This window comes from Equus caballus, chromosome 10 (genome assembly GCF_041296265.1).
Source record: "Equus caballus isolate H_3958 breed thoroughbred chromosome 10, TB-T2T, whole genome shotgun sequence".
In the NCBI taxonomy this organism is placed as follows: Eukaryota; Metazoa; Chordata; class Mammalia; order Perissodactyla; family Equidae; genus Equus; species Equus caballus.
Window position 1 is genome coordinate 10,146,155 of NC_091693.1, and position 275,461 is coordinate 10,421,615.

The 275,461-nt window shown below is 52.5% G+C and overlaps 15 protein-coding genes, 2 long non-coding RNA genes and 1 other non-coding gene across 35 annotated transcripts; 11 read left to right on the forward strand and 7 right to left on the reverse strand.

Moving 5' to 3' along the window:
• The first annotated feature begins 7,055 nt into the window (after window positions 1–7,055).
• Window positions 7,056–8,594, forward strand: LOC100629870 (interferon lambda-3-like). The gene is made up of 6 exons (XM_070225614.1): window positions 7,056–7,065; window positions 7,172–7,353; window positions 7,663–7,740; window positions 8,009–8,143; window positions 8,247–8,330; window positions 8,417–8,594. Exons 1-6 carry the CDS (start codon window positions 7,056–7,058, stop codon window positions 8,513–8,515), a joined length of 588 nt encoding a protein of 195 aa, XP_070081715.1. The 3' UTR covers window positions 8,516–8,594.
• A 33,417-nt stretch (window positions 8,595–42,011) lies between these two features.
• IL28B (interferon lambda-1) lies at window positions 42,012–44,022 on the forward strand. The gene is made up of 5 exons (XM_014732932.3): window positions 42,012–42,271; window positions 42,498–42,569; window positions 43,309–43,452; window positions 43,555–43,638; window positions 43,734–44,022. Exons 1-5 carry the CDS (start codon window positions 42,101–42,103, stop codon window positions 43,830–43,832), a joined length of 570 nt encoding a protein of 189 aa, XP_014588418.2. The 5' UTR covers window positions 42,012–42,100; the 3' UTR covers window positions 43,833–44,022.
• A 5,788-nt stretch (window positions 44,023–49,810) lies between these two features.
• On the reverse strand, window positions 49,811–61,999 carry LRFN1 (leucine rich repeat and fibronectin type III domain containing 1). 4 transcript variants are annotated; one of them, XM_023649703.2, is made up of 5 exons: window positions 61,883–61,999; window positions 59,403–59,435; window positions 57,165–57,219; window positions 55,333–56,775; window positions 49,811–51,510 (listed from the first exon to the last, which is right to left on the reverse strand). In XM_023649703.2, the coding sequence occupies exons 4-5, from the start codon at window positions 56,736–56,738 to the stop codon at window positions 50,604–50,606; spliced, it is 2,313 nt and encodes a 770-aa protein (XP_023505471.1). In that variant the 5' UTR covers window positions 56,739–56,775; window positions 57,165–57,219; window positions 59,403–59,435; window positions 61,883–61,999; the 3' UTR covers window positions 49,811–50,603. The 4 variants fall into 4 exon arrangements, with proteins under 4 accessions (XP_023505471.1, XP_023505470.1, XP_070079043.1 ...); XM_023649702.2 differs by lacking the exon at window positions 61,883–61,999 and adding an exon at window positions 61,586–61,852; XM_070222943.1 differs by lacking the exons at window positions 49,811–51,510; window positions 61,883–61,999 and adding exons at window positions 54,191–54,704; window positions 61,586–61,852.
• Window positions 62,000–68,008: 6,009 nt separating this feature from the next.
• Window positions 68,009–72,554, reverse strand: GMFG (glia maturation factor gamma). Of its 2 annotated transcripts, none has more exons than XR_011422375.1 (7): window positions 72,438–72,554; window positions 71,919–72,015; window positions 71,783–71,832; window positions 70,985–71,034; window positions 69,299–69,381; window positions 68,462–68,791; window positions 68,009–68,392 (listed from the first exon to the last, which is right to left on the reverse strand). XR_011422375.1 is itself a non-coding variant. In XM_001497889.7 (7 exons), the coding sequence occupies exons 1-7, from the start codon at window positions 72,438–72,440 to the stop codon at window positions 68,113–68,115; spliced, it is 429 nt and encodes a 142-aa protein (XP_001497939.1). In that variant the 5' UTR covers window positions 72,441–72,554; the 3' UTR covers window positions 68,009–68,112. The 2 variants fall into 2 exon arrangements, 1 of the variants encoding a protein (XP_001497939.1); XM_001497889.7 differs by having other exon boundaries at window positions 68,009–68,184; window positions 68,718–68,791.
• Window positions 72,555–76,749: 4,195 nt separating this feature from the next.
• Window positions 76,750–111,595, forward strand: SAMD4B (sterile alpha motif domain containing 4B). 6 transcript variants are annotated; one of them, XM_023649710.2, is made up of 15 exons: window positions 76,750–76,886; window positions 87,128–87,188; window positions 88,096–88,151; window positions 88,944–89,345; window positions 98,798–99,268; window positions 103,536–103,775; window positions 104,341–104,450; window positions 104,611–104,697; window positions 105,432–105,771; window positions 106,506–106,591; window positions 106,985–107,103; window positions 107,667–107,865; window positions 108,057–108,180; window positions 109,991–110,074; window positions 110,494–111,595. In XM_023649710.2, the coding sequence occupies exons 4-15, from the start codon at window positions 89,150–89,152 to the stop codon at window positions 110,514–110,516; spliced, it is 2,079 nt and encodes a 692-aa protein (XP_023505478.2). In that variant the 5' UTR covers window positions 76,750–76,886; window positions 87,128–87,188; window positions 88,096–88,151; window positions 88,944–89,149; the 3' UTR covers window positions 110,517–111,595. The 6 variants fall into 6 exon arrangements, with proteins under 6 accessions (XP_023505478.2, XP_023505473.2, XP_070080499.1 ...); XM_023649705.2 differs by lacking the exon at window positions 110,494–111,595 and adding an exon at window positions 110,285–110,445; XM_023649707.2 differs by lacking the exons at window positions 87,128–87,188; window positions 110,494–111,595 and adding an exon at window positions 110,285–110,445 and having other exon boundaries at window positions 76,765–76,886.
• Window positions 111,596–112,582: 987 nt separating this feature from the next.
• On the reverse strand, window positions 112,583–117,304 carry PAF1 (PAF1 homolog, Paf1/RNA polymerase II complex component). The gene is made up of 14 exons (XM_001497960.5): window positions 116,998–117,304; window positions 116,395–116,424; window positions 116,204–116,296; window positions 115,752–115,873; window positions 115,593–115,659; window positions 115,412–115,513; window positions 115,227–115,332; window positions 115,077–115,145; window positions 114,889–114,992; window positions 114,689–114,805; window positions 114,467–114,595; window positions 113,396–113,501; window positions 113,198–113,288; window positions 112,583–113,119 (listed from the first exon to the last, which is right to left on the reverse strand). The coding sequence occupies exons 1-14, from the start codon at window positions 117,042–117,044 to the stop codon at window positions 112,728–112,730; spliced, it is 1,575 nt and encodes a 524-aa protein (XP_001498010.1). The 5' UTR covers window positions 117,045–117,304; the 3' UTR covers window positions 112,583–112,727.
• A 291-nt stretch (window positions 117,305–117,595) lies between these two features.
• Window positions 117,596–123,031, forward strand: MED29 (mediator complex subunit 29). The gene is made up of 4 exons (XM_023649713.2): window positions 117,596–117,811; window positions 118,355–118,413; window positions 118,710–118,794; window positions 120,500–123,031. The coding sequence occupies exons 1-4, from the start codon at window positions 117,596–117,598 to the stop codon at window positions 120,740–120,742; spliced, it is 603 nt and encodes a 200-aa protein (XP_023505481.1). The 3' UTR covers window positions 120,743–123,031.
• A 3,850-nt stretch (window positions 123,032–126,881) lies between these two features.
• ZFP36 (ZFP36 ring finger protein) lies at window positions 126,882–129,552 on the forward strand. Its single transcript, XM_023649711.2, has 2 exons — window positions 126,882–127,111; window positions 127,934–129,552. Exons 1-2 carry the CDS (start codon window positions 127,088–127,090, stop codon window positions 128,885–128,887), a joined length of 978 nt encoding a protein of 325 aa, XP_023505479.1. The 5' UTR covers window positions 126,882–127,087; the 3' UTR covers window positions 128,888–129,552.
• Window positions 129,553–131,787: 2,235 nt separating this feature from the next.
• On the reverse strand, window positions 131,788–145,200 carry LOC111775194 (uncharacterized). The gene is made up of 3 exons (XR_002810689.2): window positions 145,073–145,200; window positions 136,775–137,707; window positions 131,788–132,499 (listed from the first exon to the last, which is right to left on the reverse strand). It is a non-coding gene; the product is annotated as an uncharacterized lncRNA (long non-coding RNA).
• On the reverse strand, window positions 132,244–132,336 carry TRNAI-UAU (transfer RNA isoleucine (anticodon UAU)). The gene is given in 2 exon segments: window positions 132,244–132,279; window positions 132,299–132,336. It is a non-coding gene; the product is annotated as a tRNA-Ile (tRNA).
• Window positions 132,638–142,854, forward strand: PLEKHG2 (pleckstrin homology and RhoGEF domain containing G2). 6 transcript variants are annotated; one of them, XM_070224400.1, is made up of 19 exons: window positions 132,638–133,513; window positions 134,180–134,309; window positions 135,121–135,389; window positions 135,467–135,567; window positions 136,320–136,386; window positions 136,519–136,565; window positions 136,792–136,942; window positions 137,235–137,372; window positions 137,526–137,726; window positions 138,166–138,258; window positions 138,346–138,432; window positions 138,779–138,812; window positions 138,905–139,006; window positions 139,139–139,186; window positions 139,266–139,304; window positions 139,476–139,492; window positions 139,673–139,849; window positions 139,969–140,884; window positions 140,966–142,854. In XM_070224400.1, the coding sequence occupies exons 2-19, from the start codon at window positions 134,201–134,203 to the stop codon at window positions 142,639–142,641; spliced, it is 4,272 nt and encodes a 1,423-aa protein (XP_070080501.1). In that variant the 5' UTR covers window positions 132,638–133,513; window positions 134,180–134,200; the 3' UTR covers window positions 142,642–142,854. The 6 variants fall into 6 exon arrangements, with proteins under 6 accessions (XP_070080501.1, XP_070080500.1, XP_070080502.1 ...); XM_070224399.1 differs by having other exon boundaries at window positions 132,659–133,513; window positions 135,118–135,389; XM_070224401.1 differs by having other exon boundaries at window positions 132,712–133,513; window positions 134,165–134,309.
• Window positions 145,201–146,979: 1,779 nt separating the features above from the next.
• RPS16 (ribosomal protein S16) lies at window positions 146,980–154,958 on the reverse strand. The gene is made up of 6 exons (XM_001498042.7): window positions 154,745–154,958; window positions 149,675–149,956; window positions 149,439–149,540; window positions 147,475–147,571; window positions 147,319–147,366; window positions 146,980–147,187 (listed from the first exon to the last, which is right to left on the reverse strand). Exons 2-6 carry the CDS (start codon window positions 149,720–149,722, stop codon window positions 147,042–147,044), a joined length of 441 nt encoding a protein of 146 aa, XP_001498092.1. The 5' UTR covers window positions 149,723–149,956; window positions 154,745–154,958; the 3' UTR covers window positions 146,980–147,041.
• LOC138915912 (uncharacterized) lies at window positions 153,178–153,654 on the forward strand. The gene is made up of 2 exons (XR_011422376.1): window positions 153,178–153,301; window positions 153,394–153,654. It is a non-coding gene; the product is annotated as an uncharacterized lncRNA (long non-coding RNA).
• Window positions 154,959–155,027: 69 nt separating the features above from the next.
• Window positions 155,028–180,329, forward strand: SUPT5H (SPT5 homolog, DSIF elongation factor subunit). Of its 3 annotated transcripts, XM_005596233.4 has the most exons (30): window positions 155,028–155,138; window positions 155,395–155,475; window positions 160,109–160,274; window positions 164,284–164,349; window positions 164,896–164,907; window positions 165,406–165,475; window positions 165,593–165,661; window positions 165,768–165,833; window positions 166,121–166,151; window positions 166,504–166,572; window positions 169,654–169,905; window positions 171,061–171,150; window positions 171,251–171,321; window positions 171,966–172,071; window positions 172,287–172,380; window positions 172,472–172,608; window positions 173,053–173,208; window positions 173,304–173,450; window positions 174,300–174,446; window positions 174,533–174,658; window positions 175,536–175,620; window positions 175,954–176,073; window positions 176,161–176,263; window positions 176,349–176,476; window positions 176,568–176,673; window positions 177,303–177,461; window positions 177,573–177,741; window positions 177,858–178,061; window positions 179,738–179,833; window positions 179,907–180,329. In XM_005596233.4, exons 2-30 carry the CDS (start codon window positions 155,401–155,403, stop codon window positions 180,048–180,050), a joined length of 3,264 nt encoding a protein of 1,087 aa, XP_005596290.1. In that variant the 5' UTR covers window positions 155,028–155,138; window positions 155,395–155,400; the 3' UTR covers window positions 180,051–180,329. The 3 variants fall into 3 exon arrangements, with proteins under 3 accessions (XP_005596290.1, XP_003362360.1, XP_070080504.1); XM_003362312.5 differs by lacking the exon at window positions 164,896–164,907; XM_070224403.1 differs by lacking the exon at window positions 155,028–155,138 and having other exon boundaries at window positions 155,298–155,475.
• An 857-nt stretch (window positions 180,330–181,186) lies between these two features.
• Window positions 181,187–188,487, forward strand: TIMM50 (translocase of inner mitochondrial membrane 50). Its single transcript, XM_001497601.7, has 11 exons — window positions 181,187–181,679; window positions 182,565–182,721; window positions 183,237–183,268; window positions 183,485–183,506; window positions 184,957–185,015; window positions 185,104–185,223; window positions 185,648–185,752; window positions 185,843–185,941; window positions 186,882–187,038; window positions 187,362–187,468; window positions 188,283–188,487. The coding sequence occupies exons 1-11, from the start codon at window positions 181,572–181,574 to the stop codon at window positions 188,382–188,384; spliced, it is 1,068 nt and encodes a 355-aa protein (XP_001497651.5). The 5' UTR covers window positions 181,187–181,571; the 3' UTR covers window positions 188,385–188,487.
• A 4,562-nt stretch (window positions 188,488–193,049) lies between these two features.
• Window positions 193,050–200,210, forward strand: DLL3 (delta like canonical Notch ligand 3). Its single transcript, XM_023649723.2, has 8 exons — window positions 193,050–193,178; window positions 193,307–193,588; window positions 194,356–194,413; window positions 195,338–195,580; window positions 196,526–196,743; window positions 197,543–197,765; window positions 199,078–199,669; window positions 199,924–200,210. The coding sequence occupies exons 1-8, from the start codon at window positions 193,110–193,112 to the stop codon at window positions 200,096–200,098; spliced, it is 1,860 nt and encodes a 619-aa protein (XP_023505491.1). The 5' UTR covers window positions 193,050–193,109; the 3' UTR covers window positions 200,099–200,210.
• Window positions 200,211–206,369: 6,159 nt separating this feature from the next.
• On the forward strand, window positions 206,370–210,388 carry SELENOV (selenoprotein V). Of its 2 annotated transcripts, none has more exons than XM_023649724.2 (6): window positions 206,370–207,199; window positions 208,960–208,984; window positions 209,131–209,184; window positions 209,288–209,362; window positions 209,461–209,548; window positions 210,261–210,388. In XM_023649724.2, the coding sequence occupies exons 1-5, from the start codon at window positions 206,493–206,495 to the stop codon at window positions 209,536–209,538; spliced, it is 939 nt and encodes a 312-aa protein (XP_023505492.1). In that variant the 5' UTR covers window positions 206,370–206,492; the 3' UTR covers window positions 209,539–209,548; window positions 210,261–210,388. The 2 variants fall into 2 exon arrangements, with proteins under 2 accessions (XP_023505492.1, XP_014587212.2); XM_014731726.3 differs by having other exon boundaries at window positions 206,386–207,199; window positions 209,461–209,559.
• Window positions 210,389–221,820: 11,432 nt separating this feature from the next.
• LOC100067694 (EP300-interacting inhibitor of differentiation 2) lies at window positions 221,821–226,231 on the reverse strand. Its single transcript, XM_005596234.4, has one exon. The coding sequence runs from the start codon at window positions 225,640–225,642 to the stop codon at window positions 224,830–224,832; it is 813 nt and encodes a 270-aa protein (XP_005596291.3). The 5' UTR covers window positions 225,643–226,231; the 3' UTR covers window positions 221,821–224,829.
• Between the last annotated feature and the right edge of the window lie 49,230 nt (window positions 226,232–275,461).

The following is a 275,461-nucleotide window of genomic DNA, read 5'->3' on the forward strand; positions in this document are numbered from 1 at the left end:
TTGTCATTTGTCATCTTGACATCTTTGACATTTCAATATAATCCGTTTTCTTCATAGTCCTGTGTATTTAATATTACACATTTAAAGACACATTTCTGAACCAATAAGTGATTACAGCAAGGTTGTACCATACAAGATTAATGAACAAAAGCCAATTGCTTTCTTGCGTAACAGCAATGAATAATTTGAATTTGAAATTAAAAACACCGTTTCCATTAGCACCCCCCCAAAATGAAATACTTAGCTACAAATCTAACAATATGAACAAGACCTACGTGAGGAAAACTCCAGAACTCTGATGAAAGAAATCAAAGTAGCTCTAAAAATGGAGCTATCCCATGTTCATGGATAAGAAGACTCAACACTGTTCTCCTCAACTTAATCTATAGATTCCCCACAATCAAATCAAGATCCCAACCCATATGGGCATATTGACCCAGTGAGAGTCCACGTGGAGATTCAAAAGACCCAGAACAGCCCACACAATATAAATGAAGAGGAACAAAGCTGGAGGACTGATACTGCCTGGCCTCAAGGCTTACTACAAAGTTACAGTAATCCAGACGCTGTGGTGCTGGTGGAAGGATAGACAAATCAATGGAAGAGAGCAAAGAGCCCAGGAACAGACCCCCACAAATATAGTCAACAGAAATTCAAGAGGAGAAAAGGCAATTCGATGGAGAAAAGACAGTCTTTTCAGCAAATGGTGTTGAAACAACTGGACATTCACAGGTAAAAAGATGAGTCTAGACACAGACCTTACGTGTTTCACAAAAATTAACTCAAAATGTGTTATATACCTAAAAGTAAAGTGCAAAACTATAAGCCTCCTAGAATATAGCACACGAGAAAGCCTAGGGGACTTTGTGCTTTGTGATGGCTTTGTAGATATGTGGAAAGCACAACCCATGAGAGGAAAACGTTGGACTTCATTCAAACTAACGACTTCAGCTCTAGGATAGACATTGTTATAAGAGGATGGAAACATTTCTCTGCCTCTGCCTGGTCTTGAGAACCATAGCTGTAACACAACGCTGGAAATAACATCAGTGACCACTCAGAGGGGATTGGTTATTAAATGATCCCGTTAGAAGGGAAGACTCAAAAATGGTGCATGTGGATGGGTTCCATTGCCCTTCTGGGTCCACTCTTCTCACTTCTCCATCTGCTCTGGGCATCAGGAGGCTGAGCCTCCGGCCCCCAGTGGGTGCAGTCAATTGGGAGCCCAGCGGTAGGGCCAGGGAGAAGGGAAAGAGAGTAAAATCATAGTATTGATTACCCCTGCAGGGCCACCATGCTTGTCTGTTTCCTCAGCCTCAGTACCTGACAATCTCCTCCCAGGTCAGGTAACCACTCCCTCTCCTCTCCCTTCCTTCAGGCCAAGGATGACAGACCCTCCCCAGGGGGCCCCAAGGCCTTGCACTGCCCTTGTCCCTTCCCACACTATCAATTCCCTTGTAAATACTCCTGGTAGCAAACCTACCTCAACTTACCCTAAATTGATTGGGTCATCTGTTTCCTGCAGGGGCCCTAAGTGGTACCGGATAATTAAAGATGAGGGAAAATGCAAACGAGAGATAATGGTAAGACACAAAGAAGCAGGTACCAAGCTGTATCCAGTCTGGTGCCAACCAGGGAGAAGTTGCTCACAGAAAGGAAAAAAGGGGAGGAGGGAATTGCTACTAATTGTTACAAACAATCACCTCTGGGAAGTGGATTCAAGGCTGACTCTAATTCTCCAAGTTGTATGTTTCAGTATTGACTGAATCTTTACAACGAATGTGTTCCTTTGGTCATCAGAAAACATACGCACAATTAAATATGTGTAACATTTCTAAACATTGGAAAAATTGTTCAGAGTGGGGGTGAGGTGGGAGGGGTGGAGGTTGAAGTTTTACGTGGGTTTTTCTTTCTCTTTCGCGTTTCTGTACTTTTCAAGTTTTATCCAATGAACCTGCCTTGCTAATTCTGTCAGAAAAACAAGTCGTAGATTTTATTTTAAAACAAAAACAAAGAGATGGACTGAAACAGACAGGCGCTGGCCCGGATGTTTGCAGGAAAAAGGAAGGAGAGACTGGCGGAGTCAGACAAAGGCAGAGACAGAAAGAGGACCAAGAGACAAGACGAAAAGGGAGGCACCTGCAGGGGGAAGAAAGAGATGGAGTGAAATGAAGACAGAGATGGAGAGAGGGAGACACAGGATCTGGAATTCAGGATCAAGGATGGCAGAGAAAGGAGCCTGGAAGACACACAGTGTGCAGGTTCAGATCCCGCCTCTGCCGATTAGTAAGGAAAACTTCCTTCACTTTGCTGTGCCTCAGTTTTCCCATCAATAAATTGGAGGGAAGGGTGGAACATCTCTTGCAGTGCCTTTTTTGAGAGTTAAATGAGATGGTATGTATGTACTGCTGACTTACAACAAGGCCTAGTTTACAAGAAGCACTATGCAAGGGCTGGCTCTTGCAATAGAACAGAGATAAGGACACCAAGGGTGACGAAAAGAAAGAGAGAGAAGAGAAAGGGACAGAGACCGGACCTGGTGGCAGCGAGCTGGGGCTGAGCCATCGCTGGCGCTGTCCCACAGGCGGGTAAAGTCCTCACCCACCGGCGTCCCCCGGGCCGGCGTCCAGCGCTGACGTTCCGAAAGCTTGACCGGGACGGGGGAGCCCGGGTGCGCCCCTCTTCTCGGCCGGGCTCATAAAAGGCACCGTGGAGGGTGCGGGCGCCGCTGTCGGAGACGGACACCACTCGGCGCACCGCCCAGGGCCCGGGGAAGGCAGGCGCTGCTGCAGCACGAGGCTCCGGGGCACCGGGGGCGCAGCGCGGTGGGAGGGAGGGCGGGCGGCAGAGGTGAGGCCGGGAGGGCGGCCCATGCCGACTCGGCCGCGCGGTGCTCAGCGCCAGCGCTGCCTCTGAGCGTCAGTCCCTCTGCGAGTCTGTCCAGAGGCGCGGGCTGGGGCTCGGGGCGGCTCCTGGCCTCGCTGACGTCCCTCGCCTCCTGCAGGAGCAGCGATGGCGCGGAGGGGCTGTGGGTCCTGGGGACGGTGGGCGTGGCGGCGGCCGGGCGCTGCCTCCCGTCGCACTACCGCTCGCTGGACCCCAGGGCGCTGGCAGCAGCCAAGGCGCTGAGGGACCGCTACGGGAGTGATGCCCAGACCCCTCCGCTCCCCCGACCCTGGGCCCGCCCCGTGTGGAGACGCCAGTCCAAGGCCCGAGGAGCCCTTGTTTCCTGGCGTTCAGCAGGCGCGCCTCCTATTACCGGGTCCAGATTCTGACCACGAGATCTTCCGGGCCGCCCCCTCTAAGCACATAGGCGGCCTTAGTGCAGGTCTCCAAAGGGCGTCTTCTCCAGACAGACTCGGCTCCACGTCGGGGCACAGGGATGGCTGCCTGTCGGCCCCATTCACGTCTTCGAAGAGCTCCGTGGTTCAGTCCACAACACGAACCACCGTTCCGGCCAGCCGCCTTCCACGTCTAGGGATCCCCGAAGTCCCAGCGGTTCAGGGGCCCTGGGAGGGGGCGCGGCCTCACCGCAGCGCTTGTCCCGCAGGAGGAAGAAACGCTGAGCTGGAGGCCGCGCAACTGCTCCTTCTGGCCCCAGAGGGACCGTCCCTGGCAGTCGGTGAGCCTGCTCCCGGGCGAGAGGGGTGGAGGTGGGCGGCCCAGGGCGCGGCGCTCTCTCCCGGCCCGGACCCCTGCAGTCCTCGGCGCGCCCCTGGAGCTGCTGGCGGCCTGCGTGAGTGTGGCGGCTACCCGGGCCTCCCCTCCCGCCTCCCTCTGCGCCCTTGGCCTCGGAGCCGCCCGCGCGCTGTGCCGTCTGCCCCGAGAGCTACACCCGTCCCGACCCGCTTCGCGTCCCTCGGTGTCCACCGATCCGGGCCTAATCTGCGGCTGGGAGGGTCCCGGGCGGGGACAGAGGGGACCCTCGGGTCTCTGCCTCTTCGTGCGCCTTCTGCTCCACCCCCCCCCCCCCCCCCAGCTCGAGCTGGTCCAGCCTGGCTCCTGGAGGAAGTCCCTGCGGCCCCCCCAGGAGGCGGCCCCAAACGCAGAGAGCCATGAGTGCAGCAGGCGGGGAGCGGGGAGGCTGAGACGGGCTGGGAGGCGAGGCCGGAGCGGGGACCTGGACCGGCTTTCTGGGAAGAAGCCACCGCCGTCTTTCACCTGCTGCGCCCGCTCACGGGGCCCTGAGGCTGGTGGCGCTCTCGGGGCCGTGCGTCTGACCCGCCGCGGCTCCGCGGGGCCCGAGCTCTGCGGGCGGGGCTGCGGGCGCGGCCCTTGTGGCCCCGCGGGAGCAGCGGTGTCAGCCCGTGGGCGCTGGGGCTCCGGGGCCTCTCTGCTGCCCCGGCCCGACCTCCCTCCGCCTGCGCGGGTGCCGGAGGCGCGGGGACGTTTCCCCGGGAGCAGGACGAGCTCCCGGTTGCAGCGGTGTTTCCGTGGGATGTGTTGCCCTAAGACCTTCCAGGGGCCGGATCTGACGGGAAGACACTGGAGACGGGGTCTGCCTTGGTCGCTGACCCCCACATCCCTGGACCAGCGTCCACCTCCGTGGCTACCAGAACCCCAGGACGCCCTCTCCCCTGACGCACCCCGCCCCTGTTTTGACCCTTCACTGTGGCTTTGAGATTCTGTGACTCCTGGATCTTCCCGCTGGGGAGGCCTCCTCCCCGAGCCATTTGGTAGTGAAGGGGCCCAAGGTCCTGAAATTATTGTAGTTTTTGGGGACTCTGATTCTGACGGGTTTTTTTGTGTGTATGTGTGTTTGTGAACTGTATTTACTCTTCTGTTTCCTGCTAAGTTATTGCCCGTATTAAACATGATTGCATTTGCACCCGTCGTTCCCTGTGATCATTTTGAGGTTCTTTCTTCAGTAAGAAATGCTGAGCCAGAAAAATCAGGTGACTTGAAGTTCAGGAACCCTGCCACTTAATCATGGTGGAACTGGGCCAGTCACTTCTCTCTGAGCCTCAGTTTCTCATGTGTCCAGCGGCATTGTGGCACGTCCCTTCCAATGAGTGATGCACAATGAAACAGTGTCTGTAAAGCTTCCAGCTGAGCTCACAGGAGAGTCTTCACAAATGGTCTCCAGAAATAGCCACACACACAAATACACAAACTATTGTCCTTGTTCCATTTGTGCAGAGCTGTGGGCTGGGAACCTTGGTCGCTAACTGTGCGCCTCCCTCCCAAGGTCACAAAGCCAGCCTGGGTCAGAGCCGGGTCTGAGCCCAGCGCCATCAGCTCCAGGGTCCCTGCTCTCCAGCACCCCACTGAACATTCTAGGAGAAATCAGCGTGAAGGTCAGGAATTCTGAGACAACGCGCCAGTGTTGAGAAGTCTCTGCTGATGCGATGTCTCCTGGCTAGAGTTCAGGCCCCTGCAATTGACAGAAACTGACCTGCGGGCCCTGAGCGCCTTGGGTCCGTGCCTGTTCTTAGATCTGAAGCAGTTTTGTGTATCAGCACTCAAAGATTTTCCCAACCGAGCACTTCTGTCACCCTGTCCCTGGAACTAGGAATGAGGCAAAGAAGAGGTCAGGGTGGCAGTCAGGTGTCAAAAAGATGTCGGCACCTTCTTTCCAAGACACTCATCACCTCCGGGTCCAGGAGATCGAGCTACACGGAGGCTGGAGGCTGCAGTGGTTCCTGTCTAATGTCAGACAAAACTCGATTAAAATCCTGACCTCGCCACTCATTTGCTGTGTGACCTTGGGCAGGTCTCTTAATCTCTCTGAGTCCCTGCAGTTGACTCTGTATTTAAAATGTAGACAAAGCACCCTATACCCTTGGTGTAGTGGCGGGTATTCAGTACCACATTGTGGCAAGGCCTCTGTGACAGAAATATGCTCGAGAAAAGGGGTGGAGTTTCTGTTTTCCATTTCCACTCACTGTTCCTTTTCCATTTGCCTAAAAGGCTCCCTCCCTCACCTCCCTTAGGGCTCCCATGTCACTTTCTTCCCCCACTGCCACTGCCACCTGGTTTGCTGCCAGCTCCCTCCTGCCCCTGCTCCCACCCCTGCCTTCTTGCTCTTTCATTTCCCGTTACTTGGCGTCACACACACCGCAGACCCCACTTCCCCCTCTGCTTTCTGTGACTCCTGTCTGCCGAAAGGCTCCGTGAAGGATTGTTTTCCGGTTTGTTCCAATGCTCTGTTCCCAGCACCTTGCACAGCACCTGACACAAAGTGGGGGCTGAATGAATACGTGTGGAGTGAATGAAGGCCTTAGGCACAACCAGCCGCTTCCCCCGAAGTCCTTGGCCGCCCCCTGGTTCCTTAGCAGAGCCTCCTGTCCCCGGGCCTTCTGTGCCCGGACAATTAAAGACGACGCTGGTGCCACGGCCCCTCCTCCCCCATTCGATCTTTCTTGGTCCCAGGTGGGGACAGGCAGGGAGGAGCCCTCTCCTCTCTGAGTTCGTGGACATTTTCCTTTCCTGCTCTCTCTCCCACCCCAGCAGCCTTCCCACTAGGCCCCCCCCACCCCCCCAGAAAGCAGCCTCCCTCTTGGAAGGTGAGGTTCTTCAAGGCATCACTTCCCGGGGGGCCTTTTCCCTCCCTCCCCGCACTGGGGCACCCTGCAGAAGGGCGAGTCCCTTTGTCCCTCCCCACCCCAGTCCTGGATCCAGCCCCGTCAGGGCCCTGTGACCTCCTCTGGGCTGCAGCTGCCCTGGCCCTGAGGCCGCCTTCCCGCAGGTGAGCACTGAATGCCAATCATTTTCTCTTTCACCCCAGGGCTCACCTGGCTCCTGGCCCGCCCTGCTCTGGGCTTTCCGCGCCTGGGGCCCCTAGTGGCGGGTAGGAAACTCAGGCTCTGTTTTCACTTTTCCTACATCAGCCCGGATTGCCCCTCTGTCCAGGCTAAAAGCTGCAGCATGGAGCTCAGGCAGCAGCTGCATCCCACCCACAGCTGGAAGTTCAGACACAGACAGAGCGGCGGGCTGAGATCCAGAGGAGGAGACTGAGGCCAGAGACGCCAAACAAGACTGAGCGAGGGACCCCAGTGACAGCCTCAGAGTGGACACTCGGAGCCCCATCTGCTGACGGAGACCACAGACCAGGAATGAAGCTGGGTGAGTCCCCGCGTCTCTGTCCAACACCCTCCCCTCCCCAGAGCCCCATCCTCAGCCCCTGATTTCGCTGTCCATCCCCTCATCTTTCCATCCTTGCGTGACACAGACGTGGCCGGGGTCTGCATGCTGGTGCTGGTGCTGATGACCGCAGTGCTGACCGGGACAGGAGCAGGTCCTGTTCCCAGGCGCCACAGGGCCCTCCCAGGTGCAAGGGGCTGCCACATAGCCCAGTACAAGTCTCTGTCCCCAGGAGAGCGGCTGGCCTTCAAGAATGCCACGGATGCCTTCGTGAGTCTCCCCACTGCCCCGCCTGCTGTGGGCTAACCTCCACCCCTCCCTCTGCGGGTATCCCTGATACACTCGGCTGAAGGTAGACCCCCACGCTTCCCTCCCTGGGCTAACCTCCACCCCTCCCACTCCTGGCCATCTCCAGCCCTTCCTGCAGTGGGTGACTCCTGTCCTCCTGACCTGGAGCTGCCCCCACCATCCTTTCCAAAGCTAAGGCCCCTTCCTCCGCTGTCAGCCATCCTCCATCACGCTGCCTGGTCCAGCCTCCAACCCTCCCGCTGGGGGCTGACCTCCGCCCTTGCCCTCTAGGAAGAGTCCTTCTGGCTGAAGAACCACACCTGCCGCTCCCGCCCCTTCCCCAGGACCTGGGACCTGAGGCAGCTGCAGGTGAGTGGGGGGAGTCAGGCCCCCGGCCCTCACCCGGCCCCCTTGGCTGGCTCCTCAGGCGGCCCCTTCAGCTTCTCCTGCTCTCCTTCTGTTGTCCCTGACCCCTTGCCCGCCCCCCGCCAGCCCCCTGACCTCTTGCCCTCACCTGACCACCGTGCCTCTGCCCTCCCACCTGTCCCCTGACTTTCACCTTCACTGTCCCCTCCTCGGTCCTGCTCACCTGTTCTCTCACATGTGACTCTCACCTGTCTTTTGTCCCCCTCTTCAGGTGTGGGAGCGCCCCGTGGCCCTGGAGGCTGAGCTGAACCTGACTCTGCGGGTGCTGGCTAACTCGTCCCTGGGGGACGTCCTGGACCAGCCCCTTGGCACGCTGAGCCACATCCACTCTGAACTGCAGGCCTGTGTGAGTGCCCTGGGGAGCCGGGCCATGTGTGTGGGCTCTGACCCCCCATCTGTCCCCCTCCGGCCCCAGCTCTGCCTCACACACCTCCCTCCTCCACCTGCAGGTGGCTGCTCAGCCCACAGAGGGTCCCAGACCCCGGGGCCGCCTCCACCAGTGGCTGCACCGGCTCCACAAGGCCCCAAAGAAGGTGAGCGCCCAGGGAGAGACCAGTGTCTGGGGCAACTGGGAGCCCAGGTGATGGGCGGCCACTGACCCTGCGCTTCCTCCCCACAGGAGCCCTGGGGCTGCCTCGAAGCCTCTGTCATGTTTAACCTCTTCCGTCTCCTCACCAAGGACTTGACGTGTGTCGCCAGTGGAGACCTGTGTGTCTGACCCCTGACACCCACCGGCAACCTGTCCCATCCCCTTAGATATTATTTATGCATCAGCCACCTTTCTTAATTTATTGCCACCCAACCACTATTTATGTACTTATGTATTTATGATGAGTTTGTGAATTCTCAAACTCACGCCCCATCAAATGTTTATATTTCCACTTTTTATAAAACTTGTGCCAATAAACAATGAGGAAAGGATGCTCTCTGTGGTGTGGGACCATGTGAGTGTTTGTGTGGGTTAATTTTCTTTTGCTGCCGGAACCGGTGATCACAAACCGAGCATTTCAGAACCAGACGCATTTCTGGCCTCACGTTCTGCAGCTCGGAGCTCCGGGGGCCCCTGAGTTTCTCTGGGATGAGGGTCTCACGGCCGAAGTCCAACTGCGGCTCCTGGACTGCCCCCGCAGCTCTGGGGAGACTCCGCTCCAGCCTCCTTCAAGTCATTGGCGGATTCTGTCCCTTGGGGTGGAAGGCTGAGGCCCCCGTTTCCTCGCTGGCGGTGAGGCTCCATCCTCGGCTCCTGGTGGCCTCTGTCTGGTCCTTGTGCATGGGACCCTCCGTCTCAGAGCCGGCAACGGTATCTCCAATCGTTCTCACGCGTGGAATCCCTCTGCCGTCTCTTTCTGCCACGTTTCTCTTCCACATCCAGCCCGAGAAAGTTCCCTGCTTTTAAGGACTCGCGTGTTCAGAGGCGGCCTCCCCGGGTAATTCAGGATAATCTCCCTATTTTAAAGTCTATAAATCCTAATGAATCTGCCAAGTCCCTTGGGCACGCAACAAGATGCTCACAGGTCCCGGGGGTTGGGGTGGGCATTTTGGGGGGCCGTTGTTCAGTCTACCGCAGTGTGTGTGTGGTTGTGCGCGTGTGAGGGGTCCCTCTGAGGGTGGGAGTGGGACACTCAGAGCGCATTCTGGTTAAGTCAAGAAATATGCACTGAAAATGCCTTAATAATTAGAACATGTATCGTCGTCCACACTGAGCCATCTAGAACGGCAGGGACCGTTCCAGCTGTGCCGTCCAGTGTGGTCCACAGGCCGAACGTAGCTATGAGCACCTGGCATGGAGCTAGGACAAGCTGAGCTGCGCTCCAAGTGTAAAATATACTCCACAACTGGGAGAATTTTTATTAAAGAAAATTTTTTTCAGATGCTGTCTGCCACATTACTCCACTATAGAGACACTGGTTTTCTCTTTATCAACATGTGGAGGGACCTTGAGACTGTGTAAATACCCATGACTTCTCAACATTGACCATTCGTTTGAGCTGCCACTGATGCTGTTTGCCTGTCTGTTAATATTATGTCACTGACCGAGTACTGCTTCTCTAATTTCATCATCTTGCTGCATTTGTCTGTTGACATTCGACTCTCCGGAAGAGCTTTTCTCCCTTCCCTCACGTGTGTATCCACCAACTGATACATATCAACATGGACTCTTGAATTCTCATTTTACTCAATGCATTATAATTCTTTACCGTCATTTATGTGATGCTCAAGTCATCCCAGTTTAGGCCGGTGGGAACCCTTTCAAGCGGGCTCCCTTGTCCTCTTGACGTCTCCCCATCATTCTTGGAGCACTTCCTTGATTTCTGGAATAAGATTTCCAGGCTCATCTTGTAAGCTTCTGGATCCATTTCTGTAACCAACCATTTCCCCAAGGAGCTCTGTTCCTTTCATTGGAGAACAGTGTTTAGAAGCCAAGCTCTGGGAGCTGGGTGGGCCGACGGCTGCAAGGTTACCACTGCTTCTATGCCCTCTCAGTGGACAGGGCTGGGAAATAGATGGAAGTATGTACAGCATTTTTATTTACTATAAAAAAAGAGTAAAATCTAGCTAATACTTTTTCTATTGATTATATGTTAAAATGAGATTTTGGATATATTGGGTCAAATAAAGCATATTTAAAGTTAATTTCATTTATTTATTTTTCCTTCCTAAGTAGTCTACAAAGTAGGAGTGACAGAGACTCCAGCTACTTGTCTCTGTCTCTGTCCTCCCTTCTTCCTTGACTCAGAGAACCCTCGAACTGAGCGTGGATTGGAGAGTGCTCTACCAAAGGGAACATTTTCCAGCCTTCCCGGGACCTGTGGCACTAAGTTCTGGCCAAGGCGTATGAGGGAAAATGATCTGAGCCCCCTAGATTGTTCCTTTAAAGGAAATGGCCACGCCCACCTCGTCTCATTTCTCCATTCTTTTTTCTTTCTTTCTTTCTTTCTTTGAGGAAGATTAGCCATAGGCTAATATCTGCTGCCAATCCGCCTCTTTTTGCTGAGGAAGACTGGCCCTGAGCTAACATCCGTGTCCATCTTCCTCTACTTTATATGTGGGACGCCTACCACAGCATGGCGTGCCAAGTGGTGCCATGTCCGCACCGGGGATCCGAACCGGCGAACCTCGGGCTGCTAATGCGGAATGTGCACACTTAACCGCTGCGCCACAGGGCGGCCCCACATGTCTCCATTCTTGTTGAATGACAGAAACAGGAACGGTCATCTTATACTGCCTTCAATTTTCCAGGATGATTTCGGTGCATATAGAAGTCTGTGCTGATGGCTTTCTTTTTTCTCTCAGGGTACTAAAGATTCAAGGGTAATTTATAGAGAGACTCCAGGCTTCTCCCTCTGGGGTCCCTCCATAATGGGATTTCTCCTCTCCATTTCCCATTGCTCTGGCGTCCCCAAACTCTGGCGTCTGACACTCCAGTCAATAGCTGGTTTTCTGCTGGAGTTCCAGCTGTCCCTTGGCATGTGGATGAGGAAAAGCCATGCATCCTAGAGCTTATCCCAGAGGGAAAGCCACATAACTGTAGATCTCACACAGTGTGTTCCGTTCTTTGAAAGGTCGAACCCACTCCAGTCTCTGCCTGCTTCTGGCTGCTCTCCAGTGCCTTCAAATAGTTGTTTTTTAAAAAAACGATTGTGTCCAGAGTTGGAAACTGTTGTCCGTGGGGAGCTTGGTCGGTCCCTCTCCCCTGTGCCCTCCTGTCTCCCTGTCCTGTTCTCCCTCAGGTGAGTGATTCGCACTTGGGGTCTCCCGTGGTTGCAGTCAGATATCAGCTGGGACTCGATTGATCTGAAAGCTGGGCTGGGCTGGAGTTCACTCACATGGCTGCCTGTCGGCTGCAAAGTCAGCGGGGGGTGTTGACCAGGGCACCCACAAGTGGCTTCTCCAGGCGACCCGGACTTTCCACAGCACTGCGGTCCCTACGAGGCTGCACTTCTTCCCTGGGGACTGGCTGCCCTCTGAGCAGGGTTTCAGGGGAGGAAGTGGAAGCTGAAGGCTGGTTAAGGGCCACGCCCAGAAGTGGCGCTGTGTTCTATTGGTCTGAGCAGTCTCGGGCTCTGCCCGAGTTCGAGGGGATGGTGGAAAATAAGCTCACTCTGGGTGGAGGGGCAATGTCACATCGCAGAAGAGCATGTGGGAGGGAGGAATTGTGGGGATCACGGCCGGAAAGTACAATATGGCCACAACAGACACAGCTGTTCCCTCCACACAACACTCTGCGTGTGCACGATGCTGTGTGAGCGAAGGTGTCTGCCCGGGGTCCAGGGCTGCGCGTGCCCAGGGGAGTCCCTGAATCCTGACACCTCCAGAGGCTTTGTCCAACCCCAGCACTGGGGACAGGGGACCAATGAGTGTCACTCTCCGTGGTCCTGAATGTGCTGCCCCAGCATGATATCTGCCTTCCCAGAGACACGCAGGGGAACGGATCAAATCTGCTCACACGCACACACACAAACATCTTTGTTTGCATTGTCGATTGACAAAATATACACGAAATTTGGTAATGTGGTACATGATAACAAAACAAGGGGAACCATCCTGTTTGATAACAATGGCAAAAAGTTAGTGAACGATCTCAGTGGATCTGGTCATATTCCATGTGCTGCCCAAGGGTAACTCGTTGAATTCACACAACGACCTTGTGATGAAGGTGCTATCATTAGCACACATTTTAAGGCCAGGAGAACTGAGGAACAGAGAGGTAAACGATCTGCCCACTGTCACACAGCTAATGTTAGGATTTGAAATAAAATTATTCTTGGCTTCAGAACCATCCTCTTAACCATCATGACATGTGAACTCTAAAGGCAAACAGACATCAAAAATAAGCGTGAAAGGTAAGATTTTTGATAACTGTGCATTTGGGTCTCATCCCAGTAAAAAAGACCCAGCAGTAGCCAGGCAGCTGGGGTGATGGGAACCAACGCCTGTTCCCTGTTCATCCGCACTATTGCTCAGCAGGTCCCCGTGGTTCCTCCCCAGCCTGGGACGTTGCCGACTCCTGTCCACTCTGTCCCTGGAGCTGTGAGGGAGGGTGGAGGGGGTGAGGGTGGAGTCAGGGGAGTGGAAGAGAGAGAGGCCATATCGAAACAAAAAGACTTTAATCTTAAATAACATTTTCAAAAGTAACCCAATACTCACAGGTTTTCTTTGTTCTTCCCTGCTCTCTTGATGAAAAATGGGCAAAAGAAATAAAGCCGTCCCTTCTGTGTTTAATTTACACTGCTCATGTAGTAATGATAGTTTTGGCAAATTTCCTGCAGTTTGAGACTTTTCTGCTTTAGGATTTTCGTGGTTTAATGGGCAGGGTGGCCGTGTGTTCACCCCATCAAGTTCCTGAGATCTCATCGCCCCTCCCAGCCACTTCCAGGAAGAGAGAAAGAGGGGAGGATCCTGGAGAAGGGAAATGGGGCGAGAGGCCTCAGGGAGGTGAACGGGGTTTGCCGTAAAGCTTCTCCTAGATGGGGCTCCTGGAGACGGACTGTGAGATGGGAACTTCCAAGCAGAAGGTCAGGTGGGGAGGGGTCTTGGGAGACAGACCCTGGGGCAGTGTGGGAGGCAGGATGGGGTAGAGCGAGAAGCTAGCCCACGAGACAGTGGGAACAAGGCCTCGCCTCACCCTGCAGGGAGCTCTGGAGCCGGGGGGCCTTCGGAATTGTCCCAAACTGACGCAAGGGGTTCGGGCCTTTGTGTCTCCACGCGGGTCTGTTCCTGGCTGTGGGCTTCGCTGGATCAAGGCATAGACGTGGGAGAGGACTCTGGGTGGTCTGATCTTCAGAGGAACTTACAGAAGGAGGACTAGGAGGATGAGCGACACCCCCCCGTCTGCGGCTGGTCACAGGGAGGCACCTGGTGCTCGTTATTCCCTGCTCCACCACACCTTCCAGATTCCCTTCTCCCTCGCCCGGTACTTCTACCGGTTCAGGTGGCTGATGGGATGGGACGACCAGACCCTGATCCCTGAGTGGCCTGAGGCCCTCGTCACAGGGACCTTCCCAGGCTACGGCTGCTGTTTACTTCTTCATTTCTGTTTCACTCAATCTGGTCGACAGAGTAACGGAAGCCGGCCCCGTGGACGTCCTGGGTGCTGACCACGTTCCTCCTGCCCACTCTGTGCAGCAGGAGCCCACCTCCTCCTGACACCGGGTCAGTCACCCTGTCAAGATGTCGGCTCCTCCTCCTGTTTGTTGGCCTCCTGGCAGCAGAGCAGTGACTGGGTGACCATCAGAGCTTAAGGTTCAGTGGATTCTCGCTGTGCTCTCGGTGGAAGGACCCTTCTCTGGGGACCAGGGCTCTGATTCTGCAGAGCCTAAACTTTTTCCGGTAGGAAGCACCAATGTCTAAGGGGGGTCAGTGGGAAGGGTGGTAAGCAATGCCGTCTTGGCATCAGCCCTGCTTCCCAGACTCCTTCTTCTACCTATTGGGCCCAGCACCATACAGTGATGGTGACGTAGGGCGGATGCTGCTCACCCAGTAATGCCCCCTCTCCTTGCAGCGTTCCAGTTCCGAGCATGGCCTACGCTGCATCTTTAAGAGGCCGTTTCACGGCTCTATTAGGGAGAAGCTTCTGGGCGGGGGGGACTGCAGTGGGACCCGTGGATCCCATGGTTGTGGCCATGCTGCGCTTCCTTTGCCGTAAATCCCGTGAGCCATGGCAATAGCACGCAAGATCCACTGTTGGTGGATCAGAGTCTGAAACCCCTCAGCTAGTTCTGGCCGAGGCCTTGAGGGCAGGAAAGGCACACCCATGGCTGGGTTATCCCAGCCGAGAAAACCACAGCCCGTCCAGGGTGGAAGGGATCAGTGTCGTCAACGTGCCACCAAGCAGCAGGCTGGTCTCCTCAAGGCTGGAGCTTCTGGCTGGCCAGTTTGACACTTAGCAGTGGCAGCAGCTAGATCAGTTATCACGAAGGGGAGCTCATGCTGTTGGGCCCCATGCGTGGCCTTCATCCTGACACTATGGCTGCTCCATTGGGGTGCCCAGGGTGTCAGAGCTGGGGAGGATGATGACAGAGCTTGAGGCCAGCTGGGCAGGTCATTATTTCTCCTTGGTTGATTAATGTCACTTCAGTAGTCAATACTTTCTGCTGATCATTGACGTGCAAAAAACTCTTCATGCTGTGTGTCCACCTCACATGTCCGTTCCTATACCTCTGTCCCAACGTCCTCATCTGTGATCATCTCATCGTTTTCAGGCTAATTCCAGGCAGCTGACAAGCATCGGGCTGATTGTCACTGCTCATAAGTTCATGGACAGTGACTCAGGCTACTGCTCTTCCCACATGGTGGGTCATCTGCTCTGTGCCCTGGAGCTCTGCCCACTGGGGAGGTTCCCTCTCAGCACCACCTTTCAGGGCCACCCTTGAACTGGGCTGTAGTGAAACAAAAGTCTGTTTTCTTCTTGTCCCCACCTCCTGAGCCAACCCGTGGAGTAAGCTTAGCCTCTTTCTTTCAACATCAGCCAGTCATCAAGGACCCCGGCCATGTGGCCATGGGGAAGAACAGAGGAATGGGCACTGATGGAACAGTGACGGATGACGTGGAATTTGGGCCACCTGTTCAGGAAGCTGACTTGTCCTCTGGCCCTGCCTGTGCCCAATCCTAGAGGCGCCACTTCCATCTTACAAGGAACAGTTGCCTGGCTCACCTGACCTTACGGCTCAGCGGCTCAGACAGCTCCTAGTTGGTGACCCAATGTCTCGTGGCCTGTGCTTTCTCTCTGGCATGACCCAGCAGCCCGCCAGGCTCGGCTTTATAAACGGTGAATGCTTTGCTGTGGTGCACTGTCCTGCCTCCAGAACCCTAGTGGGCCATGTGTGATTCTCCTCTTGAGGTTCGTGTAAACTCCACACGGGCTCCTTCCTTTCCCCAGATGCCTCCAGTTCCACAGGGTCTGTTAGATCACATGTTTCAAGGGGCAGAGCTCACACCACAGCCTGGACCTGCGGCTGAGTTCTCTTCTGCATCCCATTCAAGGGAACACCTTTCCGTGTTTATGGCGTGGAGCGTTATTCCCAAGTGTGGAATGTGCTGTCTGCTGAACCCAAAGACGCCTACAAGCCTGTGCCTTTCTCTTTGTGGTGGGAGGTGTGAGCTACAAGAAGTTTATTTGAGGGGGTGCCCTGACACATCCCAGACTTCTGGACCCCCCAGAACGTCGCTCATGTGGAGGCTCCTAAACCTTTGATGAGTGTCTCTCCCACCTCTGGAGCACATCTTCCAATGCTCTTGTCACTTCTTCCTCATGCGCTCTGATTAACGTGGTGCCACTGAAGAGTCAGCCAATGTAAAGACTGAGGAAGGTCCAGATGGGCCGGGTCCCGACAGCTGACGTCATGACAGAGGGCAGGACTGGAACATACCCCTGGGGCCCGGTTCAAGTGTGCCTCCCGGCTCCTAAGGGAACGTGAGCAGCTTCTGATCCTCCTTTCCGGGAGGGACAGAAAGATTACATGTGCCAGGTCAATGGGCACAGATCAGAGAGTGAGACCGTGCCCATCCTCTCCAGCAAAGACACCGTGTCCAGCACTGCAGCCAATCTGGGCTACACTGGGGGAAGTCTGAATGTCCACTGTCATCCACTCTGATCCATATGGCCTTTGAGTGGCTCGGACAGGTGCACTAAACGGGATATGACAGGGACCACCACTCCTGCGTCCTTTGCCTTTGAAGACAGCGCTCACCTCTCGTAACCTCTGGGATGTAATGATTTCTAAAAACTTGTGGAGGCCAGGATGGAAGGAAGCAGTCTCAGAAGCTGCGATGTGGCCTCTCCCCACTGAGCAGCTCCGTGAGCCAGACCTGGGTCAGGGCTCCCCTTCTTCCTGCCTCCATGTGTCCCCCACTGGCAGAAGGGACAGATGGCGCCTGGGTCCCTAACATCAGCACCAACCCAGACCCTCTGCTCAGCACTTAGAGAGCCTGGGTCTCCCCCTTTCACCGGTGTGCTGTTTGCATCCAAGGAGATTGCCATTGGCAATGCTTTGCTACTAAACGTTGAGCAACCGGCTCTCTTTAAGAAAAGCTCTGATTTGTAGCATTTTCCAGCTTCTCTGGTGTAGACACCACCACCACGGCTGACATCAAGGCGCCAACACGCGTCCCTGAGTACGGAATTCGGAAGAGGCGGCAGCAGGACCTCGTGACAGAGCATTTCCATACAGACACGATAGACACGCTGTTGTCCTTTCCGAGGGCTGTCGAGACAAAGAACCGTGACCTGGGCGCCTTAGAACGTCGGGAACGTATTGTCTCACCCTTCTGGCGGCCAGAAGTCCCAATCAAGGTGTCCGCGGGGATGCGCAGGTCCCTGTGAACCTGTAGGCAGGATCCTTTCCCGCCTTTTCCTGCTTCTGGCGTCGCCATCCCTCCTTGGGGCCCTCGGAGGCACCACTCTCGTCTCACCCCCGTTGTCACCTGGCCGGCCTCTCCTTATGCGTCTTCTTCCTCTTTGAGAAGCAGAGCAGTCACGGGGCCTGGGGCCACCCTGAGGACCTCATCTTGACCGATTCCATCTGCAGTGACCCTATTTCCAAATGAAGTCGCATTCTGAGTACCAGGGGTCAGGCCTTCAACGTATCTCCTAGGGGGACACGCCAACCCATAAATAACCTCAAGGGCATAGATAATAGTAATGTATAGTAACAGGAAAATAATTAGGAAGTGATTTATGAGCATTTATTACCTTTGTTTTAATACAACTTTTAATTATGAGGTTATATAATTTAATTTTTAATGGCTTCGTTTAACAGTCAACTTATTAAATTCCTGAAAATTGAACAGTTGGCGCTCGTGAGTGGGACAAGCCGGCTCCAGCACCGCGGTCATGGGTCCCTCTGGGAAGGCCTGGGGAAGTCACTAGTGAGCACACTTGCTGTGGCATCCTAGGGCCGTCCTCACAGGGGCCCGGCCTCCCCTGCCGTTTGGGATCTGAAAACCGACTCAGGTCTGCAATCAGGGCGAGGGCCCACGACTTCTTATTGGGGCGTCGGCCCTCAGCCTCGTCGTCGTCCATCCTCAGTTTCCCCGGATGCTATAAATCAGGAAATGCTCACAGTGGCTGCCGTCTACCTTGCCGCTCGCAGGGTTACGTTCTCCTCGAGCTCCCCAGTGCCTTTCGCGGGTCAGGCTCACTGGCTGCGGTCCAACCTTGCTGCTTGTCCCAATCATTGCGTCCAGCTTTCCTCTGGAGCCTGTGTCACCACCTCGTCTGTGTTATTTAGGGGTCCTACCATCGCCATCATCATCAGGTGGTCCAGCTTATGAAAGCATCCCCCGCCGTCAGCCCGGGCCCACGGAGGGAGCCACCTCGGAGTCTCCTGGTGGCGCTGGTACACCCGTGCTGGCGCATTCCCTGTCACTCTGGAAGCAGAGTGTCATTCATGCAGCGTCTCCCATGGACCACGCAGCCGGGTGGGCCTCCAGCCTCACGTGACCCATCCCCTCCTGCTGGTCCTCTGGGCCTTCGGTACCGGCACCATGTCTACCTCACGGAGTGTGGGCCTTCACGTTTTCCGAGCATATTAACCCCATCTCCCAGGCTGCTTGCTGGGATGTTAAATGCTTTATCACAGAGGAATATTCTGGTATTGATAAACTGTTATGGGTTTAATTGTGTCCCCCTATGACGCCCCAAATATATATTGAAGTCCTATGACCTCAGAATGGACTTGATTTTTTAAATAAGGTTGTTGCAGGTGTAATTAGTAAAGCGAGGGCCATGCTGGCGTAGGAGGGGCCCCGTAGTCCTATGCAACTGGTGTCCTTATAAGAAGACGGCCATGTGAAGACAGAGACACAGGGAAAGGGCGGTGGGAAGAAGGAGGCAGGGAGCGGAGCGTGCGGCTGCGAGACGAGGAGCACCAAGGATTGCCGGTACAGCATCGCAGGCTCAGGCGTCTTGAAACATCATTTATGTTCCTGTCTCCTTTTAAGTCACAGTAGCTATTAAAGCTCCACGAGGGACTTTTTATTTCATGAATTAATGAAGAAGCACATAAATTACTTTATCACAGTTTTAAAAAATATTTTGATAACTGCCTTACAACAAAAATTGGATTCCTTTGTCTGGTGTATTTTCTTTTACTCTGTGTCGCCAGTGGAGACCTGTGTGTCTGAACCCTGAGACCCACCTGCAACGTGTCCCAGCATCTTAGACCTTATTTGTGCACCGAATACCCACCCTAGATTGCTGCTTCCAGATCCCTATTTGTTGTGAGTTCCCCAAAAGATGTTTACTCTTGTGTTTTTTTGTACAATGTGTGAAAATAAACAATTTGTGTTTGACATTAGCCTTGTTTGTGTGTGACTGTATGAACGACCGCTGGGCTGCGTATGTGCCTGTGGTCCTCTGAGAGTGTGTGTGTGGAGGGGAGGAGGCAGAAATGGAGAGCGGGGGACACAGAGAGAGAGAAGGGGAGAGCAGGGGGACAGGAGAGAGGGGAGAGAGAGGGAGGGAGGGAATATGACAGGAAGGATGAGGAGTGAAAGGATCCCTAAGGATGCCTTCAGCCACAAGAAATGGAAGATTTCATCGCAGTGACTTAAACATCTCAAGAAGTCATTACACCAAGTAATAACATGCCCAGAGGGAGGCTGTGGCTGGTCAGACCAGCGGGACAAGGGCTTATCATGGACCCAGGCTCTGTACCTGTGAGTATTTCTAAGGCTACATGTCAAACCCGTGTCCGTGGTTCATTCTCCTAAACCTCCTGTGCTTCTAAACCTGGGGCGACTATGTCAGGGTGGAGGTCTCATGCGAGGAATCTCAGAGCTGTCACCTAAAAAGTTGTTGAAGTTCCATTGTGGGCTTTCTTTTGTGTGGACAGTGGTGTCATCTGCAGTTTCATTTCTCCTTTTCCGATCTATGTGCCTTTTATTTCCTTTTCCTGCCGTATTGCATTGGGCAGAACTGCAGTGCTACATTGAATAAGATGGGGAGAGAGGGCGTGCTTGCCTCATTCCTGATCTCAGACGGAAAGCATCGGTCTTCCACCGTGAAGTGTCGTGCTAGCTGCAGGCTTTCTGTAGCTGCTCTCGATCAAGTTGAGGAAGCTCCTCTCCATCCCCATCTTTCTAAGAGTTTCTGAAAATCATGAATGGTTGTTGAAGTGCGGCAAATGCTTTTTCTGCATTGACTGATATAATCATGTGATTTTCTTCTTGAGCCTGTTTTGGTGGATTATGTGGATTAATTTTCAAATGTTGAACTAGCCTTGAATCCTTGGAACGAACCCTAACAGGTCATGGCATATAATTCTTCTGATCTATTGCTGAATTCTATGAGCTAATATTTTGTTAAGGATTTTTGTGTCTGCACCTTTGTGTGAGATCACTTTTTAAGCCCGTCGAGGTAGGGCTTCTGTTACTCACAGCAGAAAGCATCCTTAATGATACCCGTGGACATGAAAGGAGTGACCCCTCAAAGTTGAAGAATTCTGGTTGCATGGGACGGCTCCGCCTCCTCCATTTCCCAAGACGGTCATTGGTAGGAAGCTGCCAAGTGTCCTTCTAGTCAGTATCCACGGAGGGCAGTGGAAGATGAATATTCTGGGGCTGAAATCTGGGAACCAGGCTCCTCCACTTATTCCCATCTATCTCTGTGACATCACTGTTTCTTCAAACCTCTATTTCTTGAAGGTTTCACCCCGGCTCTTTCAAATCTTCTCTGCTTCCTCATAGCCACCATGCCACCACATCCTCTCTCTCTCTCCAAATAGATTATTTTGCCATCTGCCTCACAGAGGCTGCCAGGTAGCAATTCCTCACCATCTACACCAATCTCTTACCCGCCCCTACAGTCCTCTTGTTCTCCTGTCGTGATGGACGAGCTGACTTTCTTCCCAACTTGGGCCAGTGCCTCACCCTGGCCCCTCCTATCTCATGCCTCCATAAATTACCCCTCTCTCATCCTCTGTTTTTCAAAACTTCCTGGGAACAAAGCAAAGATGGCCACTTTCACCAGTCCTATTCAACATTGTACAGAAGGTTCTAGTCAGTGCAGGAAGGCAAGAAAAAGAAATAAAAGTCATACATAGCAAAAAGCAAGAAATAAAATTGTCTTTATTCACAAACAACACGATTGTCTACATAGAAAATCCTGCAGGATCTACCACAAAAGCTGTTAGAATTAATGCTTAATAATATCACAGCAAACAAGGTCATTATTTGAAAATCAACCATATTTCTATAGGCCACCAATGAACAATTAAACACTGAAAATGTATGAGTCCTACTTAGCCTCAAAAATATGAAACACTTGGGAATAAATCAAACAAAATACGTGCAAGATTTGTATGCTGAAAACTAAGAAATATTAAGGAGGAAATCAAAGAAGATCTGAAAAACAGAGAGATAGACCATTTTCATGGATTGAAAGACTCGAAATTGTGAAGTATCAAGTCTTACTAAATCGACTTATAGATTCAATGAAATCCCAATCAAAATCACAGAGGGCTTTTTTTAACGTAAGTAGCTGCTAAGCAGATACCTAAATTTATACGGAAAAGCTAAGAAAACAATTTTGAACAAGAAAACATTGGAAGACCCACACCATCTGATTTCTAGACTTACAACAAAGCTGGAGCTATCAAGACAGTGGTGTGGCATTGGCGACAGATAGATGTAAAGATCGATGGAGGAGACTAGAGTCCAGAAACAGATGCACACAGATGTGGTCAATTGAGTGTCACAAAAAGTGCCGAGGAAATTCAAAGGAAAACAGAAGGTGCTGAAATAATTGAGCATCCATATGCAAAAAAACCAAAGAAATCCTCTCATAGCATACTTCACACTGAGGACAAAATTAACTCAAATGAATCGTAGGCTTAAAGATAAACATTAAAACTATGAAACTTCTAGGAGAAAACCCTTGTGATCTTGGGCTGAGCAGAAATTTCCTAGATGGGACACAAAAAACAGAAACTATAGGAGAAAATCTTGATAAATCGAACTTCATCAAAACCAAAGACTTCTCTTGAAAGATACTGCTAAAAAATAAAAAGCCACAGATTAGGAGAAAATATTTGCACACACAGACCTGATAAAGAGCTCGAATCCAAAGCAGAGAAAGAACTGAAGTGTGGGAGGCAGAATGTCCCCCCAAAACGTCCATGTGCTGATTCCTGGAGAGGCTGAGGGAGGTCGGAGCAAAATCAGGGTGGCTGGAAGAATGAAGGAAGGCCTGACGGGGTGTGGGCGGATGAGAACACAGAAGCAGGGGACACGGCAAAAGGGACTTTGTCAATGTAACTAAGGTTTCAGACAATAATATAAAATAGGGAGACCGTCCTGAGTCTAGGGGGCCCGATTTTATCACGTGAGCCCTTCAAGCAGAGAACTTTCTGGGGCTGCGGTCAGAGAGACGTGACAGGAAGAGCAGTCAGAGATTCCCAGTGTGAGAGGGAGTCCACCCAGTGCTGCTGGAAGGGCCACAGGCAGAGCACGAGAAGGAACGTGGCAGCCTCCAGGAGCAAACACCCAACCCTGCCTGACACCCAGCCAGGAACCGAGGCTTCAGTCCCCCCACTGTAAGGAGGATTTGGCCAACGACCTGGAGGGACCGAGAAGTGGACTCTTCCCAGGGCGTCCAGCAAGGAAGGCAGCCCGGACATCACCCTGGTTTTGGCCTTGGGAGACCCTAAGCCGAGGACCCAGTTGAACACATCCAGATTTCTGATCTACACAAACTGTAAATAATAAATTTGTAAAATAAAATAATAAACTGCTACATTTGGGGTGATTTGTTATGGCGGCAAGAGAAAATTAATAAAATGAGAGAAAAATGGGCATTTCCCTCGCCTGATGATCTCCATTCATGTCACCACTGACCCACAGAAGAAGGATCAGCTCAGCCTGAGTGATTTCTGGGGCCAGGGTGGGCCAACCTGGGACGTGCCCTGCAGTCTGAGCCGACCTCTGTCCCAGTCACTCTGCCTTTTCCAGAATGTTCTATCAATGGAGTCATACAGTATGTGGCCTCTTCCTGGCTTACTTTGGGAGTGGGTTAATAAGTGAGGAAGGGCAGGAGAGAAGAATGACAAAGTAGCACGAGGACACTTGAGGGGTTGATGGACACGTTACTATCTTGATTGTGGCGCTAGTTTCACTGACGTAGTCATCTGTCAAAATTGATCTTCTTGTAAAGTTAAATATGTGCAGTTTATTTTATATCAATTATACCTCAATAAAGCTATATACAAAAAATAGGCAAAATTAAGACACAAAAGACAAGCCATAGACGGGGAGAATATATTTGCAAAACAATTATCTGATAAAGGCCTTTTCTCCAGGATGTATTTTTTTTTAATTGAGTTATTGATAGGTTACAATCTTGTGAAATTTCAATTGTACATTAATGTTTGTCAGTCATGTTGTAGGTGCACCACTTCACCCTTTGTGCCCACCCCCCACCTCACCTTTCCCCTGGTATCCACTAAACTGTTCTTGGTCCATAGTTTTAAATTCCTCATATGAGTGGAGTCATACACAGATTATCTTTCTCTTGCTGGCTTATTTCACTTAACATAATTCTCTCAAGGTCCATCCATGTTATTGCAAATGGAATGATTTTGTTCTGTTTTGCAGCTGAGTAGTATTCCATTGTATATATGTGCCACATCTTCTTTATCCATTCGTCTGTTGATGGGCACTTAGGTTGCTTCCACGTCTTGGCTATTGTAAACAGTGCTGCAATAAACATTGGGGTGCACAGGACTTTTGGGATTGCTGACTTCAGGCTCTTTGGATAAATACCCAGTAGTGGGATGGCTGGATCGTATGGTAGTTCTATTTTTAGTTTTTTGAGGAATCTCCATACTGTTTTCCATAGTGGCTGCACCAGTTTGCATTCCCACCAGCAGTGTATGAGAGTTCCTTTTTCTCCACAACCTCTCCAACATTTGTTGCTATTAGTTTTAGATATTTTTGTCATTCTAACGGGTGTAAGGTGATATCTTAGTGTAGTTTTGATTTGCATTTCCCTGATGATCAGCGATGATGAGCATCTTTTCATGTGCCTATTGGCCATCAGTATATCTTCTTTGGAGAAATGTCTGTTCATGTCTCCAGCCCATTTTTTGATTGGGTTGTTTGATGTTTTGTGATTGAGTTGTGAGAGTTCTTTATATATTAAGGATATTAAGCCTTTGTCAGATATATGACTTGCAAATATTTTTTCCCAGTTAGTGGGTTGTTTTTTTGTTTCAATCCTGTTTTCATTTGTCTTGAAGAAGCTCTTTAATCTGATGAAGTCCCATTTGTTTATTCTTTCTATTGTTTCCTTTCTCTGAGAAGGCATGGTGTCCGAAAAGATCCTTTTAATACTGATGTCAAAGAGTGTACTGCCTACGTTTTCTTCCAGAAGCCTTATGGTTTCAGGTCTCACCTTTAGGTCTTTAATCCATTTTGAGTTTATTTTGGTGAATGGTGAAAAAGAATGGTCAATTTTCATTCTTTTACATGTGGCTTTCCGGTTTTCCGAGCACCGTTTGTTGAAAAGACTTTCTTTTCTCTATTGTATGCCCTCAGCTCCTTTGTCAAAGATAAGCTGTCCATAGATGTGTGGTTTTATTTCTGGGCTTTCAATTTTGTTCCATTGATCTGTGCACCCGTTTTTGTACCAGTACCATGCTGTTTTGATTACTGTAGCTTTGTAGTATGTTTTGAAGTCAGGGATTGTGATGCCTCCCGTTTTGTTCTTTTTTCTCAGGATTGCTTTAGCAATTCGGGGTCTTTTGTTGCCCCATATGAATTTTAGGATTCTTTGTTCTAATTCTGTAAAGAATGTCATTGGGATTCTGATTGGGATGGCGTTGAATCTGTAGATTGCTTTAGGTAGGATAGACATTTTAACTATGTTTATTCTTCCAATCCATGTACATGGAATGTCTTTCCATCTCCTTATATCGTCATCCAATTCTCTCAGAAAGGCCTTGTAATTTTCATTATATAAGTCCTTCATTTCCTTAGTTAAATTTACCCCGAGGTATTTTATTCTTTTTGTTGCGATTGTGAATGGTATTGTATTCTTGAGTTCTTTTTCTGTTGGTTCATTACTGGAGTATAGAAATGCTACTGATTTATGCAAATTGATTTTATACCCTGCAACTTTGCTGTAGTTGTTGATTACTTCTAACAGTTTTCCAATGGATTCTTTGGGGTTTTCTATATATAAGATCATGTCGTCTGCAAACAGCGAGAGTTTCACTTCTTCCTTCCCTATTTGGATTCCTTTTATTCCTTTTTCTTGCCTGATTGCTCTGGCCAGGACCTCCAGTACCATGTTAAATAAGAGTGGTGATAGAGGGCATCCTTGTCTTTGTCCTGTTTTCAGAGGGATGGGGTTCAGTTTTTGCCCATTGAGTATGATGTTGGCTATGGGTTTGTTGTATATGGCCTTTATTATGTTGAGGTAGTTTCCTTCTATGCCCATTTTGTTCAGAGTTTTTATCATAAATGGCTGTTGGATCTTGTCAAATGCCTTCTCTGCATCTATTGAGATGATCATGTGGTTTTTATTCCTCAGTTTGTTGATGTGGTGTATCACGTTGATTGATTTGCGGATGTTGAACCATCCAGGATGTATTTTTTAAAACTTAACTCAATAAGACAAAGAACCGAATAAAAATGGGCAAAACTTTTGAACAGACACTTCACCAAAGCACATACGTGGATTGCAAATAACATGAAACCATGCTCGTCATCATTAGTCATTAGGGAAATGCAAATTAAAATCACAGTGAGATACCATTACTCATCCACTCTAATGACCGTAATTAGAAAGATTAAAAATAACTGGTGCGGGAGCCAGCTCTGATGGCCTCGTGGTTAATGTTCCATGCTTTCTGCTTCAGAGGCCAGGGGTCGGTCCGGGACATGGATCCACACCATGCATCTGTCAGTTGCCGTGCTGTGGCGGCAGCTCATATAGAAGAACTAGAAGGACTTACAATTAGGACATACAACTGTGCTTGGGGCTTTGGGGAGGAAAAAAAAAAGAGGAAAGATTGGCAACAGATATTTCTCAGGGCCAAACTTCCCTGCAAAACAAACAAACAAATGCTGGAGAGTTTAGATACATAGCCGACTGATTATAGATAGAGTTTATGGATAGATAGGTAGAGTTTACAGGTAGATGGAGCTTCTGTACAGATAGACACTTTACACATAGATGGAGTTTATGTACAGATAGGTAATGTTTACAGGTAGATGGAATTTATGTATAGCTAGATGGAGTTTATAGGTAGATGGAGCTTATGGACAGATAGTTTATAGACAGAGTTTATATATAGATAAAGTTTATATAGATAGATGCTATATGGATAGATTTTATTAGAGATATGTGTATCTCCTACTGATTCTGTTTTCCTGGAAGAACCCTGCCTGATACACTTGATAAAGTTGTAGAAAAAAGAGTTTTAAAACTCTACATGAACGTTCCGCTTCTCGGTGGCCCGGGGTTCGCTGGTTTGGATCCCGAGTGCGGACATGGCACCTCTTGGCATGCCATGCTGTGGTAGGCGTCCCACGTATAAAGTGGAGGAAGATGGGCACGGATGTTAGCTCAGGGCCAGTCTTCCTCAGCAAAAAGACGCAGACTGGCAGTAGTTAGCTCAGGGCTAATCTTCCTCAAAAAAAAAAAAAAACAACTCTACATGAAAGTAGGAAAAAATAGCTGCTAGTCTCTGTTGAAATAAAATTTGAAATTATGAATAAAAACACATATTAAGCAAGGCACGGTTTCAGGTCCTGGGGATCCAACATAGATCAAGACAAACAGAGTCTCTGCCCTCATAGAGCTCACAGGCTGGTTGGGGCGCAGGGGATAAACAGACATACAAATAAATATATAACATCAAGCAGTGAATAGTGCCACACGGAAAACATGAAGCGGGGAAAAGGGATAGAACGGTGGAAGCAGTAGGTCAGCCAGCAGGACCTGGAGATGAATCGATACAGTACGGGGGTCCAGGGTGTGAGACAGAGAGACAGACAGACAGACAAAGACAGAGACAGAGAGTGGGAGAAAGAGAGAGAGAGAAGTCAAGGATGACTTGATGGTTACAAGGAAGCCTCAGTTTCATCAACAGGAGAAGAAGAACAACACTTCCGGCACAGGGTCCTCGGTGGGGCAGGTTGTGGGGGTTGGGGGGGTGTCTATACAATCATGGGCACAATGCATGTAGCACATCTCTTGGGCCACTGTCATTATTTATTATGGGGTGTGTTTGAACAGCTCATCCACACCCATCATCCTTGCTCTGGCACCCCAAAACCCTACATGTGTCCCCCAAGATTCCAAGAAAGGCCTCCATCATGCCCCAATTTTTTAAAGAACATCAGCCCCCTTACTTTGTGCCCCCCACTAGGAAAACAGGGGTGACTCGTGGTAACTTCCTCCCCTCCCACCACTGAATGGGTTCTAAGCATTTGTCAGTCCAAGGTTCTCATTCCAGAAGAATTCCAGGCTCGCGGCTCTAGCCTCCTTTCTGTTTCTCTTTCACATTCAGTCTCCCGTCTGCCATCTGTTGGACACCGTCCACCTGGGCTTCCCCAGGGCTGCCCAAACCCTGATGGCAAATTCCAAATTCAGCTGGCGTATTTGCTTTACTGACATCAGCTGGGATTGTCCCTCCAGCCAGTCCAGGGTTTCACGGCCTTTGCTCGCTTTGCAATCACCTGGCAAACTCTAGAGATATTGATGTCTGGGCTGCAGTCCCAGAGATTTGATTGGTCTTAATTCTTACACTCTATCCGTGCTTCCCAAACTTTAACGTGCATCTGAATCAGCTGGAGGTCTTGCTAAAACACAGATTCCTGGACCCCACACCCAGAATTTCTGATTCAGTAGCTCTGAGAATGTGCATTTCTAACAAGTTCCAAGGGGAAGCTGATGCTCCTGGTCCAAGGACCACACTTTGAGAACTGCTGATCCATACCAAGAAGAGGTAACATGTCATGGTTAAAACTCTTGCTCCTCAAAGGGTGAGCCACAGACCATTGGCATCACCTTGGGAGAGTATTAGAAATGCAGACTCTCAGACCCTATCCTCGAACTACTGATTCAGAAATCTATGTTTTTAACAATATCTCCAGGTGATTCGAGCCCATGTTAAAGTTTAAGGAGTGCTGAGTTCTATCCTGGTTCTACCTATTATTAACTGTGAGATTTGGAAGCAGCTTCTTGAGGTCTCAGTTTCCTCATCTGTAAAATGGGGGCAATAGTAATACCTGCCTCATAAGGTCACAGTCGGGAGTAAATGAGTTAATGTAAGTATAACAGTGCCTGGCATAGGAAATGCACCAAATAAATGTTCGCTATTTTTCTTATAGTATTATCCACTCTGCCAGTGTTTCTCATGTGCGGCCAAGGCTGGGAAACACTGAGCAAGGCTAAACCCTGCCCGCTGGGGCCCCAGGAGCCATGGAGATGTTTATAAGGTGTTGAAACAGATTGAAATGGAGACGCAGAACCAAGACAGAGGCCAGAGCCACAAAAACAGACAGTGGCAAAGTGCCAGAGACCAGGACCCAAGAAGTCAAAAGGTGAACCCAGAGTCCCCCATGGGGGAGACAGTCTCCAAGAGAAATACAGCCACAGGGAAGGAGCACCAAGCCTTCCACACCAGAAGTCAGAGGCAACGCTAGGTGAGGCCGACCGACCTCCCCTGACCAATGTCTGTCCATCCATCTGTCCATCCCTCTATCCATCCATCCACACACCCATCCATCCATCCACCCACCCACCCATCCATCCATCCACCCACCCATCCATCCATCCACCCACACACCCATCCATCCATCCCTCTATCCATCCACCCACCCACACACCCATCCATCTACCCACCCACCAATCCATCCCTCTATCCATCCAACATCCATCCACCCATCCATCCATCCATCCATCCATCCATCCATCCACCCACCCATCCATCCATCCATCCATCCACCCATCCATCCATCCATCCATCCATCCATCCATCCACCCACCCATCCATCCATCCATCCATCCACCCATCCATCCATCCATCCATCCACCCATCCATCCATCCATCCACCCACCCATCCATCCATCCACCCATCCATCCACCCATCCCTCTATCCATCCAACATCCATCCACTCGCCCACCCTCTCATCCACCCACCCATCCATCCATCCATCCACCCCAATCCATGGCCCAGCCCTGACACTCCCCTCTCCCTTCCATGTCCTCGTCCCTTCAGTCCAACCCTCCAATGGGTAGGACCACAGGTCTAGTCCTGGTCCTGGTGGCACCCTCAGAGGCCCACCACCTGGAAGAGACTGCTGCATTGTGAGGTTCCAGTCGCCAGGCATCCGAGAGAACAGAGGCCACCACCTTTGTGAGTCTCCCCCACGGGAGTCGAGAAGGCAAGCTCTGGAGTCAGGCAGACCAGGGTTTGACTCTGACTCCACCACCTACCAGTTGTGTGGCCCGGGGCAAATTACTTCTCTGTGCCTCAGTTTCCTCATCTGGAAAATGGGAAACAAAAGATGTCTGACTTCCTAAGACTCCTCTGAGGATCCAGGGGATAACACAGTGACATGTTGAGAACAGTGCCTAGTATGGGGTAAGCATTCTAACGTAGCCTTCGGGGTTCATGATTTCCCACTCGTCCCTCCCCTATAGGCTCACTTCCGGCCCCCTCCTCCAGGCACGCCTGTCTCTGGTCCTCGTGAACTCACACTCTCCCGGTTGGGAGATAACAGTGGTGGCTCTAACTATTGAGTGCACCCTCCCTCCCTTGTGCTGTGGGCTGAGACCTCCTCCTGCTGCTGTTCTCAGACCCACTCCCGCCTGAGGGACCGAGACAGTAAACACTTGGTCATAGGGCACACAGCAGGGGCTCATTAATCTTTGATGACAGAATACTTAGGGACTCGGTGGGCCGTGTTTCCCGCCCCTCCACAGAACCTGAAACCCGGGACCTGCTGCCACAGGTGAGCAGCTGGGCAGAGGCTTAAAAGATGGGACGTGTAAGGGGCAAAGCCAAGCAGGACAGTGGGGTTGGGTGAAGGGGCACAGGTGACTAGTGAGGAGACCCACAAGGTCAGGTTGAAGAAAGACTGTGAGGAGACGTACTTGAATGGCGCAGTTGGTGGGCACAGGCGAGGAGCAAGTCAGAGAGGAGGAAGAGAGTCCCTTGGGAGTCCTAACTCTCCTGCCTCACCTGGCCCCCTCACCTGGCGCCCTCACCTGGCTCTCCTCCCCAGCCTCCCTCCCTCCCCCAATTTCCCTCCAACTCTCTCTCCTCACCTGTCCAACACCTGGCCCCCCACTTTACCTTCTCAGCTCTCCTTATCCCGTGGTCCCTCCCCTCAGCTGCCTTCCTACCTGCCCCCTCCTCAGTCACTCCTCACAGATCCCCCCTCCACCGCTAATCCTGCCCCTCTGTCTTTCTCATCTGTCCCCCTTCACTCATTCTCCCCTTGTCCCCTCTTCTGTATCCTTTTTGCTAGCAGAGGCTTCCTGTTTCCCACCCGGGACCCCTCGATGGCTCTCAGGGCCCGGAAGAGACATGGGGGCAATGGGACGTCTCAGATGTGCGCAGGCAAGGAGCTGCCGAGAAGGCAGCATAGGATGGGGGTGGGGTCTGCGGGTGGGATCTGAAGTCCATCCCGGCAGTGGGCAGTCCAACTCCTCTACCCCAAGCTGAACCAAAGAGCCCCTTTCTGCCCATCTCCCACTCTCTGCCCTTGAGGACATGCCCCTGTGTTTGCCTCTAGGATCTCCCGCCCTGCAGTGGGGGTCCTGAGAGACACGTCAGAGAACCCAAGGTGGCCCAGGAGGCACCTCGGGAGGTGGGGCAGTGGAAGAGGGGCTGAGACCCCACTCAGGGTCCCCTGACTCAGCTCCTCCCACCCCCACCTGAGAACCTGTGCCTTGCGTTCCTCCCAGGAGACCTACCCCGATCCCAGGATAGGTTCCAGTAGCTTTGCAAAGCAAGAAAAGCAAATTGCAGAAAAATGTACTCCGGATAATTGACAGCACTTTTCTAAAACCAAAAATAAAAATGTGTGCTGTGGATCTGCATTTGATATGAGTGTACAGAGAAGCTGTGAGTTCCCAGTGGTTGTCTAAGGGGGTTAGAGTGGGAGAGGGAGGGGTGGAGAAGGAGGTACAAACGAAAGGGGAAAAAATGTATGAGCCGAATGGAAAAATACGCATGGGATCAGGTTTTTTCTTTTAGTACATTTTTATCAACTTTAACTTTAAAAAAAAGTTTATTTTAATATACTGTAGACTTACAAGAAGTTGCAAAAATACTCCGGAGAAGTTCTCTGTATCCATCATTACATAACTGTAGCGCATTCTCAAAACTAGGAAACTGACATTGTCGCAAAACCATTAACTAGACTGCGGACCCGACGGACTTCACCGGCTTCCAAATGCACTCCTTCTTTTTGTGTGTTTTTGTGTTTAACTCGGTGACATTTTATCATGTATAAATACCACAATCCAGACACAGAACTGTCTCCTCGCCACTAAGAAACGCCCAAATGCCACCCCTTTATGGTCACACTTCCCTCTTCCTCCGTTGCCCTTGACAACTACTAATCTGTTCTCCATCTCTATAATTTTGTCACTTCAAGAATGTTATATAAATGGACTCACATAGCATGTCACCTTTTGAGACTGGCTTTTTTCATTCAGCACAATGCCCTTAAAATCCACCCGAGTTGTTGTGTGTGTCGCTAGTTCCCTCCTTTTTATTGCTCAGTACTATTCCATTGAATGGATGTGCCAACAGTGAATATTTAACTGTTCACCTGTTGAAGGGCATGCAGATCATTTCTAGTTTTGAGTGCTGCAAGCTACTAATATTAATTAGCTTAGCTAGTATTAAATAGTTCAATGGGCTATCGAAGCTGCTATGAACATTCATATCAGATTTGTGTGTGAACACAGATTTTTATTTCCCTAGGATCAACGCCCATGAGTGTGATTATGGAGTCATGGGGTATAAGTGTACATTTAACTTTTTAAGAAAGTACCAAGTATTTTCTAGAGAGGTTGCACCATTTTACATTCCCACCAGCAATGTATGAGAGTTTGGTTTCTTCGAATCCTCACCAGCATTTGGTCCTATCAGCCTTATTATTTTTAGCCATCCTAATAGGTGTGTCGTGGCATTTCATCATGATTTTAATTTGCATTTCCCTCGTGGTGAGTGATACTGACATCTTTTCTTGTGTTCATTTGCCACCTGAATATTCCCTCTGGTGGAATGTCAATGTCTTCTGCCCGTTTTCTAATCGGATTTTTGCATTTTTTAATTGATGCATTTTGAGGGTTTTTAAATATATTCTAGATCTAGCCCTTGTCAGAAATGTGGTTTGCAAATAGTTTCTTCCAGTCAGTTACTTATTTTCTCATCCTCTTAACAGAGTCTTTCAGAGACTAAAAGTGTGTGTGTGTGTGTGAGGAAGATTGTTGCTGAGCTAACATCTATGCCAATCTCCCTCTGTTTTATGTGGGATGCTGCCACAGCGTGGCTTGATGAGCAGTGCTAAGTGGGTGCCTGGGATCCGAACCTGCGAATCCAGGGCCACCTGGCCACCAAAGCAAAGTGTGCGAACTTAACCACTACACTACCTAGCCAGCCCCAAGAGTAAGAGTTTTTAATGTGATGAAGTCCAGTTGATCCTTTTTGTTTTTTTTAAACAGTCATGCTTTTGGTGTCAAATCTAAGAACTGTGCCTAATCCCAGATCACATAGGTTTGCTCCCGTGTTCTCTTCTAAAAGTTGACAGTTTTCTTGAAGATCTACGGCCCATTTTGATTGATTTTTATTGAAGGTGTGAGGTTGAGGTCAAGGTTCATATTTTGCCTGTTGATGTCCAGTTGTTCCAGCACCATTTGTTAAAAGGTCCTCCTTCTTTTACTGAATTGCTTTTCCATCTTTGTCCACATTCCTTTGGGCATACTCATGCGGCTCCATTCATGAGTTCCCTCTTCTGTTTCCATCAGTTTCTGTGTCTGCTTCCTCCAGTCCCACACCATCCAGATTACCATCTAATAAGCCTTGAAATCAGGTGTGTGATTTTTCCAACATTCTTCTTCTTCTTAAATATAATTTAGTTGTTCTGGTTCCTTTTCTTTTCCATATAAATTTTAAGACAAGTTTGTGTATGTATACTAAAGCAGTGTTGGATTTTTGATAGGAGTTGCAATGAATTATAGAGCAGTTTGGGAAAACTAACATCTTCACGAGGCTGAGCATTCCGGTCCATTAACACAGTATGTCTCCAGCTTTATTTAGAGCTCCTTTGATGCCTTTCATCAGGATTTTGTAGTTTTTGACACACAGATTCTATTCATATTTTGTTGATTTATACCTAAGTGGGGTTTGTTTAGTGATTGGAAGGTATATTGCATTTTTAATTTTGGTTTTCAATCGTTCGCTGCTGGAATAAAGAAATATAATTTATTTTGTGTGTTCACCTTGTAGCTTGCATCCTTGCTAAACTCACTCATTACTTCCAGGAAATTTTATAGTTTCCTGGTGGCTTTATGCATAGACATTCATGCCATCAACAAAGAGAGTTTTGCTTCTTCCTTCCAATCTCTATGCCTTTTGTTTGTTTATTTATTCAGCCTTATTGCACTGGCTAGGACTTCTAGGACTAAACATAGTACTTAACAAAGTAAGAGTGGTGAGACCTCACATCCATTAGAATGGCTGCTAGTAAAAAAATAAAAGAATGTAACAAGTGATGGTGAGAATGTGGAGAAATTGGGACCCTTGTGCACTATTGGTGGGAATGTAAAATGGTGCAGCCACTGTGGAAAACAGTATGGCGGCTCCTCAAAAAATTAAAAATGCTACATAATCCAACAATTCCACTTCCGGGCGCATACCCAAAAGAATTGAGAGCAGGGATTCAAACAGATATTTGTACACTCATGTTCATAATAGCCTTATTCACAAAAGCCGAAAGATGGAAGCAACCCAAGTGTTCATCGACAGATGAACGGATCAACACAATGTGGTATACACATACAATGGAATTTTATTCAGCCTGAGAAAGAAAGGAAATTCGGACACATCTACAACATGGAGGAACCTGGAAAATATTATGCTAAGTGAATAAGCCAGTCACAGAAGGACAAATACTGTGTGATTCCACTTATATGAGGTACCCAGAGTGGTCAAATTCATAGAGACAGAAAGAATGGCAGTTGCGAGGGTCTTGCGGAAAGGCAAATAGGGAGTGACCATTTATTAGGTACAGAGTTTCAGTTTTGCCAGATGAAAAGAGTTCTGTGGATGGATGGCAGCAATGATAGCACAACAACGTGAATGTATTTAATGCCACTGAACTGTACCCTTAAAATGGTTAAGATGGTAAATTTTATGATGTGTGTACTTTACCACAATAAAAATAAGAAGAATAGTGAGAGTGGGCATCCTTACCTTGTTCCTGATTTTAGGGTGACAGTATATTTCACCATATTTCAGAAATATTTCAGTATTTCACCATTATGAAGCTAGCTGAAGGTTTTTCATAGAATCTCTTTGTCGAGCTGAAGTTTCCTTTTATTCCTAGTTTGCTGAGAGTTTTTAATCAGAGATGGATGTTAGATTTAGTCAAATGCCTTTTCTGCCTTGATTGATATAATCACGTGATTTTTCTTCTTTAGCCTGTTAATATGGTAGATTCCACTGAAAGATTTTCAAATATGGCACCAGTATTGCATTCATGGAATAAACCTCCATTTGGTCATGGTGTATGATTTTTTAAAAAATATAAAACATCTTTATTTGCTTTGGATAACTATTCTTCCAATAAGATTAACTTTTTGCCCCTCAATTGCAATAACAAATATATAAAGTAAGATTTTCCATTTTAACCATTTTTAAGTGTGCAATTCAGTGGCACTAAGTACATTCACAATATGGTACAACCATCACCCCCATATCTGTTTCCAAAACTTTTCAACACCCCAAACATCACTCTCTACATATTAAGCAATAATTCCTCCTTCTCCCGTGCTCCCAGCCCTAGGCAACCGCTAATCTACTTTCTGTGTTTATGAACATAGGCATACAAGTATCTTTTTGAGTCCCTGTTTTCAATCCTTCTGGGTATATACTGACTTTTTATATGTGTTTTTATTGCTGGATGCAATTTGCTAAATTTTTAGGTGGTTTTTTTTTTTTTGTCTATGTTCACGAGGAATACTAGCCTACAATTTCCTTTTTTTTTCCCCTTTCTTTCTTTCTTTTTGTTCTGTCTTTGTCTGATTTTGGAATGAGGATAATGCTGGCCTTATAAAATGAATTAGAAGTCTTGCCTCCTCTTTTACTTTCTGGAAGAGGTTGTAAAGAATTGGTGGTAATTTTTCCTTCAGTTAATGGTTGATAGCGTTCTACAGTGAATCTGGACCCAGAGATTTCTTTCCTGGAAACTTTTTAATTGCAGATTACATTTCTTTAACAGTTAATAAGATTATTCACCTTGTTTCTTTCATCTAAGGTGAGCTTTGGTAGTTTGTGGTATTTGAAGAATTTATCCGTTTTGTCTAAGTCATAGAATGTGTACGAGTAGAATTGCTTGTAGTATTTATTTCCATTTTAACGTCTGTGAGGTCTGTAGTGATATCTCCTCTTTCATTCATGATCGTGGTCATCTGTGTCTTCTCTCTTTTTTAATCCTTCGGCCTTGCTAAAAGTTTGTCAATCATCAATATTTTCAAAGAACCCATTTTTTATTTTATTAATCTTCTTTACTGTTTTTCTGGTTATTTCATTGATTTCTGCTCTTATCTTTCTTCTTTCTTTCCTTCTGTTTCCTTTGGGTTTATTCTTTGCTTTTTTTGTTTTTTTTTAAAGATTGGCACCTGAGCTAACTGTTGCCAATCTTTTTTTTTTCTGCTTTTTCTCCCCAAATTCCCCCCAGTACATAGTTGTATATTTTAGTTGTGGGTCCTTCTAGTTGTGGTATGTGGGATGCTGCCTCAGCATGGCCTGATGAGTGGTGCCATGTCTGCGCCCAGGATCCAAACCGCCAAAACCCTGGGCCGCCGGAGCAGAGTGCCTGAACTTAGCTACTTGGTCACAGGGCCGGCCCCTATTCTCTTTCTTACTAGTTTTTTGAGGTGCATACTTAGATTGTTGATTTGAGAACTTTCTTCTTTTTCAACCTAAGCATTTAATGCTATAAATTTCTCTCTAAACACTGCTGTCCTTTATCTCACAAATTTTTATACGGTTTATTTTCATTTTCATTTAGTTCAGTGTTTTGTTTTGTTTTGTTAATTTGCCTTGAGATTTCTTCTTTGACTCATGGATTGTTCAGGAGTACATCGTTTAATTTCCAAGTGTTTGGAGATGTTCCTGTTGTCTTTCTGTATGGATTTCTAGTTTGACTCCATTGTGGTCAGGGAATACATTCTGTATTAATTCTTCTGTATTTGTAGAGGTTGGGTTTATAACCCAGGATATGGTCTATCTTGTTGAATGTTCCATGTGCACTTGAAAAGAATGCATATTCTAGAGTGGTTGGGTGGGATGTTTTTCAAAGATCAATCAGATCCTGTTAGTTGATGGCATTGTTCGGTCTACTAGATCCTTGTGGATCTTTTGTCGAGTCATTATGACAGAGGGATATTGAAGCACCCAACCATAATTGTGCATTTTCCTATTTCTCTTTTCTGTTCTGTTGGGTTTTTCTCAACGCGTATTGAAGCTCTGTTATTTGGTGCATAACATTTAGGATTATTTTGTCTCCTTGGTACATTGATCTTTTATCCTTATGTAGTGTCCTTCTCTGTCTCTGATCATTTTCTTTAGGAATTTCCTAAAGCCTACTTTATCTATTATTTGTATAGCCACTCCAACTTTCTATTGATTGTTATATCTTTTTCCATCCATTTACTTTTAACCTACCTGCGCCATATATTTGAAATGGATTTCCTGTAGACACATCATTTTTTAAAACATTTTCTGCCAATCTCTGTCCACATATAGACCATTTACATGTATTGTAATTATTGACATATTGGCACTTAAGTCTGCCATCCTTTCTTTCAGTTCCTTTTTTTTTTCACTTTTCTGTTTCCTTTTTCCCGCCTTCCTGTGGATTACCTGAATATTTTTCCTGTTTTGTTTCACTTTATCCACAGCATTTTGTTTTGTTTTGTTTTTTAAAGATTGGCACCTAGGCTAACAACTGTTGCCAATCTATTTTTTTTTCTGCTTTATCTCCCCAAACCCCCCTGTACACAGTTGTATATCTTAGTTGCAGGTCCTTCTAGTTGTGGGATGTGGGACGCCGCCTCAACGTGACCCGATGAGTGGTGCCACGTCTGCGCCCAGGATCCAAACCCTGGGCCGCCGCAGCAGAGCGCGTTAACTTAACCACTCAGCCACAGAGCCGGCCCCTGTTTTGTTTTTTTCCTGAGGAAGATTCACCCTGAGCTAACATCTGTTGCCAACCTCTCTCTCTTTTTGTATGTGAGCTGCCGTCACAGAATGACCACTGACAGAGGAGTGGTGTAGGTCTGCACCCAGGAACTGAACCAGGGCCACCAAAGCAGAGTATGCCAAACAGCCACTAGGCCACCAGGGCTGCCCCTCTATAGTGTTATTGAGTATATCTCTTTAAGTGTTTTTTTATTGGTTGCTCTGTGATTTCAATACACATATAACTGATCACACTGTAATTGTATTGACATTTTACCACCTCACATGAAATGTAGGAACCTTATCATTATTTAGATCCCTTTACCCTCTCTTCTTTATAATACATAAATATCTTAAATATCTTTTTAAATACATTGAGAATAACATCAGGCAGTAGTATAATTTGCTTTCAAACATCTAATATTATTTTTAAAACTCGAGAGGGGGATAGTCTATTGTATTTAATTACATACTGATTTGTTCCGTAAGCTTTTCTTCATTCCTGATGTTCTAAGTTTCCTCCGGTGTTCATTTTCTTTCTGTTTGAAGAACTTCAGCAAGTCTTTTAACATAGGTCTGCTGATAACAGATTCTCTTTGTTTTCTTCATTTAAAATGTCTTTATTTGACCTTCTTTCCTAAAGAATAGTTTCGCTTGATAAAGAAGTCTAGGTTGATAGTTCTTTTCTTTCAGCACTTGAAAATGTGCCCCTTCCTCCTGGCCTCCGTGGTTTCGGAAGAGAAGTCCACTGTCAATCGAATTATTGTCCCCTATAAACTGTAATGTGCCATTTCTCTCGGGCTCCTTTCAAGATTCTTCCTTTGTCCTTGGTTTGATCTGTGTCGAAGTTTGATTATGATGCACCCGAATGTGGATGACTTTGCATTGACTCCGTTTGGGGTTCACTCAGCTTCTTGAACCTGTAAGTTTATATAGTTTGCCAAAGGTGGAATGTTTTCAGCCATTATTTCTTCAGATATTTTTTTCAGACCTAGTTTTTTTTCTACTTTTCTTCTGGGAATCTCAATGATGTGGATGTTAGAACTTTTTTTATTGTCCAAAAGTTGCCAAGGCTCCTTTTGTCCCAAAAGTCTTTTTTAATTTTTTAAAATCTACTTCTCTTTTGTTCGGACTTCAATCTATTTACTGTCTATTGTTTAGGGTGGATAATTTCTATTGCTTTATTATCAAGATCATGGACTATTTCCTCTCTCATCTCTTGTCTTCTATTTACTTCTTCCAATGAGTTTTATTCCAGTTATTTGTATTTTTCAGTTCTAAAGTTTCCGTTCGGTTCTTTATGTCTTCTCTTTCTTTGCCAAGACTTGTTCTTTTTTAATTTGTTGCAAGAGTGTTCATGATTTCTCCTTGAAGCATTTTTACAACAGTTGCTTTAAAATTCTTGTCAGGTAATTCCAATGTCTGTGTTTTCTTGGTATTGGAATCTATTTATTGGTTTTTCCCATTCTATCTAAAATTTTCCTGTTTGTTTTTGTTTTTGTTTTTTTTTGAGGAAGATTAGCCCTGAGCTAACATCTGCTGCCAGTCCTCCTCTTTTTGCTGAGGAAGACTGGCCCTGAGCTAACATCCATACCCATCTTCCTCTACTTTATATGTAGGATACCTGCCACAGCATGGCTTTTGCCAAGTGGTGCCACATCCGCACCCAGGATCCAAACCAGCGAACCCCAGGCCGCCAAAACGGAACATGCGAACTTACCCACTGTACCACTGGCCGGCCCCTTTCTGGTTCTTGAGATGTCAAGTATAATGAATTATTTTCTCTTGTATCCTGGACATTTGGGATATTATAATATGAGACTCTAATTCCTTTTTTAAAGTGTTACTGCCAGGACAATAATCAGAGCTCTGTTTACACATTCCCAGTGCTGGTCACCATACACAGTGGCCAAATTACGATTTTTGGAGTTTTGGAATATTAGTTACATAGTAATGGTAACCATACGCATGCGCGCGCACACACACACACACACACACACACATTTGTATATAAGAGGAATATTTGTGTGCATATATAATTCTTTTGCTCTCTGGGCGCCAGAGGCATGGGAGCAGTAGAGTAAAAATGGCTCTGTGGGGTCCTTGGTAGGGTGGGGATTAGAGGTGATAGAGCCCCAACCATCCTCTGGGGGATCTGAGAGCCGAACTGAGTGTCTGACATGGTGCATGCACGTGGCTGGCAGTCGATGCGAGTGAGGTGGGAGCGTGGTGGTCTCCAGGCAGTCATCCTTCTCACATGGCAGCTGGCCTTCCCCAGGCTGAGAATCTCAAGAGAACCAAGCAGAAGCTGCCTCGCCTTTTCTGACACAGCCTCAGGGGTCACGCAGCACGGATGGACGGCGACTTGGGCTTCTACGGCCAACCCAGATGCAAGGGAAGGGGATGGATCCGCTGCTCAGTGGGGAAGGGGTCGAAGATTTTGAAGACATATTTTAAAACCACTATAGTCTGCCCTCTGGTCACAAATTACTTATATTCTTTCCATATGCAAAAGACACTCCTCTCTTTCCACAACCTCAAAAGTCTCATTTATTTTGCATCAGGCTCATAGTCAAAGTCCAGGACCTCGTCGTCTAAATCAGATCCCGGGGTCGAGGAGGCCACACCTTTGTGGGGATACTCGAGCACTTCCAGAGGGAAGGAAGCAGATGCCACGGTTTGGGAGAGCAATAGAGGAGAATTTAGAACTGCGCTGCCTATTACGGTAGCCGCTAGTCACGTAGAGCAATGAAATTTAAATTAGAGAGAAGAGAAAGAAACTGACAAATTCATTTCCTCCGTTGCGCTAGCCAAATTTTAAGCAGTCAGCTGCCACATGTGGCTTGTGGCTACGGTATTGGATAGGACAGACATAGGACACTTCCACCCGTGCAGAAAGTTCTATTGGACAGTGTTGACTAGACAATATAAGAACAGGTATGCCCTGTGACCCTGAAGATATGTCTCAGTTTGAGGTCTCCCAAAAGCACACTCTGAGCCAAGGGTACAGGTGGTTTATTTGGGAGCTACCCCCAAGAAACACAAGTGAGTGGAGAAATTAGAGGAAAAAGCCAATAAGTGGTGCAGAGTCTGGACCAGAGCGAGGCAGCGAGGCATCCAGCACACTTACTGGAAGCTGAGTGTGAGGGCCTCCTTAAATTTTGCATCCGAGGTACCTTGGTTCCTCACCCTGGTCCCAGCCCAGAAAGGGTGACTGCTGTGCACAACCAGAGCGCCTTCCTCCTGGGGACCCTCCAAGGCCCTGAGGCATCATGGAGAGCACACCTCAGTAGTGACCCACTGAGGAAGGGGGAGGCAGAAGTATTTATTCCCTGGCTGGTTGAAGATGGCCCCTGGGGGATTAATCTCAGCACTTCCGGTCTGTTCTGCCCGCAGACGGGAGAAAGACCTCAGGTGGAGAAGCAGAAAGATACAGGCACATAAGGTGGGAAACTGTCACCACGTGCGGGAACAGCCCACCAAATCTACAAGCGAGCGAAAAAATGAGCTGAGGGGGCATGGGGTGCGAGGCGACACCAGCTGGGTGCGTGTCCTAGAAAACCGCTTAGAAAGGAAATTCGTGAGCCTTGTGGTGATGGGCAGCTGGAGGCGACCTAAGTGTCCATCACTGGGGGACTAGGTAAGCACAACTGACTTGTGGGCACACCATGGAACACAGTGTAGCAGTCAGAAACAGCCAACTTGATATACACTCCTATATGGAGAGATCTAGAAACGCACTGTTATATTAAAAAAGAAAAAAAGGAGATACAACTAGATTTATAGCATAATCTCATTTATGTAAATTAGAAACATATACGCACACGAAATCACAAGTGATAAAGATATATCTTTGCAGCTCTGTATCAAGTGTATTAAAGGGGTGCCTTGAGGGGCAGGGGTGGGAGTGGGGACAGGACATGGGGTGGGGTAAAGCCTCAGAGGGTCTTTCGTGGGCCGGTTGTGACTCTCTCTTATGACCTGAAGAGTGTGATTAATAACTTTCTGCGCCTAAGGGCCAAGAAAAAAATAAAGGAATGAAAAACAGGAAGTCCATGCACGTCCCAACAATTCCCCACCCGCTGCACAGTTGTTGTTACCGCGGGGGGTGATGATGGCAAAGCAGCCAGACTCTGCCTGCCTTCTGGAAGCCTTCTCACTGCCTTCTCCCCAGGCAGCCCCTCCGGCCCCAGCAAGTCCTCTTGCCCCCAGCGAGTAAGGAGGTCCCTCCCCTTTCACGCTCCCCAGAGAGAGAGAAAGGAGAGCTGGGCGTCTGTGACTTTGGCTGTTTAGAGAAGAAGAGGTAAGCGCATGGGACTCCGTTCAAATCCCAGCTCTGCCATTAAGCAGGTGAGGGACCTTAGGCAAGGCACTTGGGCTTCTGTGCCTCAGTTTCCTCACCAGTAAAATGGGGCTGATCACGAAAATAACTAGTCACGGGAATGTTCGGAGCGTAAGACGAGTGAGTTCGTGGAACACGCTTCAATCAATAGAGGAAACTCCGTCTGTCACTCAGGCAGCCCCACCCACACACCCCGGGCCCAGCCCTGCCCTTCTGTGACATCTTCCTGTCGCTCTACCTGCCTCAGCCTCAGTCAGGGGCTTTCCAAAGTCCCAGGGACTCCTAACTAGGCTCAGGGACTTGTCAGGCTCCCTCTTGGGGTTTCCGTTTCTTTCCTTCTCCTCTCACCTGGCCCCGCCCACACCTGTGAGCTCACCTGGCTCAGCGGCCGGCCCCACCCACTCGCGCGTTTTAAGTCAAAGTGGAGGTTGCAATTTCCATTTGCCTTTTCGGTTCCACACACAGATTGCTCATTTGGCCTCCTTAAAAACAGAGCCATGCAGCTGGGGGAGCTGTTGCGATCTGGCCATGGCTGCAGTGCGGGTCCTGGTGCTGGTGATCGCGGGGCTGGGCTTGGCCAGGGCAGGTCCCGTCCCCACTTCTAAGCCTGCCACCACCCAGAGGAGCTGCGATATCGGCAGGTTCAAATCTCTGTCTCCGAGTGAGCTGGAGGCCTTCAAGAAGGCCAAAGATGCCTTGGTGGGTCCCTCTTGTTGTGGGCTAACCTGGAGCCCTCCTACTGTAGCGGACCTGCTGTCCTGCTATGGTGGGCTAACCTCTCTCCTGCTGTGGGCTAGCCTCTAGCTTTTCAGCTATGACTAACCTCTATCCTTTCTGAAGCCTTCCTGCTAGTCCTTCATCCTTGCTGCCATGGGCTAGCCTCCAGCACTCCTACTGTGGGCTAACCTCTGCTCTCGCTCTCTAGGAAAACTCGCTGGAGAACTGGACCTGCCGTTCCCCTGTCTTCCCCACAACCTGGGACCTGCGACAGCTGCAGGTGAGCTGGGAGTCATGCCCGCCTCACCCTCCCCTGGCCTCTCTCCCTGTGTCATTAAGTGGCCCCTCAACTGCTTTATGTTACCTGTCCTTCTCTCTCTCTGGCCTCTCCTCCCCTGTCCTGTGCCTCTGTCCATCCTCAGTTGGTCCCTTTTGATCATCTCCCTGCCTGTCTGCACCTCCCTGTCTCCCCCACCTGTCCCGCTCACCTCCACGCTTACCTCGTTCCTTCTCCCTTCTCCCTTCTTTTCTCCCCTCGGTCTGTCCCCCACCCGTGCGCCTTGCCCTGCCCAGCTTGTCACTGTCTACTCTCCACACCGATTCCCTCTTCCCCTCTTCCCTGTCCTCCTTGCCACTGACTCTGACCTCTGCCCCTCGGCTACTCTCTTCCATGGGTCTTTTCCCAGCACACAGTCCTCCCTCACTCACCCTTCTCACCTACGCACCCAAGTGTCCCCCTCACCTGTTCTCTTCTCCTCCTGTCTCTGCAAACCTCTGTGACCCCCACGATGCGCCTCTCCCTCACCCCTCACCTGTCTCTCCCCTGCCTCCCCTCTATCGTCTTCATCTCCACTCTTCCTCATGTGTTCCCTCTGCCCTGACCCATCGTGAGTGCCCTTGTCCCCTGCCCTCCTCCCCTGTGCTCCCCTCCTGTCCCCACTAAACTGGGCCTTCTCGCCTACCCTTCCTACGTCTCCACCCCAGCTGCCCCTCACCTGTTCTTTCTCACCTGTCCTCAGGTGTGGGAGCGCCCCGTGGCCTTGGAGGCCGAGCTAGCTCTGACACTGAAGATCCTGGCGATGGTGGCTGACTCGTCCCTGGCGGACATCCTGGACCGGCCGCTTCACACGCTGCGTCACATCCACTCTGAACTCCAAGCCTGTGTGAGTGCTCGGGCGCCCAGGCCGTGTGTGTGGGCTCTGACCCCCCATCTGTCCCCCTCTGGCCCAGGCCCCGCCTCACACACCACCCTCCTCTGCCCACAGGTCCCTGCTCGGCCCACAGCGGGTCCCAGGCCCCGGGGCCGCCTCCACCAGTGGCTGCGCCAGCTCCACGAGGTCCAGAAGAAGGTGAGTGACTGGGAGGAGAATGGACGCCAGAGCCCTGGGTAAGGGGGAAGGCTGGGGCCCGGGCAATGGGAACCACTTTCTCTTCTCTCTCCCAGGAGTCCTGGGGCTGCCTCGAGGCCTCTGTCACATTCAACCTCTTCCGCCTCCTCACACGGGACCTGAATTGTGTCGCCAGCGGAGACCTGTGCCTCTGAGAACCTGGACCCACCCCCAGCCTGTCTGGGACCCCAGACCTTATTTATGCACTAAGCCCCACGCCCACCTTAAGTTATTTCCTCTCACCCCTTATTTATGGAGCTGCAGTCCTGGCTCAGACCCCAAAGAAATGGGTTTTTCCTACTTTTATACAATATGCACAAATAAACAGGAAGCAATTGGACCCTCCTATAATAAGTGATTCCTTGAGTGTGCGTGTGACTGTGGGTCTGTGACCGAGTGTGGATGTCTGTATGGTGCAGGCAAATTCAGGACTAGTTGTGTACATTTGTGTGTGCCTGGTTTCTGTGAGTGTGTGTGTATATGTGTGCAAGGGAGTACCTGCCAGAACCTGAGTCCACCTGAGGATGCATAATAGCATCTTCAGGCCCATGTGTGTGCAGATGTGTATTTACGCACATGTTTATATGTCCCTGTGTTTCCTTGTCTGTGTGAAGTCTTTTCCATGTGTTCCTAGGATGGGTGGAGGTCTATATGAATCAGGATGCTTTATCCTATAACAAGAATCAGAAACCCAACACAAATGGGTAAAACAAAAATGAATTTATTATCACACATAACAAAAAGTCCATTGGCAGGGCAGTTCGAGGACTCATTAATTCATTCATTCAGTAAGGTCATTGGGGAACCAAGTTCTTTCCATTTCTCTTGGCTGATTCTTATGCTGGCTGCCTCGTGGCCTCAAGAGGGCAGCCACAGCTCCAGCTGTCACACACAAACAATATCCTCCAGATGAGAACAAACCACCTCAAACGTAATAGAGTGAAACAACCACCATCTTATTATGCTCACAGAGTCTGTGGGTGACGGATTTGGACAAGGCCTAGTGTGGGTAGCTTGCCTCTGCTCCACAATGTCTGTCTGGGGCCCTGATTTTTCTTCCATGGTTCTTAAAAGCAAGGCGAACCTTTCAGAGAAACTCCTCATTGGATGGGCATGCTTGTCTCATGGGCTAGAATTTAGTCATTTCCCCAGCCTGAACCAATCACTGGCAAGGAAGATGTAATTACAAAGATAGCATGAAACTAGTCAAGATTCTCCCCTGAGGTTAGGGAGAAGCCCCTCCCCTGGGAACATGCCCCAGGGATGGTGAACACCGAACAAACTTCGAGTTCTATCAGCAGGAAGAAGGTGGGAGATGGACCTGGTAGATGCCTAAAATGGTCCATGGAGGTTCCAAGGTTGTGAATCGCCTGCAGGACTAATATCCAATGGGTTCCCAAAGGTAGTACTATTTCTGTTATTAAAACATTGAAATACTGTCATACCAGTTAGCAAATAGCTATTTCCCCAAGTCCCCCCAAGCAAACCCATGCCACCCATGCTGTCCCAGCCCTCCCCCAGGACCCCCTAGACTTTCCCGTAATTCAGAAACGAAAGAATTAGTACCCGATACAGAGGGCAGGAGGGGAGTGGTTGTTCCAGGATTTGCACCAATGCGTAGCCCGTGTGCATTCTGATTCTGACGACAATGCCAGCTGTTGAAGCGTTTGCTGGCATCTCCAGCTCATGCATGGCATGTGTTGTGGTTTTCAAAAAATGGCCACAAATTGTTGGGCATTCCCCTGGTCAAGAGGTGGGGTCAGGGGCCGGCTCCATGGCCAAGCCGTTAAGTTCACGTGCTCCGCTGCGGTGGCCCAGGGTTCAAATCCTGGGCATGGACATGGCACCGCTCATCAGGCCACGTTGAGGTGGCATCCCACATCCCACAACTAGAAGGACCTGCAACTAAGATATACAACTATGTACGGGGGGCGGGTTGGGGAGATAAAGCAGAAAAAAAAAAAAAGATTGGCAAGAGTTGTTAGCCCAGGTGCCAATCTTAGAAAAAAGAAAAAAAAAAAGAGGTGGGGTTCAATGCTCCCCTCTCATCCAAAGTGGACTTGTGATTTCTTCAACCACTAGGGTGCCGTGGACGTCAAGTCATGTGACTCTCAACGCCAAGTCCTCCCGGCTCTCTTGGAACCCATGTTCTTGGACTCTCCCTCTTGGAACCCGACCGCCATCCTTCAAGAAGCCCAAACGAGGTGGAGAGGCCGCATGTGCCTACCCTGGCTGACACTCCCAGCTGAGCTCAGCTTTGTAGTCATCCCAGCTCAGGAGCCAGATGTGTGAGCAAAGAAGCGTCCAGATGATTCCAGCTCCCAGCTGGGGCAGAGACGAGCCGTCCCCCATCCCCACTGTGCCCTTATCGAGCTCCTGACCCACAGCATAATAAAATAATTTTTGTTTTATGCCACTACGTTTGTTTTTTTATGAGGCAGTAGATAAATGGGAAAGCGTGACAGCCACCAGCACGTCACAATCCATTGTCAGGTGTGTCTGAATAAATTCATTACCAAGAGGAACCCAGCGAAGTTTCTGATTGGGTGAGTTTCGGTCACATTATACGTGGCCGTGTCAGAAGCATCCCCATAATCCTAGAGCCCTCACTCCTTTGCCCTCTCAAGTGTTTTCTCAATTAGGAGACAAAAGGCTGGAATACAGCCATGCACTAGAAATCACACACAACCCCACAGCCACTCCCACTGCACTGGATGGTTTGTGAGTGACAGAAGCCCAGTACAGGTGGGGACAGCAAGGTGCCCAGCCCGGGGCATGAATTTCTTTCCCCCTTTGCCTGACATCTGCTTCCCCAGGCTCCCTTGCAGTTTGGAGTGGTTATATAACTAAAGGGCTTCTTAAATGAAGTAATTTATGTAAAGAATTTCAAACAGTTCTTGGCACAGGTTAAGCCCAATATATATGTCTATTGCTGTTAGTCTTATTATTTTAGAATTTTTTTCTTCCCTGACACAAAGAAAACTCTTCCATTTGTTCCTTTCCTTCCTGCTTTGTTCATTGGTATGAGGATGTGTGATCTGGAGTTGTGGCAGCCATTTTGTGACCAGGAGGCAACCAGCCTAGACTATGAAGTTATCCTTCTAAGGAAAGTGGAACAAAAGGGTAGGAAACTGGGTCATTGGTGATATCAACAAGCCATGGCAGCAAACCACCAAACTCCCTTACTCCAGACTTCCTATTAAATGAGATAACCAAGTGTTTTAAGTCATGGTAAGTGGGTTGTCTGTTTCTTGCAGCCAAATGTACCTTCCCAAATCCACCTCTGCATGCTCAGCACAGAACCCAGAGAAGGTGGTCAATTAATATTTGATCCCAAAAACTTGAATCCTATAGGACATATCTGAGTTCAGGCATATGACCCTCTTGAACAGGAGTGCTGTAATGGATATAAGGTTGTAAATCTCTGCTTGGAGACACCAAGGCCTAATCAAGAGTGTCTTGGTGGAGGGGAGACTGGACTCCAGTCTCTAAGGTCAAGTTCCTCGTAATTTTCCCTTGTCTCCTTATCAGCTCCAAATGTGCACTTTTTACGCCTAACTCAGTTAAGCTGAGTTCCGGTCCCTTGTTACCCAAAGATCCTGACTAAGACAGGTCCCTGAACCTCTGGGCGGGGTCAGGTGGCTCCTCGGGAGTCCAGTCTCCTGTTTGTCCCATCGCAGCCCTATGGCCATCTGTCTGCCTGAGCTCTAGGAGGGCTGGGGGTGGGGGGGGTGGTCTGTCATGGTCACTGCTGGGTGCCCAGTGCCCAGCACAGGCCAGGCACAGAGCAGGTGCTCGGACATTCCCCTTGGAAGGGCCCACGCCCTCTCTCACCCGGTGGATCTGTTCCTTGGAGGCAGCAAGGACAGCACCAGAGAACCGCAGGCCAGGAGGCTTCCTCACCCGGGGGCCCAGCCACGCTTATCCATCCTTGCGTTTAAATTTCTCAACTTTGAAAAAACACAAGCACGTCATTGGCATTGATAAATACTTCTCTAGCAAATGGAGGGCCTGGGGTCACAGAGGAAAGAGGGTGGTGGGTGTCATCCAACGGGCTGACCCAGGGACCACATGGCCCCCAAATATGCCGATGATATGGTGCTGATGGCAGTTCCTGACTTCTTTTGAAGGCAGGCACACCCCCTTCCAAAGCTGGGGTCTCCACAGAAATCAGACCATAAACCGCGCCCGTGCTGAACACCCTCCAAGGGCTTCCCATAGCTCTGAGAATAAAATCTGGACTCTTGACCACAGCCCACAAGGCTCTGCAGAATCTGCTCCCTGATGGCCTCTCCCCTCTGCCCTCCTCCCACTCTCCCCCTCACTCTGGTCCAGACACACTACCTCCAACACACCAAGCACACTCCTGCCTCAGGGCCTTTGCACATGCCAGTCCCTTTGCCAGGAATGCTTTTCCCTGGCCCTTCCCACAATGCATTTCTTCACCTCCAGCCTTCCTTGATCGCCCCCAATCTAAGGGAGGACTCTCAGTCATTCCCTTTCCCCATCACCCTGTTTTCATTCTTTACATGGCACTTATTTACCACCAGACACTCATTATTTACTTGCTTATTCACTGTCTCCCCCACTGGAATATAAGCTCGGGGCAGGAGTTTCGGATTTTCTTTATTTGTCTCTTTTCACGGCTGTATTCCCTGCGCAGGGCCAGGTACACGGAACAGGCTCAGTAAAGCTTTGTCAGGTGAAGCAGACGACAGAGTCAGATGGCTAGGCGTACAGGTTCGGGAGGCAGTAAATCTTCCAATCACGGCTCTGCCGTTTACTGGCTGTGCGATCTGGGGCAAGCCCTTCAACCTCTCTGAACTTCAGTTTCCTCCTCGAGAAGAGTGGGCGCACACACTCTACGCCTGTTGCAGAGTATAAACGCGACCGCGCTCCCTCTCCGAGGAACTACATCTTGCCAGCGTTGGGCGCGGGCGCCCGGCTGCACGCTCTCGACTCACGCACGGCGAGGGTTTGCGAGCAGGTGCCGGGCGCGTGGGAAGCCGTCCGCACTCAGGAGTCGTGAGGACCGAGCCGGCTGAGCGTGGCTGCGCCGCCGGGCGAGGAAGCCTCCTGGCCTGCGCTTCTTTGGCGCTGTCCTTGCTGCCTCCCACCCCGTCTGCCCGGACCCATCCCCCTCCCTCCTGCTCTGCTTCTATTTCTGTCTCTCTCTCCTCCTCCCCAGGCCTCAGGGGGCCCCTGGCTGGCAAGAAGCCTTCTTCCTGCTTCCCCAGGATCAGGAAGGAGTTTTCATTGCAGGGTCCCCACTGCAAAGGGCCAGGGTACCTCTCCCCCCCCCCACAACCACCTTCCCTCCGCCTGCCACAGCCCTCGGCCTCACCTGAGCAACTCCCCTCCCAAAACCATCCCCTGTTCCCCGGACACACACGCTCCTTCTCCACCTGGGATCCCTCAGACTCCAGACTGTGACCAAGGAGCTCCCCCCGCCCCAGGCTGGCTCTGGATGCCCATGCTCAACTAACTGAGGTCGCTGGGGCCACTCTCCAGCCTCCAGACACACACACCACGGGCGACATAGCGTAGTGGGGAGGAACAGATACCCAGCACAAACCACCAGCTCCACTATTCCTTCAATGGGGTGCCTTGAGCAAGTGACTTCCCTTCTCCCTGGTTCGGATTCTTGTCTGCAAAATGGGACCAAAGTTGGCCGGCCCCAAAGGTAGGCTGTGCTTAGCACAACCAGTGTGTGGAACGAACGTCACCAACTGCTCACCAGCAGAGCTGAGTGCTAGGGTTAAAACAGTCAGAAGTCAGGCTGCCTGCCTTTTAAATGCCAATTTTGCCACCTTCTGGTCATGTGACCTTGGGCAAGTGACTTAACTTTTCTGGGCCTCTATTTCTTCACGTGCAAAACAAGATAAGAGTATCGATGTCTCCGGTGGTTGTGAGGATGCAATTACGTGCTTGGCACATAGGAGGCACCCACTAAAGGTTAGCTGTCATCATTTTATTTGTATGAGTCCCCACCTCTAAGTCTCTCGGAGGATAGGAAACTGCAAGGGTCCCTGGTCCCAGTGAGTCCTTCAGTCTCACTTAGTCCTTGTGCTGCCGTCTGGGCCACCCCGTACCCCAAGACACATGGACACACACGGAGGTCAGCAGAGCGGCCTCAGACACAGAAAAAAGTTTAATTCTGCTGCGGCGGAGGGTCCCGGCTCCGGTAGACAGGATTTGGTTTTGGATTTTGTTCTTGTGGGGATTTATCCGGGGAGAGAGGAAGGAATAGGGGGGAGTCTGGTCCTTCCAGTGGGACCTGCCCGGGAGAATGTGTAGCGGGGAGAGGTCACCGGGAGAGACAGGGAGACGGGACGAAACACGGGAGGGCAGAGGGAGAGACGACCGGAGAGAGCGAGGAGAGACAAAGGGGGAAGGAGTAGGACGTCAGACAGAGAGGGGGACAGAGACAAACGAGGGGGACAGAGAAAGGGGGACCCCAAGCCAGACCCGACGGGACCAGGTAGGTGAGTGGGGCGGGGCTGGGGGCTTTGGAGGCCGCCGCGGGACAGAATAGGATCTAGTCCAGCCAGATACAAGAAATGGGCCCCTCGCCCCTGCCCCGGATCCCGGGCGGGGGAGGGGGCTCGTGTCTCAGTGCTGCAGTATCGGGGGCCCTGCCCCTCCCCGCGCTTCGCTGTGTAAGGCACCGGCTCCAGCGAGGTCCGCGAGCGCGCGGGGGGAGGGGCAGGAGGGGGCTGGGAGTCCGGGGGGAGGGCAGCCCCCCAGGGCGCGGGGCGTGGCCTCGAGCCGCAGCCCGAGGCGGCCCCGCCCCTCCGGGAAGAGCAGGGCGCGTCCCCTCCAGGCCGAGGTCTGGGCGCTGCGCGTTCTCCCCCGAGTCCGCCCCAGCGTCCGGGCGGCCGGGCGTTTCTCCGCGGCACCCAGGGGTTCCGGCACCCGCCCGCCGCTCACACGGTACTCTCCAGCATCCACTCGGTGCTGGTGAAGGCCAGGCGCGCCCTGGCGGAGCCCAGCCCCAGGTCTCCGTCCTCCCCGGCCGCGCCCCCGCCGGCCCCGTCCAGATGCGGCGTGGACCGGTGGCGCTTTGTCCGCCGGGCGCGGCGCGGGTAACTGTGGCTCTGGAAGAGCGCCCCGTAGTCCCCGTCGAACGAATAGCGCTGCTGCGGCCTCGGCCGAGCCGGCGCCCCGCCAGGAACCAGAGCTAGAGTCGGGGGCGCCGAAGCTGGCGGCCCCAGAGCCCCGGAACGGCTCCTCCGAGGGCCCGCCGCGGCCAGAGATTCCTCCCCGGAGGTCTCCTCGGACGGCAGCAGGCACAGCGAGGTGGCCGAGCCGCCCAGGGAGCGTCCAAGGGCCGCCTCCGACTCCGCGGAAGCCGGCTCGGCCGCCGTGGCCTTCGCCTCGACGGCCGGCGCTGCAGCAGCCGGGGGCGCCACCTCGCGCAGCGCCTCGTAGCGGTCCTGAGCCGGGGGGGCCGGGGCCTGCGGCGCGCCTGCGCCGTTGGTCTGCGAGCACACGTGGCTGACCCGCGGGGCCGACCTGGAGGTGCCCTTGACGCGGCGGCCGTCCCCGTCCCCGTAGACCTTGTAGCGGATCATGAGCAGAACGATGAAGACCAGGACCGAGGCGACGATGACGCCCCCGATGGCGATGATCATGGTGCCGCCCAGGAAATGGGCTCTCAGCGGGCGGCAGGGCGCCGGGTCCCCAGCCGTGGTAAACTGCACGCAGCCCACCACTCGCGTGGCCGGCAGCGCCGTGGCCCCGTCGTCGTAGACAGCCAGCACGCACAGGTCATAGGCGCGGCCCGCCGCCAGGTCATTCACCAGGAAGGTCTGGCTGGTGGAAGGGATCATCCTGCGGGAGGGGGCGAGGTCAGCGCGGGGGTGGCTCCACTCTGAACCACGCCGCTTCATTGCATGGCCCACCCGTGGGGACCAGTGGGGACCAAACCATGCGTCCCTGCCGGTATTTCACCCTCTACTGGGACAACAGCAGCCACTCAAGCAACAAATTCCCACCCTCTAGGGACCATTGCCTCAGGCCACGCCCCTCATCTACATACCCCGCCCTCAGACCCACCTCCAGTCTGGGTCTCGTTCCCTACTAGATGGCGTCTGCCATCCATGTTCCCTCATCCACATACGCTCTTCCCGGGGATGGCAGGAGTGCTGTAGTTTTTAAGCGCTGCCTTCAAGGGACACGCCCCCTAGCAGAGTCTCACTCCCACTAGGATAACTGCCATTCAAGCCCTCTGATCTACATATCCCCAACCCTTAAGGGGACCGATGCTGCAGGCCGCGCCCCCTTAACCTGCATGCCCCACCCTCACTCAAGTGGACGCTGAGGTCAACTCACGCCACCCCCCTTTCTCCTACTGGGACGACGGATGCTCTTCTAGTTCCTATTTTCTACATGTCCCCTCCCTTTAGGGGAAACCATGATACAGGCCACTCCCCCCCATCTTGGTCCCACCTTGGGGTACACACGTCTCCTAGCTGCGGCTACCTTTGGGGACAATTTCCAAGCCCCTCAACTACATATTCCCGCCCAGGAAGGGGCCAAGGTTACAGGCCACTCTCCTTCTGATTGACTGGTGGCTTCCAAGCCACACCCCACAACAGCCCACTGGGATGGTTCCTCTGCCGTGCCTAGGACCATGTCCACTCTTTGCATGTCCTGCTCCTTGTCCAGATATCAGAGGCAGCCACTCTTTATGTGCCTGCACTGCCCTGTACCGCCAGAAGTCACCAAAACACGGCCCAGGTAAGTTTTAGCCATAACTGGGTCACATGTCGCCAAGCAAGCATGCCCCTTTCTTGCTGCACGTTCCTGCCGTCAAACGAGAGGCAATGCAGAGAAGTGACTAAGCTGACAAAGTCTGGGACCCAGACTGCCCGTGTTTGAGTTTCTCCTCTGCTATTTGCTAGCTCTGGGGGCTTAGGCAAGTTTCTTAACCTCTCTGTATCTCATTTCCCCCAAAGGGGGATATTAAGAATTCCTACATCATAGTGATGGTGTCAAGTGTGAAGGAGTTAACATACCCCAAGCCTGGCACTTAGTAATATCATTATTAGCTCATGTCCCACCCAGTGTTGGCCAGGAACCCTTGCTGGGACTCACCCTCTACTGCCAGTTGCACCCTCCCCATCTATAAGACCATTCCCACTAGGCCTTGTCTCTCTTCTGTCCCGCACATCCCTTCCATGCTGTTGGCCAGGTCTAACCTTGGCTAACTGGGACCGCCACATCCCTGTGGATTTGCACTTCGACCTCACAAGTTCTCCTCTCCTGCCAATCTCTCAGTGGGCCACCAGAGACAAGGACCACCTCCTTATCTGCGGGGCGCCACCACCTCTCAAAGGCCATGCCCCATCTCCAAAAGCCTCTTACTCTCAGAACCCTCCCTTCCCCTCCAGCCAGGCCACCTTCCGGTCCAGAAGCCCATCTCAGTTCCCCCACCTCCAGGAGGTTCCCCCTGCCACCAAGAGCGATCCTCCAAAGGGAAGACTTCAAGGAAGGGCCCCACCCCCTTTATAGAGACACACCCACTTCTCAAACTCTCCCCCTGCCTGCCATTTCACAGGCCACTGCCCCCCTCCCCATCCAGCCTTGGACCCCTGGCTGTCCGCCTTCCTCTTCCTCCCATCTCCCCTCTCAGAGAGCCTTGATTCCTCTTGCTCCATCCCCCAAAATAACCAGTTGCTAGGGGCTCCCCACTTTGCAAGGACAGAGCTGGCTCCTTAAGAAAGCTTGGGCCCGTGTGTCTCTAATTGGCTGCAAGACCCGAGCAGGCAGCAGCGAGGGCTCCTGGTTGGATGTCACCTCCGCCCACGGCAGCAGTGAGGAAGTTAACTCCCGCCGCGCCGGAGCACAGGCATCTGCACCCCCCAGTGGAGGAGGACTGGAACTGTGGCCCTAAGGGGAAGAGAAGAGTCCCGGGGTCTGTCACCCAACTGGGGACGGAGGGCCATCAACATCTGCATACCTGCTGGGTCTGGGGGCCTGTGAGCCTGCCCCGCCCACCCATGAGGTGGCCATGGGTCAGAGAGAGAAGGAAAGAGAGGAACAGAGAGGTGGGGAGTCACAGAACCCAGAACTGTGCCCAGAAATGTATTATCCTTCTCCCCTCCATCCCTGCCTGGCAAACAGCAGGTGATCAATAAATGTGTGTTCAACGTAAAAAGGGCAGGATCAGAAGTCAGAAGGGTCAGGGCTGGAGTGCTGGTCCTGCCACTGTCTGTGTGACCTTCGGCAAGAGACTGCGCCCCAGCCTGAGCCTCAGTTTCCCTAACTATAAAATGGGAGGGGGGCTCCTCGCTGCCCCAGAGCAGAATTGGGAAGATGGAAGGAGGAAGCGTCCTTGGAAGCACCTTAGAAAGGTTTTGTTTGGTTTGCACTAATGTTCATAAAACTGGGCCAGTGTCTGATCCATCTCGGGAGGCCCAGGGCCCAGCATGGAATCTCACATGCTGTAGGCATTTCCTCAGTGTTCGGTGACCAGGTTCAAAAAGAGAAGAAAATGAGGATGCCAGAGACAAGGGGAAAGAGAGGCATTTACTCATTCGGCCAACAATGGGAAAGCGCCTACTATGTGCCAGGCCTGTGGCCAAAGAACACTGGGACAGGTGGAGACGGAGGCCAAGAGGCAGGCTTCTCGGTGCAGGTGTGAGCCCCTCCAAGAACTGGGGCTCCCCGCAGGTGGGGAAATGGCTCCGCCCCCTCTGGCACCTCAAATGAAGTCAAACATAGGCCCAAGCATTCAGTAGGCGCTCTACAATGTGCACGAGAGAGGCAGAGCCAGGGAGGAGAGACGTCCACAGCGCCAGCAACTCCTTCTCCAGTGCCCACTGTGTGTCGGGTCTGTGGCCGTGAGCCATACTCAGAAACCTGCTGACATGGAGCGACCCTGCAAGGCCAAGGCAAGAATTCCTCGTGTACCATCTGCCTCCCGCTGGGCCGTGAGCTCCCTGAGGGCAGGACTGGTCTCTTGGTCTCCTTGTGTCCCCAGCGCCCAGCTCCAGGCCTGGCACAGAGCAGGGGCTCAGTGCCTGTGAAGGGCAGGAGGGAGAGAAGGTACAGTCAGGGACACAGGCCAGAGCAAGAGAATAAGAGAGGATGGGAGAAAAGAACTCTTCAATATCTGTCTACACCATACAGGCCTGTCAATACCAGGGTAGGGGCGTCTAACCCAGTAGAGGGTGGAAATAATTTACATTTATATATTTTTCTCATACTTTTTGTTTTCTCTCTCTATAATGTACCCAACGTGTTGATACAATAGGACTGGTATATAATTTATAAAGATAAATGTAACTGTAAATATATATATATATGTGCATGTATATTTCACATTCCAGTGTTTAACTAATAACTTCGATGAGCAGTGATTTAGACCTGGATCCCTCTGAGGGCAAGGATCACGTGGGCACATTCCTGCTGTAACTCCAGTGCCCAGCCCTGGTCTGGCTCATGTGGGTGCTCAACAAAGATTTGCTAAATGCATGAAAAACAGAAAGAGACAGTGAGACAGAAAGAGAGACAAGGGGATAGGGCAAATGAGGGGCCAAAATGTGTATGCCCATCTAGCACCCCAGCTGAGCAAGAAGGCCCAGGGAGTGGGCAGATGGGAGGGAGGGTCCGTGGGGTGGGAGGAGGTCCTGGGCCTGCAGCACCCACCTGTAGACCAGGGAGTCGTCCGCCGAGCTGTTGTACTGGACCTGGTACATGCGGATGCCGGGCACTGGCCTCTGGGCTGGCCAGCGGATGAGCACGGAGTTCGAGGTGAGGTCGGCCGCCACGAGCCGCCGTTCCGCGGTTGATTCGTTGGCACCAGGTCGGCCGGGCGTGGCGATGTCAGAGGAGCCAGGCTCAGTGAGGGGCGGCGGGGCGGCCGGCGGGGGCGCCATCAGCGGCAGAGGCACCACGCACACCTCCACCGGGGCCGTGGCTTCCCCGGCGGCATTGGAGGCGATGCAGGTGAAGGTGCCGCTGTCCCGCAAGGTGGTAATAGTTACATCCAGCGTCCCATCCCCCCGGACCCGGGTCCGGCTCGAGTTCCCCAGCAACCGCCCGTCGGGGGCCACCCAATGCACCACCGGCTCAGGGTCACCCACGGCGCGGCACCGCAGGCTGACCGCCTGGCCCTCCACCACCAGCGCCCGGCCCCCCGCCTGCCGTGTGATCAGCGGGGGTTCACACAGGAACTCCTCCTCCGGGATGGACCAGAAGTAGCGGTCGGTGAGGTGCTCAGGGGTGGCGCACGTCTCCAGGTCGTCCTCTCTGGTCAGCCGCCGCAGCCAGAGCAGCTCGCAGTTGCAGTGCAACGGGTTGCCACCAAAGCTGACCGTGAGCGGCGTGGGCGGCTTCGGCCCAGTGCCCTGCGACCTCAGGAAGAGCCCATCGGGGGGCAGTTTATGGAGGCGGTTGGAGGTCATGTCCAGGCGAACCAGTTTGTGAAGCTGCACGAAGGTACCCTCGGCGATGTGGTCGATGAGATTGTGGTCCAGGGTGAGGGTGTTGAGGTTCACCATCTGGCCCACGGCCTCCCACGGCAGGGCCTCGAGGTTGTTGTAGGACAGGTCCAGGTCCTCCACGGTGGACAGGAAGGCGTCGAAGGCCGCCGACTCCACTCGGCGGATCTGGTTGTTGCCAAGGATGAGATGGCGGAGGTTGCCCAAGCCGCGCAGCTGGTCGCCACGCACCTCGGCCAGGCGGTTGCTGTCGAGGTGCAGGGCGCGCAGGGCGCGGAGGTCGGCAAAGGCGCCGGCGGCCACCTGGCCGATGGTGTTGCGGGAGAGGGTGAGGTGCACCAGGCTGGTCATGTTGGCGAAGTCTCGGCGGCGCACGGCCGCGATGAAGTTGTCGGTGAGGCGCAGCTCCACCACGCGCCGGTCGATGGCCGGTGGCACGAACAGCAAGCCGGTCTTGGCGCACAGCATGGTCAGCGTGGGCGCCACGTTCTGGCAGATGCAGCGGCCGGGGCAGGGCTGGCCATGGGATGCCCCCGCCCAGAGGAGCAGCAGGAAGGGCAGCGCAGCGGGCGGCGGTGAGAGGGACGCGGAGGACAAGGGGCCCGGAGCCATGGTGCAGGGCGCAGGTGGGAGGGGTGGGAGGTGAGACCTGCAAGGGAAGGAGAAGGGTTACCCCAGGCATCAGGCTTGACCCCCAGCCTGGCCCCCCCGGGATGTCCTGACCCAGACCCCTCCCTTCCTGACAACCAGGTCCTATAGGACAGTGACAGGACTGATTAGCAGCTGGCATGCATTTGTTGTTAATAGATGATATTTCCACGCTGGTTGGTAAATTACCACTGCCCCACCCCTGAGTGTGCTACCCCCACCTCTGCCCCTCCCCTAGGAGTTCCCAGACCTCACACAATCTCCCAACCAGAGGCCCAGCTTGGGCCTTCCAGGACCTGCTAAATATTTTTAAAAATCACTGCTGAGTAGGGTTTAAGGTGAATTTCAAAGCCATACTCCCTGGGTTCAAACCCCAGCTCTGACACTTACTAGCTGTGTGACCTCCGGCAAGTGTCTGAACCTCTCTGAATCTCGGTTTCTTCATCTGTAAAATGGAGAGAAAAACAGGCCTTACCTCGGTGAGGATTCAATGGACTTATATGCATAGTGTACTTAGAACAGTGCCTGGCACATAAAATGTGTTCAATACATGTTAGTAATTATTACCATCATCATGGAGTGTCCAATATGTGCCAGGCCTAGAATTGTGCACTGGTATTAAGAGCCAGGGCTTGGAAATCAAACGGACTCAGGTTCAAGTCCTGGCTGCCTCATTTGCTAGCTCCGTGACCCCAAACCAATGATTTCCCCTAACTAGGCCATAATTTCCTGATTTGTAAAATGGGATGATAATTGTACCATCTTCATTGGGTTCTTGCAAAGGTTCCGTGAGCTCATTCATGGGGCCACTGAGCAGAGGCCCTGGCACACAGTCAATATCCAATAAATGTTAAGGGTAACCCCCCCACCCCCTTCGGGAGGGGGGCCGGAGACTGAAGGTGGGAGGGGCTGAGACACCTGACCAGCCTCCCTGCTCAGCCTTGGCAGGTCCTCCTCTGAGCCTGGTTTCATCCTGGGCTCTGCTGAGCTCCCAAGCAGGGGGCAGACTTTCACGCTCACATCAGTGGGCACACACAAGGCCCCATCCATGCCTACACACACACACACTCACACACGCATTCACACACTCACGCTATGCCTCTGCTCCAGGCAAAACCTTCCGGCAGGGATTCCCCCGCGGCGGCTGCAGCCCACGACGTGTCAGTTCCCATCACAACACGGGGTGGGTGGGGGGAGAAGAGGAAAGGATGGGAAGGGGGCGTCCCTGGAACTGTTTTCACCCCACCCCCAGCCCAGTCCCTGCTGGCCCACCTCCCAGGAACCTACAGTTTGGGGGCTGTGATCTAATGCGGGCCTGATCCTTCAGCATGAGGGGAGGGGTGGACACGGAGAAGAGCGGCCAAGAGAGTCAGAGAGAGAGGTGAAGAGACAGGGAGAGATAAGGGGGAGGGAGAGATGGACTGGCAGAAACAGAGAGACAGAGTCAGAGAGAGAGAGAGACAAGGAGATAAAAAGAGAAAGACTCTGAAAGAAAGGTGAAGAGACAGGGAGCAAGAATGAAGCAAAGAGAGAAAAACTGAGAGTGGAGGAGACACTCGGAAAAGAGATGCTGAGACATAGAGAGGAGAGAGGGAGAAACAGGAAGAGAGAATGAGTGATAGACAAGGACAAGGAAGAAAGAGAGAGAGGGAGGAAGACACTGATTGGGCTAGAGAGAGAAAAAGAGAGTCAGGCCGCGCCACCACCTCTGAGTTCCCCACCCCCACCCCCACATTAATTTGTCCTGAACTCCCGCTGGGGCACTGCTCTGTGCTGGCCAGAACACCCTGGCCTGGAAGGCGGAACTCCTGAGCCAGGAGGCCCAGCTCTGCACCTGCCCGGCTGTGGGGTCTCTAGGGCTCAGCATCCCCATCTAGGAAACGGAAGTACAGAGCTTCACCTCCCACAGCTGGGGTGGGGTTCAAGTTGAAAGAGTAATAATAGCAATGAAAACAGCTAACATTTACAGAGAGTCAGTGCAGCACTGCAGGACAGAATCTGGACCCAACTGCCCCGGGGTCACACCCCCATTCCCTGCTGTGTGACTTCCCCTCTGTGCCTCAATGTGCGCATCCATAAAAATGGGCGTACGACAGCACCTACCTCACAGGGTCGTGGTGCGGATTGAATGAGATGATACACTGTTACACGCTCAGAATAGTTCCCGCAGAGTAAATGCTACCAAAATGTTAGCTGCTCCGATTATTAATTTATCCTTTTCTCTGACTCCCTCTCAGCCACCGGCGGGTCGGACTATCAGGGCATCTTCCCACATGCAGGCACACACACACACCAAATAATAAAGCAGGTCCACGCCACTCTCCAAATGCAGGGGTCATTTCACGTCATGAAACTCTGGCGCCCAAACCCCTACTTCCCTACCACCTTCGCTGTCCTGGCCTGAGACCCCTGCCTGCCACCCATGCCCTGTCTCCACCATAAGCCCTTACCCAAACATGATGCTCCTGACCTTGTCGCCACCCCCAGCCCAGGGGGCATCTGGCCCCTCGGGACACTGCCATGTCCTGCACGGAAATTCACATGAGGCAGGGCTCCAGGCCTCCTGCTGGCTCAGAACAAGCCCACTCACTCCACATCTCTGTCCCCAGCCCGAGGGACCCCACTCACCTCTCTTCAGGGAGTCAGGGCCTGGGCCAGTACCTGCAAAGGAACACAACAACCCTGTTAGCATCCTTCTGGCTCCTCTCCTAGGAGACCATCTCAGCCAAGGAAGTCCCTGGTGTGATCACTCTCTTGGCCCTCCTGCTTCAGGCTCTGCAGAGTATCGGATGGACCCAGGAAGTCATCTCTGGAAGACGAGGAGTCTGGGCCTCAGGGCTGTTTCCTCCAAAACTTAGGAGTCCAGGACCTTAGCCCTCTGTCCTCTGGGAGCTCAAGAGGCCAGGACCCCAGCCTCCTCCTTCCTCAGACTCAAGAGTCCACTCTCAGTCCATTCCTTTCTGAAGACCCAGCCTCCTTCTCCTCCAGACCCAGGATGTGAGGCTCCCAGCCTCCTCCTTCCAGAGTTCACACCCCAGGCCCCCAACTCCAAACACCTGAGCAGTCCCTGGAGCTGGGAAGAGCCAGAGGTCCCATCCTTGTCATCACACCATTGCCACACCAACATGTGTGGACATGCCAGAACCCACATGGGCCCACAACCCAATCTCTACATCTGGACTTCCACGGACACACCAGCACGATCTGTGTGCCCCCCACCCTTCATGGGCTCTTGGCCCGGATGTGGACACACTCCTGTCCATGGACCCTAGGCTGGACCCCAGCATACCACAGGTCATGCCACATAGGCCCCAATCTCACTGGTCCCATGAGTGGGGTCGGCCTTGTGCTGGGGACACAGCCCATGTGAGGGTATCGCCCTGCACATATGTGTTTGAACAGACACACCACCACTCCCTGGAGACCAACACTGATGCTTAAATGGACTCACAACATAGACAGATACATGCCCTTAAGGTTGACACAACTGCACACAACCACATATACACAACATTGACTTTCCCTTGCAAATTCACACACACACATGCACACATACAACAGAGAAACCCGTGTGCCCCCTTGCAGACAACCAGGTACATGCACCTGTAACAGACATCCCCTTGCACACTCATCAACACAGTGCACACACATATAACAGATACTCACTTGCACAATCAAAGGTACACAGGTGCATGCTTTTAAATGCCCAAACACACTCCTACAACTTCACATAGCCTCGTGATGCACGGTCACAAAGCTGATACATTCCTATACCAAAAGCTGCTCCAATGCACACACTAGCTGATACACACCTCACACACATACACAGAACCACAAGCATACACACACACTCACCAGGCTGATACATACTCAAATGAGCACGCACAGGCACAAAAAGATTCACCTTTGCAGAGACACTCCGAGATGTTCACTCATAAGAGACACATGCTCACACAACAGCCCTGGAAGGGATTTACACACTTACAAATGCACACAAAATTTTGAACCACAGTGGCAGAGTCAACAGAGAGGCACAGATTCACACACACACAGTCACGGACACACATCCCTCCCAGCCCCCAGGCACCCTCACCCCACCTACTTCCAAGGCCACAGAAATGCTCACATCCCTCCCTCCCAGCAACCAGGGCACAAGCCAGGGCCAGAGGTCAGAGTTCAGCGGGTCGAATCTCAGAGGGTTGGGGGGCTGAGCCCTAGAGAACCAGTCCAAGACCCTCCCACCAGCAGCCCAAAGGGCCCCCAGCCTGTCCATCTGGATGCAGGCAACTCTGGCCCCATCTGCGGCGATCTGGCAGGGGGGGGAATTGGGGCCGGGTGGGTGGAGAAGGGCCGGGTCTGCGGCCCTCCCCTCGGGCCCATCTGTCCATCGCTCGGCCTCTCATCCCTCCATCTGTCCACCTACCGGCCGCCCATCCCCCCCACCCAGCCACCAGGAAGGGGAAGACATGGCCGTCTCCCCCAAGGACCGCTGAGGACCCCCCCAGTTGACATGGCCCGAGGGAGCGGCTAACTCCCCTCCCCCAAACCCACAGGGAGGCCTGGAGCCATAGGGCGCCGAGCCCCAGCCCCCGGCCCGGAACCTGACGTGGACACACAGACACACACCCTCGGAGACATACAACCAGCAGACACACACACACAAATGGACACCCGGGCGGGCACACCCGGCCCCACAGACCCTTGGATGGACATGGAACCCGGACACAAACACCCAACGCAGCTGGCCGCGCGCGCACACTCGCGGGGGGGGGGGGAACCCATACCTGGGCACACAACCCACGCACACACACCTGCACACAGCCCCTCCGATGGGCGCGCGACAGCCCCCAGACCCACGGCCGGAGGGGCAGCACTCGGGGGGACACACGCCCGGCCGGCCACAGCACCTCGGCTCGACCCCCGGCACACGCCCGGATGGCCACCCAGGCGGGGCGCCGCACACGCCGCGCCGGGCACACACAGGGCCGCGCGAGCGCACGCCGGGCCCGCCGCAGCGCCGCGGACACACTCGCACGCTCGCGGCTCACACCGCGCTCACACCGGCGCCCCCGCCCGCCGCCTCCCGGGCCGCTGCGGGCCGCGCTCACCCAGCCCGGGGGGGCCCCGGGCCCGGCCCCGCCGCCGCCGCCGCGCTCCGCGCCATGGTGGGGGGAGGGCCGGGGAGGGGGCGCGGGCCGCGGGGCCGCCTCCTCCCGCCTCCCGCCTCCCGCCCGCCCGAGCCGCCGCCGAGCTCCGCCCTCCGCGCCGCCCGCCGCCCGGGCCCCGCCGCCGCCGCCGCAAGGGGGGAGGGCGCGCCGACCGGAGGGGCGGGAGGGGCGGCTGCACCCCCCGATCCCCGCCCGGGGCCCGCCGCAGACCCCTCTCCGCTGCGGAGCAGCCGGCCCGCCCCCGACCTCTCCCCGGCCCCACCTCCAGCCCTGCCGGCTTCCCCAGAGACCCCCCAGACCACGCCCCGACTGGCCTGGGGACCCCGGATCTCCCGGACGGAGACATCAGATTGTGTCCCGATACCCAGGGGGACCTCAGACCATGCCTTACCTCCTGTGAGGACCCAAATCATGTTCTACAGCCACCCAGGACCACAAACCGTGTCCTACTCTCCTTGGTGACCTCAGACTCTGCCCCACACCCCACCAGGGACCCCAGACCATGTCCCCAAATCCAGGGAGACCCCAGACCATATTCCAACATCCAAGGGGATCCAGAGCACCCCCATCAGGGACCTTAAATCATACCCCAACATTCAGGCGGACCCCAGACCACACCCCATCCCTCAGGGACCCCAGACCATACCCCAACATCCAGAGAGGACCTAGACCATAGGTCAACATCCAGGAAGACCCCAGATCATGCCTTACCCCCCTTGGGGACCCAGGCCATGTTCTCTAGCCACCCAGAACCACAAATCATATCCCACTCCTTCTTGGGGACCCTCCGCCCTGTCATCTATTCTGTAGGGCCGCAACCCATTCCCTGACCCCCAATAGGGGCTCTAGACCATGTGTAACTTCTAGAGGGCCCAAATACGTCTCTTGTTCCCATGGGAGACCCTAAACTTGCCCCATTTCCCCCGTTAGACCCCAGACCATCCTCCCCCTAAGGCATTCCTTGGTTCCCAGAACCACTGATTTGCCCCAGATTCTTTCCCATCCTGCCCACCAGTCCTACTCTCTTAAGCACCCTTCCTCCTTATTGGTCTTATTCTCTTTCTTGGACCCTACAGCACCTTCCCCCCTCCCTATGACTTCCGTGGAGCCCAGGATTCCTTGCTCCTTCCTTGTTCAGTCCCCTTTGCCACCCCTCTGATGTCACCTACCCAATAGCTGACCCCCCGGCCCGTCCCCCAAATCCCACTAGGTCTCTCAGGCTAGTCTCCACCTCTTTCTCAGACACTCTCTGGGCCCCAAACTCGGCAAGGCCTCCCCTCCAAATCTGTCTTATTGCCATCCCTCAGGTCCCTGGAAACCCAAACCTGTCCCATCCTGGATCCTACTGTATCAGGGTCCTCCCCCAAGCCCCTTCCCTAAATTCTTCCTTGCCACAGGAAGCCTGCCCTCACCACCAGATCAAGGGCATCTCTACAGAGCATCCTCTAGTGAAACTTGACCCCACTCATGACCATTAGATATCCCCCGGGGACACTCACAGTCCCCCCCCAGTCTCCAGATTCCACCGTCACCACCACCACCCCAGCACCATCCCCCACCCCCACCCCAGTTCCTGGTGCTCCCTGCCAGGTCATGGAGGTCCAGGGTCAGAGGACAGACAGAGGTAGCAGAAGGAATAACAGCAACAGTGAACACACGTCCAGCACTACTGTGTCCGAGGAATGAATCTCAGGGCTTCTCCTATATGACTTCCTGCAGCCTTCACGGCAGCCAGATGAGCGGTCCCATTATTATCCCCATTTTACAGATGAGGAAAATTGAGCCACAGAGAGGTTTAGTCACTTGCCTAAGGTCACATAGAGAGTAAGTGGCAGAACAGGGTGGAGGTGAAGGGGGAAAAGGGGAGGGCAGGCCTGGGATGGACAGGAGTAGAAACAGAGAAGGTGAGAAGAAAGACAATAATAAGAGAGACAGAGATACACAGAGATGGAGAAACAAAGAGCCTGGGCCCAGGCAGAGATGGCCTCGCTCACACAGCGTCTGTGGTGCCAGGAGCTCTGGCTCTGCCGGCCTCTTGACTCTAACCCTGGCCACTCCTGTCTTCCGGCCCCAATGATGACTTTTTTATTCCTCCAACACACCAGCTCATCCCAGCCCCTGGGCCTTTGCAGGCTCCTCCCCTTCCATGGCTGATTCTTTCTTTTCATTCAAGTCTAATTCAAATGCAGTCTCTTCAGTGAGGCCTTCCTTTCCCATCTCCAGTTGTCCTGATGCCTGCAAATTACTTTGACATTTATAAAAAAATAAGACGGATAGATGGATGGATATGTGATAAAGCAACTACAGTAAAACGTTAATGGTAGATCTAGGAGTGGATATATGTGTGCACTGGAAAATTATTTCAATTTTGCTGCATATTTGAAATTTTTCCTAATAAACGTGGGCAGGGGGAAGCAGGAAGACTCCTCTCTAGAAGTCCACCTCTAAAGAGGTGACGAGAAAATAGCCCCAACAGGAACCCTCACATACTGCTGGTGGCAACGCAAACTGGTGCAGCCACTATGGAAAACAGTATGGAGATTCCTCAAAAGACTAAAAATGGAAATACCGTATGACCCAGCTATCCCACTACTGGGTGTCTATCCAAACAACTTGAAATCAAGAATCCAAAGTAACATATGCTCCCCTCTGTTCACTGCAGCACTAGTCACAATAGCCCTGGCATGGAAGCAATGCAAGTGCCCATCAACCGATGAATGGATAAAGAAGATGTGGTATATATGCATATACAATAGAATACTACTCAGCCAGGAAAAAGACAAAATAACCCCATTTGCAATAACATGGAAGGCCCTAGAGGGAATTATGCTAAGCGAAATAAACCAGTCTGAGAAAGACAAACACCAGATGATTTCACTCATATGTGGAATATAAACAAGTACTAGGACAAAGAAAACAGTTCAGTGGTTACCAGGGGAAGGGGTTGGGGAGTGGGCACAGGGGGTGAAGGGGAGCACTTACGTGGTGACAGGCCAGAAATAATGTACAACTGAAATCTCACATTGATGTAAACTATTTTGAACTCAATAAAAAACAAAAATAGCCCCAACAGGTCCCATCATTTTTATGTATCATATCACCTCATCTTCTTTCCCTCATAGCAGTTCTCATTCCTGGCGATGATCTGGTGTGCTTTTGTTTACCTGTTTATTGTGTACTTATTTATTTGTTTATTGCTGATTGTCCAGTCATTGACACGTAGGCCTCCTGAGGGGAGGGGCATGAGCCTCAATTTTCTCCAGGGTCCAGAATAGCGATTGACACCCCCAGGCGCCCTCAGGAAGCATGAGCTCTGAGGCCCCTGGAGAGAGGGACTGGGAGCTAGGTCCCATGCACTCACCACAGGGGCCGCACTCAGGAATAAACGTGGTCTCCCAGCCTGGGGTCACTGGAAGAGGAGGGGTATACCCCAGCGGCTGGATGTGCCCTATGAGGTCAGGGAATGTGAGCTGGCCCCGAAAAGAGGGCACCAGGTGGAAGCAGATAGTCTGACTGTTTTTCCCTCGGGCCCTAATTACTGCCCCAGACCTGCCAATACAGCCTCTCGACCCATCTCATTCTGCCGCAATGTAGGCCCCGCCCCAAAACCTAGGCCCCACCCTCTGTCTCTAAGGCTCCGCCCTAAAGCAAAAACTCCAGCCTTCTCTGACCTAAGCTACGCCCCTCAGGCCCAAGTCCCATCCCTGCAGCCTGAGCCCCACCCTTCTACCTTAGACACCACCCCAAAGATCAGTTGATAATGTTCAGACTTCTCCAGCCTGGGTCCTGCCCCCAGGTCTAAGCCTTCAGTCCGAGCCCCGCCCTTCCACTTTAGGCTCCACCCCAAAGGCGTCTAGCTTTCAGCTTCAGCACTGGCCCCTCACGCCAAGTCTGGGTCCTCCATTCTCAGCTCCGCCCTAAAGTCCAGTCCCCACCTCTCCAAGGTAAGTCCTGCTCACACTCAAGGTTAGCAGGGAGAAGCACCCCAGGGAAAGCCTAGGACCTGGACTCAAAAATTAGGGAGCCTGGATCTGTGGGCGCCCAGAATTGAGGTGGGTGGAAAGAGAGGAGGTGGTCCCCAGTTTGTACCGCCCCTCGAAAGAGGGGCCCCAAACCTAAGGCCACGCCCCATCGTGCTGACTCTTCATTGGATGGCATATTTTGTTCTGGGCTCTCTGATTGGTCTCTCCACAATCCCTCTAGCCAAACCTACTCTGCATTGGGTTATCCATCGGAGTCACCCATCTCATTGGTCCCTGCCTTCAAACTCCCTGCTCCTGATTGGGCAAGTCTTTGTGCATGCCTTTTTCTGATTGGATTGTTTGCAGTCATGAGCCTGGATACAGGCAGGAGCTCAACTATGCGGGAGGGGAGTAGGAGGGGCGAGGAGGAAGAGGGGGGATGTGGAGGAGGAGGAGGAAGGAGATGATTTCCTAAATCCCCTGCCTAAGAGAGAGAGTGCCCATTGACCACAGGATATCCTTGGGTTAACTTTCTGACTGTACAGGCCAGTAGCCATGTGGCTTTGGGCAACTATTTTTGGCCTCTGTGCCTCAGTTTCTACATCTGTGAATTGGGGATAATAACGGTACCTTCTTCATGGGATATTGTAAGGATTAAAGGAATTAACGCCTGTAAAGTGCTTCTAGAAGTGCCTAGCACACGGGAAGCCCTCAATCAGAGGGTTAGCTCTTAATCATTTGATCATGTAAGTGGGTGACCTTGGATAAGTCCTTTTGCTTCTCTCACCTCTGCAGTCCAGGAGTTGCTCGACCTCTTAACTGAGTGACCTCTCCTATGCCCAGCCCTCCTCCTCTTCCATCTCCATCCACCAGGGACTGAGGCTGTGGTCAAAGCGAGGGGCAGAGATGTGCCTGGCTGAGAGATGGGGGGCAGGCCCCAGGACAAGTGTCCAGAGAGAAGCTCAACCCCACTGCCCCCAAAAAGGAGGGCAGCGGGAATTTTTCTGTGGGCCAGTGTAAAGGGATTCTATCCTGAATCCTCTTGCAAAGGGGATGTCCAGATTGGGGACAAGGGGGCAAGGGTCGGGGCAGAGTGGATTGGTGAGGGGTTGGTGTGGGCTGGCTGGGAGGGCTGGGGAAGGGTTGGAGCCAGGCTGGTGGACCCTCCCCCAGGAACGCCAGGGCTGGGGGAGAGGCAGCCCGGGCCCAAGGTCACTGTGTCATTGTTACCATGGCAACGGCCACCTCTCTACAGGGAACCTGGAAAGGGGTGAGGGGAAGGAGCTCCCAGGTCCCTGAATCTGGGGACAGAGGAAGGAACAATCAGAGACATGGAGGAGAGACAGAAAGAGTGATTCGTCTCTGTGAAGATGCCCATCTCAGAATCCTCAGAGCCTGGTACACGGTGGGCACTCTATGTATGCCCCTCAGAAACAGAGATGGCGAGCCTGAGAGAGCCAAATGCCCAGAGATGACAGAAGAAAAAAGAATCTCCCGACAGGGGCAGGTAGGTGTCCCTTTCCTGCCTCCTAAACCTCATACCCCTCAGGGTTCCACTGAGAGTCCTGGATCCTCTTCGCCTCCCCCAGCCCTGGGCCCTCGGGCCAACCCAACCACACAACTACGGTCCCAGGAACTCCGGAGCCCCTGAAGCTATTCCGTTTGATTCTTCCACAACTTTGCTGCCTTTAAAACCTTCCTGCCTGGGGGCTCACTGAGGGAAGTAGCATTCGGTGCAAGCTAATGCCTGCCAGCTCCTGGAGCTAGGGTGGGAAGGGGAGAGGAGTGGAGACAGGCGTGCCACCTCCTTTACTCTGAGACCCAGGTGTCCTCGTTCCCGTTGGGCAGGGCCCCTCTGTAGATTCAGATATTCCCCCAATTCTTCCAGGAGACCCAGGCCTCCCCCATTTCCCTCTAGGAAACCTATAGGCCCCTCCCTTTCTTTCCGAGAAATGGGTACCCTCCTTCCCCCACCCTCCATTCCGGCCTGGACTCAGCGGGCATCCGCTTGGTCTGCCTGCCCTCTGCTGGCCCGCGGCTGGTACTGCAGGGACTGTCGGCTAGCGCCCGCCATGAGGAACAGAAACAGCCAGAACCCAGGATCTCTGAGTTCTTGCATTTTAATTTCTTCACGGTCTGGGATGGTGAGGTCCTAGGGGTCTGAGTTCCCAACTCAGACATCACGAATTCAGGTCCTTAGCCCAGAGGTCAACGAAAGAAAGACAGCTTCTCTTGGAGCCAGGCCTCGGTGAGGTCATCAGTGGTGCGGATTTCAAACACCTGGGCAGGGACAGGCCTCAGCATTAGGATCCACTCAGGAACTGGGACACCGAGAACTCCAGCCCTCGTCTCCCTCAGACCAGGAGTCCAGATTCCCATCCCGCTCTTCCATCAGACCCAGGAGCCCAGCCCCCAGCCCTCCTCCCTCGGACCAGGAGTCCAGCCCCCAGCCCCTCCTCCCTCAGACCCAGGAGCCCAGCCCGCAGCCCTCCTCCCTCGGACCAGGAGTCCAGCCCCCAGCCCCTCCTCCCTCAGACCCAGGAGCCCAGCCCCCAGCCCTCCTCCCTCAGACCCAGGAGCCCAGCCCCCAGCCCTCCTCCCTCAGACCCAGGAGCCCAGCCCCCAGCCCCTCCTCCCTCAGACCCAGGAGCCCAGCCCCCAGCCCTCCTCCCTCAGACCCAGGAGTGCAGCCTCCCAGCCCCTCCTCCCTCAGACCCAGGAGCCCAGCTCCCAGCCCCTCCTCTATTAGACTCAGGAGCTTAGACCCCTAGACTCCTCCTTAACACTTGGGAGCCTCGGCTGTAGGCCCAGACCTTTGTGAGCTCTGCCGTCTGCACCAGCCTGTTTTTACTCCCTGCATACATCATCTGTTGTTCGGGCTTGCAGCCTGCATGGAAAAGAGAAGAGAGCATAACTGGGGGGGCCCCGGGGGGCTTCTCTAAGGCCCCAGGTATGTCCTGCAGGCCCTGGAGTTTTCTAAGAGTCCTAGCGATTGTTCTAAGGAGGTCCCTGGAGGCGATACTCAGAGTGTCCAGGTTTGTTTGGGGGCTTGAAGTTATTCTGGGGTCCCTGGAGAAGGTTTAGGGGCCAGACAGGGGGTTCTAGGTAAAAGGAAGAGGTGGGTTTGCTTATGGCCTCTGGACTGAGGAGGATGGGTGGGCTCTTGAGGAATCTGAGCCCCCACCTGCACCCCACTCCCCTCCTAGCATGCACACGCCACGCACACCGCACATGGCACACACTCACCAAGTCACACACTCTCTCATGCACAGGTGCCTGCACACATTCACACACACACACACAGTCACCAGTCACACACACCCGCACTCACATGCACGCTCTTACACAGCGAATCTAAGACCCTTTTCTCGGGACAAGTAGAGCTGCGTCTCACCCACGGGGCTGGAGAAGATGAAACACAAGGGGTAGGACACGCGGCCGTCCTCGTGCACGTACTTGTAGCTGTAAACCACGAACCTGCAGCAGTGGAAGGCAACGAGCTCAGGACGCCATCCTGGGGCCGAGGCCCAGCGCCCGACACCTGAGGCCACAGTCCTAGGGTTAACAGCTGAGCCCCAGGAACTGGCCTCAAACACAATAAATGATCACAAATAATAATAATAATAGGACGCACTTATTTCACTCCCAACAACCCTCTGATGTAGGTGCTATTACTATCCACATACTACAGATGGGAAAACTGAGGTCCAGACAGGTGAAGCCACTTGCCCAAGGCTCTATGGCTACAGGAAAGGTTTGAACCCAGGAAATCAGTGCTACAGTATGTGCTCAAGCACTGCGCCGTACCGTCCAGGCTCTGGAGCTCTGGGCGGAGACCTGGGCCGGCCACATAATTTGCCAAGCACAGTGCAAACCAAAATGGGGCGCTTGTTCCAAAGCAGGAGAAAAGTTTTTTCTTCCTTCTGCAGTCTCTCTCCAGACTGATCACGGTCTTTTTAAATTTGCTATTTAAAGTCACGCTGTCTTGGGCATGAGGACACTCACGGGGAAGTGCAGATGCTCACAGGCACACTCTGGAATTTGTCGTGCAGGGGGTGTGTGCCGGCATTGACCCTGACCCTGACCCTCCCTGAATCTGCACTCAGGCTCCCCCCCACTGCCTGGGGGGGGCGCCGAGGGCAGCAGCCATCACTGGGTTGAGGGGGGAGTGGGACCTGGACCATGTGGGGAGGGAGGCTCCCAGCCCCCACCTCATGCTCCGTTGTCCCATCGGACTTCACACAAAACAGAAATTCAAAGATAAAACTATAAAGAAGGGCCCGCCCAGTGGTGCAGCGGTTAAGTGCGCACGTTCCGCTTCTCGGTGGCCCGGGGTTCACCAGTTCGCATCCCAGGTGCGGACATGGCACTGCTTGGCAAGCCATGCTGTGGTAGGCGTCCCATGTATGAAATAGAGGAAGATGGGCACGGATGTTAGCTCAGGGCCAGTCTTCCTCAGCAAAAAGAGGAGGATTGGCAGCAGATGTTAGCTCAGGGCTAATCTTCCTCAAAAAAAAAGAACTATAAAGAATTTTGGGACATCAGGCAGCTGCAGAGTATTAACCCCCACGCTCAAGGCTCCCTCCTGGGTAGGGGACCCCATGTGACTGCCCCTGTCAGATGCCCAGGAAGCGGGTTCTGCCTGAGCTCTAGAGCCTGGGGTGATTGGGGCTCAAAATCCTCGGGCACCCCAAATTCACCCCAGTCGAGAGGAAAATCTAAACAGACCAGTTTTCATACACGGGTCAAGTAAATAATTCCTTTCCTACCCAAAGTGTTGAAAAGGCAGGAAAATGTCATTTTTTAAAGAAATGAAGTGAGTACAATGTTGAAACCCAAACCTGACAAAGTTTGTACAAAAAAAGCAAACTCTGATATCACGTATGACTATCGGTAAAATTCTGCAATAATATATTCGTACGTGAACAAAAAGTGCTGGAGGGTGACCTCTTGGCTTCAAACACGGAGATTCCAACCGGGGGACCAGAACCAGAAGCCACGCAGTCCCTCAGTCTGTACCTCCACCCTCACCCCTCTCTCTGCCTGTGGCCTGACCCGCCCCTTCCTGCCCCCAGGATACCTGGGCTGTCTTTCCGGCAACTCCATTTTTAGTTCCTCTGGAGAGATGTTCTGGGGCCAAAAAAAAAAGGGAGAGAAGAAAAGACTGCCATTGAGTAAGCTAAGGCGCTGGACTGAGAAGCGCACACGGATTACCTCCCATAACCCTGCAAGGTAGGTCCTTTTATTATCCCCATTTTACAGGCGAGCAAACTGAGGCCCAGAGGGGTTGAGAAACTTGCCCAAGGTTGCACAGAGAGTGAGCGGCAGAGTTCACATTCGAATCTGGGTTCAAATCACAGCCCCTTCATGACACTTCCTTACAGAGGACCTGAGGGGGCTCAGCTCCTAGCCAGTCCCTCTCTCCTGTCAGCCTCAGTCTCCATGGACCCCCTCTACATTTTTCCCACAGCACTATGATTACCATCCCCATGTTACTGATAAAGACGGGGAGGCCCAGGGAGGGGGAGGATGACCCTTTTATAAAAGATTTCAGCTAGCTTTTTGTTAATTTATCTGGAAACTCTTCATTTAAGTGCCAATAAAATAGCGTCGTCGTCATCATCATTTTATTGAGCATATACTGTGTGCTGGGCCTTCTTCTGATGCATTGCAAGGATTAAATCGTGAAAGCCCTGGACACCCCATTTCACAGAGGAAGAAACAGAGACCCATACAGGCCAAGTTCCTTGCCTAGGGTCACAGCTGAGCTGGGACTCGACCTCCAGGTCTCTCTGGCCCCCAATGCCAGACTCCTAGCCCCTTGGGTCTCCCAGTCCCGCTGCATGTCTTGGGGGTCCCACCCACCCCAGCCCCTCACCTGGAATTCCTCCTCCAGCACCACCATCTGCCGGTCCTTGTCCACCTTCACTGGAGAGGGACGGCACACAGGTTAGGCGCCCTCCCCTCTTGTCCTCGCCCCCTCCCATCCTTCCGTGGCAGAAGATGACACTCACTGATTATGGCTGCATTGTCGGTCTCTTTCCGGAAGCGGAATTTCCTCAGCTTTTCCTTTAGCTCGGGGTCCACCTCGCACACCACCAGGGAGTCGGACTGCCAGAGGAGCCCAGAAGAGCTGAGCGGGCCCGGCCTCAGCCCCTGCCCCTTGCCCAGACCTCAGTTTCTCCCGGGGACTAATGAAGAGGAGGGCCCCGAGAGCCCATATGAAGCCCCTTGGAACGGGGAAGAGGCACCCGTTCCTCGGGGCAGATGCTGCCCCCTTGCAGAGCAGAGGCTGGACTCCAGCCCTCTCGCCAGGTACCCTTGGGCAACAGTCAAAGAGACACAGGGATCTGCTCGCCTGGGGCCAAACCCGGAACCACCACCTTCTTCCCCCAGCCAGGTCCCTTGCTACGGTGGGGTCCCCTCCCCAGCCCCTGACCTCCGTCTGTCGGTCCCAGACCCCGACGTTTACCCAGGTGCCCTCCCAGCCCAGCCCAATCCCAGCCTTTAGCCCTTCCCATACGACCCCTAACCATGGCTTTTCTGTCCACAAGCCTCTTCTTTTCTCAGTTCCGCTGTCTTCTAGGGGTGGGGACCAGGGCTGTGGGGGGCGGAGTGTGGGGCAGGGGAAAGGTTTCATCCAACACCACATCCTGTTTATGCCCATTCTGGGACAACTGTCACAGAAGGCTCCTCCCCCTCCTTCCTTCCCCTCATCTGCCACCACCTCCCAGCTTTGCAAATGCTGGGGTTCAAATGCTGCCTTGCTGTGTGACTCTAGCTAAGTAACTTTACCCCTCTGATTCGGGATTATGGTGAGGAGAAAACAGCTTTACATGTCTCCCAGCATGGTGGACATGCTCAATACATAGTAGAGGATAATGAGCTCTTTAGCTCCTCCCCTCCTCCAGGAAGCCTTCCTGGATTTCCCCCCATCTGAACTATTTCAATTCCAGAGCTGAAAGGGGGAACTTAGAGATGTTTGCCAAACTGCCGCCTATGATGTTGATGGGGAAATGGAGATGAGAGAGGAGCCTCCAGAATGGCAAATTCTTTCCTGCAGTTGTTCAACCTCACGGGGCTTAGAATGGGCCCTACTACAGTGGGGGTTCCAGCCTGTTGGATCAGTACCCCCTTTTTTATTAACAGCCTTCTGTATTGCCTGCTTTCCAATTCTGAAATGAAATTCCTAGATAATGTAAGCCACTTGTACACATAAATTCCCTCAAAAATCAATATAGTGTCCTAACTGTCATATAAAGGAGAAATAAAATGGAAGTAATTTATGGGAAAACTCGATGCATTTCGGTGAGAAAAATATAAGCAAATGAAAGAGAATTTTCAGATGTCCGAGCCCCGCAGTGGCCGGCCTGCTGTGCCAGCTTCTTGGCTTCTCTCCATCGTCTTTCTCGTCCCCCCTCGACTGGGGCGCTGAGCCCCACCCCCTCAGCCACGCAAGGACGTCACTGCACCCATACCCCTCCCCCTGCTTCATCCATGTTCCTGTCTCTACTGGATCTTTCCCTTCAGCCTACATATGGTCTCATTTCTTCCATCTTAAAAACTAAAAACTTGGGGCTGGCCTGGTGGTGGTGTGGTTAAGTTCACACACTCTGCTTCAACAGCCTGGGGTTTGCAGGTTCAGATCCCGGGCATGGACCTACACACCACTTGTCAAGCCATGCTGTGGTGGCGTCCCACATACAAAATAGAGGAAGATTGGTGACAGATGTTAGCTCAGGGCCAATCTTCCTCACCAAAAAAAAAAAAAAACCTCCAAATTTTCTCTTTAACTTTCTCCCAGCAGACTGGCAATCCTGTCCCTCTCCACTAACACAGCCTTGTCGGGGCCACTAATGGCCCCTAGGGTGCTGGACCTAACGTCAATTCTCAGTCTTCATCTGACAAGCTGTCAGCCGCTTCTGACACCAACCATTGCTCCCTGTGCCCTGAAACACATTCTGCACTTGGCTTTCAGGATGCTGCCCTGGCCTGGTTTTCCTCTGACTCCTCTGGTGTCTCCTCAGCCTCTCTTCCTGATTCTTCCTTTTAACCGTGGGGCATCCCAGGGCTCAGTCCTTGGCCCCCTTCTCTCTCTCTCTTTTTTTTTTTTTTTTGCTGAGGAAGACTGGCCCTGAGCTAATATCTGTGCCCATCCTCCTCTACTTTATATGTGGGACGCCTACCACAGCATGGCTTGACAAGCAGTGCATAGGTCCACACCCGGGGTCCGAACCGGCGAACCCCAGGCCACCAAAGTGGAATGTGTGAACTTAACCGCTGCGACACTGGGCTGGCCCCCTCCCCCTTCTCTTTTCCATCTACCTCCCTCTCCTCCTGATCTCCTCAGTCTGTTGGCTGTCACAGGGGATGCCCTAATTATTTCTCCAGCCTGGGCCTCTCCCTGAACTCTAGACCCTACATCCCATTGCCAACCTGATGTCTCCACCTGGATGTCTTAGAGTCATCCTCGACCCTTCTCTTTCCTCTCACCATAGACATCAGGACTTGTCAGCTCTGAATCTCAAAGTATAACCAGAACCTGCCCACTTCTCCCCCTCCACAGCCCATACCCTGGTCCTCCCACCTCCATCTTCTGCCTGAACTCTCGCAGCAGCCTCCCCACTGTTCCTTGCTCCCGCCCTCCAACACTATTCTTCATAGCACTGCCAGAGGGATCCTAATAAAACCCAAGTCAGATGACACACCTCCTCTCTCAAAACCCTTCTATGGCTCCTGTATTATTTGGGTCCTTTCAGTGGCTTTTACAACTCTAAACTGTCTGCCACCACCCCTCCTCCTTATCTCTCGGAACTTCCACTCTCCTCTTTGCTCATTCCACTCCAGCCATGCTAGCCTCTTTGTGGTTCATGAATGATCCTGCCCCTGGGCCTTTGCACTTGCTGTTCCCTCTTTCTGAAACCCTTTTCCCCCTCATGGTCCACCCTTTCATTTCTTCAGATTTTTGTTCAACTCTCTCCTCATCAAAGAGTCCTTTCCCTAACTGAAATAGTGTTGACCCATCTCTCTATCCCCTTAGCTTGCTTTATTTTTCCCCATAGCACTTGTCACCAAGTTACATTGTATTTATTATTTGTTTGTGTACCCCCTATTAGAATGTAAGCTTCATGGAGGCAGGGATTTTTGTGTGCTTTGCACATTGTTGAGTTTCTAGCTCTTTGAGCAGTGTCTGGCACATAGTAGGCACGCAAGAAATATTACCGAATGAATAAATGAACCAGCTTCTGTGGAGCACGAACAATCTCTATGGTGCGAAAGTTGTTGCTTAAATTGGGCAGGGGGGTGGGGCGTTGTGATATCCCCCCACCTGGCTTCAAATGGCCTTTCCTCACAGCATCTGTGATGCCATGTCTTTCTGGCTTTCCTCCCCTCTCTCTCTCCGGCTGCTCCTTCTCAATCTTTGTTGAGAGTGTCGATTCCTTGGCTCAAACCTTACGAGTCCCCTTATGTCGGGGTTCTGGAGGGTCCTTGCCTCCATTCATTCTTCATACCCTCCCCAGTCTAGGTCACTAACTCCCACAGCTTCTATTACCATCTCTGATGATCCTCAAATCTCCGTCTCCAGCCCCAATTTCTCTCTGAAGCTCCAGACTCAGGGGCTGTGCAGCCTCCTGGACCTGGCTCCTGGGGGGCCCAGGCTGCTGAACCTGCTTCTCCCCCATTAACCCCCAATCTCCCAGCCAGAGGCCCTCCTCTTGGATTTCTCCTTGTCTCGCCCTCTGCAGCCAGCCAGTCCCGGGGCCAGTTCGCTCCACTTCCTGTGCCTCTCTCCCACCTGCACCTCCTCCCCTTCCCACAGTCCCACCCTGGTGCAGACGCCCCCCTCCCACCCCAGCTGCCTCCCTGGACTCCCCATCACCAACTGGAATTCCTCCAATCTGTCCTCCATATGGAAGCCAGAGACATCTTTCCAAACCCCCCACTCATGGAGACTCTCCCCTGCCTGAAGCCCTTCCATGGCTCCCTAGGGCCCAAGAGACTACCCCAAACTCCCTCAAGCGGCCAGACAGCGTGCCGCAGCTCATGTCTCACCACTCCCTGCCTTGAATTCTACACCCCACCCGACGGTATTTCCTTGAGTTCCTCTAACAAGCCACGTCTCTGCCCCTCTAGAGCCTTCTGAGTGGGGGCCCCCGCTCTGCTTCGTGCCCCCGATTCAGGAAAGTTTGTGGAATGAACACACAACAGTCCCAGCCACAACTCCCACTGATTGACGGCTTCCTTTGGCCCAGCGCTTTACAGGCGTCGTCTCTTCCGATCCTGTGCCCATCAGAGAGACGAAGCCGCGGGCTCGGAGAGGGATGCGTGGAGACAGCGACTCCAGTAGCCCGAGCGCCGCCTCGGAACCGGCAGCACCGCGGGGCCCAAGCACCAGGCGGGGCGGCATGGGGCCCTTGACCACCAGATTCCGGAATTGTGACTTAGCCGGGGGCCGTGGAGGTAGACGGAGCGAGACTGCCCCCTGCGGGACCGGAGGCCCAATCGCCGGCTCCGCCGGGCCCGTTGCCCGTGGCAACGCCGCGTGCGCCCCGCCCCTTCCCCGCCCGCCCGCACCCCCCCACCCCCCTGGACGCCGGCCGTGCCGACTGTCCGTCAGCCTGCGGCCGGCCAATCCCAGCGAGCAGGGGGCGGGCCCCTCGGCTCGCTCGCCCCCGCCGCGGCCCCGGCCGCCGGCCCCCGCCTGGCTCCGCGCACCCCTCCCGCCCTTCGCGCTGCCCTCGCCGCCCGTTGGCGGGCGCGCCGCTCGTCACCGCGCCGGGAGCTAATGCCGGCGCGCGGCGGCCCCGTCGGGGCGGGGCCAGGGGCGGTGACGCACGGCGCGGTGACGCAGCGCGACGGCGGCGGCGGCGGCGGTGGTCGGTGCGGGAGGAGGGAGGGGAGCTCGCGGGCCGGAGAGGGGGCGACGGCGGCGGCGGGGGCCCGAGGAGGCCCGGGCGGCGGCAGCGGCGGCGGCCGAGGCGGTGAGTGGCGGGCAGGGCCGGGCGGCCGCGGGGTGGCGGGCGGGGCGCGCGGGGCTCCCCTCGGGGCGCCCCAGGCCGCGCGGCGGCCCCGCCCCCTCAGGGACCCCTCGGGGACCCCGGCCCTCGCGGGGCGCCCGCAGCCCGGCCCGGGGCTCCCGCAGGCCGCTCGGAAGCGGGCCTCCGCAGCCCGGGGACGCGCAGGGCCCGGCCGGGCCGCCCCCGGGATCCCCCAGGGCCCCCCAGGCGCCTACGGGAGGACATGCCGCGGCTCCCCACGTCCCCCCGAGCCCCCGGCCGCTCCTGCGACCCGGGAGATCCCCCCCTCCGCCCCCAGGCCTCCCCGGGGCCCGTCCTGTGGCCCCGGGATCGCCTCCAAGACCCCTCGGCCCCCCCAGCCCGTCCCCCGCCCCTGTCCGCGGATGTCGCCCCAGCCCCTCCCCGGCCCGCGCCCCCCACCCCCCGCGGAGGCGCCCTGAAAGCCCCCCCGGGCGCTGCATTCCAGAATGCTCCCCCGGAGCCCCGCTTCGCCTGTCCTGACCGGCTCCCCGGCTTCCCTCGCACGCATCCCAGGAATTTTCCCGCCCACCGCCCCTGAGCCCTGAGGTGGCCTCGGAGCCCCGGCCCGCGGCCCGGGACGCCTTCCGCCGAGGCTCCAGAAGGGCTGGGTCCAGACAGGCGCCTGGAACCCCCCCGCCGGCCCGCAGCCCCCGCCCCGCCTCGGGGGTCGTCCCTCTGGACGCTTCCACGGGGCCCAGGACCGCTCCCCAAGACCCCCCCTCGTGGCCCCGAAGCTCAGCGCCCGCAATGCCCTGGAGACCCCCTCCCAGGCCCCCAGTGCCCCCCGAGACCCCGTGTCTTCTCCCGAAAATCGCCTCCGGAGCTCCCCAGGCCTCTCCCAGCGTCGCCTCTGTGCCCCCGGACCCTCCCCGGCGCCGCACCCAGGCCCGCGGGTCCCCTCAGGGCTCCACAGGTCCCCGGCTCAGGTGTTCCGGAACTGCCCTGAGGCCACCCTTCCAGATGCTCCTCCGAGTCTGCGCGGGCTGCCACCCTGACCCCCTTCCTGGCCTGCCCAGGTGTGCTTTCCAGACCCCCTGCGTCTCCTTGGGGACCCCTTCAGGCCACCCCCAGGGCCATGGGCCCCACCCAGAGGTCCCCTGCCTTACAGAGGCGCTCCCGGGCCCTCCAGAGCCATCCGGGAGACCCCACCCTGCCCCGGCTTCCCTCACACAGCTCCGAGCTGCTGCCCAGAATTCTGTGGAAGGACCGTCCACTCTCGCCTGCCCGCGTTCCCCTCTGAAGACCCCCCCTCCTCACGTGCTCTTTGTATTATTTACACGTGTGTGTGGGGAAGGTCTCCCTGCGCGCACTGTGTGGGTCTTCCCTGGCTTTGTGTGTGGGTCGCCACCACCACACGGCTGCTGAGTGGTGTAGGTCTGCGCCCGGGCTCTGAACCTGCCAACTTGGGCCGCCAGAGCGCAGGGCAGAGCTTTGACGGCTCGCCACAGGGCGGCCCCTCACAGCCGGCTCTGAAGACCTGGCTCAGAGGCCTGTCCTTCTCCGAGCGCCCTGAGGAGTCATTCCTCATGGCCTCTGTCCTCCCGCTCCAGTATGTCCAGGATCCCTCAGAAGCCCGAGGCTCCCTGCAGAGGCCCTTAGAGAAGCTTCTGGAAGGTTGCCCTGCATCAGCAGCCCCAGCCCCTGCCGTCCTGAGACGACTTCAGAGCTCTCCCTCCAGGCTCCTCTGACAGCTTCAGCAAACTGCTCAGGAGCCTGTCGGGTTCTCCCCGATTGGAGCCCTGCTTTGCAGCCTCACCTCCTCCTTTCTCTTTCCTCGGAAGTCAACTTGGAGACCCTTCTCAGATCTGGGCCTCCTTTCCCGGATATTCCTTCAGAGGCCCTGACATCCTCCAGCCTCCCCCCACCAAGAGCCTGCGGGTCGCCTTTTAATGAGAAGATCCTCGGGAGACTCCCTCACCCCTGGAAGTGCGGCCCTCAGACCTTTCTCGCAGACCCTTTCTCTTAGGTTCCATCCCCATAGACCCCTTCTCCCTTCAGAGATGGAAAGATCCTTAATGCCCTCCTCAGAGACCCCCCTCCCCCCGTTTTCCCTTCAGAAGCCCGCCCTTGCCCCTTTGAGGGCCGCCTCGCTAAGAATGCCTTCCCTTACAGCGGTGGCTCTGAAGTGCGGTCCCTGGACCTGCAGCATCAGCATCCCCTGGGAGCTTGTTAGGAATGCAGATTCTTAGGTCCCAGCCCAGACCCACTGAACCAGAAAACCTGGGAGTGGGCTCCGGCAGTGTGTTTTTAGGAACCCTCCCAGCGACTGTGATGCAAGCTCAAGTTTGAAAACCAGTGTCTGGGAGGGGTTCCCTTCCCCCTGGAAAGCCCCCTGGAAGATGCTCTGGGCGTGCCTCTGCGCCCTACTGCCCACCCCCATCCTCCTGGGAGTCCCCTTTGTGAGATACCCACCTTTCAGAAGGACTCTCTATCCTCCTTGAAAGGCTCCTGGCTTCTCCACAAGGTTCCCCCAGGCTCTGAGAAGTTACTTTGGGTTCTGCCTTTGAATGGTCCCCTTTCAGATCTTTGTCAGCACTTTGTTTTCCTGGCATCCCCTCCCCCCCCCCCCCACACCATACCCCAAATTGCTACCTCAGTGAACATGCTGAACGCGCATGTTCGTCTCTTCTCAAGTGTCCCACTTCACAAAGGTCCCCTCCCCATAAGGCACTCTCGTCTTCTCATTCTCTGTGTCTTGCCGCCCAGAGCCCTCCGTTGTATGTCTCAGAGCACCTCTCACCTTCTTTTGTAGCTTTTCATGTACTTGCCCACTCACCTTCACTGGGCCAGGAATTAGGAAAGTGCTGGGAGGTGTCTTACTCTTCTCTGAATCCCACGAGGTGGGGTCTGCCCTCTGTAAACTTTTGGAAATTGTTGGAGAATGGGCAGGTCTTCCATCTTCATTTGGCCAGAAATCTCTCAGTTCCTCCGATCTCTCTCCCCATTCAGGTTCAACACAGGTTCCCTGCCCCTTCCTGTCCTCTCACCTCTTTTCTTCTCTCTACCTATCCCCTTTCCCCTCTCCTCCTAGGAGAGGCTGGCTGCCCCACCTGCTCCTGTCTGTGGGGCTTTTCTTTGTGCCATCTCCTGATTCTGAGCCACCCCAGGTCCTATTCCTGGTGCCCTGCCTCGCTGCATCCTGGTTGGCTTCTCAGCCCCCCTCAGCCTTCATAAGTCTGGGGCCTCTCAGCTTTACAGGGTTCTCAACTTTGTCCAAGGGATTCTTTCTCTCTAGGGTTGGGAAAAGGAAACAGATGACAGGATAGACACTGGGGCCTGCCTTCAGGGGGCTCACCGTATAGTAGGGGAGCTGGGCAGGTGCACGGGGCAGGACGTGAGGGGCAGATTATATGCTGTGGGAATTTGGCAGTGAGAGAAGGAGCTGTTTATCTGGAAAGACTTCATGGGAAAGGTGGATATTTGGGCTCGGTAGTGGTCCACAGGAGTTGGGCAGTGGTGAGGAGCCTTCCAGGAGGAAGTAACCGCTTTTGCACTGGGTCAAAGACAAGAAAACCTCATCTCTCACCCATGGCCTCCCTTCATCTAAAGAACAGGGATGAAAGAAAATAGAGCTGTTCCATCTGGCACCAAAGTGCCAGCTGCACTTTAGAGACCCGTCGAGTAATAATAATAATGACTACTGTTTATTGAGTGATTATTATCTGCCAGTCACTGTTTAAGTGCTTCATCTGTATTGTCTCATCTCATGTTCACAGGAACCCTATGAGGTAGGTAAACTATGATTATCCTCAGTTTATAAATGATGAAATGAGGACAGGTGGCACAAATAGAAGGTCTCTGGACCCTGTCCATCCCAAGATGATTGTACCTTGAGTCAGAGAGTTGGATTTTCTGTTCAGACAGGGTTGAGTGCAATGGAACATTATGGTGTGGTGGTGAAGTATGTAGACTCTGGGGCCAGGCGGGATTTTTACCCCATGTTGTCACTTACCAGTTTTGTGACCTAGGACAAGTTGCTTTGCTTCTCTCATCTTCAGTATCCACAGCTAAAAAATGAAGGTAATAATGATATCCTACACCATAGAATTATTATAAGGATGAAATAAGTTAATATGTGTGAAATACCTGGAACAATACAATGCCCTGCACTTAAGTGGTCAGTGTTAGCCAAAAAAAGAAAAAGCTCATATCACCCAGGACTCTAAGGATATAAGTGACAGAACCTTAGTTCATTCTGGTTTAATCAAAAAAAGAATTAATTGGCTGATGTTACTGAAAAGTCCAAAGCTAGGTGGCTTCAGACCTAGCCGCATTGAGGACATGAAACAGTCTTCTCAGTGATCTCCCTCCATTCCTCCAGTGAGTTAGCTTTACCTTCAACAAGTTTCTGCTTTGCGACGTCAAAGATGGCCCTCAGCCACCCCAGGCTTAAATCATATTTCCTTAGCCGCTTCAGTGGAAAGAGAACTCCTTCTTGAGAGCCTCAGTTTGAAAACAGTTTCTTGCCTGAATAAATGTGAGATGATGGCAAAAGATCCTTAGACACGTTCTGGGTTCTGTACCCTGGAACTCTTGCTTGCTGTGCCAGATAGTACCATGATTCCACCCCATGACCTTTCTGAGCGTCGATGGGAGTTCCCCTCCCCACTGTCACCCAGCCCCAGTCATTCTCCGTTCTGTGACTGTTTGGATCCAGAGAGAGTTTGTGGCTAGTCTCACCCAACCAGACTTCCCTTTGGGGTCTCACTGGGAGACCCCGGAATGAGATGACTGGCCTGGTTTGGTGGTGGCCTCAGGATAGTGGAATCCAGGAGTACTGGTATTCAGTCCACTGCCTCGGCTTGGGGTTTCCAAGGCTCAGAACTTGGGAAGAAGGTTACGTAGATTACTGTGAGTAGAGTTTTGTTTTTTTAGTGTAATCTGTTGAATAGAGTCTGGTTGAGGGTGAGTTACAGAATAGCAGTGTATAGAGTATGCAAGCTGCAAGTGTCTCCAGCGATTAAACAATTTCTGGAGGTACTTTTCTAGGTACTAGAGAGAGAGCAGTGAATGAAACAGTCACGGTCTTGGAACTCAGGAGCTTATATTCTGATGGAGGAAATATAAACAAACAAATCAGATAGTGATATGTGCGATGAAGGAATTGAGACATAGTGTGAAGGAGAGGGTGGGGGAGGCCACTGTTCACAGGGTGGTCAGAATTGCCCTCTGAGGAGGTGGCACTTGAGCCTGATAAGCCGACCGATGAGAAGGCACCAGTTGTGGGAAGATCTGGGACTGGGGCGTTCTGCTCTAAGCATCGTTGTATGTGGGGAAGGACTGCTGCGAGCGGGGGCAGTTTTTACAGGTAGTTTTGAGGGGCTGCTGTGTGCCAGGTGCTGTGCTAGCAATTGAAAACGTGGCAGTGAATAATACAGCTGCAGTCTTGTCTTCCCGCGTGGATCTTACAGTCTAGGTGATTCTGGAAGAGCTGGAGCCTTTGAAGAGACACCTTTTGACGATGACATCAGGCCAAAGGTTCTTTCTTACTGGGGAAATGAGGAAGATTGGGACATACTTGAACCCAGATCTGATCGATGAGAAAGAACCAGCCATGTGATGATCTGGGCAAGAGCGTTTCAGGTGGAGGGGTCAGCAGGTGCAAAAGCCCTGAGGTATGTTCAAGGAACAACAAGGAGACCAGTGTGGCTAGAGCGTAAGTGAGGGAGACGGGGCAGGGGGTTGGAGAAGGTGACAGAGGCCAGATCATGTAGGGCCTTGTGGGCCGTGGTAAGGAGTTTACATTTTCACTTACGAGGACTGGGAAGCTGTTACAGGGTTTTTAAAGCAAGACAGTGACATGATCTGGTTTTTTGGTTTGTTTTTTTATTTGTTTGTTTTAGAAAGTTCGCTGGTTTCTGCAAAGAAAATGGGCAAGAATGAAAGCAGGAGGCAAGTTAGGAGGAAATACATTTGTCCGGATGAGAAAGGATGGTGACTTGAATATGGCGGTGGTAGTCAAAATGGAGAGAAGCAGATATATTTTGGGTAGAGAGAAAACAACTTGATGATGGAATTAGAGAGGAATCCAGGGTGATGACAATAGCTAAGACCTGTGTGAGAATATTTATGTCTCACAACTCTCTAAGAATAGGTACTATTATGAAACCCATTTTACAGATGAGAAAACAGGCACAGCAAGGTGAAATCGCTCTTCTAAAAAATTAGGCGGGTAGTAAGTGGTAGGGTTCTGTTTCGAACCCAGGCAGTCTGGTCCCAGAGCCACTTGAGTTTTGGGAGAGAAAAAGGAGGGCATGTTTAGCTGAATTAAGAAATAAGGATTGTCAAGACCAGATGACTAGATCTTATGGAAGAGAAAGGAGTCAAAGATGACTTAAGAAATTCTGAGTTGTCCACAGAGAGGTGATAGTTGAATCTGCAGGAGTTGATTACAATTCCAAGTGAGATGATACGAGTATAAAGAAGGGAAAGAGAGCCAAAGATAGAGTTTTAGAGGGGAGGGGCAGTACATTTAGGTGTGGGAGGAGGGAAAGACAGAGCAGATAGAGTGGCGGGAGGGGGAACACCAGCTTCCTCTCCTCAGGGTTTCCCAGAGCTCCCCAGGCTGTGCTGCTCTTCCAGGAGGCCCTGCCTGGCTTCTCCCCTCCTCTCCCTCCGTTCCCCAGGACAGTTCATACAAACGCTTATTCTTGTCTGGGCCAATAGCATACATATTTTGTGTACATTTCGTGTTCAGGAGTTTCTGAAAATAATAGTTGGTTTTTACAAGAGCAAAGTTGGGCTCTCGGCATCTGACATTCTCCTGTTCTCAGGTCAGGATAGTGAGTTACCCTTAGGCAACTAAGGTTCATGAAGTATGAGTTCCTCAAAAGTCTAGGTGGGTGCTGTAGAAGGGTGAAGAATGGGTGGGAAGGCTGACCCCTTTATTTCTCCAGAGATGTTGGCATTGGAGGGTGTACCTTTAACCCAACTTTCTAGGCAGTGTAAGGGAGCTTATAGGAGGCCGTAACACTATTCTCAGGAACAAGCAAGAGCTCTAAAGCCAGACTGGCCTTGAACACCTCAGCTGTGTCCTATGAACCTCTCAGCTAAGTGACTTAACCTTCTCTGCCTCAGTTTCTCCATCTGTAAAAGGAGGATAATATTATATATGTATATATGAGATGGATATAGAATATAGGAATATAATTTTTAGGATCAAATGAGCTCATCCACGGAAAGCTGTTAGCACAGGACCTGGTGCATGACACTTAATATATGATATATGAAGACATGCTGAGCATCATGCTGGGTATTTTTATATACCTTGTTTCATTTCGTTCTTAAAACAAGCTTTACTAAAGAAGAAACTGAGGTACTTGTCAAAGGTCAACACAGCAAATAAGTATCAGCAGGAGAGCCCGGGTTGCAGCGGGGTCTGACCGACTCCACAGTGCTGCTCAGAGGAGGAGAGCTGAGCTCCAGGGGTGCCTCCTGTCTCGGCGCCGCTTCTCAGTTTGCATCTAAGGACAGAGCCTAGTGGGCAGTTTTTCCTGGCACCTCAGCCAATTTTTGGCTCCATTTGCCACCTCCAAGGTTGGTAGATGCTTCCCAAGAAGGTTGCTGGTCCCAACCAAATGTGGCAGCAGTATGTTAGGCTGTTTGAGAGACTTTTGCAATAGGGGTTCCCCTCTAGTGTCTTTCCTCAAAGGCATGGGGGCCTTTTGGGTCACATGAGGACAGAGACCAGAGCAATGGTGAACTCCGTTTTGTATGGGAGCAGTCATGGCTCTTCAAGTTGTAGAAACCCAACTCGAACTGGCCTCAGCCAAAAGGGAATTGATTGGTTCAAGTAACTGAGAAGTTTAGGGCGGGAAGGGTGCGGTGGAGGGGCTTTAGGCTGACTGGATCCAGGTCTTCAAATGATGTGGACACGTCTGCATTTTTTCCCTACGTCTCTTGACTCTGCTGTCATCTGTGTTAGCTTCATTCTGAGGCAGGTTCTCACACTGTGAGGTAGCAGGAGTGGCACCCAGTAGCATCAGATCTTGGATAATCTGAGCAACCCTACCCGAGAACTTCTTTCCCCCAGTAGTTCCAGCAAAAGTCCACTGAGGGCTTTCCTTGGCCAGGCTTCACTCCATATCTACTCCTGGAGCCAAGGGAGACAGTTAGTTCTCCAAAGGGAACTCGGGGCTGGCCCAGAAGATGGGAATGGATGTTTGGGAGGCAGATCCACCAGGATGCATCACCGCAGTATGCTACCACAGTACGATGCCTTGGATAGTCAGTGCTGGGGCCTCTTCCCTGACCGATCGCACCAAGCCAGCTCTTCCTTTCTCACTGTTGCCAAGCACCCAGGAGAGGCGGTAGCTGGGGGCCTCTGGCCCTTCCATGGAAGCAGGCCATCCAGTCCTCCTCTCCAGTCACCATCAAGACTAAACACCCAGCATCCTTCTCCTGCCCAGAAGACATAGGAATCCTTCTCTTAGGGATTTTTTTGGTTTTTTTCTTTTTTGTGGTGAGGAAGATTGGCCCTGAGCTAACATCTGTGCCAGTCTTCCTCTATTTTGTATGTGGGATGCCGCCACAGCCTGGCTTAATGAACAGTATGTAGGTCCATGCCCAGGATCCAAACCCACGAACCCCAGGCCGTCCACCACTGGGCCAGCCCCTGGGGATGATTTTTTAACAGTGCACTCTTAAAAGTGACTATTTGTTTCCCTGGTTCCCCCAGTGTTTACTGAGGGCTGTCCAAGCCATCTTCAGACACTAGGTCCTCTCTAACGGTCGTGTTCCCTGAGCAGTGGGGTGGCTTGGAGGTGTAAACCAGAGAGGCCCAAGGGAGGGATAGTTTGCAGACTTCTGATCTTTTCTCAGTTTGTGTCCATCTGGTCCAAGGACCACAGGCCGCAGGCTTTGTTTGTTCTGTATAGTACTTTTTTGTTGCTCTTTTAATGTGAATTAGTTTCCACCATTTAAAAATAAGGGAATTTTATTTAAAAATCTAGATTTCTGGCTCTACTTAAAAAAAAATCTAAGACCTAACAGCACCGGCCCCACATTCCTACATGGCGGGAGTTGATTAGAGCTAAACGGTGAGTTCTCCTTTTAAACAGGGGATGTGCTTTCCAACTCACCATAGTCTTCACCAGCCTGCTTTGTTCCCACCTGGCCCTGTAAGCGTCATGTTTGAGACCCTGCTCTGTTCCAAGGCTACACTTCGAGCGTTGGGCTTGGGGGAAGAAGCTGAATTGATGTTTAGTCAGCAGCTTATTTGGGGGGCACCACGCTGTTGCTTAGGAAAAGTAACAACTTGGTAAAAGTTTATGAGACAGAGTGCGCACCGCTTTGGTCTGTTTTTGGGTTTGGTCATCTTTTTGCTGTAAATGCTGTTGGCATATCAAACCTCTGGACACAAACGCTCCCTCTGAAATAGCAACATGCCCTTTCTCTCTGATGAGTTGCCACCCCGTGAAGGAATCCCTCCCACTCCCGAGGGATGTTCATCCAGCCTCTGCTTGACCACTTCCAGCGGCCAGGGAGCTTATTACCTCCTCACTCGGCAGCCAGTTCCATTCTTGGACAAATACGTTATTTTAAAATTCTTCCTTATGTTAAGGCAGCTGCTGTCTCCTTGGGGCTGAAAGCCGCAAAATGTTGGAGCTGGGAAGGGAAACTGGTTTTTTCAGGCACGTGAGCTACCACTCATCCATCCTGCATCCAGGGCAAACACTGATAGTCAACCACAGTACTCTTCCTCACTGAGCCAGAAAGTAGAATACAGCCTTAAAATTTTTTAAAAATTAAAGACTTTTTAAAAAATTACAGAAGTAATATGTGTTCACTTGCCACTAGTGAAAAAGTACAAAGTTATATAAAGAAAGCGTTAATAATTCCTCTTTTCTCCAAGGTAGCCAGTATGAACAGCTTAGGGTGTATCCTACACGTTTCTCTATACACATACATATATAGATACTCATATATGAGATATATAAGGGTTCTTGTTTATGGCTTTTTTTCTTTTTACAAAAATGGCATCGTATTGTACCTATTACTGTGCAGCTGTGGACATCCCTCCAGGTCGGTAAAGATCAAACACTAGATATAGATTTTTTTTTTATATTCTGCTGTCAAGATCAAGCATGTTTTTAACAGCTGCATAATATCCCATTGTATGAGGTGTGCCGCAATTTGTTAATCATTCCCCATTGATGGATATTCCCCTTGCTTCATTTCTTCAGGATCCTCCTTACCACAGTGCTCCAGGCAGCCAGTACCAATCGATTGGAGTTAGCCTCTGAGGTACAGCCCGTTTGTCACATCTAAACCAGTCCAGCTCCTTATCTCACACGGCCTAGGGGAGAGAAGCAGACTAGCTCAAAGATCACAGTGAGTCAGTGACTGGGGCAAGACTAGAGCTGCATTTTCTTGACTTCCAGCGTTGCACATATCCCATGTTGCCTCTCACTTAGAGCTGTCAACCCTAGTTCCCCTCTGGAGGAAAAGAACAAATCTGATTCCTCTTTCGTGTGCTCCCGCTTCAGGTACTTGAAGCCAGTTATGTCATTCCTCCCGAGTCTTCTCTTCCCCAGGGGAAATTGCCTCGAAGCTTTCAAATTTTTCTTAGGACAAGGTTTCCAAATCCTTTACCATCCTGTGGGCCATTTCTTCTATTTTCTCCCCTCGGGCTGTAGAAATCCCAAGTGGGGCTTTCATGCTTACCTTCTTTATTCATTCATTCAACAAATTGATACTGGGTGCCTTCTACATGTCGGTCACTGTTCTGGGCACTCAGTGACTGAATAGCTTGCATTTTGGTGGGAAGAGAGAAACAACAAACATAAATAAGATGGTTTCTTGAGGGTGCCAGATTATATAGAAGAGATGAAACAGTGTAATATAATAGAGTGACAGAGCTTCCTTAGATTGGATGGTCAGGGGAGATCTCTCTGAGGAAGTGACATTGAGCTGAGACCTGAGTGATGCATAGGAGCCAGCCATAGAGAAGTCTGGGGGAGGAGGGTTTCGTTGAACCAGAAAGAACTTGGTACAAGATGCTGTTTGAGGTGACCTTAAATCCTCCGTCGGAGCATTTTAAGCCAGGGAGGCAACATTTGATTTCCCTTTTACAAAGGTTTCTGGGAGACCTGTTTACCTTGGAGCATGGTTTCATTTTCCCCACACTTTTCCTTTCTGCTTGTATCCAAAGGGGTTGACATCCAAGCCAGTTCGCTCTGTTCGGGTGGCCCACAGAGGCTCTGCGAGGTGAGTCACAGCCCTCAGCAGGAGCGTGGAAGTTCGGGGAGATGGCAATAGCCCCTGAGACCTGAGCTCAGCAGGTTCAATGGGTCTTTGTATGGAGCTCTCAGTTTTGGCAGCCAGAGGGGGTTGGAGCCAAGTGTGGTTTGGGGACGGAGCCAAGGGCACTGGTCTCAAGAGAGACACAGGAAATGTGAGTGTAGACCTGGACTTCGAGACACTTGAGCAATCAGCTGAAGAATGGACCTGTTGTCTGCCCAGTTGACACAGCTCCTGTGGGTTTTAGCTTGAAATAATGTAGAGTCCATAAGGTCCTTTTAGCAGGTGAACAGTCAGGCTGTTATGCTCTCCAGGGAGGTGGCCAGAGATCAGCAAGGTCAGGGCATGTCCTGAAGGTCACATGTCTGTTTAGTCATGTCACGTGAGGCCAGGTCTCCATTAATTGAGATCTTTTCCCACAGTGTGCACCCTCTCCTATTTCCCATTTCTGCAAAATCTTACCGACTTACTCTCTGCTTTAAATGTACTGCCTTTGGCCACATGACAGCTAGCCCTGAAGGGCACCATCTTCTTAGTCTCTAGGATAGGTTTCTGAGAACCAATCAGGCCTTTCCTCTGGATCTGGAGATTAGAGGGAAAGTTGATTTAGTGTCTGGTGTTGGTTTTATTCTTCTCTCTCAAGCTCAACAGAGTAGGTACCCTGAAAGGAAAGCAGGAAGCCACCTTACCCCCAACTCACAATCACTAGGCCATTTTTAGCCCCTTCATTGTATCTGACCCCCTTACTTCCTTTTCCAGGAGTCTGGAGAGGCGTGGCTGGACCAAGACCTCCCCCAATGTGAGCAAGTTTCCTCCCTCCCCGCCACCCATTGCCGCCACGCCAGGGAACGTCCTCAAGCCCTGGCCTTCAGGGGAGAGGTAACAGGAGCCCGGAGCCGAGACCATGTGACGGCGCTGGCCCTCGCCACCGCCGTCACCCCCACCCTGGCCCCAGGCCCGGCACCATGATGTTCCGAGACCAGGTGGGCATCCTCGCTGGCTGGTTCAAGGGCTGGAATGAGTGTGAGCAGACGGTGGCCCTGCTGTCGCTTCTGAAGCGGGTCACCCGCACCCAGGCCCGCTTCCTGCAGCTCTGCCTGGAGCACTCGCTGGCAGATTGCAATGACATCCACCTGCTGGAGTCGGAGGCCAACAGTGCTGGTGAGTGTTTACCCCAAGAGATGGGAGTACTGCAGGAGGGAGTCCTCGAACCGGAATAGATGTCAGGTGGCTGAGGAGGCCTCCCCAGCCCTGGTGCTAAGAAATGTGGGTTCTAGGCTTGTTTGGTGGGTGGGGAGTCCTTGACCTCCCAAGTCATCATCGTGGGTCTCCTGGGGCTTTGCTGCCAGATATCCTCAGGCATGGAATGGGGGACTCCTGGGGAGTGCGGTACAAACTGGAGACCACCCACAGCAGAAAAGGGGTCACACAGGGTAGCTGAAGGGAAGAGACTAAAGTCATGAGCTATGAACAGGGGTCAGAAGTGAGTGTTAAATCATTTCTCAAGCTCTAGGACATCGGAGCCAGGAGGAAGTTTCAGAACTTTTCCAAAATCACAAGTCATCTCGTACTATTCTTTACCCCCAAGTGCAGGCTGGACTTAAGGCATGAACAGCTTCAAGAGAGTTTTGCATTTAGATATAGTCCGTATTGGTTCCCCAAGCACTCAGTAGAGAGGCACTCTGTCTCATGAGGTTGGTGGTGGCATGGGTGAGCCAGGCTTCTCTAGAACCTCTCCCTAGGGCCCCAGTTGTAGACAGGAGTCAGGCCAGAGAACCATTTCAGGGGCACTGCCGAAGCCTTTCGGGCCTCTGGGCCTCCTCAGGGCTGCCTGGAAAGCTGTTGACCTCGTTGATGGGTGAGAGATGGAGGCCAGAGAAGAGGGCAAGTCGTGCGCACCTGAAAGCTAGCTGGGGAGGGGGTCCAGGGCCTCCGTGTAGAGAGTGTCCAAACTCTTCCCACCTTCTTCATAATAATTGAACCCTTACAACAAGCCCAGTACTGGCTTCACTTGGATAGTGGCTTTGAAAGCAGCTCTAGAGTCACACTGTCTAGGTTTAGATCTCAGTTCTGTCACTTGCCATATAACCAATAACTTAACCTTTCTGAGCCTTGGCTTCCTTCTCTTTAAAATCAAGGTGATAACTATGCTTACCTTCTAGGGTAGTTGTGAGCTCTGAGGACAGTGCCTGGCATGTAGTAAACGATCAATGTCATTTGTTTTTATTGTCAATAACTCATTTGGTCCTCAGAACAACCCAATGAAATAGGCACTGTTGTTATCCCCGTTTGATAGTGAGGAAATCAGCATGGGCTGCTAGGCTTGGGATTTGGGGAGCTCCCTGGCTTCCCTCATCCCCCTGGGCCCGCCTGCCTTAGCAACGATCACCTTTATTTTACCGAGTTTTTAGTACAAGTCGCAGAAGTACCATGGTTGCAGGGGAGAAGGAGTCAGGCCAGGAGTCACACCAGCTTATGTCCCAGTCTGGCAGAGAATGAGCAGCAGGAACCCAGCTGGGCTGCAGCAGGCTCAGAGCTCAGCCACCTCACAGCCCTCCGACCCTCGGCACCAGGGAGGGCTCCCCCCGTGCTAGCCCCAGGGGCGGGGGTTCCGCGATTGTGGTGTGGCTCTGCCCCCAGAGTGGGGGCTCCTCTGCAGCAGGCCAGTGTCTTACGCAGCTTTGTCACCCTTCCCCCCCACCACCTCCCGAGTAGCGGTTGGATGAGCACTGGTGCTCATCTTGGCTGTATATCAGAATCACCAGTTGTGCTGATTGCTGTTTATTAGAGCATTTTTAGTTTTTGCTTTTGTTTTCAAGAGTTGTAGTAGAATCGAACCCTATGAAAGGTGGAAAGTGAGGTCTCCTCCCTTCCGTACTTCCGTGTTCCCAGTTTGTGTCTGTTTTGTGAGATATTCTGTGCATGTGTGAGCACATGTGTGTTCTCCCTCCAGCTGTTCCATTGTTCTGTTTTAATGTGTAGAGCAGAACACTGCATATTAACCAATTTGCTTTTTTACTTAACAATATAACTTGAAGATCCTTCCGTATTCAGCACATACATAAATACCTCATTGTTAATGGCTGCCTGATAGGAAGAACAGGTAACGTTTATAGAGCCCCATGCGTGTATGAAGCAGTGCTTTACCTTTATGAGTCACTTAACCCTCACAACAGCTCTGTTAGGTAGGTCTTATCATTCCCCCATTTTACAGATGAGGAGACTGACGTCTGGAGAGGTTTAGTGACTTGCCCTGGGTCATACAGTGGTCAGAGGTGGAGCTGGAATTTGACGTTAGAGCTCTTGCTCTTGGCCGGTAGGCTCTACCCCGTGGTATATTTGGTCTTAGTCTTATAAACAGTGCTGTATTGAGTACTTTAAGCATCTCTAGGATAAATTCCAGAATTCTGTGGAACTGCTAGTTTGAAATGATGTGCATTTAAAATATTTATTGTCACCACATTGCCCTTGAAAGACATGGTACACTTTATACCAAGAACCTGAGGTGAGGCCCATCCCAAATGGTTTGCATTGGGATGTTGGGGATCATGCCTAGCCAGGGTTGAGAATTGCTGTGGAATGAATTGACTGCTGAATGAATATATGAATGAAGGTCTGTACCCAGTCCCCTGTCAGATGGTGAGAATATAATAAGCTGGATGGAGAGGTAGGGAAAACTTAGAATGAGGGAAGAAAAGGACGGCCATGGTGTATTCCAGAGTCAGCAGAAAGCCTGCCAGGACTAGAGCAAAGGATGGCTGGAGAGAGAAGTGATCACAAAGGTAAATTCTGTAGAGCCTTGAATGCCTCTTTCGTGCTAGACATGGAGGCTCTGAGACTAAGGAGGCCTGTGTCTCCTGTCTTGCTCCCACCCTCAAGTAGAAGAACCCCCAAGCCTTATTTGTGAAGGAGGGATTACTTCCTGGGCTTAAAAGCCTGCCTTGTGTGAGGAACTGTATATCTTCTGTTTCTCCTCCTCTGTTCATGATGGCCTTCCCATTCCCTTGTGTTTCCAAAACTTGTATCACTGTCAAAATCACCTGGTGGGGCAAGAGGTGGCTGTTAAAATCCAGATTCCTGGGCCCACCCAGACCCACTGCATCAGAATCCTGAGGGGATGGGCCTGGGAACGAGTGCCCAGGTTCTGCTGCTGACCAGGCTGTTTGAGAGGGAATGCTCTGCTGGGTGATTCATGTTTCATGAGAATAGGAATTGTGACACCGAGGAGTTCTGGCTCCAGCTCTGCCCCTAGCTCGTTTTGTGACCTGGGCCTGAAGACCCGCATCTGGACAGGGAGGGCTTTTCTAGATACGCTCCAAGCACCTCTTGAGCTCTGAAATGATGCGCTAAAGAAGGCAGAGCCACATCCAGGCATATTCTTTCTTTCTTTGGGAGCCCAGCATTCTTCTAAAGCAATAGTTCTTTTTTTTTTTTTTTTAAGGAGTGGCACCTGAGCTAACAACTGTTGCCAATCTTTTCTTTTTTTTTTTTTTCCTGCTTTATCTCCCCAACCCCCCCCTGTACACAGTTGTATATCTTAGTTGCAGGTCCTTCTAGTTGTGGGTTGTTGTGGGACGCTGCCTCAACGTGGCCTGATGAGCAGTGCCATGTCCGCGCCCAGGATCCGAACCCTTGGCCGCCGCAGCAGGGCGCGCGAGCTTAACCACTCAGCCACGGAGCCAGCCCCTAAAGCAATAGTTCTAATATTTTATGAGATGGACCCCTCGAAGAATCTGCCCGCAACGCCCTACCCCTGCAAGATGCGCACTTAACCCGCAAACCGAATCTTGAGTTCAGTCCGTCCGGCAGTCCCTGGCTAAGAGTTGCCTGTTACAGAGTCTGAGGCTCATCTTCAGCTGTTCGGATCCCTCCAGGCCGGGAGGGCCGAGCAGTGCGGCAGCTCCTCTGCCTTTTCCTGGGGTTGTGCTTCATGTCCCACCCACTCAACCCTGCTACTTCCTCTGGTTCTCCCAGAGAGACCCTGCCCGTCTCCTCCTCAGAAAGGGCAGCAAGTGCAGAGGGCTTGATCTAGGCGAGTGGGTACCAACCCTGGCCTCATGTCAGAATCACCCAGGGACTTTGTAAAAATAATCTGAGGCCTGGGTCCTATCCCCAGAGAGTCTAATATTTAATTTTACATATTTATATATACATATATATATAATTATATTTAAGCTTCCTAGTTGGCTCTTGTGTGCATCCAGTGGACAACCACTTGTCTTAATACTGACACTGATTGTGGGTGGGCCCAGGAAGGTGGTGAGGGTACTGTCATTTGACCTATTGGGAGTGGGGAGTGGGCGCGGCGGGAGTGGGCTGTGGTCTGGGCTCTCCCTTCCTCTTGAGCAGCTGGGAGGGTGTAGCAAGTCCCCCAGCCCAGGCAGCCAGCACTGGTTTCCTGAAGTAGAATCTGAGACAACGCCCAGGAACAGAAAAGCAATACCTCAAGGGTCTCTGGAACGGGCAAGGAGAGGCCCAGGTTTCCCCTTGTCATCATCCCTGTTTCTTCTCCCAGTGCTGTCTTCCCTGCCTCTTTGGAGCTGTAACAGTAATCCTGGCTCTCTTTTCCCCTGATGCTCACTTGGACCAGAAGGGTGGAGCCAGAGAAGCTGAAATCCCCGTCCCATCCTGGTCCTGTAGCTTCCTGGGCCACACTTACTGCATTTCTTCTCTCTTGTCCTCTGAGTCAGAGTCCCCATATCCCCCAGGTTTAAGGCCCTCCCTCTCTGGCTTACTGAATCTGGGTGGGGAAACTGAGGTCAGGAGGGGCCCTTTCTGAGTGAGTCACCAGAGCTTAACTCGGATGCCTCCACCCTCCCCTTTCAAGCTCTGCTGACACAGTTCATCAAACAAAAATGTGAGCCCCCCAGCCCTCCCCCATGTTTGTGTGAGCTGGAGTGAGGCGGAGAAGGGCACGTTTGGAGCCAAACCCCAGCCCCTCAATCGTGGTGCCTGAGGCTGCCACAATTGTTGCAAAAGCCCAGCACATAAAAATGGGTTTGCTTTTATGGCAGACTCCAAGATGTATTTGGCTCTTGTGATTTGCCAGGACCCAGGGTCATGGTCACCTGGCCAAGGAGGATCACTCGTGTGCACAGTCTCCCTCGTCCCCTCCGTGCCTGGGGAGTCCAGGTTTACAGCTTGGTGAGAGGCAGCCGGTGGCGTCACCACATTCCCCAGCCCCCTCCCCCATCCGCCCACCTCCAGAATTTCATCACTGCTTGTTGTGCCTCTAGCTCAGAGAAAACCAGAGACGTGTCTGTTTTTGGTAAATAACTGCGTGAAATTCCCCACCCCTGTCGGGAATCTTAAGGGGGAGGCCCAGATGTGCCCTTCTGCGTGAAGTACTCTCCTCAGCCCCAGGCAGCGTGGGCTCTAGGTTTTCTAGGTCTTCAACCGGGAGCAACGACAATGGTAGTTAAAATGCATGGAGCCCTTAACACATGGCAGGTGCTTTGCACTATTGTCTCATTGACTCTTTACAACAACCCTGTGACGGAGGGGCTTCTCCTGCCCCCATTGTGCAGGAGAGGAGACCAAGGCTCAGAGAGGGTAAAAGACTGGCCCACAATATGTTGACCTAGGTCATGGGGGCAGAGCTGGATTTCAAATCCAGGCAAGCTTGCCTGTCAAACTTGTGTTCTTGCTCAGTATACTCTGTTAGGACACGAGACAGGGTGACCTGAGGTCAGGGGATCCTGGAAAGGGCACATTATACGTACATAGACACCAGTACCTTCCAGGGGACCATCTGGGTTCAATTGTACAGGTATTCATTGGGCCCTTGCTGTGCCTCGACTCTGGGCCAGGCTTTTCTGATCTGGGCAGGAAACTAGAAGTTCCATCCCCACCCGTCATCTGCAGCCCCAGCTGTGCTCACCCCAAGGGGCCTGAGGCTGCACAAATTCCTTGGACCAGTGCCAGTGCTCGCTGATGCTTCCCAGTCATGGGAGGCCCGCCCTCCCCACCACGCCGCCGCACAGACACATGCACACTCATTTCCCTGGAGTCAGCCTCCATTCGTCCAAAACCACTCTACCCTTTCTCTGCAGTAGAACAAGGTCCTTCATTGAGCCCAACCCTTGGGGCTGTTCTGTCACGTCCCCTGGCAGTACCAGAAGGAGAAGCTGTGTCCCTTAGCCCTGGGGTCCTGGCAGTACTCTGGGGTGGGGGAGGGACTAGACAAGGCTTCTCTCTGTCCCAGATGCTTCTGGCTACCCTGCAAGGACTGAACAACAGCGACTGAGAACCTCAGAGTAGAACCGCAGGGGTGGGCTGCCCCTGCTGGAGGAGAGGGGAGAGAGGCACCGATCACTGAGTCCCATACGGAGCACTCACTGCGGGCCGACTCTGTTAGGTGCTGTACTGCATTGTCTCCCTAAATCCTCTGCAGCCCTGTAATCCCTCTTTTACAGAGGAGGAAGCACATTGCCCAGGCAACTGCATGGCACAGCTGGGATGCAGGTCCCTGACGTTCTGTTGTTAATCTTTATCGCTGAATTTCTTCTTCCTTTTTCCCAAGAACTAAAAACTCAGGGACTAAGTCAGGGAAATGGGGTACCAGGGAGTTCCTTCCCATGTGACCCAGTGGCAGAGGGAGGAGGGAAGGTGGGAAAGGCGAAGGCTTCCTGAAGTCAAGAAGTCTTGTCCCACTTCGGAAAGAGCTTTTGACGTGGAGAGGACCTAAGAGAAAGCTGTGTGGTCCAGGGAGCTGGTTCAGGAGAAGACAAATGGAGGGCATGAGATGTCCTAACCTTGAGTGACAGGTCCGGGAGCAGACCTGGAAAGCCAGGGACGGGGGGAGAAGAAGAGAGTTGGTGTTGGAGAGATAGCAGAGGGTTGTGGGCAACAGTTCCTCCCAGCCCGGAAGGCTGACAGACCTCCGGATCTTGGGTTCAGATCTTGGCTCTGTCACTTTGGGGAAGTGACTTCACCTTCCCAAATCTGTTTCTTCATCTGCAAGATGTAGATGTTAAAACAGGGTTGAGGTGAGGATGAAGAACAGTCATGTTCTTAGCGTAGTGTCTGGTACATAGACAGTGCTCCATAAATACCATCCATTGTTACTATTTTTGTGTAGTATTACTATTCTCTTTTGGGCAGTACTGGGGGCATGGTGTGAATTGATGACTGAAGAAATGGATGAATCCCTGGGCACTCTAACGGGTTCTCTAGGAAGCTTGGAGCAGAGAGGCCCAGGCCAAGAAAATGTACATTGTAGGCCAGGAGTTGGGAGTTGTGTATGATGCATTTTTTTAAAGCTGCAAATTTAAGCATAATTAGAAGTTTATGTGAATGCCCAAGCCATAGATTTCCAAACAGGTCATTAGGAGAAAGAGAGATGTGAAAGGGGCATTTCTCAGGCAAGGCTCCCAGTGGCCAGGTGTCTGGCCTGTAGTGTGGACAGAGGAGACCAGAGGTCCTTAGGATCTTCAGCCCTAAGGAAATTGGGTTGAGCCACGGTCAGATGCAGAGGAATCCAGATGGGGCCTTGCTTGAAACCCAGATGCCTGGGATTCTGAGACTCTGCTTACGTATATACCCTTTCCCAGCCCGTCTGTTTCCTGGGCCTGGAGTTGGCTTGTGCCTTTAGAATCGCTGTGGGTGTTTGAAAGGCAAGAGTCATAGTAAGACGTAGTAAGCACGATGTCATAAATAGCAGATAACGTTTACTGAGGACTTACTTTTTGCCCCACTTTGTGCTGTGGTCTCACTTAATTCATCACAGCCATGCCAGGTAGGAATGGCTCTGAGCCCCACTTTACAGATAGAGAACATAGAGCTCAGGAAGTGATCACGTTTGCCCAGAGTAACTTGGTCAGTAAGTGGGAGAGGAGGGACATAAGCCACATCTCTGCCTGGTCGTTTTCATCGCCCACCTTCTGGGGTCCTAGTTTTGTCTGGTTAGAGCCAGCTCCTTTGCCCCTTTCCAGGACCTCAACAACAACTCAGTAGCTCATCTGTCAGAATTCCCTTGATGATGGTTTGCAAATTGTTCCCTTGGCTACAGGTATGAGCCCAGTTACCCAAGAGCGAGTGCAGAGTTGGCCCCAGTCCTTGATCATTGTCTCTTTTCTCAAGTTTTTGGTATTCTTTCTCCCTTTCCTTTGCCCTGTCTGCATTATTCCCTGTCCTCCACTCCACTGAGGTGGTCAGGGAGGTGATAACAAGGTTTTCAAGGAGGACAGTCAGACCTGTAATGGTTCCTTCCCAAGGCCTTCTTTATGTGACCAGCCTGGGGCCTTATTCTTGCGAGCTCCCTTCTGGGTCGAGAGAGGAAACCTGGCTCATCTCCACAGGACAGATTCAGGCCCTCGGACAGTGGGGTGGGAAGGAGTGTTACCAGATCACCATGGCATGGAGTAACCAAGGGAGGCTTTCTGGAGGAGGGCAGGTTTAAGAGGTCCATAAAAGACATAGAATTTGAATAAGAGGAAGGAGGCTATTGCAGGCTAAAGCCTTGAATCTTAGCCAAGTGTGGAAGTTTGGATGCATGCGGCATGGGGAGAGCCCCAGGGAAGGTGGGGCTGTCCTGAGCGGAGTCTTCCTCTGGAGGAATAGGAGGTAGGGAGTGCCCTGGAGATGAAGGTGGTGACTGGGGTAGGAGTTCTTGAACTTGAGTCTGCTGGTGCTGATGGCCATTGTAGGCTCCTGGTCAGGAAGGTGACATCTTGATGTGCTTTAGGAAGATAAATCCGTCTGGGTGTGTGGGACAGGTGAGAGGGGGAGAATATAGAGGCAGAGAGCCCAGTTAAAAACAACAGCGAGCGTGTATTAAATATGTTCTTTTTTTTTTTTTGAGGAAGATTAGCCCTGAGCTAACTACTGCCAATCCCCCTCTTTTTGCGGAGGAGCACTGGCCCTGAGCTAACGTCCGTGCCCATCTTCCTCTATATGTGAGATGCCTACCACAGCATGGTGTGCCAAGTGGTGCCATGTCCGCACCCGGGATCCGAACCGGCGCACCCCAGGCCGCTGAAGTGGAACACGCGCACTTAACCGCTGCACCACCGGGCTGGCCCCTAAATATGTTCTGTATGCCAGGCCACTTTCCGTTCTTTCTGAGCTCACCGAATCTCAGAGCCACACTGTGAACTGGGCACTGTGATTACCTTCAGACTTTTTCAGTGAGGAAATCAGTGCTTGGTGTGGTTCCAGGTGACTTGCCCAAGGTCCAGCTAGAAAGTTGGGGAGTCCAGACCATCTGATTGCAGAGTCCAGGTTTTAACCACTATATACCCCTGTCCTCCCCAGTCAGAAAGGAGGCTGTTTGGATAGGGGAGAGCAGGTAGAGGCCATAAAGACAAAGAGCAGGCATACAGCAAGAAGAGCGGGCCTGGGGCAGTAGGAGGAGCTCAGATTCCAGAGGAGCAAGTTTGGTCGATTGGGAGCACAGCAGGTGTTTGAGAGTAGGAGTGAGGGAACCAGGAAAAGTTACTCTGGAAGCAGAATGAGTGTGTTTGATCTCACCTGTATGCGGGACAAGGTTGGGGGTCGTGGAAGGAGAAAGGAGAGGAAATTGGAGCAGAGGGAGCAGGCTGTACACAGCTCTCCTGGGTTTGTAGGAGTCCCCCACCCCGCTCCGCTGACATTCCCTCTTGTCCCCTCTGCAGCCATCGTCAGCCAGTGGCAGCAGGAGTCCAAAGAGAAGGTGGTGTCCCTCCTGCTGTCCCACCTGCCCCTGCTTCAGCCAGGCAACACGGAGGCCAAGTCGGAGTACATGAGGCTGCTGCAGAAGGTGCTGGCCTACTCAATCGAGAGCAATGCCTTCATCGAGGAGAGCCGCCAGCTGCTTTCCTACGCCCTCATCCACCCGGCCACCACCCTGGAAGACCGCAACGCGCTGGCCCTCTGGCTGAGCCACCTGGAAGAGCGGTTGGCTAGCAGCTTCCGCAGCCGGCCCGAGCCCACCTACCACTCGCGCCAGGGCTCAGATGAGTGGGGGGGGCCCGCAGAGCTGGGCCCCGGGGAGGCAGGGCCAGGCTGGCAGGACAAGCCACCCCGGGAAAATGGACACGTGCCCTTCCACCCACCCAGCTCTGTGCCGCCGGCCATCAACAGTATTGGGAGCAACGCAAATGCAGGTGAGGGCGTGGGGGTCCCAGGAGGCCATGCCTACTTGAAAAGGGTCAGACTGGGCTTTCCACTCAGTCTATGGCCCCAAGCAAGTCACACAGCCTCTCTGGGCCTCAGCTTTCTGAGGCAGTGCAGAGGTTGTGAACTGGCGTTCCCAGAGCCGTATCTGACCTACAGACGCATTCTGTTGAGCCCAGACTTGACAAAACTTTGATTTTATTTTGTTGTGTTTTAAAATAAATTTGGTGATATAAAGAATCAGGGCTTTTCCCCTAAAAATCCAGATTTCAGCTTCTCTTCAAAAGTCAAAAGATCTGGCACTTAAAGGCCTGAATTCCTGGTAGCAGTAACAAGATGGAATTGAATATCGTCCAACCCCCTTAAGACGTTGCACATGTGCCCCAATGGGCCTCTGTCCCCACCCCCCTCTTTGGGCATGTCTGATACCGTCCTGGCCTCTGAAGGCATTAAGTTAATAATGACGATAATCTGAGATCCCTTCCAGCTCAGACATTCTGGGTTTTTGGATCTGGCCTCAGCTTACAGCGTTGTTTCTGAGAAATCTGTGTTCCTAAGCCTGTTTGTGTAAGATGTAAGTCACGCAACGAGGCGTTAGTAATAGTAGGTAACATTGTTGAGCGTTCAGCATGCTCGGTGCTCTTTTATAAGCACTTTTCAGACATAATCTCATTTAATCCTCATCACAGCTGTATCATTAGCCCCATTCTATAGATGAGGACACCGAGGCTCAAAGAGGTGAAGTCATGTATTCCAGGTCACACATAGGATAAGTGGTGGAACGGGCCGAGGTTCGGAGGGAGGCAGTCTGATGCCAGAGCCTGCTTCTGACCTCTTGTGTCGTCCTCCAACGAAGTGGTCTTGAAAGGGGTCTCTTAGTATGCGCCCAGAGGCACGGGTGAGCCGGAGGAGCTGGTATTCCAGTGAGTTTTTGAAATGTTAGTTGAAATGAACAGGATAAGGGAGAGTGACGTTTCCAAGGCTTGGTGAGGTGACATGGCCTGATTCAAGGCAAGAGGTCTCCAAGGTTTAACCTCAGGTTGGCCGATTCCCTTTGGCTGGCGCTGCTTAAAGCAGGCCAGGAGAGCGTGCCAGTGACATATCATTTGTGCCAACAGGTCTTGCGCCCAGCTCTGTGGCACCTATTACACATCAGTTGCCCCCTGAGCCTCTTTCTTGCCCAGTTAAATATGAATGTCCTGCTCACCTGCCTCCCTCCCACGTGCTGGCAAGAATCAGGGAATATAGAGGGATAGGATGGCATTTCCGGGGATTCTAGCAACCCAAGGTGTCTCGAACCTTGTTTTATAGTCTCAAAGCATTACAGTCTCTGGGTCCAGATTGGGAGGATATATTAATAATGATAATTCTAGCTAAAATATATTGGGTGTTTAGTCTTTGCCAAGAACTGTTCTGAGAACTTTATTTATACATATAAATTCCTTGGCTGAGTCACGGAAAAGTCACTTGCCCAAGGTGGCATAGCCAGAATTTAAATCCAGGCCATCTGGCTCCACAGCTCGTATCTTAACTGCTATGCTACATTGCCTCCTCCTGAAAATGACCCTCCCAAAGATGCTCAGACCTCATCAAAGAGAGGGGTCACCCATGCAGGCTGCCCATACATTGTTTCCTCCCCATGATGGGGACAGCAGCTATTAAAGGACCAAGCTGGAACAATGTTGGACAGGGGGTTTGAACCAGGAGAGAGAAAGGAATTGGATGTTCCAGGTAAAGGGCACAGCATAAAGGTGCAGGGGTGGCAAACTGGACTATGGTCCGACTGGAATGGAGAGATGCGAGGATTTAAATGAGTAGTAGCAGTAGCAGATATTCTTGTTGACCGTGTGCTTGCCTCCGTGCCACGGATTTCACGTGGAAATGGAGGCAGAGGAAGCAAATGAAGTGACTTGCCCAGGATCATACAGTATAATTGGTGGCAGAGCCAGGATTTGAACTCAGGTCTGTCTTGACTCCCAGATCTCAGTATGTTAGGGCCACATTCCGGGGGCCCTTGAAGGATAGGGTGAAGCTTTTCAATTTCAAGCAGTTGCAGGAAACAGGAAACCATTAAAATATTTTTGAGTAAGGAGCAAGGATTGGCCTGTAAGGGCAGGCAGGGTGGGTTTGGGGTGCTGCCAAGGACAGACCAGGGTTTCTTGGAGAGTGTGAGGCCCTGAATCTCCGACCGGCATTCCTGTTTTTATAACTCCCATTCTGAGGCCAGCCTCCACCCCAGTGCAGGGCTCCTCAGGAACTGCACAAGCATTCCAATCAGGATAATTTCCTGCCGTCTCAGCCTTGCTGCTCCCTTCTTGGCTGAGGCACCAAGACAGGCAAACAAGCCTGTATTGAGGGTTCCCCAGCCCTCCAGAGCGTGCCATCTCATGGGAGTCCAGAGGCCTGGAAGCTTGAGTAGAGGACCCCCGAGGTCATGGGCAGGGGTGGAGCCTGGCCTTAGGCCAGTGCACTGCCCTCTCCCTCAGCTGACTTCCTGGCTAGGAGTATAGATGATGTCGCAGATTAGGGAAGGTGCTCTGGGACCTGTACCAGGCTGGTTGTCGTTCCTGGTCTGAGTGGCAGTGGAGCACTGGCAGGAATCCAAGCCTTTGCATCAGAAACAAGATTGGGGTTCTTTTGTCTCTGCCTCCCAATTCCTTGTGGGAACTGGGGCAAAGGGCTTCTGCTCCCTGGGCCTTGATGTTCTCACCTACCCAGAGTGAGGCTTTTTGACTTTGTTTCCTTTTCTTCACTTGAGGTACTTCTGGATTCCTTCTGTCAAGCTCAGAGGCCCCCTTAGCACGTTTAGGACCGCAGGTGCCCTCCTTTTGGCTTTTATGAAACTTTGAGGGTCCCTGTGTGTCATGCCCTGCACCTGATCCTGGGAATGCAGACGTGATTGGGCGGGGTTGCCATCTGACAGAGGCCTGGAGTCCTCACGAGCCCAGAGTTCAGTGGAGCGGCAGGCTAGCGGAGGAGCAGTGAGTGCTCGGCTCGAGGTAGCAGCGCAGGGGCCCGGGAGCACAGGCTGGAGTCACAGAAGAGGGAGCACTTGAGCAGAGGGCTGAAGGCTGAAGTGGCTGGCAGATAGAAGTGGAAGAGCGGTGAGCTCAGCAGGAGGAATAGCACATGGAAAGGTCTGGAAGCTTGTGGTCTGGAACCACCTTCCCTGTCCTGACAATGGTTAAAAATCAAGCTGGATCCCTCTTCCCACCTCAGGTATGAGATGGATGGAGGCTGTGAAACACCTCGTGGAAGAGGGCCTGGGCTTACCCAGAGCCCCTGGGTCTCATGGGTGGTTGGTTTGGGCTCAGTACAGGGAAAATCTTTGGGAGGTGGTGAGGACCAGTGACCAGGATGTTGAGGAAGCAGTTTATGTACTTCATTCATTTGCTTTACAAGTACAGTGAAGCAGCTCCTCTGGGCCAGGCCCCACTGTAATTACTGAGGAGACAGTGGTGTTGAAGGCAGGACAGGTCCTTGCTGTCACAGATCTTCTGTTGTATGTTAGTACGCAAGTAACCAAAATAAGGAGATACGGTTATTTCAAGTTGTGATAGGTGCTGTAAGAAAATGAGACAGTGAATGTGGTAGAGTAAGCAGGATTGTTGGGGGCGGCTACTCAGGGACGGCCTCAGAAGAGAGAAGACCTCACCAACTGCTGAGGTCAGGAGGATGGAAAGAAAGAGCGAGGGCGGAAGTCCTGAGGCCAGAACAAGCTTGGGTGTTCCCGAACAAACGTGCAGGTCAGGGCAAGGCTAGAAAGACGTGAGCCGAAGGGTGAGTGGTGGGACATGAGAGGTCAGAGGTGAGCAGGGCCCAGGTCCTGCAAGGCCTTGTAGGTGTGTGGAAGGGTTTGAATTTGATTCTCAGTGTGAAGGTGGGACTTAAGCAGGGACTGACTTGGTCAGATTTTTATTTTTAGAAGGATCAGTATGGCTTCTGTGAGGCGAATGGGCTGTAGGAAGGAAGAATGAAGACAAGATACCAGCAAGGGACACCAGTGACTCGGACCAGGGTGCCAGCAGAGGAAGTGGAGAGGTTCAGAGAAGTGGCTGACAGCTTGCCCATGAGTTGGATGAGGGGGATGAGGGAACAAGCAGTATCTGTTAGGCCGTTCCCCTCAGGCCCAAGGGTCCCTTCCCCTTGTTGGATTCTGGTGCCGAGCCACCATCCATGGCACTGACCAGGGGGCATGTCTCCTGTGGTCACATCTTCAAGTCTGATGTCTTCTTGCCTCTCTCCCTCTCTGGCCAGGTCTCCCCTGCCAAATACACCCCAGCCCGCTGAAGCGTTCCATGTCGCTCATCCCCACGAGCCCCCAGGCCCCTGGTGAGTGGCCGAGTCCAGAGGAGCTAGGGGCCCGGGCTGCTTTCACCACGCCCGACCACGCACCCCTCTCACCCCAGAGCAGCGTGGCCTCCTCTGGCAGTGAGCAAACGGAGGAGCAGGGCTCCAGCCGGAACACTTTCCAGGAGGACGGCAGTGGCATGAAAGGTACAGTGTGGGGCGGGGGTGGGCGGCGGCACTAGAACCCTCTGGAGAGAGGTTTCTGCAGAGCTTAGAGGACAGAAGGAAGCTGATAGCTTCCCCTCTGCTTGTCCACCCCCACCTTCCCCCAAGTAGGGACGAGTCTGAGGGGAGGAGACAGTCCCTGCCCTTAGGGAGACAGAGAGCAGAGAGCCCCCTGCGGGCCCTGGTCTGATAGGGAAGAAGCCCCTGCCCTCAGACTCCCCAGTCTGACCAGGAGGCCAGGACACAGTGGTCACTGATGGACAGAGGCTCCAGGAGGACTTGGAGAGACATCAGTGAGGTCATCCTAGTACACATCCAGTCAAGCAGCGCAGAAGGGTCAGCCATCCTGATCAGGGAGAGCCACCTAGAAGGGTCTGGCTGGGCAGAAGAAGAAATAGCTCTGGACCCCTGGCTTCCCCCTACCCCTCCCGATTTTCTGCAGCTTTTTAGGCTGCCTGTGGTTTATGCCTGGGCCCTCCACACAGCCCTCCCTCTGCGCTGATCACAAGGGCCAGGCTCCTGACCGCTGCTCCTTCCTTTTCCACAGATGTGCCCTCGTGGCTCAAGAGCCTCCGCCTGCACAAGTACGCGGCCCTCTTCTCCCAGATGAGCTACGAGGAGATGATGACGCTGACTGAGCAGCACCTGGAGTCTCAGGTGAAGCCACAGGGACCGTCAGCGAGGTGCTGGGGACAGCACCATGTTGACATTACCCTTGCAGCCCGAGCCCCCTCCATCTCTCTGGGCCTTGTTGGAGCACCCCAAATACCTCACCCTCCCATTTCCAGCTTCCTTTCCCCTTCTGCCCCTACCACAGAATGTCACCAAAGGTGCCCGCCACAAGATAGCCCTGAGCATCCAGAAGCTGCGTGAGAGGCAGAGCGTCCTCAAGTCCCTGGAGAAGGTAAGGACCCATTATCCCCATCTCCAAGGCCAGCTGGCTGCCCAGTGGCACAGTAGACTCAGGGCTCTGTGTCGGCCTTGCTGCCTGAGTGGCCTCCCCTTGGGGTCCCCAGCCCTCATGTCTGACCTCCAGTGGCCCCAGCCCTAAGGAGCCAGGCTCCGGGGACCAAGTGCAAGTCAGCTCCTAGGCCTCACGTGCCTGTGACTAAGAGGCTCCTTCCTCGTCTGTCCTGGGCTGTACCTCCAGACTCTGCCTGTTGACTCCGTCCCTTCTCTCTCCTTTCGCTTTTCCATCTCTGACTGGTCTCTCTGGTAGAGCCGAGTGTCTCCCTGTGTGCATGATCTCTCTGTCCATTTGGTTGTTTCTCATCCACTCACTCTCCTTCCTATCTGCCTCGATGGGCACTCCTTTTCCCTTTCTCTGCCGCTTGTCTTCTGGTCCCCCCCTTCAGTGGCTTGGTCTGAGTTTGGTCCCATCCTTGTGGGAGCCTGAGGTCCCAGCATTAAAGCACCTTCTCCTGAGCTCAGTGGGACTCCACGCTGAAGGGGAGAAGAGGGAGTGTATGTGTACAATGTGTCCGTGTACATGGGCTTGTGGTGCCCTTACCTGCCTTGTCTGTGTGCTGGAACCAGGGTCCTCCAGCCCTCTCCAAGCCCCGTATGACCCCACTTGTGTAGTCATTCTGCATTGCCCAGGGGATGAGCCCGTGATTCTGGCTGTGTCCTCGTCCCCAGGATGTGCTCGAAGGCGGGAATCTGCGCAACGCTCTGCAGGAGCTGCAGCAGATCATCATCACCCCTATCAAGGCCTACAGTGTCCTCCAGGCCACGGTGGCCGCCGCCGCCGCCACCCCTCCTGCCAAGGATGGGGGCCGGGGGGAGCTGCCGCCGCCAGGTGCTGAGCCTCCCCTGGCTCACCCCGGCACGGACAAGGGCACTGAGGCCAAGGACCCTCCAGCTGCAGAGAGCTACCCTCCTCCACCAGCTCCAGCTCCCACTGATGGCAGCGAGCCAGCCCCGGCTCCCGTTGCTGACGGAGACATCCCCAGCCAGTTTACACGGGTGATGGGCAAAGGTGAGACCGCCCAGGGCCCAGTAGGAAGTTCTGGGGCAGAGGGCCAAGCGACCCCAGGCAGCAGGGATCGAATCCAAGTTAAATGGTAGGAGCAGAGCTTTTTAAAGCGCCCTGGAAACTAGAGCACTGCAGAGAGTGGCTGAGACAGAGGGTGGCAAGGCCTCTGCCCTCAGCTGTGTCCAGGCTGATGGTAGGAAACAACCCTTACCCTCAGAGCGTCTCCAGCCCGAGCGGAGGACAGGCAGTGGGTCAGTGGAAACTGCCTGCAGTAAAGGGTGAGCAGCTAAGGCAAATCTGTTGGTTCTCTCAGAGGGGACGGAAGTCCAAGGATGGATGTGGTGAAGCTCATGATGGGCTCAGCCTTTCTTAAGGCAGCATGGCGTAGCAGACTTTACACTTGGGTCTGGATCCTTTTAGCTGTGTGACCTGGAGCAAGTGACTCAACCTTTCTGAGCCTCAGCTTCCTCAGCCTAGAAAGGCCCACCCTGATGAGATTGTTACAGGAGTTAAAGGAGAAGAGGTATCATTGACTTCATCTCTGCCTTATGCCAAGCAATATGGTGGACACTTTCTATATCCTCTTGGTAACCTTGGCACATAGCTGATACTCATCCAGCCTGAGTTTCCTGTCACTCCTTCTGTCCTTCTGTGCCAGCCAGCTGGGACCAGGGAAGCTGGAGCATGACAGAGGGCATGCTGGGAGCTAACGTCCCGCCCTTTCCTGTGTCCCCCAGTGTGCACCCAACTGCTGGTGTCCCGACCAGATGAGGAGAATATCACCAGTTACCTCCAGCTCATCGAAAAGTGCCTGACTCATGAGGTGAGGCCCTCTCCACGGCTCCCGAGAAGCAGGGCGCTGCCCCCTCCCTCTCAGGCCTCCCGCACTCTCAGGACCAACAGGCCCTGCCGCCTGGCAGCCACCCCCATCCAGCCCTCATGTCACCAGTGCCGGGGTCACTGGATGCCTTCACCTGCCCCTCCTGACAGAGCAGGTTCTCGGGCCTCCTCTGCTGCTCCCTCATGGCGTTCTGCACAGTTGTGATCGCACGTGTGTCTTCCCCCTGCTCAACTCTCAGCTCTGTGCGCACAGGGCCCCTCCGCGTCCCAGTGTTGCCTGGCACAGAGCGGGCAGTTGGTAGACGTTTTAGCAAACGAATGGAAGGCGGATCTGGAGAAGCATGGCCCCCTGCTTCACCCTCCTGACTCTCTCTAGGCTTTCACGGAGACGCAGAAGAAACGGCTGCTGTCCTGGAAACAGCAAGTGCTGAAGCTGCTCCGGACCTTCCCTCGCAAAGCCGCGCTGGAGATGCAGAGCTACCGGCAGCAGAAAGGGTAGGCGGGCGGCCTGGGCACAGGCGCCTTCCAGCCCCGGGCCCTTGCTGCTGGACAGACAGTGCTTAGAGGGGAGCTCACACTCTGGGCTGGGAATCCGACTGTACCCCTGCAGTCTCTGGGTGACAAGTCACCCCGTGGAGACTTTCCCAGAAGAAACTCACGATGTCCTTACCACTAGAATAGGGTGCTGGGGTGGCAAAACCATCGCATGTCCCAGTAGCAGGTCCTTGGCCTGTCCCTTGTTCTCACCTGTGTGCAGAGGGCTCTGAAGTCCCTTCTCACCCCAAACAAAAACCAGAGTGTTAGACTCAAGACGTAGTTGAAGTTAGACTAACTGCTTGAGTGGACACGGGGGAACCTTCGCATACGCCCCGTCTCCGTCCTGGGTCAGCCTTGGGGCAGGAGGAGACAGGCTTTGTGCGCAGGGACTCGGACAGGGAGTCCTGTCTCGGAAGAGGGCTGTGTTCTGTCCTACCCACGGGGACTGTGGATGCGGTGAGGAGGGTGGACAGGTGGGCCCATCTGCCTAAACTGACACCCTGCCTTCTGCTCTCTCACAGCTGGGCGTTTGGCTCCAACTCACTCCCCATAGCTGGTTCTGTGGGGATGGGGGTGGCCCGGCGGACCCAGCGGCAGTTCCCAATGCCTCCCCGGGCCCTCCCGCCTGGAAGGATGGGCCTTCTGAGCCCCTCGGGCATTGGGGGCATCTCCCCCCGCCATGCCCTCACCAGCCCCAGCCTTGGGGGCCAGGGCCGACAGGTGAGCCGGCTAGAAGCAGAGGACCTGGCGCTTCTGGGGTTGGGGTGGTAGTGCCTGGGACGTGCGTGCCCATACCTTTGCGTCTGGGCCCGGCTTAAAGGGGAGGGGTTCCCCTGCCAGCTCCACCACTCCTGGGCCTGGGCCTCTTCTCCACTCATTCACTGCTTTCTCGCTCCCCGTGCCCTGTGCAGAACCTGTGGTTTGCCAACCCCGGAGGCAGCAACAGCATGCCCAGCCAGAGCCGCAGCTCTGTGCAGCGCACCCACTCGCTCCCAGTCCACTCGTCGCCCCAGGCCATTCTCATGTTCCCTCCAGGTAAGGTGCCCCCAGCCTTGAGACTCTGCCCCGACAACACCCTTAGCTGGCCTTTCTCTTCTTTTCTGGGTCTCGTACCCACTGTCCCTTCTCAGCTGCCAGAGTGCCTCTCCCCGTACCTCCCACCCCTCTGTACCCATCTCCCCGCATCGTGGGTTTTCTTCTACTTGCCCCCTGCTGCCCCTGTTTCAGTTTTATATTTTACATCCTGCTCTCTCTCTCTCTCTCTCTCTCAGTGTTCTCTCCCCTTACTCCCACCCCTGCATCTCCATATCTCCCTCCTGTGTCATAGTCTTAGTGTCTGTGTTGCTCTCGGCCATCCTGTCTTTGGAGGATCATTAAAGACTCCATTTGGAAGGGCTGGAGGGGGTGGGAGAGAGTGTTGAGGTTTCTGTGGAGGGGAGTCCTGCGCATCAGTTCACTGGCATTCTGTCAGAAGCCAGGTGAGCAGACAGGACCCAGTAGACTTCAGCTCTTAGAGCAGGTTCTACTCCTAAGGGTGCTGGCAGGGGAGAGGGCCGTTCTGCCTCTCTTCACAGACAGCCTGGAGATGGGAGCTCAGAACGAGGGCGAAGGGGCAGGAGGGAGCTGAGCGCCCTGCCTTCTTGGTGAGTGGGGCTTGATTCCTCCACCCCGAGCGGGGCCCTCTGCAGGCCGCTGAGGCCCAGAGGCCGACAAGGCTGATCTGGAAAGAGCTGCCTCTGCAGAGATCTTAGTTTTGCGAGAGACCCTGAACTCTTCATGTCATAAACTGCCAAATCAGTAGGGAGCCTTAATTATGAGACTATGTGGGCTGCCTTCTGTCGAAGGGGACCTTGTCCGTTGTGCTCATCCTAGCGCAGGGCTTGCTATGCACGGGAGGCATTTGTACGCGATGTTAGACGACTGGATGGATGAACTGCCCGAGCACAAGTAACAGTCCCCTTGCGCCTCCGTGCCGCGCGCCCGCCCCAGCTGCACACGCGACTCACACTTGCACAGGTGACCTGCTCATGGTCAAAAAGCTTTTTGTTAGGGAGAGACAGGTAGTGGTCTGACCTGGCCTGAGCTCAGGATTCAGGGAGGACGTGATGAGAAGTCAGATTAGAGGTGGGGGCAGGGTCTCCCTAACCCGGGCAACTGCCTCCTGGCGGCAGTGAGGAGCCGAGGAGTGGTTTGAAGCAGTGCGGGACGGAGTCAGGTCAGGGCTGCCCGAGGAGGTGGGCTGTGTCGCAGACGCCGGAACAGCAGGGCCTTTTGAGAGGCGCTTTGAGGACGAGCCCCATGGCTGCCGTCCTGATTCGCCCCGCCTGCCGGGCCTGCCCAGATCACATCCTGTCCAGAAGAACAAGTCCTTGTGGGTTGAGAAGGGTTCTCGTTAAGCTTCTGCACCAAGTACAGAGCAGGTCGTCAGTCGGACAGCACAGGGCTGCCCAGTGCCCAGCGCGGATGCCCAGACTGTGGCTAAGGCAGCGTGCGCTGTGTCCCCGGAATAGTCACTGCCTGTGTGTGGCCTCCAGGAAGCTCCCTCGGCTTCACATCACTCCCTCTGTCTGCAAGCCAGGCTTTCTCTGTGTTGTCCAGCCTCTGCCCTTGCTGTTGTCACCTCTCCTGCTTTGTGACACACCCAGGCCTGTCTCTGTCCTTCATCTCTGCCCCGTCACACCTTCCGTCTGAGTGCGTGTGTGTCCTTGTGTGCTCTGTCTCTGTCTCTTCCCTCTCCCTGCCCCTCCCTTCCTCTCCCCCATGCCAGCGCTCCAGTCCTTTGTCTCCCCAGCTCTCCGCTCCTCCCCAGGCCAGTCTTCACTGCCCCCGGTTCTCTCCCTCCCAGACTGCCCGGTCCCTGGGCCTGACCTGGAGATCAATCCCACTCTGGAGTCTCTGTGTCTGAGCATGACAGAACACGCCTTGGGTGGTGAGCATTTCCTCTTTCCCTGACCCAGCTCCCACCTACCCAGCAGCGTCTCCACCTCTGAACTGAGCCACTCAGAGTCATCCTGAGGGGTCCCGAGGGGAGGCCAGACTCCAGGGAGGGCCTGACTGGGATGACAGGCTACCTGAGCGCCTTTCCTCAGGCCTCCCGCCGGCTCCTGATCTTCCTCCCTTCCTCCCTTTCTTACCGCAGATGGGACAGACAAAACCTCCACCATCTGACAGGACCCACAGCCCAGCGCACCTATAGGCTCCCTGGGCGGCGGGCGGGGACCAACCCCCAACGGGCTTCTCGGCAACAGCGAGCGGGTGGGCTGGCTCAGCTATACATTCTAATATTTTTCTACTCTCTCACCCTTTTAACTTTTGTTTAACATTGGCACACGCCTTGCTCACTCCCAGGCCCGTCGAGGGATCTCTGCTGAGGCCCAGGGAGGTAGGGGGCAGCCAGGATGAAGGGGGCAGGGACTGGCCAGCCTGCCTGGCCCCTCCTTCCCTCATCCTCTACCTGGCCCTGTCCCACCCTGCCTCCTCGAGACCGCCGGCCGCCTGCCCCTCCTGGGGGAGCAGCCTCCCCGTCTTCTGGGGCCTGCTCAGCACCATCTGACATCTGGGGAGGGACAGCGAGGTAGATAACCTGCTCTCCTGAATGTCATTTGAGAGGAGGAGAGGAGCCTCTCCTCCGACCTCCTCCTTCCCATTCCCGTCATGCCCCGAGGACAGGAGCCACCCTCCTCTCACTCACCTCCTTTTGCCCTGTTTATCAGAGGTTCTCTACAATTAATTTCTTAGGCCTATTTAAGATACATATTTATATAGTTCTTAACGGTTTTTCTCTCTGATCATTCCCTCTCATTTTTAGAATCCCCAGGCCTCTCTCTGAGCCAAGAAAGTGGCAGGGGGAGCCTGAATTTTACGAGGAGAGAGGGCAGAGCCCCCTCCTCCAGACCCCCTAGCCCTTCCCCATGCCCCCAGCCCTGGCTGCCCTGATGCAGAGGTCGAAGGCGGGGAGCCGGGGCACCAGTGAGGTCAGGAAGTCTGTTGCCTTAACGTCCCCTTCCCCCACCAACACACACCCTTCTCCACTCCCAGGTCTGGGTGCTCAAAGACTTGGGGGTAAGGAATAGGGAAAGGGGATTGTTTGGTTTTTGGTTTCTTTCCCCATCGCCCCTTTTCTTTTGACCTTCCCCCACCCCCCATGCTGTCATGACCTCACTTAAGTGGAACACTATATCATAACCCAGAGTCGTCCCGGCCCCGCAGTCACACAGATCCTCTGGTCCCTGTTCCTACTGAGGGGTTGTGCTGGGGCCCAGGTGGAGAGAGGGGATTTGGGGGTTCAGCCTGTGGGGAAGCCAGGGTCCCCTATTCCAACCCCCTCGTCCCCCTCAACCCACCCCCCTCACTGGGACATTCTCAAGCTTTTCACACCGAAAAGGAAAAAAAAAAATGTTATTTTTAGATACATTTTATGAATAACTTTTGTTATGAATATGGCTGGTAACCATTGTGTATGTTATTAAAGATACAAAATGTTGGGAAAAAACAAAAAACCAAAAAAAAAAATTTTAAAACCACCGCCCTTCCTGCACTCTCCCCCCATTCCCCACCTTCTTGCCCCTGCCCACCTGGTCTGGACCTCCCTCAGCTCTCAGCCCAGGCAGGGGGAGAAAGCCAGGGGCTGGGGTGGCCCTGGGGACCTGCTACAGGTCCCCACCTCCTCTCCCAGTGCCGGGCTGGGTGGGGCGTCAGGTTTATTTATGTACCTCTTGCACACTCATCAACCTATGCAAGTCCCCCGCCCCGGCCCCTCCATGTTTCTGTGCCTTTGCTCGCTCCCCTCAACCTCCCAGGGCTTCTCTGATCCCCTCCCACCAGCCCCAGGACATGGGATGGACAGGGGCCACCTCATTTGGAAACAGCAGGGTGTTCCTCTTATAGGACCCTCACCTCCTCCCAGCCAGTCCTGTCTTGTTCACTTGTTCAGGGTGAGCTGGCTCTGCCTGGCCCTGGGAGGGGGCGAGGGACACCTCCCCACACACAACGGGAGGCAAGAGCTGCCCACCCCCCCGACCTGACAGCAGAGTGTGCAGGACGCAGGCGGCCCCACTCTGATGGGCAGGACCCTGATCCTCTCCTGCCCCGCCCCCCCCCCGGGCCCCTCCACCATGGTTTCACCCTCCCTTCTGTCTCCAGCCCCACTGGCAGAATCAGCTTTGAGTAACTGTACAGTGTTTCTCGCTGTTGGAGAAGACTTATTTGTTGGAGTTTCACTTGTTTAATGGTCTGGGCTTATTTTGGAAAAAAAAAAAAACAAAAAACAAAAAAGGATTCTGACCTTTGTTATGCTACATTTCATGGAAAATCTAGTGGTCCTGTCTCTGTGGCCTTTGCTTCTATCCCTTAAGCTGAGGCCATGGAGCACACAGGGTAGGTGTGGGGAGGGGGAGGAGGGGTAGGCGGAACGAGACCCCAGGGCCTGGGACCGAAGTAGAGAGAAGTCGGCTTTATTAACAGCGAAGGTTTGGAGGAGGGGAAGGGAACAGACAAAGCGAGGGGCCTGCAAATAGAACACTGGAAAAGCGCCTTCCTGCACGTCATCATCGTGTCTGTGCCAGTCCTGAAGGCCCTGGGACTCAGTCACTGTCACTGTCGGCTTCACTGGAATCAGAAGCTGCAGCTTCACTGCCATCCTGGGCTGAGTGCTCACTGCCACTGGGGAAGGGACTGGCGCTGCGGCTGCGCTGGCCACCGCCATCACTGCCGCTGTCTGAATCGTCACTGCCATGGGCCCGGCCTCTGTCCTCCTCATCAGAGTCAGCGTCGTCCTCCGAATCCGCGTCACTGCCGAAGATCTCCTCTTTGTCCCGGGCAGCCCGGGCCTCATCCTCACTGCTCTCATCCTCACCGCTCCCACTCTTGTCACTCGCCTCGTCCCTGTCACCTTCCTCCCGTTCACTCTCACTGCCTGAGCGCTCGTCCTCACTGCCTTCCTTCTCGCTGCTGCTGTCCTTCTCTCGCTCCTCATCTGTAAGGGAGCAGCGAGAAGTGAGGCCCAGCTTTCCAGCTTCCCAGGGCTCCCAGGGGTTGGCCTGTCCAGCCTCACCTGAGCCCCCAGCTTCTTTCTCTTCTGTTTCCATTTCCTCTTCCTCTTCCTCCTCGGGTTCGTGGTTCTCCAGCTGGGCCTTCCGTGCCTCCTGGAAGCAGCAGGGTTGAGGGGAAGGAGGGTGTTCTATGGGGCTTTTGTCCCTCTCCTCACCCACCACCCTCCCCACAGGTGCCCTGGGCCAGGGTCGCCTGTTACCTGGGCTTCCAGTTCCTTCTCGTTCATGTCCCGATGTTTGACCACAAGCAGGGCATTGGTACCTGACTGGACCCCAGCTTTGGCCCGGCGCTTACTCAGGCGGACCCTGCAGTGGGCGAGGCGGGGGGGCAATGTGGAAGATGTGGTTAAGGACCCCCAATGGGGGATCTGGTCTGACTTCGTTCTTACTACTTCACCAAAGCTTAGCCCACAACAGACCAGGATAAGTGCAGACTGAATAAGGGAGACGAAACTCAGGAGGTGGGACAGGACGATAGTTTCAAGAGCCCAGTTCGGTTGCCCTGCACTAAATTTATAAAGTATATATACACATATTGCACAGACAGAGATTTTCATGTGAATTAGTTACCACTTAAAAAGCAAAATCTAAGCTTCTGGATTTCTAGTTTGTAGAAAATAGGAAGCTATGGCCTCACTAGGCTGTTGCGCCCCCGAAAACATAGCAACAAAGGGTTGGAGCCCTTTGCTGGGCCGTGTCGTGGTGTCCCTTGGTTGCCAAGAGCTCCAGCTCACACACACCCCAGCAGACCACGGTGCCTTTTACATTCCCTGCCTGGCTTACGGGATCAGAATTTGTGATCTCAGCTTTAAGTAGAAACTCAAGGTCACACTTTCTTTCCCAACCCTTACCCCAAGGGCCCCAGCACAGCAGTCAACTTTTAGCCATCAGGGAAAAGTTGGGGGAGGGGGTGTCAGATTTTTGAATTTGGGTATCCAGCATCTCATTTAAAACATTGATGCTAACTATGTATTGCTCCATTCTTCGGCTATGTTACTTTCAGGTGAAGTCTCTTAATGTCGGGAAACTTGGCTGTCTACCCCATACAAAAGCTCTGATGTCTCCATTGTTAGGTAAAGATTTTCTCTGGGGTGTCACATTAACACCAGGTCCAGGCCACTTGCATGAGCCAGCTTCTGCTGCTCTTGCTTACTAACGCACATGACAACTCCTTAGGTACAGATGACCTCCAGGGTGGCCCTTGCACACCCCATGGTCTTAATTCTGTAACATAGGGCCGGGCTAATCTGAGATAGGAGTGTGCTGAGTACCTAGTCTCCAGTTCATTGTAGTAGACGCCATCGCCCTCTCGGAAGATGAAAAAGTAGTTTTCCTCGTAGCCCTTGCTAGCCTTGTTCTTCACGTTCCAGTTGTACTCGCGAGCAATCTTGTAGTCATACCTGAGGATGAGGGGACCAGGGTTAGCCCCATTTCCTCCCTATCAGAAAAGGAGATACTTCTCAGTCCCCAAAACCTCCCCCCAACCCACGCACACATCATCCGGTGCATAGTCCATCTCCTCTTCCTGGTCCCGCTTTCGCTTCTTCAGCGTCTCTTCCACAGGCAGGAAGTAGGCCACAAACTGGTTCCCTTCCTCATCCATCATGCCTCTGGTTGGGGGAAGGGGAGGAGCAGTGAAGAGTGACAAAGGGGCAGTAAGGAGCAGGCCAAGGTGGGTGCCAGGGCCACTTACCTGATCATGGCCTGAGACATCATCTCCAACGCAGCTGCACCACTTGTGTCCTTGGGGGCTGGGTCTGAGTCAAAGATTACCTGAGCACATGGGTTGATCCACATCTGGGGGGTGGACAGCACTGGGGTTAGACTGGGACAGGCAGAGATGGCAAGCTAACCCTCTCTGCCTCCTGCCCTGGGTCTGACCTTAAAATCTGGGAAGACAGGCATGACCTCCACTGGCGTCACCCGGGGCTTGCTGTAATGCTGGGAGATCTGGTGGAGGCGAAAACGGTGAGGAGGACGCAGAGCTCCAGAGCCACACCTCTGCCTCCCCCATCCCAGTCCCTCAATTACCGATTTCTGGGCATCCTCAAAAGTCTTCTCAATGGCTGTGATCTGGCTGTCCCTGTCTTTGTAGATTTCTTCCTCAGTGAACTGCTGCTTCACAGAAACTCCAATCCTAGGGGTCAAGAGACAGGCCTTTAGGGGCCATTGGACACAGCTGAAGTGTCCACGTTCCCCCTCTTCCCACAACTTACTTGACCTCAGGCTTCTCATTGGAGATGCCGTAACGGTTGAACTCGGTTGAGATGTACTCTGTCTTCCGCATCCATGGCACCACCTTTGCGTGCTGCTGGGATCTGGGGTGGGGGATCAGGTGCCTCAAGACTCCATCACCCTCCTCCCATCGGAGCCAGTCCCCACTCAGCACCCCCTCACCTCTTAGAGCTGGTGGGGGCCTGAATCTCCTCTTCCAAAAGCTTCTCATCAGCCGGATCTAGGAGTACTAGAGGGGAGCAAGGGAGCAGGAGCCCATGAGGGAGGCCCAGGCCCGGCCTCTGCTGCCCTAGAGCACGCCCTCCCCGCCTCCCCACACACCGTTGGGGTCAATGCGGTAGGTATCAGGGTTGATGAGGTCGATGGTGACCCCCAGGTCTGGCTCAGTCAGGAGGTCATGTTTGTGCTGTTTCTCCAAGGAGGTCGCCTTGTACTGGACGAACCTGGTGGGGAAACATGCCCATTATGGTTTCCTGATTCCAGCCTCTCCTTCTCCCTCACATCCCTGCTTCCCAGAGGCTCAGCTTCTCCATGGAGGAACTCAGAAGGGAGTTCCTCCATGCTGGAGCCAGAAGGCTGGCTCTCCAGTGGAAAGAGACTTGGACACTGCTTGCTTCATTCATCAACAGATACTCTTGGCGCGCCTACTACCATGTGCTAGGGACGACTCCAGGCCCCGAGGGAGCAGTCACCAAGAACAGCGGTCCTTGCCCTCAAGGACCTCATGTTCTAGATGAGCTGTCTCCCCACCCCATCATCCCCATCCTTCTCACCTGTTCTGGTCGAAGGGGTAGGTGATGAACTTGGGGTCGAAGGGGATGTCAGGGAGGCTATTGCAGTACTTGACTCGGCAGACCACTCCAGACCTGGGAACACAGCGGCTCAAGACCTGGCCCCCGCCGCCCCACCTCTGCTCCCAGCCCCCGCTGGCCCCCCGTTCCTGGGAAAGCACAATGGGGCTCACCTCTCAGGCAGAGTCCGGTGGGAATTGGGCCTGGTGGGCAAGAGAGAGAAAGATGGAAGGACGGGACCGACAGGAGAGTGAAGGGGGCTTCTCCAAGCTTCTGAGAGAGGGAGGGGGTGACAAAAGCTCACTCCTTTTGGTGGGGGCGCTCCAAGCGCTTTAATGGAGGGAGCCAAATATTCAGTTCCTTTTAGATAAAGTGTCCCTAAATGCTTTAGCGAGTGGAGCCAAGCGACCAACCTCTTTTGAAGGAGGTGTCTTCCAAGTGCTTTAATAAAAAGAACCACATACTCCACTGTTTTTAGGGAAAAGGGTCTCCAAACGCTTGACTCAATCCCTTCTGCATAAAGTCTCCAAGAGCTTAATCCCTGAACCCCACGGCAGGGGAGGAGGGGGCAACACCGCGTCCTTGGAGGAACCCGCCCCTCTCCGTCAAAGGTGAGCCCTCCGTGACGTCACGGCGTTTGCAACGAAGGTTTGACGTCACAGGCAAACCTGGGGGGCCGGTGACTTTGTAGGCAGACACCCGCACTCGACCCCCCGCCTCGCCGAAACCTGGAGAGATCTAGAGGAAAGCCCTGCAGCCGGCGGCGCGGCGTCTACCTGTGGCCATCCTCCCGCTGGGCCTGGGTCTGGATGGTGGGCGCCATGGCGACGAGGCGACGGCAGCCCGGACGCGATCCTTGCCGAGTCGCGGGGAGACGCTGAAAGGCGTTCCGACTTCGGCGGACGCCGAGTACGAGGCAGCGCTCGGGCTGGCGCCGCTCTCCGCGGGGGCTGGGTCAGGACGAGGTGAGCTGCTAAGAAGAGTTCCAGTGGAGACTCAGGTAAACGCACAGGCAGCGCCGAGGACAGCCTCGCAGCTCCGGCTCCACCAACTGCCGCCAAGACGCTGAGGACCCCACAGGGCGCCTCAGGCCGCGAGGCCTTCTGGGAAATAGAGTCCGGCTCGGACCCGCACCCGGATTGGCGAGCGGCAGGAGGAAGGGCGGAGCGAGGGAGGAAGAGCCTCTTGTGATTGGTGAATTGGTATCTCAGTCTGGATTTCCAGTGTTAGAAGGTAGGGCGCCTTCTTTCCTCCCATTGGCTGAGTTTCTTGGGAGGCGGGGCTAACTAGCAAACAGGGCCTAGAGACCAGACACTAAAAAGAAGCCGGGAGAGACGCACTTGTGACGCACTTCCGAGGCGCTAAGCGAGGAAGATGGCTGCGTCCCAGCAGCAGGCTTCCGCGGCTTCCTCTGCTGCTGGTGTGTCGGGTCCTGGTTCGGCGGGTGGCTCGGGTCCCCAGCAGCAGCCGCAACCACCGGCACAGCTGGTGGGGCCTGCCCAGAGCGGGCTTTTGCAGCAACAGCAACAGGACTTCGATCCCGTGCAGCGCTATAAGATGCTCATCCCGCAGCTGAAGGAGAGTCTACAGGTGCTTGGCCGGGAGCTGCGAGAAGCTAACGGGGCTTGGCTCTCGGACTCCAGGGGGGCGGGTGGAGAGTCGTTTAGTCAGGAAGAGAGCGCAAGGAGCGTTAGGCAGGGAGCAGGAGTGAGACGGCGTGCTCCTGATGAGGCCCAGGCGAAGCTCTGCGGACTGACAGTCTGAGGCGGGGTCAGCGCGGATGTTGAGCCTGGGAATGGCCGGGACTCGAGTGGGAGGGAGTTTAAAGGAGAAACCGGGCTCTGGTGGTTAACGCCAGAGGAAAGGCCTGGTCTGTGCAGAGATTCTGCCCGTGATTGGTGGGTGTGGGAGGAGGCTGTTGGCGAGAGCCCCAGCTGAGAGCGGCCTCTGGGAAAATACGGTGGTTATTGCTATAGAGGAACGGAAGCGGGGGCCACTCTGGAGTGACAGGAGGAGAGGTGCCAAGTGAAGAGGAGGCCGGAGATTGGATGGATCTTAAGAAAGAGTGTAGATATACCAAAGGCGTCCCCTTCTGTGTCTCCATCTCCCGCATCTTTTTTTTTTTTTAACTAGACCTTGATGAAGGTTGCAGCCCAGAACTTGACTCAGAACACTAACATTGACAACGGACAGTGAGTGTAGTCCCCTTTCCCCAGGATGTCCTCCTATCTCCACCCCAGTCTTAGAAACTCATTCCCTGAGCCCAGCCAACCTTCCCCAACCCCCACCTTTCCTTCTGTTTTCAAGCCCAGCTCCCTAGCGCCCGGCCTTGTTCTTTTTGCTGCTTCTGCCACTAACGGTCCCCTAGGCCCTGCCTTGGGGCTCCTGAGCCTATACCTGCTTTCCTGATGATACTTGGTTGGGTAGACACTGATGTCCCAGAGATTGGCAATCCCTACCCCAGTCAGCTTCTTCTCCTGGGCTATAGAAAGAGCAGCGACGGACCCATGCAGCGCTTTGACAAGTGTCTGGAGGAGTTCTACGCCCTCTGTGACCAGCTGGAGCTCTGCCTGGTAAGGGGCCTCCCAGACACTGAGTGGCCACCACTCTGCCTCAGTCCCCGGGGTCCTCAGGAACCCTCGTTCAGTCAGTCAGCACAGACTCACTGCGCATTTCCTGCGGGCTGGCCCTGTGCTTCACCTAATGCTAGGGGCACAATGTTGCCCTGATGGTTGCCGTCAGAGAGTTTCCACTTCAGTGGGGTGACGTACATCCCCGAACAGCGACAATTCAGAGTGGTCAGGGCTATAATGGGAGAAGCCCAGGACTATGATGGGGGAAGTATAGGCAGAGGGGTCTGGACTACAATGAGGAAAGCTCAGGGGGCTGTGGCAGCCCAGAGAAGGCCCCTGGCCCTGCCTAGGGAGAGAGTGGCTCAGGGAAGGCCACTGGTGGAGAGCACCTCTGAGCGGAGGCTGAAACAAAAATGGAAGCAGGGCAGGACTTGCGAGGAGGGCACATTCCTAAGAGCACAGCCTCTGGAATCAGATGGGCCACCAGGCTCTCCCTGAGCCTTGAGTTCCTCCTGTGGAAAATGGATTTTCAGAAAGTCTCAGCAAGATCCTGCGTGCAAAGTACTTCCCGTGATACCGGGCACCTGGCAGATGTTTCATGTGGCATCATGGTCTTTATTTTGAAGGAAAAGTCAGAGTTTGAGAAGTCTGGTAGTAGAAGAAAGGTTTTCCAACCAGAAAGGAACAGCTTCTGCTTTAAGTTCCTTTTAGGAACGTGGTAAAATTCAGTTTGGCTCAGGTCTAAGTGGGGCTTGTTGCATTTTGAAAATAGCTCTGAGGGCAGTGGGGAGCCATGAAGGATTTCAGTCAAGGAAGAACATGGATCCATTTGCTTTTTTAAGGAATGTGTCTCTGGCTTTCAAATGAGAGATGGGTTAGAGGGGCCGAGAGTGGAGGCTGGGAGCCCAGGGAGGCAGCCATGGGAGGATTCCAGTGGGCTGGGTCCCACCAGGGCGGGGCCCTGAGGAGGTGGGGGAGGGCAGATGGGAGGGAGGCTCAGAAGGCATTGTGGACAGGCCATGGCTCTGCCAGGCTGTGCACCATCTGAGGCCCAGGGCTCTAGCTGGAATGGTAGGGCCATCCCGGGACAGGGACCCAGGAGGAGGAGTGGTTTGGGGGCGGAGTATGAGAGCTGTGGAATTTCAAGAGAGGCTGGGGACACAGATGTGGTGTCATCAGCTCAGAGGTGGAAACTGAGTGGCATGTGTGGGCGAGACAGCCCGGAGAGGGCATGAGACCGAGAGGAGGAGACGGGACCTGGGAACTGCCACGTTGAAGGCTTGGCTGGAGTTGAAGTCCCTAGAAGGAGCAGCCAGAGAAGTAGGAGGAAACTCAGGAGCAGGTGCCATCAGAGTCCACTGCCGGCTCCCAGCTTGTGGTCAGGACCAGGACGGTCACAGCAAGGGTACCTGACGTTCATTAGTTAGCACTTAAGTGCTGTGCCAGGAGCCGTGTGTATGTCTCACATGCTGTTCTCCTCTTATGGCGTAGCAAAGGTAGTGATGAAACCCATTTTCCAAAGGAGGAAACCAGCTCAAGAGGGACAGCCGCATGCTGAGGTCACCTAGCAGGTGGCTGGCAGGGCAGCTCGGACCCGGCGACCCTGGGAGTGCAGAGGCAAAGCAGGCTACCCCCGCCAGCCCTCGGGGTGGACTTGGGAGTCCCCAGAGGGAGGCTGACCGGCACCTCGCCTGCCTGTCCACAGCGCCTGGCACACGAGTGCCTGTCACAGAGTTGCGACAGTGCCAAGCACTCTCCCACGCTGGTGCCCACAGCCACCAAGCCGGACGCTGTGCAACCTGACAGCCTGCCCTACCCGCAGTACCTGGCGGTCATCAAAGCCCAGATTGCCTGTGCCAAGGACATTCACACGGCTCTGCTGGACTGCGCCAACAAGGTCACGGGCAAGACGCCGGCACCACCCACGGGCCCCGGGGGCACCCTGTGAGCCGGCGCGGCTGGGAGGGGGCAGGAGGGGGGCGGGGGACAGGGAGGGAATGAAGAGTGGCCTCAAATCAGCCTTGTGTCTTTTTTCCCCCTGCACAGCACGGCTCGAGCCAGCAGGGGGCGGGCGCAGCCAGCAGGCTGCACACAGGGCGGGGCCTGGGCTCCTGGCTGCCGGCTGGCGCGCGTGGACTTTGGACTGTGCCTGGTGGTGACCTCTTTCATGGGTTCTCCGCCGACCTGGCCTGGGTGTGGAGCCCTGTGTGGGCCCCTCGCCCTCATCCTTCCTTGATTCTGCCCCATTTTGGGGTGGTCTCTGTGTCTGCTCCTTTTTCTAGCTGTCCTCTGTGTGTCTCTACTGCATGTGGCTGTTGTCTCTCGCTCCATCTCTTTTTCGAGGCGCTCTCTCTGTCTCTGTGGTCTTGTGCCTCGCTGTCTCTCACCATCTCTCTCTTCCAGTCCCCTTTGCTGTCTTCTGCCTCCATCTCCTAACTGGGACTCTGTTCTATGAAGCGGGCCAGATTCTGGGAGCCAGAACCTTTGGGTTGCCTGGGGTGGGGGAAGGGTCGCAGCCAACCCCAGGGATCCCCAGCATCTCCCATGTCAGTCCAGTCGCCAGGGTCCTTAGCTCAGGAAAGGGGAAGTTGCGAGGGTCTGGGCCCTGACCTCAGCACGCCTGGTCAGGGAGCAACTCGGGCCCCCACCCGTACCCAGGGCCTGCGTCAGCAGCACTCAAACTAGGGGCGTTGTGCAATCCGTGGTGAGGCCTGGCCCAGCTGGATGCCTGGGTCCCTGTATTTTTAGCCCCAAAGCAGAAGTGAAAAGGCCCCAGTAGGGGTGAATCATCAGTCCTGGGGAAGAACCCAGGCGCCTGGGCTGCAGCTCCGGGAAGCAGGCCTTGGGGAGGGGGCTTCAGGGAGGGGGTGCCCCACCAGGCTCCCCACTTCCCTCAGAGCAGGCTTTGGGGAGCTCAGCCATGGCCGTCAGGTCTGGGCAAGTGCAGGGCGGAGCTCCCAGCCCAGGCCCAGCTGGTGGGGTGTGAAAGGCTCAAGTGACTCAGCCTGGTTGTGGGGCCGCCCCACCCAGCACCTTCTGTGCCGTGGTTCCCATGTCTCCACCCAGGGACCTTCTGTCCTGGACCCCACATCTGCAAGGAAACCCGGGACCTGGAAACCTGTGATTCACCCAGAGCCCAGGTCCCCCCGCTGGAGTCCCGGGAACGGCGAGCATGTGTGTGTGTGTGGCCCATCCCAGGAAGTTTCCCCGCCGCCTCCGTGTCCTTGACGTGCCAGGCACACAGGGCAGGCCTCGGGAGGGGCAGCAGCCCTCTCGGGCACTGGGGGGGACTTAGGGAAGCCACAGCTCTCCCCATTTGCCGAATCAGGCCCCCAGCTCCCTCCCCAGATCGTCCAGGATGCTCTCCTTCACTTAGAGGCCACTGCTGGTGGACCTGACTCCCGTCTACAAAATACTTTCCCAGCGACGTCCAGATTCATGTTTGATCGACTCCCTGGGGACTATAGCCGAGCCAAGTTGGCACATAAAACTGACCATCATAATCTGTTCCTTGTCACCCATACCTGTCTCCTGAACTGTACTTAATCTCCAGGTACAGCAAAGAATAAGAACAAATCTTATTTCCAGCTAACATGGTGCAGTTACCTATGTACAACCAAAAATGCACTTGTTCCCCAGAAGAGCCCACCGCCCTCCAGCCTGGGGGGACACACCACGTACTGGTGGAGATGTGACAGTCCCCGGGGCACACTCACAAGACAGGTGCAGCTGGCCCCGTGAGGCGGAGTCAGCAGCGGCACACACAGGTGGGGGCATGACCTCCCGGCACCATGACCCAGGGCCCAGCAGTGCCTACAGCCACGCCCAGGGAGACAGCCGGGACACCAGTGGGCAGCCGGGTGATGGATGCACAGTTCACCAGCCACGTCCGGGCTGGCAGCTGCGCACCAGGAAGCTGAGTTCACTTAAGAAACATTTATTGAGCATGTAGTGTGGGCCAAGCCCTGCACGTTGTGCCTGAAAGATCTCTGCCTTCCTGGAGCTGGGATTCCAGTGAGAGAGTTAAGTGGGATCAAGTAAGACAGTCTCAGCTAGAAGTTCCCAGAAGAGACAGAAAGCAGAGAAGCGGGAGAGACCAGAAGTGGAGAGAGATTTATAACAGCAAAAAAAGAATGGCACTTGGGGATAAATCTACACAAAGGCAAGATTTGCATATGGAGGACTGTGTTACTTCACTGAAAAGCATGAAATAAAGTTTGAGAGCTTGGGTTGGGTAGTGGTTCGTGGGTATTCATTATTATGGTCTGTAAATAGATGTTACAATGTATTTATTTGTTAAATAGATGACAAAATTATTTAAAAAAAATTTTTTAATCCTTGGCTGAGGTCCTGAAGACCTCACTGAGAAGGTGGTATTGGAGGAGACTTGAAGGAGAGGGAGGATGTTGTGGACATTCAAGGCAAGAACATTCTAGAACATTCTTGGTGAAGATTTTCACTAGATTGTTAGATCCAGGCGGAGATGGTGCAGGCTGGCGCGCAAGCACACACTGCAAGGAAGGGTGTGAGCTGCACAGCCACACGGCAACAGACCGTGGGGACACAGGCACACGTGACAGCCCTCAGCCCCAGTGGAGAATAGCATAGCCCACCACCCCACAGTCCTGGGGTCCCCAGGGTCTCTCTCCCAGTGACTGCCCCACAGACACACTCTTAAAGGAACAATTCACCGTGCCAATAACAAGCAAGCCTCTAACCACCACCTCACCCGCTATCTCTCACCCCATCTCGCCCCACGGCAGGCAGACTTTGCCCATCACTGGCTGACTCAGCCCTCCCTCTAGCTTCACCTTATCTACAGCGGCCTTGGCTGGGCCACGATAAGGCTTCTCAGGTGTGAGTGTGTGTGCCTCCGCCCCGCCCTGCCCGCGGAGGCCACCACGAGTGGTGACAGCGACAGGGACCAGGGAGCGCAACAGCCACCCTCATCATGCGCGCTGTAGACGTCAGGAACCAAAGTTCACCAGTTTCACTGCCTTGTGACTGCGCCACAGGGGAACCGCATCCAGACGGCGGCCTCCCACGTTCTCAGCGACACCCCGAATGAGGACACAGCCGCGTGGGAACACTGTTCACTACGTACCCCGACCTCCAGGGGCCTCGCACACAGCCACAGCTGCCTACAGTCACACACGTGCTGGCACGCACACTCGGCTTCCAAGTAGCGTGTGCCCAGATCCTCCTCGCAGCAGAGGGCAACCTCAAGGAGTCGCACCCAGTCACTTCAGACCCCGCAGTGGTTCGGGGCCACACAGAGCTGTGCGGGCAGGGATGTAGGTCACACGTTCTCGTGAAAGCCACCTCAAAGACAGTCACAGTGGCGCGCACACTCCCACGCCCAGAGATGGTTCAAGCAAGCAATCCAGGCAATCACACAGGCCCAGGCGGTTTCACACATTTGTTCACCCGGCCATGTCCTGTGGGACTGTAAGTACACAGCGCTCACACCTATGTCCCCAACTGCACACCCAGGCACGCCAGCCCTCACCCGCCCGGTCCTGCCAGGGCACACGCCCTCGCACACGCAGGACACGCACGATTCCCGCGTGTACACACGCTGGGCGCCCCACGCAGTGGCATCCTCAGCCAGCCCGCCCGGGCCGCGCGCGCCCGCGCCGTCAATCACGCCAGGCGCGCACACGGCCCGGGCACACGTGCCGCGTACACGGCCGCCGCGCGCTCGCCCGGCTCTCACACCCCCGCGTTTCCCGTCCCCGCTTGTTTTTCTGGAAACTCTGCTCTCCGTTCCCCTCCCCCTCGGCCGGAAGTGCTCGCCGTATTTTTAGCCTCTCTGGTTTCCGCCCCTTTCCCCCGCGCTCTGCCCGCCCAGGCCCGGCCCCCCTGCGCCCCGCGGGGGACCCCGGCCATCCCCTTCCCCGCCGTCATTCCAGAGGGGATTCCCGGCCGCCGCCGGGGCCACGGATTTTCCCGCTGGCGACGTGGGGAACGGGGAGGAGTCCTGCCCGAACTTCCTTCTGGGCTGCGCCGCCCGAGGCCTGGAGCGCGGAGGGTGGGGGACGGGCTCTGAGGTCGGAGGGAGGAGGGGCTGCGGCCCGCACGCCCGGGGCTGAGCGCGGAGGGGGCTTGGAGACCCGGCCCCCCGGATCTGAGCCAGGAGGCCGGGGCTCCTGGGTCCCAGCCGTCCGTGCTTCGCTGGGTGGTCGGCCCTGCCCGGCGCAGAGCGCCCCCTCCAGCCTCTCCGAGTGTCGCCCAATCCCTAGCGTCCCAGCTCTCGGCCGATGACTCAGCAGATGCGAGAGGGGAGGGGGTCAGCCTGACTCAGGGGTGGGAAATGCACCCCGACTCCAGAATCGAAACTGGAATCCCTCCTCCAGGATGGCGGCCAGAGCCGAGCCGGACCCCAGGGTGCCCCCCACCCCCTTTTTGCCCGCCGCCTTCGTCCTACGAGCAGCACGGGGATGTGGAGCCCAGGCGAGAAGCGGGTGCCAGGCACCTCCCCTCTCCCCCTCTTCCCGTTGTCCTCCCGGCTCTGTTTACAGGCGACAGAAGCCCTGGTTACGAGAGGAACCCGGGCGTCCGGGTCGAGCCTCCTCGTCACGGCTTCCAGGAAGCCCCCCTCCCCCGCCCCTTGCGAGTGAGTCACGGGCGAGCGGGAGGCTGCGATCGTGCCAAAGGCGCCCGCAGCTCACGGGACCGGCCGGGAAGGCCCCTCGACCGAGAAAGCGCCGCACCAGGGATTCCCCTGCGCTCGGTCCGACGAGGCCAGGCGGCGTGCCTGGGAGAATCTCCTCACCTCAACACAAACCCGCAGTCGCAGCCTGCAGGCATCAACTTTCCACCATCATAAGTGCGCTCCGTGGCAATGACTTCTACCCCCATATTTCCACTCAGGGCAGCCAGCTCACCAAAAGCCCCTTAAAAAACAAGTTTTCTTCCCAGATCGTAGCAGTTTTCACTCAGGGCGACCCCTTGACAATAAAAGACCTGCCAATGTGGGGAATGATCCTCGCGAGTTTAGAGTTCTCTCAAGGCACACACCTTTAGAAGAGACGCAGCCGGCCATCAGTTGGGGATGACCCATTTCTTCCACCTCAGAGCAGCTTTCCATCAAGGCAACCCTCCACCATAATAAAAGCTCTCCCCCATTCCGATCCTGAGTTTTCTCAGAGGGCGAGCTCTTAGTATAATTCAAGGCCCTGGTATCAGGCTGCTGCCATTTATTAACTGGTGAGTATCTTGGCCTCTCTATGCTTGGCTTTCCTTGTGTGTAAAATGGGCACAATAAGACCGCCTTGAGCTAATGTATGTAAAGCGCTTTCATACAACAGTGCCTAGCCCAGAGGAGCCATCACAAGTGTCGTCATCTGCTCGAGGGCGAGAGGGTACAGCGGCCCTGGGATTGGGAAAGGAGGTCCCTTTGCAGCCTCCTCGGTATCTGGGACCCCACCCACCCACCCACCGCGAGTGGGGTCGGGGAGGGCGGTCCAGGTCTCCAGATCTGGGCTGTTTGGGAGCGAGGGCGCGCCAGGCAGGTAGGTCACAGAGGAGAAATGCCCATCAGGCCTGTAAGTCTCCTCTCCACTTTGCTCCTACGGATTTCTGCCGGGGGTGGGGGCGTTGTTTCCCCCTGTTTTTCTCCCTCCTTTACTCTGATTCTTTACGCGACCACCCCCCACCACTTCTTGCTCTGATTTTTCTCTCTGGGACTGGCTCTGTCACGTCTTTTCTGTCTCTTTCTCTCCACCTCCCCTCCTGTCCTCACCCTGTCTCTCCCTCCCTCCGCATGTGTCCCTGTGTGTGTCTGTCCCTCCCTCTGTGCGTCCCTCTCCGTGTGTGCTTTTCTCTTGGCGTCTCCCCATTTCGGTCTCTTCCCCTCTGCGCCTCTCCCCGCCCCCGTCCGTCCGTCCGTCCCTCTCTCGCGCACGCCCTCTCGGCCTCTGCCCTTGTCAGTTCCCCCGGGAGCCCTGCCCCCACCTCTGTCCCAGTTCCCTTCTCTGCACCTCAGTCTCCAGCCTTGAAAACTGGGCCGACACCCCCCACCCGCCGCCCTCTCCACCGGGTCGCCACCGCCCGCGGGCCCGGCTCAGGCGCGTCCCCGCCGGGGGCCGGGCGGAAGGGGACCGGTCCTGGGCCGGGCGGGCTGCGCTGGGGGCGCGCGTCCGGGAAGCGCCCCTCCTGGCCCCGCCCCCTCCTGGCCCCGCCCCCCCGCGAAAGCCCTATAAAAACCCCGGCCCCTCCAGCCAGCCGCAGCCTGGCTCCAGCGCTCCCACATTTGGAGGACACCCTCAGTCGATCGGCCGTTCGCGCCGCCATGGATCTCACCGCCATCTACGAGGTAAGCCCCCGCCGACCAGCCCCCGGGGACCGCATGCCTGACTCCCCCCTCAAACCCGGGCTCTCGAGCGCCGCAAACTCCGGCCCGGGCCCCTGGCTCCCTTCTCAAACTGGAGCTCTTTAGCGCCGCACACCCCGGCCCGGGGTCCCTGCCATCCTTCTCAGACCACTGTGACTCTCTGGAGGTGAAAATGGAGTCCACGACTTTCGGGTCTCGGCCCAAACCGGGGGGGGGTGTCCCTTGGAGATGGAAAGCTGGAAGACTCTTCTCAGGCTCGGGCTGTCTGGGGGCGGAAATGGCCCCACACCTGGCTTACCCCTAGTAGTTGCTGAGGGCGCGGTTTTGCGCGGAGGCGTTTCTGGGGCTGGAGTCGGGGGGTGAGGGGAAGCCGGCTTCTGGCTCTCCGCTCCCCGACCCCGAGGAGGACTCTGGGAACCCTAAAACCCAAGCGATCTGGACCCTTGGGGTAACTTTGCCCGCTCCTCCGGTTGTGAAACTGGAAACCCCTTTCACGGGGTCAGATCCTGAGAGGCCCAGAGGCTCAAATTTGGGGGACAGTGGTGTACCCTGACTTTCGGGTCCCCTCTTGATCCAGCCGGGGAAGCTGGGATTCCTGGGGCCCTTGGGCGAGGCTGCAGTCGCGAGTAAACTCAGAACCTCCTGATTGAGATCTCCGCGATCCGGAACCCCTGGGTTTCTGCGGGCGGGTGGGGCTCAGGCCGGGAGCCCACAAACCGGACTGGCAACCTCCTACGTGCCCTGCAGCTGGCACGGAGCGTCACCCTCCTTTTTCGGTGTCTTAACCGATCCCTGTTCCCACAGAGTCTCCTGTCGCTGAGCCCTGACCTGCCATCCGACCACGGAGACACCGAGTCCAGCCCGGGATGGGGCTCCTCGGGGCTGTGGAGTCTCAGCTCATCCGACTCCAGCCCTGTTGGGGTGGCGGCCCGCCTGCCTGGCCGCTCCACCAGCCTGGTGGAGGGTCGCAGCTGTGGTTGGGTACCCCCACCCCCAGGCTTCGCACCCCTGCCTCCCCGGCCGAGCCCTGAGCTGTCGCCCTCACCCACCTCGCCTACGGCGACCCCCACCACCTCCTCCCGCTACAAGACTGAGCTGTGTCGGACCTTCTCAGAGAGCGGGCGCTGCCGCTATGGGGCCAAGTGCCAGTTTGCCCATGGCCTGGGCGAGCTGCGCCAGGCCAGTCGCCACCCCAAGTACAAGACAGAACTCTGCCACAAGTTCTACCTCCAGGGCCGCTGCCCCTACGGCTCGCGCTGCCACTTCATCCACAACCCCAGCGAGGACCTGGCTGCCCCGGGCCAACCCCATGTGCTGCGTCAGAGCATCAGCTTTTCAGGCCTGCCCTCGGGCCGCCGAACCTCGCCACCACCAGCAGGCCTGGCGGGCCCTTCCCTGTCCTCCTGCTCCTTCTCGCCTTCCAGCTCCCCGCCACCACCACCTGGGGACCTTCCACTGTCCCCCTCTGCCTTCTCCGCTGCCCCTGGGGCCCCAGTGGCCCGGAGGGACCCCACCCAAGCCTGTTGCCCCTCCTGCCGAAGGGCCACTCCCAGCAGCGTCTGGGGCCCCTTGGGTGGCCTGGCTCGGAGCCCCTCTGCACACTCCCTGGGATCTGATCCCGATGAATATGCCAGCAGCGGCAGCAGCCTGGGGGGATCCGACTCACCGGTCTTCGAGGCCGGGGTGTTTGGGCCACCCCAGCCACCTGCAGCTCCCCGGCGACTCCCCATCTTCAATCGCATCTCCGTTTCTGAGTGACAAGTGCCTGCCCAGCACAGATCAGCTGGATCTCAAGGGGGGCCATTTCTCTTGTGCTGTGGGCTCCGCAGGGGCCCCCGGGGCTGTGGGGAACTGGGGACTCAGTCAAGTAGCCCCTTGCAAAGTGCATTAACCCACTCCCCTGACGCCACGCTGGGGCCGGCCCCCAGTGTGCAAGCTCACTGCTCACGGTGTTGGGGGAAGGCGTGTTTCCTCGGGTCCTTTAAAGAAAGAAAAAGATGTAGCAAATTTGAGGGAGGCAGCGAGCCCCCCCACCTCTCCCCTGCCCAATGCTGTGAATAATAGGCCCCGCCCCCCCCAAGTTTTCCTTGACCCTGAGGTTCCAGTGTCTGGTGGTGACTGGACACACCTGGGGGGGAATCCTGGTGCTCAAATGTCCCCAAAGCAAGTAGCCAAAGCGTTGCCAACCCCCAGCCATCTGGCCCTTTATTTATGACGACTTTATTTATTCTAACAGATTTTATAGTATTTATATATATTGGGTCGTCCGCCTCCCTAGTCATTTTCTTCCTCCTTTTTGTAATATTGGAAACAATTGAATAATTATTGTTATAAGTATACTATAATATATTAAGTAATATATATTGTCAAAAGTTTATTTTTGTGTCTTCTGGAATTTTTAAATAAAAGGAATCTGTGTGGAAGCCGGAATCCTGGCTTTTCTGCGGTCAGGAGGCAGGGAGGAGAGGGGAGGGCGCTGGGGACTTTCTAGAAGCGGCGGAGTCGAGCCCAGGCTGCTCCGGAGCCGCCCAGCCGCGGCGCTCACCTGGCCGGAAGTGACGTCACCGGCCGCTCACCTGGGAGGGCGGGGCCAGGTGAGCTCACCGGGCGGGGCCGGGAGAGCCGGTTCCCGGGCGTGGGGGGCGCGGGCGTCGGCGGCCGGCGGACTCTGACCCAGCGCCCGGGCGGGGCCGAGGCGTTTCCGTCCCCACGGGGCCGCGGGCGGGCGGGCAGGACGGAATGTGCCGGGGCGCGGGCCCAGCGCGGGCGGGCGGCGGGGGGGGGTGGCCCGGGGTCCCGGGGGGGGGGAGGGCCTCCGCTTCCCGGGATCCTGGCGGGGGCGGCGGTGAAGCCTCAGGATTCCGGAATCGCGCCCCTGCGGCATCTCCGCGTCACTGTCGGCGACCCGGGGTTCTGCCCCGCGGGCGCTCAGGCCGAATCGGGGGGCGGGGGGCGGGGGGAGCGTTGAATCGTGGCCGGCTGCTTGCCGGGACCTCGCAGTTCCAGAACTTTCGCCCCCCGGGCCTCGAGCCGCCCGGGATGGCGGGCGCTCGGCGAGGGTGGGCCGCGGCGGCGGGCGGCGGGCGGGGCCCGGGAGCGGCGTCCTCCGACCATACAAGGCAAGAGGCGGCGGGCAGCGCCCCGCGCGGGGGGAGCCCGGGCCCGGAAGCCGCCCCGCGTCAGCGCCCGGCCCCGCCCCGCCCCCTCCCCCGCCCCTCTCCCTTCTCCCCCCGCTTGTTCCTCTCCCCTACCCCCCACTTCCCTCTCCTCTGCCCTCGGCCCTCCTCCGCCTGCGTCTCAGTTCCTCCCTCACCCTCTGCAACTCTTCTCCTTCCCCAGCCCGCCTGTCCCCTTCCCCTTTTAAATACTCTGCCCTTCCAGCCCCCATCCGCCTGTCCTTTGGACCCCCTCTTCTCTTTCCCTCTAGTTCTACTCCTCTCCCTTTCCCCCCTTCCTTCCCTCCCCACCCTCTCCCCCCGCCCCCTCCCCCCACCCATCCCCTCTGGCTAGTGTCCCCCTCCCCTTTGCCCTCCAGCCCATGCCCCTCCCCTCCTCTTGCCTCCTTGCCCTCTCCCCTTGCCCACTGGCAGGCCCCGACCTTTCATCTCCTCTTCCAGGAAGCGGCCCCCCCTTGTGGGAAAGGGCTCAGGTCCCCATAGGTACAAGAGGGTTGAGACAGACAGAAACGCAGAGGCCCAAGGCCATTGGGAGGCAGAGGGCAAGAGCAAGCCCTGCGGACGTTGACAAGCACTGAAGGGACAAGAAACAGACATCTCTGGTCCTTCCCTTGGCAACAACAAAAAACCCTCGTTTGAGACGACAGCACCGACCACCAGCCAGCGCTGCCAGACACCTGGGAGTCTCCTTGACTCCGCCTCTCTCTCAAATCCACATCCCAGGCCAACAGCAATCCTGTCGGATTCACCTTCCAAATGGATCTACAAGCCAGCCTCCCGCCTCCTCTGGCTACACCCCTGGTCCCATCCAGCATCATCTTCCCCCTGCAGCCCCTCCCTGGGCTCCTGGCTCAGGCCCCTGCTGCCCTCAGTCTGTCCCCACTCCCCCACTAGATAACGAAAGGGAACCTGTCATGACACCTGCGTCAGACCACATAGCCAAAGTCCTAAGTCCTCACCAGCCTACAGGGACTGGCTGTAATCTTTGGTCACTCTTGTGGTCACACTGGCTTCCTAGCTGCTCCACCAATACCTCTGACATTTTTCAGCCACAGGGCTTTTGCACTGGCTGTTTCTCTGCCTGGAAGAGTCCCCCAGGTGGCCCTGTGGCTCACTCCTCTCCTTCTGGTGTCCGATCAAATGTCTCCTCAGTGAGATGGTCCCTGACTGCTCTTATTGCAACCCACACCCCACCTCTCACTCCCCCATCCTCCCTACCTTCGGTCGTTGCTCTACTTTTTCCATGACATTGATCACCACCTAACATAAAAAATGCACTTAGTTCTTATGTCTGTAGCAATCTGTCTCCCCCCGCTAGAATGTCACATCATGAGGGGTACGGATTTATCTGGGTCCCTCCTGTATCGCCCACACCTAAACCGTAAACAGGAGCCGGTCACATAATGAATGTTCAGTAAACAAATTGATTCAGAAACGGAGAGGGGAAGAGGGTGTTAAAAAACTCCAAGACACACAAGAAAGAAAAATTAGTAACTAAACTTGTGATGATCATTTCACCATTTAGACATGTATCAATTCATTATGTTCTACACCTTGAATCAATTCAATGTTATTTGGCAATTACATCTCAATGAAACTGGAAGGAAAATGCAAGACAGAGAAAGAGGCAGTGCCATGCACAGTTTGCGGAGGATCCACAGCCTGACACATTTAGAGAAGTCTTACGCTGAGATTTGTAGACCCAAGGGAAGGCCCAGGCATCTAAGGGGCGATACCACCCTCTGGCGGCCAGGATAAAAACGGAACCTCCCCACAACACTCGCTCCCTAAGCGACCGTCGCCAGAGTCCCAGGAGTCTTTCTAGCTCGAAAATTCCCAAGATCGAAATGTTCGAAAGAGGAAACTCTTAAGTGATGTGTGTTTGGGTTAATTTATAATCTGCATCAATTTATAAAAACTGATAAGAGAAAACTAAAGTGCTCCAGGTGAGGATCGAACTCACAACCTCGGCATTGCTCCGCTCGCACTGTCATATAAGTACCGCGCGCTAACCGATTGCGCCACTGGAGCTCCGGCCGCACCCTTTCGCCGCGGGGTCCTTCAGTCGTTCTTGGCCACGTGACTTCGTCGGACAGCCTTGCCTGGTATTCTATATGCAAATAGGAATCGTTGAGTTGGCCAATAGGAGAAAGCGCGTTGCCGGTTCCGGATTCTCACGCCTCCAAAGCCCTTGCTGTAAAAGGGAAAAGTCTGCGAGGCGTCTGGAATGTGGGGGTGTAGCCTGTCTGGGACCCGCCTTCTTATGAATATTCATAAGCCGGGAAGGACGGCGTCTTAACCCTTCGTTGCCCGGCCGGCCGGAAGGCGGCCCCTCCCCCCGCGGGCGGGAACAGGATATGAGGCCGGGCGGCTGGGGGGAGGGGAAGCCCCAGGCGACCGCCCCCCGCCCCACAGCTGGGACCAGACTCTCCCGCCACTGATGTGGCGCCGTCGCTGCCGCCGGAGCCCAGTCCCACCCATCCCGGAGCCTCAGGGGTCCAGAGTAGCGTACTCTGGCGCCCTGAATCTCTGCACCGCATCCTGAGACACCCTGAAGCCCAGGCCACCACATCCAGGCTAGAGGACCCCAGATATCCAGATGCCCAGCGCCCCCTCCTGGAGGAGCCGGAGTCCAGGACATCAGCCCTGCGCGACCCTGGAGGCCGGGCTTCCTGCACCCTAGTTTGAAGAACTTAGGATCCCAGACCGGACATCCCCTCCTGGGCTTCCCAGAAATCCAAGACTCCCGGGGGCTGGAGGAACTTGGGATACGGACTCCCCGCGCCCCAACCAGTCTATTTTGGGCTGAAGCGCCCACTGCTTCAAGGGGACCCAGGAATTTGGGACTCCCCGGCGCTCCCGCCTGGAAGTGGTTTAACTCCTGCTCCTAGAGTTAGGGGAACTCAGGAATCCGGGCCCCCCACGGCCCGATCTAGACGACTCAGGAATTTGGGTCCCCAGCACCCCCATCTGAGACTCACGAGTCGAGGCTCCCAGCATCCCCCATTTAGAGGACCGAGAAATTCGGACCGCTGCACCCCATCCTCTAAGAGGCCCCGGATTCTGGTTCCCGGAGCCGGAGAGCCCGAAGTTGACGCCCCCGACTTGGAGAGACCCAGGAGTCCGGGCTCTGCGCCTCCCCGGAGACCGTGCCGGGGGCCGAGGAGGAACCGGGTGCCTCGGTTCGGAGCTGGAGACTCCTCGGGAGGTGAGGGGGGAGCTAGGGGCCCCGACGGGCTGGGGGAGGGGGCGGCGCCGCCGCCGCTGAACAATGAGGGGGCGTGCCGGCGGGGGGCGAGCGGAGGCGCCGGCGGGAGTTGGGGGCTGGCGGGGTGTGGGAAGGCGCTGGGGACCCAGGCTGCTGGGGGTTGGGGGGCAGCGAACGGATCGAGGAGGGACCGGCCGGAGGCGAGTCGAGGGCTCAGGGCCAGTGCCCCAAGTCGCAGCCCTCGGCGGGGGAGGGAGCCGTCTGCAGGACCCTGGCATCCGGTCCCCCAGCCTCCTCCGCCCTCCCCTGGGACCCCGCGGCCTCCCGCCCACGGCTTTTCCCAGCCCTGCCCCTCGCCTTCGGCTCCAGCCAGAGCGCAAACGTTCCCAGGATCCCAGAGCCTCCGGCCCCAGAAAGACCAGACTCAGCTTCGGCGACTCTTGCTCTCTTCCCTCTTCTTTGTCTCGACCTTTCCATCTTTTGCTGTATGTTCTCTCTCCTTGTCCCCCTCTTTCTGTCGCTTTGCCTCTGTCTCCCTCATCTGTTCCTCCCCGGGGCCCCTCCCCGGGTTTAGACCACACTCCTGATTCTCAGCGCCCGATCTGTGAGTGCGGCCGCGGTGAGGCCTGTGGGGTCCTGATACCCAAGAAGGGGGTCTCTCTGCAGAAGCCGCTGAGCCGCTCAGCCATGCCCGAGGGAGCCCGTGGACTGAGCCTGTCCAAACACAGCCCTAGCCTTGGCCGTGGCCACACAGGTGAAGTGGGTGACTGTGCAGCTGTGTGTGAGACCCGCACAGGTGAGTGTGCAAGGGAGGGGCGGGGCCCGCGGGGTGGCCAGTCTTTCATTCAAGACGTTGTGCAGCCCTCTGTGGCTGGCCCAGTGCCAGGCACTGCGGGCCACACGGGGTGACCAAGACAGCCCCAGCCCTGCCCACAAGAGCTCCAAGTCTGGAGGGGGAGACGGACCCATCCACAAACGGTGACAGTCCAGAAGAGGAAGCCCAGGGCAGAGTGGTCAGGGCTGGGCTGGGGAAAGCGCAGGGGGCTGTGGGAGCGCAGTCTGGGAGGTCAGGGGAGGCCTCCTGGAGGAGGGGGACATCTGAATTGAGAATTGGAAGATTAGGAAGCATGAGTTGGGAAAGGCAAGGAGGAGTATTCCACACAGAGAGAACAGTATGTGCAAAGGCCCAGAGGTCAGAGGAGGCTGCCTATTTAAGTAACTGAAAGAAGATGAGTGTGACTGGAGTGTGGAGCATTGAGAAGTCTTGTAGCTATGGGAGGAGAGCAGACAGGAAAGCTCTCTAATGGCTACCTTGCTATCCACACTGTGGATCTGAGTTTGGACTTTATCTTGAGGACATGAAGGCGTTATACTTGTGGGAGTGACAGGGTCAGAAAAGTAAGTTAATAAAGATCTCCCAGGCTGACACAGGGAGGTGGATTAGGGGAGTAGAGTCCAGAAGCCTGGAGAGAACGGGACTGGACCAGTGCAGGGAGAGGAGAAAGGAGCCCATGGGAAAGATGTTGACCAGGTGAGGGGGGGAGTGTGGGGGCTGAGAGCTCTCAGCTGGGGAGACGCCCTGACCTCCTGTACCACACCCCCAGCAGCTCCTGCAAACCCTGCCATGGCCTCCCCCCGAGGGTCTGGGAGCTCCACATCCCTGAGCACGGTGGGCTCTGAGGGGGACCCGGCTCCGGGGCCCACCCCAACCTGCTCAACCTCCAAGCCGGAGCCCCTTCCAGGGCCCCCCATCAGTCTGCATCTGTCGCCCATGGGGACCCCCAGTTCAGCAAAACCCTCGAGGCTGGAGCGTGTGGCCCGTGAGATCGTGGAGACAGAGCGGGCCTATGTCCGGGACCTCCGCAGCATCGTCGAGGTGAGGCAGGCGGGCACCCAGGCACGGTAGGGACCCAGGCCAGGCCCTCCGCCCCATAACCCCAGTCGTCCCCACAGGACTACCTGGGCCCTCTGCTGGACGGCGGGGTCCTGGGGCTGAGCACGGAGCAGGTGGGCACACTGTTTGCCAACATCGAGGACATCTACGAATTCAGCAGGTCTGGGGCCGGTGGGACAGGCTGGGGTGCTGGCTGGGCGGGGGGTGGGGGAGGGTGGGTAATGTCCTAACCCAACCTTGGAGCCCTATAGTGCCCTGTCCAGGCTGGTCCCTGGCGTCTCATGACATTGGGCAGGGATCATGATGGTGATTGAGGACCCAGAGTGGTGGAGGGGTGGGGTGGACAGGAGCCTGAGGACTCGGATGAGGTCCAGATATCAGGATGGGTCTCAGTGCTGTGTTGGGTCTGGCGTCACGATGCATCCAAGACTCCCATGGGGCCTGAAGATCATGACAGCATGAGCGTTTGTATGACCAGCTCGTCCTGGGAAACCCCTCAGACCCAGACAAACCAGGATGCTTGGCCCCCCTGTGAAGAGGATGCTGGGGTCCACGGATCATGACACCTCTGAGTGTCTTGAGATTTTAAGATGATTGCAGGAGGCCGGAGCGTCACGACAGGATCTTGGGGTCCCAGCTCTGAGGGTCATGACACCCCTCTCCGTGGGTCGTGACATGAGACCCTCAGGCTCAGGCTGGCTGTGCCGAGATTTCAGGCTGAGGAATGGGACACTGTCCAAGGGCAAAGTGATCAGGTTGCGATCGCCCATGCAGCAATCAGAGGACCCTTCCTCTGGATGTGACGTCCCCTTGAGAGGTCCTGGCGGCCACCAAGCCCCCAGCCTCCTGGTGTCTTCCCCTGGGCAGGGGCCGTGGGGCAGGACAGCCCTCACGCTTCCCCTCTCCCCACAGCGAGCTCCTGGAGGACCTGGAGGGCAGTGGCAGCGCGGGGGGCATTGCCGAGTGCTTCGTGCAGAGGGTGAGTGGCGGGCAGGCGCTCTCTCCCTCGGGGATGGGGTCTGGGTCAGAGGGGAGCAGGCCTGGGCTAGGCTGGAGGGGGGTCTTGGCGAGTCAGGAGTAGAGGTCTCCCTGACTCCCGTGTCACCCGCAGAGCGAGGATTTTGACATCTACACGTTGTACTGCATGAACTATCCGAGGTGAGGGGCGAGCAGCCCCTGCCGGGCCCCAGGCCGTGCCCACCAACTGATGTGCCAGCCAACCTCCCTCCCCACCCGTCCAGCTCCAACCCCCGCCAGACCGTGACAGTAACCGACCTCTCCCCACCCCGCCCCGACCCCTGCCAGCCCCCGTTTCTAAGCCCCGGCCCCTCCCAGCCCTGCCTGCCGGAGCTGCCGGCCCCCCTGACCTGTGCTGTGCCCCCAGCTCCCTGGCCCTGCTCCGGGAGCTGTCGCTGTCTCCGCCGGCAGCCTTGTGGCTGCAGCAGCGCCAGGCCCAGCTCCACCACTCGCTGCCCCTGCAGAGCTTCCTGCTGAAGCCTGTTCAGCGCATCCTCAAGTACCATCTGTTGCTGCAGGTCAGCGGGGGCCCTGGGGGCTGCTTGGGGAGGGCGCGGGCCTGTCCGCTGATCACCCTTGGAGGGTGGACCCGGGATGAGCTGGGCCTAGAAACTGAGCCAGCTCTAGGGGGAGAGGCTTGCTGGCAGTGGGGATAGGCACCCACTGTTCCCCTTTCTGTCTCTGCCTGTCGCCTCTGCTTTTGGGTCTCCATTTCTGCCCCTCCCGTTCTGTTTCTCTCTGCCTCTTCTCATCTCCGTTCCTTCTCCTTCTGTTTTTCTTCCCCTCCTGGGTGCCCGGCGGTGCGGGCAGGAGCTAGGCAAGCACTGGGCGGAGGGGCCGGGCGCCGGGGGCCGAGAGATGGTGGAGGAGGCCATCGTGTCCATGACAGCGGTCGCCTGGTACATCAACGACATGAAGCGCAAGCAGGAGCACGCCGCGCGCCTCCAGGTGGGCCCAGGCTGGGCGGGGCTGGCTGCGAGGTGTGGGCATGTGGGTTCTCCACGGCCGGTGGTCAGTGCTTCAGAGGCAGCCTGGGAGGGTGGGCTCGGACAGCGTGGACGGCGGCTAAGCCCCCGTCCTGGCGTGGCTGGGGCCCCGCAGGAAGTGCAGCGGCGGCTGGGCGGCTGGACCGGCCCGGAGCTCAGCGCTTTCGGGGAGCTGGTGCTGGAGGGGGCCTTCCGAGGTGGCGGAGGAGGCGGCCCCCGACTCCGAGGGGGTGAGCGGCTGCTCTTTCTATTCTCGCGGATGCTGCTCGTGGCCAAGCGCCGGGGACCGGAATACACCTACAAGGGCCACATCTTCGTGAGTGCAGGGATGGGGGTGTGGCCAGAGTGTCCCCCGTGAGGTGTATTCTATGTGCCTGGACCTGTACACCCAGAGGGGGTGGGGGCAGGGTCTGCAAGGAGGGACAGCCCAGCTTAAAAGGGCCGTGTTTTCTTGAGTCCGAGGATGGGAGCAAGGTTTAATAAGGAGGGGTGAGGCCAGCAGGATGCAGAGGTGAGGGTCTGGAGGAGAAGCATCCTCATGGGGGGAGCACATCTTGATCCAGATGAGGGTGAAGAGGGGCTGGTGAGAGACAGCAGAGCCCAGCCTGCTGGGGAGACTCAACGGAGGGAAAGGGGACCCACCATACAGCCTTACAGGGCCAGCTTTGTGGGGGGTGGGGACCCGGATGCACACAAGGGGCACATGACTGAGCCAGGGCTCTGAGCTTGCCGCCCCCTCTGACCCCCTCACCCAGTGCTGCAACCTGAGCGTGAGCGAGAGTCCTCGGGACCCCCTGGGGTTCAAGGTGTCCGATCTGACCATTCCCAAGCACAGGCACCTGCTCCAGGTGAGCATGGGGTGGGGCTGGGTGGGCAGGGCCCCCAGCCCCTGGACTGCACACCTGGCCCCCAACTTCACCCCCACCCACCCCCAGGCCAAGAACCAAGAAGAGAAGCGGTTGTGGATCCACTGTCTCCAGCGCCTCTTCTTTGAGAACCACCCTGCCTCCATCCCTGCCAAGGTAGAGCTGGGGCCCTCGGCGTGCGGCAGACACTCCCCCAGTACTGAGACCCTGAGGGCAGGGGGCTCTCTGAAAACGTGCTAGTTAAATGGCACAGTTAGGCTGCCTGGGTTTGAATCCCATTTCCACCAGGTCCCTGCTTTGTGACTTTGGGCAAGTAACTTAACCTCTCTGGCCTCAGTTTCCTCACCTGGAGGACTCATAGGACCGACCTCACAGGGTGGTTGTGAGGATTAATCGTCACCAGTCATGTGACGTGCCTGACACGTAGCAGCGCCCGTTAGTGGGGCTCTGACTGGGGTGCCCGGAGACCAGCCCCCTCAACCCTCGTCCTTGTCTCTTTCAGGCAAAACAAGTTCTCCTTGAAAACAGCCTGCACTGTGAGTTAGGGCCTTGGGTTGGGAGGATGCGGAAGTAAGAGGAATTACTTTAAGAAAAAGCAGATTATTAGCCCCTAAATCTCTCCCCGCAGGTGCTCCTAAAAGTAAGCCTGTCCCAGAGCCCTTGACGCCCCCACTTGGATCTCCCCGACCTCGTGATGCTAGAAATTTCACTCCTGGGCGAAGGAACACAGGTAACGGAGATGGAACCCTGAGCCCCCCCGCCACCTTCTCCCCCAGGACTCAGGACTCGCACCCCCAGCCCCCTGCTCCCTCAGGAGCCTGGAGCCGGGCTCATAATGGTGTCTGATCTGCCTCTCCCACAGCTCCGTCCCCAGGACCCTCTGTCACGCGCCGTGGCCGCAGGCAGTCTGGTGAGTACCCACTACCAACAAGGGAACCAGGGATTGGGGTGGGGGCTGGGCACCTGACATCCCCGTGTCCTCCCCCCAGAGCCAGTGAAGGACCCTTATGTCGTGTTTCAACAGAATGGTAAGTGACTGCCCCAGCCCAGCCTGGCCCATCCCTGTCTGTCTGTCTGTCTCTCCCCATGGGATGCCCAGTGTTCATCAGGGAGGGGTCATGGGGTGGCCCATCATTTAGAAGGAGTAACACTTGTTCCTGCATCTCACTCTTTTCTCTTCCTCGTCTCTCCATCCCCAGCTAAGCCTAGGCTCAAGGTAAGAAATATCCTGGGACTGGGTCTGGGGACCCGGGCTTCTGGGGCTGATGGAGGAGGAAGCTTGAGTTCCCACATCGTGGGTCTGAATGAGAAGGGGGCTGGGGACTGGACTCCCCTCTGAGGGAGGAGGGGGCTGGGGGCCCTCGGCTCTCGCCCTCCATCCTTTCCTTCCGCACAGCATGCTGGCAGTGAGGGGGAGCTCTACCCGCCCTTAGAGCCTCAGCCACCAGTTCCAGCTTCTGGACCCCCTGAGGACCTGGAGGACACTGGACCCCCCACACTGGACCCTTCTGGGACTTCCATCACTGAGGAAATCCTGGAACTGCTGAACCAAAGAGGCCTCCGGGACCCGGGGGTGAGCCGGGTGTCCCATCACCGTGTCCTTGGGGCTCTTGGCTTGGGTGGGCACAGACGGGGGGTAGGGGGACCAACCCACCCTGATACCTCTGGCCTCTTTCCTGGTGTTTGCTGCAGCCATCGCCTCATGACATTCCCGAGTTCCCCGGAGACTCCCAGGTGCCAGGCGACAGCGAAACCCTCACATTCCAAGCCCTGCCCAGCCGGGATTCGTCAGAAGAGGAGGAGGAGGAGGAGGAAGAGCTGGACATGGACGAACGGGGGCCCTCCCCACTGCACGTGTTAGAGGGGCTCGAAAGCTCCAGTGCTGAGATCGCTGATGCTCCCTGCCTTAGCAAAAACCCTGACGGGCCCAACCTCCCTGAAATTCCCGGCCTTTCTGAAATTCCCAGCATTCCCCGCCTTCCCAGTCTTTCGGACATTTCCACTGTTTTTGAAATGCCCTGCCTTCCAGCCATACCCAGTGTCCCTGACATTCCAAATCTTTGCAACGCTCCCGCCCTTCCCGCTGACTCTTGGCTCCAGGGACCTCTGCAGGAGCCGGAGAAGGCTCTAGCCGCCAGGAGAGAACTGTTCCCTGGCAGCGCTTCTGGAAAACTGGGGGAGCCCTCCTCAGGAGGCAGGGCAGAGCAAGAGGAGGAGGAAGGGGTAGCATTCCCAGATTTCCAGCCCCAGGACATCCCCCGAGATCAGGGGTTCCAGGATGAGCTGCCATTTCGCTCTTGCTCAGAAATCCGGAGCGCCTGGCAGGCACTTGAGCAGGGGCAGCTGGCTCGGCCAGGTTTCCCGGAGCCACTGCTGATCCTGGAAGATTCGGATCTGGGTGGAGGCAGCAGGAATGGCAAGGCAGCAGCCCCGAGTGCGGAGAGGGCGGCGTCCCGGGTGCGAGAGCTGGCCCGGCTCTACAGCGAGCGGATCCAGCAGATGCAGCGGGCTGAGACCCGCGCCTCAACCAATGCCCCCCGCCGCCGACCCCGGGCTCTGGCCCAACCCCAGCTGGCCCCCTGCCTGCCCCATGAGCAGGCCGAGCCAGGTGAGGTCCGGGTGTGTGGTCGGCAGAGGGGCCCGCCCTGTGGCATCAGTCCTGACTCGCTCCTCCTTTCTCTGCATACAGGGCCCCTGCCTGCCTTTGGACACATGCTGGTATGTGAGCTGGCCCTCCCGCTGACCTGTGCCCAGGAATCTGTCCCCCTGGGCCCCGCTGCCCGGGTTCAAGCTGCCACACCTTTGTCTAAGCAGCAAGACTGCCCAGATGGCCAGAGTCTAAATGTTTCAAATGTGCCTGAGCAAGACCGTCTAGGCACCCAGCTTCCAGCTGCCACCCCTTTGCCTGAGCAAGGAGGCCTCTGGAACATCCAGAGTCCAGCCACCACACCTTTGCCCAGGCAGGACTTTGGCCCCTTGACCGTCCAGATTCCAGCTGTTACAACTTTGTCTGATCAAGAAGGCCACCCGGAAATCCCGGTTCCAGGGACCACTCCTTTGCCTGAGCAGAGAGGCCCCGTGGATATACAGGTTCCATCTACCGCCTCCTTTCCTGAGCAAGGACACCACGTGGACATAGAAGTTCCGACCGCCCCAGCTTTGCCCGAGCAGGGAAGTTGTTCTCATGTCACGGTTTCAGCTACCACTCCTATGCCCAAGCGAGAAGTCCTCCTAGACAGCCAGAGCCCACCCAGCCCCCCAGTAACTAAGCAGGGATCTTCTAGCAATGCTCAGTTCCCGGCCGCTATCTGCGGCCAAGCTGTCAGCCCTTTGCTCGTGCACAAAAGCAGCCTGGACCATCAGATCCCAGCCAAGACCCCAGTGCCCTTGCAGCATGACCCCCCAGACGTTCAGGTTCCGGGTACCCCACCTTTGCCTGCACATGGAGGCCACCTGGACTGTCAGATCCCAGCCAACGCTCCATCGTCTTTGCCCCAGGACCCCCCAGATGTTCAGGTTCCAGGAACCCCACCTTTGCCTGCACATGGAGGCCGCCTAGACCATCAGATGCCAGCCAACGCTCCATCATCTTCGCCCCAGGACCCCTCAGACCTTCAGGTTCCAGCTGCCACGCTTTTGCCCCAGCCACAAGGCCTCGCAGGCACCCGGATCCGAGCCCTCCCATCCTTACCCAAGCAGGGAGGCCTCCCTGACACCCAGGGTCCAGCTGCTGCACCTTCACTTCAGGAGCAAAGCCTTTCAGATCCCCAGGTCCAAAAGCACACACCTGTGTTGGAGCAGAAGCGTGTCACTACCGTCCATGTTCCAGCTGCCACACCTTTGCCTGAGCTGGGAGGCTCTGGGGACGTTCAGGGCCTGTTACCCACCCCAGTTCAGACCACCATGGTTTTGTCCAAACCTGGAGGCCACTCGGTCTCTCCTGTCACCAGTTCAGAATCTTCAGACTTGACCCCACCCCATAGTCCCCTACCTGCAACCCGTCAGCTCCTGGGCCCCAACGCAGCTGCCCTCTCAAGGTACCTGGCAGCATCATACATCAGCCAGAGCCTGGCTCGGCGTCAAGGGCCTGGGGGAGATGCCCCCCTAGCCTCCCGGGGCCCCTGGTCCTCCTCTGCCCCAACATCACGGGCACCTTCACCGCCACCCCAAGCCCAACCCCCACCGCCCCCAGCCAGGAGGCTCAGCTATGCCACCACTGTCAACATCCATGTCGGGGGTGGGGGGCGGCTGCGGCCAGCCAAGGCCCAGGTCAGGTTGAACCACCCTGCTCTCTTGGCGCCCACCCAGGAACCCATGGGTCTTCGCAGGGCCCAGGGGGCTCCAGACGCCCCTTTCCACACGTGAGCCAGGATGTCAGGCTTCTTGAAAAGCAAGGACTTCAACCAGATGCCACAGACCCTCAGAACTTCACCCAGAAGTCTAGACACTGAACACAGGTCTAAAGATGGCTGCAGCTTTCCAGCTCCTGGGATCTGCTTTGGCGAATGGTTCTTGTTACTTACCTTGATTAACTCAAAAGGGATGGGGAAGGGGTGTCATTAATATTTTGTTAATTAATATTATGAAATTATGTCTTTTTTCCTATTCTGGAAGCGTTGGGGGATGCCAGAAGACAACAATGAATGGGAAAGTCTGGCAGAGCATGAGTCAGTGGCTCTGAAGATTTGGGGAATCTGACTCCTTTGAGAATTACTAGCAACTGGAGCCATTGCAATATGACTGTATGACTTCAGAGGGTTTATGAACTGCTTGATGTCCATCCAGGAAAGCCAAGTTAACAAGCTTTGTTCCACCTAGACCCCTAAAAAGTCATGCCCTTAGCAATTTAGCCAGTTCATCCATTCATCTCATCCACTCAGCCATTTCTGCATCTATCCGTCCAGCTGTCTCTCCGTCTGTCTGTTTATCCATCTTCCAACCCATTATCCTACCCACATGGCTCGCTTTATTCAACCCTCTCTATCCTATTCATCCAGCCAGCCATTATCCTGCCCCCCATGGAACATCCATTCCTCCATGAATCTCTTCATCCATCTATCATCCCACCTGTCCATCTTCTCCATCCAACCCTCTCTATTCATCCATCTGTCTCTCCATATTTCCATCTCTCCATTCATCCATACAGCTCATTCACTCAACCATGTCTTAATCCATCAAGCCAGCCAGCCATCCAACCATTTAAATATCTCCACCAATCCCTCCTTAATTGAATCTGGGTGTTGGTACTGCAAAACTTCAGAGACAGTTCCAGCTAACATCAGAGTGGATCAGGTTTGGGATTCTGGAAAAAAGCCTGTCCCACATCTGCCTGATTTCTCTTGGCAACCACTCCCCACCCTTGTGAATATTCTAATTCTTGCACCCACCCATCCACATCAGATTCCTTTACCTGCTCTGGTTTGGGACCTCTACGGTGCCTCAATGTGCCCCACCCCCCAAAAAAAATTCAGGGGGTAGAGACAAAGGCTTTTATATTAGGATCGTTCTGCCTGCCCCATCTCCCCCCCCACCCCCCCCCCCCCCCCCCCCCCGGCAGTGGTATGCCCAGTGAGAAGCATAATTTAAGCAGTTTCTTTGGTAATACTAGCTTCTTCCATTGGACACCACCTCTCTTGCTTTAGCATATTATCTTATTTAATCTTCCCTGGAATTCTGAGGCACCAGTGTCACTGCTGAGTTCAAGTCCGGGTTTTTCTGGTTCCATGGTGTGTAACCTCCCTCTGTGCCTGGGTTTTCTCTTCTGTACAATGAGGACAACACTACCTGCCTCAGGATCATGATGAGGATTCCACGAGTGTACCCTCCCTTCTGAAGGCGTCAGAGCCTCTGACTCACCAGGGCATTGTCTGGATCAACCCCTAGGACCTAGTCCCACAGTGGAACCGGAACCTCTGGCGCAGGGGCCTAGGAAGCTGAAGTTTTAACAATTGGCTATCAACAGCCAAAAAAGCGGAGATTTACTGAAGTACTAACTGCATACCACGGGCATTTGTCACTTTACATGAGCTCATTACTGAGTCCTCACCACATCCGTAAAAGGCAAGAGGATGGTTTTGAATCCCCACTTTAGAGATGAGAAACTGAGGCACAGGACCCTAAGGGACTTGCCCATTACACAGCTAGGGAGGGGCAGAGCTGGGACTCGCATGAACACAGCCTAGCCTGAGTCCATGCTCCTGCTCTTCCAGTGCCTCTCCTGGGCCAGACCCAGCTCTTGCCACAGGGGGCACGACAGGGAGCACTTCCCGGCCCGTGTGAGGCCCGAGGTGATGATTATTCGCTGATGAGGGAGCCAGACCAAGGCCCAACTCAGTGAACGTCAGCTGCAGCTTTCGTTCAGTGATTTACTGAATGGTTCCGGCGCCACACACCAGGCCTGGGCCTGCTCCACCGCAGCCTCCCCAAGGTCAGCACTGAGGCCGGCCCTCCCCTCCTCTGCCCCCAGCTGCACATTCCCAGCCACCCCCAGCTGCACATTCCCAGCTGAGGGAAAGTTCCCAGCCTGGCCAGGGCTCCCAGTGGCGCCGGAATTCCCGGTATTTGAGGAGGCGGCAGGGAGGGAGAAGGGGCTGTCTACTCCAAGGCCTGGGGCAGGCACAGAGCCGCGAGCCCGCTGGGTCTCTCCAGATGTGTCCCAGCTGTGCCGCTGGGAGGGAGCCAGCAGCCTCAAATCGGGGGTCTCTGGCCCTTGCGGGAAAACCATGGGCACCGGGCTCAGCACAGCCCCTCCAGCTGACCCCTGCCCTGAACCCCATTCCTCCCGCCCAACCCCTACCTCTGCCTCGAGGCCCCGGCTCCACCGCCGCCTCAGGAAGTCTTCTTGCTCGCCTACTACAGTCTGCCTGCTGTAAGCCGTCGTCTTCAGGGCTACAGTGACAGCAGGCTCACAAGGCTGAGAGTGGCTGCCCACTGCCTCCCTCGGGACACTGCTGCCCCCTTCGGGACGCTGAGGTGACGCCAGCCAGACCCAGGTAACCCAAGTGAACGCCAGTTCCAGCGCACAGGCGGGCGAGCTGCAGCTATCTTACCTCTAGGCCAATTCTCATCTGCTGATGGTGACCTGCTGGTCACCAGCCTCAGGGGACGTTGTGAAAATACATTCAACAATGCTTAGCCTGGCAGTTGGTTGGCGCTCAGTCAACCCCTCCGCCTCTCAGCACTTTACTGTGTGTATTCCCTGTCTATCCGCGCTGTCCCCCAGAACCTTCCCTGACGACAGAATGTTCTCTCATCTGTGCAACCCAGTTTGGGAGCCCCATGTCCTGACATGGAACAGATATACAGAAAGGGCAACAGGACAGCAAGTCTCAAGTTCCTTCTTTTATAAAGAAAGTGTGTTGGGGCGGCCCCGTGGCCTAGTGGTTAAGTCCAGCGCACTCCGCTTCAGTGGCCCAGGTTCGGTTCCCAGGCGTAGACCTATACAACTCTTCAGTGGCCATGTTGTGGCAGCGACCCACATACAAAACAGGAAGACTGGCACAGATGCTAGCTCAGGGGCAATCTTCCTCAGCAAAACAAGACTTGTGAAACTTTCCCCCTCAATCAACATTCAAGTGTGGTGTGTTCGCCAGTACTCCCAGCGGAGGAGGCATGTGGGACCCCACTGGAGGGCAGATGGCGGCACAGGCTGGTATGGGAGCCGAGCCCTTCCCACCCCAATGAAGCTTAGTAGCCTCCTATAAAAATGGGGGGAAAATTACAGGCAACCTAATGCACATGCAACACTACTTCCCTACACATGGCAGCACGGTCCCACACAACTCTGACGATGGAAACGGTCCGTCATCTGTGTCCAGGGCAGCGAGAGAGAGCCCACCATATGCTGGCTTTCATTACACGGCAGGCACAACAGACGAACAAGTCCTCAGAGCCACGTTCCAAGCCCCCTAAAGACAGCTACCACACTGAGCATGACTGGCACCTGCTTTAAGATGATGGGGGCCCTTCCCCAGGAGGTAGTGTTGACATCCTGAAGGATGAAGCCTGTCTAGAGAAACCCACCTCTGTGAGGCTAACAAGCCATTTCCTCCAGATCTCAGTCCCAGCTCCACCTTAAAGTGGCATTCAGAAAAATCCCGGGGCCAGCCCAGATCGCAGGTGTAGACATGGCACTGCTTGGCACACCATGCTGTGGTAGGCATCCCACATATAAGGCAGAGGAAGATGGGCACGGATGCTAGCTCAGGGCCAGTCTTCCTCAGCAAAAAGAGGATTGTCAGCAGATGTTAGCTCAGGGCTAATCTTCCTCAAAAAAAAAAAAAAAACTCTCTCCCAGCCCAGGCATGGCCCTCAGTCCCTGACTTCTGGCTCCACCCAGGTGGTTTCTCCTCACTTTCTGTGTATTAAAGATTACTGATTTTACACGTGTCCCCTGCTCTTCTCCCATGTGCCATTAAAACAGCAGCAAAGGGACTGAAAAAAAAGACAAGCTCACCAAGACACCCCACACAACCAGTGGCCTAGAACGGTCCCCCCGACCTCAGTTCTGCCCACACAAAGGACTCCCCTGGAGGCGCAGGGGGATGAGACCAGGTCTGCTCCCGCCTGCCCCTCCCACCCATGCGCACTAACCCCAGAGTGGTGACTTCTGGAAAGGCTTAAAATCCAGACGGGCAGTGAGCTGGGGGAGCTTCTTCCTTCCTTCTAGTCAAAGACCCATGACAAAAGACCACAGCACAGTCCTTGAAACCTCACACCCCACAACCAGTTTATTATAAAGGTGAACCCCGATCCTCTGGATGGGCTTATCGGTAGGATTTCTGGTAGCGGGCACGGGCACCAGGACCTCCGAACTTTTTGGACTCGCAGCGACGGGGATCAGCTACCAGCAGGGTCCGATCATACTGGATGAGGATGTCTTTGATCTCCTTCTTGGAAGCCTCATCCACGTCTGGGGTTGAGAGGGATGGAGATTTAGACAGGTGCAGAAACGTCCTCCTACTTCCCAGGACTAAATGCCAGAGCTGGTCCTCGACTTGCACCCCCCGCCCGGCACCCGATGGAAAGACCACTGTTACTCACATTTCTGGTAGTAGGCCACCAGTGCTTTGGAGATGGACTGGCGGATTGCTGTGAGAAAAACACACACAAAAGGGTACATCAGCTTTGTGAAGGCCCCAGAGGAGGCCTTGCTCTCAGAGCCACCTCCCACCCACGGGCCCAGTTCCTGGGACTCACCATAAATCTGGGCAACGTGACCACCACCCTTCACACGGACTCGGATGTCCACGCCGGCAAACCGCTCCTTGCCCAGAAGCAGAACAGGTTCCAGCAGCTAAAGGAACAGGGGGCGTGAGAGGATTCTGGATCATAAGCTGGGCAGCTGAGCCACCTCACTGAGCACATTCCCCCTTATTTCTCTCCAAATGGCTTCTGCCACCACTGGCCTCCAAGTACCAGAGAAAGAGGGCTGGGCTGTCACCGTGAGGCCCACGACACAGCCAAGAGACAGCGAGGCTCTGAAGACAGATGAGAGATTCCTGAAGGCTACCTGAGCTGGGTTCCCTACTTGCGTCCCTCTCTTGCTCTCAGATTCCCCATCTTTCCCCATCTCTAAGACTGGTTCTTGGAAGGCTGGCACTTCAGCTCAGCAACAAGGAAAACCTTTGCAGCCACTAAGGCTCCCTCAAACAGTGAAGAGACACTCCTGGGCTTTGTTAGCTGCTTTTTCTGGGTTCCCCTCCTGAGCTCTCTACCCTGCCTTTGAGGCCCAGATTTCCAAAGAAATTACACTGCACTATGACCTCTGTTATGCTTTCCCCCGGCCAGCTCCAGATCTTTTGTTCCGCGCCCAGACACTCCTGTTTTACTTCAGGTTGTTTCCCCTCTCCCCCTACCCCCGGCCCCACCCAGAAACCTGCCCTCACCCTCTCACCCAAGTTTGAGCCAGAAACATTCTCGGGGCTCCCCCATCCCAGGGCTGGCGACTCTGGAGCAGTGTCTGCTACGGGATCCAGTCCGTCTCCCCTAGTGAGTGGACTGTTCTCCGTGAGGGCAGGGCCTGGGGTCAACTAGGTCACTGCTGTGTCCCCACACTCAACACAGGCTAAAGCCTTCCAATAAACTGACAGCCAACAACACTAAGACACAATAGTCACTATCTGCTACACAAAGGAATCTCAGCTGCTACCTTTCTAAATCCTGCAACTAACTCTGCAACATAGATGTTACTCTCCACATTAAAAACTAATAGACTTTACAGGGATGTGATGGACAGCAAAGGCAACACAGTCAACAAAACTGTAATTTCATATGATGACGTACGGTAACCAGACGTAGCGCGGTCATTTCACAATGGATCAAGATATCAAATTGCTACGTTGTACAGCTGAAACTAATATTGTATGTCGACTACACTTCATCGAGAGAAATAAAAACTAATAGACTTTCCGGGAAAAATCAACGCATTCCCACACATGCATCTCATTTATCCTCACAACAGCTCTGCAAGGTAGAAGTTATCCTCATTTTACAGATGAACCCGAGCCACAGAAGTGAAGTTACCTGCCTCAAGTAACAGAGCTAGAAGAGGCAGAAATCAGACTCCAGTCTCTTTCCATCCTGAGCCAAAGAACCTGAGGCCCAGACAGGGGAGGAACTCCTTTCACAGCCAAGCACAAGACCCCAATTTTGTTCCTGTTCTTTACTACTTATTCTGAGTACCCACAACGATCCAGACCCTACTTTACATACAATCTTTTGAGAAACAAAACATTGATTCCTGTCCTCAGGGAGCATATCCTCTACGAGGGAAAGAGGGGCAGTAAATCGTAAGCATGACACACGTCCTCCACGAGCTTACTGCAAGAAATCAGGCTGTATAAACTCTGGCAATCCCCTTGCAGTCCAGTCCCCAGGTGAATGGGCTTCCAAATACCAGGGCGCAAAGCAGCCCTTAACCTTCAACATCCACCTTTTCACGCTCCCAAACCAAGCTCTACCACATCTCCTGAACCCCCAAAACCCAGCTCTGTCGCCAAATACCTCTCGTTTTCCTGTCCCCAACTCAGCTTCCAAACATCCCCTCGTAGATATCAGATCCTTCAGCTTCCAGGATCCACAAACTCCAGGAACCCACTTCCTTCAACGCCTCCGTCTCCAGAGCCCTCCACTCAACCCAAACGCCCGTCCCCCTTCCAGACCTTGTACTGCAGCGTGCGCGGCTCGATCATCTCCAGGGGCCGCCCGTTCACCTTGATGAGGCCGTTGCCCCGTTTGCAGTGCGCCACGGCTGTGGCCGTCTTCTGTGGAAAGCGAGGGGGAGACGGGGCCACGTGAGCTCCGAGCCCCGGCTCCCACGTCCACCCCAGACCCCTCCCCGCCGGCCTCTCCCAAACCCCGGCCTCCTCTGACCCCTCCCATCGGACCCCTGTCCCACCTTGCGTCCGAAGACCTGCACCGACTGCAGAGGACCCTTGGACGGCATGGCTGGTGGCGTGGACGACTGCTCCTCACCGCGCGGCTCCGAACCGGAAAAGAGAAACTGTAGGCCACCCCGGCCGCTTTTCAGGGTCTGCGCAGGCGCCTTGAGCGCTGCGTCGCGACGGGAGGGAGCTTTACGGCTCCTGTTGCAGCCAGGGGGCGGGACTTCGGGTTGGCGGCGGGAAGGCGGGTCCCAGGAGCGGAGGGGGCGGGGCCTGGGAGGTGGAAGGGGTGGGGCCTGAGGGATGTCGGGTGGAGACCGAGAAGAAAGGTGAGGACAGGCTGTTATTTACATCCTCGGTCCTCATTGGTTACCGCGCCTCTCATTTGCATAGCGGCTTTTTAATAACCTCTCTCCGCCGCCCAGTTACTGGATTGCCACCGTCTTGGAGAGAGGCCTCTTATTCCGCCCTCACCACCGGCAATCTTCCTCCCAGCTAGATTCCCTCTTCCCAGGATCCTTCTCCATCAGAATCTTCCCTCCAGAACCCTCAACAAGAAACCAGGCAGGATTCCCAGATTCAGGATTCGGAATCATCTTACCCCCTGGAACCCAACTCCTTCCAGAGTCCTCTCCCAGAATCCTTTTCCTCTTAGATTCCCCCTTCCCCACAATCTACCATTCAGCAGAATTTCCTTACTTTTAGAGTCTCCTCCTCCCAGAATCCTTCTCTCAGAAATCCACCCCGCAAATCCCCCTCTTCAGAGCCCTCACCTTAGACTCTCTCTTTCCCTGAATCTCCCTCCATTCCAGGGCCCTCTTCCCCTCAATCGTTCCCTCCAGAAGCTTTGCCTCTTGAGGACCCACTAGCCCTAGGATCCCCCTCCTCGTGATCTCCCTCTCCTCTCAATTCGCCTTTCCCAGAACGGCCCCCCCTAGAATCCCCTTTCACAAAATCTTCCTCCCTTTCAGAGCCCTCTCCCTCAAAATCTCCCTTTCCTAGGAATTCCTTTTCCTTCAGAGCCTCCTCTTCCCAGCCACTGCCTCCCCTGGAATTCGCCTCCCCTAGAATTCCCCACTCAGAGACCCTCCGTCCAGAATCCCCTTCTTCAGGGTCCCTACCTAGAATCCCTCTTTCTCCAGAATCCCCCAAATAATCTCTTCACTCTCCAAAATCTCCCTCCTCTCCAGGCCCCTCCCTATAGAATTCTCCATCCCCAGCCCCCCCCACCCCATCCCATCTGAGGAATCTCGGGGTTGAGTTGCCCCCTGACTTTCCCCCCACTCAGGACGCTCCCTTCCCAGCTAAGAAGCTCCTCTCTCAGGGCTACAGAAAGCCCACAGTTGCCTCAGTTTCTCTAGCAGCACTGGGTCTGGGGTCCAAGGTTCAAAAAGGTGTGGTGGCTCACCTGGTGCCTGGAGAGTGGAGATAAGGTGGAGGTTGGAGGGCGGGTCTGGGGCCAGAGGGAGGATCCTCCAGCCCAGAGTCCAGCTCCCAAAGGGTGAGAGAGGGAGGGGGGGAGGGGGAGGGAGGAAGGGAGCACCCAGAGGAGGACCTGGAGGGACATGCAGAGAGATACACAGCACAGGAGAGAGACAGGCACACATGGAGAAGAAAGACAGATGGACCCGACCAAGAAGAGGAGAAAGAAGAGAGATCCTGGGTCAGTCAGAGATGGACACGGAAAACGCAAGTGACAGAGATTCAGAGGCAGAGAGGCCACCTCTTGGAGAAAGAAGACAGGTCCAGGCCGGCACGGAGATTCCAAGACACTTGAGACAGAAATAGAGTAGAAAAGAGAGCAAGGACCCCCCTGCCCCCATACGCACCTGCAGACCCGGATGAGGCCTAGCACAGGTGTTTCCCAATGAGGAGACAGGCCACAGGATGCAAACACTCTCACACACACTGTGCTGCCTTACAGGCTTGTTTGGGAGACAGGGGAAGCTTCCAAGCTCTCTAGTCTTTCTGGGCTGATCCTTACGCCCTTACTAAATCTTGTATCTTCCCTGGGGAGGGTGGGGCAGTCAGAGAGCCCTCTGGCCTAGGCCCTCCCTACTCTAGGGTCACCATCTTCTTCGGCCTTTGGAGAAGATTCCCTGAGTGTCTAAGGATTGAGCAGAGCTGGAACTGGGGGAAGGGCAGGGAGAGGGGCAGTTCCCCCCTCACCCACTCCAGTCTTCCAACTTGCTTCCTCTCTCTGTACCTCTCACTTCCAGGACTCTGGCCCAGGACCAGAGAAAGCCTGGGGATGGGCAGGGTGCCCATATGGCCTCTCTGGACCATTGTCCTGCTGATGTGGCCTTTGGGGGGCCTAGGACCACCCCTCTGCCCTCGGGAGCCTTTCTACTTCCTTCTTGCCATCATGAAGATGCTGGTGAGGAAGGGGGAGGGGAGAGCCAGCAGACAGGGCAGGGAGGGGCTGGGGTGGGGGGCATGTTTGAGGAAGGGTCAGGCTTTCCCCTTCCAAGATCTGATTTTCCTCCTTACCCCAAATTGTAGGGAAACAAAAATGATGGCACTCTCTACACCCCAGATGATTTCTCGGTGAGTATTTCCTTAGCTCCTTACTGAAGTTGGAAGTTTAGCGAATCCACTAGGCTTGAAACACACATATGCTGGGGGCTGGTGTTCTCGCTGACCAATCCCTGACCCAGCCCCCAGCCTTACAAATATATTTTGTGCCCTGCTGTTTCCAACACCTAGAACAGTGACTGGCACAGAATAACAACAAAGGATGATGATGGTGATTATAGCTATGCTTAAATAGTGCTTACTCTGTGCCAGGTACTGGTCTAAATGCTTTAAACATATTAGCTTACTTACTCTTCACACTGACCCTATGAGGTAGATAAGGGCACTGTGTATGGATGTGAAGGTTGTACACTGCACAAGGATCCCGCATCTACAGTATTCATATCCTGGACATATTTGTCAATTTCTGGCAGATGGCAGTAAATTGTCTCATTCTAACAAAATCAGCACTTAGAAGTATTTTAAGGGAGTGTCTTTCTAATTTACACAGGTACAGTATGGGCTAGTGTCAGCCCTAAAGGTAGATTATTCACAGCTCTGTTTTACAGATGAGGAAACTGAGGCCCAAAGAGGTGAAGGGGCTTGTCCCAGGCCACAAGTCAGAAACCCTGGGGGTGGGGATTAGGGATCAGGCCCTTGCCCAGAGACATCAGGTCACTCTGTCCCCACAGGTGTGTCCTGCGGAGACGCTAGGCTGCTTTCGGCTGGAGCTGTCTGTGATAGGGTTCGAAGAGGGCCCATCTGTGGAAATTGCTGTGTTCCGACTACAGCGTCTGTTGGATGCCCTGGGGTCCCGGCTGTGGGGGACTGGCCCGGGCCCTTGTCCACCCTGTGAAGGACATCCCCAGAGACCTGTCCCTCTCTTTCTGGCCAAACTCTTGGAGTTATTACAGGGGGCTTGTGCTCGGCACCTGCCCTCAGCATGAGCCTCAGAGGACACAGATTCCCTGGTACTCCTGGAGAGGCTGGGTGGAGAGAGGGAAAAACCTGGTCTTCAGCCCTAGCTCCCAAACTCTAAGCCGTCTCCTCCTAGGCCAGAGGACCCTGCCCCCCAACTCCCTGGAGCCCGGGAAGCAAGGAGAAGAGGAAAGAAGGAAGAAAATAAGGTGAGATCTGAAGCCTGAACTCTTTGACCTTCTGGGGGGGGGGGTGCATTCAATAAATTGGCACCCATCTATCTCTATTTTCCCTCTTTCAGATACGCCCTCCTCTCTCCTCTTCCAGGAAGGGACAGAGCACGGCACAGGTGTCTTCTAACCTCATCCCCACCCCTTGAGGACAGGGAGGGTCTCGTGGCTCACAACCCTGGCCACAAATAATTACCATTGCGGGAACTTTCAAGTAATACGGATGGCCAGGCCGCAACCCAGAGAATTTGATAATTGGTCTCTGGTGGATCTTGAACATCTCGATCTTTAAAATAAACTTTATTGAGGTATAATTTCTATATAGTAAAAGGCACCCGTTTTAAGTGTACATTTCAATGAGTTCTGACAAACGTATACACGTTGCCACGTTTCCGTCGAAAATTCCACAGTTCCTCATGCCCCTTCCCAGTCAGTCTCCACCTCCAGTCCTAGGTATCACTCAACTGCTTTCTGTCTGTATAGATTAGTTTTGCTTCCTCTGGAGTTTCATATGAATGGAATCATACTGTACATATCCTAGTGTCTGACTTCTTGCACTCAGCATGGTGTTTCTGAGGTTCATTCAGGTGTGTACCAGTAGTTTGCTACTCTTCCATTGTAGGAGGCACCGCAACTGTGTAGCCATTCTCCTCACGGTGGACATTGGGTTGTTTCCAGTTTGGGGTCACTATGCATCTCTCTCTCTTATCTTTTCAAGTATTCTCATGTGGTGCCAGGGTTGAGAGTTGAGAACCACTGATACATCAAAGAACTTTCTATGGGGAGAATATTACTGTTCCCTCTCTGTTCTGGAGTAAATGTCTTTCTGCACCCGTGTCAAGAGACATTTGATATGTAGAATCCTATTTGAAAGAACTGCTGTTGAAAGGAACCTAGCTGATAGAAGGGGAAACACTTGTATAGAGTGCTCAGCCCCTCCCCCAGTCTGTCTTGGATTCAATTTGGGATTGTTGCAACGTGGAGTGCGTGCTCCTGCAGCGATGGCCCTGGGGTATATTTACTCCCCGGTAGCCGGTAGCCATCTGGTGAGCCCCGCCCTGGCCCACAGCAGCACCTTCCCCTGTAACTAACTAAGTGTATATTAAATGTCTGTAAATTCAATCCAGGTGTCTCAGTGCTTATGCGACAAATTTTAGCAATTAATTCTAAAAGCTTCTGATTTTTTCCCCCTCCATCAGGTTAATTTTTCACATCTCTTCCTCATGCCTGGTCCTCTTTGCCACCTCTCTGACAAATAATTACTAATATATAAACTCCCCATTGAAATCAGCTTAGACTGTAAAGGAAAACAAGGGCTTTGGGGTCACCCACACTTGGAGGGCTTTCTTGGGTCTGCCACTTGCCAGTTAGTTTATTTTTCTGAGGTTTAGTTTCCTCGGTTGCAAAATTGAGGGTACTTACCTCCTAGGAATGTTTTAGAGGGTCCATGAGACAAAGTTTGATTTTTTTTGCTAATTTGTTGTTATTATTTGCCAATTCCCCGGCTCCTCACGGCTTGGCACATGACGTTGACTAAACTCAAGCACGAATTCCTGGCCGGAAAAGGCCGCGTGCAAGCGTAGGCTAACGCAACCCGCTTTGACCTGCTTAAGATGTCGGTCCCACACCGTACTCTAAGACAGTGTGCCACTCTCAAGATGGCGTGCTGGAAGTGCACGGCAGGTCGAGTCCCGGAAATCTCGCGTTAGGCGAGGCCAACGGATACGTTCTCGCGAGAGGGCACGTCAGTCTCAACTAGGCGTCGTGTGAACAGCAGCTGCCGCCGAGGGTGGAGGTGGAACCGGCGCAGTGAGGGGTGGGTCGGACGCCGAGGTGGCAGACCTGGGGGTCGCCGGGGGCCGGGAAGGCGTAGAAACCAGATTCAGGGATTTGGGGGGTGTAGCAGGTGGCGTACGGGGTCTCTTTTCGGGTTCACGAGGCCAGAACCAGGCTGCCGGAAGTGCGCTAAGGGGTTTTTCTTTTCCCCGGGAACCGGCGGGGAAACTGAGGCTCGGGGTGGGGCTCGGGACTGGGGGACGCGCTGAGGCCGCCGTCTTTTCCTGCAAGAGCAGAAGAAGATGTCGGACAGCGACGACAGCAACTTCTCCGAGGAGGAGGACAGCGAGCGCAGCAGTGACGGCGAGGAGGCCGAGGTCTGTGTCGGGGACGCAGGAGGCGGCCTTGCGCCTGGGGACAGCACCAGGGCAGAAGGGCCCCGGGGGGAGCTCGGAGGGGATCCGAGCGGCTGTGGCCCCTGGGAGCTTCCAGGGTGTCGGGAGAAAGTAGGCAAGCCCAAGACAAGCAGGGGAACAGATGCTGGAGGCTGGGGATGCTCCAGGTACGGGGAGCCAGCAGGCGGTGTGTTTAAAGGACCTGCCATGTGGTAAGCGCTGTTAGTTTTTATTTTCAGGTACGCTCAGTCATTCCAGGAATATCTTTTTAGTGCCTGCTATGTGCTAGGCGCAATTCTTGGCCCTTGGGCTACACCAGTAAACAGAACAGAGTTTAAAAATCTTTGCCCTCCTGGATGTAAAGAAACATAACTGACAACTAAGCGTTTTAGTGAGCTGGAAGGGACTGTGGAGAAAGTGGAGGGGAGAAGGGTAATAGGGAGTCCTGGTTGCACTTTAAATGGGATGATCAGAGTGAGTCTGAGCCGGTGATGTTTGGAAAAAGACTTGTTGGAGGTGAGCAAGGGGGTTGTGGCTTCTGGAAGAAGAATGTTGCAGTCAGGGGCCCCAGCAGGTGTAAAGTGGGGAGCATGTCTGCAGTGTTCAGAAAGTGACAAAGGGTCCCGTTTGTCTGGATCAGAGGGAGTGCAACAGAGAAGTGACTGGAGCTGGATCATGTAGGATCTCGAAGGCTGTGGTGAGGAATTTGTCCTTAACTGAGTGAGAATGTTTCCACTAAAGGGAGGATGTGATCTGATGTTCTGAAAGAATCCTGCCGTTTGGATCTGTTGAATGTCACTGTTTCAGGAACCAAATAACATTTCCTGGAACATCTCTGATTTCTCATATTCTTCTGTTACCGTCTTTTATTTATTTTTGACTTGCTCATTTGTTGAGTGAATAAATGTTCGAACATCTACCGCTGTGTTCCAGATACTTCCTGGGTGTTGGAGAGAGTGGACCCAGGCAGATCTTTGCTTTCACAGAGTTTATGTTTAGTAACCAACAGTTACAAACTAATAAAGAGATGACACGATGATCATAGGTGTCTCGTTTGACCTACAGAAACATAAATTTATTTTTTAAGTTACTTGCTGACACTTGTAAGGGCGAGCTCACGTAAAAGTCAAGATTTCCTGCTTTTCTGGGAAAATGGGAGGAGCTAGCTACCTGAGACCCAGGATTGTTCTACACAGCACCCCTTTGCTCAAGAGGTGGCAGCCCTCCTGAGAACTGGGAATTTTCTCCAGTTCTCTGGGTCTATCAGTTGCCATTTCTCATCATGCCTGCCTTGTGGCAGATTTAAGAAAGGGAGGGGCTGGCCTGGTGGCACAGCAGTTAGGTGCGCATTGTTCTGCTTTGGTGGCCCAGGGTTCGCCGGTTTGGATCCTGGGTGTGGGTATGGCACCGCTTGTCAAGCCATGTTGTGGCAGGCGTCCCACATATAAAGTAGAGGAAGATGGGCGTGGATGTTAGCTCAGGGCCAGTCTTCCTCAGCAAAAAGAGGAGGATTGGCAGCAGATGTTAGCTCATGGCTAATCTTCCTCAAAAAAAAAAGAAAGGGAAAGATTTCACATACCTGTGTCCTGGAAAACATCAGGTAGACGGCAAGTGCTCTGGGTTTCCCTTGAGCTGCTCCCCTTTTTTACGTTGCCTGCTTGCCCTCTGGAGGCATTTGATTGTCAATCCTTGTGTCCTTTGGGGTGTCCTCAGCTTCTAGTGAAGAGTTGGAGGAATTGGGATGCTATGGGGTTGGAGGGGGGGGCAAGTGGGAGGAAGCGAGGGAGGGCCTTTGCTCCAAGCCGCAGCGCTGGGTCCTTGGTCTCTGACTCATGGCTTCAAGACACTGCTTGTGGTTACAGCCTGGTGGTAATGAGACCAGGATCCCCAGTTCCTTTTCCTGGCTGGGGCCGTCTGGTTTCCACTGTGCAAGTCTCGCTTCCCCAACACCACACCAGGCTCCTGACTCACCTGCTGGCTCGTCTGCTCTCACCAGATGAGGCAGGAGGGCAGTGTGCGGCCTGCCCTCCCTGCCGGAGAAAGGATTGGATGGGCTTTGCAGACAGCCACGTGTTGGCATGGTCCTTGAAGGACCAGGTCCTGCGGATAGACAGGTGGGGATGACAAGTAACGAGCCCCTGTTGGGGGAATCAGCTGGTTCACCATTCTCAGCCGCAGTAACTTGCTCATTCCTTCATCAGCAAGCGTTCCTTGAGGTCCTGTCCTGTTGGGTTCACAGCCTCCCTCTTGGAGCTCTGTGTCCTGGGGTGGAGATGGTTTTACAAAAAGATAGTTCCTTCAGGGGATGCTGAGGATGGATGATGTAAGAGCACCTTCAAGCCCTGAGGTTAGCAGAGAGATGGTGCGAGCTCTCTCCTCAGGGAGCACGGAGCCAGATTTGGAAAGAAGGCTTTGCCAGGACCGACCCAGAGAAAGGATGACAAGATTTGTAGAAATCATGCTGTGGTGTGGTTGTAGTTTGAGTTGCTAAAGTGTGGGTCGTTGTAAGCAAGTCAGGGTTGTGTAGTAAACCAAAGCTGCTTACGTCGTCTTCTGTTGCTAGCCGTGGGCTGGGTGATGCTAGGGACCCAGCAGCGCCTGGGATAGCCTGGGCCCTGCTTGCAGGGAGCTCACAGCGGTCTGGGCTGTGATGGAGGAAGCCCAGAGGGTTGTGAGCCCAGAGAATGTGCCTGACTTTGCCTGGAGGCGAGAGGGCAGGCATGACTTCCTGGAAGAGGGGCTATTTCGATTGAGGTATGAGTGAGAGGCAGAGGAGAGTGGGTTTTTGAGCAGCGTGGACGATGGACACCGCTGAGAGAGAGAGAGCATGGTCCGAGTGGTTCAGTGTGGCCTGGAGTTAGCATTTGGGAGGAGGAGCCCGAAGGGCCAGCATGGGAGGGAGAGGCAGTGTGCAGTGTGTGCTTCAAGTCCACGCTGCTAGGGGGCTGGTTCCTTACCTGAGGGCAGTGGGGAGCCGTGGGTGTGTTTTAAGCAGGGGACCACGTGATCAGATTTGTGTTTTAGATCAGACTTTCCCAAGACTATAGGATGCATTCCAGCTTGGGGGGGTGACGAGAGGTACTTTTAGGTGGAATAAGGACAGGACTTTAAGCCACCTTGAATCATTTAGTGAGAAAGTGATTTCTTTTTCAGTTGCGTGTCCTGTCTTTTGAGTGGGTCACGGAGAAAGTTTCACTGGGGCAACTGTGTTGTGAACGCCTTTCTGAAATTCGCTAGTCTCTGTGTTTATCAGGCAGAACAGGCCGCAGGCTAGAGCCTGGCACAGGCAACAGCATCAGGCTGGGGCTTAATACCATTGTTTTACTTTTATGTTTGTAGTTACGTTTTATATGACAAGCTAACCTTTAAAGAGTTTTTACTTCTGAACTATTTGAAAACAGAAAAGTTTCTCTTTTAAATTCAGTAAAAATGTGAGTGAGTTTAAAGAAAATGTCAGATAAATGGGTTGTACTGATGTGGACATGGCAAGAAGTCATGACGTGAATGGGGAAAAGATTGAAGTTTGGGGAACACTGTTTTGCATGGATCACTTCCTTCTGTGGCTGGTACGGAAAGAGGGATTAGAAGGGAGGCGTGGGCAAGGATCCACGTTGTAGAGGGCGAGGCTCTGGCCTTGGCTGGGGACTCTGGGCGTGGGGAAGAAGGGACGGATTGGAGAGCTGGTGTTCAGAAAGCAGAAGGTCAAGAGTGTGGTGCCTGATGGGAGCTAGAGGAGGCCAGCGCAGGTCTAGCGGAAGGCACTGAGGTCACTTTGGGATGTGGTCGGTGAGACATGCTCAGAGGACATCTGGGGGAGACATTCAGGAGGCTGCTGGCACATGGGGGTCTCTAGTTCTGGAAGAAAGTGGGGGGACTGGAGACAGGTGGTGGTGTCATCTACAGAGACAGGAACTGAGGTGGTGGCAAGTAAACTGGCCCATGGAGAGAGTGCAGGGGAGGAGAAGCAGAGTGTGCCCTCGGCCAAGCCCTGGTGGTGGAGGTCAGTGTTTGAGGGGCGAGCAGGGTGCGAAGAGCCTGCAGAGGTGCAGCAAGAGAGGCTGGGGAAGCATCAGGAGAGCGTGATGTGACGGACGCCAAGGGAAGAGCATTTTCATAGGGAGGGAGTAGTGTGGGATGATCTGTGGGTAGGGACCAAAGAATGTCCATGGAATTAGCAACAAGAGGCCGTGAGTGACTTTGGCAAGCAGTGTGGACTGGAAACAGATATGAGAGTCGTTGTCAGGAGATGTCCAAGACCACAGCCCAGGGAGTGGCTGAGATGGCCTGGGGAGTTGTGGAGTGGAAAGCGATGAGGGCCAAGGACCAAACCTCATGGAGCTATAGCGTTTAAAGGCCCGGGGGAGCCTAGCAAGGAGGTCTAGTGGAGGTGGGAGCCCAGGCCAGCTCCCAGCTATTGGTTGGGTGGGTGGTGGTACTGTCACTGAGATAAGGGTGACAGCCGGAGAGGCCTGGCCAGAGTGGAAGGGCGTCTATGCAGAGCAGGGGGCGCTGTGATTGGCCAGGCGGAGCTGAGGTCAGATTTGGGGGTGTGGAACGTGGTATCCGGATTTCGGGGTCCGGAACCCTGGTGCTCTGACCCTCTCCGACCCTGCAGGTAGAGGAGGAGCGGCGGAGTGCGGCAGGCAGTGAGAAGGAGGAAGAGCCTGAGGAGGAAGAGGAGGAGGAAGAGGAGGAGGAATATGACGAGGAAGAGGAGGAGGAAGATGATGACCGGCCCCCCAAGAAACCCCGCCACGGCGGCTTCATTCTGGATGAGGCTGGTATGTCACAGGGCCGGCGAGCGCCGAGCAGAGGCTGCACTTCCACCTTCACTTCCATTTCTTGAATGTGTATTTTTTAGAAGTATTTTCTTTTGGTAACTGTCAGACACACACCATAGCAGGATGGTATGCAGAAGCCCCATGGACCATCACCGAGCGCCAGCGGTTAAAGGCGTAGGACCAAACTCGTGTTGCTTCTTCCTGCTCACTCCCGCCCACCCCTGGATGATGTTGAAGCAAATCCCAAATAGTTAATTTGACCTGAAAAGCATTTCTGTATATAGTCCTAAAAGATAGATCCTCTTAAAACACACAGTCACAGTACCGTGATCACCCTTTAGAAACTGACGGTACTTGTGCTTGTCATGAAAAGCTCAGACGATCCAGAAGAGACATCAGGATGGGGCAGCAGAGGCCAGCACTTCTGGGTTTCCTCCGGCCTGGCTCTGCTCTTTCCTCCGTGCGGCCCTGAGCGAGTGCTGTCCGTCTCTCTGAGCCTCTTTCCCCTCTGTACAGGGAGACAGGCCGTTCTTCTGTTTTGTCAGGGATAGTCCGAGGATTTGGGGAACCGTGCTTGTGAAGCACGTCAAGCTGCTGGCGGCCCAAAGGGTAGTGCCCAGCCCAGAGCAGGCCCTCGGAAAACCGGGCTGTTCATGGACGTTACATAGGCCCGCATTATGTCTACTGTTGTGTAAACTGCTTTTTTCATTCAACAACTGTGGAGGTAGATACTACATAGATAGCTTAGGGTAAGTGAGTTATTTCGAGTAAAGAAAGTTTTCTAAACAAGTTGTGGTGCATAAGTGCCCCATAAACGTTAGCTGCCATCATCATCGTCATCATCAAAATACGTGTTTTTTCCAATGGCTGCATACTGCTCCATTCTATAATGTGTTTCATTTAACCAGTCTCTTGTTGGACACTGAAGTTGTTTGTGTTTTTCAGTATTATAAGCAGCACTGCCATAAATGTCTTCATGCATATTGAGACGCACAGATGCAAGTTGTTATCTAGACCAGGGGTTCTTTTTGTGTTTTTTGTTTTTTTTAAAAGATTGGCACCTGAGCTAACAACTGCTGCCAATCCTCTTTTTTTTTTTTTCCCTGCGGTTTTTCTCCCCAAATCCCTCCAGCACATAGTTGTGAAGTTTTAGTTGTAGGTCCTTCTGGTTGTGGTACGTGGGACACTGCCTCAGCGTGGTGTGACGAGTGGTGCCATGTCTGCGCCCAGGATCCGAACCAGTGAAACCCTGGGCTGTGGGAAGCGGAGCACACGAACTTAACCACTTGGCCACGGGGCTGGCCCCATCTTTTTGTTTTTTTAAGTATGCTTTTTGGTGAGGAAGATTGGCTCTGAGCTAACATCTGTTGCCGATCTTTCTCTTTTTCTTTTTCCTCCCTCCCCAAAGCCCCAGAACATAGTTACATATCCTAGTTGTAGGTCATTTTAGTTCTTCTTTGTCAGATGCCACCACAGCATGGCTTGATGAATGGTGTGTAGGTCTGCCAAAGCAGAGCGTGCAAACTTAACCGCTCGGCCACAGGGCCGGCGACCATAGACCAGGAATTCTTAACCTTTTTTGTGCTGTGGCCGCTCTTGCAGTCGGGTAAAAGTCTTTGGACCCCTTCTCAGGATCGTGTTCTGAAATGCATTAATAGAATACATAGGATTCCAAAGAGAACAGTTATACTGAACTACAGTATCTAAATGTTGACAGAACATTATGATGTGTGTGCTTCTCTGTTAGCACATTGAAATAAGATTTAGTGGAGCGCCTGATAAGAATCTAATTTTGAAGTAGCAATGAGCGTGAATGGTACTCTGAGATCACTGCAGCTATAGTGTGCTATGAAAATAGCAGGTTTCACTGCCAACACCCCTGTGGTTGGCTGTTCGTAATTGATGGAAATGCTAAATTTACAGTAGATTAGTGGAAATGAAGATGTAGTTTTTTTGTCTGACACAGACCCCACAGATTTTCTACATGGTATATCCTAGAAGTCAAATTGCTGGGCAAAGGGGATACATATTTTTTTTTTAAGATTGGCCCTGAGCTAACATCTGTTGCCAATCTTCTTTTTCTTCTTCTCCCCAAAGACCCCCAGTACATAGTTGTATATTCCAGTTGTGGGTCCTTCTAGTTGTCCTGTGCAGGATGTCGCCTCAGCATGGCTTCACGAGCGGTGCTAGGTCCACACCCAGGATCCGAACCAGTGAAAACCTGGGCTGCCAGAGTGGAGTGCGTGAACCCAACCACTCGGCCACAGGGCCGGCCCCAAAGGCTGCATATGTTTGTAAAGCTTTCTGATATCTGTGGCCAAGTGTCAGCCCAGAAGGGTCACACTGGTTGGTACTCCCACCAGCCGTACATGCGAGTGCTTGTTTCCCACACCCGTGGAGAGGCGGCTGACTTGGAGCACCGTCCTCCGTTTTCTTGGGACCCGCTTACCCGAGGGGAAACCAGGGAGCAGAGGGGCAGGAGATGCTCTGGGTGTTCCTGGTTCTTGGAGAGCTTTGGCCCTTTTCCAAAGGCCGAGGGGGTGGGAATCCTTAGAGAAAAGGTCTTAGGTGGCAGATGGGCCCAGATGGAGAGAATGGATGACTTGCCGTCTGGGAAAGATGCAGGCTGCTGGGACACTGTGTGTTGGCGGGAGTGGTGCTGGGCCCTGCCTGGCAGTGCCCGTTGACAGGCAGGGAGCCTGTGACGCAGCAGTTCCTTTTTTAAGAGTTCGCCCTACAGTTAAACTCACATGGGGGCGTAAAGACCTGAGAACAGAGACACTTGCTGCAGCTGCAAATGTTTGGTGACCTAGGTGTCCACTGATGAGAAGGGCCTGGTAAGACGAATTATGGGGCCGATAGTCAGATCGCATATAAGGCACGTGCTGCACGAAGAGCTCCAAGCCAGCATTATTGCCTAGAAAAAGAGAAAGGTACAGAACAGTGTGTTAAAAAATTGTGCGTGGGGGAAATAGTGGTGAGGGGTTTATACACATTTCTTAGGTGTGCACTGATTATCTCTAGACAAGAAGCGGGTCAGAGTCGCCTCTGGGAAAGGGGACTGGGATACGAGGGGTTGGAAATGGGAGGAGACCTTCTGTACACGTACAGCCTCTGTACACTTGGGGTTTTCTCGCCACGTGCAGGTAGCACTGTTGTTTAAGTTTTTAGTCCAACATCTGATACATTCAAAAGAGTGTTTGTAACCTAGCGGAGAGGTTAAGGGATGGACCCTGGAGCCAGGCTGCCTCTCAGGTCTCCGCTGAGAGTCTTCTGGGCAAGTTAGCTGACCTCTCTGGGCCTCAGAGCCCTTCCTGTAAAATCAGGACAATGGTGGTGCCTCCCTCAGGATTGCCAGGAGGATTCAGGGAAGAATATATGGCAAGTACTCAGAATGGGGCAGGGCACACAGTGTGCTCTCAGTAAGTGTGAGCTAACCAACGCACCAGGAACCCTGTCTTTAAAGTAACTCTATACCAGTCTTCCCTTGATAGTTGGGAGGGAAGTTTTCTGCTTTTTTTTTCCCCCCTGAGGAAGATTAGCCTTGAGCTAACTTCTGTTGCCAATCTTCCTCTTTTTTTTTGCTTGAGGAAAATTAGCCCTGAGCTAACATCCATGCCAGTCTTCCCCTGTTTTATATGTGGGTCGCTGCCACAGCATGGCTGATGAGTGGTGTAGGTCCACGCCTGGGATCTGAACCAGCAAACCCAGGCTGCCAGAGTGGAGCATGATGAAATTAACCACTAGGTCAGGGGGCCAGCCCTGCTTTGATCTTTGTTGAAATGGATCTGTGGGTGGGGTGGGGGAGGGGTGGTTTAGAGCCAGATGGGCCTGCACGTGAGAGCTGACCCTGCCGCTTGGAGCAGCTCCTCTGGCAGGTGAAGCTGTCCTCATCTTGGCGGTGGGCTTTGTAGTGCCCGTCTCCCAGAGGAGATGTTTCCTGGGAGCTGTTGTCATGAGGTCACCTTTGCCCCAGCTGCCCCCTGACCACTTGGCCTTCCTCTTTCAGATGTGGATGATGAGTATGAGGATGAGGACCAGTGGGAAGACGGAGCAGAGGACATCCTAGAGAAAGGTGTGTGGGGATCCCCCCTCTGCAAGACCACTGGGAGGTGTGGCCGAGAGGGTCTGGAGAGCCCATGCCCCACCCCCACCCCCATGCCCTGCACCACCCCGCCCCCACCCTCGTCACCTCGCTTCTTTCTGTCGTTGCCAGAGAGACCAGTTCTGCACCTTTTCCTTTTAGGCCCATGAGTTGGGGGGTGGGGGCCATGGGTGTTGTGGGGAGAAGACTCTGGGATCCCAGGGCCCCAGTGAATCCCTTCTGGGGGTTGTAGGGTGGGTGGGCTCTGTCCCAAGATACCCCCCACTTCCTGGGCCACTGCCCCCCACTCCCTGTTATTTTCCGTTCTGTGCGCCTCATACATTTCGGCTTCTCCCCCACCCACCCGGTGCCTGGCCTTTACTTTTGATTTTCAACCTTCCTGTGTCCCTCCCTGTCCCTTGCCCCAACCCATTGGTTGATTTCGCTGCTATAATTTGGCTCATACTTTGTCTGCCCTCGCCCACCACCACCACCACCACCACCACCACCACCACCACCTCCTCTTCCTCCAAGTAGAAGAGATTGAAGGTAAGAGTCTGAAAAGTGTGATTCCCCAGCCCTCCTCCCATATCCTGACATCTCCTTCCTGCCCTCGGCACCCTCCCTCACCCCTAGCCCCTGTCTGGCCCTGGGGGCTCTGGCTCATGTAGAGTCCAGAGTCAGGGGGTTCTGGGGCCAGGTCTCCAGCGGTTGTCAGCCTGGCAAAGTGCGTACATGTTTATGTATGCGTGTGAGCATGGTGGGGGGCAGGGAGGCAGGGATGGGTGGGGTGGGATGGAGAGCAGGGTGTGCTTAGACAGTGGCTGTGAGATGGGGAAGCGCTGGATGTCCCCAACTGCTGGACTTATCCCCAAGTCTTTTTCATGAGTGGCAGGATGCTAAGCAGGACAGAGGAGGAGGGTGAGGGTTGGGCGTTTCCTCAGTGAGGTGTCTCCTGCCCCAGGGCCTGCCTCTGGCCCCACCTCTTTCTCCAGGCCCCTGCTCTTCACCTCCCCTTGTTCACCCCATCTGCCCATTTTTTTGCAGCCTCCAATATCGATAATGTTGTCCTGGACGAAGACCGTTCTGGGGCTCGCCGCCTGCAAAACCTCTGGAGGTACATGGGGAGAGGGAAGTGGCGAGACTGGCTCCCGCAGGGTGACGTGGGGGCAAGTCAGCCCACCCTCCTCTCCTCAACCTTCAATTCATGTTTCCTTTCCTCCTCACACCCCAGGGACCAGCGAGAAGAAGAACTGGGCGAGTATTACATGAAGAAATACGCCAAGTCATCTGTGGGAGAGACGTAAGGGCATGGGATGGGCAGGGAGGGGGGGCGGGAGTAGGGGGTCCCTCGCCAGGGAGGGTCAGGGGCCTCACCCCCTCCTTCCCGACTGCCCCTCTCTCTCCAGGGTGTATGGAGGATCTGATGAGCTCTCGGATGACATCACCCAGCAGCAGCTGCTCCCAGGAGTCAAGTAAGGGGGGCAGGACAGGAGGGCTGCGATGGCAATCTTGTGCAGAGGTGGTGTGCCCACGAGGGTCACTCCCTGAAAAATCAGGACTCCGAGTGACACAGGCAGAGTGGTGGATGAGAGCAGGGCGGGGCAAGTTGGTGCTTTTCTCTCCTTCTTTCTGCTTATGGATGCAAGGCTGGAGAGGGGGAGGGTGTGAGGGAGAGGAGGAAGGATGGGTGTAGGGGTTCGGATGTTTCATGATGAGGAGACAGTTTCACTAATGGGCTTTCTTTTTCTCTCCTATCTAGAGATCCCAATCTGTGGACTGTCAAATGTAAGGTGTGTGCTTTGGCCTCATGGCTTGGGGGAGGCAGGGGAACGAGGAAGGCTGCCTTGTAGGGGAGAACTGTCCATCTGTCTGTCCTGGGTCTCCCTGGCCTGGCAGTCTCTTGGTCCTTCTGTCTCTGCCCCTCCATCCTTCTCTCTCCCCTCCCCTCCCCTCCCCCTCCCTCTCTTGCTATCTCTTGCCTTTTCCTTTTCTCACTCTCTCTCTCTCCATCTCTCTTGTTCCCCTCTCTCTCCTACCTTATCTTTCTTGTCTGATGACTCTGGCTGGTTGGCTACTATCTCCAGCCCCTTTTTCTCTGTCCTGCCCTCCTCATCTCTCTGACGTCTGCTGCTCTCCTTCCAGATCGGGGAAGAGAGGGCCACAGCCATTTCCTTGATGCGCAAGTTCATTGCCTACCAGTTCACGGACACGGTAAGTTGGGTAGGCAGGCAACTTGGGGGTGAGAGACAGGGCAGTGCCCAGAGGGAGGGGCAGTATGGGCTCAAGGGTGCCAGGTGCCCCTTGCGCTGAGCAGTACTGCCTGTTGAGTGAGCTGCTCCAGCTAGAAAGCACCCACTCACTCGCTCCCTGCATTGAGGCGTTCTTCTGCGCCTCAGAGGTATTGTCCTCATTCTCTCTGCGTTCCTGGCGGGGTTCCGCAGGCCCTGTAGCCCTCTGGAAGGCAGCCATCTAGGTTCCTGAGGCTTTCCTGCCTGAGAGTGAGTTCTGCCTGTCCACCAACCCTGTTGGGCAGCTGTCACCCTCTTCCCATTTGGGAGGGAGTCCTAGGATAGGGCAGCGTGGCCAGGTGGGTCAGGGAGCAGGCCTGTCTGGAGGAGAGTTCCTTCCTTCTCTCTTTCACGCGGTCGTCAGACATCCACTGAGGTCCTCCGGGGGCCAATCCCTGCCCTGGGAAATGGTGAGGATACAGCAGTGACCATGCAAGCGCTGGTCCCTGCCCTTCAGGGCTCACGCACAGTCCACAAAACACAAAGTAGTGCCACCTGCATGCAAGGCAGCAGATGCTGCCTTAAGGGCACAGCTCTTTCTTTAGATTGCCAGGTTTCGAATTCAGCCCCTCCACTTCCCAGCTGTGTGACCTTGATCAAGCCGCTTCCCCTCCCTTGGCCCCCTACTTGCCCCTCAGCGTCCTTAGGATTAAATAGCTTTGGCCATGTCCACCCCTCAGCCAGGACTTGTCCCACAGCTTATATTCAATAAATATAGTTAGGGGCCGCCCTATGGCCGAGTGGTTAAGTTTGCACGCTCTGCTTCGGCGGTGCAGGGTTCAGATCCTGGGCGTGGACATGGCACACCGCTTGTCAGGCCACGTTGGGGTGGCGTCCCACATGCCACAACTGGAAGGACCCACAACTAAAAAGTACAACTATGTACCGGGGTGATTTGGGGAGAAAAAAAGCAGGGGGCGGGGAAGAAGATTGGCAACAGTTGTTAGCTTAGGTGCCAATCTTTAAAAAAATAAATATAGTTATTGGCAGAGGTGTAGTTGTCAGTTTTGGAACCGGGGTAAACCCTGTGAAGGGGGTCCTCCAAATTCATGAAACGGGGCTGCTGACAGCATGCTGGCTGGCAGCTCTTCATCCAATTCGTGTTAGGCTGAGTCCATAGCTTTCACCTGCCGCAGCAGTGGGTGTGTGTCAGTGGGACCACGTGGAGAGTTGCAGGATTTGCAAGTCATGATTTTAATGTGCTCAAACCTCAATCTTGTGCCCAGCGCACAGTTCTCGTGTCTGACCCCATTTGAGTTATGCCTCTGATTATTGTTTATGCTTTTTTTGGTTTTTTTTGAGGAAGATTAGCCCTGAGCTAACATCTGCTGCCAATCCTCCTCTTTTTGCTGAGGAAGACTGGCCCTGAGCTAGCATCCATGCCCATCTTTCTCTACTTTATGCATGGGACGCCTACCACAGCATGGCTTGCCAAGCGGTGCCATGTCCACACCCGGGATGTGAACCGGTGAAACCTGGGCCGCCGAGAAGCGGAACGTACGAACTTAACTGCTGCGCCACTGGGCTGGCCCCTATTGTTTATGCTTTTAATGACCAGAGTAGTACATGGATACTGTAGGAGCCCAAATCTCTCCATACCCAAGTCCCATTTTTCAGAAGTAATTACTGTTGCTTTGTGTATTTTTCCAGACCATCTTCTCTGCATATTGAAAAATGTGGTGTTTTTTTAAAAAAAAAACAAAATGGCATTATACATGCATCATTCTGCAGCGAGCCTTCTGTGAACGCCATAATCTTTCCATCCCCAGTAAACATAAGGTTGTTTCCATATTTTATTATCACAACCAAAGCTGAAACAATAATTGGCTTTCTTAAAGACTGAGTTACAGTTCACATGCTGTAAAATTCAGGGTCACGTGTACCATCCTTTTTATGTGTTGCTGGATTCAGTGTTGGAGATCTTTGCCCCTGTGTTCTCGAGGATGCTGGTCTGTAGTTTTTTCCGTATGATGTCTTTGTCTGGTTTAGGTATCAGGGTAGTACTGGATTCGCAGGAGTAGCCGAGAAATGTTCCCTCGTCTTCTGTTTTTTGGCAGACTTTGGGAAGGATTGGTGTTAGTTATTTAAATGTTTGGTAGAATTCACCAGGGAAGCCGTCTAGTCCTGGGCTTTCTGTGTGTGTGGAGGTTTTTTGATTGCTAATTCAATATCTTTACTTCTTGTAGGTCTAGTCAGATTTCTTTCTTTCCTTCTGCTTGCTTTGAGATTAGTTTCCTCTTTCTTTTCTAGTTTCTTAAGGTGTAGAAGGTTAGGTTCATTGATTTGGGATTTTTTTCTCCTTTTTTTAAGTTGATGTTTACAGCTATAAATTTACCTTGAAGCATGGCTTTTTCTGCATCCTGTAAGTTGTTTTTTTTTTTTTTTCTTGAGGAAGATTAGCCCTGAGCTAATGTCCGCCACCAATCCTCTTTTTGCTGAGGAAGAGTGGCCCTGAGCTAACATCCATGCCCATCTTCCTCTACTTTATACGTGGGACGCCTACCACAGCATGGCTTTTGCCAAGCGGTGCCATGTCCGCACCCGGGATCTGAACTGGTGAACCCTGGGCTGCCGAGAAGCAGAACGTGCATACTTAACCCCCGCACCACCGGCCCAGCCCCCAACTGTTGTCTTAAAGTCTCTTCTGTCTGCTGTTAGTACGGCCACTCCAGCTCTCTCTGGTTCTACTTGCTTTTTACACCTAACACATGTTGAGTGTCTTTCTCTGTCACTCTGTGTAGGTCCATCTCATTCTTTTAACCGCTCAATTGTATTGCCTGGTATGGTTAAGCCATAATTTAACAAACCCCTCTTTGGGGGAATTTCCAAACATCCCGTCAGGTTTGTTTGCTGTAGTGAATAACCCTGCGGTGAATGTCCGCGTGTCCGTGTCGTTGCGCCAGCGTGTTTGTGTGGGAGGAACTCCTGGAAGAGAGACTGCTGAGGTGGCGGTCGCACCGTCCCCCCAGCTGTGCCTCACTGTGCCCCGCCGCCCGGCCCCCAGCCCCTGCAGATTAAGTCGGTCGTGGCCCCCGAGCATGTGAAGGGCTATATCTACGTGGAGGCCTACAAGCAGACCCACGTGAAGCAGGCCATCGAGGGCGTGGGCAACCTACGGCTCGGCTACTGGAACCAGCAGATGGTGCCCATCAAGGAGATGACGGACGTGCTCAAAGTGGTGAAGGAGGTGGCCAACCTGAAGCCCAAGTCCTGGGTCCGCCTCAAGCGGGGCATCTATAAGGACGACATCGCCCAGGTGCCTGGCTCGGGGGATGCCAAGGGGGCCTGGGCTCCTTCATGCTCTGCTCCTCTCTTCTGTCCTTCTCTCCTCTTTTGTCCCGCCCAGGCCCCTTCCTAGTGCAAGGAGCAGAACCCTAGTGAGATTGGTGAGGCAGAGCCTGGGTTTTGTTGAGAGCACGCAGGAAACGGATGGCCATCTTCCATGGGTGTTAAGCCAAGACCTGAAGGAGGAGCGGGCGTGAGCCGGGGGAGTTCTCGGGGAAGAGTGTTGTGGCCGAAGGAGCGGCCCGGGAGATAGGCCCCTCACTGGCTGAAGCGGATGAGCGAGGGCAGGCAGCAGGGCCTTGTGGCCCATCTCCGGGCTGGCTTTTACTGGAGTAAGATGGGAGGGTTCCAAGGGACCCAGTGTGACTTGGATTTTAATAGGATTACTCTGGTGGCTGTGTTGAGAATAGACTGGTGGTCCTCAAGCAGGGTCGATGTTGCCCTCAGAGGACATTCAGCAATGGAGGGAGACATTTTGGGTTGTTTCAACCGGGGAGGGAGTTGATTCCAGCATCTAGTGGGTAGAAGCCAGGGATACTGCTAACATCCCGCAAGGCACAGGACAGCCCCCACGACAAGGGATTGGCTGGCTGAGAAACCCTGGAATAGACTGAATGGGGCTGCAGGAGGAGGGAGACGAGCAAGGAGACTGCTGCCGTGGTCCAGGTGGCAGGGGCTGGTGGGGCAGGACAAGGCTGTCGTAGAGGAGGCGGGAGGAGGTCAGATGTCTTGAAGGCGGAGCTGACAGAAATGATTTGCTCACAGATTGGATACGGGTGTCAGAGAGAGAAAGGAGTCAGGAGTGACTCCCAGGTTGTGTGCCTGAGCAGAAGGGAGGCCAGAGACGGAGAAGACCGGGAGAGGAGCAGGTCTGGCGGAGCTCAGGAGTGTCGTTGGGGCGGGGCTGGTCTGAGGCACCTTTTAGGTCCACATGGAGGTGTCAAGCGGGCAGTGGATGTTCAGTTTCAGGGCCAAGGGGAGACAGACCGGAGAGAGAATTTGGGGAGTCTCCAGCAGTCTGATTTCTTCCCCATCACCCGCTGTCCCTTGCCCATGTCCTTGTTCTTCCTGTGTCTGGGCTCAGGGAGGGAGGGCCAGGCCCGTGCTGACCGCCTGTCCTTCCCAGGTGGATTACGTGGAGCCCAGCCAGAACACCATCTCCCTGAAGATGATCCCGCGCATTGACTACGACCGCATCAAGGCCCGCATGAGCTTGGTACCCTGGGTCACCTGCCGGCGGGGAGGGACGCTTGAGCCCTGCCGGTGGCCCGGCCCTCCTCCCTCACCCTGCCCACCCTTGTCCCTTTGCTCCACAGAAAGACTGGTTTGCCAAAAGGAAGAAGTTTAAGCGGCCTCCGCAAAGGCTCTTTGATGCCGAGAAGATCAGGTGAGTGTCCTCGGGGGCTGGCTGGGTCCCCAGAGCTGTCGTGCAGGAGGTGCCTCTGCCGCTTCCCACACAGGGATGGGCCCCTCACGGGTTAGTCTGTGAGTGGCTAGCTGGCAGTGTAGCCTCAGCCACGTTACTTACCATCCCGTGTCGCTGAGGTCTTGTGTGTCCAGGCCGGGCACAGGCTGAGTGGCCCGTGAACATTAACTTCTCACGGTCCAGAACTTTGTCCAACCGGTATTTGCCGAGTGCCTGCGACAGGCATGCAGGCAGTGTTGTCGGGGAAATCGGGGAAGGAGCAGTGAACACAAGGGGTCAAGTCCCTGCCCCTCTGGAGCTGCCGCTCTAGTTAGGGAGATGGATCAAACAGCAGCTCGTCCGGCGGTGACATGTGCTGTGGTGAAAATAAAGCCGAGGCAGGGGCAGCGGAGTGCGGGGGTTGGGCGGGGGGGGGCTGTGCGCCCCTCCCTCGAGGCGGGGCTCTTGGGCTCTCTGAGAGGCCACTGCTGCCAAGATGGCGTGTGTTGGGATGGGATGGGTCAGCCATCCTGTGGCCCTCCTCCCCTTTGCCGGCTCGGGAGACTGCGGCACAGCAAGACTCTCCCCTAACCTCCCCTTCCAATCTGTCCCCCACAAAATCCCAGGTCCCTGGGGGGCGATGTTGCCTCTGATGGTGACTTCCTCATCTTCGAGGGGAACCGTTACAGCCGGAAGGGCTTTTTGTTCAAGAGCTTTGCCATGTCTGCTGTGGTGAGGATCCCAGAGTGGGTCATGCTAATGGCGGTGGGGAGCGAGGAGGCTCCTGCAGCCCAGGCCCCAGGGCAGTGGGTTCTCCGGGTGCTGGATGATCCTCAAGTCAGGAGCGTCCCTAGGGGAATGATTCTCACTGTCCCTAGCCCTCTCAGCCGGCTGTGACACTGACCTCTGTCTCCTTCCTCCTCTTACCCGCGTCCCCCGGGGCTCAGATCACAGAGGGTGTGAAGCCCACACTCTCGGAGCTGGAGAAGTTTGAGGACCAGCCGGAAGGCATCGACCTGGAGGTGGTGACTGAGAGCACAGGTATTTGGTCCCCGTCAGTAACCCCGACCAAGGGGGCAGGGGTGGCCCATGGCCGGCAGCCCCCAAGTCAGCCCTGTGTCTGTCCCCGCAGGGAAGGAGCGTGAGCACAACTTCCAACCTGGGGACAACGTGGAGGTGTGTGAGGGCGAGCTCATCAACCTGCAGGGCAAGATCCTCAGCGTGGACGGCAACAAGATCACCATCATGCCCAAGCACGAGGACCTCAAGGTGGGCGCCCTGCTGCCCGTACGGGGGTACTGGGTGGAGGCTGTGCTGGAAGCGTGGAGTCATCTGTGGGGGTGCTGGGTTTAGTTTGCTTAGGGGGGCAGTGTGTGTGTGTCTCTGAGGGCTTGTCCAGGCTAGCACGGTGTGCTGGGGGGAGGCTGTCTCCAGGGGCATCTGAGGAGGCATCTAGTCTGGTGTCATGTGTCTGGGAGACAGGCTGTCTCTGCGGGGTAAAGGGTCGTCCAGGCTGATACCCTGGGTCTGAGATCAGCTGTCTGGGGCCATCCGAGGGTTGTCCAGGTGCCCTGAAGCAGTCTGTGGCGTGAGCCTGGAGTGGGTTTTGGCCAGTGTCTTTCCCCAGAACATGAGTGCATTCTGAAGAGGCTGGGCAGGTGGGTTGTGGTGGCTTCCCCTCGCTTGCTCACTGTCCCCACCCCCAATCCCCAGGACATGCTGGAGTTCCCGGCCCAGGAGCTTCGGAAGTACTTCAAGATGGGGGACCACGTGAAAGTGATTGCTGGCCGCTTCGAGGGCGACACGGGCCTCATCGTGCGGGTGGAGGAGAACTTCGTCATCCTCTTCTCCGACCTCACCATGCATGAGGTAGGTGCGGGGCCGGGGGGGGCGCGTATGCCAAGAGGGGTCCAGGCAGATGACCCACTGGGACCCTGCTTCACCCGTTTGCTGTGTCTTGGCAGCTGAAGGTGCTCCCCCGGGACCTGCAGCTCTGCTCGGAGACGGCGTCAGGCGTGGATGTCGGGGGCCAGCACGAATGGGGGGAGCTGGTGCAGCTGGACCCCCAGACCGTGGGCGTTATCGTGCGGCTGGAGCGGGAGACCTTCCAGGTGGGTGTGTTGCACTCGGGGGCGGGGCTTACTTTTAGGGGGCTTGCTCTCCCTTGAGCTCCTTGTCCTGGGAGGTGGAGAACATTGTGGCTGAGAACACACGAGGTTACAGAGCTGGCGCTGTCACCCCTGGCTGGCTGTGTGATACTGGGCAAGTGGCTGGTCATTCATCCTCTCTGTGCCTCAGTTTCGCACCCTGTGAAATGGAGAAGATGGCAGCATCCACTTCATCCGTTGTGACTGACTCCCTGAGATCAGATATGCACCCTGGCATTCGGTGCTTGTTCAACCACTGGGTCCTGCACGTGCCCTCCTCCCCTTCCCCATGGATGTGGGGGCCACGGAACATAGTGCTTAGGGCCCTGGGCTCTGGATTCAAAGCTCAGCTCTGTTGCTTCCATGCTGTGTGACCCTGGGCTGGTGACTCGCCCTCTCTGGGCCTGAGATTTCCCGTCTGTAAGAGGGTGAAAACATCCATCTCAGAGGGAAGTTTTGAGGCTTCAGTGAAATCTTATACGTGAGGAATTTAGCATGGGGCCTGGCACAAGGTGATGAGTAAACATTAGCTATTATGTTAACATCGACCCTCTGCCTATGTCTCAGGTCCCTGATGCTCAGTTGGGGTGGAGTCTCCTCCCAAAGGGTGTTTTGCAATGACTGGGAACATTTCTGGTTGACCCAGTGCCTGGAGGGTGGCGCTCTGCCATTGCCTGCCCCAGAGCCAGGGAGTCTAGAAGTCCTGTAGAGCTGGGGACAGTCTCCCACAGGGAAGGACCATCCCGCTTTAGGGAAGCCCTGCTCCATGTCGCCCCTTCCCACCCTCACCCCCAGCACCCCCTCCGTCCCTAGGTGCTGAATATGTACGGGAAGGTGGTGACGGTCAGGCACCAGGCCGTGACCCGGAAGAAGGACAACCGCTTTGCTGTGGCCCTGGACTCCGAGCAGAACAACATCCACGTGAAAGACATCGTCAAGGTCATTGACGGCCCCCACTCAGTGAGTACGAGCTCCCGCCCGTCCCTGCGTCCGAAAGAGCTGGGCTGGGGCGTGGCCACGAGAGTGACCGTCCTTTCCTCGCCCAGGGCCGGGAGGGCGAGATTCGCCACCTCTTCCGCAGCTTCGCCTTCCTGCACTGCAAGAAACTGGTGGAGAACGGGGGCATGTTTGTCTGCAAGACCCGCCACCTGGTGCTGGCGGGGGGCTCGAAGGTGAGGCCGGCACGCGCACCCTGCCTGGCATGGCTCTCCGGCCTTCGCTGACCCCAGGAGTGACAAGAGCGGGCTTGTGAGAGATGAGGAGGGCAGTGTCAGTGTCAGGTCCTTGGCCAAGTATGAAGAAAAGGTTTATTGGCATCGGGGCTGTTTACCAAATCACTCACTCATTCGGTTTTATTGAGCCCCTGGGAGGGGCCAGACAGTGGAGCTAGAGCAGGAAGGAGAGAAAAATCTCTGCCCTCCTAGAGCTGCGGCTCCGGAGATACATACACACATACCCTGCACAACGTGAGGTGGTGGCAGGCACGCTGAAGAGAAACCAAACAGGATAAGGAGACAGAGCACCATGGGCCGCTGTGTCAGATGGAGGGGGTTAAAGAAAGGCCTCCTTGAGGAGGAGACATTTGAGCAGAAGCCTGAATGAAGGGATGGAGAGCCACATGAATAGCTCAGGGGGACAGCAGGTGCAAAGGCCCTGAGGTAGGACTTGTAGGAAAGTTGCATAGAACCAGGTCTCAGAAAGGAGATCAGGCCTAGGGGCCGGGTTGCCGGGACCGGGAGGTGGTTTCCTCAGGGCCCTGCAGGTGGGATGACGAGTGCCCGTGGCTTGTAGTGTTTGTGTCACTAGGGTTTAAATTCCTCACTACCACAGTTCAGTCCCACTTCTTGGCCAGGTGAGGCCCGGGCCTCTTGGGTGACAGCCCCACATGGCATAGGAGTGGCAGTTTCCCCAAAGGGAAATCGAGGCACTGTCACTAGGAGGGAGGGATGGCTGCTGGGCAGGTTCAAGCAGGAACTCTTCCCAAATGGAGGCAGGCAGTGTGGCGCGGGGGCCGGGAGCCTGCCAGTTTACTTCTTGCCCCTCCCCCAGCCCCGAGATGTGACCAACTTCACCGTGGGTGGCTTTGCCCCCATGAGCCCCCGGATCAGCAGCCCCATGCACCCGAGTACTGGAGGTGAGGGGGAGTTGGGGTGGGGATGTGTGGGGGATGGGGGAGGTAGGTTGTCGGCCCACACTCACTGAGCGCCTGCTCTGGCCCGGGCCGACCATGATGGCGCTCACAGCTCACGAGAGACCAGACCCCACCCCACAGGGCAGCCCAGCGTGGTCAGGGCTGCCATGGGAAAGCCCAGGGCTCTGGTGGGGGGAGCCCAGAGGAGGCTCCTAACCCCTGGGGGATGGGGGGAGTCAAGCAGGTAAAGAGGGGGTTTGAGGGTGCCCTGGCTCTGGCTACAGCATGTGAGGGGAGGGCACGGCCCTGGGGACTGGTGACCTTCTTCCTCCCCAGGTCAGCGCGGCGGCTTTGGCAGCCCAGGTGGTGGCAGTGGTGGCATGAGCAGGGGCCGGGGGCGGAGAGACAACGAGCTCATCGGCCAGACTGTGCGCATCTCCCAGGGGCCCTACAAAGGTGAGGGCCTTTGCAGGGCTACGTGGAGGCCGGGGGAGGGGCCTGGTGAAGGAGAGCCCCCTGCCTGAGCTCCTACCTCTCCCCCAGGCTACATTGGCGTGGTGAAGGATGCTACTGAGTCCACAGCCCGAGTGGAGCTGCACTCCACCTGCCAGACCATCTCTGTGGACCGTCAGCGGCTCACCACGGTGTACGGGCCGGGCCAGGCCAGGGCCGGGAGGGGGCTGCTGGGCAGTGGGAGGGCCCTGCTCATCCTGCTGGTTCTGTGTGCACAGGGGCTCACGGCGCCCGGGTGGCATGACCTCTACCTATGGGCGGACGCCCATGTACGGCTCCCAGACGCCCATGTACGGCTCCGGCTCCCGCACACCCATGTACGGCTCTCAGACACCTCTCCAGGATGGTGAGCGCTCCCCAGGGGAGAGGGATGAGGGGCCACAAGGGGACTGGAGACAGGACAGGACTGACGGACATAAGCTTCTCTCCCGTTCCAGGCAGCCGCACCCCGCATTACGGCTCGCAGACGCCCCTGCATGACGGCAGCCGCACACCTGCCCAGAGTGGGGCCTGGGACCCCAACAACCCTAACACGCCGTCACGGTGAGGGCCCGGAGCTGCATGGGGGGCAGGGTTCCCTGAGCCAGTAGGAGGGGTCTGCGTGACCCACCGTGAATTGTCTGCTCCCAGCCCCAGGCTGGTCATGTGCAGGCATCAGCATGGCTGGGGCAGGATAATCTCTCTAGCCCCGACCACAGTAGGGTGCTCTGGTTAAAACCTGGGCTTGGCGGGGGCTGGCCCCGTGGCCGAGTGGTTGTCCATGCGCTCCGCTTTGGCAGGGTTTCGTCGGTTTGGATCATGGGCGCGGACATGGCACCACTCATTAGGCCATGCTGAGGCGGCATCCCACATGCCACAACTAGAAAGACCTACAACTAAAAATATACAACTATGTACTGGGGGGGGATTTGGGGAGAAAAAGCAGAAAAAAAAACCCAAAACCTGGGCTTGGGGACAGAGTGGGTGACCTCGGTCATGTGACTGGCTGTGTGACCTTGGGCAGGCAGCCTCACCTCTGCTTCCCGGGGTCCTCAGCTGTTAGATGATGCTTCAGGGCTGTCACTGAGGACAGAGTTGCCTGGGGTCTGTCTTGCACCAGGGCTGTTCTGGAAGCACCTGCAACATTGTTGTGATCACCACAGTCATTCTCAACACACTTCTCTCCCCAACAGGGCTGAGGAAGAGTATGAATACGCCTTCGATGACGAGCCCACCCCATCCCCACAGGCCTACGGGGGCACCCCCAACCCCCAGACACCTGGCTACCCAGACCCCTCGTCCCCACAGGTCAACCCCCAGTACAACCCGCAGACACCAGGGACGCCAGCCATGTGAGTCCACCGCAGCTAGCGCTCATCATCCCCTCCCCACTGCCACCATCTCCTCTCTCCCCTGCCGTCCCCAGTCCCCAACCAGTGCCCCCTCCTCTCCTGTCTCTGCAGGTACAATACAGACCAGTTCTCCCCCTATGCCGCCCCCTCCCCGCAAGGCTCCTACCAGCCCAGCCCCAGCCCCCAGAGCTACCACCAGGTGGCGCCAAGCCCAGCAGGCTACCAGAACACCCACTCTCCAGCCAGCTACCACCCCACGCCCTCGCCCATGGCCTATCAGGTACTGGTCAGCTTGCAGGCGCCTGAGAGTGGTGGGCTAAGGTGGGCCCTGGGCCTGGACGGACAGCCAGGCCAGATGACCTATTCCCAATGACACCGTCCCCCTTTCCCCTACAGGCCAGCCCCAGCCCGAGCCCTGTTGGCTACAGTCCGATGACACCCGGAGCTCCCTCCCCTGGTGGCTACAACCCGCACACACCGGGCTCAGGCATTGAGCAGAACTCCAGCGACTGGGTCACCACTGACATCCAGGTGAAGGTGCGGGACACCTACCTGGACACGCAGGTGGTGGGGCAGACAGGCGTCATCCGCAGCGTGACGGTAAGCGGGCCCAGGCGGGCAGGTGGGCAGGCGTCCTCTCTTTTGGGGTCCCCAGTCTCTCTGGTTGCTGGGTTTTTTCTTTTCAACTGTCTAACCACATCTTCCAGCACCCATTTACAGCTGGAAAAGCAGATGTGGAAAGGTTTGGCACGCAGGCTCCGCAAGGCGGATCCCTGCCTGTTGTGCTCCTGGCTGGGGCCCCGGGAGCCTGGCTCCTCTCTCACGTTCTCCCTGAGATCAGCGCAGTCACGGGACCCAGTGCTCCCTGTGCCAGGCTGCTCCCACCCTGGGCTCCCCCTGCTCCACTGCTGGCCTCTCCAGTCTCCAGCATCCCTGATTTCCCTCCAGCCGCAGGGCCTGTGCTCGTCACTTTCCGTGCCCAGAACTCTCTTCCTTCCGTTCTTTGGCCGCTTCACTCCTCCTCCAGGGACGCACTAGGCTGTTTCAGGCTGTCTCTCGTAGGTCCGGGTCATGCCCTTTCGTGTTATCTACCTGCGGCCTAAACGCTTGCCGTTTACCCTGCCGTGATTCTTTGATTGCTAAGCCAGAATTTTATTCCTACAGAGCACCAGTTCCTAGACTAGGGACTGGCACCTTACTGGTCCTCTGATGAGTATTAATTAAATTAATTAAACAAGCACTGGAGACCAAGACAGCTCCAGGCTCCGGCCTCACATACCTCACTTTCCAGTTGGGGAGACAGACATGTCCCAATACAGTGACAGCTCAAGTGGCCAGAGCTGGGATGCAGGAAGTCCAGAGGGCCAGGGGAGCCCTGTGAACCTAGAAGAGGCACCTGACCCAACTTCGGAGGGGGTCAGGGAGGGCTTCCTGGAGAAGGAGACATCTGTGCTGAGACCTGAAGAATGAATAGGAGTAAGCCCAGAGATGGCTAGGGAATGGCTTAAGTGTGTTCCAGAAAGGGGCTGTGCAAAGGCCTGGAGGTGAGGGAGAGCCTGGCACATTTGGGGAGTAAGTGTGTTCATTGTGGCTGGAACATAAACAGCCAAGGGGGAAGGTGAGTGCTGAGGTCAGAGGCGTGGCTGGGGCCAGGTCACATGCCAGCCAGGGAACTTGGACTGTGTCCTGAGGGGACTGGCGGTCCTGGGGGAATCTGGTTTGGAATTAATTCTGTCCATTGCTCTATCAGGGAGGGATTAGGGGTGGTGAGACTGGGGGCTGGGAGCCCAGGGGGAGGTCAGGCTGCACTACAGGACGGTGGGGAAAAGGGGGAGGGAGGTGGGAGAGACCCCGGGAGGCTGAATGGACGGGCCTCGGAGCTGGTGTTTGTCAGTGAAGGAGCTGACCAAGACAAGGTCCAGAGCTCTGCCTGGGACCAGGGACCGTGGGGCCATCCCTGAGACGGGGACCCAGGAGGAGGAGCAAGTGTGGGGAAGAAGCTGAGGCCAGTTTGGGACACGCAGAGCCTGACAGGCAGTCTCCCTTTTGGCCCAAGTTAGCTTCATCCTGGTGCTTCCCTTGCTGAGCTGGTCACACCGCCCCCCCCACCACACACTCCCAGACTTGGAACCAGGCCCAGCCTTGGCCTTTCCTGCCCCCGTGTCACCTTGGGAAAGTGACTTCTCAGAATGAGCCCCGAGCCTGTGTCCCCTGAGCACAGACGTCAGTCCTGTGTTGGGAACAGGCTGGGCTGACCAGGCTGTCCTCACTCCCAGGGAGGCATGTGCTCCGTGTATCTGAAGGACAGTGAGAAGGTGGTCAGCATCTCCAGCGAGCACCTGGAGCCCATCACCCCCACCAAGAACAACAAGGTAAGGGGGGGGCAAGGGGCACGGGGGCACTGGGCTGCTGACCTGGACCCTGACCCCCTGCCCCCCCCATCAGGTGAAGGTGATCCTGGGTGAGGATCGGGAAGCCACAGGTGTCCTGCTGAGCATCGATGGTGAGGACGGCATCGTCCGCATGGACCTTGACGAACAGCTCAAGATCCTCAACCTCCGCTTCCTGGGGAAGCTCCTGGAGGCCTGAGGCAGGCAGGGCGCGTGGACTTGGGCAGAAACCTGGCAGGCAGAGAGTGCCCCTCCTTCCTTCCCCGGCCTTTGGCTCTGACGCGGGATCTGGGCCTGGTGTAGGGCTAGCCTGATTGTTCAGGATTTCTTCTATTTTCCTTTCTGGGTTCTTATCTCCCTCCCTGATGTTCATGGGAATGAGAGTAGAGTCTGGGGGAGGGTCCCCACCTTCTTGTACCCCCCTTCCCCAGCTTGCTTTTGTGTTACGGTCTTTCAATAAAAAGCTGTTTGGTCAAAAGCCCTGTGTGTGTGTGTGTGTGTGTGTGGCAAGGGGGCGCTGGGGTCTGGGTTGTAGGTGAGGCCATTTGCAGACCTCACTAACTTCCTTGCTTTGTGGTCTTGGGCAAGTGACTGGGTCTTACCTAAGCCTCAGTTTTCCCATCTAGAAGATGATAGTGCCTTCCCCAGAGGGAAGAGATGATTAGAGCAGAGCCTGCCTGTGATTGGCCAAGTCACATCTTACTCAGGCTCGAGTTATTCTGAGTGGAAATCACAGTCCGTCCCCCGCAGGGAGCCGAAGTTCCTCCTGTGGAGCCGGAGGCAGCATTGGATGGTCCTTTCTCCTGAGCCCGCACAGCAGTGACCCCAGAATTGCTGTAGTTTGATGGCTTGGGGCTGGGAGTGGGGAGCAGTGTAAACCTTGACTCTCCTTCACCATCCTCATTTGATATTTACATGTCTTTTTACTAATATAATACGAGATGTATTCTAAAATATTTGGGATGTTCTATTTTGGACACAAAAGATGTGCGGAACACCCGTGTCCCACCGCCCAGCTTAGGAACAGTATGTACCAGCCAGGACCCCCTTCAGCGGCTGCCCCGTCCACGCCCCTCCAGGGTAACCACAGCCCTGAATGCCTGACTTTTGCCTAACTTTGTACTTTTACTACGTTAGTCTTTATCCCAAAGCGTTATATGGTCGTTTTACATGTTTTCTAAGTTTACACAAATAGTATCAGACTTTTTCCTCTCTAACGAGTGAGCGTCATCGTCGTGGCTCCCGTAACCTCTAACTCGCGGACCCCTCTCTCCACGACCCCGACCCGCCAGACGCGGCGGTGCTTCCCTGGCCCCACGAAGTGCCTGGCTCCCCGGGCCCTTTCCAAGGGACTCCCGGGAGAGGACAGACGGCCCCGCGCCAGGAGCCCGCCTCTCGAGCCGCCTGACTCGCAGCTTCTCCTCTCGAGGACAAATCAGGCAGCCACCGGGCGCCTCGCGCACGGCCGCAGCTCCCCGCGGAGCACGGGAGCCCGGCAGCCCGGCTGCGTCCCGTTACGCTGGCGCTGGTCACCCGACGGGCGCAGAGGGCGTGGCGCCGGCTGACTCCTTGCACGCGCCCGCGGCGGGCCGCCCGAAGCCCTTTGTCTCTCTCGGGCTCCCGTCCCCCGCCCCTCCCCTGCGTCCCCATTGGCTGTTGCCCCGGCCCGGGGCGGGAGTGCAGGGAGCGAGTGGGCGGGGCCGCGTGGCGTCAGCGCAAGATGGCGGCCTCGGCGGCGCTGCTCCTGCGCTTGCGAAGCGGGCTCCGGCTCGGCGCGCGGGGACTGTGCGCGAGGCTGGCGACGCCGCCTCCCCGGGCCTCGGACCAGGTGAGCAGGACGGGGGTGGCCCTCGGGTGCAGGCTCCCTTCCCTGGAGCTCCGGGCGGACCGTCGCCGCCCGGGGGTTCTGGGACGCAGCGCCTCAGGGTGCTGAATGGAACGCCGCCCGCGTTGGGCGCGCTTCCCTGCCTCCCGGGGTGGGCAACGCTTCCTCCCCTCGGCTAGATGCTGGGGGCTCAAGCGCATCCTCTGGACCCCACTTCCTCTGAACCCCACTTGGGCGCCTGGGGAGGGGGGTCATCTGTTCTCATCTCAGTGGCCGCTCGGGTAATACTTGAGTGCGAGGGCCTCGGGACGCTGGCCTTGGGGGTGTTTCCCCGAGTTGGTGGTGGTGGTGGCGAGGTGGATGTTCGGGCTTCTCATTCGACCTGCCTCCATGTTGACAGAGACCCAGCCATTCTGACCTGCAGTCCATCACTTCCGTGCCCTACTTCCACAAGCCCCTGCTGCCATCCCTTCTCTTTGCCTTGCTACCGTGAGCCCCAGGCATCCGGAGGCTTTAAACCCCCGTCCCATAGCCTTGTGTGTTCTGTTGCCTTGCTGCAAGCATCCCAATGTCCAGCCAAGCTCCCGGATTTCATCTCCTTCGTCTGCTTTTCTGGGCTTCAGGCCCTCCAGTCCTTTGCCTCCAAGATCCTGGGCACCCGGCCTGTCAACTCCTGAACTCCTGGGATCCTGGCGCCGGAGAGTCTAGTTCTTGACCATTCTCAGAGACCCAGTCTCTTGGCTGCCCCTCCAGGGACACATCAGCCGGAGGCCATGTGGGTGACTGCTTCCCTGCTCTTGACCTTGATTCTTCTCTGACCAGGGTGCCCGAAGCACTCTGACCTTCTCTTTCTTCTCTCTTGGCCAACCTACCCTCTCTCGATTGCAGGCAGCGGAAATCGGGAGCCGAGCTGGCACAAAGGCCCAGGCCCAGGGGCCACAGCAGCAGCGGGGCACGGAGGGTCCCAGCTACGCCAAGAAAGTTGCCCTCTGGCTTGCTGGGCTGCTCGGTGCCGGTGGAACCGTGAGCGTCGTCTATATCTTTGGTGAGGGACATATCCCTGCCCCCCCAGTTTTGTTCTGTTGGCCCTGTTTTCTACTGCAGAACCTATTCCTCTTTCCTCTAAGGGCTCCCCTGTGTTCATTCCCTGGCTCCTCCCTCAATAGGGCAGCCAACTAGAACGTCTACCTTGGAAATGGGGGAAGTCTCCCTTTTACTCACTTTGTTCAAGGTCCTGCTCTTTCTCGTTGGTTCCTGTACTAGGCTACAGGGTGTGAGTGGGAAGAGAGGAAGATGGGGAAAGACAGACCTGGACTGGCTTCCTAAGCTACTCTGCCCTCAGCACCCAAAACTCCAGCCCTCCCCAAGTCCCTCTATCCCTCAGAAACCCAGGAGACCCAGGGGTCCTGGCTACCAGCCCCCTCCTCTCTTGATCTCAGTAGACCACGCCTCTAGCCCTCTTGCCTCAGACCCAGGAGTGCAGCGCCCTGCCCTCTTCCTCCCTCAGGACCCAGGCGACCAGGCCCCCAGGCCTCTCATTCATCCCTGTCTCCCTTGCAGGAAACAACTCTGTGGATGAAACTGGTGCCAAGGTGAGGGGGACGGAGACCCAGAGGCCTTACCGGGGGTCTACTCCTGTGGGTGCCCTCCCCTGAGGTCTGTGCAGGCTCATTTCTGGTCTGGGGTGAGCCTCTTCCTCCCAGGGACCTTTGCCTACTCCTCCCAGGGCCCCGGAGATTTCTTTTCTGGGTGTGATGGGATTGTGCCTCTGCCATCCCAAACCCTCCATTTTTCTCTCTGCCTCCCAGATTCCCGATGAATTCGACAATGGTGAGTAAACAGACACAGATTTTGGGGTCCCCTGACCCTCCCTGCTCTGCCATTTGTAGGGGTGTTTCCCTCTCCATCTGATGGCCTTGGCTTCTCCTTCCCTTAGGGGGTGGGGGATCCAGCAGCTGGGTGGCTTTGGGGGGAGGGGCATCACAGAGCCCCAGCCCCCTTCCCTGGCCCCTCAGCCCAGGAGCAGATGGTCAGGGATGGGTGGGGGAGGGGAATCCGGGGTGGGAGTGCTTGGGGAGACCGGGCTCTCTGTTGCCAGACACATGGCTTCCTGTGCCTTGGATCTGAGCATCTGCAGTCCCTCACCCCCTCTTTATGACAGCCTCCTTTCTTCCCCCGGCTCCTCATTTCCAAAACAATGCCTCCGTCCTCCCTCCCCCTTTTGGTTAACCAGCTTTGGGGGAGTTTCTGACAAATTGGATAGTAGAGAGTAGTTGGCAATTCTGTCACACCTGGCCCTTTCCAGGAGAAAAACAAAATTGGTAAGTCCAGAAAGCCACCTGTTTGTGCTGGGGGAGTTTGCAAACCAGCATGTTAGTACATTGATTTTTTTAAACTAGGCAGGTGGAAAAGTATGCTGTTTTAACTGGGCAGGTGTAGAATCATACTGGTTTAAACAAATCAGCGTACTAATTTAAACTGGGCAGGTAAACATGCAGGTTGAAAACGTGTGTGTTTCTTAGCTTCAGTGGTTCCGACGTTTTGCTTTGGAAAAGGCAGGCCCCGTAAATAGTTGTTTAACTGGACTAGAAAAACTGTGGGCAGTCGTGTAAGATGCCTGTTTTAAACTGGATTCAGTATATTCGCTTAAACCAGGATTTTTCAACTTTGGCTCTATTGATTCTTTGGATCAGATAGTTGTTTGTTGTGGGGGAGTGTCCTGTGTGTTGTAAGATATTTAGCGGCACCCTGGTCCTCTACCCACTAGACGCCAGTGTTGTGACATCAATACTGGAGTCAAAAATGTCTCCAGACACTGCTCAATTTCCCGGAGGAGGGGGACAAAATTGCTCCTCGTTGCGAACCACTGGTTTGAAGTATCCAGCTGTGTGTATATGTTCACTGTGATTTAACTAGACTCAGCGTCCTGGCTTAAAGCGGGCAGATCTAGAAGCCTAGGTTCAAAACGGACTAAATATACTGGCGTCATGTCCGCAGGTCTCTCCGTGTGTGGGTTTTAAGTGGGCAGGCGTGTGAATGTTCTGTTTTATACCTGGGGTGGTGTGTGGGTATAAAGATTCAGGTTAAAACTGGGCAGGTGAATAAAAACATCTGTTCCTACCTGGCGGCTATGTCATTGCCTTCTACCTTTGGGCTTAGAAATGAGCTGGTTCAAACCAGGTGGGAGTGTAGACCGGTTTCTGATAGATAAACTCCGGTTTGTCTGGGAGGTTGAGCAGTGGCTTATCTTAGAATCTCTTTTTGCCCTGGCGTTCTCTAGATCCAATCCTGGTACAGCAGTTGCGCCGGACATACAAATATTTCAAAGATTATAGACAGGTGAGCAAGAGCCCTGGGCCCAGGCCCCATCCCTCCGTCCCCAGTTCCCTGTCTCCCCGAGTGCCCCCATTTTGTCCTTCGTCCACAGATGATCATCGAGCCCACCAGCCCCTGCCTTCTCCCAGACCCTCTGCGGGAGCCGTACTACCAGCCGCCCTACACCCTGGTCTTGGAGCTCACTGGCGTCCTCCTGCACCCTGAGTGGTCGGTGTGTCCTGGGGAAGGCAGCGGGTTGGGGACATAGGGTAGAGCAGGGTGGCCAGATTGTGATGATGTGGTTAAGAACGTAGACTCGGGAGCCAGGCTGGGGTTCAGAGCAGCTCTGCTGTGTGATTCTGGGGAGGAGGTATGCCCTCTCTGGCCCGCTTGCCTCAGTGGTGCTACCCCTGCCCCGTAGGCTGTTGTAAGTGCCCCAAGTAAGGGCTGCAGAGGAGTCGGCTGGTGTTCTGGGCCCCACACCCTTCAGACTCTCAGACCCTCAGTCACAGCCATGTACTCCTGACCCCCCCCGAGGGCCACAAAGACAGGGGGAGAGCACTCTGGTTCTGGGAGTCTCCAGGCTGGGTCTTTGTCGTCCTGGGAGCCTTGGGGGCCTTGGATCTTGGTGTTTCACTGCTTTCACTGCTCCCCAGCTGGCCACGGGCTGGAGGTTTAAGAAGCGTCCGGGCATTGAGACCTTATTCCAGCAGCTGGCCCCTTTGTATGAAATCGTCATCTTCACGTCGGAGACTGGCATGGTGAGGCCCCCGGCAGAGGAGGGGGGTCGATGTGGCGGGGGATCTGCAGGGCCGGGGCTCAGCCTGACTGTGTTCTCCCATCCCACCCAGACTGCGTTTCCACTCATCGACAGCGTGGACCCCCACGGCTTCATCTCCTACCGCCTGTTCCGGGACGCCACAAGATACATGGATGGGCACCATGTTAAGGTGCCATGTGGGGGTCATGGGTGGGCCTCTGGGATTTGGGGGAGCTGGCACTTCCTGAGGGAAAGAGGACCCAGTTCTGACCCCAGCCTCAACCCTACATCTGGTTCTGGTCCAGGTCTGATTCTAGCAGGATGGCAGCCCGCCCTCAGTCTGGGCTGGGCCTCTAGGCCCTTCTCCCTTCCCCAGAGTCTGGGAGTGGGTGTGGGGGGAAATGAGGTCTCCCCAAGGAAGACAGTTGGGGGTAAGGGGTAGGGACGTGAAAGCTGGCAGCTGTTTTTTGTCTCTGTGACTGGAACTGAGTGTCTCTGGGATTGTGTAATTGTAGTAGCTTATATGAGACTCTGATTAGGGTTGGTTTGATCTGGTGTCTGTTGCTGTCACCAGCAATGTATCCAGGGGTCCAGGAGTCTGTGAATGGGTCTCTGTTGGTCTGGTTCCAAGCATCTGTGTGTCTAAGTGGCTATTGGGTTTCTGACCATGTCTTGGTGGGCCTGTGGGTCTACGTAGTTCTTCAGGGTGCAGAAGGACGTGGGCCGTGATTGAGGTCTTGGAGGGTCTGTGTGTGGGTACCTGTCTGAGTGGCTCCCGTGTGTTGTGGTAGATCTGTCTGCACCTCTTTGTCTGGATGAGAGGTTTGCAGACCTGCAACAATCACCTGGGGCAGTGGTTAACCACATGAGCGCCCGGCGCCCTTTTCAGGGAACCTGCACATCAGCCTGTCTGCGTGCCAGGGCTGTGACTAGCCCCCAGCTCCCTGGGGGGTTTGGTGCTGTCATCCCAGCCTGCTCTTGGGGAGGCCCCGTCGTGGTGATCCCAGTGTGCAGTGCCGTGTGTGCGTGTATCTGTGTGTGTCTTTATCTGTCTCCCTCTCTCTCTCTGGGGGTTCCTGGTGGGGAGGGAAGGGGCACAGGCCTTAATCTGACCTATGGCCCACTTGCAGGACATTTCCTGTCTGAATCGGGACCCGGCCCGTGTGGTAGTCGTGGACTGCAAGAAGGAAGCCTTCCGCCTGCAGCCCTACAATGGTGTCGCCCTGCGGCCCTGGGACGGGAACTCCGATGACCGTGTCTTGTTGGACCTGTCTGCCTTCCTCAAGAGTGAGGCTGACCCCTGACCTTCTGGCTTCTGACCCCAGAGCCCTTGACCCTCAAGAGGGACGACAGACGCTTGATTCTAGCTTGTTTTTCCTGTAAAATGGGGTACTCGAGGTGCAGGCGATCCAGAAGCATCTTGCAGTCTTCAGAAGCTTCTTAGAATATTTGGGGTGCCCCTCTGGAGTACTTAGGGGGTGCTCAGGAATGTTCAGGGGTGCCCTTTTAGAGTGTTGAGAAGCGTTCCAGGCAGTTTCGACCTTTACCCTCATGGGCCCTGGCCTGCTCTGGCCTCCACCCTGGCTGACCCTCGCCTGCTGTGCCCGCAGCCATTGCCCTGAACAGCGTGGAGGATGTGCGGACGGTGCTGGAGCACTACGCCCTGGAGGACGACCCGCTGGAGGCTTTCAAACAGCGGCAAAGCCGGCTGGAACAGGTGGGCGCTCCGATCCCCAGCCTGGTGGGGACACCACGTCAGTTCCCGGGCTCCTGAAGGAGGAGCCCTGGAGCAGCCTGTCTCCGCCCTGATACCTTCTCTTCCGTACCGCCTGCCCCGTGGGGCTCTTGTGTGACTTGGTCTGCAGCCTGCTCTGAGAAGAGGAGGCAGGAAACGCCGAGCATTTGAGATAGGTCTGGGAGAGGGGTCACCTTGAGGGGCTTGCGCAGGTCTGGAAGGAGGGATCCCTGGACACTTGGCCCAAGGGTCTGGGCAAGGAATTCTGGGGCTTCGTGTGATCTTGGTCGTTTGGAAGTAGGGCTAAGAATATGGATTGAGTCTGGGAAAGAGGTTCCCAGGGGTCTATGCTGAGGTTGACCAGACTCTGGGTTGGGTCCCTGGGAGTAGACTCTAAGCTCCTGGGTGCCCGAAGGAGTCCCTGGAGATCTGTGATACCCCAGTGTCTAGACAAGGGGTCATAGAGCTCAGGGCTGGGCACTGGGGGCCCCAGGGAGCAGGACAGTGCAGTCTGGTGAAGGGTCTGGGGTAGGTTCCCAGGGTTCAGGGGAGGGACCCTGGTATCTGGGGAAGGGAATCGTGAGATTACCTGGGACTTGAGTCTGGGCTCCTGCGCCTCAGAGCTGGCTCTTGCCTGTGTCTGGCTGGTGTCCTGGGGGTTTGGGGAAAGGAGTCTGGGCTGGGCAGAGGTTTGAGAACGGTGGTCCCTGGGCTGAGGGCTGGGGACCTGGGAGTGTGGCAGGAGGCTCTGTCCGCCCCGGCTGACCCTCCCTCCTCTGTCTGTCCCCGGCCCCAGGAGGAGCAGCAGCGCCTGGCCGAGCTCTCCAAATCCAGCAAGCAGAACCTCTTCTTCGGCTCTCTCACCAGCCGCCTGTGGCCTCGATCCAAACAGCCCTGAGCTCTGGGCCTCCTCAAACTCAATACTGGGGCCCAGGCCCCAGTGCTCCCAGACCACGGCTTGGGCGGCCACGTGTCCAATAAAGTCCATCCCCGACGCCACACTCCTGTGTCCGGAGAGTCTCCAGATGGGGGCATCGGGGTGAGGTCCGGGACTCGGGTCATCGCACACAGTGGCTCACTGGCTGCCGAGCCCAGAGCGGCTGCCTCGGTGGATCAGGGCTGGTTTGGAATCCTGGCCCAGGAATCCGAAAGCCTGGGTCCTGCTCTGGCGTGTCTTCCCGTGTGCTGTGCCGTCTGCAGGAAACGCGTCTCCCTCTTTGGCCCCAGATTCCCCAGCTGTGGAAAAGAGAAGAGAGGATGGCACAAGGGGTTTTGAAGCCAGGTAGCGGCCAGGCTGCTCTGGAAGTCGGAGTGTGGGCTCGGGGTGGGGGTGCACGGAGGTGGCCCCTCAGGAGGGCAGCTGCTGCCCGCTGCGCCTGCTGCAGCCCTGGGGGAAGGGGAATGGAGATGCTGCATCTTCTGATTTTCCAGTAGAAGCCAGAAATTGAGATTTTTAGATTAATCTCCAATTTTTAAATGTTGGCTTTTAACTAACACAGGCAGACCGTGTAGCAGCACTTGGCAACGGAACTTTCTGCGATGTTCGCCCAAGTTCTCTGTCTGCGCCGTGCAGTCCAGCAGCCAGTGCGGGGGGTTGTTGACTGCATGAAGCGTGGCTAGGGCTAACTGCGCGATGGGAGGAATTCCCATTTTAATCCGGTTGAGTTTAAATAGCCGTGTGTGGCTGCTGCCTCCTGCATTGGACGGCACGGTTGTGGGTTGTTTAAGAGTGGGAGATCCAGACTGCCCCGAATTCAAATCCAAGCTCTATCGCTTGCTGGCTTGTGTGACCTCGAGCAAGTTCCGTCACCTCTCTGCCTCAGTTTCCACATCTATAAAATAGTCATAATAGTACCCACTCCACAGGCTGGGTTGACTGCTGAGCGAGGCACTCCCTGTAGGTGCTCAGATGGCAGCTATGTGAAGCTAGTCAGGGCACCTTCCTGCCTCAGTTTCCTTCTCTCTGAAGTGGGGGCATGATGGTGCCCATCTTAGTGGAGTGGTGCTGAGGGGTAGAGGGACGGTTCATGCTCAGGCTGTGCGGATATTCCCTGGGGCTCACCAGGCCACGCCGGGCATTCTCGCGTTGCCATATCCTGTGCCAGCTGGGCTGTCCCAGCCTCTCCTGCTCCCGCCAGCTTTAGTGCTAACACCAGTTAAAGATTTTCGGAAGACCTTCCCTGGTGTTTGTGATAAAATGTATTTAAAACTCTGTGGGCCAAATGGAACCTGTGAACTCAAGAATTTTTAAAAGGCTCACAGACATGTGCAACGAAGAATTAAAATTTGCACACAACCCACCCCCCCAACCCCAAGATGGACTGGCTCTAACCCAGGGGAGGGTTGGCCGATGTCCCCAGGACGCCGTAGCTTGAGGACGGCCCAGGATTGAAGGAGGGGCCTGCCTTTTCTTTGCATGTGGCTTTAAGGATTGGAGCCTGTCTTAAGGGAACGCAGAGGTGGAGACAGGCTTGTGTGTCTGGGGACTGTCATCCTGGGGAGAGAGTTGTGGACAGACAGACAGCCACTGCAGCGGGTGACACACTGAGCCCCATGGAACCTTCTGAGGAGCCTTTTGAAATGTGACTCAGACCTGTCCACCCACAGGGCAGGAAAGCAGGAAGTGCGTTTGTCCTGTGCCTCCTGTTCCCCACTGGTCACCATCGGCCCCTGGGGCTTAAGGCTCTAGCACTGGGGCTGGCACATGCTTCATTGCCCACTGGTTCTCGGGCCTCTCCCCAAGCCTGGTGCTGGCTCAGGGAGGGTGCTGGCGGGCCACACCTGCTCAAGGCTGGAGGGCGCGAGGGGAGGGCAGGGCCTGACTCGTGCACATGCAGCCTCTGAGACACTGACACCCCGAGATTCTTAAATGACACAGCCTAGGATGCTGTCCTAAGATGCTCTGGGCACTAGGCTGCATTGTGGCATCAGCTGATGGGCGGGATTGGGGCCGCTTTGAGGCTTACCCCAGGCCCTGGATTCCCAGGTCACACCATGCGCAAGCCCTGGGACCTGGGGCAAGGGGTCCAGCATCTCAGTTTCCTCATTCATGAGAGATTAATAATGGTACCTCCCTCATTCCTTCACTTACTCAGCTAATACTTTCTCAGCACCCACCGCCAGGCCTGGTCCTAGGCACTAGAGTGCGTCAGTGGGCAAATCAGATAAAAAGTTCCGCTCTCATGGAGCTGATGTTTTCTTGAAGGAAACAGACAATGGTCAGGTATTGGGGTAATGAATGTGTAAAGAAAAACAGTATGGTAAGGAGATGGAGTGGTCTTGGGACTTCGGGTGCTGTTTTAGATTAGCTGGAACAGTCAGGGAAGGCCTCTTGGGAGGGTGTGTTTGAGTGGAGACAAGGATGAAATGAGGAAGCCAAGGGAATATCAATGTGCCAGGCATGGTCAACCTCAAGGCCTTTGCACTTGCTATTCCTGCTGCCAGGAATGTTTCTTCCCAGGATCCATATGGCTTACCCTCCTCTTCTTTAGGTCTTTGCTCAAATGTCACCTCAGCATGGCCTGTGGGCTCTAAGGTTGGCACACAAGGACAAGTCCTGAATAGCCAAAAAGACACTTGGAAATCCCTTAAAGTACATTTCACACTCAGACATGAGAGAAGTCACATGAAACACTATTGTGCCTGGCACAAACCCTCAAGAAGGCTGGCTTTTACTCTTTTTAAAGGTTTAGAGATATCTCAGACCTGGAATCCAGTACCCTCCAAAATTATTATCCAGACCATGAATTTATCTCCTCCCACAGCTGGTTCTAATGGCTGTCCAAGTTCCGTTTGAATGTCTCCTCTGACGGGAAGCTCATTCCTCCACCGACCTCAGTACAGGCCCTAATTTGCCTCCTAGTAACTGGCCCGGGTGGTCTGGCTCTGCGCTTTGGGGCCACAGAACCTGTTTGAGAAGGGGAGATGTGGAGGGAGGGCCCCAAATGTCAGCCTTAGAATCTCGGGGTGTTTTTGAAGGTCCTGGGGAGCCATGGAAGAGTCTGCAGGAGAGGGATGTGGTCAGATTTGTGCTTAGAAAGACCCCATAGGCCAGAGTGGTCAGGGCGGGGACAGAGGAACGGCAGGGGGCTGTGGGAACTCAGAGGAGTGGCCTGACCCCTTGGGGAGTGTTTAGGGAAGGCCTCCTACAGGGGGGGAGGGCTGACGGGGGAGACCGGAATTAACTAGAGAAGGGGGGCGGAAGAATAGAGCAGTATAGAGGGAAAACCCGTGCCAAGGAAGCCGGGATGTTCTGCGCCAGTCGAGCACGGCCTTCGCCACCTCCCCTCCCTGACTCCAGTCCTCAGGATCAAGAGAAAACTACAGGGAATTCTTGGATTCACTGAAAATTACCGAGCACTTCCGGATGCCGGGCTCTGCTGTACGGATTAGTCTCACTTCTCTAAAAGAAGAACGTGTACAAATGGAACCCGGGTTCCCCCCTATAAGTATTAGCCTCTAGATATTAACATTTTTTATCTTGGGGGATCTTACTCCATCCAGAGGGCTTTGCTCTGCACCTGGCACGGAGCGAGTGCTTATGACCCGAGGGCCAGGACATCTGCTCCTGACTAGCTGTCCTTGCGGTGGTCCTGGAATACTAAGGGGCTTCTGGAGGGCCCGGGGTGCCCCCCCATTCATCCGGGAGGGACGGAGGGGCCCTGAGCCGGGAAGACGGAATTTCCTGCCCATTTGCTCCTCACACCTTCTGGAGGCCAAACGGGCAGCCCAGCTGCGTTTGCCCCAAAGGGGGAGGGGCAGGGCCGCCCAGCAGATGGCGGCATTTCCATACAGCTGGGAGCCCCCTCGGAGGCCGGCCGCCTCACCCTGGCGTCTCGTGCATCTGTGATGCCGGGTTTGGGAGGATGGCTTTGTCTTGGGGAGGGCAACACACACAGGCGCACACACACACCCACAGGGGTCCACAAAGAACCCCAGCTTTTCATCGTATCTGCACATCAAGACTCCTTCACACATGCATCCTCAGTCGTTTACTTGCAAAGACCCCACCACACACACACAGCTACCTAGGGGCACCTGCATGGACCACAAAGTCACAGCTTCATAACTTCATACGACTACACACAGTGGTCCAGGATCTCATACACTCATACACAATCATGAGGTCATGTACACCTCCATTCTCCCAGGCAGGTGCGCACGCATGCACGTGCACACACACAGTTTTAGAATTATTTACAACCCCACAAACAGGCTTCACCACACACAATTTCAGGCACGCGTGGAGCCACACGGTCTCACCTAGACACACAATCACAAAGTCATGTAGTGCACTCTCCAGTAAGTAGCTTTTGCTCACACCACACACACACTACAGAATCTTAAAATCATACACAACCCCACAAACAGGCTTAGCCCCCTCACCCCACGCCATCCTCAGGCACACACAAAGTTACACGCACAACCACACACAACATCATCCACTTACTACACTGCCTGTGCCCACGACAGAGTCTCACGGGTCCTACTGCAGCTTCCCTCCCTCTGCGACCCCCTCCCATAGGGTCCCCGGGAGCCGGCGGCTGCCTCAAGGGGCGGAGCCGTCCCCTCAGATATAAGGCTCCGGAGCCTGCAGCTGCGGCTCCCGAGACCCCGAAAGGCCATGGGCTCCCCGCGGATGCCCCAGCTCCTGTCCCAGATGGTGATTCTGGCGCTTATTTTCCTTCCCCAGGTCAGAGCAGGAGTGGAAAGGGATGCATGGGAGGGGGTGCAACCCAGGGGTCTCGGCGAGGGGGCCCGGGGAGGACGAGACGCCTGGGTCCCGCCGGCCCACTAACCCTGTGCCCCTTTGCGCCCCAGGCAAGGCCGGCCGGCGTCTTCGAGCTGCAGATCCTCTCCTTTGGGCCGGGCCCAGGCCCGGGGGCCCCGCGGTCCCCCTGCGGCTCCCGGGGCCCCTGCCGCCTCTTCTTTAGGGTCTGTTTGAAGCCAGGAGTCTCCGAGGAGGCCGCTGAGTCTCCGTGCGCCCTGGGCGCGGCGCTGAGCGCGCGCGGACCCGTCTACACCGAGCAGCCCGGAGCGCCGGCGCCTGACCTGCTGCTGCCCGACGGCCTCATGCGCGTGCCCTTCCGGGACGCCTGGCCGGTGAGACCCGGCCCCGGGCCGCCCGTACGGGAGGCCTTACCCAAACCTCGACCGCCTTGAGCCCTCCAACTTCCAAGACCCCCAAACCCTACACATTGGGGACCCCAAATCTAACTCCAACTTGCCCTCTAGGGATCCCAAATCTTCTGCTCCTAGCTCTGCACGCTTCAGACCCCAAATCCCAAGAACACCTGGAAATCCTAAATTCACAGAACTTGACTTCTTTTCCTTGGGGATCCCAAAACACTGGGATCCTCATCTTTATCCCGAAATCTCTTTGCACCTAGGGACCCTCCCACACCCTGTCTTGGAGACCCCCAATCTCCTCTCACCTTATCCCTTCTCAGATCTTCCAGGTGGGGCCCACATTCATGACTCTTGCGCCTCCAAAATCCTATCTCCCATCCCACAACCCCAGAAGCACAGAAGCGAACAGACTTGTATTTGAATTCTAGACCCTTGTCCTTTTGGGCAAGTGACTTTCCCTTTTCCAGCCTCGGTTTCCTCATCTGTAAAATGGGATAATCAGGGCACCTCACAGGGTCCCTTTTGTGGGATTCAAGCAGGTATCTCGAGTATAGTGCTTACCACATAGTAAGTTCTCAATAATGAAGGTCCTTCCTTCCCTGGGCCTGTCCCTGTGGGAATTGTCCCTTGCCTGCCTGGTCCCTGGAATGGTCATCACCCCTAAATTCTGGCCTTCATCAAGTACCTGCCCTGAGCCCTGTCTCCCCCCCACCTTCCTCTCCCCCTTCCTCCACCCACAGGGCACCTTCTCTCTCATCATCGAAACCTGGAGAGAAGAGTTAGGAGAACAGATCGGAGGTGAGTGTCTTCAGTCTTGGGCCTGTGGTGGGGAGTGCAGGGTCTCCCGGGAGTTGGGGCCCCACGTGAGGGCCAGGAGGGTGACATGGGGCTGTCTGGAGGGCGGGGCATTCACGGGATTGCTGGACGCATGATATCACCCCAGCTCCTGGAGAGCGGTGCTGGGTGCGGATGGCTCCAGGGCTCTTGGCGTGTCAGCAGAGAAATGTCCTGGGACTGGATGTAGGAGCCCACGGTCCTCATAGCGGGTGACGTGGGGGAAGCTCTCTGACTACCTTGAAATTGAAGCCACTGGAGCTGGTTACAGCATCTCACAGTCCTACTGTCGCCATCTGACTTTGAGAACCCAGGCTACTTCTGGTTCTTTCACGCGAAGCTTTGTCACTTTGTCCCTAGAGGACCCAGGGAGCCCTATGGGGTGCCGCAGGCTCACCAGAGAGAATACTGAGCGGATGTTTCAGCGAGGCATATGGGGCGACCCTTAATGGCTGGGGGGCGGGGCGGGGGACTTTGGCGTTATGTAAGGCCCACAATGGGGTCCCTGTCATCTTTCTGATACAGGAAGATCTAGAGGCAATTTGGGGGTGTTATGACCTCACTTCAAGAGAACTGTTATTGTCCCTTGGCACTATCTCATCACTACTTTTAAGATACAAAGATTCTGGGGCAAGATATGGGGACATTTCGGCTTCTCTGGGAGAACTGTGTTATCGTGATGGTCACAGGGTCCTAGATGGATCAGAGGTCCTGGGGCGCATTAGGGGGTTTACAGCCTTGCTAACGGGGTAACTGCCATTCTCACCGTGTCAACGGGACCCCCCCGCCCTCCGCCTCCCAGGGCTCGAAAAGGGGAGTTGTGGCCTCGCTAGGAGGGGCGCGGGGGAGGGCGAGCCAGCCCCGCAGCGCCCCGCCTTCTCCCCGCAGGGCCCGCCTGGAGCCTGCTGGCGCGCGTGGCCGGCCGGCGCCGCCTGGCGGCCGGGGGCCCGTGGGCCCGGGACGTGCAGCGCGCAGGCGCCTGGGAGCTGCGCTTCTCGTACCGCGCGCGCTGCGAGCCGCCCGCCGTCGGGGCCGCGTGCGCGCGCCTCTGCCGCCCTCGCAGCGCCCCCTCGCGGTGCGGCCCGGGACTGCGGCCCTGCGCGCCGGCCGAGGAGGACTGCGAGGCCGCGCGTGAGTCCCGCGTCCCTCCCACCCCGTCCCCGGGCCCCCACTGCGCTCCGCTCGCGGCCCCCAGGCCCCTCTCACAGCCCGGGGACTCCCTTCCGGGAACTGAGGACCCCGTCCCTCCCTAGCCCCGCTCCTGGTCTTTAGTCCTCCAGCCGCCCAGCTACCACTTTCAGGGAAACTGAGGACTCGAGATTTCTCTCCAGCCTTCCTGGGCACCCTTCCCTCTTCCCAGCAGTCTTATCGCCCCAAATAGGAACTCCACTCCCGTTTCCCATGCTGGTGTCCCCCAGTTCCTCCCCTAACCCAGACCCACACCCCTTTCCAGATGCTAGGACCACCAAAGCTTCTAATTCTGGGGCCCTCCCTACCCCCACCCAGGAGCCTGGAAACTCCTCCCCAACCCTTCCACCCCCAGGGGTCCTTCAGCCTCCCTCCCTACGATTGCATGCCAGACCCCAATGCTTTCTAAAGCTTGGGACCCCCGACCTCCACCTTGGGTACCCTCAGACCCCTCCCCAAATTTCTGAGCCCCATCAAAGCCCCTAGGAGTCCCAGGCTTGTCCAGATCCCCCCCGCCCCCCCAAGATCTGCCCCAATCCATCTCCCCTGAAAGTCAGGGGTCGCTCCCTAGTCCCCAGTGCCCTCATTCTCCTCTCTCCAGCTCAGACCTGCGAGCCCCACTGCACTCTCCTTCCAAGACTCTGGAGCCCAATGCCCTGGGTTCAAATGCTCACTCTGCCACTTCCTAGCTGGGCAAGTCACCCCGCCTCTCTGAGCCTCAGTTTCCCTGTTTGTAAACTGGGGTGGCAATACCTTCTAGCCCAGAGGGTTGTCTGTTGCAAGGATGAAGCAAAGTGATGCATGGAAAGCCCTCCGAAACTTCTGTGATCTCCCTCCTCCTGACCCTGGCCGTCATCCATTCGCCTCTGCCTCTCCTTCCCCCCCCAGCGGCCTGTCGAGCCGGCTGCAGCTCCGAGCACGGCTTCTGTGAGCAGCCCGGTGAATGTCGCTGCCTGGAGGGCTGGACTGGGCCCCTCTGCACCGTCCCTGTCTCCACCAGCAGCTGCCTCAGCCCCAGGGGCCCATCCTCTGCCACCCCTGGATGCCTCGTCCCTGGGCCTGGGCCCTGTGATGGGAACCCGTGTGCCAACGGGGGCAGCTGCAGTGTCAGTATCACCGCCTCCCCCCTCATCCTGATCGGCACTTTGCCCTGGGAATTCCCACCGTCCCCCTGTCTGGGGCTCCATGGAACAACAGCTTGGGGGATGCTGGGGTGCTGTCAGGGAGGGCTTCCCGGAGGGGTCCAGCCTTGAAGTAGGATGAGGTGATGGGAGTGGGACTGGGGAGCGCACCCCCGGCGGGTGGCACCTAAAGGTGTGGACTTGGGAACGATTGGGGGGCGGGGGGGTCCTGTGGGGCCACAAAGTGCGCCCCCTCCCGGAGGGCTAGAGAACAACTCAGGGCCCAAGGTAGGGGGCGGTGGGGCCAGGTGGGTTGGGAATCTGGGACGGAGGGGGCATCAGAGAAGGCTTCCTGGAGATGAGCCCGGGGCTGTGGCTTCTGAGGTCCGATTGGACTGAGGGGTGGTGATGGGAGAAGGTAGACCACGCGAGTGGCCTGGTGTTCACTGGGATGAGGCAGCGCCCAGCGTGCGTCCCCTGGACGCTGCCACCAGGGGACAGTGAGAGACACTCAGGGCTCAGGTTAGGGGGCGGGCCTGAGAAGGGGACATCAAGAGAAGGCTGCACGGAGAGGGTGGGCTTCGAGCTGGGACCTCCAAGTAGGACTCGGCGACGCGGAGAGAAACGGGGAGGGCAGAGCAGGCAGGTCAAGGTGTGGAGGTGGGGACGGATCTCCCTGGGCCCCCAGGGCGCTTCTCGGTGGGGAGGGGCAGGACCGAGGAGGGGGATGGGACTTTGCTCCAAGGAAAGCACCCGGGTCCGAAGTCCTCTTGCCCCTGCCCAGGAGACCCCGGGGTCCTTCGAGTGCGCCTGTCCCCGTGGCTTCTACGGGCTGCGGTGCGAGGTGAGCGGGGTGACGTGCGCGGACGGACCTTGCTTCAATGGCGGCTTGTGTGTGGGCGGCGCAGACCCCGACTCCGCCTACATCTGCCACTGCCCGCCCGGGTTCCAGGGCTCCAACTGCGAGAAGAGGGTGGACCGCTGCAGCCTGCAGCCGTGCCGGAACGGTGAGGCGGGGAGGGCGGACGCGAGGGAGGCGGCGGGGTCCCTGGCCGGCCAGGGCGCAAGAGCAGGGCCCGGCCCAGATAGTGCGGGGGGATGGAGGGGGGGTCCTCTCGGGCAGTGGCCTGGGGACGTGGCCCTCCCCCTCTGCCCAGCCTGTCTGTTCTTCTGGAAAACGGGCAAGGTGATATTCCTGTCTCATAAATATTTATTGAGCACCTACTGTGTGCCAGGCCCTGTTCTAGGCACTGAGGATAGAGCAGGGAACGAAACAGGCAAAACCCTCTGCCCTCGTAGAGCTGATGGGGCAGACGGGCAATAAACAAGATAAATAAGTAAATTATATCAGAGGTTAGATGGTGACCAAAACTGAGAAGAAAAATAAAGCCAGAAGGGGGATGGGGAGTGGGTGTGGGGTGGTAGGTTGACATTTTAGCTGAAGCGGTTAGGGAAGACCTTGCTGAAGGTCGACAGGGAGGGAGCCATGTGGGGATCTGGGGGAAGAGTGTTCCAGGCAGAGGGACTAGCAAGTGCAAAGGCCCTGAGGTAGGAAGGTGCCTGGTGTGTTGAGGATCACAGGGAAGTCAGTGTGGCTGGAGCAGAGTGAGTGAAGGGAGAGCGGGGAGAGGTCAGGGGGGTGACAGGGACGGATCCTGTGGGACTTCATGGGCCACGGGGAGGATTTTGGTTTCATCCTTAGATGGAGCCACAGGAGGGCTCTGAGCAGTGGTGACACCTGATCTAAGTGTTACCAAGAGTAAACTAGATCATGAATGGAAAGGGCTCTGCGCGTTCCTATTATAATAATACTGATCGTCTGCAAAACACTCAGTGAGTGTTCACTGTGGTCTCGGTGGTACCAGGGACCCCGCAGTGACCAGGACAGCTCTGGGCCCTACCCTCCTGGGGGGTACCAACCCGGAGGGGAAGACAGAGTCGTCCCCAGAGCTGAGAGCGGACAGGGCTGTGATGGGGGGAGCACAGGGCTGGGATGGAGGAAGAGTCAGAGAGGGCTTCCTGGAGGAGGGGACATCTGCGCAGAGCCCTGAAGGGTGAGCTCGGGAAGAGAAAACGTGACAAGAATGGGAGGAACGGAGGAAGGCAAATGGGAAGGGGCGTCCATTTCCGTCTGGTTGACGCCCAGAGAAAAAGAGAGACGCAGAGAGCCAGGGAGGCGAGGCCGAGTCAATCAGGACATCACCCGGAGGAAAGGAGGCGGGTCGCCTCCAGGGGCCGGCCCTGGAGTTAGATGGAGAGAGCGGGGACCCGGAGAAAGGGGCGGAGACAGAGCCGCGCCCTGACGCCCGCTCCCCGCAGGCGGGCTCTGCCTGGACCTGGGCCACGCCCTGCGCTGCCGCTGCCGCGCCGGCTTCGCGGGGCCGCGCTGCGAGCACGACCTGGACGACTGCGCCGGCCGCGCCTGCGCCAACGGCGGCACGTGCCTGGAGGGCGGCGGCGCGCGCCGCTGCTCCTGCGCGCTGGGCTTCGGCGGCCGCGACTGCCGCGAGCGCGCCGACCCGTGCGCCGCGCGCCCCTGCGCCCACGGCGGCCGCTGCTACGCCCACTTCTCCGGCCTCGTCTGCGCCTGCGCGCCCGGCTACATGGGCGCGCGCTGCGAGGTCCCCGTGCGCCCCGACGGCGCGCCCCACGGCGCAGGCGCGCTGCCCGCGGCCCCGCCCGGCCCGAGGCCCGGGGATCCGCAGCGCTTCCTTTGGCCGCCGGCTTTGGGACTGCTGGGGGCCGCGGGCTTGGCCGGTGCTGTGCTCTTGCTGGTCCACGTGCGACGCCGTGGCCCTGGCCGGGATACTGGGTCTCGCTTGCTGGCGGGGACCCCGGAGCCGTCGGTCCACGCGCTCCCTGACGCGCTCAACAACCTGAGGACGCAGGAGGGTTCCGGGGACGGCCCCAGGTGAGGGCTGGGCCGCAGACGTCAGCCTCGTCCCTCTTGGCTGCTTGCGTCAGTCTCCAAAGAGCAATGCCAAAGACCTGATTCCTTGATGGGCCTTCCTGATTGGGCCCTTCCTCTTACCCCAGCTCCAGCCCTTTCCTGATTCGGTCGTTCCCCAGTTCCCCTCTTTGGCTTTGGGGTCCCTTCCATGGTGGGTGGGGAAAACCAGATCTGAGAATGTCAACAGCCTGGATCTTACTCTTTTCCTCCCGCAGCCCGTCCGCAGATTGGAATCGCCCTGAGGATGGAGACTCTCGTGCGATCTACGTCATATCTGCTCCTTCCGTCTATGCTCGGGAGGTAGCTACCCGCTTCTACCCCCCTGCTCACACTGGGCAGAGGCAGCCCGCGCTTTTCCTGCAGCCCTCTTTTATGATATCTGTAAAATGAGTAGGGTGCAGACTCTGGAAGGCCCTTAAGCCCCGTTTTCAGTTCTGACCGTTCTATTTGGCATGCCTTTGGCTGTCATTTTGAGTTCCTTGCCATCTTCTCTTTGGATGACGGATGGAGCGTCTCCACCGGTTTCCGCGCACTCGGGAGAGGGTGAGGAGGCGGAGGGGCAGCCGTTTCTAATGCCTCCACCCGTTTCGTTTCTAGGCCTGAGCCGCCCTTCTCCATCAGCTCCTGGAGACAGAACCCGGATCTTTTTGGATTAACTTGGTGGTGCCCGATCTCTGCCTCAGACACTTTGCAGTTGAAGCGGGAAGGGGTGGCTGGGAGAATTTTCCCCGAAAGTTGTACATAACGGTTATTTATATCCTGTTTTTCTCGCTCCCCGTCTCTCCAGAGGCGTTTATAAAGGCTCTTATTTTGATCAGCTTTGACTCATCGGGTTGAGTGCTTTGTTTTTGGTGTTGGGGCTGAGGGGAGAGATTTTGTCTCCTGAGCAGAAAAATAGATAGCACTCTTGCGGGGGTCAGAAACAACTCAAAGTGGCTCAAACAAGAAAGAGGATTTATTAGTTCATAAAAATGAAAAACCCTGTGATAGTAGCTTCTGCAGGGCTGGATCCAGGGGCTGGGTGCCTTCCGGATCTCTCGTTGGCCCTGGGATGACTTGTGCGTAAACAGGCTTTCATTGGCCCTGGCTTGTCACGTGGCTGTGCCTGAGCCCCTGGCCAGGCAGTGTGGCTTATTCTGATTGGCCAGGCTTGCTCATTTGTCTCGTGTGTGGCAGGAAGTAAGGTCAGCCTGCCGAATCACATGGAATATCTGAATGAAGGAGTCTCCCTCCTTCTTCCAAAGATCGGGGTTTGTCGCCAGACATGAGTACTGCAGGGGGCAGGCCAACCAGCAGCACCCGTCAGGGAAAGCAGAAAGGGTCCATTTTACAGAAGAGGAAGTTGGGGCGCAGAGCATGTGTGAGTGGGAGCTGGGCTGGACTGCTCTTGTATCATGCCTCCCTGCTGAAGAGCTCACGGGATCTTTGTGGCCCTGCCTTGTGCTGCTCTGTTTCTAAAAAACACAGTGCAACGATGTTGGCTGCCTCCAGTACCCTGAAGTTTATAAGGTATTACACAAAATAAAACATGTAAAGAGTAATTTCATACAACTTCTAAAATGAAAAGTGCGCATCCCCTTAAGTCCGATAGTTACATTTCCAGGACTTTGCCCTACGCGTAAGCTTCCACGTGGGCGCAAAGGTGTCTGTATTGCGGCATTGTTTGTAATCGCAAAAGGTGTAAACAACTAGAAGGTGTGATGAGAGGGCACTGGTTGCATTCCTTATGGGCCATTTATAAATAGAATATTATTCAACTGTTAAAATAATGAGGCAGATAGGTACGTACTAATCTGAGATCATCTAGATATTTGGTCCAACAAAAAAGAACAAGGTGCAAAAGAATGCAGAGGGTGCTACCATTTGTGTTTTTTAAAGAGGGACCGTATGGAGTTCCACGTCTGGCATGACGGCTCGAGGAGGCTTGCAGACCCACTTGCCAGCAAAACTGGTGAAGATTATGAAAACAGAACAGAGCAACAAACCAACCATCTGAAGTCTTTGGGAATGGGCCTAAGGGCACATAGCAAATTAATAAATGTTTATTCACGATAATCTACTAAAATTTGGTAAGAACGGTGAGAATCAGTGACATTTGAACCAACACCTGCTTCTTCCCTGCCTCCTCCCAGCTCAGCAAAACAGAAACTCTGTTCCTAACTGGTAAACTGAGAACATAGGGTTCCCTCCCTACCCCCCACCCTGCCCCAGTTCCCAGTTGAAGGCTACCTTCATAGCCTTTCTTATCCTGCCTTCTGCTACCTGTTGCTGAGGCTAAGTTCTGGGTGAGCACAGCTAAGAGGTGGGGGCTCTCTTCTTCCGCCCGGCCCCCACTGGGGGCCTCTACCTTGGCTGTGGTGCTGCTGAGGATACTGGGGCCCTGACTGCCCTCCCCTTGCTCCTGGAGCACAGCTTCCACACTAAGAGGGCGAGCTGACGAGACCTGGGGCTGCTGCCCACCCCACTGAGGGCTCAGCTCCTAAAGTGGGGTCACTCAGAGAAGAACACCATGGTCCTCACCCCCAGTATCAGAGCCATGGCTCAGAGATTTTGGGGAGAAACAGGCTGTAGAACGGACAGCTCCAAATCTCTCCTCAAATGAACTATTTGCGACAGAGCATGGAGAGGTTCGAGCCTAAAAGTGCCCTCAAAAACTGGAGGTGGCGGTAAGAGGCCATTGGAAGGAGATTGATAGATTCATTGGAGATGTGAGTGAAACTCTAGGTGGGCTCGTTTGCCAGAGAGGAAGAGAAAGAGACAGCTGAGAAGAGCCCTCCTGGGGTCAGAACAAATCTCAAACTGACCTTGGGAACTAACCCTTCAAAGGATCCCTAATTTTTTCAGCCTCTGAAGAAATGTATGCCCCAGGATGCTGTTGGAAACAACAGAGGAATTACTGGGCGATTAGTGGAGCTTAACTGCTGAGACAGAGAACCTGCCAATAGCCTGGGGTCATCCAGGGGACTGTGGACATACCTCAGGCTGCATCCCCTGGGGCTCTGCGATGCAGGGAGGAGGAGAGAAATAGACATCACTAAAATAATCTAGCCAGTCACTAAACAAGAAGTAAAAGAAAGTATAATAACAATGTTGCACCAGACAATATTGATAAAGAGATAATAAATAAAAAAAAAAGAAATGGAAATTCTGGAGTTGCAAAGTACAACATCTGAGATGAAAAATTCTCTGGAGAGGCTCGACAGTAGATTTGGACTGGCAGAAGAAAGCGTCAGCAAACTTGAAGGTAGATTGGTAGAGATTATGCAATCTGAACCAGAGAGGGAAAAAAAATGAAGAAAAATCAACACAGCCTCAGAGAAATGTGGGGCATCATTAAGAACACTAATATACATGTAATGGGAGTGCCAGAAGGAGAAGAGAGGAGAGAGAGAGAGAGGAGAAAAAAAAAATATTCAAAGAAATAATGGCTTAAATCCCAAATTTATTGAAAAACATTAATCTCTACACATCCAGGAAGCTTAATGAACTGTTCGTAGGAAACACGCAAGAATATCCACAAACAGACACATCATGGTAAAAATGCTGGATGCCAAAGACAGTGAGAAAATCTTGAAAGCAGCAAGAAAAAAACAACTTAGCACTTACGCGGGAGCCCAGTGAGATCAACAGCTGACTACTCACTGAAGAAACGGCAGCCAGAAGGCAGCGGGCTAACACATTCAAATTGCTCAAAGGAGAAAAACTGTCAATCAAAAATCCTATATCCAGGGGCTGGCCTGGTGGCACAGCGGTTAAGTTTGCACGTTCCGCTTCGGTGGCCCACCTGGGGTTTGCCAGTTTGGATCCCAGGTGCAGACCTATGCAGTGCTTATCAAGCCGTGCTGTGGCAGGCGTCCCACATATAAAAAGTAGAGGAAGATGGGCATGGATGTTAACTCAGGGCCAATCTTCCTCAGCAAAAAAAGAGGAGGATTGGTGGCAGTTGTTAGCTCAGGGCTAATCTTCCTCAAAAAAAAAAAAAAATCCTATATCTAGTAAAGCTATCTTTCAAAAATGAAAGCAAAATAAGGATATTCTCAGATAAGTGAAAACTGAGAGGCTTTGTTGCTAGCAGACTTGCCTTATAAGAAATACTAAAGGAAGTTCTTCAGGCTGAAAGCGAGTGACCTCAGACAGTAATTGAAATACACATGAAAAATCAAGAAGCACGGATAAAGGTAATTATGTAACTATGAAAGAGAGTCTAAATGCATGTTTATTCTTTCTTCTCTTTAAGCCATATATTGAATAAATATCTATACCTATAAATTCTTCTTTCAAGTTTCACTGTATTGAATTTCCGTGTCATGAGGAATGACTCTACCTTTAAAGACTATGTGGACATGGAAACAAAAGCCCATTACAAAATAATATTTAAATGGAAACTAAATACATCAACATCAGCCCATTTTTCCTTCTAAGACAACTCTTGATACTCGGAGGCTAAGAGTCTTTGCTGCCTTGAACCAGTTGTGCAACCTGCTGAGAGAGCAGAACTCAGTTTAAAAGCAGAGATGGGAAGACGTGCTACACTCATCCTATTTTTTTGATCAGTGGCTGCCTAAAAACCGAAGGCAGGCAGTTGAATCCCATGGATTCCCCCCTTTGAGGTACTTCCTGGTGTAAAGGCTGCCTCACCTGTGACAGAATCTTGGCACCACCACCGTTCACACCCATTAGTCATTATGGGAGCAGAGCTGGCTGGATTCTCAGAGTGACAGCCGAAGTTCTCTGATTTACCATCAGAGGGAAGAGGCCCTCACCCGAGTCAGCAGACCCTTTAAAATGCAGGCCCTTATTTCATGCTTTGCCTCTCGGATGGCGGCAGGCTCAGCCTAAGGTGGCAGCGGCTGGGGCAAGGAAGACCATCTCAGGTTGTCAGAACTCACAGGGAAGGAAAGTTATCCTGGCCTGAATCCCTCACTTTCCAGATGAAAGGAAGCAGAGCCCTAAGGACCAAGGGGGAAGGCATTCCACACCAAGAGGAAACTTGTGATTTTTTTTTTTCTCTTTCAGCAGATCTTTAAATCTTGCAAGCCCAAACTTATTGCGTTTAGCACAATGGCAATACTAAATAAAGTAACCTCAAGGATCACTCAAAAAATAAATAAAATAAAAAGCCTGCAAAGGCACAGAAATTGGACTGCCTGGATTCAGATCTTGATTCTGTCACCCATTCAAACAAGCCACTTCACCTCTCTGCATCTTAATTTCCTTATCTGTAAAAGGAGAATCATAATAGAATCTGCTTCAGAAAGTTGTGAGTATTAAGTAAGGTAAGTGCAAAGCATTTTTTTCCCTAAGATTTTATTTTTCCTTATTCTCCCAAAGTCCCCTGGTACATAGTTGTGGGTCCTTCTAGTTGTGGCCTGTGGGACGCCGCCTCAGTGTGGCTTGATGAGCAGTGCTATGTCTGTGCCCAGGATTTGAACCGGCAAAACCCTCGGCCGCTGAAGCAGAGCGTGTGAACTTAACCACTCTGCCACAGGGCCGGCCCCGGTGCAAAGCATTTTATAACAGAGGCTGGCAAATAACAGACGCTCAGTAAACGTTAGTTCTCAATTTTATGCCATAAGAGGAAAACCCATTTCAAAGCCCGTTCCACAGAGGGGCAAACTCAAGCCCAGACAGGAGTAGAGACCTGCCTAGCATCCCACAGAAAATTCGGTGTCTTTTCTGATTTTCCTGGCTTTTGAGACCCAGGCCTGGGGTTTAACACAGGAAAGGCAGTACAGCGAGTCATGCCGCCCTTCTGCTCAAAACCCTTCCATGAATCCAACTAGGGTCTGTACCTGACCTAATAGCATTGGACCAATGTCAGGCTCCATGTTTTGACAATGTACGGTGGTTGCATAAGATATTATTGGGGAAAGCTGCGTGAACGTTACACAAGAATCTCTGTACCGTTTTTCCAACTCCTTGCGAGTATTAAACTATTTCAAAGCAAAAAGAGAAAGATTTATTGAGCACCTGCTGTGTGCCAGGCCTTGTTCTAGGAGCTGGGGCCTCAGCAGTGAAGATGACAAGTCCCCACTGTGGAGGAACTCACAGTGCAATAGGGCTGTTGGCAGAGCGGTTTAGTGCCAGGACCTCGGAGCCTGACAGCTTCCGTTTGAATCCTGGCTCTGCCACTTACTGGCTGTGGGCATGTGTGTAGCGTTTGGCACTATATAAATTCTGTTATTGTTATTATTATGTTTCTCCAGATCTCTCAGTTGTCCTCTCCTCTAGGAAGCCCTCTCTGATTTCCCCAGACTGGTTCTACCACCTCTTCTGGGATTTCACAGGTCCCTGTGCACCCCTCACCATCTCTCTGACCCCTGTGCCCGTCCCCGCCTGCTCCCCGAGCCCCGACCACCCTGGGCTGTCTTGTTTGGTGATGGGTGTGTCTCCCCCACTGGACAGGGAGCCTGAGGATGGGACCAGGGCTTTCCTGATCAGGGCTCTGTCCCCAGCATCACCCAGCACAGGGCGGTGCCCGCAGCAGGCAGTCGATAACCAGATGCTGAACGCATGAATGTGAAGGGCAGCGAGGGGACCACGGGGGCAGTCTGTGTGTTCCTTACCCTGGTCATGGCATGGGGATCCTCGGGCGACATCTGGGGGTGCCGCTCCATCCCCGGGCCTGAGTGATAGAACCCGCGCGCGAGTGGAACACGGTGTAACAGTGCCCCCTTGTGGTCGCCCCCCGTCCTAGAACCCTGGCGCGGGTGAGGCTCCCCCTGCCCAAGCGAGGAGGGCGGGGCGGGATCCCAACCCGGGTCACCCCGGGCCCCCGGCGCCCATGAACAACCAGGCGCGGGCCCAAGCCCCCTCCCTGGCCCGGACCTCCGTCTCGGTTCGGGCTTCGACTCCGGTCAGGACCTCGATCCCAGTTCGGAACTTGACTCCCGTCGGGACCTTGACCCTGTCTCAGACCCCAACTCCCGTCCGGGCCTCGACTCCGTCTCGGACTCCGACTCCGGTCCGGGCCTCGACCCCGGTCCGGCCCGCGACTCCGGTCGGGACCTCGACCCCGGTCCGGCCCCCGACTCCGGTTCGGGCCTCGACCCCCAGCCGGACCCCGACTCCGGTCTGGCCCCCGACCCTGGTCCGGATCCCAACCCCAACCCCAACCTCATCCTCGGTCGCTGCCGCGAACTCCGCCCTACCTGTGGATCCGCCCCCAGAACCTGCTCCAGGGCCCACTTTGTCACCCGATAAAGACCCTGCGCCCACAACGCCGAGTGTGAAGCATGTCCCATCAGTCGCCAATGGGTTCGGGCCCACCCAGGAGCCCCTTCCTGCTCCCCCTCCATCGGCCACTGATTTGCTGGGGCCCACCCCGAGCGCAGACCCATCCACCACCAAGTGGACAGATCCCAATTCTGGACCTATCGTGCCCATCCTGGGGACCCTCCCGACGGCCACACCGATTCCTACCAACACCTTCGCCTCCACCAGTGAGAACTTCCAAGTGGACAACAAGATCACGATTCGAGTGATCTACTGGTGAGGGGCCGTCCCCACCCCACCGCCTTTCTCCCCCTGGGGACAGGGCTGGACCGAGTACGTGCTGGGGTCTAGGCAGGTGAGCGGAGGGAGTCTTGATACCCAGGTTGGAATCGTGGCTCCACCCATCATTCTCTTTGGGACTAGAGAGCTCTGGGTTCTAATTCCTGCTCTCAGCTTCATCCCTTCACTCTCATTCCTTCATTCATTCATTCATTCAGGAGCCACTTGCGTTCCTCCGTAGGGACGCTAGGACGGAGCCCCCTGAGGGAGGACGGGGTGGGGGAGCTTCGGACTGGGTGGTCAGGGGCCGCCTTTCTCAGGAGGTGGCGCTGGAGCTGCCACACTTGTCATGAGGGGGAGGAGGCTGCGAAGGGAAGGGCTGGGGTGGGGGAGGGGATCAAGGCAGCAAGGGGGAGGGGCCAGCAAGTGCAAAGGTCAGAGGAGGCTGGCCTCTGTTCTCATTTGTGAGCCCAGCTGGGTCTCTCTCTGTGTCAAGGACAACAGCAACACATGACCTTCCTTGACTTCCCTGAGACCTAAGGCTGAAGGTGCCCAGGGAGGGACCTTTGTCTGCCCCCAACCCTGTGCCTCTTGCCTGTTCTAGGTCTGCTCCCCCTCACCTCTCCTCGTCTCACTTTTTCCCTCTTCTCTCTGTCCAGGCCATCTCTCCCATTCTCTGCCTGTCTCCCCAACCCACTGTCTCTTTTCCTTTCCTCTTGCTGTGCATGTCTCTTTCTCCTTCTCCTGTCTCTGTTTCCCCATCCTCCGCCCCTTCTCTGCCCATTTCCTCCTTTCTTTCTTTCTTTTTTTTGGAGGAAGATTAGCCCTGTGCTAACTACTGCCAATCCTCCTCTTTTTGCTGAGGAAGACCAGCCCTGAGTTAATATCTGTGCCCATCTTCCTCTACTTTATATGTGGGACGCCTACCACAGCATGGCTTTTGCCAAGCGGTGCCATGTCTGCACCCGGGATCCAAACCGGCGAACACCGGGCCACCGAGAAGCAGAATGTGTGCACTTAACCACTGCGCCACTGGGCCGGCCCCCATCTCCTCCTTTCTATCTGTTTCTCTGGCTCCACAGATTTCTTATTTCATTCATTCAACTCTCATTAAGCACCTACTATGTGCCAGGCCCTGTTCTTGGCTTCAGGGACCCAGCAGTGAAGGAGACAGAGATCCTCGTCCTTGCGGCGCTGACATTCTGATGTGCAGGGGCAGGAATGAACAACACACGGCACACATAGTAAATTGGCTATCTTAGAAGATGACCAGTGCTGTGGACACAAGGCAGCTTAGGGGGGTGGGTCACAGTTTCAGCTGGGGGAGTCAGGAAGGCCTCGCTGAGAAGGTGATATCCAAGCAAAGACCTGAAGGAGGGGAGAGGAGGAGCCACGGAGATACCAAGGACAGAGCCTTCTGCAGTGGGAATAGCCAGTGCAAAGGCCCTGAGGCAAGCCATGCCCGGAGTGTTGGAAGAAGAGCTAGGAGGTCCCTGTGGCTGGAGCAGACTGGTCCAGGAGGAGATGGGGAGGAGATGGGGCCGCGAGGTGATGGGGGCAGGTCCTTCGGGGGCTGTGGGCCATGGCGAGGACTGTGGGGATTTGCCCTGAGTGAGATGGCGCTATGGGAGGGTTCTGAGCCGGAGGAACGTGAGCTGACTCGGGGGTTCACGGGGTCCCTCTGGGCCTGGGGGATACTGATGCCGTGTCTTCCCTCTGTCTCTCTCTGCCTCCCTCCTCCTGCCCTCGGCTTCCAGCGGCCTCTGAAGCTATGGCCTTCGGGTGAGTAGTTCTGGCTTTGCAGGTGGGAGGCGTGTAGGACATGAGGTCTGGAAGGAGTTCCTGTCCCTCCCCCCCTGCCCTCCCAAGTCCGGCGACCCCGTGACCCTGCGATCCCGGGACCACATGATCTCATCTCCTCCCCACAGTACATTCTGCTGAGAAAGAGTCTGGACCAGCAATTCCCAAACCGTCTAGTCTTTGTGAGTTTGCCTGAGGCTTGGGGGGGCAGCCAGGGTGCTGAGACCCCCGAGGGGCCTGGGGGGAGCTCTCAGCCTCCCCCCACCCCTAACATTCCCTCCCCAGGAGGAGGACGTAGGCGCCCAGGCTTCGGGGGAGTTTGAAGTGTTTGTCGAAGGGAAACTGGTCCATTCGAAGAAGGTGATTCTGAGCAAGGGTTTCGGGCGCGGAGGGAGGGTGGTGCCGGGGCCCTGGAGGTGGGGGACACTCACGTCGGTGTTCCTTCCCTCTGTGCCCAGAAAGGCGATGGCTTTGTGGACGAGGCCAGGCTGCGGAAAATCGTGAGCGCTATCAATGAGGAGATCAAGAGAAGGTAGCAGGCACCTGGTAGGCCGGAGGTGAGGTGGGAGGGGTGGAGGCTGGGCTGGGGGGGTGGGGGTGGGCAGGGGGCTGGGCACTGTCTTGGAATCAAAGACACCCGAGCCCCCATCCTAGCTCAGTCAGTCCTCACTGTTCTTACTGGGACAAGTCATCTGCAAGCTTTGCTGAGCCTCAGTTTCCCCACCTGTCAGATGGGGTTGTTGAGATGATTCTCGAGACGCCTCATCAGAGCTAATAAATAGTGCCTTGGCCCAGAGGAGGGCTCAGGGAATGTCAATGATAATTTTTTTTTTCAAAAGAGCTTTAGATTTCTCTTTTTTTAGTTTTTAGTTGTAAACCTGTGCTACCCAAGAACAGCATGTGTCTTTTCCATTGAAAATTGATACTTAAAATTAAATATGTTAAAGATGCATTCATTAGTCACGCTAGCCACCTGTGGCTGCTACATTGCACAGTGCAGACGCAGAACGTGGGATCACTGCAGAAAATTCTAGGCTAACTTTGTCTGAAGCTATTAAAGGACATGCATGATAATTTACTTGCCTCCCATCCTGGATTGTTCAAACCACTTAGCGTACACACATCCCCAAGCTGCTGCTTACTAGGTGGCAGGCACTGTCCTAACGCTTCCCGTGGATTACGACGCACTATTATTTTTATGGTGCTGTCATCACTATTACTATTTAAAATTGTTTTCTCTCTTCTCTCTCCATCTCAGGAGCCTCGGTGAGATGACGAGAAGGGCTGAAATGTTGCCAAGTCAGGTCCTTTTCTGATGGCGGCTGGGGCTGAGGTGGGTTCCGGGAGGGGCCAAGAGGGAAATACATACAGAGTCTGCCTCCCTGAGTTCTGGTCTCGCTGTGGCTGCTGTCGCCACCCTCAATCCTGAGGTCTGTGGAAGTCGCCTGCTCCATCCTTCCAGCATCTCCAACATTTGGCCCTGGGTGTGGGGAGGGGAGGCCTGCTGTGAACATAAGTCTAGCCCTGTTGCTCCCAGCCTTGCTCCTGGTGGTCTAGCCTCCACTCTTCATGCTGTTGAGGTCGGTTTCTTTCTCTTGTGGCTTCTTCCTTTCCCATGCCCTGGTTTGGGATACATTTTGAAAACTTCCCATCTTACTGGCATTTTTAGGGATTAAGACAGAAATAGGGATTGTGGCAAGTCCCAAACCCTTGACATCCCAGACTTCACTGCATGACAGAACCACCTTCCAAAACCCACAGGTCTTAGAATCCCAGCGTGGGGCGGAGTCTCGAGGACCTGGGGGAGGGCCATCTGTGCATTCAGTGGACATTCATGGGCCCCTATTCTGCACCTGGCACTGTGGGGTCACTGGGCGCGTGCCAGGAGGTCTGGGGCAAGGCATGGGCATCAGACTTTTACCACGTCTGACTGAATCACGGCTCCAGGAGTTGAACTCCCTTTCCGACTCTCCTCCCCTCCCCAAGGCTGGAGGTTGGGTGTAGAGACCGTGCTGGAATCACAGGGTTTAGGGCCCCCATCCTCTAGGCACACTGTCGGTCCTTCTGGTGTAGCTCCCACCCCCCACCCCATCTGAGTCATCTCATTAGCGGGAATCATCTAGGGTCCCACTGCCAGTCACCTCATCAGCAGAAACCATCAGGGCCCATCACGAATAACCAAGACGCTTCTGTCGCTGGGAAATTACGAGTTCAGAGGTTACCTCCAGAAGTCAGGGCAAAGGCCAGACCTCTTTCTGCGTAAAGCTAATTTTTCACTACACAGCAGGTTTGAAGGAGTCTCCACAGGGACAAGGTGAGTGGCAGGGACCTGGGGGGGCCCCGGAGGAGGCGTCACCAGTGCAGGGCAGGGACGGCGGCTGTGGCAGAGTGAGGTGGGACAGAGAGGGGCTGGAGAAGGCGGAGGAGCAGGCCCTGGAGCTCCTTGTCCCTGCAACGCACAGAGTTCCTGTCTCTGGCTTAAATCCTCACAACTTGAGCTGTGTGTGTCCTTGGGAGGCGGTGTGGCAGATGGGCTCCACCTCGGACTAGCTGAATGGCCCTGATGGGTCACAGAAGCTCCTGGCACCTCTGGCTGTTCCCTCACCTGGAACACAGAGATGCTAAGAGGACCCAGGGGCCGGGCACCGAGAGGGTGAGAGGAGTCAGCCCGTGTAGACACTCGGAACAGTGAGGCCCAGGAGGTGCTAAACGATCTTCTTCTTTTCTCTACATTAGAGAAGAGAGTCACGAGTCACTTGACCTAGGTCACACAGCTGGGGTGGACTAAGATTCCAACCCAGCCCGTCTGTCTGCAGAGCCCGAGTTTTCCCACCGCACTCTGTAGCCCCGGACGAGCAGAAGAGGAAGGCAGAGTTCAGGATTGGGGTTTCAGTGTTTTCTCCTGCTGTCCGCGACTTCACACCCAGACAAGGGGTGGCAACCATGAGAGACACCTCACGGCAGTTGTCCACCAAATCATTCTTTTTTAAATTTTAATTTAGTTTTATTATTTTTTTTGAGGAAGATTAGCCCTGAGCTAACATCTGCTGCCAATCCTCCTCTTTTTGCAGAGGAAGACTGGCCCTGAGCTAATATCCATGCCCATCTTCCTCTACTTTATATGTGGGACGCCTACCATAGAATGGCGTGCCAAGCAGTGCCGTGTCCGCGCCAGGCATCTGAACCGGCGAACGCAGGGCCGCCAAAGCGGAACGTGCGCACTTAACCACTGCGCCACTGGGCTGGCCCTCATTCTTTTTTTTTTTTTTAAAGTTTTTACTTTTCCTCCTTCTCCCCAAAGCCCCCCAGTACATAGTTGTATGTTATAGTTGTGGATCCTTCTAGTTGTGGCACATGGGACGCCGCCTCAGCATGGCTTGATGAGTGGGGATAAGTCCATGCCCAGGATTCAAACCGGTGAAACCCTGGACCACCCAAGCAGAGCGCGAGAACCTAACCACTTGGCCACGTGGCTGGCCCGGCCAAATCATTCTTTTACGCATTCCCTCACTTTCACTTGTTTGCCTCATGCTCCATCAGCAATGAGATATCAGCTCAAAGAAGATGCCCTCACTCCTCTCCACTCTTGACTTATCTGTCACCTTCCAGGTGACATCAGCACTCTGAGCTTAGCATCTCCATCTGCAGAATGAAGACAAAGACTTGGCCATCCTAGCTGGGGCAGAGACCCCTAAGTGTCCCTCAATATCTATCCTCTTCTACTTCCTTCAAAATAGTCCCCAGCTAAAGACTACATTTCCCAGCCTCCTTTGCAGCTAGGTTGTGGCCACATGACTAAGTTTTGGCCAATAGGATATGAGCAAAAATAATGTGAGCAGCTTTTGGGTTGTGCCCTTTAAGGAAGGGGTGTCGTCTGTCTTGCCCTCTGGAATATGGATTTGATGGTGAGCCATTTTGATTATGAGACAGGGAATGACTCAACAGGGGTTGAGTAGGGACGATGGAACAACAACAGGGAAGGAGTCTGGGCTCCTGGTCGAGCTGCCAGAAATCACCTGTCAACAGACTGTTACAGGAGGGAAAAGTAAACTTCCTTCTTGCTTAAGCTGCTGTTATTTTGGGTCTCTGTCACATGCTGTCAAGCCCAAGTCCTAACAAATACGCCAGGATTGGGAGGGTGTAACTCACTGAGTGAGAGCAGTCAGTGAGCGAAAGGGTCTGACTGTAGATTTTTTACTATATCATAAGATAAAAAATAAGAAATCATAATAAGATAACAAATGCTTTAATGAAAGTTTCTATGGTAGGCAGAATTCTAAGGTGACCCCCCCCATGACCCACACTTTTGTATAATCCTGTTCCCTTGAGTGTGGGTGGACATATGAATATGATGGGATATCGCTCCCAGGACCATGTCACGTTATATGACAAAAAGGATTTTGCACTGACTCTGAGTCAGTCAAATGAGAGATTATCCTGAGTGGGCCTGATCTAATCAGGTGATCTTTTAAGGTGTCCCTTAAAAGAGACAAGAAGCAGCAGAAGAAATTCTCCTGCTTGCCTTGAAGAAGTTGGGAGAAGTTCTGCCATGTTGTGAGAAGGCCAATTGGCTGGGTCTTGGGGACAACCTCTAGGAGCTGAGAGTGACCCCCAGCTGACAGCCAGCAAGAAAATGGGGACCTCAGTCCTACAACTGCAGGGAACCGAGTTCTGCCCACAACAGGAATAAATGTGGAAACAGTAACAAGTATCGTACATATGAATCCAAATCTATCCATGATCACTTTGAAGGTTAATGGTCTAAATGCAACAGTGAAAGACAGAAACTGTCAGAGTGACTAAAAAAACAAGACCCAACCATATGTTGTCTATAAGAAACCCACTTTAAATATAAAGATATATGGGTTAAAAGTAAATGGCTGGAGAAAGATATGTTATGCTAACACTAATCAAAAGAAAGCAGGAGTAGCTATATTAATTTCAGCAGAAGAGACTTCAGAGAAAGAAAATTTATCAGGGGGTAAAGAGGGGCGTTGCATAAGGTTAAAGGGGTCAATTCTTCATGAAGACATAACCATCTTTAATATGTACTTGCCTAACAACAGAGCATCAAAATACATGAGGCAAAAACTGATGAAACTACAAGGAGGAATAGATGAATTTGCTATTTTAGTTGAAGACTGCAACACCTGTCAATGAGAAATGGCTAGACCACCAGTCAGAAAATCAATAAGGATCGTTGAACTGATGATCATTTCTTTTTCCTTTTTCTCCCCAAAGCCCCCCGGTACATAGTTGTATATTCTTTGTTGTGGGTCCTTCTAGTTGTGGCATGTGGGACGCTGCCTCAGCGTGGTTTGATGAGCAGTGCCATGTCCGCACCCAGGATTCGAACCAACGAAACACTGGGCCGCCTGCAGTGGAGCGCGAGAACTTAACCGCTCGGCTACGGGGCCAGCCCCATGAACTGATGATCATTGAACAATATCACCAATCAATTGGATGTGATAGACATCTGCAGACTACTCAATCCAACGAGAGCAGAGTACACGTTCTTCTCAAGCTCACATGGAACATTCCCAAGATAGACCACATTCTGGGCCATGAAACACACCTTAATAGTTAAAAGAATAGAAATCATACAATGTCTGTCCTCAGACAATAGAATTAAACTAAAAATCAATAACAGGAAGATAGCTGGGAAACCCCAAATACTTGGGGAGATTAAATAACTCACTCTAAATAACACCTGGGTCAAAGAAGAAATCCGAAGAGAAATTAACAAATATTTTGAACTAAATGAAAATGAAAACACAGCTTATCAAAATTTGTGGGATGCAGTGAAAGCAATGCTGAGAGGGAAATTCGTAGCATTGAATGTATCTATTAGAAAAGAAGAAAGATCTAAAATCAATCACCTAAGCTTCGACCTTAGGAAACTAGAAAAAGATGAGCAAATTAAATCCAAAGTAAGCAGAAGAAAAGAAAAAATAAGAATTAGAACAGAAATCATGAGATTGAAAACAAGAAATCAATAGAGAAAAATCAATGAAACCAAAAGCTGGTTCTCTGAAAAGATAAATAAAATTGATAAGCCTCTAGCCAGGCTAACCAAGAAAAAAAGAGAGAAGACACAAATTGTAAATATCAGAAATGAAAGAGGGGACATCACTATAGACCCTATCCTATGGACATCCAGTGGAATATTACTTGACCATAAAAAAGAATGAAGTGTATGCCATGACATGGATGAATCTTGAAAATATTATGCTAAATGGAAGAAGATAGACACAAGAGGCCACATACTGTAGATTCCATTTATATGAAATGTCTAAAATAGGTGAATCCATAGAGATAGAAAGTCGAGACTGCTACTGTGGGTATGGGGTTGCTTCCTGGAGTGATGAGGATGTTCTAAATTCAGATTGTGGTGGTGATCACACAGCTCCGTGAATATACTAAAAACTGCTGGGGCTGGCCTGGTGGTGTAGTGGGTAAGTTTGCTTGCTCCACTTCCACAGCCTGGGGTTCGTGGGTTCAGAACCTGGGCACGGACCCACACACCGCTCATCAAGCCGTGCTGTGGCAGGCATCCCACATACAAAATAGAGGAAGATGTTAGCTCAGGGCCAATCTTCTTCACCAAAGAAACAAACAAAAAAATTGCTGAATTGTATGCTTTAAAAGGGTGAATTTAATAGTGTGTGAATTATATCTCCATAAAATTGTTAAATATAAAAAGTTTCAAAATAAAATTGTAATAAAAAATAAAATCATTGACCGCTTATGTCAGCCTGAAATGAAACTAGAGATTGTCCAGAAACCCAGGACACAAGGGCCCCTCTCCCTCATTATCTTCCCAGAGACGTCTGCCCTTGGGGGTTCATGAACCCTGACCCACACTTGACAGCCCAGCCCTCTTGTAAGTGTCTAGAAGATACTCAAGGAGTGTGAAGGAACCTTGTTTTGAACCCAGGATGCTGGTTGTTGTTATGACCATGAAGGGAGGGAGACTCCAGGCTGGACGCTGTCCAGATGAGCCCACATCTTTTCCTGAGGCTGCTCTGCCTGGGCTGCGTGGTGACATTGTCTGCTGCGAGGGACTCCTAGGAGATGCCACCTAAAAGTGGGTTTCAGAGGAGTCCCTCCGACTTCCTTTCTCCACTGGCCTTAGTCCCACCCTAAGGTCCCTCCCAAATTGAGGGTCTCCACGGAGTTTGGAGACAGGCTTCATCCAGTTGAGGCGGAAGTATTTAAAAATCTAAAAATACACAAGAAAGACAATAACAAAGCAATCTTTGAAAATATAAAACAAACTGACACTAATAAAGCTAACTGTGTTTCAAGTCGATCGCACAACCACACAGAAAATGTGACTTTAAAAGACAGTATTTTAACTGTACATTGTAGCAAAATGGAACTAAGCGATTTTATTAATGTAAATACAGGACAGTGACCTAGTTTCTTGAAATAAATGGCATAAAAAAGGATGGGAAGGGGAACTGTTACAGATTAAAAGACTTAAGGGACCTATCAATCAAATGCAATGTGTAGATTTTGTTGGAATTCTGATTCAAAAAAGCAACTGTAAAAAGCCATTTTAAAGACCACTATAGAAATCTGGAGATAGACTGGGTGTGATATGATAAAGAATTTCTGTTAATTTTGTTAGCTATGATAAAGATATATGTTAATAAAAAAGTCCTTATCTGTAAAAACACATACTGAAGTATTTATATGGGAAAGGATATAATGGCTGGGATGAAAAAAAATCTTAGTTATAGGAAAATTCTGGACATATAAAAGTACAGTGTAGTAAGTTTCTGTGTACTCATCACCCACTTCCCATTATTGTTTTTAGGTAAATACTGGATAATGTATAGAATTTTGAGGATTATACTATCCTTTCCATTTTTGTATATGCTTGAAATTTTTCTTAATAAAAGTGCTCCTTTTGGGCACCCAAGCTACCTGGGCCCCCTGCTGCTTATGTCTTCACAGATTGGCCCAGAGAGAGGCTGCCACAAGAGGAAAGGCAATGGGCAGTGGGGAGATGGGATGGGGGACACTCACGGCCGGGTTATGGGGCCCTTCCTGCCCTGCCCCATGTCCTCTGAGGTGTGGAGGATGAGGTCAAACTGTAGCCCCGCTTCTGCGGGACCTGGAGAGTGAAAGAGGGCTTCCCCCTCCCGTGCAGACCACTCCGACCCCACAAGGATGGGCTGTGTGGGAAGAGATTGGGTTCAAGTCTCAGTTTTCACCCTTGGCCTTGGGAGGCAAAGGTCAGAGCTAGTTTCTGTCCAAGGTGTTTGGGGCCATGGAAACATGAATTCGTAAAATTTTTATTCCATGATCAGTCTGTGCCTTGCTCCCTGGTCTGTCTTTTGCTCTTCTTGGGGAGAATTATGATTCTTCAGGTTACAGAAATTCAAGCTCATTTGAGAACAATGTATATGGAGTGGTGTGGTATCATGGAGAATATATATGGTCTTCGTACCCGGTTCCCAGCACAGAGCTTCAAAAGTCCTTACAATTTTCTGAGTGATGGGAATATCTTTGTTGTACTAATGAAGTGACTAGTAGCGGGCACCTAGATAGCTTTAGGATTGGGGCTAGTCACCAGAAGACCAACCCATGTGATTGGAAGGTTGGAAATTCGGGACAGCCCAACCTAGGGGTGGGGGGAGGGGCTGGAGATTTTGCGCAATTACTTGGCCAATGATTTAATCAATCATGCCTATGGAATGAAACGCCATATAAAAACTCTGGATGCTCAAGCTCAGGGGAGCCTCCTGGCTGGTGAACACACTGATGTGCGAGGAAGGTGATAGGGAGAGGCCACGGAAGCTCTGCCTCTGGGACCCCCAGATCTTACCCTGTGTGCGTTGTCATTTGGCTGTTCCTGAGTGGTATCCTTTATAATAACACTGCAAGCAGAGCACTTTCAGTGAGTTCTGTGAGCTGTTCTAGCAAATTATCAAACCTGAGCGGGTCATGGGAAGCCCTGAATACATCGCCATCAGTCAGGAATGCTGGTGGCCCCTGAGACTTATGGCTGGCATCTGAGGTGAGCGGAGTCTTGGGGCCCGAGATCTTAAACCTGGGGAGTCTGATGCCAGCATCAGAATTGAATTAAAGTGCATCACTTGGAGGTTAAAGGACTAAAATGAACACAGAATGTCTCCAACCTGCCCCTGGCCTTTTGTCTTCTCTTCCTTTTCTTTCCTTTTTTGTAATCAGCTCTGATGAAGGAGTGATTATTTTCCTGGTGAGGCAGGACATCCTTCAGGGTGGACAGGTCCTGTGGGGGATCAGAATTGACCATCTCAAAGTGTGTTTCTTCGGCTTGATTGTTTTTAAGAACAAAGACTCTGAGAGAAACTTTGACCCCCCTCCCAATTGCCTAAAAGAATTTAAAATAGAATGGCCTGTTCCAGGAAGGAGCTAACACCATAAGATAACTATAATGTAACGTAAAACGTGCCTCTCAGGTCGCAGTGTCTGTAGTTGGCCCATTTACATTTCCATCTCCATGTAAATTACCTTCCACTCCCTTGACATCCCACACCCGTACCCCCAACATCCTCCTTTGTCTTTAGCTGAAGATGGTATTTAAGATGAGAGCTTCCACCATTTTGGTGATGAGTTGCTCAGTTTTCCTGCATGTCTCCCATGTGCACGCATTATGAAGATTTGTTTGACTTTCTCCTGTTATTCTGTCTCATGTCAATTTGGTTCGTAGCCCGGCCAGAAGGACCTAGAGTGGGTAGAGGAAATGTCTTCCTCCCCTACAGTCCTATCTGAATTCATCTCCGAAGCTCTTCCGGAACATTTGCGATAACACCTCCCCAGACTGCCTCCACAGCCCCACCGGGAAGGACGGCTTTGGGGTTGGAGAACCAGTCTGTTCTCCTCAAACCAATATATCATCACTCCATTATCTGTCAGACTCAGACACAAAGAGGAGACACGCGGTGAGAAACGTTCACACGTTATGAAGGCCCTTTGAATTCTTATTTTCTTTATTCACACAGAATGTCTAACTGCAGATCCCCCATTAGTCACCCATGGCTTCGTTGATCTTGCTGGACCCCTGGTTTCCCAAGATCACAGGCTAGAGAAGGGTCTACAGGACACTGCAGGACAGCGGGGTGAGGACGTCACACTGGCCAAGCACCCATGTGGCTTCCATGGGCAGTGGTGCCTAGATACACAGTTGAGTTTGTCATCAATGTTCCTATTTCCTGCTGAGATTCTCCTCATCTATTAACTTATTGTGTACATATTTTCCTTTGAGTTACTGAACTTATTTATAATGGCTGTTTTAAAACTTGTTGTCTGCTGAACCGTTTTGACTCACAATACTTCTGACACCGACAACCAGTTGTCCAACACTCTGGACACTAGCTGGGTGTCCTACAACTCGATTCAATTCTGGCGCCATCTCCTGGAGCTTGCATGAGACACCACGAGTTAAGGACTCAGTCCCACAAGACTGCCCCCACTTAAGATGCCAGTCAAAAGTCCCAGGTTGTCACCTGTACTTCTGACCAACCAGTTATAAATTCTGGGGTTCCAAAAATCCCCTCCTCAGGTTTGATAATTCACTGGAATGACTCACAGAACTCAGGAAAGCACTTGACTTCCTGTCACTGGTCTATTGTAAACGAGGCAACTCAGGAAGAGCCAAATGGGAGAGATGCGCAGGGTGTAGTGTAGGGGAAGGGGCATGAGGCTGCTATACCCTTTGTGGGTGCACCACCCTCCCAGGACCTCGATGTGTTCACCAACTTGGGAGCTCTCCCAATCCCGTTGTTCAGGGGTTTTTATGGAGGTTTCGTTATGTAGGGTAGGTACGATTGATTAAATCATTGGCCACGGTGATTGACTCAGTCTCCAGCCCCCCTCCCCTTCCTGGACGTTGGGGTTTGGGGCTGAACGTTCCAAGCCTCTAATCAAAGCTTGATCTTTCTGGCAATCAGCCCCCACCCTGAAGCTGTCTAGGGGCCTCTCAGCCAAAAGTCACCTTCCTCACTGGAACAAAAGATGTTCCTAGCACCCTTACCATTCAGGGAATTCCAAGTTGTAGGAGCTCTGTGCCAGGAACCGGGCAAAAGGGCAATATCTTTCTTATTATATCATGAAGTCTATTTCTATTTTGAGGATGCAATGATTCTCACCTGGTGTTTCCTCCCCTTAAGGCCCTGTGACCCATCCATTTCTGGAGAAGTGGAGGTCTTTTTTCCTTTCCTTGCAGAAATCAATAGGTATGGGTAGGTCTTGGCGACAGAAGGAAATAGGGTCAATATAGTCATTTTTGTTATCTGATGGGTAGAGAACTACCCCCACTTTCCTTTTCTGTGTCTTCCTCTCAATCCTTGAAGGAAATAGAACCCTACCCATGATGCTAGTCACATCCAGTTAGAGCTGGCAGCCCAGTGCCATCCTTACTGGGAGCCCTACCCATGCTGGCGCATCTCCAAATCAGCTGAGTCTGGGACTCAGATATGAGGTCACATATTCAGGTTTTCATAAAAAAACTAAATTCGGTTTACACGATAATATGTATTTACATATTCTAAGGCTGTGAGTTGGTCCAGGAAGTCTAGATTCTTATGTGTTCCCCTCGTCATGAAAGTTTCTATGTTTCACCTCTATAAGATTTCATCACTCATAAGGCAGTGGAAGAAATGGAGTGAGGTTTGGGATCAACTCAAGAGAAACAGAGCGTTGAGTAAGATGCCCAGGGTCTCACAGAGATCGTCAACACCAGAGTTTGAACCCAAGCAGTCCGACACCAGTAGTGTGCTCTCAATACTTCTGTGACCCCGGTCTAGCGTCTCTGCCCTGTTGAGGGGCCAACTCCACTGTGAGGACAATGCCCTCTGATGGGACCAGCTCATGATCTGGGGTCAGACGGACCCAGAAAAACCACTCAACTCTTTGAGCCTCAGTGTTCTCTTCTGGAAAAATTAAGTGAGAAAAATCTATGACTAAGCAGTTCAGAACTTCGGAAATCTGAGTTATTACAATTCTTACTGTTTGGACGTCCACCCCTTTTTCTCTAAACCCAAGTTTAGCTTCCCTCTGGGGTAGAAACCTGCCATTTCTATCTCTGGCCAGATGCTGGAAGAACTCTGAGAATAAGCAGCCTGAGTAACCTGAGAAGTAGAAATTCCAGGCGATTTCCTGAATCTAAGCGAGATGGTTTGGACCTTGAGATACCCACCATATCAGAGAAAGAGACCAAGCTTCCTGAAGACGATTTTGGAGAGTTTTATATGTGTTATGCACTCCTATTTATTGCATAACGCTCTTCCAAGTTTGACAACTCCCTTCCGTTACCATCAAGTGTAAAGAAAGGCGTGTGATCAAGGAAGTCAAGAAAGGGGGCCGTCCTGGTGGCGCAGCGGTTAACTGCGCACGTTCTGCTTCAGAAGTCCTGGGTTTGCCAGTTCGGATCCCGGGTGCAGACACGGCACCGCTTGGCAAGCCATGCTATGGTAGGCGTCCCACATATAAAGTAGAGGAAGATGGGCACGGATGTTAGCTCAGGGCCAGTCTTCCTCAGCAAAAAGAAGATTGGCAGCAGACGTTAGCTCAGGGCTAATCTTCCTCAAAAAAAAAGAAAAAGAAAGTCAAGAAAAATGCTACATTCTAACTCAGTGAGGACATGTTTGTCTTCAAAGTATGTAAAAATCTCCTGCTCTTACCGTGGGGGAAAAATAAAGACGTGAAAGAGATCTCAGCTCCCACACCCCAAGCACCAGCCCAGATGGTCCTAAAGGGAAATTCTACCAAACCTTAAATGGATAATTCTAATGGATTTAAAAATGTTCCAGAACTTAGAAAAGAAGGAAAACTTACAAATAATTTATTTGATGCAATAGCATTAATATCTAATAGTAACAAATACTCCACTAGAAAACGACACAGCAATCTCACTTATGAATACGAATGCAAACATCCTTAAAAAAGAAGCCGAGATCCAGAAGCACATTAAAAGGATTGTACTCCGTTTGTAAATAAAGCTCATTTGAAGAATGCAAACCACACGTTATCAATAGCTCTAAATGTGACTCACTGTGGTGGCAGATGGAATAATAAGCCTAGGGTCACCTTCACAGATTCGGAAAAGGCCTTTGACAAAATTCAACAACCACTGTTGATAAAACACACGCGCGCGCGCACACACACACACACACACAGAGCAATATATGGATACTGGAAGAATTTCCATAAAACGAGGACCAAGACAAGGATGCTTCACTATCATTCACACTATTTTACATCAGACGGAAGGTACTAGCCGGGGAATTAATAAGGAGGAAGAAGTTCCAGGCATAAAAGTTGTAAAAGAGGCCATATTACCACTATTTGCGTATGACTTGTTCTCCAGCTAAGAGAACCCAATGAAAACTACTATAAACAATAAAAGAATTCCGTATGTTCACAGGCTACCAAATAAATAGGCAGAAATCAATTATTTTCAAATACCCAGGCAAGTTTTTACAAAATGTAACCAAAATAATCCTCATTTACTACAGCAAAAATAAATAAATAAATAAATAAAATAAAATAAAATAAATAAATAAAAGAAAGAAAAGAAAATATCTGGGACTAAATGACTAAGATCTCCTTTAGGGACATTAAGGACAGACATGAACACTCTCCTGAAGGATACAAAGGGAAGTCTTAAAAAAAATGGAAAAAGAGGTCATTTGCGTAGGAAGACTCAATGTCTCAAAGAGAGCAGTTACCCTTGAGTCAACGAAGTACGATATGATTCTCATAAAAAAGCTGTGTTTGAAATAACGTAAGCTGACTTTAAGGTTGACATAGTAATACAAGTAAACAAAAATAGCCAGAAACACTCTGAAAAAGAAGGAAAATGAGGATTTCAGCATCACCAGATTTAACACTACTTTAGCAGAGTTTAACACTAGTTCAACACAGTTTAGTATAAGATGAAGAAGCATCTTTAAAAATCTCAGCGGGGAAAAGATGGACTAGTTAGCAACTGGTTTTGGAGCAATCAGGTGGCCATCTAAAAAAAAATTGGATCCTGACCTTATACTGGACATCAGGATAAATTTCAAATAGTTTAAAGATTCTAATATGAACAATGAAATAACACACATGCATCATAAAAACTCTGAGATTCAAAATCTAGAAGGTTTTAAAGAAAATCGGAAACAAAAACAAAAGCCAAAATCTCCATGCTTAAAGGGAAAAAATATAACTCACATCACAAGCTATTATCATCTCTCATATCACTACATAAATAGTTACTAGAATCAATAAAAAAACCCAAAATTATTCAGGAGAGAAATGGCTAATGATATGAACAGATAGTTCACGGAAAAGCGAATATATATGACTTTTAAATGAAAAGATACTTAACTTTGTTCATAAGAGAAAGGCAAATTAAAACTGATAGACCATATTTCAACTATATAGATTAGCAAAATCCAGACATTTGCCGGTTTACTGTGTTGGCTAGACCATAGGAAACGTCACGTTCATCAGTTGCTGCTGAAAGAGTAAGTGGCACAACATGCAGGAAAGGCAACTTAACAACATCTATAAAACTTCAAATGAGTACCTTCAGCCCCAAATTCTCGGTGCTGGAAATTCATACTATAGATATTATATATAACAAAGTATCTAAGAAGCCGCCGATTATAAGATACACCATTATTTTTATGAAAATGCTGTATTACACCATGAAATGTAAGATGTACCCCAATTTCAGAGATGTCAATAGACGAAAAATGCATTTAGAAGGAAGCAATACTGTATCTGTACACATGCCACGTGATACGTGCAGAAGATTAACTCTTACAGCAATTTCTTTTTGCCAATAGAAAAAAATGGGCAACAACCTAAATGCCCATCAATACATTCTTGCTTAAGCAAATTACAGCACAACCACAGAACGGAATAAAATGCAGCTCTAAAAAAAAAAAGAAGAGCAAATGCAGCGGTTTGGAAGGATCTTCAAGATACGTTCTTACTGAAAAAGCAACATATAAATCAGAAAATAAAATATGCCCATTTTTGTGAGGAAATGAAGAAGAAAACCCACCCAGATTTGCATTTGCTTGCATATCCGTAAGGAAACTGGAAGGACAGAAGAGGAGCTGTGGTTCCAGACGGGGGCTGTGGCAGGTACCGGGTGGAGGGGACAGGGATGGAAGACTTGTCACTGTATATTATGGGGCTTGTGAATATTTACCCAAAAAAGTTTAAATAAAATTAAAAACTGAATGCAAGAAAAAATCCAGAAAGTTCAGATATCCCCGAATACATGATTTATCACGTAATACATACAATATTTACTTTGCTAGCCATTTGACATGGCTCAGAAAACACAAAACCAACCTTACACTAAAAACTTCTGTGGAATCTGCCATGAAGAGAACATATTCTGACAATTTCAAGTTCTCTCCACGGCCTTCCAGCCCGAATAACTCAGCGGCAGCCCCTTATTCCGATCACTACTATCCAAATAATTTCTTTCACCATCATGGGCTCTATTATTGGCCATTTTTCTTCATCAAGTCTCAATTTTATAAAACCATCTTTCATTTTGTAGCGAAGCAATTTTAAAGGCATTTCCGCAACGCAGGGAAAAGAATCTGGATCCGTCACAAACTCCAAGAACGTTAGTCCTAACACTTTGAGATTTTTTTCTATCTTCTGATGCTTTTTCATGATAAGCTTCCTTTTCCCCTCGTCTCCCCCCCGCCAACTGTGCATTGCCTTATTCTCACATCCTTTGACTTGTTAAAATCAAGTTACAGGATTGGTCTAAGACTGTCTGGAATACGGAGGTTCTTTCTGGAGCAAATGCCATCACCAAACTATTCTCTGGGGATAAACTTGTCACAGCCGAGTTCTTCTATCAGAGGATTGATAACTTCAGACGCAGTCAGAGCGACAGTAAACGTTAAGAGATCAAAATCCATCCTCTGAGGATTCCGCTGATACCGGGCATCCAACGCCGCTCCCCTCGCTGCGCAGGCGTCGGCGAGTCTCCTGCGGCGTTCTGCGGGCTCCTGCACCCTGCGCGGGGCGAGCGGGCGATGGTCCAGGGAGAGGCGGAGGATCTGCTGGGAGTTCATGCCCACGGCGCTAACCGGGGGGCGGAGGCGCAGATACGGCAACGCGGCCGCGCCTCCTGGGCTGTTCCCGGGCCCGGACCTGGGCCTGCCCTCGGGACCCTCTTCCTCCGCCGGTTCTGCCAACAATCGGGCGACCTCTGCCATCTGGGCTTCCCTGGGCGCCGCCATCGGACCTGCCCTCGCCTCCGCCATCGGACTTTCCCTGGCCTCCGCCATCGGACCTTCTCTGGCCTCCGCCATCGGACCTACCCCGGCCTCCGCCATCGGACCTTCTCTGGCCTCCGCCATCGGAGCTGCCCCGGCCTCCGCCATCGGACCTTCTCTGGCCTCCGCCATCGGAGCTGCCCCGAGAGCAGCCATCGGACATTCCCCGGCCTCCGCCATCGGACCTTCCCCGGCCTCCGCCATCGGAGCTGTCCTCGTCCCCGCAGGCCGCGCCGGGAAGGGGACCGGCTCCCGCCTCCCGCCGCCTACCTCGGCCCTCGGGACGTCGCTATTGCCGCTCGCCGCGTCCGTCTGCGAGACCTTGCTGTCCGCGGGCAGCTCGGACATCGCGGACCGCGGGGTCGGCTCGGCGGCTCCCGGAGAAATTGGAACACCCGGGCAGCGCGATGACAGGTGTGCGCGGAAGTGCGCGTGCGCGAGCGCTCTGGGCACAGGTGACCGCTGCGCGCAAACCGGTGCGCGCGCGAGCCTGGATCCTCCGGTTACACCTAAGAGCACTGCGCATGCGGCGTCCCCAGGTGCCCGCTGTCCTCCAGGTGCCACCTAGCGGCCGGAAGCGCTGACATCTTTGAAACGGTCCCGGGTCTAAGGAAACCACGAAGGGCGGAGCCTTTTTTTTACGTTTCGAGCAGTTTACTGTTTATAAGGAAGGTCACAAGATCGCCTCCTGTTGGCTTTGTCAAGATTCCATCCCAAGATGCTGCTCTCTAAGCTGCTTGTTCTCCTGTGATTGTAATGCCACTTCTATTATATACCAAGATATTCTAGATTCATCGTTTTTTTGTGTGTGGGGGCGGGGGGAGTCTTTATTTTTTCCCATTTATTCGTTTGTCTGTCTTCACCAATACCAATTCTCTTAGCTACCAAAGCTTTATAATAATACACTCTTCTTGTTATTTAAAATTTCTTTGGCTACTCTTGGACATTTATTTGTTTCTACATCTTCTTTGTGCAATATAATAGAGGCAGAAAAGTATACAAAATATAAATATACAGCTGAATGATTTATCACAAAGCGAACACCCATGTAACCTCCACTCAGATCACGAAATTGAATATTTCCAGTGTCCCAGAGCCTTACTCCGTTCTTATCACGATTCTGTCCTTTCTACCCCCCCGAGGGAACGACTATCCTGATATTTACGGTAATCATTTCCTTGCTGTTTTCACTACCTAGGGGCGCATTCCTAATACTGTAGCTTAGTTTTGCTTGTTTTTTGAACTTTATACCCTCTTGTGTCTGGTTTCTTTCACACAACATTATTTTTATGAGATTCACTCATGTTTTTCATTGTGGTTATAAATAGTTCGTTTTCTTGATAGTTACATATTTATTATAATTCTTTTTATGTGTCCCATAATATTACAACATGCATCTTAAATATTGACTCTCCAATTTCTTTCTCTTTATTCTAATTAACGGGAAAACATCGTATAAGGAAATTGCACCTTTGATTTTGCTGGTAGTGACCCCATCTTGATGCCATGCTTCATGGGGCATCGGCAAATTACTTTAGCGACTCACGGTTCCCTGCCCTGTCGGCAGTAGCTATTCTGAGGCATGAAAGCCTCATCCACAGACCATGAGGCTGCATTTTTATCTCCCTGGTCCAAGTACCACATTTCTAAAACACAACATCCAGCCTACTCCTGCTTCCAACAGCTTCCCACCAGCATCTCTGCAATCGCTGCGTGTGTGGCTCCTTTCAAGCAGCTCCTGGGTTAGGCTGGAGATGAACAATCCATTGCTTCCACCCTCAGGCTGCCCGGAAAATCACGAGTACTTAACAAAAGAATTCCCAGACTTAGGTACCAACATATATTATTAGAGGAGGAACTAGACATCGCAGTAACTTGTTATAATCCCATGGAGGCAAATGCAATCCTGCCTTCTGATGCCGAAACCACCTTACAGCAGAAGCAGAAAGGCCCTCCTATTACCTGGGAATAGGAATGGCTCTAATCAAAATTATGGTGTGTTAAACAGAAGAGCTCATGTGGGGAGATAGCAAAAATTTAAGATAGATTCCAGGTTAGCTATTGCTCCCAAGACTGTTCCTGTATCACTGCTCGTCTGTGTCCCTGACCTGCTGCCAGGCTCATTTGAGGACAGTGTCTGCCATGCTGTAAACTGAACAGCTAAGGGAGCTGAGATCAGGGGCTCCACGCCGATGTATTTTTACAGGAAAAAAATAGAGAAGGGAATTTAAACCCATGGGCATACGATTGACATTTTTAAAGAGGAGGTGAAGAGTTCATAGGAAAGGGATGGGATTGGCTTCTCCCCAAAGCTGCAAAGCCTGTGACAAACAGCACTGGTGGGAAATTTATTCTTATTGTGAAAAAGGATTTCCTTGAAAGGGTAAATCCCCATGTTGACCTCAGAATTAAACCAGTAATTTCATGGATGTGGGATGAACCCTCAACTCAGAATCTGCACCTGGCTTGGGACAGTTGGGGAAATCATGGTTTCATTTCCGCATCCTTACTACCCCTGGTTATCCCAGGCTTTACATCTTCTGCTCGCTAGACGGGCTGAGCCGACTTATTGATAGACACAAGTGCTTCTTTCTCTAAGCTCTGACTAGGGGATTTTCCAGATTTGCTTCTCTTTCCTGAGGTGTTTAATGCTGTGGTGATTTCTAAGTATGATGTTACAAGCCTTGTCTCTTGTCCCAAGATTGTTACTGTGCTGTATTAATTGCCAAAGTGGCCCCAGTTCCCACCCTGCCTGCGTCTACACCCTTGGTAATATGAGTTTGCAGCTCTCATCAAGAGGCAGATTCTTTTTCTCCACCCTTGAATCTGAACTGGTCTTATGACCTGCTTTGACCAATCGGATGTGGCAGAAGTGATGGTGTGTCAGTTTCAAGACTTGACCTCGGGAGGCGTTTTGTGCTTCTGTTCTCTCTCGGGCTCCTGTCTCCACATGAGAACAACACTGGAGCAGTTTGCTGGAGGGTGGAAGACAATACGGAGCTGAGGGAAGCCATGGCAGACAAGGCATTCAAGATCAGTCAGTCCCCAGCTGACCTACCAGCTGACTTCCAGGTTCATACGCTAAATAAATGGTTATCGTTTTATGCCACGGTGTTTGATATGATTGGTCATGCAACGTTATTGTGGCAGTGGATCACTGCCCCAGAATTGGTGCCAGGAGTTGGGTAGTGCTCTAACAAAAGGATAAACTATGTAGGGAAAACAGCGAGGAAGTTGTTATTGGGGCAGAAAAGATGGTGACCCATGTTACGACGTAATGAAATAATGGGTAAACTATTGCCTGTGGTTCCCTAGAAGATGGAAAATATTTCCAATATACTGTTGTGTTTGGCTAAGGAGAGCTCCAGCCATCAGGCTGGTTACTCATGGATGAGCGTGATCAGGCACAGCGAGAGAGGGTTGACCTATGGAAGAAACTGGCTGCTTTCCCAGAAGAATTTAGAGGAAATATAGAAGGACTACAGCTTGCTAGGTTGGAAAAGAAAACTCTTTCTCACATCCAGTCTCTGTAGCCACAACACATTATCAAAGTGAAAAACAGCCTGTGAATATAGATCAGATTAACAATGTGGCTTCATGACCTTTGGTTATAATTACCTCTGAAAATATGAGCAGCTCCCAGCTAGACAGAAGGGTTTCCAGGAAGCTTACGAGCAGGGTCCTCCAGAAGCCTGATCTTAAGATATCAAGAAGTCTAGAGAGAAATGCATGCCCTCCCAACCCAGCTTTATTAAAATATAATTGACATATAACACTGTGTAAGTTTAAGTTGTACTTTGCAGTGACCGGATGTACTTATATATTGTGAAATAATTACCACAATAGGGTTAGTTAACACTTCTATCACCTCACATAATTACCTGTTTTAATGGTAAAAACACTTAAGACCTACTCTCTTAGCAACTTTCAAGTATATAACACAGCCTTGTTAATTATCACCATGCTGAACCTTAGACCCCCAGAGCTTACTCGTCTTGTACTGGAAGTTTCTTTTTTTTAATTTTAATTTTTGTTTTTATAGCAGTAACATTGGATTATAACATTATATAACTTTCAGATGTACATCATAATATATTTCAAATTCTGTATAGATTACATCATGTTCACCACTCAAAGACTAATTCTAATCCATCACCACACAGGTCCCTAATCACCCCTTCCCCTCCTCCTTCCCCGCTTCCTCTCTGGTAACCACCAATCCAATCTCCATTGCTATGTGTTTGTCATTGTTTTTATCTTCTACTTAGGAGTGAGATCATACAGTATTTGACTTTCTCCCTCTGACTTATCTCACATAGCATAAGGCTCTGAAGGTCCATCCATGTTGTCACAAATGGCAGGATTTCCTTCTTTCTCATGGCTGAACCATATTCCATTTTATATATATCTCTTGGCTATTGTGAATAACGATGCAATGAACATGGGGGTGCAGATATCTCTTCGAGATCCTGATTTCATTTCCTTTGGATATAGACCCAGGAGGGGATTGCAGGATCACATAGTAGTTCTATTTTTATTTTTTTGAGGAGCTTCCATATAGTTTTCCATAGTGGCTGTACCAATTTACACTCTCACCAAGAATGCACAAGGGTTCCCTTTTCTCCACATCCTCACCAACACTTGTTGTCTCTTGTTGTCTTCTTCTTCTTTTTTTTGGCGAGGAAGATTTGCTCTGAGCTAATATCTGTGCCAATCTTCTTCTGTTTTGTACGTGGGTTGCTGCCACAACATGGCTTGACAAGTGCTGTAGGTCTGTGCCTGGGATCTGAACCTGCACACCTGGGCTGCTGAAGCAGAGCATGCTGGACTTACGCCATACGGCCAACCCCTCTCTTGTCTTCTTGATGACAGCCATTCTAATAGGTGTGAGGTGGTATCTCATTGTGGTTTTGGTTTGGTTCCCCGATAATCAGTGATGTCGAGCATCTTTTCATGTACCTCCTGGCCATTTGTGTATCTTCTATGAAAAAATGTCTATTCAAGTCCTCTTCCAATTTTTAAATCAGATTCCTTTGTTGCAATTGAGTTGTATGAGGTCCTTATATATTTTGGATATTAACCCCTTATTAGATAGACGGCTTGCAAATATTTTCTTCCATTCGTGGGTTGCATTTTCATTTTGTTTCTTTTGCTCTGCAGAAGTTTTTAGTTTGATGTGGCCCGATTATTCATTTATTTTTGCTTTTAGTGTCATATCCAAAAAATTATTGCCAAGACCAATCTCACGGTACTTTTTCCGTATTTACTTCTAGGAGTTTTATGGCTTTAGGTCTGATGTTTAAATCTTTAACCCATTTTGAGTTACTTTTGTCAGTGGTGTAAGACAGGGGTCCAGTTTCGTTCTCTGCATGTGGATATCCAGTTTTCCCAACATGATTTATTGAAGAGACAATCTTTTCCCCATTGAGTATTCTTGGCTCCCTTGTCAAATATTAGCTGATCCCATGTGGAAGGGCTTATTTCTGGGCTCTTCATTCTGTTCCATTGGTCTTTGTGTCTGTTTTTTATGCCAGTGTCATACTGTTTTGATATTATAGCTTTGCAATATAGTCTGAAACTTCTCTTTCAATGACTTCTTATCACAAGAAAAACAAAAACAAGGAAAAATATTTGCCTCTGTACAGCTATCTCTTTGGTATGGATATGCATGATGGAGCGTGGCTTGTCCATCCTGGAATGCACGTGAACAACCCTTTTAAATCAAATCAAATCGAGTTGAAACCCAAGGAGCCTCTTCTCAAACTGCCCCAATGTCCCTTTGGACCAGAAGCAGAGGAGGGTGTTCAAATGTTACCTGTAAAGCAGTAAAAACTGCCACCTATTGTTATACTTCTTGCCTATTCTTGCGTCCAAAATGGTGTCTTTTATTCTTTTATATAGTGGATGCTCAGCAAATATTTGTTGAATGAGAGTAAATCTGCTTAGGACGCCGCACCGCCCCCCCCCCCCACCAGTGGCTTTCACATACCAAGGTCTCCAACATTCCTGAAGCTCTTCTGTCGCCTCCCCAATTCCAAAAACTAAATGAATGATATGAAACTGATCAATATCCATGCAATAGGTTTAAAATATGTTACTTCTTATCCAACAGGTGCGCAAAGAAAACCATCATTCTGCTTCGGTTTCAGCTGTATCTTTTGGTCTTTCTTTCATCTGTATCTTGTAAAAATCCCTGAAACTACTAAAGGAAATAATCCATGCCGCTAATCTACTGTCTAGGACACGATCTCTCCACAGGAAGTGTGACAGCTCTCCACCACGGTGACAGCTGTTCTCAGGACCCAGAGAAACTCAACCGATTTGAGTCTTACAGAAGCACCTCTTATTATTTGTGACTTGCTGTTACCAACAATGGAATTAGGATACTGATCAGTGGCAAATCACTAATAAAAGGACCCCAGGCTGGCATCTCAGAACTGCTCTCTTTGTCACGAGAAAATGAAGAAGTGTCCCCCTCTTCCTGTCCCATAAGCAAACCCTAACTTGAGCCCAACAGTTGGTTCTTCCTAATTATGTCAGAGTTATATTCTTTTACTCCGCAAATATTGGCATTGTACTGGTGACACTGATACAAAGGCACAGGGACAAATATCTTCCATAGTCTACCGTAGTTTCTTCCAAAGGCAGAAGTTGCATTTCCTCTCCTTGCCGTCTCTCCCCATCTGCTGTTGTTATGAGAGAAAGAGATATAGACACAGTAAAGACCTGTCATTTATAAAGGACTTCAGTCTTACCCAGTCCTTGATAGTGAGCCTTATTTACCTTAGAACTGAGGCTCAGTGACCAGTCCCGAAAATTTCATTATTAACAGCGCAACAGCCAAAAACCATCGCAAAGCTGGCTTTCTGCCACCACATGGTTGACTTAAGTGGTGGCTGGTAATTGTGTTAGTTTCTTGAGGCTTCCAGAACAAATTGCCACAAACTGGATGGCTTGAAACAACAGAAATTTATTCTCTCGTAGTTCTGGGGGCCAGAAGTCTGAAATGAAGGTGTTCGCAGTGCCGTACTCGCTCTGGAGACTCGAGCCGAGAAGTCATGCTTTACCTCTTCCGGCTTCTGGTGGCTGCCCGCACTCCTTGACTTGTGGCCACATCACTCCAGTCTCTGCCTCGGTGGTCACACTTCTTCCTTCTCTTCTGTCTGTAAATCTCCCCTGTGTGTCTCTTGTAAGGACCCTTGTCATTGGAGTTAGGGCCCACCCGCAATGATCCCGGGATGATCTCCTCATTTCAAGATCCTTAATAACATCTTCAAAGATCCTTTTTCCAAATAAGGTGACACTCATGAATTCTATAGATCAGGATGTGGACGTATCTCTTTTGGGGCCACCATTCATCGCCGTATAGTAGCCAATCTTCTTTTTCAGAAGAGAGGGAGAAGATTAGGGGTTCTGTTTGGTCCTTTTTTCACTGGATGAAGGTTTCTAGTGAGGACTTATTCCTCAACATGTAAATGGTTAAATTAGTTCCTGTCACTAAGAATCATCATTTGCTAGTTTTGATATAGGATTCTTTACAGTATCTCCATTCACTTCAGAAGCAGCCAAGACAGAGGTAGGCAAGATGTAGTTAAGACAAGGCAGGTTTCTACTCATGAGAGACAGTTTCAGTCCATCCGGGAACAAAATATTGATGTGAAAATTTATTGCTATTTCGAAGATATTTTCCCTCACGCCACCCCTTGTCCTCGGGGAGTGTAATGGTTTGGAATTAACTTTCAGCAGAGCTGTGAAGTTACTGGATGGCTCTAGAATGCAGGTTGAATTCCGTTTGTCACCTGCTTCTCATCAGGGCTAAGGCAGAAGCACGGTGGACTTAGGATGGCTTCAGGAGTTCCAGCGTGGCTTCTCCATGATTTGGATCTCCAGTGGGAAGGGACTTTCTGCTTCTATTTGGGGAGAAAAGTCAAGTCAGTAGAAAGATGTTATTAAATTAAGATATATAATTAAATATTGCTCCAGGGGATTCTCACACTTTTTCAGTGCTTGCAAATCAGACAATCCTAGCTCCGATGGGTGAAGATCTTCTCGGTAAATTCCAGTAGATAACTCTTGCACCTGGACTGAGATTCCATATTCCGAATCTACTCTTTCACTGTCTTCTAATTGGCAAGAAACTCAGTGACAAAGCCTTGCCTCTGTACATTTTCCCCTTTGGTCTCAATGTGTTGGGAGTTTTGGCTCATTAATTCCCCTAGTCCAGTTAATATTAAACAGGTGAAGCGTTTCCCCAATATCCTGCTGGGTCAGAAAAAGAGGAGGGTATCAACCTTGTAATAACATCTCTCCTGCAGCAAGTTATTTTCTAACCAGATCCTTGCAACAGTCCCTGTCATATTGTCCGATGACTAATAAGATGCATACTGATAAGTCACTACTGTGAACGGACCTTGGAAAGATAAATTATCACATAAACATCTAAACGGAGCTCAGAACTCAGAGGATCCTGGAAATGGCTGTCCAGAGTCCACACTCCCGGTAGGACCACTAGGCGAAGTGTAGCCCAGCCCACCATTTCAACTGCTTGCCCCCGTTGGGTCAGTCTTCTGCCCTCTAGAGGGCGGCCAAGTCAAATTTTTGATAGAAACCAGGGCTTGGCAGAAAGGCGTTCCAGTTTTCCAGATGTGCTGGTGGCTTCTGAGGTTGTTGGCGGGATGGCGTGAGAAAGCTCCGTGGAAGCTGTCACGCGCCGTTCATTTCTTTCTGCATGTGTTGTTGGAGGCTCATGTCAGAGCAGTTTATTAAATGCTTCCTCTACTGTTAACCTGTTGGGTGGGGTTCGCCTTTGAAATTCCCTGTCTGAGACAGACTACTTCTGGAAGTGCCCTCAGAGGTGGAACTGAGGTTCCCCATCCAAAATCCACGGGTTCGCCGACTTCTAATAGGTAAAAAATTCGATGAAGCATTCCTGCCTCTGTGCCTTTTTTAAAGGCTACACTGAGAGAGGTATTTCCCTGAACCTGCCCCGTACCTCTTGTGGAGGACATTACTCTGCTGCACAGACTAACATCAATCCTGCAGCAAATTACTCTCCTAACCCACTGGTTCTCAGTCCTCTCTGCACATTGGAATCACTGAGAGTTTTAAAAACTACTGATGCGTGAATCCCCTTCCTAGAGATCCTGACTTTATTGTCAGAGGCAGCCTGGAATTGGGATTCTTTTCTTTTTTTTTTCGATGAGGAAGATTGGCCCTGAGCTAACATCTGTGCCAATCTTCCCCTATTTTTGTATGCGAGTTGCTGCCACAGCATGGCGTGATGAGCAGTGTGTAGGTCCACACCTTGGATCTGAACCTGCAAACCTCGGGCTGCTGAAGCAGGGTGCATGAACTTAACCACTATGCCTCTGGGCTGGCCCCCCAGAATTGGGATTTTTAAGAGCTCCCCAGATAATTTTAATCTGTAGTCAACGTTAGGACCACTGTTCTAACCAAACTCTTGCAATAGTCCCATAATCCTGGTTGAAAGCTAATGAGATCTACTCACTTGTTGATTCAGTTCTATTGCCTTTCTTTCTGGTTGTTCCTAATCCATTCACAATACGGGCCACCTGAAATGCTGTGAAAGATGTCACTGGAACCCACCTACACTCCCCACCACTTGTTTATTTCAGCACCTCTAACAGTTCCTGACACAAAGCATGTGGTCAGCATATGCTTATTGAATGAATGAGTTCATATTCTTGCGACACATTCTTTCATTTCTATTGTGACACCAAGGTCTCCAATAGACCCAAGTTTTCATCCAAATTTAAAAATAGAAGCGACATTGTGTTTCTTGGCAAGTCATCACTCATTTAATGCACTGTTTCTTACTGGCTTCTCCTTCAGCAGGTGTATTAAAGAAAGATCGATATTTTGCTTCCATCTCTAGCCTGTAAGACCCCAAAGCTTACACAGAAAACCTGTGGTTGTGCCTGACATGACCCCACTATCCAGGACAGCATATTCCTTTGGGACAATGGGGTTCTCCACCCCCCCCCCCCGTGAGATGCTCTCTGAGTGTTTCCCAAACCTATTTGTTTCACAAATGCTTTTCACTATAAAAATTAGTGAATATCAATCATGGGTGACAATATTTGCTACTTTAACTGGAATGTAAATAACTCAGGCCAAGCCCCTGCCACCTCTAGCCCCGGTGACAAGAAACTGAAGGAGCATTGGCCTCCTTAACCGAGCCCCATATCTAGGGCTTCCTGAATATAGCAACCATTTGACCCCTCTCTCCACAGAAAGTACGCAGCATCCTGGGCTTCCCAGTGCAAAGCTATGGGGACAGATCCCAGAGCGGAGGCCGCGATTCTCTCCCAAATGCTTTCAGTGCGTCCCACCTCCCTGAGGACGGCTACAGGTGCACAGGTGATCACGAGGGGGAGGAGGTACAGGACTGTGTACTTACACGAACACTCAGAAACCACAGCTGAAATGGTTGGGGACTTGGACTTGGGGTCATTCAGATGTGGGTCCAAGCCCCTTCTTTTCTAATTTTCTAAGCCTCAGCCCCAAGCCATCAAGAGCCTCATCTGGGTGGAGGGAAGCCTACTTTCCCCAGGTCCAGGCTACAGGATCTTGCTGGATAGCAGGGCAAGGCCTCCACATGCCCCAAGCCAGGGGTTAAGTATTTGGTTAATTGACCAGACGCAACTACTTGGCAGACGAGGAGGTACCCTGTTATTGTGGTTCCTGGTGCTGATTCCCTTCCCATGAATCTCATTAGTTATCATGACCATCGCTCCCAGTTTTTGAGCACTTACTAGGTACCAGGTACTATATACCATACATTTTTTAGCTCCCCCTCAAATTTGTATGTTGAAGCCCTAGTCCCCCCACCCCAGTGTGACCGTATTTGGAGATAGGACCTTTAAGGGGGTAATTAAGGTTAAATAAGGTCATAACCGGGGGTGGGGGACCCTAATCCAGCAGGATTGGTTCCCTACTGTGAAAGGAAGGGACAAGAGGGATGCGCAGAGAAAAGACCATGTGAGGATGGAGATACAGCAACCGTCTGAAAGCCAAGGAGAGAGGTCTCACCAGAAGCCAACCCAACCCACATCCCCACATCTTGATCTTGGACTTCCAGCCTCCAGAGCTGTGAGAAAATAAATTTGTTGTTTAAGCCCCCCAGTCTGTGATATGCTGTTATGGCAGCCCGAGCAGACAAAAGCAGCTCACCTGTATCTCTTCTAGCAGCCTCCCCATCCCCACATCTCCTAGGCCAGGTGATGACTCCAAGCTCAGAAGGACCTGCTTATGTGATGGCCCATCAGTAAAGGTCAAGCCGTTGACTCTCCCATCTCCCTATTCAAGGACGCATGGGCCTCCAGCTCAGAGTCGGGGTAAAAAGTGACGATGGGGTCATCTGGGGAGCTACGGTAGAAATTCACCAGGGTGTGGAGGAAGCGGCAAGAGAATCCTGAACATGCCACTTAATCAACTGTGACCACCTATCCTCTTGCCCGCGCTCATCTCTTAGCTGAAAAGCTCATCTCTTCCACTGTGAATATGCTGGGGAGGTAGGGAGTGTGCCCATTGGTGTAATCATCCACAGGTGACTTAACAGCTCTTGGAACCAGCTTCCTCATGTATAAAATTGACATAATAGTACTGGCTTCATAGGGTTGTTGTGAGGAATAAGTTAACTTATGTTATGTGCCCGTAATAGTGGCTGGAACCTATTAAGCTCTATGTAAACGTTGGGTATTTATTACTGTTGATCTGGCCCCTCAGTTGGGTGGCTTGGGTGCCTCCACCTTCAGTTCCCCCTCAGGTTGTGTAGGTGCAGCTGATGTTGGTTCTGGGAATACGGCTTCTTGCCTTTCTCCTGAAGGTTGGGATGTCCCTGCAGGGAACACAGGGAGAGCGGCAGCAGGTTTGGTGCTGGCTGAGCAGATGGGAAGGCATGAGAGGCCACAGGGACATTTCTCCTAGCCCAGTTCCTTTGTCTGAGGCAGAGGGAATGACCGTCAACCCACACTCAGGTCAGACACAAGATGACATAAGAGGTACACAACGGGGCATATGCTCATTTTTCATCTTCTCCTTGGAGAACTGTGGTTAAAGGCCCCCAGAGAGAGGGGAAAGATGGGGAGAAAGTCCTAGGCCCACCCCTCGTCTTACTAGGCTGGCAGATATCATCTGAGTAAGATCCCTTATGTCTTGGAGTTCGGAGGAGAGGCCTGTTTAAGAGAGCATCTGGTGAGGATTCTTCAAGCCACTCCTGACACCCGCCCTGTCCTCGGAACCTCTCCTCTCCGAAGGCTTTCTCAGGAACTGTGCTCCAGCACTGGGTCATGACAGAGCACGTCATTGTCTTCATCCTTAGTCTAAGAAAGATTTACGTGGCTCCAAATGATCTGAAGCTACAGCTGTGGGCAGTGAGGCTGGATGACCCAAGGGCTCCAACCTGTACTTGATCTTATGAACCAGAAACCTGAGGGTCGTCTTAATATCCAGCTTCTCCTTCATCCTCCGTGAGAGAACGTGGGTAGCATCTCACAGAGAGGGAACAGAGAGTGCAAAGGCCATGTGGTGAGACCAAGTTGGCAGGTTTGAGGAGGATCAAGGTCAGCGTGACTGGAGCAGAGTGGGTCAGGGAGAGCGCGGAAGAGATGCAGGCAGAGAGGTGGGCGTGGTTCAGGTCTGTACCCCACTTTTGGGGCTGTTCAACGAAAGGGTCCAACACAGGGACTTGACTAAATCAGTTGTAATTCATCTAAATGATGGGCTTTTTGCAGCAATTACAAATCATGTTGTAGAAAATACCTAAGAACATGATACAGTATCGTAAAATATTATGTGACACATTAAAACTTCAGAAAGGTAAGACAGTATATGATGCCAATTTTACTGAAATAAATCTGTTTTCAAAAATGAAATGAACAAAGCAAAATATTGACAGTGATGATCTCCAACTGGTGTGTTTAGAAATGAATTTGTTTTATTTTGCTACTTTTAGTTTTCAAATATTTTTACTGAGTCTTACCAATACTATAAAAATATTCACCTTAGTTTTAAAAATCAGGACATTCTCTTATTTCAAAACTGTTTTTTCCTTGAGATGTTTCCCTTTTTGATCTAGTCAGTGCCCTGAGACCTGTCCATTTCAGGAGACAGGGGAACATGCATTGTTTTTTCTTGCAGAAGATGGTAGGAGGAAATGAGAACCATTTAACCATTCTTTATTAGCCAAGGGGATGAAAGAGCACCCTTTCCTCTTTTCTCTCTCTCTCTCTTCCTGGAAGTGCTATCTCCAGTCTTTCCCATCCGGTCACATCTCTACTCCATCCCTTCTGGAGCTGACTGTCCGCTGCCTTCTTCGTGGACGTTCTTCCCATGCGCATACATCTGTCAGGGCTGGGACCGGGCATTTCTCCAAAATCAGCTGATGAGCTGATACAGTCAAGTTATGATCATCAGGAGAATTGAGAAGAATTTCTGTGTTATTATGCATTCACCTAACCTGCGTGTGAGTCTTGGAACTCCAGATTCTTTTGTCCCTTCCCTCACAAATCTCAAGGGTCTGCATGTCCCACCCCATGTAACATTGCAACACTGATAGCATAGGAGAGAAAAAAAATGGAGAAAGGGTTTAGGGTAAACTTGTGAGGCACAGAGGGTCAAGAGATATGGCCAGGGTCACACTTCTGCCAATGTCAACCTCAGGGTATGAGCTGGGGCAGTCTGACCCAGGAGGCAATGCTCTTAACGACTCTGCTCTTCTTTGTCCCCCTGACTTGATCCTCAGGGCTGCTCCCTGCGTTCTTTCGAGGAACCAACTCTACCCCATGAGGACAGTGAGCTGTGGTGGAAAGAGCTCAGGATCTGTAATCGGTCGCTCTAGTCCCTCAGCAACCTTGTGAAGGTGGCACTGAAGGGAATGGGGACGTGTTCCAGGGAAGGGAAGGCAGCCAATAAGGGGTGTTCTAGGAAGCCAGCAACTACAATACGCAATTGAAACAGTGCAAAACACATGTTTCAGAATTATCTCACCAGAGGGCTGAGGGAGTTGGGATATTTATACACCACCTCCTGGGTGTCATTGATTAGGGTTTTTCCTGGAGTTAATTCTTTGGCATTTCCAGATTGCCATGCATACATGGGCTGTATGACTTTCTAAAGTTCCAGAAAAAAAGATTGTAAGGCACAGAGGAAGATAGTGGCAGTTGGAAATCTACTGGGGCACAATGACTGGTCCACGGCATGTGGGCAAGGAGCTGATAGCTTCTGTTTGAGTCCACTCGTTGCACCACTCAGATCCACTGGTGCCTCACTGAAGTTCACTCCATCCTGCCACTGTTCCATCAAGTTGGTGGCTCATCACCTTTCTTTTCTGAAAGATATGTAACTGGAAGGTAAGTTTAGTGGGACAAGTTGAAGTCTCCACTGCTGTAGATGGCTGGTCTTGGTCAGAATTTGGGTCTTATACCATCATTCAAGGTTCCTCTCATACTTGGCCAGTACTTCTGCTGGTCTAGTTGGCTTACTTGGTGGCGCAAACACATGCCTTCCTATCTGAGGGGTCTGAATCCCTGGTTAAACTTTTCCCTCATCACACTGATGTTGCTGTAATTCCCCAATTACAGTTATTTCTGGACACAGAAGCCTCAAGAGTTCTAGATATATTCTTCTTTGCCCCCATTACACAGCAGCAGTCCCATCTCCTGACAGTAGAGTAATTTCTTTCTTTGCTTGCTGTCTCTTAGCACGAGGAGCCCAAAGCAACTGGGTGGTAACCAAAGCTTCAAATTAGTGGGGCTCCTGCTGTGTCCTCTGGTGGAAGTGTTCCCTCGCTGGGGGACCAGGACCTCTAGATCTGCAGGATCTTCAATTGCAGGAATAGGAACACAAATTCCCCAAATGGGTCATGGAAATGATGGTGAGAGAGGTTCCTTTTAATTCCACTTCCTGTTTTCCTGGACCTGTATATTTTGCTAAGTGGGAACTATACCATACAATGGCTGTTGGTTTAAGGCATCTTAAGGGAGGTACCCCAATACCAAAGAGCTAATCTCCAAGCTGGTGCCTTAGCTATGCTTTCAGAAGGTGAAACAAAGGCAGAGAGTGAAGCCTGCACTCAACTCTCCATTCCTTTTATTGTGCTCAGTTCATTCAGATCTGAAGGTGCACTCCCATTAGAGTCTGGGCTATTTTCCTGAATTGTTCCCTATACCAGTGGATTTTTTCCTCCTGTCCTGCACCAGCCATTCACCACCAAGGGGTATGGGAGGAGATATCAGAGAGATCCACAAGAAACAATGTCCTTGGTTAAATATTCAGGTTAGAACTGGGCACACTCGCTCACTCAGCTATTCCTCCACTCCCTCCACACATCTGTTTTGAGTAGCTTCTCTGTGCCAGGCCCCGTGCGATGAACATCCCCTGATTCCCAGACCAGGCTTTCTCTCCATGCAACAGCTTTAACAGCAGGGGCCCTGGGGATGGGACAAGCTTCAGGTGTGGTAGACACTTGGTTTTCATTAAATGTTCTATTTAATAAATAGTTTCTGACGCCAGAAGATGACCTTGTTGCTTTCCTGCTTTGTAACATCCCAGGGCTCAGAAATGTCCTCAGAACAAATTTTTTTGTTTGTCTTATTTGGGCACTAAAAGCCTTTGTGATAAGCATCCTGCCTCTCTGATCTTTACCAGAACTTCTCAACTCATCTTGTGCTCCCAAAAGATAGAATATTGCTATAGTGCCCTAAACATGCTGTGGTATCTCTCTTCTTTTTTTTTCTTTGATTATATTGCAACTTCTGCTTAATTTTTACAACAACCCTTTATTGATAGAACATACTAGTATTTTAATATTAAAAACAATTGCTAACTCTTGTTGAATTGTCCCTATATTAATGTTGTGTCTACTTTGTGAGGGAAGGGTCAGGAAATTCCTATCCATCTTCATATGGTTTACGAGACCATCGTGTGGAGTGTAGGTCTATTTTACCACTCCAGTTTTATGAAGCTGAAAATACAGGGAGAACTTTTGGCTGTTTTTGACCAAATTTTACAGCATCTTCTTCGGGAGAAAGAATAGGTAAAAGATTTTAATAATTGAATGGGCCATGGGTCCCAGGATAGTTTTCATCCACTTAGAGCAATAATTGCCTATTTCCAAAAAAACTGAATCACAAGCTAGTGATGGGATCCTATGATCCATTATCAAAAATATTTTGATAACTGAATCATTTGTATATTAAACACTGATGAAAAAAAACTGAGTGTTTCTCCAGTCTTAAACTGTTTCACAAGTATTCCTTTAGAAAAATCTGAAAGAATTCATAAACAATTCATAAATTTTGGTTCAGAAAATCTAAAGTTAGTTTCTGTGTCATCCGTCATAGAGCTTTTGAGCTATGACTTAAAAAAAAAAAGCCCTCTTCTGTCTCGCCTGCCCCCTACTTGGAAGCCAAGAACCTTCCTTCCCTCCACCAGACCCACCGTTAGTCAGGACCACGGACAGCACCACAGGAGCGCGCTGTCAGGGACTTGGGCGTCAATAACAGTATTATCATAGAACAGAACTTCATCTTTTGGGGGCTTCAGCACAGACTGGGAAGAGCAAAAGACACTGAGAAGGGAAGGCTTTAGGGTCCAGGAATGGCTTTCTATTTCTTGAGAAATGCTCTATTTGCTGGGAGAAGATCAAGAATTTGCATTGAAGAGGACTGAGAAAGATGGGGTCTGGGGAAGTCCTCAGAGGCACTTCAAAGATTTTTTGGGGGGCCGGCCAGGTGGCACAGCGGTTAAGTTCTCATGTTCCACTTCGGTGGCCTTGGGTTGGCCAGTTCGGATCCCTGGATCCCGGGTGCGGACATGGCACCGCTTGGCAAGCCATGCTGTGATAGGCGTCCCACATATAAAGCAGAGGAAGATGGGCATAGATGTTAGCTCAGGGCTAGTCTTCCTTAGCAAAAAGAGGAGGATTGGCAGATGTTAGCTCAGAGCTAATCTTCCTCAAAAAAAAAAAGTTTTTTTGTTGAACATTGGTCCCTGGTCTGTCCATGTCATATCTTTGTATCTGAGACATCGCTACTGGCCACCATGAGCGCAAAGCAGTATCCAAGATAAAGAAGACTGTAATGATCCGTGTGAAGTGGACCGAGTTGGCCAACATCATTCAAGGAAAGGCAGGTATTGTATGTTTGTTTAGCAGGGCCAGCATGTAGAGTTGTGTAGGTTAAATTCAAATAAAATGGCCACCAGCCACGGGCAAGTCGATATGAAATCCAACTTGTGCTCTGCTCCGCCAGCCATGGACCCCAGTTTTCATCCACTTAGAGCAAGAATTGTCTAATTCTTAAAACATGAGTTACAAGCTAGTGATGAGATCCTGTGACCCACTATCAACATGCAGAAGTGACCAAGTTTGAGATAGGGAAGGTACAAGGAGGTGATTGAACCCAAGAGTTTACAGACAGAGAGGAGAAAATTTCATTCCAGTATGGAATGAAACCAAGAAGAAAGGCCGGAAGAGTGCCATTAGCTGTACGTTACCACCTCAAGGTATCCAGATGTTAGGTCGGAGGAGGGCTAAGGAAAGAGGCGTGCCCATTAGTAAGATTGGAGTTGAAGAACAAGTGGTGAGAGGTGATATGAATTTTCAAAGTTGATGCCTGAGACAGTCATTGTCGACAAAGAGGCTATTTCCACAGGATTTTCTTAAATCCACCTTGGTCTATTTTTAGGAAATACCTTATGTGTCTTAAGCGGTTCTCCAGACTTGCTAAGAAGCAGATGATCAGAGCCTCTATGGAGAGAATGAGTTGCCATTCTGCTGTCTTGGCAGGAACTCAGAGAAGCTGAGAATGGAGAGTGGGGCCAATTGCTGCAGAGAAACAGTCCCAGAGAGAATGATAATATGAGCCTGGCTGGTTTTCAGAAATGATATGGACCAGTGACTGCTACACATCTCCTATCGCCCCCTCTTAAAATAGGGGTGTTAATTGCATTTTCTCCTATGTCTGTTTCAGCATTGTATTCTTGCTGTTTATAGGGCAGGTAATTTGTCCCTTTAGTGCACATATTGAGGGGAACTGAAGCTGAGAATTTATACTCAGTTCACCTCATGAGCACCAGGTCCTGATTTAGATGATGAGACCCTGGCCTTCAGTCTTGAGCCTGTGACTGTGATCGCACTACATTTGGGAATTCTTTGGGGAAAGGCTAGTGTTTGGGGTATGTGGGAAGTGTGGAAGTCACTGGGGCCCGAGGATGGAACAGTAGATAGTCGCCAAGGATGACTTCCCACAAACCACAAAATCAAAATAACCACGCCCTTATGTTGTCTCCTCCCCCTGATTTTGGCTGTCTCTCCGACTCACCTGTGAACAATAAGATACGGCAGGAGTGACACTGCAGGACTTCCAGAGCCAGGTCCTATTACACCTTGCTCTTTCTACTTGAGCCTCTTTAAGAGCTCCCTGTGGTGGAAGCCAGTTACCATTCACTGAGTCCAAAAACCATGAGACCCCCATGATTTGAGGATGTTTAAGACAGCTGTGAAGGTCATGTAAAGAAAGAGATAACCAGTCAGCCCCTAGCTGTTTCAGTCACCCCAAGTGAGGTGAAGACATGAGGAAAGCGCCTATCTGGAAGCCCAGCCCAGTAGACCCTTCAGAAAACTCGACTCCCCACCAGGGTCTGGTTAAAGCCACATGATATGCTACCGTTTGAGTGCAGGAAAACTTCAAAACTGGGAGCGAGAATAAGAAATTATTTTTTAATTAATTAATTAATTAATTAACTAACTTATTTTGGAGGAAGATTAGCCCTGAGCTAACATCTGCTACCAATCCTCCTCTTCTTGCTAAGGAAGATTGGCCCTGAGCTAACATCCATGCCCATCTTCCTCTAGTTTACATGTGGGATGCCTGTCACAGCATGGCTTGATGAGTCGTGCTGGGTCCGCACCCAGGATCTGAACCTGCAAACCCTGGGCTGCCAAAGCGGAGCACACAAACTTAACCACTATGTCAGTGGGCTGGCCCCAAATTATTGTTTTAATCCAATGTATTTGGGGGACGTTTGTTATTCTGCAATGCTTATCTGGGACAACGTCGAAACCAGGGTCTCGTCACTGCACCCATGTGTATAAATTGTGCTTGTTCCAACAATAAATTCTATCTTTTCTGGTCTAAAGCCCTGATTATTTATTCCCAAACATGACTCAGCTTTCTGCCCACATAAATTGGAAAAATCTTGTGATTCTTTGGAAACAAGAGAAAAAGGGACTCTTTGAGAGAAGTCTCAACTTAACTGAGAGATGTGATCAAAACTTGAGGCGTTGGGACCACTCCCAGCTACTGCTCTGAAGTTCTCAAAGGTTTTGTTGATCCTTTGTGTGATACTCACAGCTCATGACGTTTTTTGCCGAGTCTCTGTAATGTTCACAGGCCACAACGTCAGGCTCACAATTTTTAAGTCAGCCATTCTCTTCATTCCTTGTCTGTCTTTCCAGTCTCAGGGAGATCATTTGCTTGGTGGTTAGCAGCTGTGAACATGCATTTAAAGTTTGTGAGAGAATACAGCACACCAGGGAGACTACTACGATTATTTTAAGCAGGATAATTCCCCGTGTCTGCAGTGCACTTCAGAGCTGTGGTTCCTAAGACCTAACCAGTCAAAATCAAGTCAAAGAAAGACCCCGCCGAAGGAGTCACCTTCTTAAGTGATCTTATGTAACTGAGTTTCAACCTCCCCAGGAGGGCTAATCCAGGTGCAGCAGGTGGCGTTGGCCACAGCACAGACACCTCCTTGCTCAGCTACAAGATGGTCAAGGACACCTTATTATCAAGAGCAACTTTGGCGGGAGGGTCTAAGGATTCGTGTTGGGCAGCTACTGTTCTAGCAGTGGATTCTGCAGTGTTTTCAAGAGTCAAGGGGAGGTTCTTGATCATAGCCTCATTTACATTTACTCCTCGCCAGGGAAGTAGGGTCCTGCCAAAGGAAGTGAAATTCCGAACCCTGGGAGCCTGCTGGCAAGTCCTTTCTGACTTTACGATGCAATTTCAGAGACGTCGACCAATGAGGTGGCTCAGTTCGTTTGTGAACAGTTATGGGAACAGTTAGATAACCTAAGAGGCATTGCTCCATTACGCACCAGCCATGCAGGCATTCATAGGCGCAGGGAGAATGAGAACCACCACAGACAGAGATAACCCTGTGGGGCACGAATCACTCCCATCAAGGCGGTACTGTGAGTGGATGCATTCTCAGGGGTTGCTGCATTTGTCCATTCAGGCCTGGGATCAGTTGGGTTCTCAGTGCATTTGGGAAGTAAACCTCCTAGCCTGAAATCAAGAATTGTTCTAAATACCTTGCAAAGATGGGTGCTGCTGGTGAGATCTTTTCATAATTGGGGTATATTTGATCTCGATAATCATGGGAACATAGGGGTGCAGACGTACTGATTTATATGAATATTTGTGTCTGACTGGGCAAGTACAGTTATAACCAGAGAAAGGTAAAAACAAGGCTCTGGATGTTCTGGTCGTAAGAGCTGAATTTGGTGAGATATTTCTAAGTGGGAGTCAATTGTAGTCTGAGGTGACATTGGGAATTGATACACAAATGGCAAGCAATAGGATATACTGGAGTATATGAGGAAGCCATTTAGTGTAAACCTAATTCAGCCTGACCTTGTTTTTCCAAAAGGGCCTGACCTGGCCATTGAGCATGCATTGTATATCTGCTTAAAGCATTTCTGTGTCCCAAAGACAAGAACAAATCGCCTTAAGATAAAGGTGCAACTTCCCCACATTGAGATTTCCTTAAGGTTAAGCATCTCTTAAGGCTAGGAATTGATTGCTGCGCTCACCTGTGACCACTTAGCTCGAGACAACAGAACTGCCACCCTGCTGTGTTCACCGAGACAGCAGACCTGCTACCTACCTGCTGTGTCCATCAATCGCTGTGCCGACAGAGCAATCTCATGACTATAGTAAAAGGGACATTTTAATCATATGTGATACTTGCTGTTTGATGGTATATAACCACTCTGTACACAGCTCGGGGAAGGAAGTCCCCAGGCTAAGCTAGTCCTCAGATCTGGCTCATAATAAACTCACCCAAATTTTCATTTATAGATTGGTTATGGATTATTTTCGTTCGACAGAATAGAAGAGAAATTGGTGACAGGGAGGACCAGGGGCTCTCTAGCATCATGGATAGATCAGAATCTTTGAAGACAAATCCAGCAGTCTGAGAAGTTACCCCTCTTGGCAATGGCCTGGGAGATGTGGAGGATGGTGTTATCTTTCCAGGCCAATGCCAGAGTAAAGGCAGAAAGAGAAGAAGAAAGACCGTCATGTTCAGCTAAAATATGAAGTCATGATCTGACAGCTTGGGCGGAGGCGGTCGACCTCAGCGTCAGCTGCTTCTCTTTGTCGTTAATTTGATTCGGCGGTCTCCAGGGTCTGCACAGGAGCAGATGTCAGGTGGAGCCTTCTTCAGCTGTGAGCTGTGGACCCAAGGCTCAGTGCCTTCTAGTTTTGCAGCAGTGTCAGTAATCAGGAGTACTTGGCAAGGTCCCTTCCAACGGGGTTCAAGGGCTGTCTTCCTCTGACGATGCCTCCAGAATACCCAGTCACCAGGCTCCAGACTGTGACCTACAGAGTCCTTTGAACTGGGATCCAGGAAACCTTTAACCTGTTGATGGTATGCTTTAGCATGAGACATTGGAGACTTACAGAAGCTGGTCATATTAGTGTGATAACAGGGGAGCAGCAGAAGGTTGTATACCAGTGGACATTGGTCTACCAGTGGCTGCCTCAAGTGTAGTGAGTTCATGTTTCTCAAAGGGGGCACTGCCAACAGTCAGCAAGACCAGAGGCAATACTTTAGGCTAAGGGAGTCCAGTAGTTTCAGCAAGTTAAGAGATTTTAAATTTAAGGATCCCATTAGTTCTCTCGACCTTGCCTGATGATTGAGCGTGATAGAGACAGTGATAGTGATGTGGATCAAGGCTGCCCCAGGAAGAGAAGCCCAGGCCATCCTGGCCTACATGCCGATTTATATGACCCAATACATATCTAAAATCATACAACCACACAGTAACAAGACCCCATCTGCACTGATACCATTTAATGACTTTTTTACATCATCCTTCCTTTGTTTTGTAAAGAAATAACTCACATACCTATGCCTTATAAATTTACCTCTACCCTCAACACATGGCAGCTCTTACTGCTCATGGGTTCTGTCCCCATGCTACTCCATGTTATTCTCTGAATAAAAGAACACTACTGTCAGACCTTGAGAGGCCAAGAAATCTTTCTTTCGACTCCTCAACTCACTGAGCCCGAATCAATAGTTCCAAGAAGTTCCCAAGTTTGCTAGGTTTTTGTTAAGGCTCATATGATTTGCCCAGTGAAGGGGGTCCTTTGATCACTGGAGATTGTGGAATGTATACCCCAAGGGGGAAACACATTTTCCAACAATTTATTTGCCACTGTGGGGGCATCAGCCTTGTGGCGGGGGAAGGCTTACATATCACAAGAAAACATACACACAATAACAAGGACATATTGACAGCCCTTACCAGGTGGCAGTTGAATGAAGTCCAGCTGCAGGTGTTCAAAGGGTCCAGGGAGAGGAGGTATGAGGTCTCTAGGAACAAAAATAGTTTTTCCAGGATTATAGACCTGACAGGTCAGACATTGGGGGTAAGCTGTTTTTGCAATTTTATAGGTCTCCCCACCAATCTTTATCCATAATTTGAGTCACCTCTACAATGTGTCATGGTGGGTGAAGAAATGCAAAAACAGAAAAATGGGATTTGGGAAGAACCAAGGGCCATCTTGGATTTCCCACAGCTCCACATGTTTATTTAATTTACAACCATTGTCTACTCATCTTAATTTCTCTGATTCAGGAGCAGACTCTTGCCATGTTGTGCTTGCATCAGGATGGCCAACGTCTGGCAACAAGGGGTCATTTTTCACAGAAGCAGAATGGACGTCTTCTGCAAGTGCCACAACCTTGATAGATTCCGTTGCTGCTGCCTTTGCATGAAAGTCAGCTGGGGTGCTTCCCTATGCTCAGATCCAGTCCTTTTCGTGTGAGCCTCAATTTTGATGAAAGCAATTTCAGAAGCTAAGAGAATAGCGGTAAGAAGGTTGGTGACTTGTTGCCCATTTCTGATTGGGGTCCCGGTGGACGTAAGAAACCCCTTTGTTTCCATAACATCCTCAAATCATGGACGACCCCAAAGGCACACTGGCTGTCAGTATAAATATTAACAATTTGTTCTTCTGATAACTGGCATGCTCTGTGAGGGCTTGGGGCTCTGTTGGTTGGGCTTTTAGCTTGTGGGAGATTTCCCCTCTCAGGCAGTTCTCATTGGGTGGTAACCTCCTAACCGGCTTGGAAATTCCGTTTTTCAATTCTATAGTATGACTCATCAACAAACAATATTAGGTCAGAATTAGTTGTAAGGATGTCTTGTAAGTCAGGACAAGGCGTCATGAAATACGACGTTATTATCTGGGGCTTGCCTTTGTCAAGCAGAGGTAGTAAGGTAGCAGGATTAAGGATGCTGCAACGTTTATGATGTAGATTAGGTGGCGAACGCATAAGGGTCTCATAGGGTTACCAAGCCACAGTGGGTTTGCTTCCTGGCGAGTTAAAATCAGAGCCTTCACCAGAAGTAGCTGTTTCACAAAGTCGAGCTTATTTGCAGCGAATAGGAGATCACATGGGATCATTTCCAAAGTCGTGGCTGTCCCCAGGGGAAATGAATATTCAAAAGAGGAGGTGGGTTTTTGCTTGCGCAGGCTCAGTTGGCTCGTCTATGCAGGAGCGACTCTTGCAGTGGCGCTGCGTCTGGTTTCAGGGTGGTCGGCATCTCTTCACAGCAACCACAACAATTTGGAGAAATAGTTAAATGCTTCTGCAACCTCCCTTGAGTTCCCTGGGGCCATTAGTTGGTGACTATAGGAGGTTACTTTGCTTGCAGAGAAATGTTGAGTCAATTCCCCGTTAGAAAGACTTTGAACCGTGTTTGGAGTTTGTAAATAAATGTCATCTCCTAGGGCTAAATTCACTGGGGCTTCTAATAACCTTGCAGCTGCGTCTGTAGCCTTAAGGCGGTTAGGGCAGCCTCAGCAACTGAATCAAGCTGAGTCACAGGCAATAAGCCTGTATTTATTGCCTTGTTCTTGGGTGAGCATTCCCAGGGCTTGGTTATCTCTTTCATGCACAAATAAAGTGAAAGGTTTTGAATAGTTGGGTAGCCCTAAGGCAGGTGGTTCTTGCAGTACTTGTGTTAGTTTTATGAAGTCTTATAAAGGCCGGCTTATGCTTATCTTCCCAAGGAAGGGGTTCAGGAACCGAAATTTTAGTGAATTCATAGAGTGAGGAAGACCATAGAGAAAAATTATGAACCCATAGTCTGCAATAGCCGACCAGGCCTAGAAATCCATGCAGGATTAGTCGTGGGCTAAGAAATTCTTGGATTCGCTTAATCTTTTTGAAGACACCTGGATTCCTTCCATACTGAGGTTATCACTCAGGTAATGAGCAGTGTCTAGAGATCATTGTAACTTTTCCTTATAGACTTTACAGGCTTTTTCAGCTAATTGTTGCAGCAAAGAAATGGAATCTTTTGTGGTCACTGAGCACAGCAAGAGGTCGTCTACATATTGCAAAAGGGTGGATTTCCTGGAGAACTGGAGGGTGCTTAAATCTTCGCGGAGTACTTGGGAGATATAAGAAGGGGCCTCAGTGAAGCCTCGAGGCATGACTGTCCAGGTATATCGTTGATTGTTCCCAGTAAAGGCAAATAGATATCGGCTGTTGGAGTCGACAAGGATGCTGAAGACGGCTGATCAAAGGTCAAAAATAGGGAAGCATACTGAGTCCGGTGGAACGTGTGACAAAAGGTTGTTTGGGTTTGGAACAACTGGGGGTGGGGAGTAACTATCTTGTTAATAGCTCTCAAGTCCTGGACAAACCACCATCCCCGCCCATTAGGTGTCTGGACTGGCAAGATGAGTGGGTTATAAGGCCGGTGTAGGGAATGGTCAGCCCGTGGGCGATTAGGTCTTTTACTACGAATGTGAGACCTTGTGTGGCCTCGGGCTTTCATGGATATTGAGACAATTTAGGAAGAGGTTTAGTTACGTCTATTTGAATTTTTATAGGTTTTGCACTTTTTCTTCTCCCGGTGTCATATTAGAAGTAGCCCCCAGATTTTTAGCACCTTGATTCAATGAGGGGACTTGTGTTGAAATTCTTCCTCTTCTATGTCGAGGACAGACTGTGGGGAACATGAAAGACCAGGTTCAGGTTGGTTGGGAAATTTGAAAGTGAGGTCTACACTGGGGGCAAAACATCTTAGCCCTTTTAATTTATAAAGGAGCTCCCTACCTAACAGATTGGCTGGAGCTGTGTCAAATAAAAAAAGGGATGTTTTCAATGAAAGGTCCCAGAGTCGTTTGTGTTGGTTGAGATAGAAATTCTCTCTGAACTGTATTAGATATACTCACTATGGAAATTTTCTTTCCATTCTGAGGGGTTTGTTGTCCTGTGAGAGTGGGGTTTAAAGTAGAAAACATAGCTCCAATATCTGCTAGAATTTGGCAAGGTTTCCCATTGATTTTAATTTTCCTTTCCCCGTGGCTGTTTAAGGGAATTCCTGGTAGCAGTTTACTGGAGAACCCCTCAGAGTTCCGTCAACTCTGGGAGGGGGCCATATGAGGGACACCCCCTGGGGACATTTGAGTTGATATTGAAGAATTTGCATAGGATCTTTGAGGACGTTCTTTTTTCCAGTGTCCCGGTTGATTACGAGTGAAACATTGACCCTTAGGCCGTGGTTTTGATAATGGACCCTTAGGAGGGTGCAATATGGGAGGCCCAGGTTTTATTATTTTTTATTATTTTAATTTTTTATTGAGTTCATACTAGTTTACATCAATGTAAGATTTCAGTTGTACATTATTTCTTGACTGTCACCACATAAGTGCTCCCCTTCGCCCCCAGCGTCCCCCCTCCCTCCCTTCCCCTGGTAACTACTGATCTGTTTTCTCTGTCCATGTATTTGTTTATATTCCACATATGAGTGAAATCATCTGATGCTCCCAGGTTTTATTTTAGGTCTCCGGCCATGGAGTTGCTGTAGCTTGGCGGACCTTTGCTTACGATCTTGTTCCAAGGTCCTTTCAAAGTGCTCAGATATGGGCTCGAGTCCAACCGGTAGCCCTCTATCCTATGTTCCGCCTTTTTATCAATCCACTAATGGTTTGGGAAATTCTTTAACTATGGACCTTAATTCAGCCTTTGATGGAGGAGTGAAAGATACCCGAGCAGGATCTCCTGCAACCTCGAGTGGTTTTAATTTAAAAGGTAACTGTTGAATAGTCTCTTCAGAGTGGACAGGCAGTGAGGGGCGGAGCAAAATGGCGGGGTGAGCTGACCCGGGATTCTCTCCCCTCCAAAATACAACAAAAGATTGGAAGAACTGAATTTCAGAGAATAAACATAATGCCAGCTCGTTAGAGACCTACAATACCAAGAAGGCGGAGATCATAACCTTGCTTACACCCTCGGAGGCGCTGGAACGGTAGGAGAGAACGTCGCTCCCTCCCCTAGAGTCTGCGATCGCTGCGGCGCGGGTCGGGAAGGAGCGGGGGAGGGGCCGCGCGACCAGGGGATCATCCAGGAATCCTGCCGCTGATTCAGTGGAGACCCGCTGACAGGGGCAAAGCTTCCATCCGCGGGGACCCTATAAATCAAGGGCCTTGGGAGACCAGAGAACAGAACTGATCTGAACCCAGACCAGCGCGTGTGAGTAACAGCCCGTCCCCCGAGCAAAGCCAGTGGGCGCAGCCATCTTGCCCCAAGGCGGAGAGCTCACACGCAGCTCTCGACCCCCATCTAGTGGCGATAGGCTGTAACTGCAACTGAATTCTACCACCATGAGAAAAAAACCGCTCCTCTACCATCCAGCAATTTATAAAAGCCCCAGACCAGAAGGAAAACAATAAAAACACAGAATTAAGTCCTGAGGACTTGGAATTAGGTAAACTAAGTGATAATGAATTCAGAGCAGCTATAATCAAAAAACTCAATGAGGTAGAGAGAAAGATAGAGAAACAAGCTGAGTTCTGGAGTTACTTCACAAAAGAGATTGAAATCATAAAGAAGAATCAAACAGAATTACTCGAGATGAAAAACACAATGGACCAGATAAAACAGAATACGGATTCCCTGAATGCCCGTGTAGACAACATAGAGGAGCAAATCAGCATAATCGAGGACAGACAGGCTGAATGGCGCCAGACAGAGGAAGAAAGAGAACTAAGAATTAAAAAAAATGAGGAAAATCTCCGAGAGATAATGGATTCAATGAGGAGTAAGAACATAAGGATCATAGGAATTCCCGAGAATATGGAAAAGGAAAATGGAGCAGAAAGTGTGCTTAACAAAATTATTGAAGAGAACTTCCCAAATCTAGGGATCAACGGAGAAATGTGTGTAGAGGAGGGTTTTAGTTCTCCTAGATTTGTCAATGTAAAAAGACCCACCGCAAGGCACATAATAGTAAAGTTGGCAAATAGGAATGATAAGGAAAGAATACTCAGGGAAGTAAGAAAAAAAAAGAGAATAACCTATAAAGGAGCCCCTATCAGACTGTCAGCGGGTTTCTCTACAGAAACCCTACACGCTAGGAGAGAATGGAGTGATATATTCAAAGCTTTAAAGGATAAAAATCTCCAGCCAAGAATACTCTATCCAGCAAGAATTTCCTTCAGATATGAGGGAGAAATTAAATCTTTCCCAGACAAACAAAAATTAAGGGAATTTGTAACTAAAAGCCCTCCATTACAAGAAATCCTCAAGAAGGCTCTCATACTTGAAAACAGAGTGGACAGGCAGCTCAGACAAAGAGTCAGGAAAGCGTGAGGACTCGGGAAAAGGAGGACAGAGGGGAGCAATAGGAGTCACCCCAGTGCTGTCATCTTTTCTTTGGGTACCTCTAGTGTCTTTAATTTTTCTTCAGCCTTTTGTGACGAATCTTTTAGTGAAGCTATTTGGGAATCTTGAAGCCTTTTGGAGGCTTCTGCATGCCAGTTAACATAGCCGTCCCATTCTGCCTTTTTCGTTTGGGAACCGTTACTTTCAAGTGCTCTTCTAAAATGAATGATCTTGTCTGATTGGAACGTTCCCCATAACCGCTATTGTAATTCTGTGTTGATTTTAGTAAGATTTTGCCATTTTGTAGACATTAATAGCTTCTGGGACCATAGTTTTTAGACATAAAATAAACAAGTGTGCCAAAAGTTGGATCCCATTTTTTCTTCTTCTTCTTTTTTTTTTTGCTGAGGAAGATTCACCCTGAGCTAACATTTGTGCCAATCTTCCTCTGTTTGTATGTGGGTCGCCACCACAGTATGGCCGATGAGTGGTGTAGGTCCATGCCCAGGATCCGAACCCACGAACCCGGGCCACCAAAGTGGAGCATGCCGAGCTTAACCACTAGGCCATGAGGCTAGTCCCAAGGATCCCATTTTTATTATTCGTTTACTTATTTTTAGCTCAGTCTTTGGGTCTCTTGGAGACAAACTAATACCTAAAACGGATGTGCTGCTGGTTGGAGATTTTGTGTGTTTTACAGTGTACTTTGTTGTATGGAAGTTTTCTTGAGGTTGGCAGGTCACCTAGTGTCAATCTAACCCTTTCTATGACCAACTCATCCTAACACAGGAGTCTCTGGGTTAGGTGGCAAGTGCTCTAAGAGCTTTTAAATGCTCCCCTCGTGCCCATCAATTTTTGTGACTTTTTGACTTCTGAGATTCCCATTAGCAATTAGCTTTTATCTACACAAAGCAAGATGAACAAACATGTGCACCTTAATATGTTGGGAGTAGCCGAGAGATGTTACTGCTTCCTGGCTGAGAGAAGGCGCTGTGTGCACTTTCAGCAGTCCCCACTGTGGAACCTCAGACGGCGGAAAGGATGGACCCAGCAGCCCTCAATAAACGGGGACAGCGGACTGGGGCTCCACGTGGATGGGAACGTGTGAACTGCCATTAACCGCTCCCGTGTGGATCTTGGGGCAGAATCAAGGGCTGGCGTTTCAGCCAATTAAATGAGAATTGTAGTCTGAAATAAAGCTAAGGGCTTGGGCTCCGGGCAGAACCATCTGCCAGCTCAAGCTGACCTTGAAAGCCAATCGGATGGGGAGCTTGATGCAAAGACAGCAGAGCTGAGAACTGAGAGGGACTCACCCACAACCCTCGGAAACGGCAAGAAAGACAGAGATCTCCAAAGGGTTCAGGAATACCGCGCCGGTGTTTCTCTTTGTCCCTGAATGCCGTCAGAAGTCTGCTTCAGATCCCGATGCTGCCACCAAATCTGTTAAAAACCAGAATTCAACAGAGTAAATGTAGTGGTCATATTGGCTTTATTCAATGATTCACGAACTGAGCAGTGTCCTATCTAGCAAATAGAAAGGCGCTCCCAAGAGCTGCACAGAATGAAGGGTTTCTATAGACAGAATGGGGCAGGGAAAGAAAGAAAAAGGCAGCTCATCTTTTTTGGGGAAGGAAGGGGTGCATCAGGCAGAGTACCTCCCTACTGCTCTCTAGGCAATTCCAGACTGACCCGTTAAGATTGCATTCCTGGGGAAGGTTGCCACTACAATTAGGTTAGGTATTAAATTTCAGTTTGGTGTCATGGGTTTAGCACAAGTGACTCCATTTGTGGCCTGTTGTCTCTTATTTTTACACTTCCCATTGTTAAATGGCAAGAGTACCTAAAGAGGTCTACAGATTCAATGCAGTCCCTACCAGAATCCCAAAGGCCTCTTTGCAGAAACAGGAAAGCTGATCCTAAAGTTCATGAAGAATTGAAAGGAAACATAAATAACCAAAATAATCTTAAAAAAGAAGAACAAAGTTGGACAACTCACGCTTCCTAATTTTATAGCTTACTACAAAGCAACAGTGATCAAAACAGTGTGATACTGGCTTAAGGGTAAACTTATGGACCAATGGAACAGAACTGAGAGTCCAGAAATAAACTCATATACTAGGGTCAGTTGATTTCAACAAAGGTGCCAAGACCGTTCAATGGGGGAAAAACAGTTTCTTGAAGAAATAGTGCTTGAACAACTGGATATCCACATGCTAAAGAGTGAGGTTGGATCCTTGTCTAACACCATATACAAGAATTAACTCAAAATGGGACAGTTATAAAATTTGTAGAAGAAACCACAGGAGTAAACTTAGCAATATTGCATTCAGTAAACAACACCGAAAGCACAAGCAACAAAAGAAAAAGCCAGATAAATTGGACCTCATCGAAATTAAAACTTTTGTGGATCAAAGGACACTATCAAGAGAGAAAAAAAGATAAGCCACAGAATGGAGGAAAATCACATATCTGATAAGGATCCAGTATCCAGAATATTTGAAGTATTCTTACAACACAACAACAAAAGGAAAACAATGCATAGACAAAGGACTGGAACAGACATTCTGCAAAGAAGATATGCAAATGACCAACAAGCACATGACAAGATGCTCGATGTTATTGGCCATTAGGGAAACGCAAATCAAAACCACAGTGAGATGCCACTTTGTATCTACTAGGATGGTATAATGAAAAATAGAAGGAAAACAAGTGTCGGTTGGCGAGGGTGTGGAGAGATTGGAAACTTTATAGATTGTGGTGGGTACGTAAAGTGGTGCAGCTTCTGTGGAAAACAGTTTGGGGGTTCCTCAACGAGTTAAACACAGAATTACCATACGACCCGGCAAATTTCGCTCCTGGAATTGAAAGCATGTTCAAACAAAAACTTGTACATGTGTGTTCCCAGCAGCACTATTTACAACAGTCAAAAGGTGGAAATGAGACTGAGAAGGAAAGAGTTAAAGTTTTCCCTGGGTTAGAGCAGAAAAAAGAGAAGAAAGAAAAAATTTGAGATAAGCTTTGCTAACGGCAGTGGTGCGTGCACATACTCGGCTGTGTGATGAGTGAGTTGTTTTCCCCAGGAGGTCAAGGTCCAGACGGTCAAGAGAAAAGGAGATCCAATCTCACAAGGCCGAAGGCAGGCGAAAGGGGACACCAGAGACTCAACGTAGACCTGATACAGGCTTAGAGCAAGGTTGCCATGAGGGAAGCCATGCTGTAACATATACTAACCCCTGATCAACCCACCCAGCTGTATATGTTTTTTTTTTTTTTTTTTTTGAGGAAGATTAGCCCTGAGCTAACTTCTGCCAATCCTCCTCTTTTTGCTGAGGAAGGCTGGCCCTGAGCTAACATCCATGCCCATCTTCCTCTGCTTTATACGTGGGACGCCTACCACAGCATGGCTTTTGCCAAGCGGTGCCATGTCTGCACCTGGGATCCGAACCGGCGAACCCCGGGCCACCGAAGCGGAACGTGCGCACCTAACCACTGTGCAACCCGGCCAGCCCCAGCTGTATATGTTTTAACTTACACTTGCCCTAGGTGATAAATAGCTACCCTCCAGGAAATACGCACGCTCTGTAGATTTATAATCCTGGCTGACACACAGTGATAGATGACAACTTTGTTCTGTTGAGTTTCTTAGGAATATGACGACCTCCTCAGAGAAGAACATCTGTGCTGGCATCCATCATCGATGACAACTGAAAGCCCTGGTGTGGTGCCTCCAGTCACTGATGCCAGACGGTCAACGTTCCGGAGCGCCTCCTTCATAGCCCCCTAGCCTGATATAACTGCTTAGACTTTGTGCTTGTTTAAGATGGTCTTTGGGACATGAGTCCCCCGTCTTCTGATTTTGCTGGCTAATTGAATACATCCTTTTCTTGACCACTGACTCATTTGCAATAGATTGGCTTCAGGGTTGTGGTGAGCCCTCGCTCAGTTACAAACCTTGTGGGAATACACCCGCCAGCCAGGCCACGTGCTCCTCCACCCCTACCTGAAACCCCAGGTAAACGCCCCTAGCTTTTTCCCTTTGAAGAGAAGGATCTGAGTTTTACTCTCATCTTCTTGTCTGGCTGCCTTTCGATACTATCCTGATGTTTCGGTTATTGGCTTCGCCACCAGTTGGGTAAATGAACCTGAGTTTGTGTTCGGTTTCAGAAACAATCTAAATGTCCGTCAACTGATAAATAGAGAAACAAATTGTGGTATATCCATATAATGGAATATTATCCAGCCATAAAAAGAAGGAAGTAATGATATATGCCACAACATGGATGAACTTTAAAAACACTATGCCAGGGGCAGGCCCCGTGGCCGAGTGGTTAAGTTCGCGCATGCACTCCACTTCAGCGGCCCAGGGTTTCGTTAGTTTGGATCCCGGGCACGGACATGGCACCACTCATCAGACCACGCTGAGGCAGCGTCCCACATGCCACAACTAGAAGGACCCACAACTAAAAATATACAACTATGTACCGGGGGGCTTTGGGGAGAAAAAGGAAAAATAAAATCTTAAAAAAACAAAACAAAACAAACAAAAAAACCACTATGCCAAGTAAGAAGTCAGGCACAAAAGGCCACATATTGGGTGATTCTGTTTATATGAAATGTCCCAAATAGACAAATTTACAGAGATGGAAAGTGGATTAGTGGTTGCCAGGGTTGGGGGTGGGGAGAAAGGTGGGGAGTGACTGTTTAATTGGTACAGAGTTTCCCATTTGGGGCAATTTAAATGTTCTGGAATTAGATAGTGTCGATAACTGCACAACACTGTGAATGTACTAAATGCCACTAAATTGTACACTTTAAAGTGGTTTAAATGGTGAATTGAATGCTCCTAAAACTTCTAGACTCCACAGTATCCTACATTAAAAAGGTTCTTTAAAACAGAAAACTACCACTAAAACTTGATGTTGGCAATGTTGATAACAGATGTAGAGTCAGCCTAAACCTTCAAGATTCATCTAAGAAGTCACCAGGAGGTCTCAGTATCTATGAAAAGATTACTTTGGGATTGCTAGGAACAGTGGTTCTCAAAGTGTGGTCCCCAGACCAACAGCACCAGCTCACCTAGAAACTTGTTAAATTGTATATCGTGGGTTCCAGCTCAGACCTACTGCGTCAGAAACTCGGGGGCGGGACCTAACCTTTTGTGTTTTTACAAGCCCTCCAGGTGGTTCTCATGCCCCCTAAAGTTTGAGAGCCACTGGCTAAGAAAGATCTTCTATCTTCCAATTAAAAAAGCAACAAAACCCAAAGCCCTACAAATCCTGAAGAGAATGAGAAGAAAAGCCACAGACTGGGAGAAAATATTTGCAAAGCGCTTATTGGATGAAAGACCGTTATCCAAAATAAAGAATTCTTAAAACTCAACAATAAGAAGATGCAGAACCCAATTTAAAAACGAGCCAAAGCCCTAACAGACACCTCACAAAGCAGATCTATGGATGGCAAATAAGCATAGGAAAAGATGCTCCACACGTGACAGTAGGGAATTGCAAATTAAAACAACAATGAGATACCACTACACACCTGTTAGAATCTAGAACACTGACAACACCGAAGGCCGGCCAGGATGTGGAGTAACAAAAACTCTCATTCATCGCTGGTGGGAATGCAAAATGGTACAGCCACTTTGGAAGACAGCTCGGCGGTTTCGTACAAAACTAAACATAACTGTTACCATGTGATCAGGCAGTTGTGCTCCTAAATATTTACCCAAAGGAGTAGAAAACTATGGGTACACAAAAACCTGCACGTGAATGTTTGTGGCAGCTTTATTCATAATTGCCAAAGCTTGGAAGCGACCAAAATGTCCCTCAGTAGGTGGATGGATCAAGAAACTGTGGCGCATCCCGGCGATGGCATATTACTCAGCATTAAAAAGAAATGAGCTATCAAGCCACGAAGAGACATGGTGGAACCTTAAATGCACATGAACAAGTGAAAGAAGCCAATCTGAAAAGGCTCCATACTATATGAGTCCAACTATATGACATTCTGGAAAAGGCAAAACTACGGAAACAGTAAAACGATCGGTGGTTGCCAGGGGGTGGGGATGGGGTGACTAGATGGACCACAGAGGATTTTTAGGGCAGTGAAAATACTCTGTATAATATTATTATGATGGATTTATGTCATTATATATGTTTCCAAACTCATGAAATGCACAACACCAAGAGTGAACCCTAAGGTAAACTGTGGGTTTTGGGCGATCATGATCTGTCAACGTAGGTTCATCGGTTATAGCGAGGGTACCACTCTGACGTGGCATGTCGATAATGAGGGAGGCTCAGCACGTGTGGGGGCAGGAGGTGTATTTGAAGTCTGCATCTTCCTCTCAAGTTTGCTAGGAACCTAAAACTTCTCTAAAAAAATAAAGTCTTTAAAAAAAAGTGTTACAGGCTCTTAACATCAGCCCTGATATCAATTCGCCCACATTGAACCCAGCGTACATGGGGTTAAAACTAAAACCCACCACCCTCTTTCCTGCTTCTCTAGCTCCACTCATATGTAAATACCTGTTTCTTTAAACTTGGACTCCTTGAGCTTTACAACTAAATGGGAGTTACAAATTGTTCAAAGCCCAGGTGGCCTGGAGCTGGAAGCACGCTGAAGTTTAGCTAATCACGTGTCCTTGAAGTTTGCCAGGAAAGCCGCTGTCTCAAGAATATCAAGGAGCCGAGGCTTCCCAGACCTCAACTCCTCGACTCCCGGCGCTCGAACCCGCCTCACACAAGAAGACGAGACAACGGCGGCGAAGGACGCCCACCTGCCATCCTCCTATCTCACCCTCCCCTCCCCCCCACCTTGCTGCAAGCAGCCTCTCAAGGCCAAACGCAGGCTGGTGGGAAAGCACCGAGCTGCACAAGCTACATGTTCCCCCCTCCCCTACCCAAAACCCCAAATAAAAATCCCTACCCATTCCTCATCGGGGAGCTAGCAATTTTTGAGGCATGAGCCCTTGCTTTGCTCCCTGTGCCTGGCATAGTAAAAACCTTTCCTCTTCTGCTCAAGACTCTGTTCTCGTTACTTGGATTGGCATCGGGTTCAGAGACCGAACTTTCAGTTACAAAAGGACGTTATTGGGAAAACTGGTGAAATCCAAATAAAGTCTGAAATTTAGTTAATAAGAACCTACCAAATGTAAATTTCTTAGTTTTGGTAAACGTCCCTGAGAATGTAAGATGTTAACGTTAAGGGGAGCTGGATGAAATGCATATGGACACTCTGTGCTATCTTTGCAACTTTTTTGTAAATCTAAAATTACTCCAAAATAAAAAGTTTATTCAAACAAAGAACCACTACAAACCCTACCTGAAAATTCTATGCTATAGGCAGCCCCAATGACCAGTTCAACAGAGTATATAATTAGAAACAAATTTAACAAGGTACATACGGTCTTTGGAAAGGGTGATTCCAAAGTCTGGATCCTGGGAAAAAGCTCCTCAGGAAATACAGAAACGCTTACCACTGTTCACCAGAATACATGTATGGGAATGTTCAAAGCAGCACTATTTGTAATAGCCAGAAACCACCCGAATGCCCATCAACATTAGGATGAATTTAAAATTTGGTGCATTCACACAATGGAGTATAATACAGAAATGAGAGTGAATGAATGAACTGTAATTAGATGGAAACAAGGTGTCCGGTGAAAGATGCTAGACACAAAAGAGTACGTACTGTGTGATCCCTTTATATAAAGTTCGAAAGCAGGCAGAACTACTCTATGACGTCATCAGTCAGAAGAGTAGTTCCCATCAGATGGGCAGAGGCTGAAAGGGGATGTGAGGGGCTTCCAGGATGCTAGTAATATTCTGCTTCTAGATCTGATCACCAATTACACTGTAATCTTTTGTGTGCTTTTCTCCATGTATGTGAAATTAAAATAGGAAAATAAAATTGTGGCTTACAAACTGGGCATGCCTAAGACAGGCTAGTGGAAGTGTCCTGTGCCACGACAATACTAACTAAAGTGACAGCACATAATTCGCCAATTTAGAAACATGCTTGCAATACTGTGGTCAACACTAAATAATCAAAAATTGTATTTACGTTCAAAATCCCACAGTAGCAAGGTTCACTGCAGCCACACATTTCTCCAGGGACAGTCCAAAATTTTTTTCAGGCCTCCTAGATTCTTGTAATGAGCAACTAGCACAACCGGGTCCTAAGCAAGGCTCCGGAGATCGCTGGGGAGAGGCGGGGACTTCCCTCATGGGATAAGAGTGATCAGATTATCCACACAAAGAAGCAGAGCGAGGTTATGATGAAGTGCAGGGATGCTGGCAGCGCAAAACAGAGCTCCTGACCGGTCTGGGTGATCAGAGAGGGTGTTATGAGAAGGCAGTGGACGGGGCCAGGGAAGGGAAAGGGAGCTGATCCTCAAAGCAGACGGAACAGCAAGAGAGAATCTTGAGAACGGGACGCAAACTTCAAACTCTTCTCAGCTTCATGCCTCAACCCAACTCTGCGCGTCAGGTGAACGCCTGGCACCCCCTGTAGGTCTCTGGAGTCGTGGTTATTTTTTCTTTCATTTCTCAAGTACCTCATGGTAAGAAAAGTGGGTCGGGTGTCTTCTTGGTCTCCTGAGGCCCCTTAAATGGCTTTCTGCTTCACTCACTTGGAATAAAGTTCCGACTTCTTCACAGTGACCTGGCCTTGGTCCACCTCTCCCACTTCATCTTTCCCCACTACCCTCCCTCCACAGTGTACCTCAGCCACAGCGGCCTCCTAGCCATCCCTCAGACATTAAAAGGTTTCTCATGTTTCTGGGTCTTGGCATTTGCTGTTCCATTTTCTAAGAACGCTCTTCCTTACTCTTCAGTGAAAAGCATCCTTTCTCAGAGGCCTCTTAATTGGCTTTCCACTCTAATGCACTTCTTCTCCACAGTGCTGTTAGGGGATTCATAACACCAGTGCATCCCATAATCAGAAACTGTTTATTGGCTTGTTTACCTGTGTATTTTCTGCTTTCTTCCCTAGAGTGCCAGCCCTTTCTTTACGAATCTTGATGTCCTTCACCAGAACGAGAGTTGGCAGTGTGGTCACTCAAATAATTGTTAAGTGAACACACGAAGAAGGGACAGGGTCTTTTTTTTTTTTTGGTAACATTATCTCTTGCAAAATCCTCTGATATTTTGGCATTTGTACCCTTTGAATATATCCCTCTCTTTTCATACTCACTAGCTTCCCAAGGAGACTCCAAGCGTTGATTCTAAAATTGACATGGAAAATTCAAGGCCCACTTTATCTTTCCAAATGGAGATATGGAAAGGGGTTTTTCTACCACTGATCACTTTAAAAGTTTCCCTGAATTTTCTTCTCGCATTGATACCAAGCAATGAGTTCACTCTGTTCGTCGTGATCTGAGCCAATCGATCACAGAGAGTTAGGGACTGAGAAACGAAGCTTTCATTCAATTAGCCGGCATAATTGGGAAGATGGCAGACTAATGTCTCAAAAAAACCATCTTCAAGAATTGCAGAATCTTGAGGTATTTATACAGGGAAGAGGGGCCATAGGAGGAGGTATAGAAATGTTGGCCTTCAGGCATGAGGGGTTCCAGGGTCTGTCTTAGTTCTCTTTTCCTGGCAGTGATGATGAATATCTCGTAGGTGTGTTTCCCACCTGTGGTCAGCCTGTTCCTGGAGAGAAACTCAGAACAAGGTTTTCATTTATCAGGCTATAGGGGAATCCATACGTAAGCAGAGGCCATAAATCAGGAGAGCATGTGAACTATTTTAGAGTACGTGCAGAACAGCGAGTAGTCACACAGAGGAGGGGCTGGGGCCACTTAGCGGAACAAGATGGGCTCACTTATGTTCACTCACAGCATGAGATACAGATGGGCCTTTCCGTCATTTTGGCCTTGGGCTACCTACAGTGTTTCCAGGGCCAGAGTTCTTCAGCTCTTTCTGGACCTCTCTAAACTAAGGTGATGGGGGTGGGAGGGTGGTGGATGAGGGAGTGGGGAGGTGGGTAGGATGGACCAAGGCCAGAGTCCCAGCTCCACTGCAGAGAAGTTGGGTCCACATTGGGTGTGGGGAGCCCAGGGCTTACGGACAGGGCTTAGAGCCAACTGGCCCACCAAGTTAGACCCATCTCATGAATAAGACCTGCCACGGAGAAGAACATTGTGGGGAGGTATAAATACGTGAGCAAATACGTCACCAGAAAGGAGGAGAAAATGGAGAATAGAGGGACAGGGAAAGGGCAGCTAAGAGGCACGAGACAGGCATGATTTTTAGAAAACGCAATTCACGCATTAAGTTCCCTTGCTTAGAACTCTTCAAGGGCTTTCGACTGTCTCCAAACCAAACTCCTTAACGTAAGTTACGTCCATGATTTGGGCTCTGCCAAGATCTCCGCCCTCCTCTGCTGCCTCTTGTTTGAGGAAGGTTGGCAGCACTGAGCAGAGAGGGTTTAACAGGGGTCTCCCCGAGCTCTCCCCCTGGGCGCCTCACGCTGGGCACCGGGTCTCACCAGGAGCTGCCCAGCACAGAGCCCCTCCTTCGCCTTCCGATTTCAGTTGTCTTCCCAACTTATTCTTTCTGCCAGCACCCTGTTTATTTACTCTTTTGTCCTGTTAAAAAACGAAATTCAACTAAGTAAATTTTAATGATCTCACTGGTGGGACAAAGAGTGGGTTGTGTGTGGCAAGGTCCCTTTCCCTCAGGGCACGGCAGGGGTCCATCAGGCGGGTCACCTTACTAGTGCTGACCAGGTAACTCCAGATCGGCTGGTTCAGGACTCTGTTTCTGGGAGAGGCTAGAACTGTAATTGTCAGGTACCGAATCTTGGTTTGGTGACGTGGGGCTTAGCATATGTGACTCCATTTTGGGCCTGCTGTCTCTCTTTTTACAGTCCTGAGTGAAATTTTCTAACATTTGAATCCATTTTCCGCTTGCTGGACTTCCACTTGTTTTCCTCCACTCTGTGAGGTCAGGGGTTAAGTCTTGAAACACCGTTTTATTCCCAGTCCCCACCCCCCACCATGCACACAGACCAGGCGCAGATTAGGTTCTCAATAAGCACGTGTTGAGTGGATTAGTGGAGGGTGTGACCTTAGGGAGGGTAGGAAGGGTACTTGATTATGTCAAAATTCTGCTTAAATGTGAGACCTTTAAAGCAGCAGACTAAGCTGGGAGCTTAGAACACACAGCTGATTGACTCATTGTGCCTCTAAAGGACATGATGGCAGGTGAGCGGGGCCAAAGGCAGCATATGCGTGAAGAGCTAGAGGTTGAGTGGTTGGGTCGTGGGTAAACCAAGGTGGGAGGGGTGAGACTTTGTGGGGGCCCCTGGGCTTTCCAACACCAGGTTGTCATTTTGGGGGAACCACTGGGTGATACCAATGGGGAGCCTTTGAAAAACAATTTGTAACTGGACTCCCACCAGTAACGTGAGTTTTTGTCTCTTCACGTCCCTTGTAACACCTGGTACTGTCATACTTTTTAAATGTCAACCATGTGGTGGTAAGGAACAAAATTCAACTGAGTACAATTTAAAGATCTTATTGGCTTTATTCAACAATTCATGAATCTGGTGGCATCTAATTTACCAGACAGAAAGGGGCTCTGAGGAGCTGTACAAAGTGAAAGACTTATAGGCAGAAGGGAGCAGGAACAAGGAAGTTACACTAGGCAAGAAAGTGGGTTGGTTATTGCAAGCTTACTCTCCTCCAGGGGACGGCAGGGGTCTCTCAGGCAGTTCCCTAAATTGGTGCTGGTCATCAATTCTTGGTTGATCGGTTTAAGATGCCATTTCTGGGAAAGCCGAAACTGTAATTAAGTCTTGGTAAGGTGATGTGGGGCTTAGCATAAGCGACTCCATTTTCGGCCTGTTGTCTTGTTGTTAACAGTGGATATAAAATAGTACCTGATATGTGATCCAATTTCCATTTCTTTATTAACCAGGGAAATTAAGACTCATCACGCTATTTTCAAGTCCATTCTGCTTTTCTCTTATCTAATTTACCACTTCTCTCTTTTCCAATTTTTTCTAGCACTTTTTTTTCTTGAGGCTTAGTACAACATTTTTGTTGTATTCTAGACACTAATAATTTCTCTCTTATATTTGTTGCAAATATAGTCTCCCAGTCTGTGGCTGTGTTTTTCAATGTCCTTGTAAGTTTTATTGTCCCAATATTTTAAATGTTGATGTTTTGATATTTATCAGTATTCTTCTATCATTGTATTTGGAAAGCCTAGTTTAAAAATGTATTTCTTTTTTTTTTCCCGAGGAAGATTAGCCCTGAGCTAACTGCTGCCAGTCCTCTTTTTGCTGAGGAAGACTGGCCCTGAGCTAACATCTGTGCCCATCTTCCTCTATTTTATATTCGGGACGCCTACCACAGCATGGCTTGCCAAGCAGTGCCATGTCTGCACCGGGATCCGAACCAGAGAACCCCAGGCCACGAGAAGCGGAACATGTGCACTTAACCGCTGCGCCACTGGGCTGACCCCGAGAAATGTATTTCTTGTCTAGGGACGTGAATATAATTTTATTCATCGTTTCTTTTTAAATTGTTTTTTTAACGATTTTATTTTAATAATAGAAAAAGCAGTATTGGGCTTCAACACGCCCACTTAGAATTTGTAACTGGCTCTTCTGACACACGTTCCACATTGTTCAACACTGAACTAATGAAAATATTAATTAATTCATCGATTTTATATATTGACCTTTCAGTTTGGTAAATGATTTTAGACTCACAGCCACATCCCTGCTCAATTTCACTCTACACATCTTAACAATACAGGTTAATATTAACAATTTAATATTTAATTAACCATAATCAATTAAAATAATTTAATAATACTCTAATATTTATGATTTTGTGGGGCTGGCTTGGTGGCACAGCAGTTAAGTGCGCACGTTCCTCTTCTCAGCGGCCCCGGGTTCGCAGGTTGGGATCCTGGGTGAGGACATGGCATCGCTTGGCAAGCCATGCTGTGGTAGGCGTCCCACATATAAAGTTGAGCAAGATAGGCATGGATGTTAGCTCAGGGCCAGTCTTCCTCAGCAAAAATAAGAGGATTGGTGGCAGATGTTAGCTCAGGGCTAATCTTCCTCAAAAAAAAAAAAAAAGAATTTTGATTAAGTCAATACGAATTTATTTTAATTAGACTTACATAAATATTGTTCACTGCAGAGTTAGTCCATACCAGAATGACTTAGGTAACATAAACTTTATAATTTGAGGTGTTAATAATTTCCTTTTTTCACATATGCTTAAGATTATCTTTCTTAATTTTCAACTGCATGATTTACCAATTCGGCCCATGGCATATTCAGCGTTTTTTTCCAAATACTAAGAACTAAGAGGTAGTCAGTTGAATCCATCTTCCGGATCGTCTCCTAATGGCCCTTCTGTCTTCCTCCTGGAATCGGTCCTGCTTGCTCTCTCCGCCTGGAGTGTAGGCGCCCATCTGGGACTCCCCTTTGTCGCCATCTTGTGCGGATCGTCTTTTCTCCCCCACGAATCCCCCTGCTCTTTATTTTGTCGGTTTGAGCTACATCCGCACGTGGTCCCTTAAGAAAGGGGACGTGGGAGGCAAGCTGACTGAGTTCACGGGCGTCTGAAACCGCCTTAACCCTCTTCTCGCATGGGAGGAGAAATTTGACCGCACAGAGAATTCTAGCTTGAAAATAGCTTCCTTAAGAGAGTTATAGTCCTTGATTTGCTGTCTTTTAAGATGCAGTGTTGCTTCTCTGAAGACCCCAGGGGAATTCCAAGTATCATTTTTCTGTATGGAAATTTTATTTTCCTTCAGACGCTTTTAGGATTTCCTATATTCCTGGTATTTTGGTATTTTGCAACAAAGACCTTTTATTCATGTGTTGTGCTCATCACTGAATAACCTCAATCTGGAGACCCTCGCACTTCGTTTCTCCAATTGTAAATTATTTCTTTTACAATGCTTTCAAAATACTCTCTGGAAATTTTTTTTTTTTAGTTAAAGAGTTATGTTTTAGTCAAATAAATATTACTGATATTTCTTAGTCACATATTAGACGTCCTTGATTAGATCTTTCTTTTCTTATCGTTTTACTCTTTTTGTCCGCACTTTATCTATTTTATTCTACTTCCTGGAAGATTTCCTTAGCTTTCTCTTCCCGCTCTTCTACTGTGTAAAGGCTTATTTTTAGCTACCAATGTCCAAAAACACTTGTCCAATCTGATTTTCCTTTATTTTCCAGACATTTTTTGTGGATGAGTACAATATCTGTTCTTAAGGAAAAAATTTCTGTTCATTAATTTGCTACGGCTCCTTCTCCTCCTCCTCATTCTCTCTCTCTCTCTCTCCGTCTCTCTCTGTCTCCCTCATGTTTGAGGACTTCCTCCAACATCCTACAACTTTTTTCCCTCTTTGTGTTTAAACAGATGCTGAAAAGCTAAGAGAAATCTGTGTGTTTGACCTCCTGTCTTCACAGTGGGGTGATCAGGCAGCAGGCTGGCTTTCTTGGCGTGTGTTTGTATGAAGAATAAGGACCTTCTACATAAATAGAATGTTCCATATTAAATGGGTCAGGTATTACGAGATGACACGGTTTTGTTTATATTTTAAACAACAGTAAAAACTCCCAATCGGTATCAATTACGCACCAAGTCTGTAACAGACTCATATCTTCTCTAAAGCGAGTGAGCTCTCTAGGGATCATTTCTGATAGAGAAGCGGAGGCAAAGAATCCGAGTGCAGTGATGCTCCCAAAGAAACAGGGCTAATAGATGGGAGAATCAACATTCAGTCTCAGGTCACTAAGCTTCAAACCTGCCCTCCTCACTGGCCCCATTAATAAATGGCCAAATCAACAGCTTCAGGATCTCACAGGTCAACCAGTGTAGATGGCGGTGCCCCTGAGTCTACGGCTAATTAGGATAACAGGGTCTCAAATACTCTATGAAGCATATGAACTCAAATGAACCCAATGTTGATATCATGCCACTTTCCTAAGCTATCCCAATGAGGACAGATGTCTCTTCTCCCACGAGTCTGGTTCATCTTCCTAGGCTATGAGTTTCCAGTATATTCCTCTAGAACAAGCGGACAATTACACTTGCTTTTAAATCAGACTTGAACCATTTTCCAGTGGGGGAAACTGAATTTCAGAAAAACAGAAAGATGCCTCCAGGTTGCTAGGAAGATTCAGTGATGCCCAAGGTCACAGAGAGACTGATAGATCTCTTCCAGGCGTGATGGAGTGAGCCCACCAGAAATCTCTCCTCATTTATGGCTTAAAATGCATCCTACTCAGTGGAAGTTAGTGTTAATTTTCTGGGGGCGGGGGCGCGCAGAACAATGCCAGCAAGATCATGAGGAGCGGGTTTCATGAGTCGCCTTTCTAGACTAAACTCAGTTCCTAGAGCAGACTCAGGTAAGAAGTCTACCTTTGGATATATTTATTATGAAAGCCTTTTATCTACTCCTTCTGCAGAAAAACCAAGATCTGCTCGCCGGTGCCGCACAGTGTTTACTCCGGAGCAGCTTAGAGCCTTGAAGGACGTATTCGAGAAGACCATGTACCCAGATTGGTTCACCATTACGGAACTTACTTCAAGTATTGATCTCGAAGAGTCAGTAATAAAGGTGTGTCCCCGACCGTGTGTCTCTAGATAGCACGTCTAACCCAGAGCTTCACGCACACTTTTAATCCTCATATAATTCCTCTTTATAGGACAATTGCTATGTGCCACGACAGATGCTAAGCATTTTATATTTTTTATTATCCTGACCACCCATTTTATTGAGGAACACTAAGGCTCGCAGAGAGGAATTGTCTTCCAAGGATTATAAACACAAGGGCTAGAATCTGAACCCTCGCCTCTCTGACTCCAAACCCACAGTGCTACATAGGTCCCTTTGGGGCTGGATCTCAGATCCTCCCACTTGGGTCTGTTCCTGTTCATTTCCAGGTTCTCCTTAATCAGGACATTGACAACCATCATGATGCCTTACAACTGAGTTCTCACAGAGTTCAGGGCATAAGAACCCCTGGATGAATCCTGAAGGCAGCCCAAGCTAGACTGCCACTCCATATGCTCAGACTTCAGAATCCTGTCTCTGAAAGCCCAGAGCATCCTCCAAGACAGGACTGCCTTTCCTTAATGTGTCCCGATCTAGGGTTTGAGTGCTCTGTCCTATTCTTCCCCTTGCTAGCACAATCCTACACTCCCTCTGGTCTCTGGAACCCAGGACAGCAGAGGATAGAAAGATCTTCCCATGTTCAGACAAAAAGGAAGAGATACAAGACTAGCTTTCTCACACCGAAGCAACCTAATTCCTGAGGAACTGGAGGATCCCCTTTGGATCCGCCCCTCTTCATTAACCTGCTCACCTCCTCTCTCCCCAGACTTGGTTCAAGAACCAGCGTGTCAAAAGGAAGAAGCAGCAGCAACAAATCCGACCGAGTCCGTCACCAGGAGGGCCAAACCAGACCACTTCAGCGAAGGAAGAGGAGGCCCCCTTACCCGTAACTTCTGCAGCCACTCATCTCACGAGTCCCGCCGTTTCCGATGACTGTGGACACGAACCACCTAAGCCTTCTGGGATTGAGCAACCTGGAGGGGCTGGTGCTTCTGTGTGGAACTCATGGGATCCTCAGCTTCAGAATCTCCAACAGATATGTCTGGGAGTGTCTGATCCTCCCTGGGCCTCCGTTCCCACGGACATGGATGAATTTATACAACTGTACGCTTTACCTGGAGACGATGATCCCAGCAGCCTAGATGAGTATCTCTTCCCAAAGGGCCCCAGTTGAGGGGGTACGGCTGGCACTGATCTTCTGTGTGTTGGCTGACATACACACAGCTCCTGAAAAATGTCCAAGAGAGATTTCCGAAGACCTTTAAAGGGTCAATTCCAGTCTAAACAGATCAGAACCCAGGAATTTATCTTCTTCTGTAAAAATAAAGAAATTCCTTTACTTTTCATCATTGCCTGCAATTTCTGTCCTCTGAGTGCCTCCTCAACCAAATTTCAGTGTCCAGGACAGTCATTGGGTGCCTTTGGAGAAATAACAGAAACCAGTTGGTTTTCCTTGGGTCCTAGCTTGTCCCACTTGAGCTTAGCTCCACGAAAGCACCCCAACTAAAGTCAAGACTGTGTAAAAATTCCTGTTCCCCATGGGCCCTCTTTATCTCTTACAAAAAGGAAGGTGATATCAGACAAAAAGGAAGAGATACAAGACTAGCTTTCTCACACCAAAGCAACCTAATTCCTGAGGAACTGGAGGATCCCCTTTGGATCCGCCCCTCTTCATTAACCTGCTCACCTCCTCTCTCCCCAGACTTGGTTCAAGAACCAGCGTGTTCATCCATGTCCGTGGGAACGGAGGCCCAGGGAGGATCAGACACTCCCAGACATATCTGTTGGAGATCCTGAAGCTGAGGATCCCATGAGTTCCACACAGAAGCACCAGCCCCTCCAGGTTGCTCAATCCCAGAAGGCTTAGGTGGTTCGTGCCCACAGATGGTGGACCAGGAGGTCCTGGCACCTCCACATAAACAGTGGTTTAACAGCTACCCTCCGATGAAGATAACTCTGAGAGGACTCTGGTGCACAATAAGAAGGTGCAGCCATGCAGGGGAGCGCAAAGACCGAGGGCGGCCACAAGAAAAGTGTAGGAAGCATTTTACCTGTTGTTGGAGGAGGTCATCAAGAAGACGCGACTGCCAGTTGACCTGCAAGCTGAACCTGGACAATCGGAGGCTCTCCACCCCTCCCGTGTCCTTGGAAGGTGCATTCTGCTTGCCTTCCCCGCTCCCAGAAGCTGCTCCAAGGGCACAGCCTTAAGATAGAAATGTGGTGTTGAGCCTGTCTGCACTGGGTACCTGACTGATCCAGTTAAAGCTCCTACATAAACTTTTAAGATTCTGGTGGGTGGGTGCAGAGATCTACTCGTCTTGCAGCCTTTCAAGATAAGCTTCCTGAGTAAGTTTCCTTGCTTATTAAACCTGCCGCCTCCCAATCTGGAGGGGTCTGCCTCTTTCTTTGGTCTCTCTCTGCCCTCCAAGTACAGGGTCCAGTTTCAGATTTCACCCAGGAAGCTCCTGAGGAGGTTACAGACCAACAACTGACAAGGCAGCTAAAGATGGAAGAAATAGGCTTTGGGAAAGTGGCATGATGGAGGAAATCCTGAGGTGGCCATCAACCTCTATGTGAGGAAGGGTGGTCCACAATCAGATGCTTGTGGACAGCTGCATGAAGATGGGGAGGCCCAGAAAACGCTGGCTGCTTTAATGCGTTTGTTTGAGAAATGGTACATAGCGCCCTGTGTCAAAGGAGAGAACAAACGCTGTGGACGTGGGCTGGCGTCTACTGTGGGCTGTTTGGCTGGACACCGATGCCCTACTGGAGACTGAAACTCAAAATACGAAGCTGGAAGAAGAGCCGAGATTAGAGAAGGACGTGTGCTGTCCTCTACTCTGCTGGCTTCAGGGCTGGGAGACATGGTGGGAGACCAGGATATGAGTTGGAGACCTTAGCGTGCCATTTGCAGAGCTAGGAGGGTGCAGGCGGCCACAGATTAAGATCTGGGCGCTGTGACAAAGGCTGAATAGGACGTGCAGAGGTAGAATCTGGGGGAAAGTGGCGAGAATGAAGGGGGGGTGCTGTAATTGATGAGGAAAGGGATGAAACGCCCACGCCCTCTGACCCCTAACACATGGGAGAATTTTAAACAGCAGTTACCCCAAAACACCTAGGAGGAAACTTACACTCTTTCTCTGTCCCTGAAGGGTGTAAATCTTATCATATCTTTGAAACGTAAAGACTGCACAGAGACTGAAGAAAAAAAGAGGGGGGAAAGAAGCATTTTACAAGTATAGAGACGGCTGTGGAAGTTCCTTTGCCAAAATTGATTTGCAAAATAGTTAATATTTTTTACAAAACTATTAGAAATAATAAGGTGAAACAAAATGACTGTAGACCAAAGTAGGTAAGAAAAGTAGAATGTGGGGGGTTTTTTGGATAAGAAAAGATATGAAGGACATGGGGGTTTTTTCTGTAAAGAAAAAAAAGAAAGGTTTTGTTTTTTTTTTTTGGTGAGGAAGATTGGCCCTGAGCTAACATCTGTGCCCTCCTTCCTCTATTTTGTATGTGGGACACCTGCCACAGCATGGCTTTTTTTTTTTTTTTTTGGCTCCCTAGGTTGGGGGGCACCTACCTGTGAGGAAGAGCACTGCCACGGTCAGCCCCACAGCTGTCATCCTGAAGGGACCTGGGTGACCTCCAGCACTTCAGGAATCTCCCACAGCATGGCTTGATGAGTGGTGTGTAGGTCTGTATCTGGGATCTGAACCTGCAAACCCTGGGCTGCTGAAGTGTAGTGCCTGAACTTAACCATTATCACACCGGGCCGGCCCCCAAAAAGAAAGTAACTTTGTCCTAAAGTAAAATAATTGTTCCAGAATAAGAAAGAAAAAAGATAGGAGAGAACCTGAATGAGCATAGAAAGTTGTAGGTTTGTGGAAAAGAATTTTGAGAAAGGAATTTGACATATGGTCCAGCTGACTGAGATTGGAATGGATTTATTTAAGTCAAAAAGAAAAAAAGGAGAATTTTAAAGATTTTATTTTTCCTTTTTCTCCCCAAAGCCCCCTGGTACATAGTTGTATATATTTTTAGTTGTGGGTCCTTCTAGTTGTGGCATGTGGGACGCCGCCTCAGCATGGCCTGATGAGCGGCGCCATGTCCGCGCCCAGGATCCGAACCAATGAAACTCTGGGCCGCCGAAGCAGATCGCATGAACTTAACTACTTGGCCACGGAGCCGGCCCCAAAAAGGAGAATTTTAATATCAAAGTACACTGGTGCAAAATTAGAATGTGGTTTTCTCTCTGTTAAAAGAAGAAAGTTTTCTTAGATTATTGGTGTGCTCTTAATAAGAAATTGTAAACCAAGGTTTTTCTTTACCTTCAATGTAATCTGCCTAGAAAACCAAGATTCCATGTTTTGTCTTATCAGGTGTTTGATTACTTAAGAAAATGGAGTCTTCTCTATTAAAAGAGCTAAGTTTTTTTACAACTACGTAACTTTTGGTTTATGTTAAATTTCATGGGAAGCGTTGTCAGATAAGAAGTGATGTTAAACTTTCTTTTTTTTTCCTCCCCAAAACCCCAGTACCTAGTTGTCTATCCTGGTTGTAAGTCCTTCCGGTTCTTCTATGTGGGATGCTGCCACAGCCTGGCTTGGTGAGTGATGTGTACATCTGTGCCCAGGATCTGAACCAGTGAACCCCAGGCTGCTGAAACAGAGCGTGAGACTTAACCACTCAGCCAGGGGGCTGGCCCCCTAAACTTTCTTTAAGGTATGTTCATATGAAATTCTTAAAAATCTGGTATCTCCTGGTATCATGTTATCAATCATAATTTTAAAATGTATGTCACAGAAATAACCAAGTTCCCTGGTCAGTTACATTATAATAAAATCTCGTCATATCTTTAACCACCACGATTTTTAAGTCTTTTGTTGTTTGCCGACAGATAGTTTTACTCTGATGCTTCGGCTAAACGTCTTCCTGCAAAAGTGCTTCCCCAAGGCGCCCCACACAACCCCGCCCTGTGTCATGGGGTGGTGGCCCGAGACCCGTCCCTGCTCTCCCTCCCCACATCAGTGAAATGGGCCCGTTACACTGATGGTATAACGCTAACATGCGAAGATTTGCCTTGGCTGCAGGACACTCTGCAGACTTGGCTGGAACATCTTTGACGCAGAGGGTGGGTAACAAGCCCCTAAAAACTCAAGGCCCAGGCACCATCATCAAGTTTTTGGGAGTCATCTGTTTGGGTGAGACATGCATTGCCCCGGAAGTTGTGACGGATAAGGTGAAGCTTATTCCACCCCTAAGAATGTGATAAGATGCACATCATTGTGGGGATGGGGGAGTTTGGAGGACTTTTATTCCCCACGTGGCACAGGGCCACCATCCCTTATGTCGCCTGGTAAGAAGGGGCACGTGTGGGCCTGGGGATCAGAGCAGCACGCCGCCCTTGAGAAGACAGCGACACTAGCGAACAGATTGAAGCTCTGGGCATCTCCCGAGCAGGGTTGCCACTTGAGTCAGATGTGGCTGTGACTCTGGGTCAGGCACTGCGGCAGAGAAAAGAGGCGGGGAGAGTGCCCCTAGGATTTTGGTCCCAGCTCTGGGAGGGGGCAGAAAGCTGACATACCCCACAGAGCAAGAGCTCCCAGCAGCGTACACAGCGCTCCTCCAGGTAGAGCCTCTCACGAAGGCGGTGGGCTGAACTCAGAGCTGTCTGGCTGGTGATCACTCAGGAGCCCTGGCTGTTAACCCTTTGCACTGACAGTCGGGCTCTTCTAAAAGGATTAACCCTATGGCTGGGACAATGGGAAGCCAAGGGGTGGATGATGGTGAATAAGTGCTTGTGGGGTCAGGATGCGCGGGACGCTGGGCTTCACCTATAAGAGCCTGAGGCAGTCCTCGCTGTTTCCTACGTCCCGGCTCATAAGGCACTGAGCCTCCCTGCCAATCAGGAAGGGGATGCCCTAGCAACTGGCCCTTCAGTAGGTAAGGCAGGTTGGGTGCACAGAAAGAGTGGTCACCGCCGTGCCTGCGTGGGATGGCGTATGGCCAAGGATGCAGAAATACAGGCATGCATCACTTAATGACGGGGACACGTTCTGAGAAACGCATCATTAGGCAATTTCGTCATTGTTCGAATATCACAGAGTGTACTGAAAAGGAACAAAATTTGCCCCCCCCAAAATGTGTCTCTTTAACATGAGGATTATTTTAGGCTGGTTATTTTATGAAACAAAAGACTCAGAAAGTTTTTCTTGTTACCTCCCCCTTCATTGCCTAAAAGAATTCAGATGAAGGGGCCGGCCCGGTCGCGTAGTGGTTAAGTGCACACGTTCCGCTTCAGCGGCCCGGGGTTCACCAGTTTGGATCCCGGGTGCGGACATGGCACTGCTTGGCAAGCCATGCTGTGGTAGGCGTCCCACATAGAAAGTAGAGGAAGATGGGCATGGATGTTAGCTCAGGGCTGGTCTTCCTCAGCAAAAAGAGGAGGATTGGCAGCAGATGTTAGCTCAGGGCTAGTCTTCCTCAAAAAAAAAAAAAGAATTCAGATAAAAAACCTGTCTCAGGAAGCGAGCGATCACCCTAGCATCACATGAACGAGATGGTAGACAGACAGGAACCTGGGAAAACCTGTTTGCTGGGCTCTCCTCTGTGTTCTGTTTCTGTGTGGA

Coding starts and splice junctions, on each gene's coding strand:
- PAF1 (XM_001497960.5), bottom strand. CDS start 117,044: ATGGCGCCCACCATCCAGACCCAGGCCCAGCGGGAGGATGGCCACAG. Junction 115,146..115,226: donor TTGAGGATGCCCAGAAATCG/GTAATTGAGGGA, acceptor CGCCTCCACCAG/ATCTCCCAGCATTACAGCAA. Junction 113,120..113,197: donor GAAAGAAGCTGGGGGCTCAG/GTGAGGCTGGAC, acceptor GCTCCCTTACAG/ATGAGGAGCGAGAGAAGGAC.
- IL28B (XM_014732932.3), top strand. CDS start 42,101: ATGGCTGCAGTGCGGGTCCTGGTGCTGGTGATCGCGGGGCTGGGCTTG. Junction 42,272..42,497: donor AGAAGGCCAAAGATGCCTTG/GTGGGTCCCTCT, acceptor CTCGCTCTCTAG/GAAAACTCGCTGGAGAACTG. Junction 42,570..43,308: donor GGGACCTGCGACAGCTGCAG/GTGAGCTGGGAG, acceptor ACCTGTCCTCAG/GTGTGGGAGCGCCCCGTGGC.
- SAMD4B (XM_023649705.2), top strand. CDS start 89,150: ATGATGTTCCGAGACCAGGTGGGCATCCTCGCTGGCTGGTTCAAGGGC. Junction 99,269..103,535: donor TGGGAGCAACGCAAATGCAG/GTGAGGGCGTGG, acceptor CTCTCTGGCCAG/GTCTCCCCTGCCAAATACAC. Junction 104,698..105,431: donor TCCTCAAGTCCCTGGAGAAG/GTAAGGACCCAT, acceptor CCTCGTCCCCAG/GATGTGCTCGAAGGCGGGAA.
- GMFG (XM_001497889.7), bottom strand. Junction 71,035..71,782: donor TGCTGGAGGAGGAATTCCAG/GTGAGGGGCTGG, acceptor TTTTGGCCCCAG/AACATCTCTCCAGAGGAACT. Junction 68,792..69,298: donor CATCTTCTCCAGCCCCGTGG/GTGAGACGCAGC, acceptor TTTTCCATGCAG/GCTGCAAGCCCGAACAACAG.
- LOC100629870 (XM_070225614.1), top strand. Junction 7,354..7,662: donor AGAATGCCACGGATGCCTTC/GTGAGTCTCCCC, acceptor CTTGCCCTCTAG/GAAGAGTCCTTCTGGCTGAA. Junction 7,741..8,008: donor GGGACCTGAGGCAGCTGCAG/GTGAGTGGGGGG, acceptor CCCCCTCTTCAG/GTGTGGGAGCGCCCCGTGGC.
- MED29 (XM_023649713.2), top strand. CDS start 117,596: ATGGCTGCGTCCCAGCAGCAGGCTTCCGCGGCTTCCTCTGCTGCTGGT. Junction 118,414..118,709: donor ACTAACATTGACAACGGACA/GTGAGTGTAGTC, acceptor CCTGGGCTATAG/AAAGAGCAGCGACGGACCCA. Junction 118,795..120,499: donor ACCAGCTGGAGCTCTGCCTG/GTAAGGGGCCTC, acceptor GCCTGTCCACAG/CGCCTGGCACACGAGTGCCT.
- LOC100067694 (XM_005596234.4), bottom strand. CDS start 225,642: ATGTCCGAGCTGCCCGCGGACAGCAAGGTCTCGCAGACGGACGCGGCG.
- PLEKHG2 (XM_070224399.1), top strand. CDS start 134,201: ATGCCCGAGGGAGCCCGTGGACTGAGCCTGTCCAAACACAGCCCTAGC. Junction 137,727..138,165: donor CCTACAAGGGCCACATCTTC/GTGAGTGCAGGG, acceptor CCCCTCACCCAG/TGCTGCAACCTGAGCGTGAG. Junction 139,850..139,968: donor GAGGCCTCCGGGACCCGGGG/GTGAGCCGGGTG, acceptor TGTTTGCTGCAG/CCATCGCCTCATGACATTCC.
- SUPT5H (XM_005596233.4), top strand. CDS start 155,401: ATGTCGGACAGCGACGACAGCAACTTCTCCGAGGAGGAGGACAGCGAG. Junction 171,151..171,250: donor TCAAGGCCCGCATGAGCTTG/GTACCCTGGGTC, acceptor TTTGCTCCACAG/AAAGACTGGTTTGCCAAAAG. Junction 176,674..177,302: donor AACCCTAACACGCCGTCACG/GTGAGGGCCCGG, acceptor TCTCCCCAACAG/GGCTGAGGAAGAGTATGAAT.
- RPS16 (XM_001498042.7), bottom strand. CDS start 149,722: ATGCCGTCCAAGGGTCCTCTGCAGTCGGTGCAGGTCTTCGGACGCAAG. Junction 147,572..149,438: donor CGCGCACGCTGCAGTACAAG/GTCTGGAAGGGG, acceptor CTGTTCCTTTAG/CTGCTGGAACCTGTTCTGCT. Junction 147,188..147,318: donor GGTGGCCTACTACCAGAAAT/GTGAGTAACAGT, acceptor TCTCAACCCCAG/ACGTGGATGAGGCTTCCAAG.
- DLL3 (XM_023649723.2), top strand. CDS start 193,110: ATGGGCTCCCCGCGGATGCCCCAGCTCCTGTCCCAGATGGTGATTCTG. Junction 193,179..193,306: donor CGCTTATTTTCCTTCCCCAG/GTCAGAGCAGGA, acceptor TTTGCGCCCCAG/GCAAGGCCGGCCGGCGTCTT. Junction 197,766..199,077: donor CCTGCAGCCGTGCCGGAACG/GTGAGGCGGGGA, acceptor CGCTCCCCGCAG/GCGGGCTCTGCCTGGACCTG.
- ZFP36 (XM_023649711.2), top strand. CDS start 127,088: ATGGATCTCACCGCCATCTACGAG. Junction 127,112..127,933: donor ATCTCACCGCCATCTACGAG/GTAAGCCCCCGC, acceptor CTGTTCCCACAG/AGTCTCCTGTCGCTGAGCCC.
- LRFN1 (XM_023649703.2), bottom strand. CDS start 56,738: ATGGCTCCGGGCCCCTTGTCCTCCGCGTCCCTCTCACCGCCGCCCGCT. Junction 51,511..55,332: donor GACGACTCCCTGGTCTACAG/GTGGGTGCTGCA, acceptor CCCCTCCCGCAG/GATGATCCCTTCCACCAGCC.
- TIMM50 (XM_001497601.7), top strand. CDS start 181,572: ATGGCGGCCTCGGCGGCGCTGCTCCTGCGCTTGCGAAGCGGGCTCCGG. Junction 181,680..182,564: donor CTCCCCGGGCCTCGGACCAG/GTGAGCAGGACG, acceptor TCTCGATTGCAG/GCAGCGGAAATCGGGAGCCG. Junction 183,507..184,956: donor TCCCGATGAATTCGACAATG/GTGAGTAAACAG, acceptor GGCGTTCTCTAG/ATCCAATCCTGGTACAGCAG.